We start from the raw sequence: 272,693 nt of genomic DNA, 5'->3' as shown, positions 1-272,693 counted from the left end.
TGATTTCCCTCTCGCTTAGGTCTCTTTGTTGAGTTAAAAGGACTGTCTGTTCCCTCTTTGCACAGGGCAGGTTTTGTTGTCTATCTGGGGTTAACGTTTGATGTACCAGCTCAGTTTTTTTATATTTTTGTTTTGTTTTCCTGAAACTATAAAAATAAATAAAACACAACAAAACAAGGTGTTGAGGTAGTGTAAGGGCGTGATATTTTACCGAGTAGAGGCTAATACAGTAAGGGAAATTAAACATGCATGTGATGGACATAAAGCTATCCTGAATCTAAGAGAAGTCCAATAACTAATTATGGTCTGATTCTTTACATCAGGAGACATGAGCAGGCTAGATGGGCCGATGGGTTCTTGTCTGATGTCACATTCTATGTTTCTTTCATCTTAGCCCCCAAACAGACTGCCTGAGTCATCTTTTTTGGTACTACCTATTTGAGTCTACAGACCAAAGAGTGTTGTGCATCCCTTTGAGCACAATAATGCGTACCCACCAACTTCTCAGGTGTGGCATGAGCCGTGAAGGAGTGGGACCCGGTCTCATCTGATTTCTCACCTCCCTGGTCTGGTTAGGGGAATCACAGGGTCTGTGCAAATGGGCCATGCTCTCCACTTTCCACCAATGCACAGTGCCCCAAAATTGAGACTGTCCAGTGAAAACCGGACTGTTGGTAGCTATGACAATGAGGAAATATAAAATGTTGTTGCACATATTTAGCACACTGAGCAAAAATTAAAGTTTTCTTATAGCCATTAGAAAAACCCCACTATCCTTAAAAACTGCCTCAAATCAGAGACTGAAAAGGGTATCGGCAGTAACAATTTGACGTGTTTTTTTGAATGGTTTTTGCTGGGTTTGCACTGAATTCTTGCTTTGTTTTGATGATTTATTGGTCATTATTATTCTAGCAGCCTTTTGTGCTTTTGTAGGTTGTGCGTTCCCCTAGTTTGTTTGTTTTTTGGGTATATTTGTAGGTTCTGACCAAACCTTAGGTTTGAGCCGCCCCTCGTCCCACATGGAGGTCTCATTAATGGTCTCCAGAGAAGGCTTTAAAGTGCTTGAGAGTCACTTGGGTTACAATGCACTGCCGTCCCAGTGACTCGGCTCCTTGGAAAGCAATATGACCCGAGCAAATAGAAAGCACCAGGGCTGCGAATAACAAAGGGCTCCTTTTTTAATATGACATAATAATAAAAGCTACATTTTAAAGGTACAAGAACCCATACACAATATTTCTCAAACTAGGTTTTAAAACCTATAAAAGTTTTACCAGTAAATGTAAATTCAAATGTATGATTGAGTAAAATTAATTTCTTGTTTTTATTTCCTTTTATTTGCCAACACCCAGTTTGGCACATTTGCCCCAGATATACCACTCTGCCCCTAGAAATGCCACCTCCACCGGCTGCCAGAGAGGAGGATCCAGGTCCCCCCTGGATCTTAGTCTTGTAGCCTGACCTCTATTATAAGACGAGGGGTATTTTTTTTTGTAAATAACATTTGCTGTGGGAAAAAAAACCTCATCTTATGTTTGAACAAATCAATTCAAGTAACAATTTTTCGATAATGAAAATTGTTGACAACTATTTTCATGATCGATTATTATCGATTTTATCGATAAGTTGTTGAAGCCCTAGAAAGGACTTGCCAAATTTGCTGTACTTCGACGTAGTGGCTGGATAACCAAAATATACGGCCATATAATGTGACAAACTCCACATTATCTATGCCTCAGATGTCTTGCTTTGTTTTATTGAAATGCTTGATAGGTATCTAGAGTTCTGTGGTTAAACCCCCCTGATAATCAATTATTAAAGGTTTTTAAGGTTATTAAAATTGGAATGATTGTTAAAAAGATGATGATTCCTCTTTAATAACTGATGACCCTTTGTTATTTGCACACCCTCTGCCTTAATAACCATTCCTACTTGGCTTCAAGAGCTGCTTTGCTTATTTATATAACTAAGAAACTTCGTTGTATAGCATATTTCATATATGCAAATATATCTAGAAAACATTTCATTTACGTCTAATACACATCTAAAGCTCAGTGAAATATACTCAGCCACAGCAAAATCCTTAGATCCTAGAGTACAGGGACACCAAAGTAAGAAAAAGAAGAGTTTCGATCCCTAAAATGACATTTTTATATATAAACACTTGTCATTTAAAAACCCTAAATGATCTAGTTACTAATAATGAAATAAAATATTACTGTGATGGGAAAAGTCTTTGAGAACGGTGCACCTTATTGTGTACGGTATCGCATCGTTACGTTAATCCAGGGCTTGACAAATTTGTTGTGAATCTAGGCGCCAGGTAAAAAAGTTAGGAGCCAGGATTTTTTTAAACTAACAGTTGGTCAGGAGTGATCTGATCATCATCAGCCCACTTACTAAAATCACAGCGTTTGACCTGGAAGCACCCTGGACTTTCAGGTCAGTGCTGTTTTTTTTTTGTTTTTTTTTGTTTTTTTTTAACTCTTTCGATGCTGATGTTCCATTGGAGCACAGCATTGACTGATATTTAGTCCCCACAAGCTTGTGGGGACAAATGTTAACCCCTGCAATGCCACGAATGTGTCATACACAATTGTGGCATTGAAGGGGTTAACGCTGCACTGTCGCTCTCATGGAGCGATCAGGCAGCAGGGGGGTGTTGGGGCTGGTCTCCACACTCATGGGGAGACCAAAGAACCCTCTCCCCTGTCCCTGAAGCTGCCTCTGGCAGCTGGGAAGCAATTGCTGGTCTATAGACCAGCCATTGCAGGGGGAGTCTCTTTGATGACGACTGTAGGCTTCCATGCCTATAGGAATCATCAAAGGGCTTGTGGGGGCTCGTTTTTGCTGTTGCTGGTCTGCCTGGGCTTCCAGGCAGACCACAAGCAGCAGAGTCCCGTACAAAATGGGAATTAACCCCTAAATGAAGGGCGGCATTGAAGGGGTTAACGCTGCACTGTCGCTCTCATGGAGCGATCAGGCAGCTGGGGGGTGTTGGGTCAGGTCCCCACACTTGTGTGGGGGCCCAATCAACACACAACCCCCTTCCCTGAAGCTGCCTGTGGCAGCTGAAAACACGATTGCTGGTTTTCCAGCAACCGTGTTTTCAGCCTACAGGATCACTCCGTGGGAGTGATCTCAGGCTCGGGGGCGGGCTCTGTGTGGCTGTGCTCGCTGTGGTGCCCCCGTGTGGTGACTCAGCCTCTTACATCCACAATTTTTTCTGGATGTAAGAGGCTGACAAAACCTAGGCGCCAGGACAAAATTCTCTGTCGCCATGGCGACCTGGCGCCTGGGATTTGTCGAGCCCTGCGTTAATCCCGGGCTACATAAAGCAGAATTATTATTTTTTTGTCCTTTTGGGACATACTTGTCTAGATATTTCAGAGTATATCAACTGTACCATGGTATATGATGTCACAAAGGAAGAAACTGTATTGTGAGGTCTAACCCTCTTTTTTCTTAATTTATTGTCATTTTATGTTGGTAAGAAGATCTAGAGTCTCTTTGCCAGGACGCATTCCATCCTTCAATTCATCCAGTCTGGTGTTACAAAGGAAAAGCCAAGGAGACTTTGGCTACTGGATGAAGAGGAAATGTCATCTGTCATCTTTAGAACAGATGGAATCGGCTGGCATTTCGTTAGGTGGCGATTTGATGTTAATGTTGGCTGGTAAGGCGGAGCTGAACGCCGACTCTCTATATCATCCCACTTGATGGTCTGAAAGAACGGATGTTCTCTGATTTCTCCTATGACCCCAAGGCGTTGCTGAGGATCCTTCTGTAGGAGATGCCTCAAGATATCCACAGTTTCTTCGGTGAGCTCTTTGGTGTACTTAGGTTTGTCGAACAGAATGGAAAAGACACTTATCTTCCCATCTCTGCCAACACGGAATGGGAAAACACCATTAAGCATCTGGAAAAGCATCACCCCGAAGGACCACCAGTCCACAGCAACACCGTATGCTTTCTTCAGATGTACTTCTGGGGCCATGTACGGAAATGTGCCGCAACATTCTGCTGTCTGTGCGTCTCCAAAAATTCCTTCTGCAGCAAGACCAAAATCGCAGATCTTTACATGGCCCTCTGCATCAAGCAAGACATTGTCGGGCTTTAGGTCACGGTGTATGATTCCCTGAGAGTGGAGGAACTGGATGCCACACACTGTTTCAGCTGCATAAAATGCAGCTGAGGTCTCAGTGAGACAACCCACCCTGTTCAGATATGACCGTAGGCTCCTTCCAGCCAAATACTCCATGAGAAGTAAAGCGCAGGTCTCTGTTTGGAAGGCCGCGTATCCATGGCACAGGAATGGGCTGTTTCGAGCCACCTCCAGGATCCTCCTCTCTTTCAGTATGAGTGTTGGCTGCATAGCTTTCTTGCGGATGATCTTAACCGCTATCTGGGAATCCCTGCCAGGAACAGAAGCCAACATGACCTTTCCAAAGGTGCCTTCTCCCAGCACTGAATGAAAAGTAAAGGAGAGCACTGACATTGGGAGAATGCTCCTAAATCGTTTAGCAGGAATGCCACTTTCCTCCTGACTCCTGCGTCTTTTAGTGGCAACCATTCTCCCCCGCTGCACGTGCTGCTCCAGGTGTTCATTTGCCTGTTTTTCCTCCTGCTGCCCCAGATCCTGGCTGTTATCCTCTCTCTCATTAGCAGCGGTCTCGTTCTTGCTTTTGAGTACTAAGACTCCACTGGCCGAACGCTGGTTGCTTTCACCTCTTGTTCTCTGTCTTACAAGATTTGTGAAAGCTACTCTGAATCTTTTACAGAATGTTCTCAGTCTTTTGGGGCAGCATCTCTTCACGCACCACCTCAGTCCACAAAGGAGGCAGCAATCCTCCACAGCGATTGGTTCGCTTTTCTTGTCCATATTTGGTTTGGTAGTTGGTAGCAACACTTCAAGTTCACTATGTGATAGTACCTTGCAAGTGCCGGGTGCCCAACTGCACTAAAGAGAAAGAGGCGTGGCGCTCAGCTTTATAGGGGTGATGATGTCACAATGCACTCGTAATGTCACAATGCACTGACCAGGTTATAGAACAATGAAGGTGCTGCTGTGCTGTTTTTGTAGATATCCAACAGCGATGATAAATAACCAATAATGCAGTTTTATGTGTAAGTTTAAATGATTATTTCATTTATGTAACATGAAAGCTGATGTTTAATTTTTGAGAGTAGACTGTCATGGTACGCACTTGTATACGGCAACAAATCCTACATAAAAGTAGGGCTGCAACTAACGATTATTTTAGTTGGCCGATTATTTTTTCGATTAATCGATTAAGCGGATAAAAAAATGCAATTTTTTTTCAATTTAAAATAATGTAATAAAAAACTTACAATTTACACTTTCATCTCTTTATCGCAATGGCCTCTCTCTATTCACCTTCTTATTTTACTGACATAATAATAAAAGCTACAAGAACCCAAACACAGTGTTTCTCAAACTAGGTTTTAATACAAAGTTATTAGTAAATATTAATTCATATGTTAACTATTTTTCATATTTAATAAAAACTATGAGAAAAAAGCCTTGTTTAAATTTTTTTTTATTTACCAAACTGCCCTCGGTTATGCACATCTGACCCCCAGCTTGCCACTCTGCCCCCATATATGCCTTATACCTCTTATGTGCCAGTGATATGCAACTGAGCCCCCTGATATACCTTTTACCCCCAGATATGTTTTATGCCCCCCTGATATGCCTAATATCGATATGCCTTATACCCCCTATATGCCCTGAAATTCATAATACCCCCCCATACACCACTATAACTCACCCATACACCACTCTGGCTCCTCCCCCTCCCATACACCACTCTGGCTCCTCCCCCCTCCCATACACCACTCTGCCTCCTCCCCCTCCCATATACCACTTTGCCTCCTCCCCCTCCCATATACCACTTTGCCTCCTCCCCCCTCCCATACACCATCTGCCTCCTCCCCCTCCCATACATCACTTTGGTCCTCCCCCTCTCATACATCACTTTGCCTCCTCCCCCTCCCATATACCACTTTGCCTCCTCCCCCTCCCATATACCACTTTGCCTCCTCCCCCCTCCCATACACCATCTGCCTCCTCCCCCTCCCATACATCACTTTGGTCCTCCCCCTCTCATACATCACTTTGCCTCCTCCCCCTCCCATACTCCACTCTGCCTCCTGTCATCAACGGAGGTTCACAAGACACCAGGGAGCCGGGTAGAGAGGCAGAGTGCCGTATGGGAGGGGGAGGAGCCAGAGTGGTGTATGGGAGGGTGGCTCCCATACACCCCTCTGACTCCTCCCCCCTCCCATACACCGCTCTGCCTCTCTACCCGGCACCGTTACTGACAGGAACTTTCACTGCAACTTCATAGAAGCCTCAACGTAAGTGAAGGTGAATAACGGAGGCTGTCTGTGCGATGCAGACCCCCACCGGCTGACAGAGAGGATGATTCTCTGTCAGCCGGTGGGGGTCTGCACGATGCGCACAGCCAGCCTCCGTTACTGCCCTTCACTTACGCTGAGGCTGCAGTGAAAGTTCCTGTCAGTAACGGAGCCGGGTAGAGAGGCAGAGTGATGTATGGGAGGGGGGAGGAGTCAGAGGGGTGTATGGGAGGGGGAGAGAGACGGAAGTGAGAGACCGGCCGACAGTGAGGGGAATCCAGGTCCCCTGCAGCGTTGCGGGGGATCTGGATTCTAGTGTTATAATCCAATCTCTGTTTGAGGTCGGATTATAATTTTTATAATCGATAAAAATCGATTCGATTAATCGATAATGAAAATCGTTGACAACGATTTTCATTATCGATTATTATTGATTTTATCGATTAGTTATTTCAGCCCTACATAAAAGAAAACAATAAATTCAACAGCTTTAGAATTTTGTGTAGATTCTCAGGGAGTGTTCTGTATCCAAATAAGTTACGTTTCCTCTTTTGGGTGATGTCATTTTCAAAATAAAATACCCTATATATAGTAGGCAACTGGCCCCTTGACACCCCAGCTATAAAATGCATGGATTTACCAAGCAGCTTGTGGTCCCCAAACCTCCCATTTAAAAGTACAGGTACTCCATGATGAGCAATCTACTTCTCTAGGAGCTCAAACACAGTTTATATCCGCTATTTATTGAAATAATTGTAAGTTATTAATTCAAAGTACTTCAAAAGTAGAAAACTGACAATATGGAAAAGATCAGATCAGATCAAACTCTAAATCTAATGGGAAATCTGATAATGGAATATCACAATTTCTTTATTAAACCCTTAAAAACCAGGCTATTTTAACAGTTTTGCGGTGCTCCTGTTTAGCTGTTATTTTTTTCCTCCCTCATTTAGTTTACTCACACAAGTTACTTCTTGTTGTTTTACAGGACAAGATGGGCTTTCTTCAGATATCATTTGGATCATATCATGTAAGTTCTCATAAAAAGTAATAAAATATGATGATAAATTGAAAAGAGCACCTTTTTCTCACTTTCATTTGAAAAATCATTTACTCCTCTACAAAAGCTAATGAAAAACAAAAAATGCTAAAAACATTCTATTTGTCCTGAGTTTCAAAATACCCACTTTTTATGGTTTTTTTGTTGTTGCTTTTTTGCAAGTTATAGGGCAATAAGTACAAATAATAAGTTCAAATCCGGTCATTCTGCTCCCATGTACTATTTTGGACATGTTGGAGACCGCCCGATCCAATTTACCTATATATATATATGTATACAGTATCTCACACAAGCGAGTACACCCCTCACATTTTTGTAAATATTGTATTATATATTTTCATGTGACAACACTGAACAAGTGACATTCTGCTACAATGTAAACGAGTGAGTAACAGTGTAAAGTTCCTGTCCCCTCAAAATAACTCAACACGCAGCCGTTAATGTATAAACCTTGGCAACGAAAGTGAGTACACCCCTAAGTGGAAATGTCCCAATTAGGTCCAATTAGCCATTTTACCTCCCCGGTGACATGTGACTCTTTGGTGTTACAAGGTCTCAGGTGTGAATGGGGAGCAGATGTGTTAAATTTGATGTTGTCGCTCTCACACTCTCATACTGGTCACTGGAAGTTCAACATGGCACCTCATGGCAAGGAAGTCCCTGAGGATGTGAAAAAAAATTGTTGCTCCACATAAAGATGGCCTAGGCTATAAGAAGTTTGCCAAGACCCTGAAACTGAGCTGCAGAACGGTGGGCAAGACCATGCAACGGTTTCACAGGACAGGTTCCACTCCGAACATGCCTCGCCATGGTCAACCAAAGAAGTTGAGTGCACGTGCTCAGCGTCATATCCAGAGGTTGTCTTTGGGAAATAGACGTATGAGTGCTGCCAGCATTGCCGCAGAGGTAGAACGGTTGGGAGATCAGCCTGTCAGTGCTCAGACCATACGCCGCATCAAATTGGTCTGCATGTCTGTCGTCCCACAAGACTTTTCTAAGGATGATGCACAAGAAAGCTTGCAAACAGTTTGCTGAAGACAAGAAGACTAAGGATATGGATTACTGGAACCATGTCCTGTGGTCTGATGAGACCAAGATAAACTTATTTGGCTCAGAGGATGACAAGCGTGTGTGAAGGCAACCAGGTGAGGAGTACAAAGACAAGTGTGTGTTGCCTACAGTCAAGCATGGTGGTGGGAGTGTCATGGTCTGGGCCTGCAGGAGTGCTGCCGGCACCGGGGAGCTACAGTTCATTGCGGGAACCATGAATGCCAACATGTACTGTGACACACTGAAGCAGAGCATGATCCCCTCCGTACGGAGACTGGGCCGCAGGGCAGTATTCCAACATGATAACGACCCCAAACACACCTCCAAGGTGACCAATGTCTTGCTAAAGAATGTCTCCAGACCGAAACCCTAGGTTGCTGTGTGTATGTTACAGTTTGTGTATGTGTGTGCGTATATGTGTAGGTATGTTGCTGTGTGTATTTGTATAAGTGTGTTACTGTTTGTGCGAGTATGTGTGTGTAAGTATGTTACTGTGTTTGTGTATGAGTATGTGTAAATACGCTACTTTATGTATTATTATGTGTGTGCAAATATGTTGCTGGATCCCCCCTTCTCAGCCAACAAAGATAGAGGTGTGTTTGTTACAATGTATATAAGTGTGTGTGTTTATATGTTAGCATGCGTAAGTATGTTTATATATTTGGAATAGCGTGTTTCTGCGTGTGTAAGTATTTCACTGTGTTTGTAAATGTGTTTGTGTAACTATGTCACTGTTTGTTACACCGCTGAGTGACCTCATGATGATGTAAGTCCGGCAGACAGGTGTATGTGCAGTTATACACTACATCTTTAGTTGGCCGATTATTTTTTCGATTAATCGGATAAAAAAATGAATGTAAATTTTTAATTTATTTAAAATAATTTAATAAACAAACAGGATGTTAAAAACAAACAGCAGAATACATTTTTTTTTATAAAATGCATTTCTTGTTTTTATTTTCCAACCTGCCCCCCCCCCCCCCAGTTATGCACATTTGAGCCCAGGCTTGCCACACTGCCTCCCACATATGCCTTATACCTCCTCATATGCCACTGTGCCCCCTGACATGCCATACTGCCTCCCAGACATGCCACACTGCCCTCCACACATATGTCTTATATCCGCTATATGCCTTATACCCCCTGATATGCCACACACACCCAGATATGCCTTATACCCCAGTATGCCTTATACCCCCCAGATATGCCATAGTGCCCTCATGGATTCACAGACCCGTTCACATCACACTGACACAATACTTTTATAAATAAATACAGGATTAATCTTCACTGCCCCCCAGGATTTAGATTCCCCTTAGTTTGCTCCCCTTTACCTCTAACTGCACCTTAAGTTAACTAATTTAACCCTTTAATTAAATTAACCCTCAGTCCTCAGCATTAAATTAACCCTAAAGACCCCATCAACCACAACTGCCCCTAAATTAACCCTAAACACCCCATCGACCACAACTGCCCCTAAATTAACCCTTAAAACCCCATCGACCACAACTGCCCCTAAATTAACCCTAAACACCCCATTAACCACAACTCCCCCTAAACACCCCATCAACCACAGCTGCCACTAAATGAACCCTAAACACCCCATTAACCATAGCTGCCCCTAAATTAGCCATAAACACCCCATTAACCATAGCTGCCCCTAAATTAGCCATAAACACCCCATTAACCATAGCTGCCTCTAAATTAACCCTAAACACCCCATTAACCATAACTGCCCCTTAATTAACGCCCACCTCACCTAACTTCCAGCAGCCCAAATATTAATTTTATACTCACAATTAGATGAGTGTCACAGCCATGTGGATGCTATAAGGAAAGGGGCGGGGCCAATCTGCCCCTTACTGCAGGGAGGGACTAGAAGAAGGAAATGGGCGGGACAATCATCAGTGACTGACTGCAGAGAAGAACTGCAAGTAGTAACTGTGACAGAACCCTCCATCACTGGGGTCCCTGGAGAGGCCTGAGAGCCAGCCTCCTCCCTATCGACTATGGGCCCAGGCCTTGTAGAGACTTCTGTGTGTGGATACAGGGGTTCAGTCTGCTGATGTACCCCATGTTTTAGCACTCAGAGTCTCAGAACTGTAACGTCAGCTGGACATCCTGTGGTAGGAAGAAGGCTGATTATCTGTACATTGTTAATGGTATAGGTGTGAAGTGTTTCCCCTGTTATTGTGTGAGTTAGCCCTTGTCTTAAGACCCCCTGTAGGTATGACTTGGTGTCACTGCTGCATACCTAATTATCAATTACACAACAGGTAGCTGTTAATCCTGTGAGCTCCTGTTATCCCTGTGTCCTGGCCATTGTCTGTCTTAAGCCAATTATATGTCTATCGTCATTCCACGTCTACGTCCCCAATTAATGTAATTATTTACGTCTCATGTCATTCTGTCCTTCCCCGGGATATTGTGTTGCAGGATTTGATCTAATTACTTCCTTCCTGCCATGGTAATTAGATCATGTGATATTTGTCTTGCCCCTTTTCTTACTTGTGTATATATAGCTCTGTCTTTGGTTTTAATAAATGAGTCCTGCTTTCACCTCAACATGAGTGTTGCCTGATGTTTGGGGTGGGCTGTAGCCACACTGTGTAGCTAAGCTTCGGATAGCCACAGTGCCAATGCGGCTTCGGTGCAGCGACGTCCCTCCTTCTATCTACAACGCTGGTCCTGCCCGGTGCTGAAGGGGTTACTTGTTGGTGTCCCGTCAGGAGGAAGCAACGTTTGGCGGGAGTACCCAGTCGGGGTACAGGTCGGTCCCGTCACATTGGTGGCAGCGGTGGGATGCTTCCTTAAAGAAATTTGTTATGGTCTGATTTCCGGGGCCGGAAGTTTCCTCTTTCACACCGGAGCGGGGACATCCAAAGCACCAGGATTGGTCACCCTTCGGGCAGAGAAGGAGCAACGCCAGGATCCTCAGCTATGGAACTGGAGTTCAGACGGCGTATGCAGGAGGCACGGGCCCAACCCGATGGACCTGTATCCGCTGAGGACGAGCTGCGGTGGAGGGATCATATCCGTCGGCAACTCTGGTGGGAGACTCTGCGATGGGAACAGGAATACTTGGGTAAGTGCCTCCCAACCAGCGAGGACATTTACTGGTTCCAGCTGGAGGCACGAATGCCGTTGCTGGGAAAGCAGCCCAGGGAGGAATGGGTGTCCGAGTTAGACGGGCTGGTCCAAACCGAGATGATGTGGGATGACGGATACAGGGCGTTACGATGGTATGCAGCCGAGGCGGGTTGGTGCCTGGAAGGTACAGAGCCCACGGAGGGCTATGACTTTGGCGGCCTAGGATTGTTATGGGATAGTCTTCAGGAGGACCTGGATTTCGGCAGTACAGTGGAGTGGCGGATTATGGACATCCGAGATTTCAGGGAATTGGACCTCCCAGGTGCACTGAGAGGTGATTTTGACTTTTTAACTACACAGGAGTGGGAACTGGAAAAAGCATATAAAAAACTGTTTGACCGTGTTCACCAGTATGCCCCAGTGTCCATGGATTTTGTCGATTATTCATCCGAGGATGTTAACCCAGGATGGGGGGATGAGGCTGCGGTCTTCCCACCGGGGTCCTCCGAATGCTGGGTAGTTCGCTCAGATCCACAACCCCCAGCTGAAGCGCCGACAACAGGGTGGGGAGCCCCTGGCCTCTGCCCCGTATCTGGAACAACAACAGGAATCCAGGGAGATGCGGTAGCTAGCCCACATCCCCAGCGGCAGCAGGAGCACGAGGGAGTGGAGGGTGCTGTCCCTCCTCCCCAGCGGCTGTTGGATAACCCGGGAGACAGCGCAGTCGGGTCATCTCCCCAGCGGCAGATGGAGAACCAGGGAGGGGATGCAGGCGGCATCACTCCCCAGCGGGTGGGCGAGTGTCCAGGAGATGGTGGAGCCGGCCAGTCTCCCCAGTGGCAGCTCACAACTCTGGGAGCGGAGGAACCTGTTCTCCCTCCCCAGCGGCAGATCCCAGTTGAGGGAGCTGAGAGTGTCGTCCCTCCTCCCCAGCGGCTGACAGATGAACTGGAAGACGGCGCAGCCGGCTCATCTCCCCAGCGGCAGATCCCAATCGATGGAGCCGAGGGTGTCGTCCCTCCTCCCCAGCGGCTGACGGATGACCCGGGAGACGGCACAGCCGGCCCATGTTCCCAGCAGCAGAAGGAGCATCAAGGAGGGGGTGCAGGTGGCATCACTCCCCAGCGGTCAAGTGAGTGCACAGGAGATGGCGCAGACGGCCAGTCTCCCCAGCAGCAGCTCACAGATTCGGAAGTGGAGGAACCTGTCCTCCCTTCCCAGCCACAGATCCCAGTTCAGGGAGCCGAGGGTGTCTTCCCTCCTCCCCAGTGGCGGGCAGATGACCTGGGAGATGGCGCTGCCAACCCATCACCACAGCGACAACAGGAGCCCCAGGGAGAAGATGCAGGCATCATCACTCCCCAGCGACTGGGAAGATTCCAGAGAGAAGGTGCTGTAGGCACTTCTCTCCAGCGGCAGTTGTATTTTTCTGGAGAGTCAGAGGTGGGGCGGGGGAATACTGCTCTTGGAGGGGCAGATTATTTGGGGCACCAGTTTCGGGAGGGCATTGATGGGCCAAGTGAATTAACTGACTACGGAGTCAACCCGTTTGGGGTTTCCTCCTGTGTCAGTCCTATTTGGAAGGGGGAGAAGTGTGACAGAACCCTCCATCACTGGGGTCCCTGGAGAGGCCTGAGAGCCAGCCTCCTCCCTATCGACTATGGGCCCAGGCCTTGTAGAGACTTCTGTGTGTGGATACAGGGGTTCAGTCTGCTGATGTACCCCATGTTTTAGCACTCAGAGTCTCAGAACTGTAACGTCAGCTGGACATCCTGTGGTAGGAAGAAGGCTGATTATCTGTACATTGTTAATGGTATAGGTGTGAAGTGTTTCCCCTGTTATTGTGTGAGTTAGCCCTTGTCTTAAGACCCCCTGTAGGTATGACTTGGTGTCACTGCTGCATACCTAATTATCAATTACACAACAGGTAGCTGTTAATCCTGTGAGCTCCTGTTATCCCTGTGTCCTGGCCATTGTCTGTCTTAAGCCAATTATATGTCTATCGTCATTCCACGTCTACGTCCCCAATTAATGTAATTATTTACGTCTCATGTCATTCTGTCCTTCCCCGGGATATTGTGTTGCAGGATTTGATCTAATTACTTCCTTCCTGCCATGGTAATTAGATCATGTGATATTTGTCTTGCCCCTTTTCTTACTTGTGTATATATAGCTCTGTCTTTGGTTTTAATAAATGAGTCCTGCTTTCACCTCAACATGAGTGTTGCCTGATGTTTGGGGTGGGCTGTAGCCACACTGTGTAGCTAAGCTTCGGATAGCCACAGTGCCAATGCGGCTTCGGTGCAGCGACGTCCCTCCTTCTATCTACAACGCTGGTCCTGCCCGGTGCTGAAGGGGTTACTTGTTGGTGTCCCGTCAGGAGGAAGCAACGTTTGGCGGGAGTACCCAGTCGGGGTACAGGTCGGTCCCGTCACAGTAACTGCTGCTGTGAGTCACACTGAATGAAACGGAATATAAAACGAGGGGTATTTCAGGGAGCATTTGCTCTGAAATAACCCTCATTTTATAATCAATAAACACCGATTCAACTAATCGATAGTGACATTTGTTGGCAAAGATTTATTATTATCGATTAGTTGTTGCAGCCCTAATGCCCATGCAGCGTACAGCCGGACATATCTAGACGCTGCATCACCCGACCAGCCCCAGGCGCATTTCCTCATCATGGTGGATGAGCAGTCTGGACCCGGCTGGGCTGGTTATCATTTGGGGAAGACTAGCCCCAGGCAGCCTTTAGTGGGTGTGGAGTGGGCAAGGAGCAGACGAGAAATGGGTGCGATCAAACAACATTCCACCGTCTGGATAATGACAAAACTGGTTTGGATACCATGGCAAGCAGGAGAGAGACCAGGGTAAATCTGAAGTTTTCCTAGGTATGGGGACGGTATAATCAGTGACAGTATGTATGCTGCTATCAGGTCCAGGATGTCCACAAGCAGGAGAAGTGGGCACCTCTTTTCCCCAAGAATCTGAAAAACTTTTCACCAGCAGATGTTTTCATGCCCATGTAAACCGTGTCAACAGACCATAGCAAAAAGGGTTAAGGAAATATTTTTTAAACTGAGCAGCTCCTAACAGCAACACAGCTATTCTCCCATAAGATTATGGTTATGTTATTCATACCCTATTGATGCATCATTAGACTATTTCCAAACAAATTTAAAAGGGGCAGTTTTTTTAACGCATATCTGAGTGGCCCCTTTACACTTTCATGATGTTCAGTATAATCTGTATATGCCTTTTCACCCCCATTTCCCCGTGCAAGTTACTGTGCAGGCAGTGGGTTATGCTGAATATATCTCCTGCCATATGATATTTAGGAAGTCACAAATTACTGTAATAGCTTCTTTCTTCGGAAAAGCTCCCTAGGACATTAATCTGTCCTTTGAAGCAGCGGTGTAATGGAGACCCTTGCAGCCAACCCTGTTCAAACCTCTGCTTGCCTAGGGCCATGTATTCCACTAAACTGGTATGTTAAAAGTGTGTACCTATGTAAATATTGTACTGTATGTGTATGTCTGTATGTTGGGTTGTGTGTGTGTTAGTATGTTAGTACGTTATTGTGTGCATCTGTCTATATAATATGTTAATGTGTGTGCATGTAAGTATGTTACTATGTGTGTGGGTGCATTAGTGTAAGTGTGTTATTGTGTGTGAGTATGTTACAGTGTGTAACATTGCATTGTATGTATCTTTTCTTATCACACCAGTAAGCCAAATAGATTCAATCATACCCAGGACAACATTTGTAGCACTTGGGAGGCATATACCACACAAAGCTCGTACCATCTAATAGCTTTCTTCAGAAAGTCCTTGTCCTTAGAATGTTTGCTGAGTATGAAGGGACCACAGGGTACCACAGCCTTAAAGTATCTCTATTGTGTATAAGTATCCTTATTGTGTATCTCTATTTGTAACTCTTTTGTATTACACTTTATATTTTCTGTAGGCAAATGTTGTGGAACAAAAAAGAAAACACGAAATGCAAACTAAATAAACCAAAATGTAAAAATTCAAAAATAAACACAACACAAAGCTTCCAATGGTTTTGAGAAATAATTTACTGAAAGAACAAATACTTTCCTCTATATAACCTTCTATAAATAGATCCTAGAGTGACATTGAAAGTTTCCGTAAATCCCCTCCCCTGACCACACCTTTAGCCACGCCCACAAAAACAAGTGTCCATCTGGCTCTTTCAATCTTTGCTGTGTAAGCATAAGGAAGGGTTTAGAGGAATTGCTGCTCCTTTTTGGATCTGCTGGGTCCTGCTGATTACGTTTTATTTTTTCCCTTTCACGTGATGGCTCTACTCCACTCCAAAGCACAGAGTGTGGTTCCATAACCTCTCCAATGCTGGCAGAGCCATTCCCAGGTGATGTAATGGTTATTGGGATTCATAGGAATGTGTCTTGTTGTCCATCCAGATAATGTTCCTACTCTGGAAATGAGGAGCCTGTAAGGGAATGCGATTACCATTTACAAATGGATTCAAAGTCTATATGTGGTGTAAACACTTGAAGGCACTCAGAGGGTCATTGTGTTTGGGATCTGTAATAGTAGGGTTTATGTGATTGCCAGCAACATGACTCCTTATGTTTATACCTGCCCCCCAAGGCAGTCCTCACTCTATAAGATTGGAAGCGCTGTTATTCATGCTGTTTCTTAGGTTTTCTAGAGCTTAACCCCCTACGTTACAGGTGTGCAAATTGGGAGCGTTTTGTTGGGGGTGTGGTCAGAGATATTTAGGATGGGGATTGGGGCAGAAGTGAGCGTGGTTAAAAGCGGGGTCACCTGCCTTGTCCTGATTACTACCTTGGGTGCTCAGAATTGGGAGGATGCTACATGGGAGCTGTAATGTAGGTCTCTGCAGCGACAGATCAGATGATCTCCGTAGCTGGCCCTTGATCTCCACTGCCAACAAAAATCATGAGAGTGGGACAGCTACAAAGGATAGCGCCAAACAATACCTACTTGGAAGGTAGATATCCTCGGTCTTGTTGGATGGAAGAGCTAGGCAAAAATGCTGCAGATTCAAGGACATTCAGGCTCTGGATTTCCCCAATGCTATATTTTAGAAGAGAGATTGGGCAATAGCGAAATACGCTCACAAGGCTCGGTTTTCGTTTTGTGGCAACACTTTTGTGTAGCCTTGAAGCTTCCGAAAACTCTTGCTTGCAGGCCTTCAAAAGCCCCTGATACGTTCCATACATTGAATGTTCAGGTTCTGAAAGACATAAAGAGTTTGTTTGAGGCAGCTCTTGATATGTCATAGTTGCACCAATTGTTTGCAGCGTTTTTCCAGCCTCAACTGAAACTGCTGCTGAAATTCTTAGAAAACCAAGAAATCACCAAGAGTTTCATGTAACGGAATGAAATATTGCGCTGCTGGACGGGGATTTGTGACACTTCTGTTCCTGATCAATGTAATCAGTTTACATAGAGAGACAGTTACTGACTGCACAGACATGGGCGGATTACTTATAGATTTTTATTTACTGAAATATCATTGCCCAAAGCTGAATCAAATCCTCGTACCTTTTCCTTGTTGCAGCATTTTGAATTTTTTTAGAAATAATTCTAATGAACACTTTAGTGAATGGCCATAGATTGCTTAGCCCACCACTACGTCAAAGTACCTCAATTTGGTGGGTCCTAACCTAGTGTTATTGCTTACCATGGAGCTATTTTAACTTAACACGTACATTTTACATACTGCTCACCAACGCACATAACAGCAATACGTAGCTTCCCTTCGCTGACAATCGGTGAATTAATCAAGGTGGTTCCATTAAAATATCTGATTAAAAAATTCACCTCTGGGGTCTACATAAAGCCTTACGGTATTTCACATCAGAGGGTGATGAGCATCATGTAAGATATACACGTGTCACGTTAAAAAAGATGGAAAAAATATACACCTAACATCTAACATGTCAAATTTGAGGATTTAGTCACAATGTATGGCCATCTATTAATTATTCTGTGAATGAAACATATTATCTTAATATTATCTTTTTTTTAATATAATATTATACATATCTATAATATATCTATAAACATTTTTTTATATATATATATATTTTTTTAAATGTATTAGTTAAATCCATCACTATGCCAAAGCACCCACTCCCCAACACAGGTGCCTCAATATTGGTGCCTGAGGGGAGGTAAAAGTTGCAGGACAGCTTAGGGAGATGGGGCAGAAATGCCCGCATTTTTTAAATTTCCTCATAAAACAAGCAGCATTTCACTTAGAACCGCGGCTCGATTACATTCCCAGCACCTGCTTCCAAACGTCTTCTACCCCACTGGGTTCCGCACTTACCCAGTTGTCAGCCGCCGATACGTTATTTATGGAAGCTGTACAGTCTTAGCCGCCCTGCAGAGTTTTTCACATAGACCAACTCTGCCAGGCAAGGAACTGGGAGGCTTCGCTTTTTAGGAGAACAGAAAAGATGTCATGGTAAGCAATACAGCTAGGTTAGGGCTGTCCGAATTGGGTACTTTGGCATAGTGAGGGTGAAAAGGTATTAAAATATGTATTATATGTGTACTTAAATAAACCTCATGGTACTTACCTCTTAATACATATTTAGCTAATCCCCTACTATCCCCTACTATCATCAATATGTCTTTAAATTATCTTAATTTGTGTAGAAATTTAAATAAACCTCAGGGTACTTACCTCTTAATACATATTTATCTAATTCCCTACTATCATCAATATGTCTTTAACTTATCTTAACTTGTGTAGATACTTAAATAAACCTAAGGCTACTTACCTCTTAATACATATTTATCTAATGCCCTACTATCCCCTACTATAAGCAAGTCCTTAATCAATAACATTTAAATAAACTTCCTAAAAGTTCTATGCCCCTTCTTCTATGTACTATGTGATGTCCCACGTTGTTCTATAACTTCAACTCAGGATGCGGGACATCCTAACCTAAAAAAAAAGACAAAACTGAACTATTAACCATTAAGTAAATGTAACAAACTCATTTCAAACCATTTAAAAACAACAACATTTCAACATAGGAGTATCGTGTGGAGAGAGGAGGAGAGAGAGAGCGGCTGTAGATTCTCTGCGTAGCATTCTGGGCGTTGCGGGCTGGAGATCGGCGGACAGGGTGGGTGGTGGCGGCAGGTTGGTGATCTGGCTGAGTGTTGTCACATCTCAAAGGGCTGCAGCTTGAGCTGATTAGATGGCCCACTTTTTGCTGGTAAAAGAAAATCCATTGAAGAGTTGTTGCTCAGTAGAGCCAAGAGGTGTCTTCATGGCCTCTGATGACGATATGGCTCTTCCTTCTACCACTTGCTGCGTTGGACTGTCCAGTGATGACTGTGAAAAAAATAAAACTTGATGTTAGTTTTATACAGGAAATAATGAAGTGTGCAGAGCATCCAGATCATTATTAGGTTCCTAAACATGTAAGCAGAGCGAGAAACACCAGGTTACAGACATACGTCCTTTCACTGCTCTGCCTCGTTACATTTCTGTCCTGTCTGTCCTGGTTTCACAGCCAGTCCCTGAGGCAATTTAATGACACCGCAACAACTAATAAAACCCAAATTGTCCTCCTAGGCCTTAGTGTGTATCCCCCTAGACATTATGTGAATTGGACGAATATGCTATCGTTCTAACACACTCCCTATTATCTGTTGTATGTTTCTGTTTGGTTTCTTACTGTGAGCGACACAGGGGCATCTAATGTCCCAGCCTCCAGCTCTTCCCAGTCAATAGACTGGAAAAAGAGATGAGATCTGATGTGTCCGGTGGCCCCCAACCGCCTGGATGGGTTCTTACACAGCAGCTGTAAAGAGAATGAAGGAGAGTGAATAACAGAGTCACTGCATGTATATGTGCAACATCAGAACACAAGGAATGCTATTATATGGGAACATACATTTAAACAGTTCCAAAAATAAAATAATTAGGGCTGAAACAACTAATCGATAATGAAAATCGTTGTCAACGATTTTCATTATCGATTAATCGAATCGATTTTTATCGATTATAAAAAGAGGTTTTTTTCAGAGCAAATGCTCTGAAAAACTACTCTCCTTATATAATCCGATCTCAAACAGAGATCGGATTAGAACACTAGAATCCAGATCCCCCGCAACACTGCAGGGGACCTGGAATCCCCCTCACTGTCGGCCGGTCTCTCACTTCCGTCTCTCTCCCCCTCCCATACACCCCTTTGACTCCTCCCTCCTCCCATACACCGCTCTGTCTCTCTCCCGACTCCGTTACTGACAGGCACTTTCACTGTAGCTTCATAGAAGCCTCAGCGTAAGTGAAGGGCAGTAACGGAGGCTGTCTGTGCGATGCAGACCCCCACCGGCTGACACAGAGAGGATTATCCTCTGCAGGAGACCTCGATTCTGTTTTATGTCCCCCTGATATGCCTAATATTGATATGCCTTATACCCCCTATATGCCCTGAAATTCATAATACCCCCCATACACCACTATAACTCACCCATACACCACTCTGGCTCCTCCCCCTCACATACACCACTCTGGCCCCTCCCCCTCCCATACACCACTCTGGCTCCTCCCCCTCCCATACACCACTCTGGCTCCTCCCCCTCCCATACGCCACTCTCCCTCTCTACCCGGCTCCCTGGTGAACCTCCGTTGCTGTAGGAGGCAGAGTGGAGTATGGGGAGGGGGGAGGAGGCAGAGTGGATTATGGGAGGGGGGAGGAGGCAGAGTGGAGTATGGGAGGGGGGAGGAGGCAGAGTGGTGTATGGGGGGGGAGGAGCCAGAGTGGTGTATGGGAGGGGGAGGAGCCAGAGTTGTGTATGTGAGGGGGAGGAGCCAGAGTGGTGTATGGGTGAGTTATAGTGGTGTATGGGGGGTATTATGAATTTCAGGGCATATAGGGGGTATAAGGCATATCAATATTAGGCATATCAGGGGGACATAAAACATATCTGGGGGTAAAAGGTATATCAGGGGGCTCAGTGGCATATAGGGGGTATAAGGCATATCGATATTAGGCATATCAGGGGGGCATAAAACATATCTGGGGGTAAAAGGTATATCGGGGGCTCAGTTGCATATCACTGGCATATAAGGAGTATAAGGCATATCAGGGGCACAGTGGCATATCAGGGGGCACAGTGGAATCTGGCATATAAGAGGTATAAGGCATATGTGGGGGCAGAGTGGCAAGCTGGGGGTCAGATGTGCATAACCGGGGGCAGTTTGGTAAATAAAAAAAAATGTAAACGGCTTTTTTCTCATAGTTTTTATTAAAAATGAAAAATAGTTAACATATGAATTAATATTTACTAATAACTTTGTATTAAAACCGAGTTTGAGAAACACAGTGTTTGGGTTCTTGTAGCTTTTATTATTATGTCAGTAAAATAAGGTGAATAGAGAGAGGACATTGCGATAAAGAGATGAAAGTGTACATTATAGATTGCATTTTTTTTTTATCCGATTAATCGAAAAAATTAACTAATCGGCCAACTAATCGATTATTAAAATAATCGTTAGTTGCAGCCCTAAAAATAATCATATTCAAAGCAGTGAAAAAGTGAAACAAATTATTAAGTGAAACAAATATACCAATAATTGAATTACTACAATTTGTCTTTTCTTGCATTAGTCTTTCCCCTCCATCCTCCATTAAGCTTAATGTAGCTGCTATATGGTGATGCTACCGATGAGCAGATGTCAGGGTCAGGGCCCAAATATACAAGAGAATACTTGCCAAAGGGTCCATTTTCAAATGTAAAGGAAATAAGAACAGGGTACTTTGTAATAAGATAAAATGTTTGAGCTTTTTAAGGCTGCTATGCGGCAGTAACTCTTACTAAACATTCTTAACTGTGTAATTCTGTGTAGTTTTGTAAAATCATTCTATGTAACGCATTATATGACATCATTCAACAGAGTCTGATTATACCCACCTTTATCAGTACATCTTTGGTGGCTGGACTCAGATACTCGGGATAGAATGGTGTATCCTGCAGCGTTGATGTGACCACGAGCGCCCGCGTGTCTCCGCAGTAGAAGGGTTCTTCTCCGGTGGACATTTCGTACAAGATGACTCCGAATGACCACCAGTCCACTGCGGCGTTATACTTTTCTCCTTGGTAGATCTGCCAAATACCAGAAAGTCACCAAAATAATCACCAAAACAAAATACTAATTATGAATATCTAAGGGTTTTCAAATAATTTAAAAAAGAGGTTCAATATAAAGTCTCTAGAAAATGTGAATTGTTTTAACAATGTTGATAAATATATCACCATAATCCAAGCTATCCACTTACTAGGCTTCACCCGTATAACTATAGGATACTGGAGGACATTAATTACAAATGTAGTTACTGTAACAAGGCCTGTGACATCCCTGAAAGTTGGTGACATTATTAGATTTCATCCATTATCTGTTTCTCACCTCCGGTGCGATAAAGCCAACTGTTCCGGCATGTCCTCTCGCTGTCCTTTGTCCGATGATGCCCTCCAGCGCCAGCCCGAAATCGGCGATCTTCAGATGGCCCTCGCTAGTCAACAGGATGTTTTCAGGCTTGAGGTCTCTGCAAAGAGTGAAAGTTTGAGTTTAGTTTATTTTAATCAGAAACCCATAACTAAACATCGGTTCAATAAGATGTGTCCTACCCGGGCTGTGGAGCTGCATATCTCACTCTTGCTTCAGTTTCCCTTTCCTGGATTTCCTTTTGCTCTGTTCTGATCTTCCATTCCTTGCTTCTGCTTCAGCTCTGTTTCCTTTATAAGGTGCGCCCCTCCCGTGTGTTCTGTTTATCTCAGTCTACAGTCTAAAGGTATGTCTCAGTGCTATGTGTTTGGATTTCATGTTTGGTTTGTTTCGTACCTTTGTCAGCAGGGATTAGCGTTAGGACCCACCGCCATTGGAGTACTTTGGCGTAGTGGTGGGCTAAGCATACTATGGCCAGAAGATGTGACGGAATCTCCAATAGTTATCAAACAGTCCTAGGCTAGTTTCTGTATTTATGTGTGTCAGTCTGTCCTGTATCCCCGGCAGCGGGGTGTCCTGTCCTGTATCCCCGGCAGCGGGGTGCCCTGTCTTGTTCTCTGTTGTGCCCTGTGTTATGTATAACTTGTCTGGTTATGTTTATTCCTTGTCTTGTTCATTGTTGTGCTCAGTAACATGTATATCTTGTCTGGTTATGTTTCGTGCCTGGTCTCCCTGTCTCTTGCTTGTTATGTGTCTGCTATATTTCCCTGCTTAGCTTCCATTCTCCCAGCCTGCAGCATCCCGCACATGAGTCTTGTGAGATGTCTCATGCCTGTTCCTGGGGTACTCAACACCCAGGTGAGTGCGGTCACCCCGCAACCAGGCCCTGTCCAACTCCACTACTGCACTGTGACTCCTGCACACAATCTTTGGGCGCGCTGGGTCAATGCAGTCATCAGCATGGACCCAGTCCGTGACAGATGGCCCATTGGAAGGGATATATTTGAAGCCAGGAAGACCGTATACTGGAGATCCTAAGTTTCGCTGCTGGCAGCTGACTGTCTCAGTTATCTTACATCGGTTGTTTAAGTGTATCCTTTCTACCTCCTAAATACGATGCCTCAACAAATAAAACTGCATAGATTTGTGCCATATGTTTAGCTCTTTAACGACCAATGACGGGCCGGGCACATCACAGAAAAAACATAACGTTAAGGATCACATGCGTGGCACGTTATAGGGTTAAGCGAGCGTGGAAAGTGAGCAGTGATCCCTCTGTATCGGCCCAAATAGGGCATGGGTGCTGGAAATTAAGTTTTAATAGGCTACTTGTTTGTACTAATTGCCCTATAACTTGCAATTAATAAATAAATAAAAACACTGATTATTTCGAAGCGCAGAACAAATATTAGAATCTATTTAACAAGTTTTGTTACTAAATCAAAATATAGTTTGTGTGGGTAAACTAAATGAGAAGGAAGAAAATGACAGCTAAACACAAACACCACAGAAACATTTAGTTAAAAAATGTAAAAAACAGCCCAATCTTCAAGGAGTTTGATCATAAATACATGTTATTGCTAGATAGAAGAGCAAAAGCAATTTTCTAATGTGGAAAGAAGGTATGCTTACCGATGTATAATTCCTCTCTCGTGGAGGTATTGCATCCCGCACACCATCTCCGCAGCAAAGAATCTGACAATTATCAGAACATTTATCAGACACAAGTATTGAAAAAATGCAGCGTTAAAGAGTTAACATTTTAATTTATAATGGCTCAGTAGTACAGTAACATCTTCATTAGTCTACTTTTCATGTGCTAATTCTATGGCAATCCTCTGCTGTAAAAATCATGTTTTCTTACGTTGTGGTGCAGAGATCTAGCCTTCCGTTCTTCTCCAGATAGGAAAACAAGTCTCCTCCGCTCACGTACTCCATAACAAAATACAGATGGTCCTGCGTAACAAGTCAGTTATAGTTAGATAGCCGTCTAAAATGCCTTCTTTTCCAACAACCTCATTATCGAATATTGATTGATTGATGTATTTTTTTTGTCTATAACATTGTCAATGTTTCCAAACAAAACTAAGAAAAAAATATAAGTAAAAGCATTTAGTGTTACAAAAATCTATCACAAATTGTGGTATTGTGTTTTCTTATTAACCCTAGTATATATTATTATATATTCCAGTAATATATTATTCTAGTGAGTTAAATACCATATGAAAGGTAACATAAATAAAAAACGAAAGATGTATCAGATGAATGTAGAAAAGAGACCAGAGCGAGTGGAGGCCAAGGAAAGCATTAGGCGCTGAGATCAAGCAGATCATATTGTAACGGAAGACAGGGAGACGGAGGAGAGACAGTCCTGTTGGTACCTTGGTCTGGAAGGTGCCATAGGCCTGTGTTAGGAAGGCGCTTCCGGTGGCAACCTCAAGGACCCTCCGTTCAACAAAAATGCCCTCAAGGCGTTGCAGCATGGCTCTCTTTCTCACAACTTTTACTGCCAGCTGTTTGTTGGTCTTCAGGTCTGATGCCAGAAAGACCTGGAAGAGACAAAGTATGCATATAAAGGAGTCTGTAGGTTACTAGGTCAATCCTTTATAATTGCAAACAACCTTTGGAGAGAATGTGAATTTTGCATTTTGATGATAATGCTGGTGGACCAAAGAGCATTCCATCGTAATGATGTTACATACTGCGAAGGTGCAGAGGTAAATTAGGCAGTCATTGTTGGTGCCGAATGATATGGCAGAGATATTTATGGAAAAAATGGCACAAACTTGTGCCAAAAATGTGCAAGGACAATGAGATACTGAGGTTTCTGAGCTAATTTAGTGCTGAAAACAATGCAATTTCAGGTCATGCGAGATCATGTGATGTCATCACGTGATCAAGCACTGTTGGAATGACTGGTCGTTTGCGTGACCTGTTAGCGGGTATGTTGTGAATACCTGCCAGCTCCGGAGACACTGCAGCGGTGGAGCGGCAAGGGATTCCCTCCGGGGATGACCCTGGGGACAGAGAGGAGAGGACTCTGTTTGAGGGTAAGTCCTCACAGTCCTGATGCTCCTCTGCTTTTTAGAGTGCTTGGATGTGGTCACCCCGTCAACCCATAGGGCATTTCTGTAGACAGAGTGCTCTGTGATATGCCTTTTAATCCCCTGGATGCCACTCTGCCTCCAGATATGCATTTTAACCCCCTTTATGCCATTGCCTCCAGAAATGCCTTTTAACCTTCTGTACGCCACTCTGCCTCCTGAAATGCCTTATACCTCCCTACATGTCACTCTGTCCCATAATATGCCTTTTAACCCCTTAAATGCTAGAGTGGCATATAGGGGTATAAGGCATTTCTGGGGCAGAGTGGCAAGCCTGGGTGCAGATGTGCATAACTGGGGAGCAGGTTGGAAAATAAAAACCCCAAAAATATATTTCTCAATCATAGCTGTTATTAAAAAAATAGCTTACATAGGTACACGAATTAACATTTACTAGTAAAACCTTTTTCCTATAGGGTCGTTTTCAGGCTTTTTCTTTTTTCCTAAATGAATATACTGATTTTGGGGAGTCGACTTATAATCAGGGTCGTCTTATAATCGAGCACGTATGGTAGTTTACATTTGAATTACCGTATTTGCTCGATTTTAATTCGACCCCCCCCAAATCTGAATATTAATTTATGAAAAAAAGAAAACACCTGACTATAAGATGACCCTATAGGAAAAAAGTTTTACCAGTAAATGTTAATTCATGTAAACTAGGGCTGCAACTAACGATTATTTTCATAATTGATTAGTTGGCCGATTATTTTTTTCGATTAATCGGATAAAAAAAATGAATGTAAATTTTTCATTTATTTAAAATAATTTAATAAACAAATGATGCTAAATACAAACAGCAGAATAAAAAAAACTTTGATAAAATGTATTTCTTGTCTTTTTTTCCCAACCAGCCTTCCCAATTTATACACATTTGAGCCCAGGCTTGCCACGCTGCCTCCCACAAATACCACTCCACGCTGCCTCCCACATATACCACTCCACGCTGCCTCCCACATATACCACTCCACGCTGCCCCCCACATATACCACTCCACGCTGCCCCCCACATATACCACTCCACGCTGCCTCCCACATCTGCCACTCCACGCTGCCTCCCACATATACCACTCCACGCCGCCTCCCACATATACCACGCCACGCCGCCTCCCACATATACCACGCCACGCCGCCTCCCACATATACCACGCCACGCTGCCTCCCACATATGCCACGCTGCCTCCCACATATACCACGCCACGCTGCCTCCCACATATACCACGCCACGCTGCCTCCCACATCTGCCACTCCACGCTGCCTCCCACATCTGCCACTCCACTCTACCCCCCACATGCCACTGTGCCTGATACGCCTTGTACCCCTGATACACCACTCCATCCTCCCCAGACATGCCACCCTGCCTTCCAGACATGCCACCCTGCCCTCCCCAGATATGCCACTCCACTCTACCCCCAGATATGCCACTGTGGCCCCAGATATGCCTTATACACCCTCATACACCACTCCGTCCTCCCCAGACATGCCACGCTGCCCTCCCCACATATGCCTTATACACTGTATATGCCTTATACCCACAGATATGTCACTTCACTGCCCCCAGGATTTAGATTCCCCTTAGTTTTGCCACCTCTAACTGCACCTTAAGTTAACTTTATTAAATTAATTAAATTAACCCTCAGTTCTCATCATTAAGTTAACCCTAAACACCCCATTAACCATAACTACCCTTAAATTAACGCTAAATACCCCATCAAAACAAGTACCCTAAATTAACCCTAAACTCCACATTAATCACAGCTTCCCCTAAATTAACCCTAAACACACCATTAACCACAACTGCCTCAAATTAACCCCATTAACCACAGCTGCTCCTAAATTAACCCCAAACACCCCATTAACCATAGCTGCCCCTAAATTAACCCTGAACACCCTAATAACCATAACTGCCCCTAAATTAACCTTAAACACCCCATTAACCATAACTGCCCCTAAATTAATCCTAAACACCCCATTAACCATAACTGCCCCTAAATTAACCCCCACCTCCCCTAACTTTCAGTATCCCAAATAATAATTTTATACTTACTGTTAGATGAGTGTCACAGCCATGTGGTTCTGGAGAAGGAAGGGGCGGGGCCAGTTGTTCAACCGGCCCCCCAGTTATGCACATCTGCCCCCAGGCTTGCCACTCTGCCCCAGAAATGCCTTATACCCCATATATGCCACTATGCCCCATGATACGCCTTTTAACCCTCTAAATGCCACTGTGCCCCATGATATGCCTTTTGACCCCCTATGTGCCACTCTGCCTCCAGAAATGCTTTATACCCATATATGCCACTCTGGCATTTAGGGGGTTAAAAGGCATATTATGGGGCAGAGTGGCATATAGGGAGGTATAAGGCACTTCAGGAGGCAGAGTGGCGTATAGAGGGTTAAAAGGCATTTCTGGAGGCAGAGTGGCATTAAGGGGGTTAAAAGGCATTTTACAGAGCACTCTGCCTCCATAAATGCCTTATGCCCCCCCCCATTTAACACTCCCTCCCCCTCCCTCCTCCAAACTTACCGGTGCTTCTGAGTCCCCGGTGCTTAGTCCGGGCAGCGTGTAGATTTCTACGCAATTCGTGTAGACAACTTCGCGTAGAGCTCTACACGCTGCCCGTACTAAGCACCGGGGACTCAGAAGCACCGGTAAGTTGAGGGGGGAGGGCATAACACAGGAGGATCCAGGTCGATCTGGATCTTAGTCTCATAGTCAGACCTATTTGAGGTCTGATTATAAGACGACCCCGATTATAAGACGAGGGGTGTTTTTCAGAGCATTTGCTCTGGAAAAAACCTTGTCTTATAATCGAGCAAATACGGTAATATTTACTAGTAAAACTTTTTAGGTATTAAAACCTAGTTAGGGAAATATTGTGTTTGGGTTTTTGTACCTTTTAATATAGCTTTTATTATTATCATAGTAAAATAAAAAGGCGATTAGAGAAATGCCTTGTGATAAAGAGATGAAAGTATTGTGTGCAGAGTACAGTGAAACATGTTTATGTTGTTTTTAACACCTAGTTTGTTCATTAAATAATTTAAAATAAACGAATACATTTTTTATCCAATTTGTAAAAAAACCAAAAAACGGCCAACTAATCGATTTGTTCTTTAAAGGGAGAAGAATAAACGCGTCGTCCATACTTAATGAGCAAACTGTGTCCCTCTTGAATAGGACATCCCCCTTCATTTATTGGGCCCCTTTTACCAAATATAATGGGATTTTACAAGAATATTCCTCCTGCTTTCTTCACATAACGATTCTATATGGATCATTTTGGATTTTTTATTAGCACAGAGCAACCTGCAAAACACTTCCTGAAATCCAATTCTCAATTCTAATTAATAGACTAGGATCACGACTACCAAGCTAATGAACCCTATTCTTATGGAAGATGCAAGCAGCCAAGGAATGCTATATTTATAGCCTTAAGTTCTGTCCCTTATATTAATGCCCTTTCCAATCTTCTCTGCCTCGCCAATGCCTGTAAGTGAATGGATGTACAATTTACAAGATTAGTATTAAGTATTCCTACCTGGGAGTTTTGGGCGGATCACTGCGTTTTAGATATTTTAACAAAGCTCTATTTTGTATTGGTAGAAAAATCCTCTACCGAACCGGACCAGACTATTAGTTCACAGTATGAGAGTCCGGGTATTTTACGGTCCAAAGACAAGCTAATGTTAAACAATTCATATTTAATAGAACTGTGTCATATGTAATAATGATGCTGCAGCATATCTGCCAAGTATCAACATTGTTGGAGGGCATCTACCAAAGTGATGAACATGAAGCAATGGGGTCCTATTCATATGTTTTAGGGTCCGTATTGAAATCTTCCTCAAGGAACTACATCACGATTGACTACTTGCATCTTCCATAAGAATAGGGTTCATTAGTTTGGTGGTCGTGATCCTAGTCTAGTCCAATTAGAATTGGATTTCATGAAGTGTTTTGCAGGTTGCTCTGTGCTAATAAAAAATCCAAAATGATCCATATAGAATCGTTATGTGAAGTTAGCCGATTTATTTTTTTTTTGATTTTTTTTTTACTAATTGGATAAAAAAATGCTAAGTATTTGTTTAAAATTATTTAATGAACAAACTAAGTGTTAAAAACAACACAATCTCTATCACAATGACATTTCTCTAATCGCCTTTTTATTTTACTATGACATAATAGTAAAAGCTATCTTAAAAGGTACAAGAACCCAAACACGATATTTCCCTAACTAGGTTTTAATACCTAAAACGTTTTACTAGTAAATATTAATTCAAATGTAAACTACCGTATTTCCTCGATTATAAGATGCCCCCCAACATCTGTATGTTAATTTAGGAAAAAAAGAAAAAGCCTGAATATAAGATGACCCTATAGGAAATAAGTTTTACTAGTAAATGTTAATTCATGTAACTATGTAAACAATTATTATTTCTTTAATAACAGCTATGATTGAGAAAAATATTTTTTTGGTTTTTATTTTCCAACCTGCCCCCCAGTTATGCACCTCTGTACCCAGGCTTGCCACTCTGCCCCAGAAATGCCTTATACCCCCTATATGCCACTGTGCCCCATGATATGCCTTTTGACCCCCCTATGTGCCACTCTGCCTCCAGAAATGCCTAATACCCCTATATGCCACACTAGCATTTAAGGGGTTACAAGGCATATTATGGGGCAGAGTGGCATATAGGGAATTGTTAAAAATGACATTCAATCTACATTATTTGAAAAGCCAAGCAGGTCCAAACAAGGTTTATGTGAGAATATATTACCGGGCTGCCATACTACCAAGGTTAACATATAGTTATGTAACCGAGCGTGTTGTATCAGTAAATGTGATATGTGCCATTAGGCATTGAATGTTGATGTCAACATGCTATTTATCCCAATTAAATGAACGTGTTAATATACAGCAAGAAACAACCAGTGTCACTGAGATCATGAAGTAACGTTACGAAATGCCAATGACTTCTTTCATTGTGACCCGATCTGCCCATGGAATCTATTCAGACATATTGTGTTAACGCAATTTATTGCAGGAGTAAAACTCCCCAGGGTTGGCCTTTACAATCCAAAATGCAAGTGATTTCAAATATTTTACCTGACCCGACCTCACCGTCAAACTCGCTGTTTTGTGAATAAACCCCAAAGCAGCAGAGTTGCCCAATATTAATAAAAGCCCAGGGTAACGACGACTGCCAAGTGCCCCCGCTCACTTAATCATATTTAACATCCTTTTAAATGCATTAGATGGCCATCAAGCTAGACCCATTGCTTTATATAGGAGAATATGAGAATAAAGCCTCTGGGAAAATAGTTTACTAATAATTTTTAATATTAGCCATACAATACAGTACAATAATTACCAAACTTTCCCTTTTTTCTTGTCCCAAATAACTGCACTCGGTTAAGGTATAATAAACATGCAGCAACTGCCTGATTCCATTAGAGACATAGCTATAAGTAACCTAATTATCCTGTCTCATTAAATTAATTTCAAATTACACGTAAGAAGCAAGAAACATATATAGATAGATAGAGATACATACAGTACATAAATACGCATCCATCTACACGGCTATAAACGACTGATATTTTATTAGCAAAATTCACAACAAACAAGTTATTCGCGCAGAAGACAGCATATTGCTTAAAAATGTAAAGAAACATATATTCCCATAAATTACAGCCATGTGACCAAGAAACAGACAGTTTAAAAGTAAGTAACCTCAAATAAAGGTGATGTTAATACATATTAACTTATAAAACAATCCTATAATAAGAGTAGTACAAATATTAACAGTAACCAATGGCTCTAATTTCCAATCTGCAAAGACCTTCACAATGTAAGTACAAGGAGTACAGAAATGTATCATGTAACAAGATGACTATGACAGAACCATCATCTGTATGAACTAAATAAAGCAGTTTGTCTGAGAATCTACATGTAAAAGAAATAAATAGTCCTTCTGCACCTTTCCGAAGCCGCCTTCGCCAAGCACTCTCTGGAAAGAAAGCCTCTTCAACAAAATAGCTCCTCCTGAGGCTTGGTGGTGCTTCTTCTTCTTCTGTCTTCTCCTTTTCTTTTTCTTTCTTTCACTTGCTGATGGATCCACTGCAGGTGTCCCCATGGTGTTGTCAAGGGGCTGTTCTGGAAGATGTACAGCCCCTAGGTGGTTCTTCTTGGCAGGTGGTCCATCCTCTTGTCCCTGGTGTTGGTCCATCACACCTGCAGGTTCTCCATCAACTTCTCTCTTCCGTTTTTCCATGGCCGTAGTCTTTTAAAGCCCAAAGAAAATGACCTCAAAGGAATACACTTCTTAGTGCGCTGAGAGGTGAAAGAAAATGACCGTTTGAATTCCGCATGCTGGCCTATGATTGGCTGAGCAGCCTGGCACATGCCACTGAGTGTTTAAGGCAATGCCAGTTAGGCATGGCAAATAGGTATTTGTGTTATTATGTAGCTTTTCTTTACAATTGAACATATGTAGAGATCACATTGACAGAATTAATAAGTTGCCAGTTTGAAGTTGCTGTAACATTTATAGATGAGCCTGTATGTATCGAGTTGCAATCTCTTGTACTAGATGTATATATTATGACAGAATTAAACACTGATATACATAAAATCATTTCTGATCATGAAACTTATGATTTCAGATGCATGATATTCTTCACAGGACAGTAGGAGTCTCGTCTTGATCATTTTGTGCTGCGGTAAAGGCTCACACTGGGGCTGTTGTGCATTAGCATGCAAGTCCACAGCCACACAACCAGCAGCCGTTTTCGAAGGTAGCGGCATTGGGCAAAGGTAGCTTCTTCTGTGACATTTTCCTTGCGATCCACTTTGTTTTTTTGGGTAACCCCTTTCCAAGAGCCGAAACCTTAGGATCCAGGGCTTTGTTAATCATCAATGGAAAGATCCTTTTAAGGTAGATGACATTTGGGCGCCAGCCTGATGGGACTCATGTCATGATGGAAGAGGAATCATTTTATTTTGATTCATTTATTAAAATAAATTGCATCAAACTAAATGTAACAGCACCATTTATACAATTGGCCCTGTATTTATTAGAACCACCGGCATGATCGCAATGGTTTTGATTATTTGTGTAATTATTTAACTGTATCAGGCCCAGGTTGCACTAGCTTGTGCTGTAATACAAGCAATATGTAGCCTTTATGGTAGCCATTAAGACTAAGGGGCTCTTGCAATTTTTATCTTTGCCGTAATATTTATGATACAGCCCTTTTGCAGTTTTCATCAGCTCAATGCGCATGCAGAAGTCTTTTCAGATTTCATAGTATTTGTAGGGAACTACAAAAGCTTATCAATGTCCGCAAACAGCCTTTCTGTGTCACCGTTGTTCACAAGCAACTTTTTTAGTGCCCCAAACAGCTTGTCTGGGCCATCCTGTAGACTTTGTAAAGTTATTTTATAAATGTTCACTCTCCCACCAGTGATTTCCCTCTCGCTTAGGTCTCTTTGTTGAGTTAAAAGGACTGTCTGTTCCCTCTTTGCACAGGGCAGGTTTTGTTGTCTATCTGGGGTTAACGTTTGATGTACCAGCTCAGTTTTTTTATATTTTTGTTTTGTTTTCCTGAAACTATAAAAATAAATAAAACACAACAAAACAAGGTGTTGAGGTAGTGTAAGGGCGTGATATTTTACTGAGTAGAGGCTAATACAGTAAGGGAAATTAAACATGCATGTGATGGACATAAAGCTATCCTGAATCTAAGAGAAGTCCAATAACTAATTATGGTCTGATTCTTTACATCAGGAGACATGAGCAGGCTAGATGGGCCGATGGGTTCTTGTCTGATGTCACATTCTATGTTTCTTTCATCTTAGCCCCCAAACAGACTGCCTGAGTCATCTTTTTTGGTACTACCTATTTGAGTCTACAGACCAAAGAGTGTTGTGCATCCCTTTGAGCACAATAATGCGTACCCACCAACTTCTCAGGTGTGGCATGAGCCGTGAAGGAGTGGGACCCGGTCTCATCTGATTTCTCACCTCCCTGGTCTGGTTAGGGGAATCACAGGGTCTGTGCAAATGGGCCATGCTCTCCACTTTCCACCAATGCACAGTGCCCCAAAATTGAGACTGTCCAGTGAAAACCGGACTGTTGGTAGCTATGACAATGAGGAAATATAAAATGTTGTTGCACATATTTAGCACACTGAGCAAAAATTAAAGTTTTCTTATAGCCATTAGAAAAACCCCACTATCCTTAAAAACTGCCTCAAATCAGAGACTGAAAAGGGTATCGGCAGTAACAATTTGACGTGTTTTTTTGAATGGTTTTTGCTGGGTTTGCACTGAATTCTTGCTTTGTTTTGATGATTTATTGGTCATTATTATTCTAGCAGCCTTTTGTGCTTTTGTAGGTTGTGCGTTCCCCTAGTTTGTTTGTTTTTTGGGTATATTTGTAGGTTCTGACCAAACCTTAGGTTTGAGCCGCCCCTCGTCCCACATGGAGGTCTCATTAATGGTCTCCAGAGAAGGCTTTAAATTGCTTGAGAGTCACTTGGGTTACAATGCACTGCCGTCCCAGTGACTCGGCTCCTTGGAAAGCAATATGACCCGAGCAAATAGAAAGCACCAGGGCTGCGAATAACAAAGGGCTCCTTTTTTAATATGACATAATAATAAAAGCTACATTTTAAAGGTACAAGAACCCATACACAATATTTCTCAAACTAGGTTTTAAAACCTATAAAAGTTTTACCAGTAAATGTAAATCCAAAGGTATGATTGAGTAAAATTAATTTCTTGTTTTTATTTCCTTTTATTTGCCAACACCCAGTTTGGCACATTTGCCCCAGATATACCACTCTGCCCCTAGAAATGCCACCTCCACCGGCTGCCAGAGAGGAGGATCCAGGTCCCCCCTGGATCTTAGTCTTGTAGCCTGACCTCTATTATAAGACGAGGGGTATTTTTTTTTGTAAATAACATTTGCTGTGGGAAAAAAACCCTCATCTTATGTTTGAACAAATCAATTCAAGTAACAATTTTTCGATAATGAAAATTGTTGACAACTATTTTCATGATCGATTATTATCGATTTTATCGATAAGTTGTTGAAGCCCTAGAAAGGACTTGCCAAATTTGCTGTACTTCGACGTAGTGGCTGGATAACCAAAATATACGGCCATATAATGTGACAAACTCCACATTATCTATGCCTCAGATGTCTTGCTTTGTTTTATTGAAATGCTTGATAGGTATCTAGAGTTCTGTGGTTAAACCCCCCTGATAATCAATTATTAAAGGTTTTTAAGGTTATTAAAATTGGAATGATTGTTAAAAAGATGATGATTCCTCTTTAATAACTGATGACCCTTTGTTATTTGCACACCCTCTGCCTTAATAACCATTCCTACTTGGCTTCAAGAGCTGCTTTGCTTATTTATATAACTAAGAAACTTCGTTGTATAGCATATTTCATATATGCAAATATATCTAGAAAACATTTCATTTACGTCTAATACACATCTAAAGCTCAGTGAAATATACTCAGCCACAGCAAAATCCTTAGATCCTAGAGTACAGGGACACCAAAGTAAGAAAAAGAAGAGTTTCGATCCCTAAAATGACATTTTTATATATAAACACTTGTCATTTAAAAACCCTAAATGATCTAGTTACTAATAATGAAATAAAATATTACTGTGATGGGAAAAGTCTTTGAGAACGGTGCACCTTATTGTGTACGGTATCGCATCGTTACGTTAATCCAGGGCTTGACAAATTTGTTGTGAATCTAGGCGCCAGGTAAAAAAGTTAGGAGCCAGGATTTTTTTAAACTAACAGTTGGTCAGGAGTGATCTGATCATCATCAGCCCACTTACTAAAATCACAGCGTTTGACCTGGAAGCACCCTGGACTTTCAGGTCAGTGCTGTTTTTTTTTTGTTTTTTTTTGTTTTTTTTTAACTCTTTCGATGCTGATGTTCCATTGGAGCACAGCATTGACTGATATTTAGTCCCCACAAGCTTGTGGGGACAAATGTTAACCCCTGCAATGCCACGAATGTGTCATACACAATTGTGGCATTGAAGGGGTTAACGCTGCACTGTCGCTCTCATGGAGCGATCAGGCAGCAGGGGGGTGTTGGGGCTGGTCTCCACACTCATGGGGAGACCAAAGAACCCTCTCCCCTGTCCCTGAAGCTGCCTCTGGCAGCTGGGAAGCAATTGCTGGTCTATAGACCAGCCATTGCAGGGGGAGTCTCTTTGATGACGACTGTAGGCTTCCATGCCTATAGGAATCATCAAAGGGCTTGTGGGGGCTCGTTTTTGCTGTTGCTGGTCTGCCTGGGCTTCCAGGCAGACCACAAGCAGCAGAGTCCCGTACAAAATGGGAATTAACCCCTAAATGAAGGGCGGCATTGAAGGGGTTAACGCTGCACTGTCGCTCTCATGGAGCGATCAGGCAGCTGGGGGGTGTTGGGTCAGGTCCCCACACTTGTGTGGGGGCCCAATCAACACACAACCCCCTTCCCTGAAGCTGCCTGTGGCAGCTGAAAACACGATTGCTGGTTTTCCAGCAACCGTGTTTTCAGCCTACAGGATCACTCCGTGGGAGTGATCTCAGGCTCGGGGGCGGGCTCTGTGTGGCTGTGCTCGCTGTGGTGCCCCCGTGTGGTGACTCAGCCTCTTACATCCACAATTTTTTCTGGATGTAAGAGGCTGACAAAACCTAGGCGCCAGGACAAAATTCTCTGTCGCCATGGCGACCTGGCGCCTGGGATTTGTCGAGCCCTGCGTTAATCCCGGGCTACATAAAGCAGAATTATTATTTTTTTGTCCTTTTGGGACATACTTGTCTAGATATTTCAGAGTATATCAACTGTACCATGGTATATGATGTCACAAAGGAAGAAACTGTATTGTGAGGTCTAACCCTCTTTTTTCTTAATTTATTGTCATTTTATGTTGGTAAGAAGATCTAGAGTCTCTTTGCCAGGACGCATTCCATCCTTCAATTCATCCAGTCTGGTGTTACAAAGGAAAAGCCAAGGAGACTTTGGCTACTGGATGAAGAGGAAATGTCATCTGTCATCTTTAGAACAGATGGAATCGGCTGGCATTTCGTTAGGTGGCGATTTGATGTTAATGTCGGCTGGTAAGGCGGAGCTGAACGCCGACTCTCTATATCATCCCACTTGATGGTCTGAAAGAACGGATGTTCTCTGATTTCTCCTATGACCCCAAGGCGTTGCTGAGGATCCTTCTGTAGGAGATGCCTCAAGATATCCACAGTTTCTTCGGTGAGCTCTTTGGTGTACTTAGGTTTGTCGAACAGAATGGAAAAGACACTTATCTTCCCATCTCTGCCAACACGGAATGGGAAAACACCATTAAGCATCTGGAAAAGCATCACCCCGAAGGACCACCAGTCCACAGCAACACCGTATGCTTTCTTCAGATGTACTTCTGGGGCCATGTACGGAAATGTGCCGCAACATTCTGCTGTCTGTGCGTCTCCAAAAATTCCTTCTGCAGCAAGACCAAAATCGCAGATCTTTACATGGCCCTCTGCATCAAGCAAGACATTGTCGGGCTTTAGGTCACGGTGTATGATTCCCTGAGAGTGGAGGAACTGGATGCCACACACTGTTTCAGCTGCATAAAATGCAGCTGAGGTCTCAGTGAGACAACCCACCCTGTTCAGATATGACCGTAGGCTCCTTCCAGCCAAATACTCCATGAGAAGTAAAGCGCAGGTCTCTGTTTGGAAGGCCGCGTATCCATGGCACAGGAATGGGCTGTTTCGAGCCACCTCCAGGATCCTCCTCTCTTTCAGTATGAGTGTTGGCTGCATAGCTTTCTTGCGGATGATCTTAACCGCTATCTGGGAATCCCTGCCAGGAACAGAAGCCAACATGACCTTTCCAAAGGTGCCTTCTCCCAGCACTGAATGAAAAGTAAAGGAGAGCACTGACATTGGGAGAATGCTCCTAAATCGTTTAGCAGGAATGCCACTTTCCTCCTGACTCCTGCGTCTTTTAGTGGCAACCATTCTCCCCCGCTGCACGTGCTGCTCCAGGTGTTCATTTGCCTGTTTTTCCTCCTGCTGCCCCAGATCCTGGCTGTTATCCTCTCTCTCATTAGCAGCGGTCTCGTTCTTGCTTTTGAGTACTAAGACTCCACTGGCCGAACGCTGGTTGCTTTCACCTCTTGTTCTCTGTCTTACAAGATTTGTGAAAGCTACTCTGAATCTTTTACAGAATGTTCTCAGTCTTTTGGGGCAGCATCTCTTCACGCACCACCTCAGTCCACAAAGGAGGCAGCAATCCTCCACAGCGATTGGTTCGCTTTTCTTGTCCATATTTGGTTTGGTAGTTGGTAGCAACACTTCAAGTTCACTATGTGATAGTACCTTGCAAGTGCCGGGTGCCCAACTGCACTAAAGAGAAAGAGGCGTGGCGCTCAGCTTTATAGGGGTGATGATGTCACAATGCACTCGTAATGTCACAATGCACTGACCAGGTTATAGAACAATGAAGGTGCTGCTGTGCTGTTTTTGTAGATATCCAACAGCGATGATAAATAACCAATAATGCAGTTTTATGTGTAAGTTTAAATGATTATTTCATTTATGTAACATGAAAGCTGATGTTTAATTTTTGAGAGTAGACTGTCATGGTACGCACTTGTATACGGCAACAAATCCTACATAAAAGTAGGGCTGCAACTAACGATTATTTTAGTTGGCCGATTATTTTTTCGATTAATCGATTAAGCGGATAAAAAAATGCAATTTTTTTTCAATTTAAAATAATGTAATAAAAAACTTACAATTTACACTTTCATCTCTTTATCGCAATGGCCTCTCTCTATTCACCTTCTTATTTTACTGACATAATAATAAAAGCTACAAGAACCCAAACACAGTGTTTCTCAAACTAGGTTTTAATACAAAGTTATTAGTAAATATTAATTCATATGTTAACTATTTTTCATATTTAATAAAAACTATGAGAAAAAGCCTTGTTGAAATTTTTTTTTATTTACCAAACTGCCCCCGGTTATGCACATCTGACCCCCAGCTTGCCACTCTGCCCCCATATATGCCTTATACCTCTTATGTGCCAGTGATATGCAACTGAGCCCCCTGATATACCTTTTACCCCCAGATATGTTTTATGCCCCCCTGATATGCCTAATATCGATATGCCTTATACCCCCTATATGCCCTGAAATTCATAATACCCCCCCATACACCACTATAACTCACCCATACACCACTCTGGCTCCTCCCCCTCCCATACACCACTCTGGCTCCTCCCCCTCCCATACACCACTCTGGCTCCTCCCCCCTCCCATACACCACTCTGCCTCCTCCCCCTCCCATATACCACTTTGCCTCCTCCCCCCTCCCATACACCATCTGCCTCCTCCCCCTCCCATACATCACTTTGGTCCTCCCCCTCTCATACATCACTTTGCCTCCTCCCCCTCCCATACTCCACTCTGCCTCCTCCCCCCTCCCATACTCCACCCTGCCTCCTGTCATCAACGGAGGTTCACAAGACACCAGGGAGCCGGGTAGAGAGGCAGAGTGCCGTTACTCACCTTCACTTACGCTGAGACTTCTATGAAGCTGCAGTGAAAGTTCCTGTCAGTAACGGTGCCGGGTAGAGAGGCAGAGTGGTGTATGGGAGGGTGGCTCCCATACACCCCTCTGACTCCTCCCCCCTCCCATACACCGCTCTGCCTCTCTACCCGGCACCGTTACTGACAGGAACTTTCACTGCAGCTTCATAGAAGTCTCAGCGTAAGTGAAGGTGAGTAACGGAGGCTGTCTGTGCGATGCAGACCCCCACCGGCTGACAGAGAGGATGATTCTCTGTCAGCTGGTGGGGGTCTGCACGATGCGCACAGCCAGCCTCCGTTACTGCCCTTCACTTACGCTGAGGCTGCAGTGAAAGTTCCTGTCAGTAACGGAGCCGGGTAGAGAGGCAGAGTGATGTATGGGAGTGGGGAGGAGTCAGAGGGGTGTATGGGAGGGGGAGAGAGACGGAAGTGAGAGACCGGCCGACAGTGAGGGGAATCCAGGTCCCCTGCAGCGTTGCGGGGGATCTGGATTCTAGTGTTATAATCCGATCTCTGTTTGAGATCGGATTATAATTTTTATAATCGATAAAAATCGATTCGATTAATCGATAATGAAAATCGTTGACAACGATTTTCATTATCTATTATTATCGATTTTATCGATTAGTTGTTTCAGCCCTACATAAAAGAAAACAATAAATTCAACAGCTTTAGAATTTTGTGTAGATTCTCAGGGAGTGTTCTGTATCCAAATAAGTTACGTTTCCTCTTTTGGGTGATGTCATTTTCAAAATAAAATACCCTATATATAGTAGGCAACTGGCCCCTTGACACCCCAGCTATAAAATGCATGGATTTACCAAGCAGCTTGTGGTCCCCAAACCTCCCATTTAAAAGTACAGGTACTCCATGATGAGCAATCTACTTCTCTAGGAGCTCAAACACAGTTTATATCCGCTATTTATTGAAATAATTGTAAGTTATTAATTCAAAGTACTTCAAAAGTAGAAAACTGACAATATGGAAAAGATCAGATCAGATCAAACTCTAAATCTAATGGGAAATCTGATAATGGAATATCACAATTTCTTTATTAAACCCTTAAAAACCAGGCTATTTTAACAGTTTTGCGGTGCTCCTGTTTAGCTGTTATTTTTTTCCTCCCTCATTTAGTTTACTCACACAAGTTATTTCTTGTTGTTTTACAGGACAAGATGGGCTTTCTTCAGATATCATTTGGATCATATCATGTAAGTTCTCATAAAAAGTAATAAAATATGATGATAAATTGAAAAGAGCACCTTTTTCTCACTTTCATTTGAAAAATCATTTACTCCTCTACAAAAGCTAATGAAAAACAAAAAATGCTAAAAACATTCTATTTGTCCTGAGTTTCAAAATACCCACTTTTTATGGTTTTTTTGTTGTTGCTTTTTTGCAAGTTATAGGGCAATAAGTACAAATAATAAGTTCAAATCCGGTCGTTCTGCTCCCATGTACTATTTTGGACATGTTGGAGACCGCCCGATCCAATTTACCTATATATATATATATATGTATACAGTATCTCACACAAGCGAGTACACCCCTCACATTTTTGTAAATATTGTATTATATATTTTCATGTGACAACACTGAACAAGTGACATTCTGCTACAATGTAAACGAGTGAGTAACAGTGTAAAGTTCCTGTCCCCTCAAAATAACTCAACACGCAGCCGTTAATGTATAAACCTTGGCAACGAAAGTGAGTACACCCCTAAGTGGAAATGTCCCAATTAGGTCCAATTAGCCATTTTACCTCCCCGGTGACATGTGACTCTTTGGTGTTACAAGGTCTCAGGTGTGAATGGGGAGCAGATGTGTTAAATTTGATGTTGTCGCTCTCACACTCTCATACTGGTCACTGGAAGTTCAACATGGCACCTCATGGCAAGGAAGTCCCTGAGGATGTGAAAAAAAATTGTTGCTCCACATAAAGGTGGCCTAGGCTATAAGAAGTTTGCCAAGACCCTGAAACTGAGCTGCAGAACGGTGGGCAAGACCATGCAACGGTTTCACAGGACAGGTTCCACTCCGAACATGCCTCGCCATGGTCAACCAAAGAAGTTGAGTGCACGTGCTCAGCGTCATATCCAGAGGTTGTCTTTGGGAAATAGACGTATGAGTGCTGCCAGCATTGCCGCAGAGGTAGAACGGTTGGGAGATCAGCCTGTCAGTGCTCAGACCATACGCCGCATCAAATTGGTCTGCATGTCTGTCGTCCCACAAGACTTTTCTAAGGATGATGCACAAGAAAGCTTGCAAACAGTTTGCTGAAGACAAGAAGACTAAGGACATGGATTACTGGAACCATGTCCTGTGGTCTGATGAGACCAAGATAAACTTATTTGGCTCAGATGATGACAAGCGTGTGTGAAGGCAACCAGGTGAGGAGTACAAAGACAAGTGTGTGTTGCCTACAGTCAAGCATGGTGGTGGGAGTGTCATGGTCTGGGCCTGCAGGAGTGCTGCCGGCACCGGGGAGCTACAGTTCATTGCGGGAACCATGAATGCCAACATGTACTGTGACACACTGAAGCAGAGCATGATCCCCTCCGTACGGAGACTGGGCCGCAGGGCAGTATTCCAACATGATAACGACCCCAAACACACCTCCAAGGTGACCAATGTCTTGCTAAAGAATGTCTCCAGACCGAAACCCTAGGTTGCTGTGTGTATGTTACAGTTTGTGTATGTGTGTGCGTATATGTGTAGGTATGTTGCTGTGTGTATTTGTATAAGTGTGTTACTGTTTGTGCGAGTATGTGTGTGTAAGTATGTTACTGTGTTTGTGTATGAGTATGTGTAAATACGCTACTTTATGTATTATTATGTGTGTGCAAATATGTTGCTGGATCCCCCCTTCTCAGCCAACAAAGATAGAGGTGTGTTTGTTACAATGTATATAAGTGTGTGTGTTTATATGTTAGCATGCGTAAGTATGTTTATATATTTGGAATAGCGTGTTTCTGCGTGTGTAAGTATTTCACTGTGTTTGTAAATGTGTTTGTGTAACTATGTCACTGTTTGTTACACCGCTGAGTGACCTCATGATGATGTAAGTCCGGCAGACAGGTGTATGTGCAGTTATACACTACATCTTTAGTTGGCCGATTATTTTTTCGATTAATCGGATAAAAAAATGAATGTAAATTTTTAATTTATTTAAAATAATTTAATAAACAAACAGGATGTTAAAAACAAACAGCAGAATACATTTTTTTTTATAAAATGCATTTCTTGTTTTTATTTTCCAACCTGCCCCCCCCCCCCCCAGTTATGCACATTTGAGCCCAGGCTTGCCACACTGCCTCCCACATATGCCTTATACCTCCTCATATGCCACTGTGCCCCCTGACATGCCATACTGCCTCCCAGACATGCCACACTGCCCTCCACACATATGTCTTATATCCGCTATATGCCTTATACCCCCTGATATGCCACACACACCCAGATATGCCTTATACCCCAGTATGCCTTATACCCCCCAGATATGCCATAGTGCCCTCATGGATTCACAGACCCGTTCACATCACACTGACACAATACTTTTATAAATAAATACAGGATTAATCTTCACTGCCCCCCAGGATTTAGATTCCCCTTAGTTTGCTCCCCTTTACCTCTAACTGCACCTTAAGTTAACTAATTTAACCCTTTAATTAAATTAACCCTCAGTCCTCAGCATTAAATTAACCCTAAAGACCCCATCAACCACAACTGCCCCTAAATTAACCCTAAACACCCCATCGACCACAACTGCCCCTAAATTAACCCTTAAAACCCCATCGACCACAACTGCCCCTAAATTAACCCTAAACACCCCATTAACCACAACTCCCCCTAAACACCCCATCAACCACAGCTGCCACTAAATGAACCCTAAACACCCCATTAACCATAGCTGCCCCTAAATTAGCCATAAACACCCCATTAACCATAGCTGCCCCTAAATTAGCCATAAACACCCCATTAACCATAGCTGCCTCTAAATTAACCCTAAACACCCCATTAACCATAACTGCCCCTTAATTAACGCCCACCTCACCTAACTTCCAGCAGCCCAAATATTAATTTTATACTCACAATTAGATGAGTGTCACAGCCATGTGGATGCTATAAGGAAAGGGGCGGGGCCAATCTGCCCCTTACTGCAGGGAGGGACTAGAAGAAGGAAATGGGCGGGACAATCATCAGTGACTGACTGCAGAGAAGAACTGCAAGTAGTAACTGCTGCTGTGAGTCACACTGAATGAAACGGAATATAAAACGAGGGGTATTTCAGGGAGCATTTGCTCTGAAATAACCCTCATTTTATAATCAATAAACACCGATTCAACTAATCGATAGTGAAATTTGTTGGCAAAGATTTATTATTATCGATTAGTTGTTGCAGCCCTAATGCCCATGCAGCGTACAGCCGGACATATCTAGACGCTGCATCACCCGACCAGCCCCAGGCGCATTTCCTCATCATGGTGGATGAGCAGTCTGGACCCGGCTGGGCTGGTTATCATTTGGGGAAGACTAGCCCCAGGCAGCCTTTAGTGGGTGTGGAGTGGGCAAGGAGCAGACGAGAAATGGGTGCGATCAAACAACATTCCACCGTCTGGATAATGACAAAACTGGTTTGGATACCATGGCAAGCAGGAGAGAGACCAGGGTAAATCTGAAGTTTTCCTAGGTATGGGGACGGTATAATCAGTGACAGTATGTATGCTGCTATCAGGTCCAGGATGTCCACAAGCAGGAGAAGTGGGCACCTCTTTTCCCCAAGAATCTGAAAAACTTTTCACCAGCAGATGTTTTCATGCCCATGTAAACCGTGTCAACAGACCATAGCAAAAAGGGTTAAGGAAATATTTTTTAAACTGAGCAGCTCCTAACAGCAACACAGCTATTCTCCCATAAGATTATGGTTATGTTATTCATACCCTATTGATGCATCATTAGACTATTTCCAAACAAATTTAAAAGGGGCAGTTTTTTTAACGCATATCTGAGTGGCCCCTTTACACTTTCATGATGTTCAGTATAATCTGTATATGCCTTTTCACCCCCATTTCCCCGTGCAAGTTACTGTGCAGGCAGTGGGTTATGCTGAATATATCTCCTGCCATATGATATTTAGGAAGTCACAAATTACTGTAATAGCTTCTTTCTTCGGAAAAGCTCCCTAGGACATTAATCTGTCCTTTGAAGCAGCGGTGTAATGGAGACCCTTGCAGCCAACCCTGTTCAAACCTCTGCTTGCCTAGGGCCATGTATTCCACTAAACTGGTATGTTAAAAGTGTGTACCTATGTAAATATTGTACTGTATGTGTATGTCTGTATGTTGGGTTGTGTGTGTGTTAGTATGTTAGTACGTTATTGTGTGCATCTGTCTATATAATATGTTAATGTGTGTGCATGTAAGTATGTTACTATGTGTGTGGGTGCATTAGTGTAAGTGTGTTATTGTGTGTGAGTATGTTACAGTGTGTAACATTGCATTGTATGTATCTTTTCTTATCACACCAGTAAGCCAAATAGATTCAATCATACCCAGGACAACATTTGTAGCACTTGGGAGGCATATACCACACAAAGCTCGTACCATCTAATAGCTTTCTTCAGAAAGTCCTTGTCCTTAGAATGTTTGCTGAGTATGAAGGGACCACAGGGTACCACAGCCTTAAAGTATCTCTATTGTGTATAAGTATCCTTATTGTGTATCTCTATTTGTAACTCTTTTGTATTACACTTTATATTTTCTGTAGGCAAATGTTGTGGAACAAAAAAGAAAACACGAAATGCAAACTAAATAAACCAAAATGTAAAAATTCAAAAATAAACACAACACAAAGCTTCCAATGGTTTTGAGAAATAATTTACTGAAAGAACAAATACTTTCCTCTATATAACCTTCTATAAATAGATCCTAGAGTGACATTGAAAGTTTCCGTAAATCCCCTCCCCTGACCACACCTTTAGCCACGCCCACAAAAACAAGTGTCCATCTGGCTCTTTCAATCTTTGCTGTGTAAGCATAAGGAAGGGTTTAGAGGAATTGCTGCTCCTTTTTGGATCTGCTGGGTCCTGCTGATTACGTTTTATTTTTTCCCTTTCACGTGATGGCTCTACTCCACTCCAAAGCACAGAGTGTGGTTCCATAACCTCTCCAATGCTGGCAGAGCCATTCCCAGGTGATGTAATGGTTATTGGGATTCATAGGAATGTGTCTTGTTGTCCATCCAGATAATGTTCCTACTCTGGAAATGAGGAGCCTGTAAGGGAATGCGATTACCATTTACAAATGGATTCAAAGTCTATATGTGGTGTAAACACTTGAAGGCACTCAGAGGGTCATTGTGTTTGGGATCTGTAATAGTAGGGTTTATGTGATTGCCAGCAACATGACTCCTTATGTTTATACCTGCCCCCCAAGGCAGTCCTCACTCTATAAGATTGGAAGCGCTGTTATTCATGCTGTTTCTTAGGTTTTCTAGAGCTTAACCCCCTACGTTACAGGTGTGCAAATTGGGAGCGTTTTGTTGGGGGTGTGGTCAGAGATATTTAGGATGGGGATTGGGGCAGAAGTGAGCGTGGTTAAAAGCGGGGTCACCTGCCTTGTCCTGATTACTACCTTGGGTGCTCAGAATTGGGAGGATGCTACATGGGAGCTGTAATGTAGGTCTCTGCAGCGACAGATCAGATGATCTCCGTAGCTGGCCCTTGATCTCCACTGCCAACAAAAATCATGAGAGTGGGACAGCTACAAAGGATAGCGCCAAACAATACCTACTTGGAAGGTAGATATCCTCGGTCTTGTTGGATGGAAGAGCTAGGCAAAAATGCTGCAGATTCAAGGACATTCAGGCTCTGGATTTCCCCAATGCTATATTTTAGAAGAGAGATTGGGCAATAGCGAAATACGCTCACAAGGCTCGGTTTTCGTTTTGTGGCAACACTTTTGTGTAGCCTTGAAGCTTCCGAAAACTCTTGCTTGCAGGCCTTCAAAAGCCCCTGATACGTTCCATACATTGAATGTTCAGGTTCTGAAAGACATAAAGAGTTTGTTTGAGGCAGCTCTTGATATGTCATAGTTGCACCAATTGTTTGCAGCGTTTTTCCAGCCTCAACTGAAACTGCTGCTGAAATTCTTAGAAAACCAAGAAATCACCAAGAGTTTCATGTAACGGAATGAAATATTGCGCTGCTGGACGGGGATTTGTGACACTTCTGTTCCTGATCAATGTAATCAGTTTACATAGAGAGACAGTTACTGACTGCACAGACATGGGCGGATTACTTATAGATTTTTATTTACTGAAATATCATTGCCCAAAGCTGAATCAAATCCTCGTACCTTTTCCTTGTTGCAGCATTTTGAATTTTTTTAGAAATAATTCTAATGAACACTTTAGTGAATGGCCATAGATTGCTTAGCCCACCACTACGTCAAAGTACCTCAATTTGGTGGGTCCTAACCTAGTGTTATTGCTTACCATGGAGCTATTTTAACTTAACACGTACATTTTACATACTGCTCACCAACGCACATAACAGCAATACGTAGCTTCCCTTCGCTGACAATCGGTGAATTAATCAAGGTGGTTCCATTAAAATATCTGATTAAAAAATTCACCTCTGGGGTCTACATAAAGCCTTACGGTATTTCACATCAGAGGGTGATGAGCATCATGTAAGATATACACGTGTCACGTTAAAAAAGATGGAAAAAATATACACCTAACATCTAACATGTCAAATTTGAGGATTTAGTCACAATGTATGGCCATCTATTAATTATTCTGTGAATGAAACATATTATCTTAATATTATCTTTTTTTTAATATAATATTATACATATCTATAATATATCTATAAACATTTTTTTATATATATATATATTTTTTTAAATGTATTAGTTAAATCCATCACTATGCCAAAGCACCCACTCCCCAACACAGGTGCCTCAATATTGGTGCCTGAGGGGAGGTAAAAGTTGCAGGACAGCTTAGGGAGATGGGGCAGAAATGCCCGCATTTTTTAAATTTCCTCATAAAACAAGCAGCATTTCACTTAGAACCGCGGCTCGATTACATTCCCAGCACCTGCTTCCAAACGTCTTCTACCCCACTGGGTTCCGCACTTACCCAGTTGTCATCCGCCGATACGTTATTTATGGAAGCTGTACAGTCTTAGCCGCCCTGCAGAGTTTTTCACATAGACCAACTCTGCCAGGCAAGGAACTGGGAGGCTTCGCTTTTTAGGAGAACAGAAAAGATGTCATGGTAAGCAATACAGCTAGGTTAGGGCTGTCCGAATTGGGTACTTTGGCATAGTGAGGGTGAAAAGGTATTAAAATATGTATTATATGTGTACTTAAATAAACCTCATGGTACTTACCTCTTAATACATATTTAGCTAATCCCCTACTATCCCCTACTATCATCAATATGTCTTTAAATTATCTTAATTTGTGTAGAAATTTAAATAAACCTCAGGGTACTTACCTCTTAATACATATTTATCTAATTCCCTACTATCATCAATATGTCTTTAACTTATCTTAACTTGTGTAGATACTTAAATAAACCTAAGGCTACTTACCTCTTAATACATATTTATCTAATGCCCTACTATCCCCTACTATAAGCAAGTCCTTAATCAATAACATTTAAATAAAATTCCTAAAAGTTCTATGCCCCTTCTTCTATGTACTATGTGATGTCCCACGTTGTTCTATAACTTCAACTCAGGATGCGGGACATCCTAACCTAAAAAAAAAGACAAAACTGAACTATTAACCATTAAGTAAATGTAACAAACTCATTTCAAACCATTTAAAAACAACAACATTTCAACATAGGAGTATCGTGTGGAGAGAGGAGGAGAGAGAGAGCGGCTGTAGATTCTCTGCGTAGCATTCTGGGCGTTGCGGGCTGGAGATCGGCGGACAGGGTGGGTGGTGGCGGCAGGTTGGTGATCTGGCTGAGTGTTGTCACATCTCAAAGGGCTGCAGCTTGAGCTGATTAGATGGCCCACTTTTTGCTGGTAAAAGAAAATCCATTGAAGAGTTGTTGCTCAGTAGAGCCAAGAGGTGTCTTCATGGCCTCTGATGACGATATGGCTCTTCCTTCTACCACTTGCTGCGTTGGACTGTCCAGTGATGACTGTGAAAAAAATAAAACTTGATGTTAGTTTTATACAGGAAATAATGAAGTGTGCAGAGCATCCAGATCATTATTAGGTTCCTAAACATGTAAGCAGAGCGAGAAACACCAGGTTACAGACATACGTCCTTTCACTGCTCTGCCTCGTTACATTTCTGTCCTGTCTGTCCTGGTTTCACAGCCAGTCCCTGAGGCAATTTAATGACACCGCAACAACTAATAAAACCCAAATTGTCCTCCTAGGCCTTAGTGTGTATCCCCCTAGACATTATGTGAATTAGACGAATATGCTATCGTTCTAACACACTCCCTATTATCTGTTGTATGTTTCTGTTTGGTTTCTTACTGTGAGCGACACAGGGGCATCTAATGTCCCAGCCTCCAGCTCTTCCCAGTCAATAGACTGGAAAAAGAGATGAGATCTGATGTGTCCGGTGGCCCCCAACCGCCTGGATGGGTTCTTACACAGCAGCTGTAAAGAGAATGAAGGAGAGTGAATAACAGAGTCACTGCATGTATATGTGCAACATCAGAACACAAGGAATGCTATTATATGGGAACATACATTTAAACAGTTCCAAAAATAAAATAATTAGGGCTGAAACAACTAATCGATAATGAAAATCGTTGTCAACGATTTTCATTATCGATTAATCGAATCGATTTTTATCGATTATAAAAAGAGGTTTTTTTCAGAGCAAATGCTCTGAAAAACTACTCTCCTTATATAATCCGATCTCAAACAGAGATCGGATTAGAACACTAGAATCCAGATCCCCCGCAACACTGCAGGGGACCTGGAATCCCCCTCACTGTCGGCCGGTCTCTCACTTCCGTCTCTCTCCCCCTCCCATACACCCCTTTGACTCCTCCCTCCTCCCATACACCGCTCTGTCTCTCTCCCGACTCCGTTACTGACAGGCACTTTCACTGTAGCTTCATAGAAGCCTCAGCGTAAGTGAAGGGCAGTAACGGAGGCTGTCTGTGCGATGCAGACCCCCACCGGCTGACACAGAGAGGATTATCCTCTGCAGGAGACCTCGATTCTGTTTTATGTCCCCCTGATGTGCCTAATATTGATATGCCTTATACCCCCTATATGCCCTGAAATTCATAATACCCCCCATACACCACTATAACTCACCCATACACCACTCTGGCTCCTCCCCCTCACATACACCACTCTGGCCCCTCCCCCTCCCATACACCACTCTGGCTCCTCCCCCTCCCATACACCACTCTGGCTCCTCCCCCTCCCATACACCACTCTCCCTCTCTACCCGGCTCCCTGGTGAACCTCCGTTGCTGTAGGAGGCAGAGTGGAGTATGGGGAGGGGGGAGGAGGCAGAGTGGATTATGGGAGGGGGGAGGAGGCAGAGTGGAGTATGGGAGGGGGGAGGAGGCAGAGTGGTGTATGGGGGGGGAGGAGCCAGAGTGGTGTATGGGAGGGGGAGGAGCCAGAGTTGTGTATGTGAGGGGGAGGAGCCAGAGTGGTGTATGGGTGAGTTATAGTGGTGTATGGGGGGTATTATGAATTTCAGGGCATATAGGGGGTATAAGGCATATCAATATTAGGCATATCAGGGGGACATAAAACATATCTGGGGGTAAAAGGTATATCAGGGGGCTCAGTGGCATATAGGGGGTATAAGGCATATCGATATTAGGCATATCAGGGGGGCATAAAACATATCTGGGGGTAAAAGGTATATCGGGGGCTCAGTTGCATATCACTGGCATATAAGGAGTATAAGGCATATCAGGGGCACAGTGGCATATCAGGGGGCACAGTGGAATCTGGCATATAAGAGGTATAAGGCATATGTGGGGGCAGAGTGGCAAGCTGGGGGTCAGATGTGCATAACCGGGGGCAGTTTGGTAAATAAAAAAAAATGTAAACGGCTTTTTTCTCATAGTTTTTATTAAAAATGAAAAATAGTTAACATATGAATTAATATTTACTAATAACTTTGTATTAAAACCGAGTTTGAGAAACACAGTGTTTGGGTTCTTGTAGCTTTTATTATTATGTCAGTAAAATAAGGTGAATAGAGAGAGGACATTGCGATAAAGAGATGAAAGTGTACATTATAGATTGCATTTTTTTTTTATCCGATTAATCGAAAAAATTAACTAATCGGCCAACTAATCGATTATTAAAATAATCGTTAGTTGCAGCCCTAAAAATAATCATATTCAAAGCAGTGAAAAAGTGAAACAAATTATTAAGTGAAACAAATATACCAATAATTGAATTACTACAATTTGTCTTTTCTTGCATTAGTCTTTCCCCTCCATCCTCCATTAAGCTTAATGTAGCTGCTATATGGTGATGCTACCGATGAGCAGATGTCAGGGTCAGGGCCCAAATATACAAGAGAATACTTGCCAAAGGGTCCATTTTCAAATGTAAAGGAAATAAGAACAGGGTACTTTGTAATAAGATAAAATGTTTGAGCTTTTTAAGGCTGCTATGCGGCAGTAACTCTTACTAAACATTCTTAACTGTGTAATTCTGTGTAGTTTTGTAAAATCATTCTATGTAACGCATTATATGACATCATTCAACAGAGTCTGATTATACCCACCTTTATCAGTACATCTTTGGTGGCTGGACTCAGATACTCGGGATAGAATGGTGTATCCTGCAGCGTTGATGTGACCACGAGCGCCCGCGTGTCTCCGCAGTAGAAGGGTTCTTCTCCGGTGGACATTTCGTACAAGATGACTCCGAATGACCACCAGTCCACTGCGGCGTTATACTTTTCTCCTTGGTAGATCTGCCAAATACCAGAAAGTCACCAAAATAATCACCAAAACAAAATACTAATTATGAATATCTAAGGGTTTTCAAATAATTTAAAAAAGAGGTTCAATATAAAGTCTCTAGAAAATGTGAATTGTTTTAACAATGTTGATAAATATATCACCATAATCCAAGCTATCCACTTACTAGGCTTCACCCGTATAACTATAGGATACTGGAGGACATTAATTACAAATGTAGTTACTGTAACAAGGCCTGTGACATCCCTGAAAGTTGGTGACATTATTAGATTTCATCCATTATCTGTTTCTCACCTCCGGTGCGATAAAGCCAACTGTTCCGGCATGTCCTCTCGCTGTCCTTTGTCCGATGATGCCCTCCAGCGCCAGCCCGAAATCGGCGATCTTCAGATGGCCCTCGCTAGTCAACAGGATGTTTTCAGGCTTGAGGTCTCTGCAAAGAGTGAAAGTTTGAGTTTAGTTTATTTTAGTCAGAAACCCATAACTAAACATCGGTTCAATAAGATGTGTCCTACCCGGGCTGTGGAGCTGCATATCTCACTCTTGCTTCAGTTTCCCTTTCCTGGATTTCCTTTTGCTCTGTTCTGATCTTCCATTCCTTGCTTCTGCTTCAGCTCTGTTTCCTTTATAAGGTGCGCCCCTCCCGTGTGTTCTGTTTATCTCAGTCTACAGTCTAAAGGTATGTCTCAGTGCTATGTGTTTGGATTTCATGTTTGGTTTGTTTCGTACCTTTGTCAGCAGGGATTAGCGTTAGGACCCACCGCCATTGGAGTACTTTGGCGTAGTGGTGGGCTAAGCATACTATGGCCAGAAGATGTGACGGAATCTCCAATAGTTATCAAACAGTCCTAGGCTAGTTTCTGTATTTATGTGTGTCAGTCTGTCCTGTATCCCCGGCAGCGGGGTGTCCTGTCCTGTATCCCCGGCAGCGGGGTGCCCTGTCTTGTTCTCTGTTGTGCCCTGTGTTATGTATAACTTGTCTGGTTATGTTTATTCCTTGTCTTGTTCATTGTTGTGCTCAGTAACATGTATATCTTGTCTGGTTATGTTTCGTGCCTGGTCTCCCTGTCTCTTGCTTGTTATGTGTCTGCTATATTTCCCTGCTTAGCTTCCATTCTCCCAGCCTGCAGCATCCCGCACATGAGTCTTGTGAGATGTCTCATGCCTGTTCCTGGGGTACTCAACACCCAGGTGAGTGCGGTCACCCCGCAACCAGGCCCTGTCCAACTCCACTACTGCACTGTGACTCCTGCACACAATCTTTGGGCGCGCTGGGTCAATGCAGTCATCAGCATGGACCCAGTCCGTGACAGATGGCCCATTGGAAGGGATATATTTGAAGCCAGGAAGACCGTATACTGGAGATCCTAAGTTTCGCTGCTGGCAGCTGACTGTCTCAGTTATCTTACATCGGTTGTTTAAGTGTATCCTTTCTACCTCCTAAATACGATGCCTCAACAAATAAAACTGCATAGATTTGTGCCATATGTTTAGCTCTTTAACGACCAATGACGGGCCGGGCACATCACAGAAAAAACATAACGTTAAGGATCACATGCGTGGCACGTTATAGGGTTAAGCGAGCGTGGAAAGTGAGCAGTGATCCCTTTGTATCGGCCCAAATAGGGCATGGGTGCTGGAAATTAAGTTTTAATAGGCTACTTGTTTGTACTAATTGCCCTATAACTTGCAATTAATAAATAAATAAAAACACTGATTATTTCGAAGCGCAGAACAAATATTAGAATCTATTTAACAAGTTTTGTTACTAAATCAAAATATAGTTTGTGTGGGTAAACTAAATGAGAAGGAAGAAAATGACAGCTAAACACAAACACCACAGAAACATTTAGTTAAAAAATGTAAAAAACAGCCCAATCTTCAAGGAGTTTGATCATAAATACATGTTATTGCTAGATAGAAGAGCAAAAGCAATTTTCTAATGTGGAAAGAAGGTATGCTTACCGATGTATAATTCCTCTCTCGTGGAGGTATTGCATCCCGCACACCATCTCCGCAGCAAAGAATCTGACAATTATCAGAACATTTATCAGACACAAGTATTGAAAAAATGCAGCGTTAAAGAGTTAACATTTTAATTTATAATGGCTCAGTAGTACAGTAACATCTTCATTAGTCTACTTTTCATGTGCTAATTCTATGGCAATCCTCTGCTGTAAAAATCATGTTTTCTTACGTTGTGGTGCAGAGATCTAGCCTTCCGTTCTTCTCCAGATAGGAAAACAAGTCTCCTCCGCTCACGTACTCCATAACAAAATACAGATGGTCCTGCGTAACAAGTCAGTTATAGTTAGATAGCCGTCTAAAATGCCTTCTTTTCCAACAACCTCATTATCGAATATTGATTGATTGATGTATTTTTTTTGTCTATAACATTGTCAATGTTTCCAAACAAAACTAAGAAAAAAATATAAGTAAAAGCATTTAGTGTTACAAAAATCTATCACAAATTGTGGTATTGTGTTTTCTTATTAACCCTAGTATATATTATTATATATTCCAGTAATATATTATTCTAGTGAGTTAAATACCATATGAAAGGTAACATAAATAAAAAACGAAAGATGTATCAGATGAATGTAGAAAAGAGACCAGAGCGAGTGGAGGCCAAGGAAAGCATTAGGCGCTGAGATCAAGCAGATCATATTGTAACGGAAGACAGGGAGACGGAGGAGAGACAGTCCTGTTGGTACCTTGGTCTGGAAGGTGCCATAGGCCTGTGTTAGGAAGGCGCTTCCGGTGGCAACCTCAAGGACCCTCCGTTCAACAAAAATGCCCTCAAGGCGTTGCAGCATGGCTCTCTTTCTCACAACTTTTACTGCCAGCTGTTTGTTGGTCTTCAGGTCTGATGCCAGAAAGACCTGGAAGAGACAAAGTATGCATATAAAGGAGTCTGTAGGTTACTAGGTCAATCCTTTATAATTGCAAACAACCTTTGGAGAGAATGTGAATTTTGCATTTTGATGATAATGCTGGTGGACCAAAGAGCATTCCATCGTAATGATGTTACATACTGCGAAGGTGCAGAGGTAAATTAGGCAGTCATTGTTGGTGCCGAATGATATGGCAGAGATATTTATGGAAAAAATGGCACAAACTTGTGCCAAAAATGTGCAAGGACAATGAGATACTGAGGTTTCTGAGCTAATTTAGTGCTGAAAACAATGCAATTTCAGGTCATGCGAGATCATGTGATGTCATCACGTGATCAAGCACTGTTGGAATGACTGGTCGTTTGCGTGACCTGTTAGCGGGTATGTTGTGAATACCTGCCAGCTCCGGAGACACTGCAGCGGTGGAGCGGCAAGGGATTCCCTCCGGGGATGACCCTGGGGACAGAGAGGAGAGGACTCTGTTTGAGGGTAAGTCCTCACAGTCCTGATGCTCCTCTGCTTTTTAGAGTGCTTGGATGTGGTCACCCCGTCAACCCATAGGGCATTTCTGTAGACAGAGTGCTCTGTGATATGCCTTTTAATCCCCTGGATGCCACTCTGCCTCCAGATATGCATTTTAACCCCCTTTATGCCATTGCCTCCAGAAATGCCTTTTAACCTTCTGTACGCCACTCTGCCTCCTGAAATGCCTTATACCTCCCTACATGTCACTCTGTCCCATAATATGCCTTTTAACCCCTTAAATGCTAGAGTGGCATATAGGGGTATAAGGCATTTCTGGGGCAGAGTGGCAAGCCTGGGTGCAGATGTGCATAACTGGGGAGCAGGTTGGAAAATAAAAACCCCAAAAATATATTTCTCAATCATAGCTGTTATTAAAAAAATAGCTTACATAGGTACACGAATTAACATTTACTAGTAAAACCTTTTTCCTATAGGGTCGTTTTCAGGCTTTTTCTTTTTTCCTAAATGAATATACTGATTTTGGGGAGTCGACTTATAATCAGGGTCGTCTTATAATCGAGCACGTATGGTAGTTTACATTTGAATTACCGTATTTGCTCGATTTTAAGACGACCCCCCCCCAAATCTGAATATTAATTTATGAAAAAAAGAAAACACCTGACTATAAGATGACCCTATAGGAAAAAAGTTTTACCAGTAAATGTTAATTCATGTAAACTAGGGCTGCAACTAACGATTATTTTCATAATTGATTAGTTGGCCGATTATTTTTTTCGATTAATCGGATAAAAAAAATGAATGTAAATTTTTCATTTATTTAAAATAATTTAATAAACAAATGATGCTAAATACAAACAGCAGAATAAAAAAAACTTTGATAAAATGTATTTCTTGTCTTTTTTTCCCAACCAGCCTTCCCAATTTATACACATTTGAGCCCAGGCTTGCCACGCTGCCTCCCACAAATACCACTCCACGCTGCCTCCCACATATACCACTCCACGCTGCCTCCCACATATACCACTCCACGCTGCCCCCCACATATACCACTCCACGCTGCCCCCCACATATACCACTCCACGCTGCCTCCCACATCTGCCACTCCACGCTGCCTCCCACATATACCACTCCACGCCGCCTCCCACATATACCACGCCACGCCGCCTCCCACATATACCACGCCACGCTGCCTCCCACATATGCCACGCTGCCTCCCACATATACCACGCCACGCTGCCTCCCACATATACCACGCCACGCTGCCTCCCACATATACCACGCCACGCTGCCTCCCACATATACCACGCCACGCTGCCTCCCACATCTGCCACTCCACGCTGCCTCCCACATATACCGCTCCACAGTGCCTCCCACATCTGCCACTCCACTCTACCCCCCACATGCCACTGTGCCTGATACGCCTTGTACCCCTGATACACCACTCCATCCTCCCCAGACATGCCACCCTGCCTTCCAGACATGCCACCCTGCCCTCCCCAGATATGCCACTCCACTCTACCCCCAGATATGCCACTGTGGCCCCAGATATGCCTTATACACCCTCATACACCACTCCGTCCTCCCCAGACATGCCACGCTGCCCTCCCCACATATGCCTTATACACTGTATATGCCTTATACCCACAGATATGTCACTTCACTGCCCCCAGGATTTAGATTCCCCTTAGTTTTGCCACCTCTAACTGCACCTTAAGTTAACTTTATTAAATTAATTAAATTAACCCTCAGTTCTCATCATTAAGTTAACCCTAAACACCCCATTAACCATAACTACCCTTAAATTAACGCTAAATACCCCATCAAAACAAGTACCCTAAATTAACCCTAAACTCCACATTAATCACAGCTTCCCCTAAATTAACCCTAAACACACCATTAACCACAACTGCCTCAAATTAACCCCATTAACCACAGCTGCTCCTAAATTAACCCCAAACACCCCATTAACCATAGCTGCCCCTAAATTAACCCTGAACACCCTAATAACCATAACTGCCCCTAAATTAACCTTAAACACCCCATTAACCATAACTGCCCCTAAATTAATCCTAAACACCCCATTAACCATAACTGCCCCTAAATTAACCCCCACCTCCCCTAACTTTCAGTATCCCAAATAATAATTTTATACTTACTGTTAGATGAGTGTCACAGCCATGTGGTTCTGGAGAAGGAAGGGGCGGGGCCAGTTGTTCAACCGGCCCCCCAGTTATGCACATCTGCCCCCAGGCTTGCCACTCTGCCCCAGAAATGCCTTATACCCCATATATGCCACTATGCCCCATGATACGCCTTTTAACCCTCTAAATGCCACTGTGCCCCATGATATGCCTTTTGACCCCCTATGTGCCACTCTGCCTCCAGAAATGCTTTATACCCATATATGCCACTCTGGCATTTAGGGGGTTAAAAGGCATATTATGGGGCAGAGTGGCATATAGGGAGGTATAAGGCACTTCAGGAGGCAGAGTGGCGTATAGAGGGTTAAAAGGCATTTCTGGAGGCAGAGTGGCATTAAGGGGGTTAAAAGGCATTTTACAGAGCACTCTGCCTCCATAAATGCCTTATGCCCCCCCCCATTTAACACTCCCTCCCCCTCCCTCCTCCAAACTTACCGGTGCTTCTGAGTCCCCGGTGCTTAGTCCGGGCAGCGTGTAGATTTCTACGCAATTCGTGTAGACAACTTCGCGTAGAGCTCTACACGCTGCCCGTACTAAGCACCGGGGACTCAGAAGCACCGGTAAGTTGAGGGGGGAGGGCATAACACAGGAGGATCCAGGTCGATCTGGATCTTAGTCTCATAGTCAGACCTATTTGAGGTCTGATTATAAGACGACCCCGATTATAAGACGAGGGGTGTTTTTCAGAGCATTTGCTCTGGAAAAAACCTTGTCTTATAATCGAGCAAATACGGTAATATTTACTAGTAAAACTTTTTAGGTATTAAAACCTAGTTAGGGAAATATTGTGTTTGGGTTTTTGTACCTTTTAATATAGCTTTTATTATTATCATAGTAAAATAAAAAGGCGATTAGAGAAATGCCTTGTGATAAAGAGATGAAAGTATTGTGTGCAGAGTACAGTGAAACATGTTTATGTTGTTTTTAACACCTAGTTTGTTCATTAAATAATTTAAAATAAACGAATACATTTTTTATCCAATTTGTAAAAAAACCAAAAAACGGCCAACTAATCGATTTGTTCTTTAAAGGGAGAAGAATAAACGCGTCGTCCATACTTAATGAGCAAACTGTGTCCCTCTTGAATAGGACATCCCCCTTCATTTATTGGGCCCCTTTTACCAAATATAATGGGATTTTACAAGAATATTCCTCCTGCTTTCTTCACATAACGATTCTATATGGATCATTTTGGATTTTTTATTAGCACAGAGCAACCTGCAAAACACTTCCTGAAATCCAATTCTCAATTCTAATTAATAGACTAGGATCACGACTACCAAGCTAATGAACCCTATTCTTATGGAAGATGCAAGCAGCCAAGGAATGCTATATTTATAGCCTTAAGTTCTGTCCCTTATATTAATGCCCTTTCCAATCTTCTCTGCCTCGCCAATGCCTGTAAGTGAATGGATGTACAATTTACAAGATTAGTATTAAGTATTCCTACCTGGGAGTTTTGGGCGGATCACTGCGTTTTAGATATTTTAACAAAGCTCTATTTTGTATTGGTAGAAAAATCCTCTACCGAACCGGACCAGACTATTAGTTCACAGTATGAGAGTCCGGGTATTTTACGGTCCAAAGACAAGCTAATGTTAAACAATTCATATTTAATAGAACTGTGTCATATGTAATAATGATGCTGCAGCATATCTGCCAAGTATCAACATTGTTGGAGGGCATCTACCAAAGTGATGAACATGAAGCAATGGGGTCCTATTCATATGTTTTAGGGTCCGTATTGAAATCTTCCTCAAGGAACTACATCACGATTGACTACTTGCATCTTCCATAAGAATAGGGTTCATTAGTTTGGTGGTCGTGATCCTAGTCTAGTCCAATTAGAAGTGTTTTGCAGGTTGCTCTGTGCTAATAAAAAATCCAAAATTATCCATATAGAATCGTTATGTGAAGTTAGCCGATTTATTTTTTTTTTGATTTTTTTTTTACTAATTGGATAAAAAAATGCTAAGTATTTGTTTAAAATTATTTAATGAACAAACTAAGTGTTAAAAACAACACAATCTCTATCACAATGACATTTCTCTAATCGCCTTTTTATTTTACTATGACATAATAGTAAAAGCTATCTTAAAAGGTACAAGAACCCAAACACGATATTTCCCTAACTAGGTTTTAATACCTAAAACGTTTTACTAGTAAATATTAATTCAAATGTAAACTACCGTATTTCCTCGATTATAAGATGCCCCCCAACATCTGTATGTTAATTTAGGAAAAAAAGAAAAAGCCTGAATATAAGATGACCCTATAGGAAATAAGTTTTACTAGTAAATGTTAATTCATGTAACTATGTAAACAATTATTATTTCTTTAATAACAGCTATGATTGAGAAAAATATTTTTTTGGTTTTTATTTTCCAACCTGCCCCCCAGTTATGCACCTCTGTACCCAGGCTTGCCACTCTGCCCCAGAAATGCCTTATACCCCCTATATGCCACTGTGCTCCATGATATGCCTTTTGACCCCCCTATGTGCCACTCTGCCTCCAGAAATGCCTAATACCCCTATATGCCACACTAGCATTTAAGGGGTTACAAGGCATATTATGGGGCAGAGTGGCATATAGGGAATTGTTAAAAATGACATTCAATCTACATTATTTGAAAAGCCAAGCAGGTCCAAACAAGGTTTATGTGAGAATATATTACCGGGCTGCCATACTACCAAGGTTAACATATAGTTATGTAACCGAGCGTGTTGTATCAGTAAATGTGATATGTGCCATTAGGCATTGAATGTTGATGTCAACATGCTATTTATCCCAATTAAATGAACGTGTTAATATACAGCAAGAAACAACCAGTGTCACTGAGATCATGAAGTAACGTTACGAAATGCCAATGACTTCTTTCATTGTGACCCGATCTGCCCATGGAATCTATTCAGACATATTGTGTTAACGCAATTTATTGCAGGAGTAAAACTCCCCAGGGTTGGCCTTTACAATCCAAAATGCAAGTGATTTCAAATATTTTACCTGACCCGACCTCACCGTCAAACTCGCTGTTTTGTGAATAAACCCCAAAGCAGCAGAGTTGCCCAATATTAATAAAAGCCCAGGGTAACGACGACTGCCAAGTGCCCCCGCTCACTTAATCATATTTAACATCCTTTTAAATGCATTAGATGGCCATCAAGCTAGACCCATTGCTTTATATAGGAGAATATGAGAATAAAGCCTCTGGGAAAATAGTTTACTAATAATTTTTAATATTAGCCATACAATACAGTACAATAATTACCAAACTTTCCCTTTTTTCTTGTCCCAAATAACTGCACTCGGTTAAGGTATAATAAACATGCAGCAACTGCCTGATTCCATTAGAGACATAGCTATAAGTAACCTAATTATCCTGTCTCATTAAATTAATTTCAAATTACACGTAAGAAGCAAGAAACATATATAGATAGATAGAGATACATACAGTACATAAATACGCATCCATCTACACGGCTATAAACGACTGATATTTTATTAGCAAAATTCACAACAAACAAGTTATTCGCGCAGAAGACAGCATATTGCTTAAAAATGTAAAGAAACATATATTCCCATAAATTACAGCCATGTGACCAAGAAACAGACAGTTTAAAAGTAAGTAACCTCAAATAAAGGTGATGTTAATACATATTAACTTATAAAACAATCCTATAATAAGAGTAGTACAAATATTAACAGTAACCAATGGCTCTAATTTCCAATCTGCAAAGACCTTCACAATGTAAGTACAAGGAGTACAGAAATGTATCATGTAACAAGATGACTATGACAGAACCATCATCTGTATGAACTAAATAAAGCAGTTTGTCTGAGAATCTACATGTAAAAGAAATAAATAGTCCTTCTGCACCTTTCCGAAGCCGCCTTCGCCAAGCACTCTCTGGAAAGAAAGCCTCTTCAACAAAATAGCTCCTCCTGAGGCTTGGTGGTGCTTCTTCTTCTTCTGTCTTCTCCTTTTCTTTTTCTTTCTTTCACTTGCTGATGGATCCACTGCAGGTGTCCCCATGGTGTTGTCAAGGGGCTGTTCTGGAAGATGTACAGCCCCTAGGTGGTTCTTCTTGGCAGGTGGTCCATCCTCTTGTCCCTGGTGTTGGTCCATCACACCTGCAGGTTCTCCATCAACTTCTCTCTTCCGTTTTTCCATGGCCGTAGTCTTTTAAAGCCCAAAGAAAATGACCTCAAAGGAATACACTTCTTAGTGCGCTGAGAGGTGAAAGAAAATGACCGTTTGAATTCCGCATGCTGGCCTATGATTGGCTGAGCAGCCTGGCACATGCCACTGAGTGTTTAAGGCAATGCCAGTTAGGCATGGCAAATAGGTATTTGTGTTATTATGTAGCTTTTCTTTACAATTGAACATATGTAGAGATCACATTGACAGAATTAATAAGTTGCCAGTTTGAAGTTGCTGTAACATTTATAGATGAGCCTGTATGTATCGAGTTGCAATCTCTTGTACTAGATGTATATATTATGACAGAATTAAACACTGATATACATAAAATCATTTCTGATCATGAAACTTATGATTTCAGATGCATGATATTCTTCACAGGACAGTAGGAGTCTCGTCTTGATCATTTTGTGCTGCGGTAAAGGCTCACACTGGGGCTGTTGTGCATTAGCATGCAAGTCCACAGCCACACAACCAGCAGCCGTTTTCGAAGGTAGCGGCATTGGGCAAAGGTAGCTTCTTCTGTGACATTTTCCTTGCGATCCACTTTGTTGTTTTGGGTAACCCCTTTCCAAGAGCCGAAACCTTAGGATCCAGGGCTTTGTTAATCATCAATGGAAAGATCCTTTTAAGGTAGATGACATTTGGGCGCCAGCCTGATGGGACTCATGTCATGATGGAAGAGGAATCATTTTATTTTGATTCATTTATTAAAATAAATTGCATCAAACTAAATGTAACAGCACCATTTATACAATTGGCCCTGTATTTATTAGAACCACCGGCATGACCGCAATGGTTTTGATTATTTGTGTAATTATTTAACTGTATCAGGCCCAGGTTGCACTAGCTTGTGCTGTAATACAAGCAATATGTAGCCTTTATGGTAGCCATTAAGACTAAGGGGCTCTTGCAATTTTTATCTTTGCCGTAATATTTATGATACAGCCCTTTTGCAGTTTTCATCAGCTCAATGCGCATGCAGAAGTCTTTTCAGATTTCATAGTATTTGTAGGGAACTACAAAAGCTTATCAATGTCCGCAAACAGCCTTTCTGTGTCACCGTTGTTCACAAGCAACTTTTTTAGTGCCCCAAACAGCTTGTCTGGGCCATCCTGTAGACTTTGTAAAGTTATTTTATAAATGTTCACTCTCCCACCAGTGATTTCCCTCTCGCTTAGGTCTCTTTGTTGAGTTAAAAGGACTGTCTGTTCCCCCTTTGCACAGGGCAGGTTTTGTTGTCTATCTGGGGTTAACGTTTGATGTACCAGCTCAGTTTTTTTATATTTTTGTTTTGTTTTCCTGAAACTATAAAAATAAATAAAACACAACAAAACAAGGTGTTGAGGTAGTGTAAGGGCGTGATATTTTACTGAGTAGAGGCTAATACAGTAAGGGAAATTAAACATGCATGTGATGGACATAAAGCTATCCTGAATCTAAGAGAAGTCCAATAACTAATTATGGTCTGATTCTTTACATCAGGAGACATGAGCAGGCTAGATGGGCCGATGGGTTCTTGTCTGATGTCACATTCTATGTTTCTTTCATCTTAGCCCCCAAACAGACTGCCTGAGTCATCTTTTTTGGTACTACCTATTTGAGTCTACAGACCAAAGAGTGTTGTGCATCCCTTTGAGCACAATAATGCGTACCCACCAACTTCTCAGGTGTGGCATGAGCCGTGAAGGAGTGGGACCCGGTCTCATCTGATTTCTCACCTCCCTGGTCTGGTTAGGGGAATCACAGGGTCTGTGCAAATGGGCCATGCTCTCCACTTTCCACCAATGCACAGTGCCCCAAAATTGAGACTGTCCAGTGAAAACCGGACTGTTGGTAGCTATGACAATGAGGAAATATAAAATGTTGTTGCACATATTTAGCACACTGAGCAAAAATTAAAGTTTTCTTATAGCCATTAGAAAAACCCCACTATCCTTAAAAACTGCCTCAAATCAGAGACTGAAAAGGGTATCGGCAGTAACAATTTGACGTGTTTTTTTGAATGGTTTTTGCTGGGTTTGCACTGAATTCTTGCTTTGTTTTGATGATTTATTGGTCATTATTATTCTAGCAGCCTTTTGTGCTTTTGTAGGTTGTGCGTTCCCCTAGTTTGTTTGTTTTTTGGGTATATTTGTAGGTTCTGACCAAACCTTAGGTTTGAGCCGCCCCTCGTCCCACATGGAGGTCTCATTAATGGTCTCCAGAGAAGGCTTTAAATTGCTTGAGAGTCACTTGGGTTACAATGCACTGCCGTCCCAGTGACTCGGCTCCTTGGAAAGCAATATGACCCGAGCAAATAGAAAGCACCAGGGCTGCGAATAACAAAGGGCTCCTTTTTTAATATGACATAATAATAAAAGCTACATTTTAAAGGTACAAGAACCCATACACAATATTTCTCAAACTAGGTTTTAAAACCTATAAAAGTTTTACCAGTAAATGTAAATTCAAAGGTATGATTGAGTAAAATTAATTTCTTGTTTTTATTTCCTTTTATTTGCCAACACCCAGTTTGGCACATTTGCCCCAGATATACCACTCTGCCCCTAGAAATGCCACCTCCACCGGCTGCCAGAGAGGAGGATCCAGGTCCCCCCTGGATCTTAGTCTTGTAGCCTGACCTCTATTATAAGACGAGGGGTATTTTTTTTTGTAAATAACATTTGCTGTGGGAAAAAAAACCTCATCTTATGTTTGAACAAATCAATTCAAGTAACAATTTTTCGATAATGAAAATTGTTGACAACTATTTTCATGATCGATTATTATCGATTTTATCGATAAGTTGTTGAAGCCCTAGAAAGGACTTGCCAAATTTGCTGTACTTCGACGTAGTGGCTGGATAACCAAAATATACGGCCATATAATGTGACAAACTCCACATTATCTATGCCTCAGATGTCTTGCTTTGTTTTATTGAAATGCTTGATAGGTATCTAGAGTTCTGTGGTTAAACCCCCCTGATAATCAATTATTAAAGGTTTTTAAGGTTATTAAAATTGGAATGATTGTTAAAAAGATGATGATTCCTCTTTAATAACTGATGACCCTTTGTTATTTGCACACCCTCTGCCTTAATAACCATTCCTACTTGGCTTCAAGAGCTGCTTTGCTTATTTATATAACTAAGAAACTTCGTTGTATAGCATATTTCATATATGCAAATATATCTAGAAAACATTTCATTTACGTCTAATACACATCTAAAGCTCAGTGAAATATACTCAGCCACAGCAAAATCCTTAGATCCTAGAGTACTGGGACACCAAAGTAAGAAAAAGAAGAGTTTCGATCCCTAAAATGACATTTTTATATATAAACACTTGTCATTTAAAAACCCTAAATGATCTAGTTACTAATAATGAAATAAAATATTACTGTGATGGGAAAAGTCTTTGAGAACGGTGCACCTTATTGTGTACGGTATCGCATCGTTACGTTAATCCAGGGCTTGACAAATTTGTTGTGAATCTAGGCGCCAGGTAAAAAAGTTAGGAGCCAGGATTTTTTTAAACTAACAGTTGGTCAGGAGTGATCTGATCATCATCAGCCCACTTACTAAAATCACAGCGTTTGACCTGGAAGCACCCTGGACTTTCAGGTCAGTGCTGTTTTTTTTTTTTTTGTTTTTTTTTTAACTCTTTCGATGCTGATGTTCCATTGGAGCACAGCATTGACTGATATTTAGTCCCCACAAGCTTGTGGGGACAAATGTTAACCCCTGCAATGCCACGAATGTGTCATACACAATTGTGGCATTGAAGGGGTTAACGCTGCACTGTCGCTCTCATGGAGCGATCAGGCAGCAGGGGGGTGTTGGGGCTGGTCTCCACACTCATGGGGAGACCAAAGAACCCTCTCCCCTGTCCCTGAAGCTGCCTCTGGCAGCTGGGAAGCAATTGCTGGTCTATAGACCAGCCATTGCAGGGGGAGTCTCTTTGATGACGACTGTAGGCTTCCATGCCTATAGGAATCATCAAAGGGCTTGTGGGGGCTCGTTTTTGCTGTTGCTGGTCTGCCTGGGCTTCCAGGCAGACCACAAGCAGCAGAGTCCCGTACAAAATGGGAATTAACCCCTAAATGAAGGGCGGCATTGAAGGGGTTAACGCTGCACTGTCGCTCTCATGGAGCGATCAGGCAGCTGGGGGGTGTTGGGTCAGGTCCCCACACTTGTGTGGGGGCCCAATCAACACACAACCCCCTTCCCTGAAGCTGCCTGTGGCAGCTGAAAACACGATTGCTGGTTTTCCAGCAACCGTGTTTTCAGCCTACAGGATCACTCCGTGGGAGTGATCTCAGGCTCGGGGGCGGGCTCTGTGTGGCTGTGCTCGCTGTGGTGCCCCCGTGTGGTGACTCAGCCTCTTACATCCACAATTTTTTCTGGATGTAAGAGGCTGACAAAACCTAGGCGCCAGGACAAAATTCTCTGTCGCCATGGCGACCTGGCGCCTGGGATTTGTCGAGCCCTGCGTTAATCCCGGGCTACATAAAGCAGAATTATTATTTTTTTGTCCTTTTGGGACATACTTGTCTAGATATTTCAGAGTATATCAACTGTACCATGGTATATGATGTCACAAAGGAAGAAACTGTATTGTGAGGTCTAACCCTCTTTTTTCTTAATTTATTGTCATTTTATGTTGGTAAGAAGATCTAGAGTCTCTTTGCCAGGACGCATTCCATCCTTCAATTCATCCAGTCTGGTGTTACAAAGGAAAAGCCAAGGAGACTTTGGCTACTGGATGAAGAGGAAATGTCATCTGTCATCTTTAGAACAGATGGAATCGGCTGGCATTTCGTTAGGTGGCGATTTGATGTTAATGTCGGCTGGTAAGGCGGAGCTGAACGCCGACTCTCTATATCATCCCACTTGATGGTCTGAAAGAACGGATGTTCTCTGATTTCTCCTATGACCCCAAGGCGTTGCTGAGGATCCTTCTGTAGGAGATGCCTCAAGATATCCACAGTTTCTTCGGTGAGCTCTTTGGTGTACTTAGGTTTGTCGAACAGAATGGAAAAGACACTTATCTTCCCATCTCTGCCAACACGGAATGGGAAAACACCATTAAGCATCTGGAAAAGCATCACCCCGAAGGACCACCAGTCCACAGCAACACCGTATGCTTTCTTCAGATGTACTTCTGGGGCCATGTACGGAAATGTGCCGCAACATTCTGCTGTCTGTGCGTCTCCAAAAATTCCTTCTGCAGCAAGACCAAAATCGCAGATCTTTACATGGCCCTCTGCATCAAGCAAGACATTGTCGGGCTTTAGGTCACGGTGTATGATTCCCTGAGAGTGGAGGAACTGGATGCCACACACTGTTTCAGCTGCATAAAATGCAGCTGAGGTCTCAGTGAGACAACCCACCCTGTTCAGATATGACCGTAGGCTCCTTCCAGCCAAATACTCCATGAGAAGTAAAGCGCAGGTCTCTGTTTGGAAGGCCGCGTATCCATGGCACAGGAATGGGCTGTTTCGAGCCACCTCCAGGATCCTCCTCTCTTTCAGTATGAGTGTTGGCTGCATAGCTTTCTTGCGGATGATCTTAACCGCTATCTGGGAATCCCTGCCAGGAACAGAAGCCAACATGACCTTTCCAAAGGTGCCTTCTCCCAGCACTGAATGAAAAGTAAAGGAGAGCACTGACATTGGGAGAATGCTCCTAAATCGTTTAGCAGGAATGCCACTTTCCTCCTGACTCCTGCGTCTTTTAGTGGCAACCATTCTCCCCCGCTGCACGTGCTGCTCCAGGTGTTCATTTGCCTGTTTTTCCTCCTGCTGCCCCAGATCCTGGCTGTTATCCTCTCTCTCATTAGCAGCGGTCTCGTTCTTGCTTTTGAGTACTAAGACTCCACTGGCCGAACGCTGGTTGCTTTCACCTCTTGTTCTCTGTCTTACAAGATTTGTGAAAGCTACTCTGAATCTTTTACAGAATGTTCTCAGTCTTTTGGGGCAGCATCTCTTCACGCACCACCTCAGTCCACAAAGGAGGCAGCAATCCTCCACAGCGATTGGTTCGCTTTTCTTGTCCATATTTGGTTTGGTAGTTGGTAGCAACACTTCAAGTTCACTATGTGATAGTACCTTGCAAGTGCCGGGTGCCCAACTGCACTAAAGAGAAAGAGGCGTGGCGCTCAGCTTTATAGGGGTGATGATGTCACAATGCACTCGTAATGTCACAATGCACTGACCAGGTTATAGAACAATGAAGGTGCTGCTGTGCTGTTTTTGTAGATATCCAACAGCGATGATAAATAACCAATAATGCAGTTTTATGTGTAAGTTTAAATGATTATTTCATTTATGTAACGTGAAAGCTGATGTTTAATTTTTGAGAGTAGACTGTCATGGTACGCACTTGTATACGGCAACAAATCCTACATAAAAGTAGGGCTGCAACTAACGATTATTTTAGTTGGCCGATTATTTTTTCGATTAATCGATTAAGCGGATAAAAAAATGCAATTTTTTTTCAATTTAAAATAATGTAATAAAAAACTTACAATTTACAATTTTCATCTCTTTATCGCAATGGCCTCTCTCTATTCACCTTCTTATTTTACTGACATAATAATAAAAGCTACAAGAACCCAAACACAGTGTTTCTCAAACTAGGTTTTAATACAAAGTTATTAGTAAATATTAATTCATATGTTAACTATTTTTCATATTTAATAAAAACTATGAGAAAAAGCCTTGTTGAAATTTTTTTTTATTTACCAAACTGCCCCCGGTTATGCACATCTGACCCCCAGCTTGCCACTCTGCCCCCATATATGCCTTATACCTCTTATGTGCCAGTGATATGCAACTGAGCCCCCTGATATACCTTTTACCCCCAGATATGTTTTATGCCCCCCTGATATGCCTAATATCGATATGCCTTATACCCCCTATATGCCCTGAAATTCATAATACCCCCCATACACCACTATAACTCACCCATACACCACTCTGGCTCCTCCCCCTCCCATACACCACTCTGGCTCCTCCCCCTCCCATACACCACTCTGGCTCCTCCCCCCTCCCATACACCACTCTGCCTCCTCCCCCTCCCATATACCACTTTGCCTCCTCCCCCCTCCCATACACCATCTGCCTCCTCCCCCTCCCATACATCACTTTGGTCCTCCCCCTCTCATACATCACTTTGCCTCCTCCCCCTCCCATACTCCACTCTGCCTCCTCCCCCCTCCCATACTCCACTCTGCCTCCTGTCATCAACGGAGGTTCACAAGACACCAGGGAGCCGGGTAGAGAGGCAGAGTGCCGTTACTCACCTTCACTTACGCTGAGACTTCTATGAAGCTGCAGTGAAAGTTCCTGTCAGTAACGGTGCCGGGTAGAGAGGCAGAGTGGTGTATGGGAGGGTGGCTCCCATACACCCCTCTGACTCCTCCCCCCTCCCATACACCGCTCTGCCTCTCTACCCGGCACCGTTACTGACAGGAACTTTCACTGCAGCTTCATAGAAGTCTCAGCGTAAGTGAAGGTGAGTAACGGAGGCTGTCTGTGCGATGCAGACCCCCACCGGCTGACAGAGAGGATGATTCTCTGTCAGCTGGTGGGGGTCTGCACGATGCGCACAGCCAGCCTCCGTTACTGCCCTTCACTTACGCTGAGGCTGCAGTGAAAGTTCCTGTCAGTAACGGAGCCGGGTAGAGAGGCAGAGTGATGTATGGGAGTGGGGAGGAGTCAGAGGGGTGTATGGGAGGGGGAGAGAGACGGAAGTGAGAGACCGGCCGACAGTGAGGGGAATCCAGGTCCCCTGCAGCGTTGCGGGGGATCTGGATTCTAGTGTTATAATCCGATCTCTGTTTGAGATCGGATTATAATTTTTATAATCGATAAAAATCGATTCGATTAATCGATAATGAAAATCGTTGACAACGATTTTCATTATCTATTATTATCGATTTTATCGATTAGTTGTTTCAGCCCTACATAAAAGAAAACAATAAATTCAACAGCTTTAGAATTTTGTGTAGATTCTCAGGGAGTGTTCTGTATCCAAATAAGTTACGTTTCCTCTTTTGGGTGATGTCATTTTCAAAATAAAATACCCTATATATAGTAGGCAACTGGCCCCTTGACACCCCAGCTATAAAATGCATGGATTTACCAAGCAGCTTGTGGTCCCCAAACCTCCCATTTAAAAGTACAGGTACTCCATGATGAGCAATCTACTTCTCTAGGAGCTCAAACACAGTTTATATCCGCTATTTATTGAAATAATTGTAAGTTATTAATTCAAAGTACTTCAAAAGTAGAAAACTGACAATATGGAAAAGATCAGATCAGATCAAACTCTAAATCTAATGGGAAATCTGATAATGGAATATCACAATTTCTTTATTAAACCCTTAAAAACCAGGCTATTTTAACAGTTTTGCGGTGCTCCTGTTTAGCTGTTATTTTTTTCCTCCCTCATTTAGTTTACTCACACAAGTTATTTCTTGTTGTTTTACAGGACAAGATGGGCTTTCTTCAGATATCATTTGGATCATATCATGTAAGTTCTCATAAAAAGTAATAAAATATGATGATAAATTGAAAAGAGCACCTTTTTCTCACTTTCATTTGAAAAATCATTTACTCCTCTACAAAAGCTAATGAAAAACAAAAAATGCTAAAAACATTCTATTTGTCCTGAGTTTCAAAATACCCACTTTTTATGGTTTTTTTGTTGTTGCTTTTTTGCAAGTTATAGGGCAATAAGTACAAATAATAAGTTCAAATCCGGTCATTCTGCTCCCATGTACTATTTTGGACATGTTGGAGACCGCCCGATCCAATTTACCTATATATATATATATGTATACAGTATCTCACACAAGCGAGTACACCCCTCACATTTTTGTAAATATTGTATTATATATTTTCATGTGACAACACTGAACAAGTGACATTCTGCTACAATGTAAACGAGTGAGTAACAGTGTAAAGTTCCTGTCCCCTCAAAATAACTCAACACGCAGCCGTTAATGTATAAACCTTGGCAACGAAAGTGAGTACACCCCTAAGTGGAAATGTCCCAATTAGGTCCAATTAGCCATTTTACCTCCCCGGTGACATGTGACTCTTTGGTGTTACAAGGTCTCAGGTGTGAATGGGGAGCAGATGTGTTAAATTTGATGTTGTCGCTCTCACACTCTCATACTGGTCACTGGAAGTTCAACATGGCACCTCATGGCAAGGAAGTCCCTGAGGATGTGAAAAAAAATTGTTGCTCCACATAAAGGTGGCCTAGGCTATAAGAAGTTTGCCAAGACCCTGAAACTGAGCTGCAGAACGGTGGGCAAGACCATGCAACGGTTTCACAGGACAGGTTCCACTCCGAACATGCCTCGCCATGGCCAACCAAAGAAGTTGAGTGCACGTGCTCAGCGTCATATCCAGAGGTTGTCTTTGGGAAATAGACGTATGAGTTCTGCCAGCATTGCCGCAGAGGTAGAACGGTTGGGAGATCAGCCTGTCAGTGCTCAGACCATACGCCGCATCAAATTGGTCTGCATGTCTGTCGTCCCACAAGACTTTTCTAAGGATGATGCACAAGAAAGCTTGCAAACAGTTTGCTGAAGACAAGAAGACTAAGGACATGGATTACTGGAACCATGTCCTGTGGTCTGATGAGACCAAGATAAACTTATTTGGCTCAGATGATGACAAGCGTGTGTGAAGGCAACCAGGTGAGGAGTACAAAGACAAGTGTGTGTTGCCTACAGTCAAGCATGGTGGTGGGAGTGTCATGGTCTGGGCCTGCAGGAGTGCTGCCGGCACCGGGGAGCTACAGTTCATTGCGGGAACCATGAATGCCAACATGTACTGTGACACACTGAAGCAGAGCATGATCCCCTCCGTACGGAGACTGGGCCGCAGGGCAGTATTCCAACATGATAACGACCCCAAACACACCTCCAAGGTGACCAATGTCTTGCTAAAGAATGTCTCCAGACCGAAACCCTAGGTTGCTGTGTGTATGTTACAGTTTGTGTATGTGTGTGCGTATATGTGTAGGTATGTTGCTGTGTGTATTTGTATAAGTGTGTTACTGTTTGTGCGAGTATGTGTGTGTAAGTATGTTACTGTGTTTGTGTATGAGTATGTGTAAATACGCTACTTTATGTATTATTATGTGTGTGCAAATATGTTGCTGGATCCCCCCTTCTCAGCCAACAAAGATAGAGGTGTGTTTGTTACAATGTATATAAGTGTGTGTGTTTATATGTTAGCATGCGTAAGTATGTTTATATATTTGGAATAGCGTGTTTCTGCGTGTGTAAGTATTTTACTGTGTTTGTAAATGTGTTTGTGTAACTATGTCACTGTTTGTTACACCGCTGAGTGACCTCATGATGATGTAAGTCCGGCAGACAGGTGTATGTGCAGTTATACACTACATCTTTAGTTGGCCGATTATTTTTTCGATTAATCGGATAAAAAAATGAATGTAAATTTTTAATTTATTTAAAATAATTTAATAAACAAACAGGATGTTAAAAACAAACAGCAGAATACATTTTTTTTTATAAAATGCATTTCTTGTTTTTATTTTCCAACCTGCCCCCCCCCCCCAGTTATGCACATTTGAGCCCAGGCTTGCCACACTGCCTCCCACATATGCCTTATACCTCCTCATATGCCACTGTGCCCCCTGACATGCCATACTGCCTCCCAGACATGCCACACTGCCTCCCAGACATGCCACACTGCCCTCCACACATATGTCTTATATCCGCTATATGCCTTATACCCCCTGATATGCCACACACACCCAGATATGCCTTATACCCCAGTATGCCTTATACCCCCCAGATATGCCATAGTGCCCTCATGGATTCACAGACCCGTTCACATCACACTGACACAATACTTTTATAAATAAATACAGGATTAATCTTCACTGCCCCCCAGGATTTAGATTCCCCTTAGTTTGCTCCCCTTTACCTCTAACTGCACCTTAAGTTAACTAATTTAACCCTTTAATTAAATTAACCCTCAGTCCTCAGCATTAAATTAACCCTAAAGACCCCATCAACCACAACTGCCCCTAAATTAACCCTAAACACCCCATCGACCACAACTGCCCCTAAATTAACCCTTAAAACCCCATCGACCACAACTGCCCCTAAATTAACCCTAAACACCCCATTAACCACAACTCCCCCTAAACACCCCATCAACCACAGCTGCCACTAAATGAACCCTAAACACCCCATTAACCATAGCTGCCCCTAAATTAGCCATAAACACCCCATTAACCATAGCTGCCCCTAAATTAGCCATAAACACCCCATTAACCATAGCTGCCTCTAAATTAACCCTAAACACCCCATTAACCATAACTGCCCCTTAATTAACGCCCACCTCACCTAACTTCCAGCAGCCCAAATATTAATGTTATACTCACAATTAGATGAGTGTCACAGCCATGTGGATGCTATAAGGAAAGGGGCGGGGCCAATCTGCCCCTTACTGCAGGGAGGGACTAGAAGAAGGAAATGGGCGGGACAATCATCAGTGACTGACTGCAGAGAAGAACTGCAAGTAGTAACTGCTGCTGTGAGTCACACTGAATGAAACGGAATATAAAACGAGGGGTATTTCAGGGAGCATTTGCTCTGAAATAACCCTCATTTTATAATCAATAAACACCGATTCAACTAATCGATAGTGAAATTTGTTGGCAAAGATTTATTATTATCGATTAGTTGTTGCAGCCCTAATGCCCATGCAGCGTACAGCCGGACATATCTAGACGCTGCATCACCCGACCAGCCCCAGGCGCATTTCCTCATCATGGTGGATGAGCAGTCTGGACCCGGCTGGGCTGGTTATCATTTGGGGAAGACTAGCCCCAGGCAGCCTTTAGTGGGTGTGGAGTGGGCAAGGAGCAGACGAGAAATGGGTGCGATCAAACAACATTCCACCGTCTGGATAATGACAAAACTGGTTTGGATACCATGGCAAGCAGGAGAGAGACCAGGGTAAATCTGAAGTTTTCCTAGGTATGGGGACGGTATAATCAGTGACAGTATGTATGCTGCTATCAGGTCCAGGATGTCCACAAGCAGGAGAAGTGGGCACCTCTTTTCCCCAAGAATCTGAAAAACTTTTCACCAGCAGATGTTTTCATGCCCATGTAAACCGTGTCAACAGACCATAGCAAAAAGGGTTAAGGAAATATTTTTTAAACTGAGCAGCTCCTAACAGCAACACAGCTATTCTCCCATAAGATTATGGTTATGTTATTCATACCCTATTGATGCATCATTAGACTATTTCCAAACAAATTTAAAAGGGGCAGTTTTTTTAACGCATATCTGAGTGGCCCCTTTACACTTTCATGATGTTCAGTATAATCTGTATATGCCTTTTCACCCCCATTTCCCCGTGCAAGTTACTGTGCAGGCAGTGGGTTATGCTGAATATATCTCCTGCCATATGATATTTAGGAAGTCACAAATTACTGTAATAGCTTCTTTCTTCGGAAAAGCTCCCTAGGACATTAATCTGTCCTTTGAAGCAGCGGTGTAATGGAGACCCTTGCAGCCAACCCTGTTCAAACCTCTGCTTGCCTAGGGCCATGTATTCCACTAAACTGGTATGTTAAAAGTGTGTACCTATGTAAATATTGTACTGTATGTGTATGTCTGTATGTTGGGTTGTGTGTGTGTTAGTATGTTAGTACGTTATTGTGTGCATCTGTCTATATAATATGTTAATGTGTGTGCATGTAAGTATGTTACTATGTGTGTGGGTGCATTAGTGTAAGTGTGTTATTGTGTGTGAGTATGTTACAGTGTGTAACATTGCATTGTATGTATCTTTTCTTATCACACCAGTAAGCCAAATAGATTCAATCATACCCAGGACAACATTTGTAGCACTTGGGAGGCATATACCACACAAAGCTCGTACCATCCAATAGCTTTCTTCAGAAAGTCCTTGTCCTTAGAATGTTTGCTGAGTATGGAGGGACCACAGGGTACCACAGCCTTAAAGTATCTCTATTGTGTATAAGTATCCTTATTGTGTATCTCTATTTGTAACTCTTTTGTATTACACTTTATATTTTCTGTAGGCAAATGTTGTGGAACAAAAAAGAAAACACGAAATGCAAACTAAATAAACCAAAATGTAAAAATTCAAAAATAAACACAACACAAAGCTTCCAATGGTTTTGAGAAATAATTTACTGAAAGAACAAATACTTTCCTCTATATAACCTTCTATAAATAGATCCTAGAGTGACATTGAAAGTTTCCGTAAATCCCCTCCCCTGACCACACCTTTAGCCACGCCCACAAAAACAAGTGTCCATCTGGCTCTTTCAATCTTTGCTGTGTAAGCATAAGGAAGGGTTTAGAGGAATTGCTGCTCCTTTTTGGATCTGCTGGGTCCTGCTGATTACGTTTTATTTTTTCCCTTTCACGTGATGGCTCTACTCCACTCCAAAGCACAGAGTGTGGTTCCATAACCTCTCCAATGCTGGCAGAGCCATTCCCAGGTGATGTAATGGTTATTGGGATTCATAGGAATGTGTCTTGTTGTCCATCCAGATAATGTTCCTACTCTGGAAATGAGGAGCCTGTAAGGGAATGCGATTACCATTTACAAATGGATTCAAAGTCTATATGTGGTGTAAACACTTGAAGGCACTCAGAGGGTCATTGTGTTTGGGATCTGTAATAGTAGGGTTTATGTGATTGCCAGCAACATGACTCCTTACGTTTATACCTGCCCCCCAAGGCAGTCCTCACTCTATAAGATTGGAAGCGCTGTTATTCATGCTGTTTCTTAGGTTTTCTAGAGCTTAACCCCCTACGTTACAGGTGTGCAAATTGGGAGCGTTTTGTTGGGGGTGTGGTCAGAGATATTTAGGATGGGGATTGGGGCAGAAGTGAGCGTGGTTAAAAGCGGGGTCACCTGCCTTGTCCTGATTACTACCTTGGGTGCTCAGAATTGGGAGGATGCTACATGGGAGCTGTAATGTAGGTCTCTGCAGCGACAGATCAGATGATCTCCGTAGCTGGCCCTTGATCTCCACTGCCAACAAATATCATGAGAGTGGGACAGCTACAAAGGATAGCGCCAAACAATACCTACTTGGAAGGTAGATATCCTCGGTCTTGTTGGATGGAAGAGCTAGGCAAAAATGCTGCAGATTCAAGGACATTCAGGCTCTGGATTTCCCCAATGCTATATTTTAGAAGAGAGATTGGGCAATAGCGAAATACGCTCACAAGGCTCGGTTTTCGTTTTGTGGCAACACTTTTGTGTAGCCTTGAAGCTTCCGAAAACTCTTGCTTGCAGGCCTTCAAAAGCCCCTGATACGTTCCATACATTGAATGTTCAGGTTCTGAAAGACATAAAGAGTTTGTTTGAGGCAGCTCTTGATATGTCATAGTTGCACCAATTGTTTGCAGCGTTTTTCCAGCCTCAACTGAAACTGCTGCTGAAATTCTTAGAAAACCAAGAAATCACCAAGAGTTTCATGTAACGGAATGAAATATTGCGCTGCTGGACGGGGATTTGTGACACTTCTGTTCCTGATCAATGTAATCAGTTTACATAGAGAGACAGTTACTGACTGCACAGACATGGGCGGATTACTTATAGATTTTTATTTACTGAAATATCATTGCCCAAAGCTGAATCAAATCCTCGTACCTTTTCCTTGTTGCAGCATTTTGAATTTTTTTAGAAATAATTCTAATGAACACTTTAGTGAATGGCCATAGATTGCTTAGCCCACCACTACGTCAAAGTACCTCAATTTGGTGGGTCCTAACCTAGTGTTATTGCTTACCATGGAGCTATTTTAACTTAACACGTACATTTTACATACTGCTCACCAACGCACATAACAGCAATACGTAGCTTCCCTTCGCTGACAATCGGTGAATTAATCAAGGTGGTTCCATTAAAATATCTGATTAAAAAATTCACCTCTGGGGTCTACATAAAGCCTTACGGTATTTCACATCAGAGGGTGATGAGCATCATGTAAGATATACACGTGTCACGTTAACATGTCAAATTTGAGGATTTAGTCACAATGTATGGCCATCTATTAATTATTCTGTGAATGAAACATATTATCTTAATATTATCTTTTTTTTAATATAATATTATACATATCTATAATATATCTATAAACATTTTTTTATATATATATATATTTTTTTAAATGTATTAGTTAAATCCATCACTATGCCAAAGCACCCACTCCCCAACACAGGTGCCTCAATATTGGTGCCTGAGGGGAGGTAAAAGTTGCAGGACAGCTTAGGGAGATGGGGCAGAAATGCCCGCATTTTTTACATTTCCTCATAAAACAAGCAGCATTTCACTTAGAACCGCGGCTCGATTACATTCCCAGCACCTGCTTCCAAACGTCTTCTACCCCACTGGGTTCCGCACTTACCCAGTTGTCATCCGCCGATACGTTATTTATGGAAGCTGTACAGTCTTAGCCGCCCTGCAGAGTTTTTCACATAGACAAACTCTGCCAGGCAAGGAACTGGGAGGCTTCGCTTTTTAGGAGAACAGAAAAGATGTCATGGTAAGCAATACAGCTAGGTTAGGGCTGTCCGAATTGGGTACTTTGGCATAGTGAGGGTGAAAAGGTATTAAAATATGTATTATATGTGTACTTAAATAAACCTCATGGTACTTACCTCTTAATACATATTTAGCTAATCCCCTACTATCATCAATATGTCTTTAAATTATCTTAATTTGTGTAGAAATTTAAATAAACCTCAGGGTACTTACCTCTTAATACATATTTATCTAATCCCCTACTATCATCAATATGTCTTTAACTTATCTTAACTTGTGTAGATACTTAAATAAACCTAAGGCTACTTACCTCTTAATACATATTTATCTAATGCCCTACTATCCCCTACTATAAGCAAGTCCTTAATCAATAACATTTAAATAAACTTCCTAAAAGTTCTATGCCCCTTCTTCTATGTACTATGTGATGTCCCACGTTGTTCTATAACTTCAACTCAGGATGCGGGACATCCTAACCTAAAAAAAGACAAAACTGAACTATTAACCATTAAGTAAATGTAACAAACGCATTTCAAACCATTTAAAAACAACAACATTTCAACATAGGAGTATCGTGTGGAGAGAGGAGGAGAGAGAGAGCGGCTGTAGATTCTCTGCGTAGCATTCTGGGAGTTGCGGGCTGGAGATCGGCGGACAGGGTGGGTGGTGGCGGCAGGTTGGTGATCTGGCTGAGTGTTGTCACATCTCAAAGGGCTGCAGCTTGAGCTGATTAGATGGCCCACTTTTTGCTGGTAAAAGAAAATCCATTGAAGAGTTGTTGCTCAGTAGAGCCAAGAGGTGTCTTCATGGCCTCTGATGACGATATGGCTCTTCCTTCTACCACTTGCTGCGTTGGACTGTCCAGTGATGACTGTGAAAAAAATAAAACTTGATGTTAGTTTTATACAGGAAACATGTAAGCAGAGCGAGAAACACCAGGTTACAGACATACGTCCTTTCACTGCTCTGCCTCGTTACATTTCTGTCCTGTCTGTCCTGGTTTCACAGCCAGTCCCTGAGGCAATTTAATGACACCGCAACAACTAATAAAACCCAAATTGTCCTCCTAGGCCTTAGTGTGTATCCCCCTAGACATTATGTGAATTGGACGAATATGCTATCGTTCTAACACACTCCCTATTATCTGTTGTATGTTTCTGTTTGGTTTCTTACTGTGAGCGACACAGGGGCATCTAATGTCCCAGCCTCCAGCTCTTCCCAGTCAATAGACTGGAAAAAGAGATGAGATCTGATGTGTCCGGTGGCCCCCAACCGCCTGGATGGGTTCTTACACAGCAGCTGTAAAGAGAATGAAGGAGAGTGAATAACAGAGTCACTGCATGTATATGTGCAACATCAGAACACAAGGAATGCTATTATATGGGAACATACATTTAAACAGTTCCAAAAATAAAATAATTAGGGCTGAAACAACTAATCGATAAAATCGATAATAATCGATAATGAAAATCGTTGTCAACGATTTTCATTATCGATTAATCGAATCGATTTTTATCGATTATAAAAAGAGGTTTTTTTCAGAGCAAATGCTCTGAAAAACTACTCTCCTTATATAATCCGATCTCAAACAGAGATCGGATTAGAACACTAGAATCCAGATCCCCCGCAACACTGCAGGGGACCTGGAATCCCCCTCACTGTCGGCCGGTCTCTCACTTCCGTCTCTCTCCCCCTCCCATACACCCCTTTGACTCCTCCCTCCTCCCATACACCGCTCTGTCTCTCTCCCGACTCCGTTACTGACAGGCACTTTCACTGTAGCTTCATAGAAGCCTCAGCGTAAGTGAAGGGCAGTAACGGAGGCTGTCTGTGCGATGCAGACCCCCACCGGCTGACACAGAGAGGATTATCCTCTGCAGGAGACCTCGATTCTGTTTTATGTCCCCCTGATATGCCTAATATTGATATGCCTTATACCCCCTATATGCCCTGAAATTCATAATACCCCCCATACACCACTATAACTCACCCATACACCACTCTGGCTCCTCCCCCTCACATACACCACTCTGGCCCCTCCCCCTCCTATACACCACTCTGGCTCCTCCCCCTCCCATACACCACTCTGGCTCCTCCCCCTCCCATACGCCACTCTCCCTCTCTACCCGGCTCCCTGGTGAACCTCCGTTGCTGTAGGAGGCAGAGTGGAGTATGGGGAGGGGGGAGGAGGCAGAGTGGATTATGGGAGGGGGGAGGAGGCAGAGTGGAGTATGGGAGGGGGGAGGAGGCAGAGTGGTGTATGGGGGGGGAGGAGCCAGAGTGGTGTATGGGAGGGGGAGGAGCCAGAGTTGTGTATGTGAGGGGGAGGAGCCAGAGTGGTGTATGGGTGAGTTATAGTGGTGTATGGGGGGTATTATGAATTTCAGGGCATATAGGGGGTATAAGGCATATCAATATTAGGCATATCAGGGGGACATAAAACATATCTGGGGGTAAAAGGTATATCAGGGGGCTCAGTGGCATATAGGGGGTATAAGGCATATCGATATTAGGCATATCAGGGGGGCATAAAACATATCTGGGGGTAAAAGGTATATCGGGGGCTCAGTTGCATATCACTGGCATATAAGGAGTATAAGGCATATCAGGGGCACAGTGGCATATCAGGGGGCACAGTGGAATCTGGCATATAAGAGGTATAAGGCATATGTGGGGGCAGAGTGGCAAGCTGGGGGTCAGATGTGCATAACCGGGGGCAGTTTGGTAAATAAAAAAAAATGTAAACGGCTTTTTTCTCATAGTTTTTATTAAAAATGAAAAATAGTTAACATATGAATTAATATTTACTAATAACTTTGTATTAAAACCGAGTTTGAGAAACACAGTGTTTGGGTTCTTGTAGCTTTTATTATTATGTCAGTAAAATAAGGTGAATAGAGAGAGGACATTGCGATAAAGAGATGAAAGTGTACATTATAGATTGCATTTTTTCTTATCCGATTAATCGAAAAAATTAACTAATCGGCCAACTAATCGATTATTAAAATAATCGTTAGTTGCAGCCCTAAAAATAATCATATTCAAAGCAGTGAAAAAGTGAAACAAATTATTAAGTGAAACAAATATACCAATAATTGAATTACTACAATTTGTCTTTTCTTGCATTAGTCTTTCCCCTCCATCCTCCATTAAGCTTAATGTAGCTGCTATATGGTGATGCTACCGATGAGCAGATGTCAGGGTTAGGGCCCAAATATACAAGAGAATACTTGCCAAAGGGTCCATTTTCAAATGTAAAGGAAATAAGAACAGGGTACTTTGTAATAAGATAAAATGTTTGAGCTTTTTAAGGCTGCTATGCGGCAGTAACTCTTACTAAACATTCTTAACTGTGTAATTCTGTGTAGTTTTGTAAAATCATTCTATGTAACGCATTATATGACATCATTCTACAGAGTCTGATTATACCCACCTTTATCAGTACATCTTTGGTGGCTGGACTCAGATACTCGGGATAGAATGGTGTATCCTGCAGCGTTGATGTGACCACGAGCGCCCGCGTGTCTCCGCAGTAGAAGGGTTCTTCTCCGGTGGACATTTCGTACAAGATGACTCCGAATGACCACCAGTCCACTGCGGCGTTATACTTTTCTCCTTGGTAGATCTGCCAAATACCAGAAAGTCACCAAAATAATCACCAAAACAAAATACTAATTATGAATATCTAAGGGTTTTCAAATAATTTAAAAAAGAGGTTCAATATAAAGTCTCTAGAAAATGTGAATTGTTTTAACAATGTTGATAAATATATCACCATAATCCAAGCTATCCACTTACTAGGCTTCACCCGTATAACTATAGGATACTGGAGGACATTAATTACAAATGTAGTTACTGTAACAAGGCCTGTGACATCCCTGAAAGTTGGTGACATTATTAGATTTCATCCATTATCTGTTTCTCACCTCCGGTGCGATAAAGCCAACTGTTCCGGCATGTCCTCTCGCTGTCCTTTGTCCGATGATGCCCTCCAGCGCCAGCCTGAAATCGGCGATCTTCAGATGACCCTCGCTAGTCAACAGGATGTTTTCAGGCTTGAGGTCTCTGCAAAGAGTGAAAGTTTGAGTTTAGTTTATTTTAGTCAGAAACCCATAACTAAACATCGGTTCAATAAGATGGCCCATTGGAAGGGATATATTTGAAGCCAAGAAGATAGTATACTGGAGATCCTAAGTTTTTGCTGCTGGCCGCTAACTGGCTGGGCACATCACTGAAAGAAACCTAGCGTTATGGAGCAATAACATGTCTGACACGTTATAGGGTTAAGCGAGTGTGGAAAGTGATCAGTGATCCCTTTGTTCGCTTAAATGGTGTGGCTGCAATCCCTTGATTTCAAGGTATTCAACAACACCAAAAAGTGTTGCAGGGACCCCGTGCAGTCGCTCTCAGGAGCATCACGTTTACCATATAAAATGAAACGGCGAAGAGGTGATCAATGATAGTCTTGAATACTGGTAGTGCAGTCAACCATCAGTGAAGCCCAGCTTACTTATCACTAAGCGATCAGTAAAATAAAAAATATATTTTCTTTCTAAAAAATACTTTAAAAAATGAAAATCCAATCAAATTTAAAAATAAAAAGAAGCATCCAGCTGCAAAAAAATGGGAAAAGTGTCCCAAAAACAGAAGCATAAATAATAATAAAACATTTATTTTTATGAGCAAATCCTTAAGATGGCACTGTGTTGTCACAAAACTCCTAAAAGGGAAAGTGTTAAAATACCAGCATTTAAAATACCCCGGGGTGTCTAGTTTTGAAAAAATTTATAGTTTGATGGGGAAAATTGAAATGACCAGCTTCAAAGGTGTCTTTAATAGAGGCTGGAAGACCAAGTTTAAAAAAAAAAAAACTGAATTGCACATGTCCCAAATGTAGCCTTAGCCCCCAAACCACCAGACAGACCTATGTATGGGTGGTATCATTGTACCCACTAGAGGCTGCCCGAATACATATTGGGGTGTTTTTTGGTAGAAACATATACCAGGCCACTATACCAGTGCATGGAAAGTATTAAATACCAGCAGATTTCTAAAATATATGGTTTGATGGGGGAACATTGTATCGGCCCAAATAGGGCATGGGGACAGGAAATGAAATTTTAATACTTGTACTTATTTACTAATTGCCCTATAAATTGCAATAAATAAATAAAAAATGATTATCTCTGAGCTCAGAACAAATATTTGAATCTATTTAGCAAGTTGTTCTACTAAATCATATAATTTGTGTGGGTAAACTAAACGGGAGGGAAGAAAATCACAACTAACCAAACACCACAGAATGTTATGCTTACCGATGTATAATTCCTCTCTTGTGGAGGTATTGCATCCCGCACACCATCTCCGCAGCAAAGAATCTGACAATTATCAGAACATTTATCAGACACAAGTATTGAAAAAATGCAGCGTTAAAGAGTTAACATTTTAATTTATAATGGCTCAGTAGTACAGTAACATCTTCATTAGTCTACTTTTCATGTGCTAATTCTATGGCAATCCTCTGCTGTAAAAATCATGTTTTCTTACGTTGTGGTGCAGAGATCTAGCCTTCCGTTCTTCTCCAGATAGGAAAACAAGTCTCCTCCGCTCACGTACTCCATAACAAAATACAGATGGTCCTGCGTAACAAGTCAGTTATAGTTAGATAGCCGTCTAAAATGCCTTCTTTTCCAACAACCTCATTATCCAAAATTGATTGATTGATGTATTTTTTGTCTATAACATTGTCAATGTTTCCAAACAAAACTAAGAAAAAATATAGTAAAGCATTTAGTGTTATATATAGTGTTATTATATATTCCAGTAATATATTATTCCAGTGTGTTACACTGAGTTAAATGCCATATGAAAGGTAACGCAAAGAAACAATGTAGATGTATCAGATGAATGTAGAAGAGACCAGAGCGAGTGGAGGCCAAGGAAAGCATTAGAGCTGAGATCAAGCAGATCATATTGTAACGGAAGACAGGGAGACAGAGGAGAGACAGTCCTGTTGGTACCTTGGTCTGGAAGGTGCCATAGGCCTGTGTTAGGAAGGCGCTTCCGGTGGCAACCTCAAGGACCCTCCGTTCAACAAAAATGCCCTCAAGGCATTGCAGCATGGCTCTCTTTCTCACAACTTTTACTGCCAGCTGTTTGTTGGTCTTCAGGTCTGATGCCAAAAAGACCTGGAATAGACAAAGTATGCATATAAAGGAGTCTGTAGGTCACTAGGTCAATCCTTTATAATTGCAAAGCAACCTTTGGAGAGAATGTGAATTTTGTATTTTGATGATAATGCTGGTGGACCAAAGAACATTCCATCGTAATGATGTTACATACTGCGAAGGTGCAGAGGTAGGTTAGGCAGTCATTGTTGGTGCTGAATGATATGGCAGAGATATTTAGTAACCAAATGGCACAAACTTGGGGTTTTGTTCCCATTTGTACAGCAGTATTTCAGGATGACAAGAGAGATATGTTCTTCAAAGGCAGAAGAACAAACAATTCATTAAAACTTATGAGCAATCTGTGTCACTCTTGAATAGGAGACTGCAGCAACGTGGAAATCCAAGGCCAATATCTTTCAACAAGCCCCCCCCAAAAAATGGCAGCAGGGTCACGACAAGCTGATTTAAAAATATCATCTCTCACCAAAATCAAGCAGGAACAATGCAGGAATGTTAGCAAGGGTAATGAGATACTGAAGGTTCTGAGCTAATTTAGGCTGCGTAGTCTTAAAACTAGGCAATTTCAGGTCATGCAAGATCATGTGATGTCATCACGTGAGCACGCAGTGTTAGAATGGCTGGTCGTTTGCGTGACGTGTTGTCATGAACTGGGTCCATACAGACGACTGTAAAGACCCAGAGCGCCCAGAGATTGTGTTCAGGAGTTACGGTACAGTAGGGGAGTTGGACAGGGCTTTGTGCAGGGCGACAGCACTCTCCCGGGTGGCATCTAGGGTAGTGCAGCCACATACCAGCGCCCTGACATAGCAGCAGATGATGACAGCACCTGGAGATATCCTGCATGCACCCTGGAGCAGGCATGAGACATAGCACTGGAATCATGTGCAAGATGCTGCAGTATGGAAGCTAAGCAGAGTACAGGAGAAACATAGCAAGCAAGGGTGACAGAGCAAGGAGCATAACCAGACAAGATATACATAATACAGGGCACAACGGGACAAGACAAGGAATACTCAAGATCCAACATGAACAGGACAGGACACCCCTCTACCGGGGATTACAATACAGGACACCCCTCTACCGGGGATTCAAGACAGGACACCCCTCTACCGGGGATTCAAGACAGGACACCCCTCTTCCAGGGATTATAAAACAGGATACCCCTCTACTGGGTATTACAAAACAGGACACCCCTCTACCGGGGATTCAAGACAGGACACCCCTCTTCCAGGGATTATAAAACAGGATACCCCTCTACTGGGTATTACAAGACAGGACACCCCTCTTCCAGGGATTATAAAACAGGATACCCCTCTACTGGGTATTACAAGACAGGACACCCCTCTACCGGGGATTACAAGACAGGACACCCCTCTACCGGGGACTCAAGACAGGACACCCCTCTACCGGGGAGACAGGACAACAAAGCACAGAGCTGACAAGACTGACCAGGCAACACATGACAAGAATACACAGAAACCACAGGACCAAACAGGACTAGCCTAGGACTACAAGATAACAATTGGAGATTCCGTCACATCATATTGCCATAGTATGCTTAGCCCACCACTGAGACAAGGCAGGGAAAAACAGAGATACGCAGCCTGGATGGACCCTGACACGTGTTAGCGGGTATGTTGGGAATACCCGCTAGCTCCAGAGACACTGCAGGGGGAGCGGCAAGGGATTCCCTCCAGGCATGACCCTGGGGGCAGAGAGGAGAGGACTCTGTTTGAGGGTAAGTCCTCACAGTCCTAAAGCTCCTCTGCTTTTTAGAGTGCCTAGATGTGGTCACCCCGTCAACCCTCCGAGGCTGGGCTTTGTGATTTGTCATACTTAGGGCTGCAACAACTAATCGATAATAATCAATAATGAAAATCGGCAATGAAAATGCATTTTTCTAAATCATAGTTTTTATTAAATACGAAAAATTTGTTTACATTTAAATTAATATTTACTAGTAAAACTTTTTAGGTATTAAAACCTAGTTAGGGAAATAGGGAAAGTGTTTGGGTTCTTGTACCTTTTAATATAGCTTTTATTATTATGTCATAGTAAAATAAAAAGGCGATTAGAGAAATGCAATTGTGATAAAGAGATGAAAGTATCGTGTGCAGAGTACAGTGACACGTTAATGTAAATTTTAAGGTTTTTTTTTATTCTGCTGTTTGTTTTCAACACCTAGTTCATTAATTTTAAATAAACGAATACTTAGCATTTTTTTATCCAATTAATCGGAAAAAAAATAATCGGCAAACTAATCAATCTATTGTTTAAAGGGAGAAGAATAAACGTGTCATCCCAATTTATGAGCAATCTGTGTCCCTCTTGAATAGGACATCCCCCTTCATTTATTGGGCCCCTAATACCAAATATAATGGGATTTTACAAGAATATTCCTCCTGCATTCTTCACATAACGATTCTATATGGATAATTTTGGATTTTTTATTAGCACAGAGCAACCTGCAAAACACTTCCTGAAATCCAATTCTCAATTCTAATTACCGTATTTGCTCGATTATAAGACAAGGTTTTTTTCAGAGCAAATGCTCTGAAAAATACCCCTTGTCTTATAATCGGGGTCGTCTTATAATCAGACATCAAATAGGTCTGACTATGAGACGACTAAGATCCAGATCCCCAGCAGCTGCAGGGGACCTGGATCCTCCTGTCTCCCCGCCCCACTTACCGGTACTTCTGAGTCCCCGGTGTGTAGCCGGGGCAGCGTGTAGATGTCTACGCGATTCGCGTAGACAACTTACGCTGCAGCCGGAAGGAGGTGTGGCTAGTAGCGGGGGTTGTCTGCGTCCATCGCGCGGATCTTCCCCGGCTGTCAGAGATCAGAGTTCCCTGCACTGGTGCGGCACTTTGATGACTATAACAGAACCATCATCTTTATAAAATAAATAAAGCAGTTTGCGAATCTACATGTAAAATAAATAAGTAGTCCTTCTGCACCTTTCCGAAGCCGTCTTCGCCAAGCACTCTCTGGAAGGAAAGCCTCTTCAACGAAATAGGGCCTCCTGAGGCTTGGTGGTGCTTCTTCTTCTGTCTTCTCCTTTTCTTTTTCTTTCTTTCACTTGCTGATGGATCCACTGCAGGTGTCCCCATGGTGTTGTCAAGGAGCTGTTCTGGAAGATGTACAACCCCAAAGTTGATCTTCTTGCCAGGTGGTCCATCCTGTCCCTGGTGTCGGTCCATCACACCTGCAGGTTCTCCATCAACTTCTCTCTGTCTCTTCCCTTTTTCCGTGGCCGTCGTCTTTTAAAGTCCAAAGAAAATTGCAGCAAATAAATACACTTCTTAGTGCGCTGAGAGGTGAAAGAAAATGGCCAGAAACCTTGGGCATCCGTTTGAATTCCGCATGCTGGTCACTGATTGGCTGAGCAGCCTGGCACATGCCACTGAGTGTTTAAGGCAATGCCAGTTAGGCATGGCAAATAGGTATTTGTGTTATTATGTAGCTTTTCTTTACAATTGAACATATGTAGAGATCACATTGACAGAATTAATAAGTTGCCAGTTTGAAGTTGCTGTAACATTTATAGATGAGCCTGTATGTATCGAGTTGCAATCTCTTGTACTAGATGTATATATTATGACAGAATTAAACACTGATATACATAAAATCATTTCTGATCATGAAACTTATGATTTCAGATGCATGATATTCTTCACAGGACAGTAGGAGTCTCGTCTTGATCATTTTGTGCTGCGGTAAAGGCTCACACTGGGGCTGTTGTGCATTAGCATGCAAGTCCACAGCCACACAACCAGCAGCCGTTTTCGAAGGTAGCGGCATTGGGCAAAGGTAGCTTCTTCTGTGACATTTTCCTTGCGATCCACTTTGTTGTTTTGGGTAACCCCTTTCCAAGAGCCGAAACCTTAGGATCCAGGGCTTTTTTAATCATCAATGGAAAGATCCTTTTAAGGTAGATGACATTTGGGCGCCAACCTGATGGCACTCAGAAGATGCCTGAATGGGGCTCATGTCATGATGGAAGAGGAATAATTTTATTTTGATTCATTTATTAAAATAAATTACATTAAACTAAATGTAACAGCACCATTTATGCGCTGTGGGGGCATAGTTGGGATCTCTGCCCCTCCAATTGGCACTGTATTTATTAGAACCACTGGCATTATCTAAATAGTTTTGATTATTTGTGTAATTATTTAACTGTATCAGGCAATCGTGACAATGGACCTCACTTTGTCAATCAACTAATCCCCAGATTTGCACAAGTATTTGGTACACAATTAAAGAATCATCCTCAGTCAGCAGGGTTAGTGAAAAGAAACAATGGAACAATAAAGAATAAATTGAAAAAGACCATGGCAGAAACTGGGAAGAATTGGTTTTCTTGCCTACCTATGGTAAAATTGAATATGCGTATTACACCTAATAAACAAGGGCTCACCCCATTTGAGGTAATGTACAGGAGATCATATAATTTGCCACAGATAAAGATAAGAGGCAAATGATGAAAGGGAATTGAATACCAGATCAATACAAACTGTTAATTCCAGAAACACAAGAGCCAATTCCTGAGAAATTGAGCATTGGAGATTGGGTACTGGTAAGGATAATCAAACGGAAGAATTGGTCATCACCAAGGTGGGAAGGACCTACCAAGGTCTACTCACCACCCCCACGGCGTGTAAAATAGCTGAAAGGAGTTGTTGGATACATCAGGCACACTGTAAGAAGGTAACACCACTTGCTGGTAGTCACTCATTAAGTCTGGGTACAAAGGGGGGTCCAGACAATAGGTTGGACTCGTCTCAAGCCAGTGAAGAAATCCATTCCCCAAACCCTGAGTTGACGGCCAGGTAGGATGAAGGGGTGGTGCCTGCTTATAGTTTATTGGGTAGTGACTGATGCCTTTATAATAATTCCTTATTCTATTGCTTATGCTAAGTGGGATGGGAACAAGAAGGTGACTAGATGGGAAGATACCAGAGCAAAAAATCTGACTTTTTCATAAACAGGAGATAGTTCCATTGTCATTGATCTGTGTAAGTTGATTCATTGCGAAAATATAGGGCTTAACAAAGAATTGTTTAGTATGTGCAGAAGCCCGTCTGCAGTTGCTACAGTACCATTTCCATTAACAAAAGAGATGATCCAATAGGATTTGATTGTATGATAAAATTGTTTAATAACACTTATACCCCGACTGGAAATAGAACTTGTCATACATTAGACCTGTTGTTTCCTAGTGTAAAAAGGCTCAATTACCTCCAGCAGTGCAAATATATGAGGGAAATTACACCTGTATGGAACTTCAGGGTAATGAAAGCTAATTTAATTATAAGGAATTATCTGATTCACTATGTGTGGAGAGTTTTTCCACAGGACTGCGGCAGCCAACCCAGACTGCGGCAGCCAACCCAGATGTGCGGAGACCGAAATATAAGACCTTTCATCGATCCAGAAGGAAAAGGAAAGTGTGCTATAATACAACTCATTGTACCTATGAACCTATTAACTTCACAGAAGGAGCCAAAGTCAAGGAAAAGGCGACCAATACAACCACAAGGATCGTTTGATAATCGAATATATATTTATGAAATTGGAGTACCACGAGGAATCCCAAATGAGTTCAAAGCCCGAAACCAAATTGCAGCAGGTTTCAAATCTGTCCTTTTCCGGTGGAGTACAATAGCGAAAAATGTGGACTGGACAAACTACATCTATTATAATCAACAGCGGTTTGTGAATTATACTCGAGATGCTACTAAAGGAACACATGAGCAACTGGATAATTAAAATGGCTTTGGACATGCTATTGGCCGAGAAAGGGGGCGTGTGCAAGATGTTCGGGAACCAATGTTATACCTTCATACCAAATAACACCGCCCCTGATGGGAGCATCACCAAAGCCCTGGAAGGACTAACATTCTTATCAAATGAACTTGCCGAGAATGCAGGAATACATAATGTGTTCATCTCTTGGTTAGAAGGATGGTTTGGGCGATGGTCGGGAATGATAACGTCCGGAATGATTACTATCACTATGGGAGCTGCAGTATTAATATTCGGAGGATGCTGTTGTATTCCATGTTGCCTAGGACTTGAATAAGACAATTGATAAAGCTATAAATCAGACTATGTACTCCCTGATAGACAAAGAAGAATATGATCAATTACTAAGAGTATCTGAGACTCTACATATTAATGAAGTTATTGACATGAAAGATGAATCATCAGTGTTAATGACTGATACTGAAGATGAAGAGTCTAATGATATTTGAATAATATTTTGATAACCAGGAGGGAAATGTTAGAAAAATGCTTGTGTTACACTTCAACTATGACCATTTAAACAGTGTACCTAACCTAGCAAAACATAATATGTTCATATACAGTCATTAGAAGAAGCTTGATGTATTTTTATATCTTTTGTATCTATTGTTCCACGTCTATGTTGTACAGAATACGGGGGCTGCTAATAGTTTATTCCCCTCTGTTAACTTGCATGTACGCTAACAATTTATAGAACAATAATTTAACAAATTCTAGAAAAATGTTTATGGTCTTAAGTGGCAAAATTGGCTGTATGTGATGACATTAGGCATTGTATTGCATAACCTATTTTTCAGGTCACTGTAGTTGATTTGACTTGATAACAGCACAAAAATAAAGAACTATAGAACTGCTTCACAAATGTTAATAAAAACATGCACGTACATCACACCATGTACTTCGTGTTAAATGAAAAAGGTTAAACCTGTACATTGTGCTTTCCACACTGCTACAAATACATAGACACCCCCCCAAAGCAAAATTTGAATTTATTTTTATTTTACAAGATTAGGGTAAGGTCATGCAATGTTCCCTGTTTGATAATTCGATTTAACTGATGATATTTGCACACAATGTTAGTCCGACCTGCCTCTCGACCAGCATTAAAAATGCAAAGGTACGATTCCATACGCTCATTTGATCCAGCTAAAATCTATAAAAATTACCAGGATATTCCTAATTCAAAACTTTAAGGGACAAAGGTTTCTTTGTTACAAAACCCTGCTTCCTTGTGACTGTATTAATATTTAGTAGCAATCACTGGCATCTTCATATACCCCCTTCACCATCACAATACATTAATCCAAAAGATCAGTGCATTAATGGGGGGGGTCACTATTTCTACAAGCGCAGGGAGATCTAATTTAATTTGCCCACGGCACAAAAATATCTTAAATATTTGATGGCACGTCATTAAAAATATTACTTTATAACTGCAATATCAAAGGGACGCTTCAGCTACCATGAGCACATTAATGCATGGGATTTTCTGCCAAACAACAAGTTTACCCCTTTCCTCACCCCAGCTATATTATTATTATCTTTTATTTATATAGCGCCAACAATTTACGCAGCGCTTAATTCAAGGGGTCTGACAAGACGAGAATTGACAGACTAAGACAAACCGATACATTAGGTGGAGAGACTCGGCTCGCAAGCTTACAATCTTGAGGCCTTGGAGGAGGAACGTACGGCGGAACGCGGTCAGCTCCAGCACCGGCTCAGACAGCTCTGTGCATGCGTGGATAAGTGCTCACATTGGTCTCAGTGGGAGGTCATTCTTGGTGCTGGTTGGGTGCTTCAAGCAACCAATCAACAGCAAAAAACATTGAATCGTAGAGAAGGAGGGACACTGCAGTTTCTGAAGAATAGATATTAACGTACACACTTTTCTTACACCCATGCATTCTTGTACACAGTGGGGGTGTCAGGGACAGTAATCTATAGTAATAATAATAATGTCACTGCAGACCTTGATTGCTGACCAAACATGATGCAAGGACAGTAACGAGAAGAAAAGGAAAAAAATCTTACCTATGCAATTAGGGAATATTAACTTAAATTTAAAATTACTTTTCAGAAACATTTATATATTTTTAAAAACTGTAATAGCAATAGGAAAAAATATGAATTTCTACAAACCTTGGGGAGTTAATAAACTGATATAAACACATTTTGCTTTATTTCACAGGATATAAGCCAGACATAAAAGCAGTGTGAATACCAAAGTTTTCCTTCAAGTAGATTTGATGCAAAGTTTTGCCAATCCTAAGCAGTACTTCTCGATTTTCTGCAGCCCTGAGATGTTATTTGGCGTCTCCTGACCGATGGGAATGAGAAAAATAAACCCAAGATACTGAGGTAGTGCTGCTTTCATTGCTGATGAAAATGGTTTAAAGTATTTAAAAAAAAAAGTCATAATATTCCTAATAATGCAAAGACTAGCAAGTGATTTGCAACAGCAGTCATTGAACTACGTATCACCATCCACCACCAGGGCTGGCTCATGATGGGAGTTGAAATTTAGGCTGCATAAATTTAAAAGCATTTAAATGTAGTTTATTTACATTTAAATGATTGGTTTTTTTCCATTTTGGAAATTATATATTTCTTCAATATATTCTTTATTGACGAAAACACCCCAAGAATAAGTTCCAAGAACAAAAGGGATCATGGGAAAGTTTTATTGGTGACTATCAATTGCAAGTGTACATCATATGGTCCTCTGAAATCAAAGCACTTAATGACTTGAATGTGATGTTGTGGTCTGGTTAAAAGACAGACAGCTAAACAAAATAAGAAGAGGAGGAGGATAATCATTTTGTTTTTCCATTCTTTAGGACATTTCAGCCTTTAGTCTGAATTATAGCAAGTAAACCAACACACAGGATAACCCATAACTGATATATTCACAATTTGCACCCATAGTATTTGTAGTTCAATAACAACTGGAAAGGCATAGTTGCCGAACTTTGCAATAACGACATTGGTACAACTGAACGCATGCTTCAGTAAAGCACCATAAAAAAATAATTACTGTACTGTAAGAATTAAATACAAAATATTGTTTGCTTTTCTTATGGTCCTATGGAGTATAAAGTAACCAGTGGCTTCCAATAGCAATATCAGGTTGTCACTTCTTTTAGTGTGTTCACATTTTGTTATAGATGGAATTAGTGTATAGCGTCAGCTTACGTAGAAATGTTTTTAAAAAAATCCACATAAAATACATTGTATCGGTTCCTAGTACAGCTAGTCCTGTATAAAAACACATGCCAATGTTCTTCCAGTCCTTCATGATCATTATTCATAAAATTATGGGGGGGCAGGATTGCCCTTCACTTTCAGTTTACAATGTTAGCTATATTAATGGAATATAACAGATTTAATAAAAAAGTGGCAGCCTTGTTGCAGTCTTAACATGATTTAATGCACATATATGTATATATAAATATTTTAATGCTATTATAGCTTCAGAGAAAAAGAAAATAATTAGTTCTCTTCTCATTCCCATATTGAATGGTTACAGCTCTTGGAAATCCAACAACGTAAACGCCACTACACACAGTAAGGAACTACCCTGATGATCACAGGATCAGGAACGTGACCCAGGCTCTCTGTAAGAGCTGCTTTATCTTAAACCCTTGTGTGCCTTGCAGCATTACTATAGGCGTGAATGGCACCAAAGGGTTCAGGGATGTGGGGGGGGGGGGGGGAAATCACACAAATCTTCACCTCTAAGGGTTAAAACAACCCCCAGATTAACTATCCATGGAACGGGGGCAAGAAACTGCACCAGTCCACTGAATTTTAGACACACAGCATTTTTTCTCATCACAGACTAGTGCATTAGTGGAAGTTTCCAGCCAAGAATGACTTCATATAAAAAGTAAAATTAAATTATATATTAAAAAAAAAAATGTTGCAAGACATGTTAAGAGTCAAAGGTCGGCACCAATTTCTTAAACCAGAGGTCCTGCAATGCATTGCTTTGCAAATTTTAATAATATAAGAGGGTTTTAGTTAAATAAATTCTCCTGCCCCTTTTTCAAGCACCCCGTTAATTTATAATTAGCATCAGGCAAACCTGAAATATCAAGATGAAAATGCTTTCTGGCACTTTAAGGGGAAATCCTTACTTAAAAAAATAATAACTGTTAGAAATAACCAAATGGTAAGAAAGTGCCTGAATCAAGTTGCCAGCATTTAGAGCCCTTTTAAAGACAAGGCAGAAAAAGGTGTTATTACGAAACCAAAAGTTGGGTTCTCCATTAAATTTCCAGAAAAGGTCCAGAGTTTCCATTTAATGAAGATCACTGGGATGGGTTTACGCACAGCTAAGTCTGTTCATCTATACTCCAATCATCTGTTCCTGAAAAAGTAATACATTTGGTTTCTTCTTCCTTTTTCCTTTGCTCCATGACCCATTCCACAAAGGTGTCGAAGAGACTAGGCCAGGCCTCATCTTCACTGTAGTTACTGAGATCTGGTCCAATCACCTGAGTAAAGTTTAGGAACATGTTCCACGTGTCGCGGGAGATTCCCTTGATTCCTGAGGGGTTCTCGATTAGGAAGTCTAACCACTGGTCCAAAATGAAGGGTTTGTTTTGAGTGAACACAAGCCTCCACAGGGCGATGGCAATTTCCCTGTGAAGCGACCGCTGCCCTTCTTCAGAGTCCAGGCCGAACTGAAAGGTGAAGCGATACAGATCCTTAAACTTATCTTCCTGCTTGGCGTCATTTAAAAGGCTGGGGAACCGGTTACAAATGCCCTCGATGCTGTCTGCATTTATACCCTTGCAGCCTTCAAAGAATTCCTTTCTGTTACCGAAAGAAAAACAATAGTAAATTATATTGATCAAAATATATTTAACACTGCGTACAACAATCTTGTTAAAATACACTTTTTGGCAGAGCATTGTATCCGATAAAGAAATAATGAATAAATGGGGGCCAGGGACGCAAACTAGGAATGTTTTACTGTTCCTCTTATTACACATTACTGTTCAATTATTTTTGGGTGGATACCCTCCGCTCTCAAGCAGCAAGGTAAGCAGTGAACCCCACTTTTAAACACAGGGAGGCAAAGGTGACATTCGATGTACGTATATTGCGTGTTCACACACCGAACAAAAAAAACGTATGATGTGTATATTTAAGTTGTGACCTACAATGCATCCGTGCCATAAGTCTGATAATTTACAAAACTACTACTACTGTTTGCAAACCAAGCGAACGTGAAATGGCAGAAGGATTATTGGGGAGTAATACGTTTTGAGAGCAGTAAGATATGCCACGTAGTGTCCGATGATCTGTTCATCACAAACAGCTGTTTCATGCCATGCCTTAAAGGGGGAGTTATATAGTATTTCTCCAGGTATCTTACGGCAGGCAAGATATAAAAAACTATGCCAGGCTTTTTACGTCTGATGTACTGCATCCTTGACAACACAATAGAGAAGCTTAAGCTTCATTACCATAAAATCACATTTCTATGGCATTTCCGGTCATGCACCAGAAACAGAACAATTCCACCGAATGCAAAAATCTAAAGCAGGGCCTACCTACTAAGCTAAACTATCAAAGGCATTACTAACTACATCGGTACAAGGTTATAACTAGATATTTGTTTAAAAACATTACATTTTTCCCTTTGAAACATTACAGAAATAGGTTAACATTTTCTGGAACCACGGTCAATCCATTCAAATCTCCTGGAAGCCCGGTTCTATTCCTTGGCTTTATGTAATTATAGTGATGAAATATACATTATCCAAAATATTTCAGCTACATTTAGTTTCCTGAATGTCAAGAGGTAAAACTGACCTAGTGAATTTGCACATTGTGGCAGCCTGGAATTTCCAAGCCAACACTAACACTCTAAATTCTGTAGGATCCACACACAGATCGTTGCAAAACCGCTCCATGCCTTCTTCTAATATAGCATCCTCCCGTTCATCCTTGTATCTCCTAAATAATTCCTCGATTCGCTGTGCCGATGACATCTCTACCCCTATGCCAGTGTCTTTTTTCTTTGTGTCACCAGTAGGTTGTTGTAGACCCGCTTCTACTGCGGCGTCTGATTTCTTTGTTCCATTAGCCAGAATGTCCCCAGATGCCTTCCCGCAGATGGCCGCGTGCTCTTCCTTATGACCTGAGCTTCTCTTGTGTGGCTTGCCAGACTCCCTCTCGCCATTTTTACTGCCCAGTGTGGATGAAGGATTCTTACACTTGGTGACACACTGGCCCATGTTGAGCGTGCCCAGTTTTAGAGTATTCCCCTTTGTACCCGACACCGTCTCAGCCGATGTTCGATACACGTCAACATACCATCCAGAGAGGTTGACTAACCTAAAGGAGAAAATAAAAATAAGAATCTTTAAGTAAAATCTTTAACTACAATCAACAAAATTATAGAAATGTTGCATGTAGACTAACAGATTTTTCAGGTGCCTAAAAGAAACCAGTGATAGTTATGTCCACACGAGGGCACACTGTTGCCATAAATACATTTTCTTATACCTTCAGCAACCAGGTCTCAGAGTAATTTCAATAAACTGTTGACAAGGTAGGCACAGCTTCATATACTGGGGCCCTCTACGGCTCATATTGGCCAGAGACAGTGGAGGCAACAAACACCGGCTGAAACGATGTACACAGTTCAGCGGAGAAGAAAAAACACCTCCATGGAATAAGACAGGGGCGTCCAACCTGCGGCCCTCCAGCTGCTGCAGGACTACATCTCCCATCCTGCTCAGCCAGCCCCTTAGCTGAAAGCATTATGGGAGATGTAGTCCTGAAGCAGCTGGAGGGCCACAGGTTGGAAGAGATCTACTGCTGAATGAATAGAATGAAGAATGCATATTAAAATATGCTGGAGGTGGCTGCTGGCGAGCAGTGGCAACCAAGAGACGTATCTGCCGAAAACACCTCCTGTGAGGAAATTGGCAAATGCACAGGGGGGGTTCTGGTGAACCCTTCCAAACATTAGCAGGGGTGAGAAAAAGATCATTTAACCCCTTCGCGACCTTTGCCGGTTCAGGACCGTCATGACAAGAAGGTCACTAAATGACCTTTGACGGTCCTGAACCGTCAAAAAATTAAATAAGCTTAGAAAGTGATCAACGATCACTTTCTTCGCTTAAACGGCGTTACTGTAATGCCTCGATGTCGAGGCATTCAGTAACGCCGAGATCGGCATCGGGGGCCATGTCTGGCCCCTCCACGGGGCGTCAACAGCCGCCATACATTGTATGGCGGCGGACGCCCGTTTTAAAAGCGTTTAGGAGGCGATCAACGATCGCCTCCTAAACTTAAATGGTGTCGCTGGAATGCCTCGATCAGGAGGCATCCAGCGACACCAAACACTTACCTTTGGATGGGCTGTGACCGCTCCGGAGAGCGGTCACAGCCGCAGCTGCCGGTGATCTTCGCCATCAGAAAGATGGCGGCGGCCCGGGAAAAAAAACAATAAAGAAGAAAGTTCGCTAGACGGTCTCCTGACCCTCTAGAGAACTCTGGCTCCACTTGCAGGTTGAATACAGGTACTGCATTCAACCAAGCAAGTCAATGGAACCCAGCTTTCTAATCACTATGTGATTAGCAAAATATTAAAAAAAAAATAAAATAAAAAAAAATGGAAAAAAAAAATGTGCTAACATTTAAAAATAATTATGCAGTGATGTCACTTGATAAACCATCCAGTACAAGCAAAATGTGTAAAAAAAAATATAAAAAAAGTATTAAAAAAATAAAGTTTATTATTTTGAGCAAGTGCTAAAATGTCTCAAAAATCTCAACAAAGAGTTAAAATAAAAACACTTCAAATACTCAAGGGGTGTCTAATATATATAAAAAATGGCTGATGGGGTAAATTGGAGTGGCCGAGCTCAAAGATAGCGCATAGGTACAGACTGACCAAAATGGAGAAAAAAAGCGCACTTCCCAAATGTGGCATTTTAAATCTCAAACAACCCGACAAACCCATGCATGTATGGGTATCGCTGTACTCAGGAGATGTTCCTGAACACATATTGGGGGGTTGTTTGACAGTGGCATATACCAGGACCTGTATATCTATAACTAAAGTACAATTTGTGTGAAAAAAAAATTACTATTACAAAGTTTGACAAAGTGTAGTTCTATAATTGGTGCATGGAAAGGGTTAAAATAACCACATTTGGAATACCCTGGGGTGTCTAGTTTTCACAAATATATGGTTTGAATGGGTTAAATTTAGTTAACCGGCTTCAAAGATATTCAAAAGAGGAGATGGAGGCAGACTGACCAGATTTGTTAAAAAAGATTTGGAAATCATAAAACGCTGCTTGTACTTATTGCCCTATAACTTACAAAAAACAGCAAAAAAACATAAAAACATTGGGTATTTCTAAACTCAGGACAAGTAGTAGAATCTATTTAGCTAGTTTTTTTACTTGCTTTTTTTAGGTGAGTAAAAGACTTTTCAAATAAAAGTCATAAAGTGTTTTTTTTTCAATTTTTCACCATGTTTTTTTTATTTTTTTTATAGTAAATAAGATGATATGATCGAAATAATGGTATCTGAAGAAAGCCCATCTTGTCCTGAAAAAAACAATATATAACTTATGTGGGTACACTAAATGGGTGTGGAGAAAATTACAGCTGAACACAAGCACCACAAAAGTGTCAAAACAGCCTCGGTCCCACAGGGTACAAAACGAAAAATTAGCCCGGTCCTTAAGGGGTTAAAGGGAATGTCTCTTAAAGCACCTTATGATGTTATTCAATAATAGACGGGTCACTGACATGCATTTTGTGTATAGAAAGTTAAATCCCAAACAGTTGCCTAATTAACTCAATGGAAACAAAACAAGGACACAGACATAACTACCAATTGCTGTATTAAGATTTAGGATCAAATAAAGGCAAGTGGTACCGCGCCAGCAGCTTCAGTTCTCATTAGCCCCATTCATACAGGGATGCCTATTGAAGGGGCATTAATGGCCATTCAGTTGCCCCAGGCATCAGTATTTGTCTTGATTCACCTAAATGCACGGTGCGGCACTCAAACATACATCACATGTTTTATCGGCAGCTTCACACTTTCCAGATGCATTCTCTGCGCATAGTTTAGGATTGAACGCCATCGGTTATTATCATTTATTGTTTATATAGGGCCACCATATTCCACAGCACTGTACAATCAGTTCCCTGCTAAGCAGGCCTAGAAGCCAATGAGCTCTGAAGAGTTTCTACGCGTGAGACCGAATACAACTCCTCGCTCTGTCCCTTTAACAGAAGCTTAAATAGCAGTCATTTAAACAAACACGTCATTAAGAAGAAGCGCCTACATACCAATCAGCTGCGATACAAAATATCAAGGTGGCTTTTAATGAGCCCCAAGTGACATTGCCTGCCCGGAGCATAGAGGAGAGACAAGCTGCTCACACCAGGTGTCTGAATAATACAATTCTATCTGACAGCGTTAGTAACCACAGCCTCCACAACTCCCACACGCATCGCGCCCACAGCCAGCTGTTCACCACTCCATCTCCCACAATGCTCTGCCAGAGGCTGCTAGAACTGTAGTCCTGAAGGACCTGGAGGGGTACGATTAGGCTGTGCCTGTCACATTACATTCACTGCATCACAAACCCTTAAAGGAGAAGTCCCACTGAAATACTGTTTCCAGCTGAGGCCTCCAAGAAACCTCTATCTGCAAACATGGAGGTAGCCCTTTAGGCAGTCGTGTGACTCCTGGCCTTTTGGCCAACATCATCTTTCCCTTCATTGACTTTAGTTTTATCAGTGTCAGGCTGGGTGATTCGAACTGAGGCGTTCTACTGCTTACCGCAGGCAGTTTGATAAGGAGAGGGATTAACAGGAAAGTTGTATTTCAGCTCCTTGCTTTCACTATAAATAGTGAAGAGGGGCAGCTGAAACCACAACTCTCCTGAGCTTTAGTGAATAAACCCCAGGGTGCCCTGTATTTGCTCAAACCTGATATTAGTAACAGAAAACTTTTTGGGGAGTTCCTTGTTAAGGCGAACAAACATCTCTTTTACTGACTTTCTGAAGCCAAACCAAGTCGTTTTTATTAATGGTCTTAATTTACCATAAAAGCCTCATCAAACCTTTACATCAGCAGAGACGGTGCGGCAGGCACAAGGAGCGCTTGTAACCTTCTACGTACCAAACTCCACCATCAATTCATAAGAATGTAAAGCGGCAGCCTCAGCGTACTCCCCAGGAGATGGCTTCTGTCAACGTTGATGGATGTCATCGTAAGAACAAGCGCAGACTGTTCGGCATAAACGCTGAATAGAAGCGCGTGGTTTACAATGACAGATGAGCTCAGTTACAAATAGAAATTCTACTTTCACTGCGACTCTTTGTGGCTTCAAACAATCCCAGGGGAGGACTAATGACCAAGAAACGCTTGTGAAAACAGGAAAGCCAAACGACGTGCACACCGCGCGGCGTAGAAGGTGCGGTAACAGCCGGCTGGGGCATGGTTTTTATGTTCCCGGGGCCCTTTCTAAAGAACATTTTAGGTATTTGTATAATAAAATGGCTCTATGTACCCCAGCTGCAGAAATCTCTGTTTTTACACTTTCGGGAGAAAAGCAGGAGAGTCGGAAGTATTATCACATACATTCTACTCACCAAAGCCTCACGACTCTTGCCCTTTTTCTTAGGACTTTATAAGTTGCTTTTGCCACGATCCAGATGCTGCAAGAAGCCAACATTGCCGCAAGGGCCTTAACTTTACCTTAGAATCCTGATAGAGATAACTATACCCTCTCTAGTTGGTTGAGAAAGCTTCCAGCGCCAGGACACGCTCACATCCACACGGGTCTACACATGATCGGCTGTGGAGTCGGCAGGCAGAGAACATGCTGTATACGCCATGTATAGAAAGATGCTCCCAGCCACCCATCTGAATTAAATAAGGAAGGTGGTGCCATAGAGGGTCCCTTTTACAATGAAATAAACATACATCTCAAACGTCTCTGCTACAAACATTAACTAAAGAACAGAGGAAAAGCACTTTCGCACCTCTATGATCCATTTACCTTTCAAAAGCTGTCACATTTATCATTAAAGATCCATCAGTAGCAGGAATGGGGCCCTAACTCTAGATTTACAGAAGTGTTTTATAAATTCCGTCAATAAGGATTTGTAATGAGTATATCACACGCTAGCAGCCGCCGCCACCCTACCAAACAGCCAGGTGTAAGAAATGCCGAAACCACAGCAGCCGTCCCGAAAATACACTCCGGGATCATGGAATATATCAGGTTTTTACGCACACTCATTACATGCCAAGCCAAGAACCTGGACTTCCATCTCCAAAGCCACGCCGCACTCCTGCGTCTCACAATCCTACGTATATTCACAGCTCGTGATCGATTACAGGCGCTCGTGAGATTTTAGCGCATTCGAGTTGCAGACGTGAAACAAGTAATTACCCGGGATGACACGTCCAGCGCCCAAATCTATAAGGACTGTGTAAAAGATTCAGCCGGCCTTGGTGGCCCTTCAACAAACTATGTCATGATTGAGCAAGGGAGGTATGAGCCGGGCCGTGGAGACGAAGTGTCACATCTACTAGTAAAACAGTAGGCTTTGGTAACCATAGCAACCAGCATAAACAGAGGTGCAATTAAGCTGAAAGCGAACGTAACAAAAAGCGACAGCATTCCCCCAAAGGAGCGCATGCTGTGATTAGCGAGCGGCGGGAGGAGCGGGCGTAACAATCCACGCTGTGCACCGACGCAAACAATCCAGAGCAGCGGCCCGCGTTGGTGAATGCAAGCAGGACAAAAGAGCTAATCGTTTAATCGCCTTTATTGAAACATCTAAAATGCGCAGCGAGCCCGTCAGCAAGTCTGCGTTATCATATTAAGTCCAACAACGAAACCTTTTACGGTACGGAGCTCGCTCGGCAGCTGCATTCCGACAAAATCATATTAAATCGTTCGTGGAAAAGCGATCTTACGCACACGAGACGCTTCACGTGCACTCTCACAGCGCGGCCCCTCCAGCCTCCAAAAAGACTGAACTGAAACTCTGATCGGTTTCCTATACATCCGCAAAAACCTACATTTCAAAGAAATTCGATATATTTTCCTTAAACAGCCTTAAAATTCATAAAAAAAAAATGAAAGCCGTAACTATTCAGATATTTATAGACAGATTACAGTTTATACGCGGGGTTTAAATGCAAGGACGAGAGGTCAGTCTAACCCGAGAGAATCAGGGCTGATGTAATTAACTCTTACTTCGCTGACGGGGGCAGTTATTACTATGGTGAGAAAAATACCGGAGAGATAAAACGTAAGAGTTACAGGCTGGCAGTTATACTTAAAGAAGTCCCGGCGCATGCAGCCCAAGACTCGCAGAAATATGTTTTGATCTAGGAAGTGTCCCGATAATGTATATAATGTATCAGGGAGAAGGGGCGGGGGTACTAAGTAGTATGCGTGTTCTGTACACGCAGTCGTTTCCTTCTCTCTCGTGCAGCATACACCCGTTCTATTGCAGGTATATCACGGACATTAACACGCAGGGTGCCACGATCCAAAACGAAAGGGTCGGTGGAATAGATGTGGTGTAAGGAAAGTTAGTACACTGAAGGAATGTAAACATGCGCGGGATCTACATACGGCTCCTGAATGTGAGACGAGACCAGCAACTGATCAGCGCCTTTTTATCAGGGAAAAGCGCAGACCAGACGGCCGACCTGCCGCTAAACACCGAGAACGGAAGAGCTTCCGACTTCACGCCCCTAAAGATTCATTCATCAGGAAGGAGGTAACCGCCGGGCGACGCGTCCCGACACGCAATCCGACCTCATTCACACACAAGTTCTACATGCGCAGCCAGTACCAGCAAACATACGGTGCAATATACACACAACACGAAGACACACAACACGAAGACACATGGCCCAATATACACACCACGAATACACACACAACACGAAGACACACGGCCCAGTATACACACACCACGAAGACACACGGCCCAATATACACACAACACGAATACACACGGCCCAATATACACACAACACGAATACACACGGCCCAATACACACACAACACGAAGACACACGGCCCAATATACACACACCACGAATACACACAACACGAATACACACGGCCCAATACACACACAACACGAATACACACGGCCCAATACACACACAACATGAAGACACACGGCCCAATATACACACAACACGAATACACACGGCCCAATATACACACAACACGAAGACACACGGCCCAATATACACACAACACGAAGACACACGGCCCAATATACACACAACACGAAGACACACGGCCCAATATACACACAACACGAATACACACGGCCCAATATACACACAACACGAATACACACAACACGAATACACACGGCCCAATATACACACAACACGAATACACACGGCCCAATATACACACAACACGAATACACACGGCCCAATATACACACAACACGAATACACACGGCCCAATATACACACAACACGAAGACACACGGCCCAATATACACACAACACGAAGACACACGGCCCAATATACACACAACACGAAGACACACGGCCCAATATACACACAACACGAATACACACACAACACGAAGACACACGGCCCAATATACACACAACACGAAGACACACGGCCCAGTATACACACAACACGAAGACACACGGCCCAGTATACACACAACACGAAGACACATCGCCCAATATACAGGAAGACACATCGCCCAATATACACGCACACACAACGCGAAGACACACGGCGCAATATACACTCACACAACACGAAGACACACGGCGCAATATACACGCACACAAGGCGAAGACACACGGCGCAATATACACGCACACAAGGCGAAGACACACGGCGCAATATACACGCACACAAGGCGAAGACACACGGCGCAATATACACGCACACAACGCGAAGACACACGGCACAATATACACGCACACACAACACAGACACACGGCGCAATATACAAGCACATAACATGAAGACAGATGGCGCAATATACACGCGCACAACACGAAGACAGACAGCCCAATATACACACAACACGAAGACAGGCGGCCCAATATACACGCGCACAACATACGACACAATCTGCGTGTATACCCCACATGCGACACATCTAGCCTGCGTGTATACCCCACGTGCCACACATCTAGCCTGCGTGTATACCCCACGTGCCACACATCTAGCCTGCGTGTATACCCCACGTGCCACACATCTAGCCTGCGTGTATACCCCACGTGCCACACATCTAGACTGCGTGTATACCCCACATGCCACACATCTAATCTGCGTGTATACCCCACACACGACATCAATAATGGCACAATATACACGCACACACAACACAAAGACAGATGGGGCAATATACACACAACATGAAGACAGACGGCCCAATACACACACGCACAACATACGACACAATCTGCGTGTATACCCCACATTTAATCTGCGTGTATACCTCACATGCCACACATCTAATCTGCCTGTATACCCTACACGCGACACATCAATCTGCGTGTATACCCTACATGTGACATGAATCTGGGTGTATACCCTACATGTGACATGAATCTGGGTGTATACCCTACATGTGACATATGAATCTGCGTGTATACCCCCCAAGCGACACATTAATCTATACATATACCTTCACGGACCTGCATGATCTAGAACTTCTGGCCATCTTTACACACTGTTATAAGCATATTTATAAACAAAATATTCTGATATTCTATTGTCCTCCACAGAGCCCCAGATATTACCCCCCCCAATTTATCAATGGGAGTAAGAACCAATAACATGGAAACAAAGGGGTATTTACAATGCACTGACCGGGGCAGCCCACCCAATGAAAGACAAAGATTGCCGGCAGCCAACATGCGAAGACCCCCACGCTCTACATAGGGGCCTGGGCCATGCCTGATGAGGGCCCACCAGACAATCACACACCGAGGGGTCCGTGAAGGGAGCCCCCGCACCCGCACTCACCATATCTGCAGTGAATAAAGCCCCAGCATCACTTCCTACTCTGCCACATTCTGTCAGAGACGGAGGGGCCAGGGCTCCCAGTCAGCTGTGCGCCTGCGACGTCCGCACCTCTCCGCCGCCCGATGTGACGTCACCTGCGCGACAAGCGCGCTCCCGATGACGCCAGGACCTTCCCGAGCAAACGTTCCGAATTATAAACACAAGAGACATAATACAAATAACCGGCATGTCCCACTTAACAAAGTATATTGATGGAGCTATTGAATTCGAGTTAATCCCTTCAGGAAAATGGTGCTTATATTGTAGAACCGCTAACTGGACAGCCATACTTTCTTCTCCGTTCAGAGATGGCATCTTCTGCTTTATAGCAGCTCCTTTATGTCATTAGGTTGTTTCTTGCTAAGCTTTGTCCTCAGTTTACTGACGTTACATACAACGTTTAAAAAAATGGCGCCCGCTGTTGGCGATAGGGAGCAAAAATAAGAATTATTCCTCTTGCGTGTGGAACTCTCTGAGACCAGCGGACTTCTGTTCCCATGGTTGACGCCTGGCATCGATGTGACGTCACCCTCCGTAGGTCGTGCGTACCGCGCAAGGGGCGGATACTCTTGCCTCACGTGGTACAATCAGCTGGAGAAGTGAGTACTGGGAAGGAGGGTAGGCGCGGGGGGTAAGGACAACGCTTTGGTCCGGGGAATGATGGTGTTTACCGGGGAAGTCCTGCTTGTCCCGGAACGTTTCCTCCATTGGCTAATGACACGTTTTATTGGGGCCGACATAGAAAAATATGTAAACTTACATAAGCTTTAAGCACCTCAGAGGTCTCTTCTTCACTTGTTTAAAACCTGTTGTTCCTTATGTTGGCAGCATGCGGACAGAGTAACGTTTGGTTTGATATAAGGAAGGCGTCTTAAGCTTATTCCTTTTTTTTTAAAAAAATAACATAACCTTTTTCTGTATTTTCTCTGAATCCTAAGCCGGCCCACGTCTGACATAATAACTCCCATCACACACAACGCCTCGCTGGCCGTCGCTGTGTAAATGCGGGTCTGTAAAGCATAGCCGTTTCACATGCAGGTGGGCGTGGCTGTGTGCAGTCAGGCTGCTGTGATGTAATAGGTAGGGGAGGAATGACAGGGCTCTGTTTCTAGGCAGCTGTAGTATTTAAATTAACTTTTAAGCTCAGTTTTTAAGAACCAGGGATCGTTACAGAGAAAACCGAAATGACGGCTTCCTTTTACTTCTCTGTAATCCTATCAGGGGGTATTTCAGGAGCCCCTGTGTGGATCCGCTCCTTCAACCAGATGCTCTGACCTACAAAAGAGGAGTAGACTTTCTTAGCGTTGCCATAAAGAATCTGCTCCGTGTCGTGATTGTAAAATATTAAGACTGTCAAAAATGGCAGCGCCCATTTATCTGCTGATCTGGAACAAAGTGACATAAAACCAGGTTCTTGCCAGTGCGAGTTCTGTGTCGTTTGTGCGTCTTACAGCGCATGTGCGTTTTATTGTTTCAGATGACGGCAGCAACACGGAAAGAAGTTCTAAACCTTTATCGCAACATTTTCAAGATAGCTAAAAAATGGCAGTCGGCTTCTGGGCTAAAGGAAGATACTACGAAGGAAAAACGATACATTATTGGTGAAGCCAGAACGCTGTTCAATAAAAATAAAAATGTGCGTATATTGGTTGTACGGAGAAGGAGTTTAAAGCGGTTATTTTTGGGGTCTGCTCAGATTTTTTTCTCTTTTCTTTACTTGAGCATTAAGCAGTTGTGCCCATTTTCTTAATGTGCGTAGACACGTCACAGAGCAGCGCTGAGGTAGATGCCACGGGTGCAGCGCACCCAGGTGCTGGGTAACAGGCGTGCTGCGGGGCGCAAGCTGCAATAAAGGCGGCTCTGTGAGAGCTAAAAGGGAGTGGAAGGGAAAGCTGGTCATCTGCAGTGATGGGAGAGGGAGTGTGTGCTGTATGGCTGAAGAGTCTGTATGTGTTAGTGTATGGTGTTAGCATGTGTCTGGTGTTAGCATGTGTATGCGTGTGTTACTGTATGTGTGTATGGTGTTAGTCTGAGTGAGTGTGTTAGTATTTGGTGTCAGCGATGTTTGTGGCTGTTGGCTTATGGAGAGTGTCAGAGTTTAGGGTTAGTGGTGGCAATGAGTTAGTGTGCATGTATGTGTAACTGGTGTTAAAGTGATTGCGTGTGTTTTTGTAATAATTGGTACTGAGAAATACTGCACAGCAGGGATCAGTACTGAAACCCGGCCTGGATTTTGTCATTGATTCTTTAAAAAATATTAGCAGGTCTTCTTAGATTCTGTATAGACTACTGCAGTAGTTCTGTTTTTTTTTTTTTTGAGAACATAACTATAATAGCAATCCATTTTTGACACTTATATGCATATTAATATAATGTTATGTCAATATTTGTAATTATGCACATCAAACTATACAAATATTATTAATATACCATTTCTGTTCATGCAAAACACAATTTTCCCTTGTGATAATTCCCCACATTGTGATAATCAGCTGTATAATACAAATGCTTTATCTAGAACAGCTGAGACCGAAACCTAAGCGGATGAAAATCTATTTTGTTGTAAATCACTCGAATAACAGAGTGCGCTGAACAAATATAGTGAATTTAATATGTGTGACATTTACACAGTGTCTTGCGTGGGTGAACAAACCATAGTTATTAGCCGAGCAGCTTAAATAGAAATTATTGCCTAAAACCAATCACGTGAGATCAGGCAGGATTTGTTGTCTTGAGGAACCTGTTCCAGATGTGAATAAAGTTCCTTATGCTATAGTCCATAAAATACGATTTTCATGGTGTGATTTCATTCGCTTGTTTAAAGGGCATAAGCCGAGTTGAGATGCTTCAGTTTCTTACTGGGCCATAGGGTGGCGCCAAACACTCGCTATTTGTCAACCGTGTTTCCCAGATTGATGTCCTGTTGATCTCCACCTTAGCCGTCACGGTTATTTGTTAAACAGGACAGGACACAACCTGAGTGTACAGACAGCGGTGTTATATTGAGGTTATATGTTCTATTGTAACACAAGTAATGTGCAGGTGTTCGTCTAGCCCCCTGATTCCGGGGAGATAATCCTCCGCCGAAAAAAATTATTGAGCCTTTACAGTTTGTCCAGTTAACGGTTCTGTAGATTTTAATGCTTTCTAGAGCATGGCATTCATGGGTTAATTCTTGATCTGGCACTCATATCTCCCTGCACACCCGCACACATAAGACAAGACCAAGGACCAATTTAGGTCTGAGCCTCTTCATCAGGAAACATGGGCAGACCAGACGGGCCGAATGGGTCTTATCTGCCTTCAAATTCTATGTTTTAGAGTGAACCTGGTGCAACTAGATCTGCATAAAATACTTGCACCATCCCCAACTAGTTACACCATTTTTAAAACCATTTTGGATTTTTTGGATATCCTTATATTTATAACATCTTGGTTGCGATTTCAAGCTTTTGATTCTTGTATATTAAACATGTTTATTACATTTTCTGTAGCCCTTTCTATCCTGGTCTAAACCACCAAAACATTTGATCCTAGGCAGAGGCCGGGTCCCGAGGGTTTACTCCTGTTGCACAGAAGGCTGCTTTTGGGAGATGAAGTCCATATCGGAGACTAACATCTATTTTGCTTTTTGGATACACAATGCTCTACAACATGCACGATTTATTCCAGAAACCCATTATTAAATAGAATCTTTTCACTGCACCCTAGCAATATGTATTCATAAAACATTAAAAAAAGTATTTTAGCACTAGAAATTGAATGAGAATGCAAAAAGTTTTAGCTCTACATTTTCCAGCAACTTCAGCATCTTAATGTCTTCTGATCCCCTTGCTAGTAGTGTTTTTGTGGTTCTTTTCATTTCCTTTAATCACTCTCCGTTCCGTTGGCAGGTAACCAATGTAGAAACTATTAATCAGTGCATTGAGGAATGCAGAGCCCGAGTGGAAATTGGATTACATTACAGAATTCCGTACCCCAGACCTGTAAGTGCCATGAATACAAATAATACATTTATAGTTTCTTCTGAAGACCGGCATTTCATTAAATTAAACCATTTTATAGCCAACAGTGTTCAGGATCATTCCTAGCCATAAGAGTTTAAGAGCAGTGTCCTCTTCTCCTTCTGTGCCAATATGTCTCAATGTGCGTTTATCTTCTTGTCGGTTTAATGTCATTAAATATCTTCACTGCCCCCTGTTGTGATACAGCACTACTGAATCTGCTGGTGCTATATCGATAAATGTAATATAACAAGAAAAGGAAAGAAAATAGTTTTTAATGCCCCTCCTCACTCCCTTCAATCCCCTTTTCTCCACTTCTTTAAGCTTCTTAGAGTGTAGTTTCATTGATGCTCCTTGCTTTCTGAAGCCGATGAGTTGCATTGGAGCATACGTCAGCCAATCAGCTGAGAGAGTGAGCACCAATGAGCCGTCCTTTCTCACTGCGGTTCTGACCTCTCCTATTTTCGAACACGATTTCTTTAATAGCCTCTTTTACCCTTTGCTATTGAATGTATCTGTTGCAAAGTTGGAAGTGAACTTGTAGCAATTATTTTTTTCTTTTATTGTGTTTTCAGACCCACCTTCCTCCTTTGGGACTTGCAATACCGCACAGTAAGGTTCTGCGAACCCAAGAAAAATTAAGGAAACAAGCCAAACCAGTCTACTTAAAATCATACGATGAAGTGTCCTAGTGTGATCATATGATGAAGTGTCATACATTGCTGCCTGGTGACTACATGTTGTGTTTCATTGTCTTGGCCGGCTAGCTTCTGGGTGCTGGGATGTTCCTATTGGGGATAAGTCTAGCTTAATTTGTCAAGCATTCGTTGAAAATTTAAGCTAACAACATAATATTTAACACAAGCCATTTTCTTTTATATGTTTCCACCATGGGCTGTGTTTATGGGGTGGAAAAATGTTGCACATCTAAGAAAAGAATTGGTGGCTTAGGCATTCCCACAGAGCTTTGGAGTGCATCGTACGACTTGCTTCTCCAATCGATGTCACAGGCCTACAGCACAGTGGGGATCTGTTAAGATGGCCCCCGGTACTTGAAGGCAAACAGCCCGCTGCTTGTGTACAGCATGCAGTCACGTGCTAGAGGTAGGTTGGATGGACGGGATAAATGCCCCGTGTGCTGGAAATCCGCTATAACTGGAGCCATGGAGTTAGTGTTTTGGATGATATGTACACTTGTTTATATGTTAGCTAAGCCCCAAACCTCTCACACAAACTGCATGTCGGAGAATGACTTGGGTAAAGACTGCGGTGATAAGATGACACGTTTGTGATGCGACTCTATGTATTAATCTCTGGATGATTGTGTACGGCATCAATGTTATAAATAAAAAGTTATTTTGGGGAATAAACCATCGCCGTCTGAATTCTTTTCACAACCTACAGACTTCAGTCACGTCTCCCGAGTAACACTTTCAAAAAACCTACTGGATGCACTTTAATAAACTGATGAATTCTTAGAATAAAAGACCAGAATCTGTCAGCTAAATAGCTTTTCAGCATTATTTCTATCAGCCTTTCCTTATGTAAACCAAATCTGTTGTCATTGTAGGCCAAAAAATAGGGTTCCCCACAATGAAAAGCAACAACAGGAATGCATTTAAAAAAAAAAAATCTAATTCAGATTCAGTTCTGATTAGAGGCCAAACATTATGCTAGTGATTCCTTAGACTGGGAAAAAGTTTCTCGGACATTTTAAAAAAAGAGATAAGAATGAAAGTAGAGTTCTGTGCATTCACGTCATAATTCCCCTTCACAGTAACTCTTAAAACAGGGGTGTCCAACCTGCAGCCCTCCGGTTGCTGCAGGACTACATCTCCCGTAATGAGATGTAGTCCTGCAGCAGCTGGAGGGCCACAGGTTTGACGCCCCTGTCTTAAAAAATATGCAGTTTGATTCTTGTGCTAATACCTTATCAACTGACGGTAAAACATGAAAGACAAACACGTTGTGACGCCGCACACACACGCCATTCTGAACAACAATAAATAAGCAGACGTTTAGGAATTCAGCAGATTTTTATCAAAAGAATAAAAACTCAAAATGTCGTCGAGAATTTGGGGAATTGGGAATAAGATGAACTAAAATTGCTTTAACAGGAAATCAAATTTCCTGAAACGTTGATATCAGGGTCTTTTATTGTTCCCGATCTAATAAAGAGAGTTGAGCATTGCCGCTGCGGTTCATGTAGACACAGCGGCACTTTAGTTTGTTAATAAATGGTCTGCCTTGGGCTAGCTGCCAACCGTGCATTAAAAAGGAGAAATGGGAAGTCACGGCACGTCAGTTTAATGAAGAGTGTTTACACAGTACTGTTTAGATCCAACAGGCGGTTCACTGCGGCATCCGTACTAAAAACATAACATGCTTCGTGAGAGACAACAAAGGCTAGGAAAACGTATTAATTTAGCCATCGTGATTCTTCATTGGTCTTATGAAGTTATGTTAATACTAAAGTAGGTTCCTCATCTCCCGCCAAAAGTATTTAGCCATCAGTAGAGTATTTAGTGAAGGTGACAGCCTGGACCTGACCAAAGACCGCCGGTCCCTCGTAAAGCACCTCTGTATTAACCGCATTTGTGGAGTGGCGAGGTGGAGATGTTATTTCCTTTTTTGCTGCCCTTAAGTATTCAGACGTTTAACTTTTGCTTCATACAAAATACTACTCATTTTTTTTGAGTTTCCGGAACATATTATTTATTAACAAATTGTGCATGGAAGGGAGAGAAATGAAGGCACACAGTGGATTGTTCTTACTTGCGTTGTTCCTAAAAATATTACATATATTAATATTACATTTGTATTTTAAAGGAACAGTTTATTAGTTAAATGCCGCCGTATGGTAAAGCTGTGGAATCAAAGTGTTAAATGCGGACTAATCGTCGAGCTGGCACAATGCTGCGACTCCTCGGTTTATCCAGTGTTTTTGTGGCTCGTCTGAAGGAAGCTCTATGGACAGGACGTAGTTAGTCGAGTGCCCGGTTGTTGACAACGTGCCGCGTCTTGCGCTGGTTTTATAAACAGGACATAGGTATGAGTTCTCATGCACAAATTTTGAGCTTTCACCCGGTTTCAGCCAAATTATAGGCAATGCATCGTAGAGTATTTTGGGAAGAGATTCCCCAATCTGCATTGTCTTTCTGTCCCACCGAGCGCCTTCCAAGAAGAGACCTTTAATATAAGCACCATCTTCTGGAGCCTCATCAATTTTGTTTTCATGCGTCGTCACCTGCAATCAACAGTTATGTCAGGTTTGGAGCCGGAGGCTAATTGCAGTTGAAAATCAATGTTACATCAATTAAAGATTTGTTTTGGATACAGTTCATTAAATGCTCTGAAGATATCAACTGTAGTATGTTAAGTAACAGAAAAGGCGAATTAGTAGAGATGTGATGATAAAAACAGTGTAATAACTCCTTGCCACGCATGCATATCAGGCGTGTTTTTGGATTAGAAGTCAGATAACATGCATGTAATTGAGGTATGAGTGTTAAACTGTCGTTGATTTCAGTGGGGTCGCTGCACGTGTGAGGACATTAGACCAAAGCATAAAAGTTCCATGGAACACTTTTGAAGTCACTGGAAAATACACTTCAATACGCGTTAAAGTAGGACTGGAGTGTTTGTTAACTAGCCAGCTATCTCAACCACCAGATGATGGATGATAATTTAATTGTTTTCATCCATAATGCTTGTATGTAGACTGGAACTTTAAGAGCTGTAGCCAGAGACCACCCATGTGTTAAGGTACATTATCCACGAGCAAATCACACACAAGGTGAGAAGAACCAACGATGGATTTGGTGACCACTGAAAAGAGTCATACTCCTTACCTCAAACTGGAAGCCGATGCAATCAATGGGAATGGTGTACTTTCTGGCATAATTCTGTGACACACCAGTTAAGAATGACTGCGTAAAATAAAACCCGGAAATCCAAAATACTTTGGGCGGCCCATTGTTTATCCAGTCCTGCAAGGGTGAAAAAATATATAATTTTATTCGCTTATTTTATAAAATACATTTTGTCATCACCAGCGCTTTTGAAAACAAGGTCATGGGCTTTTATAGTTTAAAAGTTTTATAGTTTTAAAGCTTTGACATTTCACATTTTAAAATACTTCTTCCCTGGTCTAGCATTGTGTGAACAAAGAAGGGGAATACAAAATGAATACGGCATATTGCAAGACTATAAGCCAATGGTGGAGAAGTATAGTAACTTTTATTGTTCTGAAACTCCCATAATCCACTGAGAATCATAAACACATTTATCGAGCCTCTAGATATTTAACTATTCTTGTTATAAGATTCAAATCACATGGAACGCTCCGCATCATGTATCAGGTTCTCAGCACGCACTTACTGTAGGTCTATGCACACAAGCAACTGCAGTTCCATCTCTATAGAGGCTGGGAATGAGTGCAGATGAGAATGGCCCTGAAGTCCTGGGGTTTTGCCCTCAAGATAACCCACCCCAGAATAATAAATGCAGCTGGTGGGAGTTAGTGGTTTTTGGAGTTAGTGTTGGTAGGTAGCCCCAAACCATTTAGGGTGCAGTTGCTTCTAATTACACCGCTGATGAGGTCCAAGCGTATTTATTGTGGGTGTCCAAGTGGCTTCTTTAACCAAGGAATGGTTGAATAGTTCAGGGCTCCATAAAATCACTTGCCATTTGGTTACCCTAATTTACTGCATGGTACTCGGCCTCTCAGTGAACACGTTACTTACATGTGCTTTCACATATGTGTTCCAAACATATTTCCTAATGGGATAGCTCTGAGTTTTATCTAACTAAGTACACGGCTTCCAGGAAGCAGTCATGCCATTTTACATATTTTTCTTTATAGCCCCATGGCCCCACAAGGAGGCAGTGCGTGCGTATGATTTTAAACCAGACCTGATGCTGTATAACAGGGAGAATAAGATCTCAGAATACACCGGGACGTGGGATCATTCTACTTTCAATACAGAGGCTCTTGGACCCTTTGTGTACTTTGCCTGTATCATTTTTCACAACACACAGTGACACCGATACTGGATTTGAATCCATATTCACTTTTAATAAATTATGGCATTTGTCATACTTTACACATTTCAGATGTCCAAACGGGACACCTTCATTGGGTGATGTGGCCATATGCAGGTAGGGGCAGGACTTTAGGTGGAGCTAAGGGCCAAAAGCTGTGATATGACATCATACCCCAGCACACAGCTTCACAGTTGCGAGGAGGCTATGTGGGAAAGTGATGGATGCTGGTGCTGCAACAGCAAGGATCTCGATCAATACCAAGGCTCTCTGGATGGGTCGGGAGAAATCAGAAGCTCTCCCTTCTGCTCCATGCTCCCTACTGCCATTAAAAGACAGACAGTGGGGCTGATTCATGGGATAGTGGCAAAAATTATGACAGTCCCACAGAAAACAGGTACACTTGGAAGGTATGATGCTTCTTTCTCTGGGGCCCTTACTAGCACTAGTACATAATAAGATACATCCCGGGTCTGGATACACCTTGCCTAGATCACTAGCGGGTGTAATCAGTTTTCCAGCCAAAAAGTGTGACTGACAATTAACCTGGAAGCATAAGGTACCAACCGCTGTAAATAACTCACAATACACTCCACACGGGAACGTACCTCAAAGAACTGCAGTCGGGTGAGCAGGTCCGACACATAGCTACCCAGAGGTTTCAGGGATGGGTATGACTTAGATGCCCACATTGCAGGCACCTTCCCTACCAGCATGCTGTTAAAGACATCTTCAAGCTCAGAGGACATCAATACTTGGCCCTTGATCGCCTTCCCTAAGTTTATCAGGCTGCTCCGCACAACTTCTGTAAGCCTGCAGCCAAGAAACAGAAGGGTGGTTGGCAGCGTACATGAGAAAGACACAGAAGCGAGCCTAGCTGTTATCTGTGATAAAGCCACAATATGAAAACTCCATAATAAAACCAGCTTTCAATATATAGTGCTGGAGAAATCACTAGTAAATGCATACATAGGAAGGCTGATGAACTGGTTTAGGACGTGCATGCCCATATTGCCCATAGTGCATCCCCTACCGTCACTGAATGAGTGCGTCCTATGGGGCCAACTCACTGGCGTCCTCTACCATATAACACTTCAAATGACCAAAGTGGGACATGGTTGTATAAAAGAGTGTGGTTACAGGTGTGGCCCGGGACGATGCTCTACAGAGACTTTTTTATTTAACTTTGTCACCTACTGGTAGGTTATGGAAATAAGTAAGGTATTAAGAAAAAAAAACGTATTTTTTTTAGTACATTTTGGTTGTTTCTATACACATTGTGATACAGTCATATCTGGCAAACATGCTGAGCTCCTAGAAAAGAGGGACATCATGGGAGGAAAGAAGGATGCACGGAAAAGTAGAATGACAGCCGCATGGTGTTCATTCATAAAACTAGCTGCTTTATACAACATACAGGAAGGGTTACTAGAAATCTAGACTTCGTAGAATAAGCTTTACTTTTTACGCAGAACAAATGATAGAATTCTCATAAATGAATCAAACATTTCACTGAAATGCGGAGTACACATGCCCCCGCGATCTATCCCCTTGTTAATGCAATATTAGATATAAATTATACCGGTTCCGGAGAAGCTTTCTATTAGTCATACCTGTTAAACCGAATTAATTCCTGCCTGAGCACGGTATTCATCGATTCTTCATAGACCACTGGATATTTCTCCATTACCGCCTCCAAGTGAAAATCATTTGGTAGTTTGTTCAGGATATCTCTGGCCAAATCCTCCACAATTTCCTACGTTAGCACAGATTAGAATAATCATGAATAATCTCCAGGCTATTTCTTAAGAATGCAGTTTGCGTTTTACATTTAAAAGTAATCGGCCAAGCAATAAGTGACAATTCTCGTCATTTTCTTTCCAGCTGCAGCTAATCTCCGAATGGCTGCTACGTTCCTGGAAGTTTATTCGAGTGAAGCCGTCAGGAAAAACGGATAAGCTTTTACTTTGTACAGCAGAAAATTGGATCGAAGCAGCGGTGAAGCCAATATGCTAGAAAATGTATAGATGGAACATTTCTTAGTTCATGGGCTTTTTCCTATCTGTATGCCACAGGGACACAGACTCCACTACTACGGCCACCAAGCAATCCTCACATCAGGTAACGGAGCTGAGTGCTTTATGGCTGCTGTCACATTCACGCATAAACTATAAATATTCCAGCACTCTGTGCTGCTGGGCGCATGCGCAGAGATAGGGGCATCAAACTTCTGCTCCATATATAACTGTATCTATACGTTTCTCCCTATAGACCTAATAACTTCCCAGGGTTTGACCTGGAGTCTCCCGGGGAAGTCATGCTTCTCTGGGTCTCCAGGTCACCTCTTCGCAGGGGAGAGGCATTTGGCCATTTTCACACCACCAGTAGCTCCAGCTTCCCCGTACAAAGCCGCCTCTCCGGGAGATGCAGAGCTCCGGGCAGCCTACCCCGGGACGTTCCCGTGTATGCCTATAGAGTGCCCACCAACCCCAGCCACCAGAACACAGCATACGACATAACAATGGGGTGTTTTCTTCACCTGGGATGATTTGCCGCTTCCAGAACTTTGTCGCGGTAAAGTTAGAAGAACTCCGCCGAATAGCTGGTTGGTCTCCTGGTTATCTTTGGTGATGTCAGCGTTCTCGTGGAGTCCGAACACATTCGGGACGGTGATAAGTGGCAAGTTTCTTATATAATCCACAAAAGACTACGATAAAGAAATTTGATTATTCAAAGATCAAGATTTCAACCCACAATATAAACACTTGAATGTGTGTATATATATATATATATATATATATATATATAAAATATATTTTACATTATATATATATATATATATATATATATATGTTATTATTATCCCTTGAGTAGTCTATAGTCTCTTTTTATCGCTGTCTCCAATATCCCTGCACTCCTATGGCGATTCCTTACAGTATATATTACTATAATGATGTCACGTATAAAAATAATGTTATTACTGTAGCAATCAATCTATTTGCTCTCCATGGTGATGAGACCATTTACAGACTGCATATGCTACAGGTTTAGTAACAAATATTTTCATCTGAGATTCCTTAATATAATTTTTTTATCAGTAAATATGTGACTCAATCGCGTTTCATTATTAATATTATTATGTAAATAAGTGAAATGCCAGTATGGCAATAATAACCGAATTACTGATACTTCTCGATTTCATGGAATTGCAGAATATGAAATTGTTATACATCCTCACAAGGTAATCTCTCTAAATCTCACCAGATTGCAGGGTGAGTTTGAGACAGCTTTGTACTTTAATTTCTAATTTTATATATATTCATACTGCTTCCATCTATTATTTTTTGCAAGCTCCTTATACATAAATCGAGGCTTTATCCCTTGGCGTTTGGCATTTTACTTTGAATCTTTGCTAAATTCACAATCATTATTATTACTAAGTAATTAGCTTTTGTGCTCATCATTAAAACAAAACTCATTCCCTGGAGTGTCTCTAATTCTCCTCTTCCCCACCTAAACGCCATATTATTCCACGTTGATCTAACAATTGGCCAACCTGCGGCTCTCGATTTTCTCAGCACTTCGCTTTGTTTCTTCCTTACAGTTTTACTTCCAACCCCAGCGCTTCTTCTACATATTCACAAGGCCTTGATCCGCCACAACGCATTCCGCGACACGGACTCATATTTCACAAACAGAACTTCACTAGTGTTTTATCACAAGTATTAACTCCTAATGTGTTCCCACCGACCTTTCTTTTGTAGACAAACCAACGTTGCCCTGCGGGAATTGACAAGCTGAGAAGGGCATCCAATCACAATGACGCAAGGGCAGTATGATTGGACCTAACCTTTAAACCCCACCCACAGTACCCTGTTCCCATGGTGACATGCCATATATATATATATATTTATATATACAATATATATATATATATACATACATACAGGGCTTGCTGCACTGTAAATGCATTGTTGTGCACCCATGTCCGCACGGGGTAATAATTCTACTCAAAGTCATGCGATACTTTCCTTACCTGATAGGTGCCATAGGGAGGAATAAAGTAGTCGTCTCCGGAGGCGAGTCTGTACTTCTCTTGCTGAATATCTTCGTTATAGAATATTGAAAGAAGGGACAATAGCAGCCGCCTGTCTTTGTCATCTGTCACTCTCCCGCCATAGTTACATTCACCTATATGCCACAGAACGCAAAGTTACAGGCATGAGCTTACACACCTCAGGGGTATCTATCCGAATGTGACTTACCCCCAGGAGGAAAAAATAAATAACAAATGCAACAAATGGTTAAACATTTTTATAATACATTTTGCACAAGCTCTCGAATATTCACTTAAAAGAAGCAACTCTCCTTAATGGATAAGCTTAAGACGGCTAAACGGAGGGAAGGAGCCGGCCGCTTTACAGCATATGGGCAAAGATTTGTCGGTCGTTCCTCAGTTTTACAGAATGCCTGCGGGATCCAAACTGTCAACAATCTGCATTTCTTAACCTTGAAGGAAAACCAACAGCTACATTATGTATATTTCCTATATCCGAGAGAGTTAAAAAGCTATTATTAATAGCCAGCATAGCATCACCTATAATCATCAGAAATGCTCCTTAAAATCAATTTGTTTCTCCAAGCGATTTATCGATGGCATTTTTATTAAACTTTTTGTCAATTCTCTCTGTCATGTGTACTTCTGGAAAAATCGTATTACTTAGAAAATAAATACATGGGAAAGAAAAGCATATTTTCTTTACTGACTCATTTTAAAATTTTTTTTAAGATCAAACAGGTAATACACGTCCGCCAATACATAAATCTCTCTGCTTTTTGAAAAATGTTATAATGAAAGGTTATTGTTACAGAAATCCTAGATTCCTATGAGCATGAATCAGATTGTCAGGATGATGGAACAAAACAAACGCGTTTCAGATGGAATATTTTATCCATTAGTGTATTATTTTGAAAAAATGAGTGGGGTTCCCCATTGTGATGACTTATTTCTTATGATAACAACATAAATGTATTGAAAAGTGCCATTCATTTTGGAAAAGAAATGTCAGATTTGCGGAAATGCTATTGCATTTAATGAAATATTGGGCTGCACAGAAAAGCTCGATTCTTTATAAATCTATATCTATAAATAAAATGAATGCACAATGTATACTGTTGGGTGTTTCAGTAAAATGCCAAATATTTTTCCACTTTGTTGGTTTTTATCAGAGTAAAGAAATACAATAATAAATATTTTCAGGAAATAGTTACTTGACTCACATATTGAGCCCAATGTGTGCTTGGCGCTTTAAAAAGTGACATGTTGGGCTCTGTAAATCAGTCCCAGGTACCCAGAGACACGAGTGAAATGGAAATGGAATGGTTAATGAATTTAGGAACCCCAAAACTGCAGCAGGTAGGCATTTTAGTAAATAGCAAATACATGAAAAAGTTTACATTATATACATTGTGACAAAGCTAAATGAATAGCAATGAATAATATGAGATTTTTACCATAATCCTTTAACTATTATTATTTGAAGCAGTAAACTTCTGAAAACCCATTTTCCGTTTTGACTTCTATACTCCACTTCCCAGAAATGATTATGAAACTACAGCTAATAAGCAATTATGTCAATGTGCAAATTACTAACCTATTGACCAATAGGAAATTAGCTTCTGTCCTCTAATTATTCTTTGACGTGTATGTTGCCCAGATAACTATTCGGAGGCTGTATTTAACTACAGCGGATGCTTTGAAGGCGTAATAAAAGAGATTTGCTATATAAAACATTATCTATATATATATTTATATATATTATACACTCATCTACACCAGACAAACCAAAAGGCTTGTTTTCCCCTGAGAAATCTCATGGTGCTGCCACAACCACAAGGGATTCTGGGTAGGTGCATGCAAATAAGATTAACCATTATCACCTCTATATCCACTTTATACATGGATCCCTTGAAAGTAATTGCCTGCTGTAAGGACAGCCTTTAGACAAAACTTGGATAAGAGGTGCAGTAGCCAGATCACCGCTCACGGACAGGTTTTTTTTTGGTTTTTTTTTCCTGTTGAGGACCACCCGGCTCCCACCAGAAGGCCAGGGCCCTGCAGTCCCTCTTGAACTGCTAGGGAGGACCACCCAGATTCTGCCAGAAGGCCAGGGCCCAGTGGGTGGGGGTGGGGGGCTAAAACTGCTTGACTGATCAGCATGACATTACGATACTAGTTTAATAGTTGAGGCTTGGTGTAGACAAGAAATACCATTACATAAGTTATGTTGGGTAAAGGTGAAGGAAACCCTTCCACTAAAATTAAGGGGGTAGTAGAAGTATTATTAAACACTCATCTGCAGACACCAGACAAGCCAGGTGGTTTGTTGTTCCCTCAGAAATCTCATGGTGCTGCCACAACCACAAGGGATTCTGGGTAGGCGCATGCAAATAAGGTGAACAATGATCACCCTTTGCCTCTATATCCACTTTATACTTTAGACTTTTGTCTAAAGGCTGTCTTGTACAGCGGGCAATTACTTTCAAGGGATCCATGTATAAAGTGGATATACCAACCATAAATATGTAAGGATATATATTATACTGTATATTATATATGGCCAGATTGTGACTACACAGCCCCTTGCACTTTAAGGTCAGGGGCTGGATATACATGTTACGTGTTTAGGATTGCGTGTATAAGCACATGTTTGGAAGTATAACACCTGATCAGCCACAGGTTTACCAGGGATTTGTCCAATGTGTCAGATTGCCTGTATTCAATTTATTTTTTAAGGCTTGGGTCTTTAGGCACATGGAATATAAATCAATTATGATTGTACTGTTACATTATTATATATATATTGAGAAGTTAACCTAATAGGCTGTTTTTACCTGTTAAGTATGTTAGAGCTTCAAACGGTACCGTTTCATACTCATTCAAAAACATCTGGATCTGCCGCATACTGATTCTTAAGTCAGACTCGTTGAATTCATATGGAATATTCCACCCTGTAGACACACGTGTGAACAGATTAGTAACAGTGGATAAATCAGTTATTCAACTCCCACGTGAATATTAAAAAGATACGATCCATTCTCGTCAAAAGCCACATATAGTCTGCCCATTATTTCTGCTGTAAAGACTCAAACCTTCAAATCAGTTTTAGTATGCAATAAAAAGCAGTTTTATAGGGAAATAAGCCCTCTAATTTTACATCTCCACTGACATCTGATAAGAACATCTTACAAATGTGAACCTGGGAAAATCTGTATACTCATCAGCCCACCAAATACCTGGAATAGCATGGAATAACATTACGAGCCACAGACTTGGCCCCACTAACACTCTTTTTTTTTTTTTACAATGTAACCCTCATCGGCTACTAAGTTTATATTTTTAAGTGTTTTAAGGTTGAATAATGTAAATAAAAATACTGGGCCAGCTTAAAAAGCATCCGCAACATTGTTGGTGTCTTTCTGCTTCAGATAATAATAATAATTATTATTATTATTATTATTCCATGACCATTTGGTTTTCAGATAATGTAAATCTTACCTAATGGGCCGAAATTTCTTCGTTCTTGAACAAGTGCATGAAAAAAGCAAAGCCCAAACAGCAGCTTCTGCCACATCTCCGGTTTCTGGCAGCTGTTGAAGAAATGGGGGTCCGATATTGGGTCATTTAGATAGGAGCGGAGCAGGTTCGCTCTCAGGCCTTTTGGGGGCTCGTTGGTCATTTTTACTCCATTCTGCAGAATACTGACAGGGAACTGGTCTGAAGGGTAGCTCGTTAGCCATAATCTGAAAATAGAGCAACAGTTAAACTTTATATAGTTTGTATGTTTTCTAATGTAAACTAAATACAACTCAAGGTCTTGTCAGATATATTTATTCTTATGTTATTGCGAAAATAATGTTGTGTAACGTTATTTAGAGCAGAATCTCAGGACCAAAAAGGTTTTTATAGACTGAAAATATTTGAACATCTTCATTTGGTTAACTTTTTTCCCCAATGCTATGCACCAATCTGTTTATCATATTATTTATTTGGTTGGCACGTGCCTAATTGCATTTCTTAATATAAAGGAAAAATTGAAAGACAAAGCCACAAATCATTAACAATCTATTAGAGAGGAGACAGGATTGAGTTGGCATGGAAGACCACAGAAGATTAGCCCATATCTTGGACCGCTATCACGTACCTGAATCTCTCGTTGGTATTCTCGGGGACCATGACTTCCTCGCAGATTTTCTCTAGAGATGGCATCCAGCTGCTTGCTAGGTGACAGTTTTGTAAAACGACCCAGGTTCCATCTTTAATTGCCTGATGGATCATCTTTGCAGCTATGGGCCCTTGCCCCTGTCCCAGTGAAATGGTCTGAATATTATCTCCCCCCATGCCGAGGTCATCAGCAAACTTCAGCAATCCTGCAGGTTAGTAAATTACACATTTATGTAAAACACACAGAGACGCAAAAATGTATGAAATGTAAATGCTCATAACACGACGCTGGACTACTGTATCATGTAGAAGCCAAGAGCCATCACATGCTCTTTAATGCATATTACACTAAAGAAGTGCCTTTACATTTATATTGGATCCCTTTTGCAAATGCATCGGGGGATTCAGCTCCAGTTCAGACCCCGGTGCACATACGCAGATAGTGCCCCCACTATTAACTGATTAACTGCTTTAAATCACATTACATAAATTTTTACAGCGCCAGCAGATTCTGTAGCGCTGTAAAATAAATTAAAATCACAAAGAATAAAAAACTGCTTTAAGCAAGAATCCTTGGGCCAAGGAAGAGCAGGGCAGCAGCAGCTGCAAAGCTGCAGCTTCTATTTCAGATAAGTGTTCTTTTAAAAAGGCATTTTAAAGAACTCACAATTGTACTTTTGTGTCAATTTTGGTATCAAAACAATTAGATTTTTAACATAATACTACGTCCTTGACAACTGCATGAACGTGTTCTGTCTCTGCTGTCTTAGTGTGTGTATAGAGATTAACACATGAAGTCCTTGTGATAATGCCTTGTTGGAAGCAAAAGAATGATTACGTTTTAATCACCAAGGTGAACATTAACATTTGCCGTATTCTTAACATTAACAATATACAGAACGAGGAGCACACTGTAAAGAGCATAAAGGCATTCACATTCAGATCTCCGGGTTCCTGCTAGAATAATAATGATCAATAAATACACAAAACATAGCAAGAGATCAGATGTAATTTTGCCATTGGATAGCAATCAGCTTTAATAAGAGGAGGAACGTCTCCTTTATGGTGCTGAACGAAAAAAACAAAAAAAAGCAGATTTCCATATAACAATGCCAGGCATTATTTCCCCTTTTAAGAACGTGCTAAAAGCCTCAAAACATAATTTACACTTTATTCTTTTGTGGATATAGATGGATTCTTACCTGCCATTGGGTCAGCACCAGGGGACAGCACAAAAATGAGTGGCGCACAACAATTGGAATCATTGTAACTTCCTGCGAGGTCAAAAGTTGGTGGTTCAATAAACATTTTGCCCATATTTTCTGAAATGAACTCTTGAATCGCTGGGACCATTTTGTCAGGTCTGAGACATCTGAGTACAACCATTCTGTTTAGACCTGTTAAAGACTGCCATTCGTCTGGAAATGGCTCATCTTGCGGCTTCAAGGAGTCGTAAATCTTCTTCCATTTTGAAACATTGTTTTTCACATGGTCCATGAAGCCTTGAAGTGGTTTGAGGTTAGAAGCACGCACAATTTCAGCCCAAGATTTATCTGACAGCCAGAGAGCGGCAGGGTTTGGATACGGATTGTCCAGAGCTACTCCTCCAGTCAGAAGGAAACGCCAAAGCTCATCATTTATTTGGTCTTTTCCTTTCATAATGCCAATTGTCAAGAGAAGTGAAAAAAGAAGTTTATCTTTTTCAAACAACGATCGACAGACGTTGTTGTAAATACTTATTGTAAAATGTTCAATTATATGTGCGATTCTCTCCTGAAGGTCCTCGCTCTTTTTACTATGGGCAAGTGAATGAACGTATAGGTTAATGAACCACGTCAATGAATACTGATACATCGGCTCAATGTTGGCTAGGTCGGAAATGCAGAAGAAGGCAATTGATGAATGAACCGCCACTGGCCTGTATCCCATTCTGGTGGCATCAATTTCCTTTTCGGTGGCTGATGCAATTTGTTGCTTTTCAGATATTTCTTCAGAGAGCAGCTTTGATGATGACAAAACTTTGATGGCAGTTTCGTCTTCTAATATGTTTCCTTGGGAGGAGGACAGAACTTCTAGGATTTTGTCTTCAATTTCCTTTAGCTGCTTCTTGTTGGTTGCACTTTCTATTATAAGCTGGTTCTTTTTTTCCTCTAGTTCCGGCTTTTCTTTTGCCGCTACAATGCCAAGGAGCTGGTCTTGAAGACCCAGTGGTGTTATCATAAAATTTAGGAGGCAAACTTTCACAGCCACTTCTGGTAGATAGTGTGGATTTCTTAAACGGGTGGTCATATAAAGTCTGAAGTCTTTTGAGTATTCCACAATGTTTTCACCAAGTCTAATATATTCCACTCCTTGCTGTTTAAATGTCTGTTTTAGTAGAAGAGGCTCCAAAACAGCATCAATTTCCTCTCCAATGTTTTCAAGTAAAACTGGGTTTCCGAACTGAATGGCATTTTCTAATGTGCGGGTGTAGGATGAATCAGACAGTTTAATAACAAAGAGCTTGTTGGCTTTCTCCATATTTTTTACCCACTTGTTGGCTTGTCCTTGAGGGTCAATCATCAAGGGCCACCTTCTGGAATTAGAGACAATTATACCATTGTCTATAGAGAACGAATCCACGGGCAGGCCAGCGATCTGCCAAGCCCGTATTTTAACTGGATCGCCCAGTGTAGTACTTAACGTGAAGTCATCTGAGCAGGGGATTTTTCTTTCCTTACATAATATGTGCCACTGGCTTTGGCATTTCTGGCGATACTCCACAGTAAAGGCTCCCAGATAGGCTACTGTTCCTGAGGACAGAAGCACATCCCCAGTAAGATTGGTGTATTTTATTCCTAACAATCGTGCAGCCTCAGTCCATCTATCTTTTTCTCCTCCAAGGCCACTGATCAGTTTTTCAGCACGTACCAATTTCTGAGAGCAGATTTCAATGTTGTTTTCCAACTCTTCTTTTCTGCTGTTCATGGCACTGAATTCGTCATTCAAAGCTTGCAGACGGTCCTCAACAGCCTTAAGCTCTGCCCGTTTGGTGTTAAGCTGCTGCATTTGTATAAAAAGCTTTGCTTCGGCTTCTTTAAGACGCTCTCGTTTTGGAGCAACCACTTTGGCCACACGATCATACACCTCCAAGGCCCTTACCCACTTGCAGAGTCCTTCACAGGCTGAAGACACGAGCCTTATCATCGACGGCTGGAATTCAGGATTATCTATAAACTTTTCTCTGATTTTTTTCATGATTGCAGGGGGGATGTTATCCTTGTCAAATGACTTTAGACTCTCAAGGAACTTCAGATCACTTAGAAGTTTTCGGGATGGTCCCCAGTAGTCTTCCACCATTTTACCTGATGTGAAGGAAAGAAAACATTAAATACAAATTAATGTATAGAGTGATATCCTCTATCTATTTCTGTGTAAGAGCCAGAAGACTACCTAAGAACAATGTGTGACCATGCCACTAGAATGCAAATGACTAAACAAATATGAATTAGCTTTTTTGAATAAACGGGTCATTGTTTCAGAAATATTAAGAAAAGGAAAGAAGGAAAAGAAAGGTAGGCAGGAAAGTATGGGCAGGGAAAATGACAGAAAAACTAAGAGAGGAAACAAGGAAGACAGAATAGGAGGAAAGGGAGCTAAATAATAAGACGATAGAAAAGAAAACGGAAAATAAAGTAGGTTTTGGTTGCAGGAACCTTGTGGCGTTTAAAGGCATATCTGGAAACCAGAAAACATCACTTTGGAGTTGAATGAACTACGGTAACAAGTAAAAGTAATTATTTATAATGGGAAGCTTTTATGTCATATACCCGGTCACCCACTGCATGCTTTTGGAGCTTCTTACCTGATCCGCTGGGGTCAGGCTTCCTCTCAGGCTTTATGCCTTTCATCACGCAAATACTTTCCATCACAAGTTTTACCAAAGGTGGGGGATTCTGCATCGATTTCACGAGTGTTATGTCTGTAGGACTGAGCGTGTCAAGAGCAGATATCGCTGCTTCTAAAGCCGGCATGGCCTCGGCGAGATCACCTTCACATTCATCCTGGAAAACGGACACAGTTAGAATCGAGTTACACATTGCACTGATACAATGATTCCATCTTACTAAGAATGGAAAACAAAAACTGGAAGAGTCGTATTTTAGCTGTAAGCAGTCAGGAGCTGGTGACATATTCCTGAATACCTGAAAAAAAATCCCATACATTGAAATATAAGATTCAGATAAAGACACTCATAAAGGTAGTAAAAAGGTAGCATCAAATCAAACGTTCTCTAGTCTTAACAAGCATTTAGCAAGCAAAACATTCTTTTTTTCTTTTGGGAAATATATAGGCTCAAGAAGATGAAAAATGTGCCAGAAAAAGTAAATGGACATCTGTTTAGTCTTAAACACCAACAATGGAGGTCTTTTTGTTACATGATGTAGCACTGTATTTGAGGGGCGGTGATGTCTATATTTTATTTCTCGGTGTCTGCTGATGTCCTTATTTTGGTGAAAGAAGCAGCATTTGATCTACGAATTCCCCCGATTCCCTTTATTAGTAGATTGTGATTCTGTCCATTTCCCGGCAGGAATGCAGTAATATAGAAACGTGAAGCCGTGCAGATCCAGCAAGGAGCCCTTCTCCTAACCAGTCTGGCCCTGGGGGGACTTTTATATTCACCATTAAAATAATAATATTAAATATATTTTGACATGACTGTTCCCTATCTAATTAATACTGATAATGAAAACGTCCTTTACTACTATTTCATGTGTTACATTTTACAACTTGCAACTTAACCGAAATGATGGTAACATGAGAGGACAAATTGACAAGAACACCTGACATGAACTTTATTTCAGATAAACTTTAGCTGATAAATCCTGTCTGTTAAATAATCATTACAGAAAATGTAGCCATTTTTATCTGACGGTGATGCTCTTTTAGAAGAAAAAACAGAAGACCAAGAATCTGTCATAGTTTGATGTAAAAAATATATATATGTCATGCTGTTCATTCAGTCCAATGAGGTTGGATAAGGATTGACACCGAACATTATTAATGTATGTGATAGAAGCAGAAAGACACATCAGCAGCATAAAGGCAATGCTGAAAACTAAACGAATATTGGACTTAACTAGCAGTTCTACGGACATGAGTGATCTAACACATGATAATAATAAAAACATTAATACTGATGCAATGAAGTAATGGGCTTAAAGGGACATTCCGCTCTCTATATTAGACTTTCGAGTCTGTTTTAATAGACATCAGAGAACTTTAATGCATCTAAAGATATATCCGGTATGCATTTATTCTTAACAGCAGTTGCAATGGGACTTCTCTTTCATTACCCTCTTTTTAACACAAGTAAGCAACACAATCCCCTTTTATCAAACGTAGTTCAACTGACATGCACGACTTGAGCTTCCGTGTGCTTGTATGCATGCGCAGTAACCCAAAGCTGATAGGCCTGCTGGTTGATTGTTTTTAAATATATATAAAGCTAAGAATAGACTGGCTGTTGCCTATAAAACCTTGGCCATATTTATAAGGAGGAATTCTAGGGCAAAGTTCTAAAGGTGTCAAAACTGTTATGGAAAGCAATTGACTGTTGCAGCTTTAAATTTAGCACTTTGATCAGAAGAGAATCTCCAAAGAACAGCTGCGATAGAATATCTAATATTTTACATTTAAATAATGCAGACCATAACACAGCCTAGTATAAGCTTATTATTTTAGCATGTTTGGACTTAGTCTGCATTCTGGAAATCATGCACCGGACTCAACACCTTCCTAGGTAAGCATTAAAAATGCATGGCTGCCTTTATTATCTTAGGATAGAATAGAGGGTACGGGGTGGCTGGGGGTCGCAGATGTTTTTACGTTACATTATTGTTTAAAAGACTCCTTACATTCACTAGTCTTGGTTCTGAGGAATATTGCACCCCAAATAAATGACCGTGTTTTTATGTTCACATCATTTTTCTGACAATTCTTTCTACTTTGGAATATTGCAACTTCTTTCACAATGTAGAACCAGACCTCACAGTAAAGGTTCCACTTGCTACACTAACATGGCACATATTGTTTGGCTAAGTATAGAACCATTTATTTGAGAAGAAGAGAAAATTGACATTGTCTTCTGGAGTTGGCTACTCTCAGCGCCGGAGCAGCTTTGTGTAGGGGGTCTGAATAGCAACACATCCAATATAGCGAAACCCAGACAGCTTTTGGTTGGAGGGAACTGGGTGGGGAGAAGGGGACGGGGAGAAGGCAGAACATCTCATCTACTCAGAGGCAGAAGAAGCTCACCTGGAGACCTTGGAAAGTGGGGCTTTAGCCAGAGACTCCAGTGGGAGTGCCCAGGTATGTATATATATATTCCTGAATTTTGGATCGATCAGTAAGGAAAGCAGAAAACCGATTTAGGCTAAGATATTTTTTTTTCATTATTGCTGGTCACATTTGTCATGTGAAACAAAAGCAGGCACTAATAGGCTGTTGCCATAGAAGCTTCTGAATGCTTCTGCAATATTTATACGTGATTATGCTTTCAGAACACACAATAAAAAGACTGAATTGCTAAGTTTTATTTGCTTAACATGTTACAGAGAAACTGATGTTTTGGCTAAATGGAAAAGCATCTTTAAGCCATCATGGATCCTTTATTATCGGCCTATAGAGATACTGTTAAGTGCAGTGAAAACAGCTGTGTAGAGCCGGCAGGCTTATTTTGACCTGCGCCGCTGCGTAGGACACACCACTTTGAAGCAGTAAGGGTGACGAGAAAGAGAACTGTGACGGTGTTCTAAAGCAGCGTTACCTTGATGGCTTGAGAAGCTGCAGCGGCTTCATTAGCCACCTTTTCATCTGCTGATACAAGTTCCCTTTTAGCGTCGACATCCACAGTCTCTTTCTCGATCTTGAGCATCATTTTCTCTGTTTCTGCTGATGTTTTAATCAATTCGGGCTGAAGTGCCGTAAGGTCTTTTTGCATAACCGACACCTAATGTAAATTAGACGAGAAAGAGCAATGATTAGCGGCAGCATTGTGTGTGAAGAGTTCATAGTGAAGTCTACAACGGGAATCATTAAATTTCATTAGGTATAAGAGCGAAACACAACAAAGTGAATCCACATACTCAGATTTCACACCTTAATTATTAAAACAAAAGATGTTCTACAGTACGGAGATTACTCATAGAATCTGGGGCAAGTGTTATATACATGTCATGTTCACAGTAAAGAAAAGACAATGACAGAACTCAGGGGTAATGCTTTGTGAGAATCACTTTTCACAATTCACTTAATGAAATAATCATGAAATTCAGGGATATGGCATTATCAGAATCCTGTTGATCATACCAGTGAACTCTTGGGGTTTGCCCAGAACGTCTGAGTGTAAACTTTTTGTTCTCTGGATGAGGGAGGTCAGCACCCGCCACTACCTGCCCTCTTTGTGTTGTAATCTTTGACAGTGATGAGCTCACATGCAGATAATGGACATGGAGTCTACGGAGACAGTGCAGCTTCCCTGAGGTCTCCAGGTCAGTGTCCTCTTTCACAGCGGCAGAGGAGCAATGCTTAGCCATGTCCACTTTTCATCAAGTTCTTCTCCCACTCACAGCCCATGTAGTGTTAACTGGGGATAGTGCTGTCTTTTTCTGTGGCTATCCCTAGCCCTCCTATGGCTAGACCTGTCCAGTACCCCCATGAAGCCATACTCTCAGAAGAGGGATCTCTGTGTAGACTATGGTCTGAAGTTCCCGGGTATGGATATATTGATAACATTTGTTATACCTCCTATGATGGATTGAGGAGTAATATTACTGCTTACCTGTGAAAAGTGCCAGAAACCGATGACCGACCTACTGCGTGAATGAACTAAGACTAGCTGCTATGTATATTAGTGGCCATGTGCAGTTGGATCCTTCAATGCACGTTGACTATTTGCACGATGCTGAATTACCAGTCCCTCCCCTTGTAAGGCCATGTGCCCAGAATCCTTCATCAGCCATGTAATTTCCATAATGGTGTGCAGAAAGGCCCGTACTGGCCATTTGGCAAAATGGCTAATGCCCTATGGGCCGGTGCCAGATGGAGCCGCTATTTTCCCTTTACTGCTTTTTGTACCCTTACGTACATATATAAAGAAGGGAAGCTACATCAGCTAAAATAAGGTTGAAAAAAGACAATTTAATGGAATAAAAACTATTTTGATACATATTGGCAGAAGACCACATGTACTTTTGTTTGTACTGCTCCTTTAATTGATTATGTTATTCTGACAGCCCAAATCTTTATACTCGGCATGATAAAATCTATATTTTTACTAATGTTATTTATTTGTTGACTAGGGAACAGGCCTGCTGAGTTTCAAATAAATAATTCATATGAAATAGATGAATGGTGCTGAAATCAGCATGAGTAAAGTTTTGTGGAGGCAATCTTCATGCTTATATGAAGTTATATTCCAGAAAAAAGTAACGTAAGTTGAAAGAGTGTAAGCACAGTCTTCCTACATAGTAACAAACAATACAAAGGTATGTTCCTGGAGATCTGAAGCGGTACCCAGAACACCACAGTCCATAGTCTTCTATGGTATATTTCCTTAACATTAAAAGAGTCCATGGTGACATCTGAGCTTCAGATACATGACTGTTGCCCCAAACATCTGCATCATGGTTGGGCGTCTGCAGCTGGTGCAATTCGAGCAAAGGTAGGTGGGATCTAACAACCAGAGCCAAGTAGGACCCCTGGGGAGTTTACAATCCACACCACCATTAACACAAGCGTTCTAATCCTGTTGTACACAACTATACCTAAAACAATTGCATATATTGACACATGTATGCATGTGAGTGGGGGAAATTTGAGTCAGTATAATACACGAGTCTCCTATTATTTTCTCTGTGTCTCATCATCATACTAATAGTCTTTAGAAACTTACTTGTGATGATGCAAACTCAAGTTTCTCCAAACCAACAAGGTAACGATTTCTCATGGTGTCCACCTCATGTCGTTTGCTGTTTAGCAGTGTCTTGAAAGTCAGGATCAATTCCAAGTAGGAGGTTGGGGTGACATAATTATGTCTTCTTAAAGTGTTGTAATAGCTGTCTGACAGATCTTTCACACTTTCTTGGAAATACTTGCACATGGAGACCACTCTACAAAATGACAAGTGAATTTAGCATTACAACACCAATAACCCTCACATAGTATGATAGTACCAAAATATGTTTGGGGAAAGCACAGAGTTACTTTTTTGGCATATGTATATAAGTACTTATATACATATGCCAAAAAAGTATCTTCAATACATACAGTAATTGCATAAAGATAGACCATAAAGCAAATAAAAGTGTGTATCCCTTTCATGCATTAGCCCCCCCGTAACAGAGAAACACTCCGATCCAAAAGGTAAATTGAATACATTAAACCTTACCCAACCGAGACTAACTGGGTCAAACAATATCAACTCTCTGATTTTACATTCCCAGTTTTCTATGAAACAAAATTACCATAATAGATTTTGCTAATGAAGTAGAAATGTATTCCCAGTGTTTAAAATTATTACTCTGTTGCTGACATGCCTCCTTGTAATTATCGTCTACTGATCGCTTTCGTTGGCAATTAAGTACTTTGCTGACTCAAGCTTCATATCCATGTTAGTAGCTGACACCAATCTCCATTGTAAGATTACAAAAATTAACGTGGTATGAAAAACGTACTCTTTCCTAATTTCATCATCCAGAGGTACATCTTCCAGAAACTTATTTGCCACCATTTCCAGGGCATCTGTTGGCCAGGTTTGAAACCAGTCGATGGTGCAGCAGTTTATTAGTGAAGGGAACATGCGTAGTCGATTGCGAAATGCGTCTCCAATGGGACTCATTGCTAGAAGAAAACAGAAATGCTATTATGCACATACATAATACCCATTAGGCATATCTACGAGTCAACATTTCATGTATTCTTACCCAGTACTATGTGTAAATTGGCTCTCACTCTTTCAATGAAGAAATTGTACATGGCCATTGGAGTGGCTTCAATTTTTCTGCCTTCTGTCCTTGCTATGGATTGCATTTTATCAACGATGTCTGCCTTCTCATCGGCTGGAAATATATTAGGGACATCCCCTGTGTTTAAAAGCATGTTTATATCCTCTACAAATATCTCATCCTTGATTTGGTTATCACAAAAAAGGAAAACTGTGTTTTTGCCAGCAACTCCAGCTTGCAACATCATTTTCTTGACATCATCACGCCACTCTGTAACAGTATAGTTCTTTGTAATCTCAATTTGAAAGAGCTCGAAGGAGTTCATAAACGTGGCCAGTTTAGTAGCACTCTGCCGGCCACTTCCACCGATTCCAACCAACAGCAGGTGACCATTGTCTTGTTTCAACACTCGACAGATCCTCGAGATATGTTCAATGGCAAATTTAAACATTACCAAAGACATTGGAGCTTTGCTGATATTATTAAATTCATCCAGATAGTATTCCATGACTGAGGTTAGTTGTTTTAAGTCAGTGATTTCATCATATACTTTAATCTCACTATCAGGCTTGAAATAATCTCCAAAGAAAAGGCTTCGAATATTATCATCAACCACTTTTCCAGTAGGTGCCAAATGGCTAAGAACCTGATAAAGACAAGAAATAACATTTGTAACTTCTACCTAAAGCTCCTATTTAGGAGCTGGCAAGGTAAATATGACACTTTTCATGATCATAAATATACTGTTAATTCTGGTAGTACAACACAGTCATAAATAATAAGAGATTATGGTTTGTCCAGGATATAAATGCACAATTACTCTAATTTTGTTATCTGATATTATAGCAAACATATTCTAGTTTATCACATGGGACCTTCTCCCTTTGTTTCACTTTGTGCTAACGTCTAAGATGTAGCTATGATTGAGCATAACACCCAACAACTGGGTCCACGATTTCCCCAATTCTAACCCAAGAATGGGTTTCATAACACCCATAACACATCTCTGACTGGACCAGTTACAGAAAAAAACATACTCCAGCAAAATAAGTAAATAGAGTAGAGTACCACCTGATCTCAAGGCAATGGTGTAACTACAGAAGCCATTGCTGGATTCATTTTTGGCAAATAGTTGCCCTTGGGGTTGTAAAGATGTGAGGCAAAAGTGGTTTAAAAGAGGAACTTGTTTCCCTCTGTGAGGATCAAGGCCAATAGAAATATTTTAGATAGGTTGAACATGGTGGTCTTATCTGTGTGGTTGCAACAAATGAAGTTGCGATTGGACCATAACACCAATGGGGGTACAATGGCCCTTTATCCCACGCCTCCCTTGCTGTTAGTGAGCGGCATGATGGTGCAAGAGAGCCGTGTCTCTTTCCCCACGCTTGCTCATTCAATAGTGAAAACCTGAAATGTGAAATGTTTATGATGTGTAGGTTTTTTTAATAAAGCTGGTACTCAATACCAATTTAGGACATTATTACAGGAACGATATTCAGCATCATGAACAAAAAGTAAAAGGCAATTCATCAATACAGAATGCACCCAACTTTAGGTGGGCCATTGCCAAAAGAAGACACATTTTTTTAAATGGACATGTATGCTTGATAAATACTCCCTGAGCAAGCGATGAACATGATTTGTGAACATCATTACCAAGATGCCATGCTATTAATCTTATGGAAAGAAGCTCCAGACTATAGAAGAGCGTTGATCTAGTATACTTTGCAGTAAGCTAAATTTACCTATAGCTCTCCATAGTTAAAAAACAATAACCCCCAAATATCAAGCTGATGGATGGGTTTTTGCAGTTACTGTTAGAATTATTAAAGTTTTCAGTGCAGACATATACAGAGCACGGAGGAACCAGTTCCAAAAAGAACACACCAACAAAGAAAATGGAAATTACGTGGATAGAATCTCGGGATATTCTCTCTATTCGGACTATATATTTATTACCAAGTTCATTGGTGGATGTTTTTTTTATTTTTATAAATAACCCCCAGAAATCTAGTACTCACGGAATAATAAGTCAGGACTAGACAAATTCAAGGACTTAGGTAGCCATGGCTCCTAACCCTGTACACCCTTCATCTAGGTAATTAGTGAAGGTTGTATCTCCACCCAATAAATAGAGAAACTGTGACCAACGGAAGGTGAGTTAATCTTCATGGTCCAAGTCTGTCATTATCTCACCCTGGAAGAAGCCACACATATGATTGGACATGCTTCAGGTTAAAGGCTCTCGTTTAGCCATTGGTAATGAGACTGACATGGTCATTCAGATAGGAGATATACGGTAATTGAACAGTGACTGGAGAATTGTGCAGAGGTTGGATAATATAATGGTAGCCTTTGTAATTAGATCGCTGTGATGCATGCACAAGACAATAACAAACTATGCAAAGACAATAACGTCTCTATTCTACGCCTGTCCTTGAGGTCTTGTTAAAATAAGGGGAAATAACTTAGTTAATTAGTTAATTAAGAGCCTAACAAGTAATATTTATCACTACCCTTGCATTATATGAAATCACATTTAGAGACATCTCATCATATAGTTTCTGCTCTTCAAAATATCTGTGTTGTTAACATATTATATTAATCTATCAGGGAACGACCTATTTATTTATACACATGCAAACATGTACATACTTTGTCAACATTCTGCTTGAAACAATTGGATGTTGTCTCTTTCACCATGTTGAAAAATAATTGCCGATCCCCGGGGTCCGTCAAGCGGTCATAAAAAACACGGTACACTTCATGGATCCAAAGTCTAATAAGTTTGTCACTGTCCTGAAATCAATAAAAAATAGATATAATTTAGAACGCTCAGCGATATGACATTTTTCGATAGATTCTACTTCTTGTTTGTGTCTCGACTTGTAAATTGTGACCTAAAGTATGAATTCTGATCAATTAAAGTTGGGGGTTCTATGCTATTAGAATTACTAAATTATTCTAGTTTGTGACTCAATGCACATGTAATATTTTCTATAACTGTCTACCTGCTGAGTTATTGAGTAATTTATTTTCGACAAATGGAACAGAAAACAAAGAAGTAGGATTTACCCATAAAGAGCATTTCTGAGGAAATGTCCTTAACGCTCACCACTTGACAGGAGCATTATGACGAGTCCCATAAAGGACGAAACAGCTTTCTTTGAGTGGTGATCTGGCTATTGCACCTCTTCCTGAGTTTTGTCTAAAGGCTGTCCTGTACAGCGGGCAATTACTTTCAAGGGATCCATGTATAAAGTGGATATAGAGGCAAAAGGTGATAATTGTTAACCTTATTTGCATGCACCTACCCAGAATCCCTTGTGGTTGTGAAAGCACCATGAGATTTCTGGGGAACAACAAGCCTTCTGACTTGTCTGGTGTCTGTAGATGAGTGTTTAATAATACTTCTACTACTATATATGCGAATGTAACCATATTTACCTGCAAGTGGGTGTGGGGACAGAGTAGTACTCCTCGCACGACACGGGAAAAGTCACGCAGGTTGAAGACATAGTGGGATTTGGATGGTGTTGGAAGAAATTTTTCAACAGCGGATTTGTAAATTGCCATGGTAGCCTGAATCATGAGTTTGCCCGTCCTGCAATCAAACAAATTCAATTTCATTTAAGCATTGTTTTGTAGTGCGTAGACTAAGATCAGTTATAAAATATTATAAAACATGGGTCTCAAACCATTTAATTATAGTCAACCTGTAATGACTTTTTTGGGGAATGTTAGGGAGATAACATATTTTAAACATTTTACCCATGTTTGACATTTCTTTTTTATTATAAATTACACTGGAACCAATCCATACACCATACATGGGAGCTTATAAAGGTTGGTTCCCTAGAGCTCTCACATTCTTTATAGCTTTTGGTTCCTGGTGGCTACAGGCAAAACTCAAGAGTTTGTACACTACTCCCTTCTTTAGATATTGAGTAAGCCATGCTCTAGAGAGTAGCTCCCATCAGTACCTGATTGTTCGTGCCGTCATAAAGAGTCAATAACGTTCAGTATAAACATGCCTCATGTTGTGTTGTGGGAAGTACAGACTAACAAATGCATAGCATAGGAATTAAGTATAAAAAGTCGCTTGGTTTAAATTTGCCTTATAAGGAAAGCCACAAATGGAGTATTCTATTCTACATATAGCTGTTTTTAAAACATTTTATACATATTCCCCATTGCTCCTTTAATGTTCTGAATGCAGTGATTCCTAAAACTGAATTCTAAAAGTAGGAATGACTAGTCATATAAATACACATGTGTCTTTGTATTTGTCTTAAAAGCACAGCATATAATCAGCCTTTCATGATTTAGAGTTTAGTGTATTGTATTCTTTATGTCATAGGTCTTAATTAAGAATCAGTAAAGTGCAGCATTTTTAAGTTACAATTTGTGATGAATAACCAAAAAGTATTGGAATTGAACCAATGATTGGTACCCACAGAGTCACTGGCACCCAAATCTCTTCTTTTTTGACACATGGGAACATTGCATTACCTTAAGAATGATATATCAAATCCTTTGCTGAAGTGCCAGTCAGCTATAGAGCCAAATATTTTAGTTAAGGTTTCATCGTCAAAAGCATTTATGGAAACAATGTTTAAGTGGCGTGTGAAGCGGCCTGTGGAAGAGATAGGAGAAGGAAAGTTAAGAAAATACAAGTAATGGCTCGATACTTCCCTTTGTTAAATATTATGAGAAGGAACAAGAACTATAAAGGCTTTCCAAACGTTTGGGTTCTTTGAGTTATTACCACCCATAAGCAAGGCCGAGACAGCCTATGGTCTATTTATCAATATCACAAAATGAGCTGCTGAAAAGGTTGCCAGGAAGAAGTGATTTAACATATTTGTGCTACATAAAAATGGTTAAGAGCAGAGGCAGACTGCCCACCTGCCCTATGGAAACACCATAAGAATACTCAATGGGAAAAGAAGGATATTTTGTAAGACGAGCTTGAGGTCTCAGGTTTTGGTCTCTTTGAGATCTCTGTAGTATGTCCACACATGGTTACCTCTGAAAAATACTCTATTTCTTTCTTTAGTAAGTTTATAAAGTCTTTGCTCTCTGCTTGGGGCAGAAACACATCATGCTTTTTTTTTTAAATACATACATGTACATACCACCTTTTGGTGGAGGTTCTGTGTAGCCACTGTGTCCAAATAAACCAAGTAATCTTCTTACCTGTAATATCATTCCTCCCACCACCAGGGGGTCCCATTGCTGACACTAGCAGTACATCCACTATGTCTAGTCGTGATGTGTCCTTTCTGTCATACCAGTGCCCATGGTCTATCCACTGCCGCAGTAGTTCAATGGGGGGTTGGGCTCCATATACCTCTTTTGCTGGCATGTTAAGATCATCTGAAGACAAAATCAAAGGCCAGAGCTACATTAGTAATCTCAGCTTCTTGGAAAACCGGCTGTAATTGTTCATAAGAAATAATTTTACCAAACCATAACCGGGTGACACCATAGAGCCCTGCAAAACATGTTTTTTGTGACAGGACTTTTTAAAGTAAAGTAATGAAACATTCCCAATGTTATATCCTTAAAATCAAGTTATTCACATGATTTAGCTAGGAATTGTAATGTTCCTCCCATTCTAAAAGGATTTGGATTAATGCTTACTGCTGGGCAATAGGAGATTCTAGTTTCTAGATTATAGCAGAGAAAAAAACATTCATCATACTCCCTGGCTACATGACACAATCATGAAACCATCAGGTGAATAACACAAAGGCAATTTATTTCTTATATATTTCCATTAAAACAGAACTGTCACTTTCTCGAATCCTAGGTTTTATAGTTCAGCACACTAACTTAATATTTTTTTACAGATTTAAATAAGAAATATATATGTATTAGAAACCTGCATTATATGTTTACCATGAAAGTAGCCACCATAACGCCCTGCTCTTGGGATCTGGCTGATGTTTTCATCCCATGGAACCTTTTCTCCCCTTTTAAGCTAATGTTCCCCTTTGGAAGAAGCTGATTGGTTCTAATTTTTGAAACGCATCATCTTCTCCAAATTGTAAACCAAACAAATGCAAAATCATGAAAATGTACATTTCAACCAATGAAACAGTCCAGCGTGAAACATTTTTGAAAGTGGCGATAAGACCACTTTTCCAATATTACACCTGAATCGCTAGTTATACATGGATCTTTCTAACATAGAATAATGCTACTTATACAATAATAAATGAAAATACATTTGGAAAAAAGACACAGCATCTCTTACCCACAAATACCACAGCCTTCTTTCCCATGGGAGGTCCATAGAGACCCTTTCTTCTCCGATCTAACTTAGAAAAGATAATATCTTGGGTCTGGTTGGCTGTTGTTCTTGCTGAGAAGTTGATGCAGTTTGCAACGTACTTTTGTTTCGGGAGTTTTATTAAGAAGCTGTTGGTTATCGCAGATTTACCGGTTCCAGTTGGCCCAACGAACAATGTAGGAATTGAATGATCTAAGTATGTTTTCAGAAAAAATGTCTGCCTTGCCGTTTCCATTGTCGGGATAATGAGATCTGATACCTAAAGGTAAATTAATATATATTAACTTGTTGCAAGTACACACTGCAAAGCTCTATGGGGAAAAAAAAGCTTACTCAAGCGATTCACTATAGATAATCATCTCTTACTTTGGCTGATGGAGAGATTGTCATTTCTTCTGCAGTTATGTAATCTGTCCACGTATTCCACTGTCCACTAGCTTGTTTGTGGAAATAAAAGTCGTACACACTTCCTAGATGATAGAGAAGGGCATTAGTATTTTATTTTTAAATGGAAATGTGTTTTTCCATAAACAGGTAACCCTTCAGGCGTGATGTATTTAACTACATGAGAAATAATGGGTCCTAAAAGGTTTCAAGACTAAAAATAGCCTATATTTTCTGTGACCGGTCCCTTAGCCGGCCTTTTTTTCTAGACATCTTAAATAGACCCCTATATTTGTGCTAGACAAAAGATCACATGGAAAACTGGAAATTGTATGTTCAGCCCTAGACAGACCAGCTCTATGATTAAGCTAGTTTACTGTTTAGTTCAGGAGAAAATATTCCCAGATGGAAAGTTTCCTGTAGCTACATATATACCTCTTTCAGGAAACAAGTTGTTTTTTGTTAGTTTTACACTCTTGGGTCGAGGGTGGCGATCATCCATTCCCATTAAAAGGTTGCGGTAGAAAGCATCAAATTTTTTTCTGCTGTCCGCATTTATGGTTCCGCCGATTGTCCACAACAAGGCAAACAAGAAGAGGCCCTGCAGCCACAGTGTGATCTGCTGGCTGGACATGGGATCTTTATCATCTTCACCAGAACTCCTTATTTCATCTAAATTAAAGAAAAATATGTAATGATATTTATCACCAGGCACACTTTTGGTGGATGAGTTCTAAGTTTAGACGCAGTGATCAAGGGCGCCAAATTGACTGGTTATGTACCTGTCCACATAGTCAAACGCTTATAATAATCACTCAATGTAAAAAAGTGTGTTAATCTTAACAGGATATATGGCATAAAACGTGTGGTACCCTCAGCTTCTAAAAGCGGAACTTTCAATGTATATTTCCAACTTAACTTGGTAATCCAGTAGGTGCATCTCACCTGCTGTCTCCCCTACTCAACAGGTCTTTAGCAGTTTCACGGAAGTGGACCTCCCAAAGCCAATGGTAAAATGGATTCCCTTCGTAAATCTACCAATTTCAAGCCCATCAAAATAGTTTGTACCTAATTTATGTAATAATTAAAGTGTCTAAATGTGTATGGTAAATACGGAGAAGACAAAAGGCACGCATCTTGATTTGCCAGCCGAGTAGCTTTAATGACAATGTATGTATAACTTATATTCAAGTATATTTAGAGTTTTTCAAGAATACCGAAATCATTAAAATATATCTTACTGATCCAAGCGTAGCAGCATTATAAATAAATCATATTAAGTATTGAGAAAAATACAGTCTAGAAGATGAGGCTTATAGAAAAAGTGGAGCAATGATACTTACCAAGCAGACAAGAGTAGAGCCTCATCATGCTATATGTCAAGTGGATTGGAGATGTTTTTACCAAAAATTTGCATTCAAGGCGAATAAAATCTAAACAAGGCTGAACGAGCCAGTTAAACATGTCATTAATCTGAAAGTAGAATAAAAAGTTATGAAATGTTATCATCTAAAAGCTTGATACATGAACTGGAGAAGCAAAACAGACAATAATACCAAGTGAAAGCAGTCTGTGGTATGCGTCATTACGTGGTAATAGACAAAGCTGGAGTTCTTTAAACTGATCAGTCAGGCAAGATTCACTTTGCTTTCTGTAAAACTTAGTGAAATGGTGAAATCAGGGGAAAACTATAAAAAAGCATGATGCAGACATTAAATTGGGCTATAAAATAAAATTTTAAAAAGACGGAAACCAGCTTTTCCTCTAAATTTTCAAAATGAGAATGGATGCTTTTTTGTTGTTGATTAAGGTAAGAACATGATTCTAGACCGATAACAGGATTAAATCTCCAATCTCTTAATACATAACAGCTTTCAGTTTTATGCATCTGATTGCAGAAGATGAATAACCTTCTGCATAATAGTTCTTGAAAAGTGTGAGTCACTGTTGGAGTAACTAAACAATTTTTTCCAATTTTATTGTTTTTACTAGCTGCTCCACTGTGCTGCATTTGGGGGCAGTGAGGATGATGGGCCAGTAAGGGAGATCCTATGAACCCTTCTGACTGTGGGAGCTGTAAAATCAATGGACGTCTTCCGCATAAACCTCCATTGCAGGTCCCATGTGGCCACCTCGCAATGCTCAGCAGAGGTGGGCAGGTGGTCACAGCTCTAACTGTTCCTACTTCCATTACTAGTCCTACCTCTACCCCCATCCCCAAGACAGGTGTTCCAATTTGGACACCTGATAGGTTGGGAGGCATGCTTAGTTATCGTCAATAAATAAATTTGGGTTTTGTTTTTTTTTGCATTGAAGCATAGTTGGTCTTCCCACTGTTGAAGAAAATTGGATTAGGTGCTCTAACTGTAAGGCTACAATGGAAATCAAATCCACAATCATCTTCTTCATTAATAAATAGTATTCATGGTCACAGGTTGGCCACAAACACAGGATCCTTATACAAGTTGTGGGAGTTTCTGGAAAACGTTAGGCAGACATTGGGGAATTGTGAAGACACCAGTTTAATGAATGCCACTACTCCTAAGGAACAGATAATGCAGATGGTTTTTTTACCACAATAACACACTAAGGTAATGCAAAGAGCAATGATTTGTTGTTTAAAGTTAAAAGTCAGGAAATGCAGCTATGTCAACATGATAGGTTATTTGGGTACAAATAATAACATTCTGGCAGAAAAGGTAAGGGTAAACCAAAAGTCTGCACATAAGGTTTAATAAAGTGCATATATAATCAAGGAATGCACTAGATTATTTGGGTAGAGGGTTGTCAGGCTTGATATGCAAGATGGCTTTCTAGTACTGCCAAATATATATATATTCATGTTCTATGTCTGCCATCTAGGGAAAAGCGTTCACCTTCTGGCCTGGAGGACAAGTACAAACTTGCCCCCCTCCCCAACATAAGCACTGGTACACATATGTACATACACTTACATACTCATGCTAACACACATACTTAAACATATACTTACTCATACTCGTTAAGACACACTATATTTACACACTCATACTAACACGCACTCCCTCTCACACCACTTACATACATACAAAATCATGTTCACACATACACATTCATGCTAACACACACATACACATTCATGCTAATATATAAGCATGTACATATACACATCCACACAAAAACTTACACAACCATGAAAACACACAAACACTTATGCATACACATCCAAGCTAGCACACAAACACTTACACATACACATCTATGCTAGCACACTAACACATCAATGCCAACACACAAACACTTACACATACACATTCATGCTCACATGCACTCATGGTAACACACATACACATCTATGCATATATTTTATTTTCTAATATACATACATACATTCACACATACCCCCTGCCTTATCTACTCACTTGCTCCTTGCCTCTCGCACCCCCCCCCCACTGTATATGTAATTTTACAGCCCTTACCCGTCATTCTAACTTTCTATTAAACCACAGATCTGATTCAGGGTAGACGTGAGGTTTCACATAACCACTGCAAATCATTTAATTAAAGCAAAAATATGTTTATAAATATTGCTGTCTGAAACACCCTGAAATGCTGCTTTTTTAATAAATAAATAATACATTTTTATGGTTTTAGTATGCCATTTGTGGGCACCATTGAAATTTTGCTATTTTTATTCTTTTGACTCATGGACTGACTGATGCTACATTTAAGTGTCATATAGGTTAAACCCTATGAAGAGAAGTGCGCATTTCCTTCTGGCCCTTTCAGCAAAACTGTTGAACTTCTGTGTGATCCTGCACTGAATTTCTATTTCCCAGAAAACGACTTTATTCCAATTATAGATGCATTTCGTTCTGTTTTTTTTTTATTATATCATTTTATCTATTTAAATCAGCAGATTCATAGCACTATTACAATAAGAGAATACAAAAAATACACAAAAACCTCAAAATTGACAATATAGAAATTAACAATAACTTGAACAGATGTAAGTCTATAAGGAGACGAGGACCCTGCTCCTATGTGGGGGAATGAGACAGAACGATATTATCACTGTTCCTTACTGCATTATATATATATATATATATATATATATACATACTGCATTATATATATATGTTCATATTAAAGTAGGACAACAAAATATGCAGCCTTCTATATATCCGTAATGCAGGGCAGCCATAATTCATTGTAGAGATCAGCAAGTGACTAATTCTCTTTATGCACCGATTTCTATTTGTTTTGTGTGTATTTAAGACTCCCTACTCCTTATTCTGCCATTCCATCTGTAGGGACCTCTGAGGTCCTGAGAATTTATGTTACATTACATCTTTTTCTATGTTGGCCCAATAAATGATATCCACATCCACTTCAACTAAAGACCCCAATATCTCTTGGGCTTATAGAGCTAAATAGCTTCCAGCAGTTAGAAATGTAGCACCTACATCCAAACCTGATATTATTAGTTAATGGAACTTCGGATATCTACTCTCCTAATTAGTAAATTGCACTCTACGGTGGGAATGAATTATCACTGACACCGCTTGGTCAGCTCAAGCTTGAATTAATCATAAGCAGTTCACGTACTTACCAGTTCCCTGTGGTCATCTGTGAGGTTTGCAGGCAGCGTGTTCATGTAGGAATCTTTCAAAGGCTTCCATCCAAGCTGGTGGGGTTCCATATAGATCATGCCACACCTGGGTGAATAAAAACAAAGCACAACGATGAAACACCAGATGACACAAGTTGCAGCTGGCAGACTGTTAATATATTATATATTATTATCTAACATCACACTATGAAGAGAAGGCCACTTACCTACTCACAGTCGCCGGAGAAGCTTGCTCCAGGTCAGCAGGCTCAAAGATTAAAATCATTTTTGAATTCATCTGTATGATTTCGCCACTCATGAGGCAAAGCTAAACCATGACAAAAATGTTCAACAGTAAAGTGTCAATTGCATCAGGTGTACCAGTCGTGCTACTTTAGATTTTTTCATAATTTGAATTCCACCAGGGATTAAAATGCTTATAGATTTTATATGATACATTACTATGAAGATTCAGTGATCTAATTGATTCAAATGCCAACATCAATCATATTCAGATTACTGATGTCATCGAAAGTGTAAGGAAGTAGATATGGTTTCTTAACCAATATGCCATTGTATTGATATTTAAATTCCATCACGTTAAATACAGTAATTTATTGTTAGAGCGAGCATGACATCTCAACCTATTCTTATCTATATTATGCAATATTGTCTATATTATGTAAACATTTTTCTTTGTTAACTTTTCTGTAATATACCATTATTTAGTTAGGTTTAATTTTAACCTTCTCTAGAGTTACATGTGCATAACATTCTTTCTGATTTATGTAGAGGAGATGTTTTTTGGAAACAGGAGGGGTGCTTATGGTATCATTTCAACATTACTACGGCACCAAGGTAATTAGGTCAAAATATATTAATGCCATTAATCTTGAAAACTATATATATATATATATACATATATATATATATATATATATATATATATATAATGTAATGTTTAATGACCAACAAAGGAATATTGCGCAAAAATTTGCCCAGAAATACCAACCCACAAATCACTGAGAGAAAATGTATGTTTTAACTCATTGTTTTCCTTTTCACTCTTTTAGATTTATCTCTGTATTGACTCTAGCTGCATGTCTTGATATTCACAGTATAATGAACATGTTCTAAAGTTACCTTTTTATTGTCGTCAAGGACAGTGTTCATGTTTTCAATCCAAACAGCATCCACGGGACCATCAAATATAATCCATTTTCTGTCATCTGTAGTCGAAGATGCCTGGTCTCTGAATGTAGTAGCCAACACTCCATCTGTCCACTCATGGCTTACTGGGTCAAAACACCCGTATAACTGGCCCATGGTAACGGCTTTTGGGTTAATGATTTTAAGATCCACTGCATATTCATCCATTGATTTAGCTGAACAAAGAAAGTGTAACATACGTCTATAAATATACAAATATTTAAACCCATATAGTATGTCTAAACATTTAGGTACACGTACATTTTCTAATGGTCAAAGAGGGACACTTTATTCCCGGGGCCTTGGTTATAGGGCTCTGCCCATGCCTGTGCCTTGAGCCTTAGGGACCTTCTAGAACAGTAGAGTTCATTACTTCCTCCGTACTTATGGCATCCTTTTAAAACAACTGGCCCTTTTACCTGCATACAAATCAGAAAGCGCTCCTGCTAGCACTTTATAAGTACATGTTTTTCCACCCATGGGGTCTCCAACGATCATGAATCCATGACGCACCAGCATCATTTCATAGATCTACAGTAAAAATAAAATCAAATGAAAGTAAAGAGGTTTAGCTACATTATTTCTCTAAGGTTGTATAGGAGTGATTTTTGTTTAGGAAGTGTTGTATCATTAATTTAATTTCCCATGAAAACAATTCCTCGATCTCCCAGTGAGAGCATAGATTTAGTTCTTCCTTAGGCCTAAAAAGAGTTTGTTTAGCCACAGCAAATACTCACTTATTTAACTCTTAAATTTTGTGAGATAGCACGATGGTTATATACATACGGTAATTCCAATGTCTCCTGCGGGGAGATCAGCGTGTGAATTACTCCCATAATCAACTTTCCTATTCGTGGACTGTCTACAGAATACTATCAAAGGCAATTATTATTTTTATTTTTTTTAATATTCTTACAAAAACTTCTAAATGCAACTGAATTCAATAAATGAAATACAGTTATATATTCCACCGATAGCGTGAAAGAACTATCAAGGCAGAACCTATAAGATCTTCAGAGTTTGCCCACTAAATTCCTTCAGTAGCAAAGGGAGAAATTAAGAATGTTATCATCTCAATAACAAAATGTCAATCTATAACATCACCTGTATTATTTTTCCAATAAACCAAGGAACAGGCTGCAACTTCAGTTTTGCAATGTTTTCTTTAACAGCATTGACAAACAGGTCATAATCTGGCTTGGGAAGGACCACTCCAGGAAAAAGATCAGAAATGATGCCCTGTAGAAGAAAATCAAAATTGTGAACACTAAATAGTGGCAGCTTATTAACCCAGTTAATTCCTCTACACTGTGGCAAAAGAGTGCCAAACTCCTGACCTCAAGGACCAGAACCAGGAAGGATTTTCTCAATATCCCATCATGAGTGCTGGCAGCTCAATCACCTGAAGACTGACATCCTTGCTGTAGTATATCACGTTTACCCTATGGGTCACGTGTGTCCTGCTGGCCCAGACTATGCTCTTAAAGATGTGGACATCAGCGGTTTATTTCGGTTAACATTATCCTATTCTGCAAACCAAAAGATGGCGATCCATAAATGGCATTGGAAAGCAGACCCACGTCCTTTGACTGTTTAGTATTACGGCATATATCCATTTGGTTGAAGTGGAATTTAATGTTATAAATATGTAAATAAAATCCGTTCAACAATTTCTTGATGTGAGATCTCTCAGATCACTGACTCTTATTTTCCAGGTCGTTAGCACCAGTAAACCAAATTATAGACAGATGCATGAGTTATGGATTTGTTTTATTTGTCAAGAATACTTAATGAAACATTACCACCATGTCACAGACTTACAGTGTTGTGATTGAAAAATGGAAATGCAGTGGGAAAATGTGAAGTTTAAGCCAATGCTCCAGCATAGGGCATTCCATTCATTTTTTAATGGACCTATATTGAAAGACCTAACCAGAATTAAGATAAGTTTGTTTAAAAATCATGACATAAATGCATATTTTGCCTACATATTCACCATCTGTATGTGTTCTATCTCTATTATCTTAGCCCAATCTACTAGACATACAGTATACTTTGGCTTGTGGCAAACATTACAATGGCTCATAGTTAATCCCCATCTGGAAAGTCTAATGAAAGTCTATGGAGGAACTGACTTCATTAGCATTGCCATAAAGAATTAGCTCAGTGTGGTGTTTGATCAAGAAAAGCCACCCAAAGTCATTACATGACTGCTAACAATGTCAGCTGATAAAGGATGCTTACAGACCAAAAAAGGATAAAACCAGGCTTTTATGAATGCTAACCTACATTACTGTCAATGTATTGCCAAGGCCAGGACTGAACAATAGCATTTGTTGGTTGGCCTGTTTAGATCTACCAGTAAAATAGGCAGTATAAATCAATACTTCTAATGACGTGAAGCTATTAGATGAAGATATTTTTCATGTAAAATTACATTATATATTCAAAAAAATTTAAAACAAATGAAAACACGTAATGTTAGTTATTATGGTGTTTATATGGGATTGCTATTTTTATGCAGAAGTTGATTTTCGCCTTTTTACTTTGAACAGGAAAATGTATGTAGGTTATGCTAATGACTGTTCAACTGATTTTGTGATTCCTTTTAAAACTTTTCAGTCTCTCCAAAGTCTTTAAGAGCACTGATTAGCGTCTGTTTCGTTCATCTCTGTCGTACTTCTTTGAAAACAGAACACTTAAAAGTTTATTGGAAGCTTCTCTGATTAAGCCCAATTAACCATCCATTAAGCACCTCCTGACACAAGGAGACCCAGAAGCATGGTAATGAGAGCCTAGCAAGCAATTTACTAATGTTCTGGCATGTACCAGGTAAAGTGTTCCAAGGCGTTTGTGCTGACCCAGTCACTTTACTATAAATGAAAGTTAGAAGCCTTACGGCTTAGAAATTAGAATAATATTACCTTTGCTTTCTGAGCCAATTTAAGAGTTTGTTGCATAGAAACACAGTTGAGATGTTGTTAATGTTAAGTGTTGTTTGCAGTAATTACAATTTTTTTATGTACTGATATGTTAAAAGGGGTGAAAAATAATTATATATCCTCAAAAGAAAATAGTATTGTTATTGCATCATTTAGGTTTCATCCAAAAACATAATATGTGTATATATATATATATATATATATATATATATATATATATATATATATATATATATATATATATAAGGCGAGTCACACAATATCCACTTCTGAGCTGTTATTTATGTAAATGTGAGGTTCGCTGTTTTCCCTTACAGCCGGTAATTATTTTGTCCTCACAGAAGTGCCGATCTTAACTTATGTAATGACAGGTGGCGAGCTAAACATTGCTTTACCTAATTTGTAGCAAAAATTGTGCTTTAAACAGGAGCACATATTATTTCATCAGATAGTTCGGCTTCAGTAATAACTACGAGCATCAGATTAAATATTCTTTCTATAAAATGTACGTGATTCTCGATAAAATAGATCAGGCACCTGCCTATATAACCATACTTAAGGAAGATAAGTTTACGGTCAGCCCCTCCTAGTTCCATCTTTGAATTGGTCTATTTGGGCGATTCTCTGCATAATTTCTGAAATAATTTGCCCTTATCCTGCCTAATTTCTCCTATAAAGCCTTTCATTATTGTTCAGAGAAAAATTAGTAATTCAGTCATTACATAGATGCTTGTACACAACAAAAATAGTGAGCTTCTGGAAAAAAAAGGGGTGGGAAATCGGGACAAAGGTCTCAAAGTATATAGAAAAAAGCGACATTTGTGAGGTTTAAGTGGGCTTTGCAATTCTTATTAAATTAATCAAACCACAGCCTGTAAAATAATGTTGGATACCCTCCATTTGATGTATCATCAGGCACAAGAGGATCTAAATGATAACCAGGACATGTGTGCATAGTATAGCTAAACACTGGCAATGAGTTACTCCAATCTAATGCTTTAAATACAAATGATATTAAGTCATAGATTCACTTCCTATATAATTTGATTTCATGTATCATATACAGTTTATATATATATATATATTTTTTTTTTTATTTTTTTTTTGTAGGCTGCCAGAATCTAGCCAGTTACCCCTTGCTCACTTACCAGAACCCAATATTCTTTTAATTAATGTTACCTGAAAAAGAGGAACATCTTGTGCTAGGAATTTTGCCAGGTTCACGTCCAGCAGAGCGCGTAACAATAAGACGCTCTCATTTTCCTCTGGATATTTCAGTTTGAGGTTTCCTGCGGCAGTGAGAACGGATTTTACTGCCCGCATTCCATAGTCGTAGTGATGCTGGGATGATAGCTGCTCGGAGCACAGTCTGTAAGTGGCAACGATTTTCTGGGCCAAGCTGAAAAAGGAAATAATGACATATATTTCACATTTAAACATTTATTAAAATAACTGGAATTAATTTGTGAGTTGAGACGGCAGACACTAAGATGTTACATAATTCACCAGTCAAATTTGCCAATTAGTGCCCCAATTAGGCTTGGTAGACAGAAAGAAAATATAACATAATCGTATTAAAAACTGTAAAATCCGTAGTGCCTTCTGCTGAGGGAACTATTGCAATACATAAATGTAAAAAAAAAGCAGAAACGTATTTAAGCACATGTGCCAAAAGTGATTAAGTACTACTAAAGCGTGCTATGGCTTTAAGCACCTTTACTTTTTTACCAAAAAAGAAAAACTGAATGGTATTGATGTTTGCATTTCTGATAATCTATCACATGGTCCATCTATTATCACTTTCATTAACCTCATTTACATCTCAGTATTTCATCATGACACGTTTGGTACTGATGTGGTTTTCTATTGTGATCACTTTATTACATTAATACATGCATTGACATATGTTATTACATTCTTTGATGAGTTCTGCCCATTAATTGTTTCATGATTTTTCCAAGGATTTTAGCTATTCCAAATATGCATATGTTTTATCGTGCGAGAGGAAATAGAAAATGTGACAGCTAATGACAAATCCTTGCCCTAGTAAGACTGCTGCAGCTGTTCTGATGAACACCATGGCTTCCAATTCCTGTTCACTTACTACAAAAAAAAGCTCCCTGTACTCTGTTGCATCATTTAAGGGACATCCCAGCCATCACATGAACTTTAAAGCATATGATGCCCATTCTCTACTCATGAAACCTGGGATCTCTCCAGAGATGTGGTTTTTTTTAGTGGGGTTTCAGACACAGTACACATGGTTTCTGTTAATGGACTGGAACCATATTCACATATTTGGGAACTCAGTTTCTTTTTCCTCCATGCCCATTCCCCAACCATTTCCCTTTCACCCCCACATCATGGAAGGCTGTTTGGGCATAGCCTTGCTCCAACAATCAACTAGGCCCACCCCTTCATGAAGCCGCTCCCCCAGAAAAGGGAGAGCTCCGAGTACCCTACCAAGAAGAATGACCGTACGCTTAGCATTTGAATGCAGAGACAATTGTACAAAATGAACTGGCTACCGGCAGAATTAAACAGACAGACAGCTAAATTAATATCGACCAGCTACTTGCTCTAAATTACATGAACTCATAACCTATTGGTTTCTCCAACTTACTAGATACACGAGTATATAAAGATCTAGAATTAAGTATGTTTTAGAGAGTTTGGGGTAATTTGAAGGGCTCCATCGGCAATGTAAATGTCAGCACCAGAGATATCTAACAGGTAATTATCTGTCTACAAACTAATAACTCTCAATGTCCAATGTCTGGGAGAGAGTGTAGTGTATGTAACTATTTCAGCACAATCAGAAAAAAAGACAATTAAAAAAAAATAGATGAAAACAGAAAAAAGTATATCCCTGGGCATTAAAATTTGACTTTTTTTCCATTACATTGTCATAGCAGCTTTTGGAATTCAACGCGCTGCCTGATGTTGGGCTGTGAGATTAGATTTCCCTCCACTGACCAACATGAAGTAGCTGGTGCCGGACTGGTGATGACAGCACCTGATCTGCGGTACGCTGCAGCCCGTGATCTGCGGTACGCTGCAGCCCCTGATCTGCGGTACGCTGCAGCCCGTGATCTGCGGTACGCTGCAGCCCCTGATCTGCGGTACGCTGCAGCCCGTGATCTACCTACGGTGCAGCCCCTGATCTGCGGTACGCTGCAGCCCCTGATCTGCCGTACGCTGCAGCCCCTGATCTCCCTACAGTGCAGCCCCTGATCTGCCGTACGCTGCAGCCCCTGATCTGCCGTACGCTGCAGCCCCTGATCTGCCGTACGCTGCAGCCCCTGATCTGCCGTACGCTGCAGCCCCTGATCTGCCGTACGCTGCAGCACCTGATCTGCCGTACGCTGCAGCACCTGATCTGCCGTAGGCTGCAGCACCTGATCTGCCGTAGGCTGCAGCACCTGATCTGCCGTACGCTGCAGCACCTGATCTGCCGTAGGCTGCAGCACCTGATCTGCTGTACGCTGCAGCACCTGATCTGTGTCTGGAGCAGCAAATCTGATGAGCATGCAGCATTGTCGTCCAGTTGCCTACCGGACATTTACCTGGTGTGCCAGATGGCCAGTCCAGTGTGTGGAGAGGTCTGTGGTGGTTACTGCAAAGCCCTCTATTGCATGGTGATGTCTTAGTACACCCCTGTCACCTGTTGAGGAGGCCCAAGCCAAGGTATATCTGGCATGGTCCCCTAAGATAAGCCCTTGTCCTATGGGAAAAGATATCCCGAATGGGCCCTGTCATGTGATGGGGTCCCTTTTTCTATCATTTACACTATGTATAATTTTCCAATTCTTTCACCCTAAAGAACCATTCTTTATTTGAAAAACGACCGGCCCCTATTTGATTCTGTGTTGAGTCAAGTGGCGTGAAGGTAATTGAGAAACAAATGTGAATAGACATGAGAAGTGGCGTCAACACGTCCACTCCACCATATCGAAAAAGCCTGGACTGTCCATCTCCAAGAGATAATATGCAAACCATATGCAAACAAACTCTCCTAAAGGGACCCACACTAGGCAAACCGATGAAAAGTACATGAAAGTTTCAAACATAATCAGTCTCTACTAAACTATTATATTATATATATATTTTGAATTTATTGATAAGGGATTTATTTCCCTTCTATATAAGACTGTAACATTTGCATCTGGTCTATTTTATTTTTTTCATCTAAACCTAGAGAATAATTTGACCAAAATGAAAAAAATAGCTTTTGAAGCAGAAATAACACGCCATATCCTGTAAACAGTGAGGTAGGATGGCTAATAACATAAGATGATATATTTTATTCTTTTACCATTACTAAATTGGTTAATTTAGTGCACTGACTTACAAAATATAATACTGCAGAAAATGGGATGCACTTTAAAAAAGGGAATATTAAAATACCTATTATACTTCTTTAAAGGGCAAGCAATTCCTTCATCTACCAAAATTGAGCCCTAAATATAATTAGGGACATTCTACAGACACAGCCATATGCGGTATGTCAACATTTATGCACATAACACCTTTCTAAAAGAAATGCTAATGCAAATGTATACAAGTTAAAGTATTTGGTGTAGTCATTTAAAATAACTTTTCAATAAAAGTTTAAAAAGTTGAGAAGACTGATTAACACAGAACACTTATGCTACAAAAGAGCCCTGTTGCTGCATCAAGATTTCTTTTAAAACGCATTAAAACCATGGGGAAATATGTTAATTCTCTCTGGATAAAGGATTGCGTTAATGGATGAATTAACACGAGCGATTACTTCCTCTATGGAAGAAAAGACCCACTGATTACGCTAGGCAATATGTATGCTTACTATCAGAGAGTATATAGGATATTTCTACATTAAAGTTTAAGTCACAGCTGTTAGCATAACAAATTTAATTTATTATAACCATCTAGAGCTTGGGCATCCAGTTATCCCAACAATGAATTAGCAAATCACTGTGACGATATGAAATTGTAATTTGCACCTTCTGGAATCCAGGAATCCCATTGAGTAAAGAGAAATTTCTCCAATCAACGCATAGTCTGGGACCATCATAGCCACTGTCCTGAATAATGCCTGGAAAATAAAAATGGAGGGATCAAGTAATGTTTAGGAAATAGGTGAGCATAGGAATGCAATTTAATGTAAAGTGCATAAGAAAGTGAGCATTGGTAGCATATAGTAAGCCGGATAGGTAGTAGGAAAGCCTGTAAGTTGTAGTTAAGGAGATAAAGGGATGTAGTAATGGTGGCAGAGGTGATAACAATGACAGCCGATATAACACCAACTGGTAATGCAGGCAGCCTTTGACAACATCAGCACTCAGCACTTGCCTTCAGATTGTCGGGAAGTTCTGCACGCCCAGCATACCCAGGATTCATCGTAATGAAGACAGAACAGGTGGGATTTAGGTTGAGCTCCGTGCCCTCAAAGATGAACGTTTTCAGGTTGCGGATGATTGCCTGCTGTATGCTCAGTATCTGCTGAGCCACCACTGACAACACTTCAACCTGGATGGAACATTTACAACCGTATAATAACCTGCTATATGTGCCAACTCGGAATTTTTGGTAATTTAGCATGCTGAACAACAGTATCTCTAGGCAGACTCTATATACATTGGAAAGAGCAATCAAATGCTCAAAAATAGATTGAGTTTGAATAGGAAAATTGATATTGCCATACTGGTCCACATTGAGATGGATTCTTTAGGTGAAGTTGATATCTTTTATTGTTATTATTACTTGGAAAAAGATGTAGAGTTAAATAAGCTTTATATAGCTCCTTATTTTTTTCAGCTCTGGTCTGATAAAAGGTATCACCATTGGCTAAAGACTCTAACTGCATTTGCCTTTACAAATCATCTAAGTTTCCTAACCTGCAAATTAGACAGTCCCCATTGAAAACCAAATCAGCTTATTCCTTGCTTCCTCCAACCGTGCTGGGAATTTGTAACTTGACTTGTCGCAATTGGGTAAGTGTGAGCAGGAGCAAAGCTAGCTTAAACATCTCCCAATGTATTTTGGTCTTCAAGACCATCTTACATGTGTTTCTTGGTGTTGTAGGTTAGCATGCCTGTGGCTTGAGAATGCGAGTCTGTAGACTGTCGGCTAGCTTGCCCACCCATAGAAGTCATACTGTGCAGCAGTTTGGGATGAGGTGAATATGAAATTTACTGAGTGATTTTGTATTGTACATGTCTTTTTCATGGCGTTCTGGTTTTGCCTAATTTTAACATCCGTCTGCAGCCTTTGTGGTTGTGGTTTGTGATGGTGCTACAAGGTTTCAATAATCTTGCATTGCACCCCGTAAACAAAAACTGCAAAGGCTATTCAGCCAATACAAGCATCTTGTGTCGTGTATAATTGAAAGAACTGATCAAGAACAGTGTACGTAGAACAGTGAATAGTGTATCCCATAAGGCTTTTAAACTGTTATTCATCAAATAAAAGCTATTATCTATCTCCTAATGAACGTACAAATCAGGAACATGAAGATTACCTCAATTCTGTTGAATTCATCAAAACAAGCCCAGGCTCCAGACTGAGCAAGGCCTTTGAAGAACTTTCCCATGGCCTTATAATCAAGTCCATCAGAGCAATTAAAGACAACACACTGCACAAGAGAAGGACAAGGTAACACATTTTAATACATTAATCATTGTAAGCGCTAAGAAACAAGGAACACATTGTACCATTACGAACACCGTCGCTATTACTTTAGAACGTACAAGTCCCCCACGGACTTTTTTCTATTTTCTTTGTCTAATTTTTTTCATTTAATGTTTTTTATTATAGGCTACACTCATATGACACCAGGTGGTTAAATCAGTTTGCTGTTTGTTAAAACATTACAAAGATCTCATGCTGAGGAACCTTGTCTTCAGGGTTTTCTTATTTTATAGAAATAATAAAATGACAGATCTGGTTAGTTTACGGTTAAATTTGCTTTCAAACTCAGTTGATGTCTAGGCGGAACAGCACCTTTAAAGGTAAAGGAAGCAATAATATTAAGTTTAAAGAATGTCAGATCTGAGATGAGACCCTAATTTATTCCACAACTGATCAACGTCTATCATTTGTCATTGTTATTATTATATTTTTTGTCTCTGATTTAATCAGATTTACATTTTCCAGCTCAAACGTCCACTAAAGACACAGCCAGGGCATTTAATGCCAATTTTCTTTAATTTTCCATGATCTCTATGTGAATACTGTACTTGAATCCTGCGATCAGTCCAAGAAGAATTTTAGGTACTAGGAGACAATATTTTAATTATATTATTTTTATTATTATTATTATTAGTCCATTTTGTAATATCCTTCCTTGACTCTACTGCATTGAGTAGAGGTATTTTTTTCTTATTGAGGTTAATCTGGAAAGTAACAGATTCACTTAAAATACTAGCACCCCTCCCCTTAGATATTTATAACACTTTTGCCCATAAATTGTAATTCTGTGTTAAAGTACAAAACCTGGCATACTCACTGGGAAAACCAATAGAATGTTCCTCCAGATCGCCCCACAATTAGAACTTTTGGGTCCCAAGTGATCACAATGATATTAGTAGTGAGAGAAAGACAGCAGTTGGTACATATAGGTTTACCTGTTTGGCCAATGCTTTTGCAAGGTCTTTAGTTGTTTCTGTTTTTCCTGTTCCCGCGGGGCCCTCAGGAGCGCCGCCGAGATTGAGCTTTAATGCTCCCATCAAGGTTCTGCACATGAGACAAGAACCAGTTACAAGACTAGAGGTTCTAGTATTAAAGCACTCATGTTAGCATTATCTGCAGTGTATCATTTGTGTTATCCTAGTTGAAGGATTTTGTATAAAGAAAGGAATATCAGGATACTAAGTTTCCACTTTAATTACATCATAGGCAAGCACTTGGGTGTATCATACCTGTAGCACCTATCAGTTAGCGGTGTTATAACCAGACGTGGAGAGTTCCCCAAATATTCATATCCATACTTGACCTCTGTGGTGATCATCCTGACCATGACATCTTGTTTTTCCCAGTAATATCTCAGCTGAGAGATCCACTGGAAGTCACTCAAATTTGAGACTTTGTCCTTTGCTAATTTTGCAACAACATCACGCGCTGTGGAAGAACGGAATATGAGTTCATTCTATTCCATTTGTATAATAGTCATCGCCATATGCTTCCTTACAATTCAAAGGAACAAATCATCACTAACGGCATATGAATTCAATGATAAATATTTCACAAATCTGCATGGAATCTTGCCATTTGGAATTCAGTTAAAATGAACTCTGTATACAGAACATATATTTATAAATTCACGGTAAATAAAAAAGCTTGACGTTTCAATCCCAGCTAGAGACTTTCATGTCTTGATAAAAGAGTCTTTGTTTACCATGTATTCATTTTTCACAGCATGCTTTCTTTTCTTTTTTATTGTATTTGCTGAATAAAACATATTGTACGTGGGTACTATAAACTTTTTTGGAATTGGTATGGAAGGTTGCTGGATATATATATATATATATATATATATATATATATATACATATATATATACATATATATATATATACTGGCTCCTAGTACCTTAAATAAAAAAAAAAAAGTAATTTTTTTCATGTAATATAAAATCCCTTTATATAATAATAATAATAATAATAATAATAATAATATTATTAAAATATTGTCTCCTAGTACCTTAAATTAACAAATACTAATTTTAAATTTAATAATAATATAAAACTATATAATAATTTAAAACCTACTATTAATGAATGCCAAATAAAGTTATTCATGATATACAACTAAACACAAATTCTTCTTTACACCTTTAAGATAACCATCAAAAGCCCAAAACATTAACGGTAAGCAGTGATATACACACAAAACACAAGTCAATATCCAATGCGCGTAAACTGTAGTTTTTGGAAAGCTAACATGAATATTTTAATGCTGTGTGTTTATAATTTAAGGTGTGAGCTTCTAGATTTTTGCCTCTGTAACTAATTAACTTGCTTCTATAGCAATTTAAATTGTGATTCCTGCTTAGGTTAACAAAATAATGTCTGCTCCCCTGACTAATAGGAATGACTAGAGAAAGGTCACTGATTTATGTGACACGGATTAACACAAAAATTAAATGCAACTTCTTCTAACAAGGATTTTATTGCATTCAATTTTTAAACAGGATAATATGTCCTGGCTTGTAACTAATTTATTTTCATGCAATATAAATGGGACACGTAATCTGTTTGAGTAGAAAATGTAGAAACATAACAAGCTTGCTTTGTAGTCAAACTCCCATAAGATTACCTTTATATAGCTCCTGATTAATGGTATAGATTCTAGGGTAGAGCGGAGGCACAGTACAAGCTCATAAACGCCTACTTTCAGGACAGCCCTACCACACAGGTGACCTAGGCAGCTGCCTAAGACACTGAGCTGGTTGCCACCACCGGGAGAGGGCACCAAGAACCCTAGGACCAGCCCTGGCTCTACTAGGAACGTTAAACCTGGCTAAAGGATACAATGCACCAGGAGGTTTTAATATGTTTTTCATGTATGATTTTCTACTGGTATATTGTTAGTGTGAGCAGGTAACATGTTAGTGATCCTCCACTGATTAATAATATTTCGCCCAACTCTAATCATGACATTTTTCATTGTGCTGCTAATGGCTCTGATACTAATGGTTTTCCAGATGCTTTGCTTCACTGTTTTTTCACAATTAAATGTGATCTTATAACCCCCAGGCCCCTTTCTTCTTATTTTATTACTTAAGCCCCATTAAGAGTGTCACAAAAATGTGCTATTTATATTATCCTTCCAAATCAAAGAATAACATTGTGCTGTTTGATGATAATATTCATTGTAATTAACAATATATCTGTAACACTAGAATATGACATGCTTAATGCTTCCTACACTATCCTGTTAGTCGAAGCGGGTAGACGATCTGCAACTGTGGATGAGTGGGTTACTTGAATATTAGAACACTGGAACACATAATAGTTTACATAACATGGCATCTATATTGTGTTTCATTAATATGACTTCTGTCATCTCAACATGGATAGATTATATTGTTAGTTTAAAGAATGTAAATTGACCAGTACATCATGTGAGCCACATGCCTTTCAGATGTGTAGTTCAATATCCATATGTAACATGTTATTCCATTCTGGGGAAAAAGTTTAATGGAAAAAACACACTTGTGTTTATATATATAAATCTCAATTATGTATAACTGTAAACAAGGAGCCTTAAATAAATCACCTGTTTGTCTATATTATTGGCATTATTTAGCTCAACATATAACTCACTTTTCCTGCACATTAAAACACACCCTGCTCATGTTATCATGTCAATGATATATATGTAGTCGGGCTTTATTTTATTTAAACATAGACATAAAGAATGCAATTTTGAGATTAGACATTTCAACATGGAAGGTGCTCTATAATGGGGAAACTGATGATAAAAAGTGATGTTTGCAGGTGAGAATCATTTTATTTAATAGATTTAATTATCTTTCTGTCATGCTAGACATAGACATATTGTTTTTTAAATGTATATGCTATTTCTATTAAAATGTCACAAAGCTTCTGGAAATCTAATGTCTGTATTTCTACAGTTCAGACACTGCAATATACCTTAAATAATACAAATATAATTTTCCGTTCTTCTTTCCTCGCAGTAGCATGGTAGCATAATTATAGGTTTACTTTGGTAAATGTCACGCATGATTTAGTAGCACTTCATGAGTAATAAATTAGGGCTTCCTTGTCAGGTAAAAGTACTGTGCATCATTACAGGGCACAGCAAAGATCAAATCCATTGTGCCTGCTTATACATTGACGCTTGGAATGAGATGCCATGAAAGCAAACAGTCTAATAATACCAGGTTGCTTATCTTTTCTGCATAACAGCGTAGGATGTGTAGATAAAAGGCACTCTTGAGTTACTTAAGTTTTAACATTATTTTTAACCTATGAAGAACCATCATTAATACTTTGGAGACCAACTCAAATGCACTCGCAAAGAGGTCTCTTCTCCTGGGCTTTCTCACATTCACAGGGACGTAAGAGGTGATGAATTATGACATGCCTGTGGCTGTGTACTGGTGAACCAAATGGGACATGAGTGATTTGACCTAGCGAAGATCCAAATCCATGGTATAAAGAAACTAATTTAAGGATAAGTAGAAATTTCTGTCTGAATTTGGCCAATGTTTTCATAGCTCACATCACAGTAACTTGCGAGGGGGATGCTAAGATAATTCGTTTGACAAACATCTGTCCTCTACTTGGTATCCTAAGTTGAAACTCAGCTCATAGGCACAATTCTTGGAGCCGTTAAAATATTTGCCTTTTTCCAGCCTACTGTAGATGGATGGAAGGTATGGCATTAGTCCAGCAGCGTGGCATGCAAGTGGACCAGGTCCCATTGGTTGTGTGTTTTTTTGAGGCGGCGCTTCCTTGGAAAGGAGATGAGAAGCAACTAATTTTATAAATGTAAAGGCCCATTTATGATCTCTAAAATGTTTAGAGGTTTTGTGTATGACTCTGGTAATACAGTTACTATCACAATTCTTAACCACAGAGTGCCTTTTTTGGATGCAGAAGCCTGGTGTAATTGCTTTTTTACCCAAACATGGGGCTTCACAGGTCCTTTTTATGACAAACTAAACATGACCTGTTGTGTAATTAGCACACATTTCCACAAGATAACAGAAAATGCCACACTAATGGTATGAATTCAGTTACACAAATCAGCAAAGACTGGGGGCTCGGACAGAGCTAAGGGCACCTACCACCAATCTAACTGACCTGTCAAAAGATAACAAGTTACAAGTCTGTTCTGTGTTTTTAATTATTTGAATCTCTACTTTATAACTCATATCCCATACATATCTCTGCAGGTTTCTAGTACTGGACGGAGAGCACTTTGGCTCAAAGTAATTCTAGTACTGTATGGAATTTAAAAAAAAAACAGCAAAACCATGAATTCCAGAAAGATGTTCTTTCTGATAGTTCTTACCGTGAACATCGATGACTGTGAGTGCTCCCAGTGTGGCTCTTGCACCACCTGACAATTTCCCTCTAACCAGTTCAACTATTTCGCCGATTTGCTTATTACTTTTATTCAAGAAAGACTGAAGGAAATAAAGAAAAATATGGTTAAGTACTGTATGTTACTTTTAGTAGATTGGAAATATTGGAAAATAAATAGGATTATTCTCCCACTAAATCAATAATTTAACAGTTTAGTATAATCTTTCAACATTGTTATTCCCTCGAGGTTCCTAAAAATTAAGAACTATACAACCATTGCAATAAACAGTGATTCCACTTTGATGGGCACTCCAGAATGAAAACTGTTAAAATTAGCACTAAACAATGCACGGTATGAACTAAGCACCGGTTTATATTGAAGAAAGCCTTTGTTAAAGTGATCTAGAAGCTTGCTGTTCTTTTCAGAACATATATAATAATTTTAGTGTTTAGATAAAGTGATTCTGATGTATGAATTTTACACTGAGAGACATTTGACTTACAGGTAACGTCCCTTGCACTATTGCTTCGGATACTTCTTGGGTCCAGTAAATAGAAGAGACACAGATGGCCACTTGGCCCGGCCACTGCAAGACCCACTGCTTACGAGGGACCTGAAAAACAAGCAGAGAAAACGCTATGTTCTTAACTTATTTTGAGACTGTAGGGTCGCCATACTATTCAGAAAACGTGCCTTACCGCCACATATCCTTGTATCCCATCGTAAATGACTTGTCTCATGCTAGACAACATGTTTTCTTCTACTTGCAAAAGCCACTTTTCAACCATGCCCTTTAGTCAAAGAAACAAAAAAATATTTAGCTTTTACCGTTAAAACAAGTAGGGATGATTTAGTGTTAACTTAAATCAATGGAGCCCTGAAAGAAAACTTCATTTTGAAAGATATAAGGAGCGCCAGTCAGCATTCATGTTTACAGACACATTAAGAGGCTGTATCTAGTTTTAAAAATGTGTAAATAGAAGCTTGTACTGACTTTTATGGCCACTTTCCTAAAAACGAAATTCAATTAAAATAACTGAATGTGCCTAAATTCTATTACAGAGAATGCCCAAGGCATGTTTTGAAGTTTTTTCATAGCCCATAGATACGTCAGAAATCTCTTCAATGTTTAAGGCTTGAGAGCTTATGTCACATTACACAAAAGTGATATGACCTCTGTTCTGCTGAGATCCCAAAGAGGTTAAGCTGCTGATCCATCTAAATTTCCATGGATCCATAGATTGTATTTTAGCTAAGAAGGTTCTATGAAGCTCCTCCTTTGAAGCCCGCTATCATGCTTGCATTCTGGCCAGGGTACATTAGTCACTAGGTCTGAGTTTCATTAAAAACTATGACTTCATCTACCATCTACATCTACAGGATGGTCTCCAAGTCTTTCATGAAGTTCCAAGCAACAGTATGTTGGCCTTCAGAATCCAGGCCATCAAAGTCACATATATCTCTTTTCTTTCCATACTCATACAATGTGATTGTTTTGGATGACATCTGGTGTCTTCATTAACACAACATACAGGTAATTTTCACCTACATCAGCATAAACTTTACATAAACATATATAATTACTTTTGCTTTGGCTGGGAAGATTTTCTGTGTTAAAGGGACAGTCTCCATTTCTGAGCTGACCATTCCGGTAATTTCCATATCTTCGGTGAACTCCAGTTTGGCTATTCCTTCAAAGCATTTTTTTAAGTGTGGCTGCACCCTCAATGGATCCTTGGTTTCTGATAAGATTTCTAGGAGTTCGTCATTTGAAAGGAAAAAAAACCTTTTCAAGGAAAAAAGTTGATCTGCGTTAATGATGATTAGTGGGACTAATATCAACACTTAGATACATTTTGAAAATTTTAAGTCATGAGAGTGAAAGCGATATTCTAAGGGATGCCTTCATCAGCTTCAAATCTTTTCTTAACACAATTACATAGAAAGTGTCAATTTGGTTTTTACTCCAGTTTATCAACCTGCCATCCATGTCAAATACTACTACCTTCTGGCTATTGGCCATTTTGACCAAGGCAAAACTGAAGCACCTCTTGTGCTAAGTGCTACATTTAGAGCAGTTTGGGGAAAGCACCCTTTACTTTAGTGATTGTTTTGATTATTTAGCACAGGTCACTCTCCCACAATTCCTTCTCCCTTATCAACAGAGTTTAATCCTGTCTGTGCCAATGTGCACACCAGCCTACTTTTCTAACATTTTCGTCAAGACTATAGGGGCTGAAGGCTATGTGTGTTTCACCGAGATATTCCAAATACATCTGAGGTACAGGGCTGAGCTGTGACTCTCATGACCATCTGCCAACACTTTTTAATCATGGGAGTTGTATTTTGTCACCAGCTGAAAAGCTACCAATCACAGAGCTATATGCCACTGTCAACACTTATTCATTTTTCCATTTGTCTTATGGTTTACAATATATATATATATATATATATATATATATATATATATATATAAGTTACCCTTCCACTAAAATTTGGGGGTATGTAAAAGCATTATTAAACACTCATCTACAGACAAGCCAGAAAGCTTTTTGTTCCCTCATGGTGCTGCCACAACCACAAGGGATTCTGGGTAGGCACATGCAAATAAGGTTAACAGTTATCACCTTTTGCCTCTATACCCACTTTGTACACGGATCCCTTGAAAGTAATTCCCCGCTGTACAAGACAGCCTTCAGACAAAACTCAGGTAAGAGGTGCAATAGCCAGATCACCACTCATGGACAGCTGTTTTGTCCTTAATGGGACTCATCAGCATGAGGTTGTGATACTGGCTTAATACTTGAGGCTTGGGGTAACCAAGAAATACCATTACATAAGTTATGGTGGGGAAAGGTGATGAAAAACCCTTCCACTAAAATTTAGGGGTATGTAGAAGCATTAATAAACACTCCAGACACAGACACCAGACAAGCCAGAAGGCTTGTTGTTCCCTCTTCCCAAGTTTTGGCAAAAGGTGATAATTGTTGACCTTATTTGCATACGCCTACCCAGAATCCCTTGTGGTTGTGGCAGCACCATGAGATTTCTGAGGGAACAACAAGCCTTCTGGCTTGTCTGGTGTCTGTAGATGAGCCTTGTGTAGGCATTCCATTTAATAGTAAATGAAAACAGTTTCTTACTTTGTTTCTTTGTTATACAATCTTAGACAGCTAATTTAAATACCCTGAAGCAGGCCTGGTATAAAAGCATTTACCTATTAACACAAGATGCATATTAACTATCCGGTGTAGCGATGGAGGTATGTGGCGGACGTGATGTGCTTGCAAAGGGCTTTAGTCATTTGCAAAGCAGTAAACATATTACGCAACAGCACAGCGAGGGTATATCTGAATGTATTTTGGCTCAAGAATAGAATTTAGTCTGCTGCATGAGAGCAATAAAGGGTTTGTGTTACATGTGGGAAATCTTTATTGCTTATATTATACTTGTGAGTCTCATATTTTTATTCAAAAGAATGGTAGGAGAAGAGAGAGATGCATCTGGGATATATTTGTGAGTCCAGTAGTTTCTGGGAGTTTAAGAAAGTTAAATCTCTCATCTTCCTCACTTCACTAAGCATTATAAACGGACAGACAAGATGTTGAAATGTTATAACCCTTCCAGGTTAGTATGAGGCAGCTTTACATATTTTAGGAATCAGACTGAATTTAAATTTGCCCTAAAGAGTGGATTGTGATATTGGATACTGAAGTCCCAGCATATATATTTCAGTAGCATTTTTTAAATCACAACATTTCCGGTAAAAAAAGTTTGTTCTCAACAGTTGCCAGGCCTTGTTTCCATGTCATAATTTTGTCCACAATTCTTTTACGAAGACCACTTCTAACCAGAGTTCTCCGCACAGTACATAGTTGTACAAGGCTCTCACTTTTTTTCTGCCAAGGCTGAGCTGATGTCACCGCTGGACATCTTCTGATTGCGAAGGGATGTGTCGTTCATCTGCTGCAGTAAGTTTCCTTGATCGACCACTGGGTCTACAGTCCTCTATATTGCCCATTTCTTTAAGCTTTTGCAAAAAAACTTGGACAGAATATTTGAAACCCCCTGACTGCCTTAAAATTTTTGTCTGGGAGAGACGTTGCTGATACCGTATAACTACCTTGTGCCTTTTTTGCTGTGCTTACCATGGTGTATGACTTTTGACATTAGATTGTCTTCCGCAACCTTTTCTTGTTTATAAATTTGGGTGTTCCGTACCCCGTTTTATTCCCCCTACACAGCAGTTTCTGTTTCAGTTAATGATTGTGTTTCAACATACATATTAAATTGGTGATCATTAGTAGACTTGGGCACCAGGGATCTCTTCACCTTCGTGCTCGTCTTCGGCAAAAAAAAAATCAACATTAATTCTGTCGAACTTGCAAACTTTTTTTCTATTTATTTTGGGGGGGTTTGTATTAAACTGTTAGACATAAGGATCATGGGAATATATTTTATTTGAATAATTAATAAATGCAAATGAGCACACTACCATATATGGCTAATTTATCTTCGGGCAGAATGCTGCCATCTATTGGTAAGATACATTGAGTAGCATTATAACTTTGGATTGTTCCATATGCTTGAAATCCAAAGTTATTATGCTACTCAATGTATCTTACCAATAGATGGCAGCATTATGCCCGAAGATATATTAGCCATATATGGTAGTGTGCTCATTTGCATTTATTCATATAAAATATATTCCCATGATCCTTTTTGTCTAACAGTTTAATACAAAAAAACCCCCCAAATAAATAGAAAATATAAAGTTTGCAAGTTTGACAGAATTAATGTCCGCAATTGGTTGATGCCAGAGGAAGTCTCTGCAGGCGACCAATAGGCTCACTCGCACTGCCTTGTAACCCCTGACGGCGAGCCTGAGGATTTCCGTTTCCATCAACTCCTGCGATGCTACGAAGATAAGGTAGGCTAGATGGGGAAGGGACGAGGGAGATTAGTAGACGAAGACGATCACGAAGTGTGTGTGTGCGCGTGTGTGTGTGTTCGCGTTCGCCTTCACCTTCGTTTTACCGCCGCTCTCTTCTCTTCTTCGTGTCTTCGGAACGAAAACAAGAAAACACACTCTTCGTGTTCGTTTTCATGTTGCCCGAAGCCCGAATCATTAGCACCTGTTTAGTATAACTATATGGCTACAAAATCCCTGACTTTGTGTCAATAATAAGTCACAGTTATCAATAATACCTTGATAAGTCTCTGTGGATCCCAGTGATCTTAGCCATACCATTGTGGCTGGCATAAAATAGCTGTGATAAAAGAATAATTTACAAAGTATAGTTTTTAGGAATTTATTCCCAAATCAATGTGTACTCTGAAATGAACCTCATTAATAGAAAGTTCTACATCCTTTCTCTATTTTAGTAATTTATTCTGATGAAAATGCATAAACACTTAAACAATTAAGTAATGATACAAGTAGGATTTAGGCAAAGGGTATATTTATTTATTTACTGCAGGTTAAGGAAGGGGGCACAGTGAACTAGCACATGAGGATTTATTTTTTAACAGAACGTACCTTGGAAAGAATAATCTTTTCTTCTCTAAGTATGAATTCAGACCTTTCTGAATTTCTTCCAAGAGGATATTGGATTCCTGAAGTCTCTCTAACATGTTGTCCTGCTTTGTTGCAACAAGCACTCTGTTATCCTTTACCTAATGAAATGAATATTTGTTGGTAGGTGCAAAATCCATTATATACTAGTAATTGCACATTCTGTCCTAAGCACAATTCTTTGCGTTTGTGAACTGATGTCCTGCTACCTTGGCCATCAGGAGATAAATGACTTAGTAATTAGTTTGGCAAATTGGCTTTCAAGGACAGCTAAACTCAAAGCCCTTTTGAGAAAGATAAAGCAGGAGAAACACAATGAATGTGCAACAATTTAACAGCCGCAAAGGGCTGGAGCACTTCTGAGGAACATTTGGACAATCAGTCAAAATAGTCTTTTTCTATGGCAGTTCATCCAAATATAGCACTTTGTCTCACAATCACCCCAGGTATGTCATGACATATTTTTATGACATTATTTTTAGCATGTATTATTAGACTTGTGCATTTTCGTTGTTCAAACAGAATACCAAATAAACGAATATGGTGGCGGATAAACGCACACGAAGATGCACAACAAGAATAATCTCTGTTTCTATGTACTAGGCTAGCTAGGCTATTAGTTAAGACAAAATCCCTAAATATCTCCCCCATATATGTCACTGCCTCTACCCTATCTTAAGTCTTTCATAGTAACGCAGGGGTTAATATGGGAATCCACATTATATAAAAAAAATATAATAAACATACCATTTAATGCTGCATGATTGATTAATGCCAAATATTTTAAAAATATGTTCCATCAGACTTAGGAGCTACATTAATTTATGACAACGAAATCAGTGTTAATACTGTATTCATGGTAGTATAGATGTGGAACCAATATTCCATGAACTGGAACTAAAAGCTACAAAACGTAATTTGCTCTAGAATGGAATATTATTTTGCTATTCTCCACATACCTGATGCCTTGTTAAAATGAAAGAAAAAAAATTATTTATTTTGGTGATATTTACAAAGCTGAATGAAATAATGCTGAAAGTAGGAGGCTGCAGCAAGGAACAGCAGGAAATTAGGAGTGCACAAGAAAATAGCTTCCCCCAGTCTTTTGTGAAAAACAGCATGATGATGATCTTATGGCAGTTTCTGCTAGATTTGACACATACATTTGTATATGAAAAAGGGGCTTTTATGTAGGAGCTAGTCACCGGCTATTCACAATAGGTGAGGAGTGTGAGAGTGGTACCAACACTGGGTTAAACTAGCCTATGAACACTCCATGAGCATATCCATAAGTATGATGTCCTATTCAGCAGGGGGTGCACGGGGTGCAAGGGAGGAAGCATTAGAAGAGTTCATTACAGCTGCTGGCAATGGCAGATGTTAAGAGACCCCTAAAATAGTACTAGGGCAGCTGCCGCTTCTTCCCAGTTTTCAAGACACTGTAGCAGACTACCCAAAAGAAAGCTCCAGCTGAAATGCTGAAACTCTCTGTGCTACCTGCAGTTATGTCTGTGATAGCATTTGGCTTTCAGACTGTACACTAGTGACTAAGATTATTTATTGCTCTAATGAGCTAAACAATCAGCATTTCAGCTCCAACATTCACTCATTGAAATTATCGCTCCTTGCAACAAATGTTATTATTCCTAAATTACTTTTAAGATTTGCCGAATTATCTTTGGTTTTATGGACTCGCTGCTGGGGAATACATCTGCTCTGAAAAATAATCAATTCCTTTATTACAATTTAAGCCGTGCATGGTTCACAGTGACAATTAATAGTAAATTACTATTAAGAAAACAAATTAATGTGTTTATATATACAATCTCTTGAAAAGAAACCAATGGTGAAGGCACTATGCCCCACCTGTCCCACGCAATCCTTGAATGTTATTAGTGTCACTCACCCGCCAGTCCGCCACCATAGCCGGCCTCCTCTGGTACATCGTCAGGGACAGCCTTCTGTGAGTTATCTGTACCACACTAAAAATGGCCATGGGCAAGCACACTCTACTGATAGCAAGTCCTATAACAAACCTTAGAGCCATCATCAGATGGTCATACCTGTGCCAATCATAGTGTATTCCATTTCTAGAAGCTTTCCTGTGTTGGATTATTCTTCTTGCGATCCCGGCTTGACCTCAACTACTCTATTCTCTGGCTTCCCGACTCTTCTAACCTCTGGTTTCCTGACTACAGATTATCCTGGTTATCCTGCCTCTGTTCCCTAGGAGTTTGTCCCCCTTCCCTGAAAGATTATCACAAGTCCCACAGCCACTCAAACCCAAAAAGCTCAACGTGAGGGTGGACTGGTTGGAGGGTGAAGAACTCTTCTGGGATGGACGGGCTCTCTTTTGGGACACAGTGTCCTACCCTGCACTATTGTTCTGGTATGCTAAGCGTGACAATTAGACCTGGTTTTCCACCTGTGAACTACCATCATGATGTGGGATAAAAACCTTAAATGATTATCACATATCGATAGAGCAATTACCATTCTAATTACTTACTGCTTCTGCCATTATGTCCTTCCAGTAACTGTCCACAATGCCAAATTTCCTCCCCTCCTCTGGCATTTGTGCGATAATATCTTCAGAACTAAATATGGGCTCTAGGTAAAGCCAGGTGGCTTGACATTTTAACCACGAGTCCAAAATGTCCTGTATCAGAACCAGTGTCTGCTCCCATTCCTACAAGAGTAGTAGAGAACACATTTTATAGCTTTAAAAAAAACATTTGTCATGCATGGACTTGTACAGGCCGTCCTTAATGTAGAATATTAGATTTTTTTACAAAACGACAAAAAAACAAGATACACACATTTCCTATGCAAACACCAAAACACAATCACCATTCCAATTTGTCTTAGTTATATAACTATACAATTATCTGCAGGTTTCTTTCAGCTAAACAGATTAACAATATATTTGTATATTGTCAAGATATAAATGAAGGAATTAAGATCTCCTGCCTAATTAAATCAATTCAGCTGCAGGTTGTAATTGATGAGACCATTACTGATGCAATTGCTACTTACCCTAGCTTCAGCTTCTATCGGCTTAATAAAAGGAGAACCACACATTGTTTGTGTTTTAATAATATGGTCATCAAGAAGCAACTGGATATCATCAATAGATGACAAGATATTCGTGTTCTGCAGAGAAATAAAAGAAACATTAAAGGTAGAGAGATACATTGGCAGTTTCTGGGGAATATGATCCATAAATGGTTTTGTTATTTAGCAATATGTTAGCGATTAAATTAATTTATCAAAGCTACCTGTGCCTTGTGTTTGCTTTTTCCATCATTGTAATTGTGTTTGAGATATTTTGTTTACATGAACGTTCTATTTTACTTCAAGGAAATAGAGAAAGTTCTTTTAATAGGAAACTTCACCTTGCATCACCCTGGGATTTTTTTTCCATTGTTTTTTTATTTGACCTGTTTTTTTTCTTTTTATTTATTTTGTTTTCCATGGGGTGAAGGTGAGGACTGGAGAATATCAGTATAAAGATGAGATAAGACCCTTTTTCTACAGGTTGTGTCCTTTGCTCATTGTCCCAGCAGACTCTCCTAGCGCCAAGGTTCAAGATTTAACCTTGTCAGCGCCCGCCAATTATAATGGCATGCTAGCCTACTGAACAGGCTAACACTTCATCATTAAATGTCTTGTTTTCTGCTGGGCTGGAACTTTGAAGGAAAAAAAATTAGAAAAAAGGAAGATGTTTCCCCTGTGTGTAAACATTATTAAATGCAGAAATTACGGGTTACCTTCTATGTTCTTTAAACCCTAAGGCATTGTGTGATATAAAAATAATTTATGTCCACTCCCTCTCCTTTTTTGTTGGTTTGTACTTTCAGTCCAGCTAATAAAAATTCCCAATCAAAGAACATGGATCAAGAGTATTATCCATTAGCGGCTACTGTAATGACCGTTCCACATTAGCCGTATTATTAAGCCAACACAGAATCGCAATGTAAAACAATAATCAACGTCTGAAAGCTACAGTTCAATAGCTCTTGGTTGCAGATTAGCAGATAATCGCCCATTAGTTATAAATTCAAAAATGTGCAACAATCAATAAATATTTTCGTGTTGACATGTAGAAGTATAGATGGTTAAAATAAATCAGCTGTATCCATTAACACATCGTAAAACCATAATGAAAACATTTTTTCTTTGCTGCAATTTAAAAAAAATAACTAAAAAAAAAGATACAGAAAAGAGACTAAAAAGAAGTGGTTGCACCACAATAAAAAAAGATTCAGTACAGATACTACAGCCAAAACACAATTCTCCAATACTAACTTTTAAGTTGCCAAAAATTGAAGGTTTTCTTTTCTAGCAAATCCTTTACTAGAATGAACACTAAAACTAAATGCAGCAGCATTATTATTATTAAATGCAGCTGAATCCCCAAGCCTTTCTACCATGCATTATTTTCACCACTTAACACATACATTTCATGTGGCTCAAAAGCAGGTGCCGGTTATTGCCATAGAAACTGAAAAAAAAAAAAACTCCCAAAAAGTTTATGTTGTTTTTTTTATGTAAAAAATACTAAGACATGCCTGCCAAAGCTCATTTGCTTAATATACTAGAGAGATAAATTGATGTTTCCGCATCTTTTTAAAACCATCAATATTAATATAACCATTATCATGTAGATGATCACCGGCACATCTCCTTGACCCTTTCACTAATCAAAATAGAGCTAAACCCTGTCTCATTGACTTTCAGAGAACTGTCAAAAGAAGGACTTGGCACGGCTCTGCTTATCTCCAAGGTCTTTCCGACAAGACTACTATTTGAGAAATTACTGTTTCTCTGTGAACTGAAGGAAAAATAAAAGCCATAATATTTTCACTGATCAATAGATTTTATTTGTAGGGAGTTAGTTTGTTGAATGGCATTTCGGTGTATAAAGATTAAATTAAGGTTAAAGAAGGAATAAGAAATCAGCTATGAATTATGACTGCGTCACGACTTGCTGTGTATCATGGCTTGGCTATCTTTGTGAAGAAGGAGCTGGTCTTTTTAAAGAAATAGTCTGTTATTTGTCTTGCTAAGTGACTGTTGATAACATTAACCGTTCCATGCTAAATGAGGCTCTTATTGTGTTATTACACACAGAGCCATTATTTTGAATCTACTAACGAATTTTCTGTAAGACCTTTCAAGCTAATTGCATTTTGAATGCATTGAGCCTTCCTGCGCGATTATTTTTTGCTCCAAACATGTTGTAAATGATAAAGAAGTAACATTTTATAAGCTTCTGTTACAAACACTGGTATGGTGGTATCATTTGTTACATTTTCTCAGTAGTGCTTCGCAAGGCTCCACATTAGTGGAAAAAAGTTAATTTCTGCTGGATACATACGGAATCTCGGTATTTGACGAAGGTGAAAATCATGTTGGACCATTCAGCTTTCATCTTCTCTAAGGCCTTCTCCAGAGAATACTCTTTACTTGCTGAGGCACCAATTTGCTCCAGTCTACAATAAACACATTGTTTCAGGTTATTTTAGAATTTGCTAAATAACAAATCGCATGAATAGTGTTGTTCTTTAACATTGTTATAATATGTTTTTTCCCTTCAACGTACTAATCTAACAAAGGATCACCTTATGAAAACTTTAAAATATAATACAATGGAATTTATTGTCAAATGAGGTTGCATGGTCTCATTTTGGCCCGACCAGTTGTTAACAGAAAGGACATTTAATATGGACGCTGCCCTAAGCCTGACCTGGGGCGCCAACACCCATCGCTGCCTTTTGCTGCTAGAGGTATATTCACTAAAGGTAGAGTTGACGGGAGAGTTTGCGGCAGATGTGTGGTTATAACTCCCTTAACATTACACCGGGCAAGTCAGGCTCAGCAGAAGCTTGCTGGGGTTGGACCTTCATAATTAATAATGAAGTGAAGGAGCTGAAACATAACTCTCTCTTGTAAACTCTCCATTTAGTGAATACAACTCTTTGTGTAGGGAAGAGAGACGTAGTTGAAGGGAACTGTACTAAGGAGGTCAAGAGCCTCTGAAGTGTAAAGGAGTCATTTAGAAGATCCAACCATCCCACTGGGCAGAGGCGTATCGATCAACAAACAAGGAATGATTTGCCTCTATTAAGGCCCTCTTGGGCTGGAATCCACTGCTGTGTCTGTCAGAAACCTTACTAAAAGTTTAGATTGCATTGGCATGGGAAACAAATTCAAGTGCACATGCTTACAACCCAATCAAAGATGTATTTTACAAACACTCCTTGATTCAAAATAACTTGTTGCATTTCATACTGTGAATAGTTCTGATAACATATTGCTCAGCACAAACCTGTGATATGAAAATGCGTGCTATAAGAAAAAAGAAATTGTTTGAGAAAATTGAATGTGTTTACAGATGTTTGGTTAGTCATATCTCCATGGTTTTTCTGATTACAGGTAGGAACTGATGTATTTGTTCCTAAGAAAATCTACATATCTAATGTTAGCAACAGATTTATTTGGAAATATGAGAAAACAAACAAGGTTTAGCAGAGCAATTTTATTTGATTTGGTGCCTGGAATGTTTTAATGGATATATCATCATCTCAATATAATAGAACTCGGTGAACTAAACGTACGAGGTGCTGGAGTTCTATGGCATCCATAGTCCCTGAAAGATTAAGCTACTAAATTTGTGTACCATACAAAACAGCAAGTTTACAGCATTTTTTACACCTGCTTAAAACGTTTGCACAGTACTGTATAATACAAAAGAATACGATACTAAATACTTAAAGAATGCACGTAGGAGAAAATAATAACTTACTTATCAATAAATTTTGTCAAGCCGTACTCCAACATGCTAATCAGAGAAGTGTCTGGCTGCGGAGTGATATCAAAACCAACAACTGCACTGATCTACCAAAAAAATAAAAAAGAGAAGTGTTATTACTTTAATAATAGATAGATATCATATTAGTTACACAGTAAACTAATATTAAATAGTGTAAAGAATGTATTCCTTAAATAATTCTCTGAAACATGATTTTTTTAATATAATAAGCTAGGTAAAAAAATGCTCACTAAAACACTTAAAAGTAAAATAATATCAAAATAAAAGTATGTTGAAGCAGCTCCCAATCTTACTAAGTCAGTATTTGAGGCAAGGGGGGTGATGGGAAATGTAGTCCTAAACAAATGGAGGGTCAACCTTTCAATGGTGTTATTATAAAGATTGTAAAACTGAATATGTTTTACCAGTTCACCAGCAAAGGGGCTGCCAACACCCATAAAGCAATGTTTTGGGAAAGGGTTTAGGTAACACGGCTGATCCTGTACTAGGGGTAGATTCACTAGAGGCAGGTATGTTCTCCCTTTTTGACTGATAATTTGGAGTTATCGCATCACCTGTTCCCAGTGTCGGCTCTTCATTCCACGGTTGCAGATCACAGAAATGATTGGAAGGTGCACTTTAAACTTATCAATTTTGAATTTCACGTTCTCTGCTACCCTTTTTGGTCCTGGTAAATCGCCAAGGCTCTTGGACAGTTTGTACATTGTCCTCCACATGTTCCCGGTTTCCTCTGTGATGTCTTCTGCATTTAAATCCTGGAACGCACCTGTTTTAGTGACAGGAGCAGTAAGAGGGCGCCTGAGAAAATTGCTGTTTTTCAAAACTGCATGTTTTTTTATGCCTTATTCCAGGTATTGTCTATTCTTTAAAAAGCATGTACAATTTTACAAGACTGTTTTATATAAATGCCAACGTAGCAAATTCTTCAAATCTGAATATAAAGTGCTCATTTACAAAGATCATGGCAAACTTTGGAAAGCTGACCTTGCAAGTGTTTTTTTTTTTTCCATACAGCTTTCAATAATGCTTTTACATTATTTCCTGTGCTTTTCAGAAAAAAGTTACTGATTGCTAAATACAAATTTACTTATTAACACACCAGAACATTATACATTTTTAGCACTAAATACCCTAAACCTATCTGATGTCGCTATTAAGCTTTCCACAAGATTAGAAATTTCCAGTTTGCAGCAAATTTTAACATTGATATGTATCAGGGAAACCATAATTAAATCCAGCAATAACATCTATAATTTACATTAATGTTATTTTTATTTAATGTTCCATTTTTATTTATTCAGGTTTATAAAAGCACAATGCTTTCACGCAGATTTGTGGGTGCTGCAAGAGCACATTTTCGTATAACTGTAAGCATAGAGACATTTATTAACATGGTTGGCTCTGATCTATATGGTACATATATCACAATATTTCAAATGGCCAAAGAGGACCACTTTATTTTGGAGGCTTCAGTTAGAGGCATGATCAGGGGGTCTGGATTTTTATGGGACTCTCTGACCGATTGGGAACTGTTTATGTAGTTTAGTTGGGTGTTTAGAAGAATAATGTACTTTAGTATTATATATATATATATATATATATATACGTGCATGTTATCATGACTTTTAGGGCTGTATAATACAGTGGTACACTCATATGCACAAACATTCTAGATCCTAGAATAGAGGGGCATTAAAGATGGAGACAGGGTTTTGGGGTTTCCATGGAGGTCTGCCCCTTCTAGAGAGGTTGAGGTGCCATGAGGGATCCTGGTTCCTTATCATGAAAACCATGAATTTTTGCAACAAATCTTGTAAAGTAAGCGCCGTTGTTTATTTCTGTTGTAGATCTGATCCTTTGTTCAGCCGGTGTATGAAACCTTCATATTTACCATTAAGCTACCCAAAAGAGTGCAACGGCAGATTCTAATATTAGCATCATTTGGTTCTTCTTTTCATTATGTGAAAAGCTATTAAACATGTACTGTGTAGTGAAGTAATTAATCTTTGCCAAGGAAGCTCACTGCGTGACTTGATGTAATGCCGTACGACTGTCTGGACAAGGGTAGCTGCACAAATAATTTTTCCTTGGCAAGTGTGAATATTTACACATATTTATAATTTGCGCCATAAAAACATGTTGTCAAGGAATTATTATGTAAATTCCTCATTAATTGTTTATTTGCCCAGTATTTACTGTATTAAGTAAGTAAAAGTTTGGAAAATTAATATACGGCAGCTAAATAATGGAAAGCAGACGCCTGTTTCTGTTTTGGGTAATCCTTTTCTGCCCTTGAATTTTCTTTTGTTGCGTATCAGTGGGTGTACAGCGATGTCACGAGAAATGACCTGTCAGCATATTTTGAACGTTCCATAGACAGGACGTTGTTGCAGATGACTCTGCATGTAAATGTTCTGAGCCATTACATAAACCTGTACAATTAAAAAAAATTTACTCACCCGGGACAGATAGCTCGCCTACAGAGCATCCAGCCTTGGAAGCATCTCAAACGTTAGTTCTTTTATTTCACTACAGAGGCCTCATATCAGTCTAACTCTGCCACAAGGGCAGCCCAGACATAAAATGCAAGGCAAATGTCCTCTGCATGAGAGCCAACAAGCCCAGACATACACTTTGGCCTCCATAAGTCTTATCAGCACATTCTGGTTAGTATCTCTCTAGGCACAAGAGAGATCCCCAAAGCACAAAACCATACCATACAAAAAAAAAGTTTCAAACGTAACTCACCAAGGAAGGAGTCGCTTAATTTCCTGTACTATGGTGCATGTCAAGCCTTTTTTTGTATGAGGATGCACCTTAGGACCGGCTATTAAGTGTCTCTCTGTGTCTCTGAGTATTTGGTATGTCACCCTTTGGGGATCTCTTGGGGCCCACCACAAGCAGAAAGGCTAGTCCAGATATGGACCTCCATGCTCTCCTGCACATAAAGGGATACCGCCTGCATTCCACCTGTTTCCTTGTACCGAAGAACTGGATTGCCCTTGGGGTTTAGTTTTTCCTCTTTATTGGCACAAGAGAGCTAAAATTTAAGACGGTTTGTTGATGAGTGAATCTTAAACCTTTTTTGTATGGTATTACTAAAACCTGTCTGATTTCGAATACCTCCCCCAGCAGATGGTCTTCATGACATCTTCTGTTTGAGGTGGACACGGCTCATCTAGCCCGTACACATATTTTTGGTTCTTATTTTAAATCTGCCATTTCAGAGACCAAATTTTGTCTAGTAGAATGAGAAGTTTTAAGGTTGGGGTTAAGGTTGGGGTCATTATAGGCAGACCAAATGGTTCTTATCTGCCATTAACTAACAATTTTACATAAGATAATGGCCATATTAAAGCTTCATCTATTAAATAATGCAGACATCCTATGTAGCACACATACTTTTGTTAACTCTAGAATTCAGTGACGTTAGATGCATCTCAATGTTGATTAGATCGGTGATCAAGTATATTCACAGAACTATTAGAGTGCTATGTGTGAAAGCGGGCTGGGCATTGAAAACCAATATTCAGTACTTACTGTTCATCCATTCCTCGGATTTACAATGGAAATCGTAAGCAGTTATCCAGAGTTGCTCAAAGGGAAGCTTATTTATCATTGTATCTTGCAACAAAGGGAATTGACTTTTCTCCCATTCGAGCAGCTCCTCTTCCTTATTGATGGCCTGTACAAAACCATAATGCATTTATTATAAAGACAAATAGGATACTTCCCTCCAGCTAATATTCCCTTTTCATCGTAGGCGTATTATATAAAAATCATATTATACATGCAAAATGAATACCATTTCTCTGCACAGTAATTCACTCTTCAAAACACGAATAATATCAGTTTTAAAGTGAAGCTGACACTGTTGTGAAATGCTGTGACAGCCATGTTTAATATATATTTATTTTCAGCTTTGTAATGAAAAGAAAACTAGATATACATAATATATTTAGTAAAAATCAGTGTCAAACACATATAAACATGATTTCCACACAAAAGCACCCAACTAGTTAGAGTAAAACAGGGATGTTGTAGGAACCTTGTCATGAAGCGTTTACTTAAGTGTGCCTTCTTTGTCTAAAATGTATGCTGTTGGAATTTTTGTTGTTCGTCTTTGGATTTACATTTTGTCCCCCTTGCAAATGCGCGGAGGAATTCTTGCCTCTATATCTATCTCACCAGCTCCTAGCAATGCAAGGTAAATTTTGCAAGTTGAAACTTCCGACTCACATTTGCAATTCACGGGTTAATGGATCTGCTGGTTGATTGCTTTTTTTTTTACTTGCATTCACTCAACTCTCCTCCAGGAGAATGTGTATGAGTTGTATATGAATTTCAATCCCTTCGGTATCAAAGGTTTTTTAGTACCCTGCGCACCATACCTTTTTTGCAATTTTTGTGAGTTTAATTAAGATTTCCCTTTTTCCGTGTTTGATGTACCCACACAAATTGACATATTTTGTTTCAGAAAAATAGGGCTTTAATTTGGCAAAAAAATTGCGAGAGGTAGTATGTAAAAAATGAAAATGTTATAAAATCTATTTTTTTGCAACTTTGCTTGAAGGTGTCACTGATGAGCAATGACCTTTCAATGACCTGTTGGTCTTTCCTGTCCTCCAGTGACCTTCTGGTGGACACAAACAGAATGCCAGCACTCACACCGAGCGCCATTAGCGCCATTAAAGATAATTGGTCAGCAGGAAGCCATTCATGCTGGCTTCTGTTGACAGACGGGGGTTTAGGCTGTAAAAAGACAGCCTGATCTCCCATGTAGCAGCAGGGAGATGTCTCTTCCACTGCAACAAGTCAGGAAGTACTGGTACGTCCTAATGAGCATTTAGGCACAGCTTTTCAAGATATACAGGACAACAACCTGACACGGCATAGACTGAAAGTATTAATACCTAAAATTATATTACATATTGTCTTGTATCCAGTAGGGCAATTTAAACATGCACTGGGGTAGGTATATGGTTATTCAGAGAAATGGTTCTTATCTGCCTTCAAATTCTACGTTTCCATGGAGCATAAAATAAGCTGCGTATCAATCTGATGTTACACTAATCAATTTAGTTCTGTTTACTAACCTCAAATTCTGCCAGGGCTGTATTTAAGTTTTTGTCCAACTCATTAAGTTTTTCAACATTGTTCTTCATCTCGTCCACGGTGGCTGTGTCACGTTTCTTAAATGCTTCAACTTCTGTGCTGTAGCCTTTAAGGACTTTGTCAAATTCCGAACGCCTGCCATTACAACAGATGATGCATTACCATATTAGTGGATACATTTTTTTATTTCAATGCACAATTGCTAGCAATAATTGATTTTCTTTATCTTTTACTCTTTGATCCTCTTTGTTAACATTATAATTAGGTTTAATTGTAAATCTACAACCATGTGCGTATGCTTATGGGAACAGGAACACGTACACAAATATGCCATGTGACCTCTTGGTTCTAGAAGAAAGTGTTTTCAAAGCTCATTGGTAATAATAAGCCAACAACGCATTAATCATTTTGCTATTCGCCATCAAAAGCTGGCTCAAGAGCAGAGACAGAGGGCAATTCTATAAGTCAGCTACCAAGTTGCTTAATGAATGGTTTAGCTGCTCTTTAGAGAAATAATGTTTTCCTTCATGCTCCAATGGCTTCTGTATGTCTCAAGCAGGCAGCCCCAACAGCACTTGGACTGTTAAATAGTTTTGACTCTTAAAAAATAAATTAAACCGAAATGTCAAATGCAATATCTCCAATAGCAATTTATTAGTCTGCCATACAGTGTATCCTCACTTGTGCCATTACTGTCAGGAAACTTGGTCCATACGAACTCCTGAACTCCATCTTTGGGCGCGCTGGGTCATTACAGTCGTCCGTATGGACCCAGTTTCCTGACAATTACAGAGGGACAAATCCCCATTGATATATTATTCTAGTCCTTCCTACAAAGGTAGTCCAGAACTGAAATGCGAATACCATTTCCAATGCACAAAGGAATCAGTCTTGGTTTGACTGTTCTTAATTTCGTTTTCCGTGCGGTATATAAAGTTTGAAATCTGTGTTTGAGGCTCTGGTAATTGTAACTTTAATTTTGGAAATACATAGTGATAATACCATCTTGTGTAACAGAATCAGGCCCATGGAAATAACAAGAATTAAATTAAGGATAATTCTTGGAGTGGCTTGGGGATGGGCCTGCTATTTAACAGATTTGGACAAAACCTCCCATCACTTTCAAGCAACCAATGCTAGGCAATATTGTGGTCTATCAATGGGAGTAGTCAAATAGGTTAATGGACCTGAGGTTGGATAAAAGACCACATCCAGGGAAAATTCATCAGAAAAGATGTCTGAGAATCTTAGATAATCTTAGATAACATAGAAATCGTAATTTCTCTGTGACCCTGGCATAACATTTTAATTAAAACATCTTTAGTATCATGTTTCCGAACCCCACAATGTCAGTACACCTACCTTTTCCTTAAGTCATCCTCAGCCTGGTCTCTTCTAGTCATAAGGCGGTTGTTGTTGACCTGAAATACTGTCTCTATTTGTTCCGGCCAATGAAAAACTGTACTGTTCAGCTTCAGATCGTCATCTGTAAACAGAAAGGGGTATTTTAGATCCTAGGATTGATCAGATTTGGAAGATTCAGTGTGTTGTCTGGGTTCTTTGCTGAACAATTTAATTTACTTGGTCCTTCTCCACCTACATATTCGGTGGTTGCTGGAGGTCTAGTCCGCAGGGTTCAGATAGTGGCTGCAGGCAGTGATATGTGTATATAAATGTGTGTACGTATACCTATACATATACAGTATGATTCAAATAGATTACATATTTGGAAGAACAGAGTCCAAATACATATTCTATAATTCTAATGTTACACTTTTCTTATCAGGAGTTATTTCATAATCGTGTAAACTATTTATGATTACACTAATAAACATGTAGTCTTTAGGACTGGAAGTTAATGTTCCAATATGGAAATACTTTTCCTTTTTTCATAATACTCTTATGTCTCATTTTTTTCCCACCGCACTACAAAGGAAATTTGCACTTCTCAAGGCACAGACAGAAAAATGACATCAGAGTAAAATATGTGAGAAGACAAGGTGGACCAGATTTATTTGGGTATATTTACATTCACCATATTTCAGGTGTCTAAGCTAGGGAGGACATAACTGGTGCCAGAAGTGGCCTGGGTCTGAGGAGTGGTCACTCGCCCACCTTACATGAAGATGAAAGTTGTGGCTTTCAGCTTCAGAGCTGCTGCCACAGCACAGACTTCCACTGACTTTACAGCTCAGGGGGGTGGTCGGGGAGATCAGAAGATCTCTACGACTGGTTCATGATTCCTACTGCCTACAAACGCAGGTCTGCTGGGATTTAAGATTCCTCTTTTTTTAAGTAGACATATACTTACAACTGAGTATGGCATAGTCCAAGAGGAACATCAATCTGCTTGCTGCTTCTGAAATCTCGTCCTTTAGTTTATAAACTGTGACGTCACTGGAGGTTCTTAGAAAATTTGTGAGGGCCACCAAATGCGCAGTGGTAGTTGGTGTTTCACTGACCTTATCAGCAATACTACTGTATTTATAACAGATACTGAAAAAAATGAAATATTGTATTACAGCAATATATTAAAAATGCAGTATTAAAAACTAGATCAACCAGAGCTAAAAAAATATAATTCAGTAGTATATATATATATTACTACTCAATCTTATTTTTCTAGCTCTGGCTGATCTAGTTTTTTTTTCTTAGAGAAAACAACTCTTGCTTGAGATCATTTAAAGACATCTTAAGATACTTCTTCTCGTGTTGCTGCTTTTTCAGGAATTTGATGACAGCGCAGAAAGACAGAAACTAGACAGAAGCTAGACTTTTGTTTAAAAATTCTAGCCAATGCAAAAGTTTGCATTTTGTATAATTTATGCAGATTTTAATTTGCATTTGTCACTAGTAGATGCTCATCAACTCAGTTGTAGAATTAAAAAAGGAATGAATCCCATGGTCTTCAAAATATACATAATTAAAATGTAATGTAATTCATGTCCCTGTCATGTTGGATTTATTAAACAGACAGGGCACTAATAAGGCTGGCAGTATAAAACAGGTACATTAACATAACAGATGAAACAGATGATAATTCATAGGAAAGCAATACAAACATCTCTTGTATAATTATGAGTGTGTCAAACTATTCAGCATAGCTAGCGATGGTTTAATAAAATGTTGTTAATTAAAATTTACTTGGCAGAGCATGAAGGGAAATTATTTCTGGTGCAAGACAGCTGTGTCAGACAAATACATTCAAATTACTAGTATTAATAGTAACACTAGTCCTCACATCACATCATCCGCCCTTTACCTTAGTTCATTTATTCATCATAAAGCAAGCTCGGATGTGGAAATTAGGCTACTTGGACAAAGTTGCAGCCCTAGACCCTTGGATGTTTATAGTGCCTACCTCGTTAAACAGAACATGGCATGGTTCTATGTTTAGGAACAAAAAGGGAATGATCTCTGTAAAATGATGCCCCTGAGGGCATCTCCGACATGTCTTCAAGAAGTCAGAATAATGCAGATGGATTCTCAGAGAAAGAGAAGTGCAAAAACGCTTCTCTTTCTCTGCAAATCTATCTGTAATACTCTAAGAGTCCTTCCGCAATATCGGGGAAAGAGTGTGCATGGAGGCTTTGTCCTTTTGTGGAAGAGCTCCAGGAGGACTTTTTAACGGAACTGATACTGGAAAGAAATGTATGAAGAAAGAAGAAAGGAAAAAGAAGAAGCAAGAGATAAAGCAGAGCTGTGAAAAAGGAGACAAGGAAGCAGAAGCAGTCGATGGAGAAGGTAGGGAGACATTGAGAGAGAGTGTGAGAATGAAAAAGTGTAAGAGAATGTGAGTGAGAGAGCAGTGAAATGCAAAATGAAAATTCTGAGCCCTTTGCTTTCTTTTCATTTGTATCGTTGGGGGCTTTTCCTCATTTTTGGATAATGTACTATGTTTTTATGTTTCTATGTAATTAATTTAAAACTGGGGTGGCAACAGTTTCCCCTTAAAGCATTAAAGTTAAATTTTCTGCACTTGGTAAGTAGTTTCCTTTGTGATAAAGTGTGTAAAACCTTTTTTTTTTTATTGGAGCGCTTGCGCATTCCCCTTTTGTATAAATAGGTTTACCTTTTGTTGAGCTCTCTGTTTTCATCCACTTCAAACTGAATCAGACGATCTTTCAGTTTTTGGGTTCTGGTGCAAAGATCCTCATTGAGTTTCAATGCATCCAAACAAAACATGGCCAAAGGCACAGTGACATGCATGGATGAAATCTCTCCCCACAGCTGCGACAGGTTATTAATTTTCTAAAGAAATCAAATGTCATTGTTAGCACATTATCCATGATACAACCATTACAGAAAACTAGTAGTGAAGGACATTCCAGTAACCTTCTTCATCTTCCCTGTGCTGCTCTTGTGTGGCCATCAAGTCTATCCATTTTTCCTGATGTAAAGAACTCAATAAGTCCTTGATTTTGACTTTCGTTCAAGATAGCTTTATTATGTCTATCCCATGCACGTTTAAACCCCCTCCGCTGTTTTAGTCTCTAACACTTCTGCTCAGAAGCTACCTAACACCCTAACATCCAACTAGAATGGGCCAAGTCAGCTGCCTGGGGTGAGTAGACTAGGAGGTCACCCCAGAAACAGCCTCTGATGTGTAGAAATTGATCTGGTATCTGACAGGATAATAACTCTATATTAGTATTCTGAAAGTATAAAAAAAAAGGAGAGCACTGGCAGGGTCATCAAAACACCTTCTTGCCTTAGGTTCTGTTTGGTACTCTGGCAACCCACTTGATTGTCAAATGAACAGAAACCTTCAATTGGTTGTCAGGGAGATAAGACTACTTTGCACTAGAATTGCTCTTTATAAATAACCCCCATTGAATTTAAATATATCATCACTGGTTTCCATGTTTCTTTCCTGGGCGTTCATGACTAATCATGCAGTCCCAACACAGATATCATATAATATTACAAAAGTACCCAGTAACACCCGGACCTTCACATCGTACATACATTCTTCCAAAGGTGTATTTGTTTTCTGATACTCTTTGGAATTCATCCAACGGCCTTAGAATTTGTAAATGTCACAACAGACATTGATTGAAACTATGCCGGACAATTAATAGGAGACAGTGTGATTGACTCCACGGACACCTTTAACCACAACAGAGGCACCATTATTTACTGCTTCCTATGATCAATGGTGGCTCCTGTGCAACATATGTTATTTTTAGCTCTAGTAAGCGGCATATAATCATTAAAAGATAGATATTTATAGTTCACAGTCAGTGTGCCTCATTATTTCAGCATGAGCATTGACAATTTTCAAATCCATTTCAAAAGACACATTAAACTGGTAGTGCTGTATTGCGCAAGGTCGTGGGATAAAAATGATTGGTTATGGCAATGTTAATATAAAGCAGTTTCTTTATAGTCCATGTTCCAGAGATACACTGCTGTCTGTTCTGTCAACAGCAATAAACCTTACTGAGATTTTTCCTATTACCTTAGTAAATGCCTGGAGTGAATGTTCTTCTGTTAGGAAAGCATTAATGTCCTGCAGAGCCTTCTGGTTTAATAGGTCACTGTACTTCTTGTAAACATTTAAGTATCTGGTGGATGAGGACACAGAGTATCATTAAAGGTGCCAAAACAATTTGCCAGTTATTACGTTATAAGGTAAATAAATTCCATCTCCTGAATAACAAAAAAGGCTATTAAGGGCAGCATGGGGGTATAGCATTAATGGCATTAGTATTGATCATAGATAAAACATAGAACTGGACAGGAAATGTTTAGCCACCTTCACGTTCCCTTTGGATTTGCGTTAAAATGGCATTTACAGTAAATGAGTGGAACTATTTGTGTTTAGGAGCAATTTCGCAAGGCAGTAGATCCTCCCTACTGTATGTCATTTGCTAATATCAACCAATAAATGCAGTAAGATAGAAACACAATAGTGTCCTTACAAATATATTACTAAAAAACAATGAAGGGACCTAATTTCATCTCTTTGATGGTAATGTTGATATAGCAACATTTATTTCCCTTTAATTTGAAGCCTTGACTACTAGGTAGAAACTGGTTTCCTTCTGACGGCACTTTCCATATTGATTTCATATTGACTTTTTTCTTAAATATCCACCTTTCTCTAACATTATAATGAAAGGCACCATGTTATGAATAACAGTGCTCGACAGAGTCAACGATTTAACATCTACTTCTTATATTAGAACACTGACGACCTTTTAACGCTTCTTTGGATTATCATTTAGAGAAGAATGTTGAATACAAAAAGAAATATCTCACTTCTTTGGACCAATGATGTTCTTGTTAAAAATCCCCATTGTTTTGTTGACATATTCCGAAACCAGTGACTCTTCTGGCTTGACAGAGCGGAGGGACCAGCAATCCAACTGAAGGTCAGGGAAAAGTTCAACTTCTACCTGCAGATATCAGTTGATTGAAACTACTTAAAGTGTTTTTAAAAATATATAATTACAATTTAAACTCATGGATTATGAGAATAATGTGGAGGAATAATTGTGCTGACCCAGGAACAAGGTGGCCACATTAGGTGTGCTTTAATTAGGTATATATATTGCTTATGTCTACTTGATAAACACCATATTTATATAGTATATAAAACAGTTATAAAAAGAGTCACACGTATGAACTCTATTTTTTTTCCAGCCTCTGAATTTCTTAAGCAAGCAGAAATGCTAATGGGATATGTCTGCATTATATTTTTTATTCATAGAGCATTTTAATTGGCAGAAAAGATGCATAATTACTTTATAAATTAAAATTACGTTTTATAAGCTGATTTATAGAGAGTTAATCCTTTGGTTTAGTTGATGGGTAACTGCATATATAATTCATACTGTTTATTAAGTCTATGGAAGATAATAAAATAGCACCACAATACAGTTACAGGATAAAGGCACCGACTCAGCTTAATGAAACATCTCTACTCATTTTCTACCAAATAATATATTTGACTTTTAAGCCTAATAAACAAGTTTGCCACATACCTTTGGAATTCCTTCAGCGCTCTGAATAACTTTGTAAAAACATTGCTTTATTAAATTCCAACATCCTTCCAGAACGGGATCGAACACAATTTTGGGTTCTTCGATTTTAAGCTTGATTATAAGAACTTGAGGAGCGAAGAATTTTCTCTCATCATATGTATCTCCAAAATCATTTCCCTCCTGGTTATTAAATGACAACAAAAATAATGAGTTTAATAACGGCCAATATTCTAAAATAAAGCTTAACTAACTGTTATTATTGGGGTTTCTAATAAAGTATATTGCCTTTTTTAAGGGTAAGCAACATTACAAAGATTAATCAACTTTTGTGAACTGTAAAAGAAGTCTGAGAATTGTGTAGAAACGTATTAAAGAGACCTTCCAGCCATCATAAGCATGTCACAGCATGTAATAGCTGAGTTGTCCCTTTAAATTGTCATGGTGTGTCACTTGCAGGTGCATGAAGGGATTCTGGGAAATTACCTCATATGAATTTGCCCCCGATTTTGGCTGGCAGCAGGTTTGTCCAAGCACATCACCTGCCACATGATATACTCACCGCCAGTAGGCTCCGTACACATGTGCAGAAATCAGTCCCATTGATTTCAATAGGAGCACAATCCTGTCACTGATTGGCTGCTTCAAAAAATGTCAGACCACAGAGGAGACATGGTATATTTATTTCATTTGAGAGGAGAATGAGCATTAAAGTACTTTAAATAATATGCATTCGTTGTTGAGGCTCCTGCCTACAATGTTGGAGTATCCCTTTATGGAATGTTCTGATATTTTAAATATTTCTCTTTAGAACAAGAAACCTTTGTGTCTTTTTTCCAAATCTTACATTTTGTTGGTTTAAAAAACTACACAAAACAGATAATGAGAAAAACATTGCAAATTGCTGTGACATTTCAGTCGGATTATGGAGGTGTAAACAAATAAGCAGAGCACAAAAACTAATTGGGACAGTTGGATAAAAATTATATTCATTCATCACAAACATATTCATTAAGTACAACAGGATTTTTTGTTTCCTTTTTGTCTTGGTACCACAATTTGAACATGTACATCACTTTGCATCATGATCTGCAATTAAATTACCTTGTGTATGTTGAAAAAAGAAAGTAAGTCCTCAAGAGAACCGATCACCATCCCACGCAGTTGCAACGACATAAGAGAGGAAACGCATTCAAAATATTCTTCCACCTGGGTCGAGTCATCATCATTCTGGGGAACTAAATGAATCCACTTATCCTTTTGAGATACGAAGAGAGATGCACAAGCTGGTATCCACCTGCATTTCACAATAAATTGTGAAAAAAATAAAAACAATAACCACAATTTCATCAATTTGATCAATATTGTATAGCATTAAATCACATTCTATGACAAATAAATTAATTGACTCTTTGTTCGTTGATGAGACTTTTAGCGTCTACTGATGTTTCTAAAGCATGACAATTAAGTGATTATGTGTGGAAAATCTTCTGAAGATTGTTCAATTGACTTAATTTCAGGAAAATTCACAATTTAGCGTCTAATCTCTGTTTTTTTCTGATTAGTTTAGGAAACAGCATTCATTGTTTAAAGAAGGTTGTTACCTAGGGGCGTAATAAAGCATTCTTGCATCTCAAGTGTCCAACACTGTGTTAATCCCTCAATAGCCAGAAAAAATTAATTGTATCATATGTCTATTCATCATGAGGATTAACAAGAGCAAATAATGGAAGGCCATGTTTTATCCACTTTAGCACACTAGTGTTTTATATAATTTAAGGCTTATCGGTCTCATTAGGTATATATATATATATATATATATATATATATATATATATATATATATATATATATATATATATACAGTTATAGGGCAGCACAGTAGTGCGTATAATGAACCTACTTGTTTTGTAGTATGGTACGAGCTTCCAGGCAATGCTTGTCGACTAGTTCTTCAAATTCAGCAGGAAGCAGAGGCAAATTACCAGAGAGCAGATCTTTTGTTCGCACAAACCTTAAATCAGCAAATCTAGAGATTGAATAGAGGCACGGTGAAATTATTTTTTCTCATAGATTGAGAGGCAGTGTGAACGGTCATAGTAGGGAAAGTCATGGGTAAGCTTTAAATATAAAAAAATATTTAAGCAAAAAAAATTCTGGTAACTTTTCAAAAGTGTTCCAGTACTCGGGAGATGACATAACATTGCCCTGTTGTTAAGAATAATTAATAACATTATTATAAAACTGAAACTAAAATAATAGGAGGAAGGTGGGTGTTTTATCTAAACACTATTATACCCCCAAAATTTTCTCTTTTGTTCAGTTGAAAGTAACAAAAGTATTAGGCAGACTCTGACGTAAGCAACGTGTTTAATACCCCGGGGCTTTGTTCATTATAGGTAAAAAAATGGCTTGCAAATTCTGATACTGCTTGGGAAACTAAAAAACAAATGTGTTCTTTCTGTCTTAACCATGCTTCAAACAAATTGTGGTAATCCATCATAATCCTCTAGTATAGTAATCATTTTATTTTAAACATAGGCTTTGGAAATTATTATTTACTAAAGAAATATTTATTTTTAAAAAAGTCTGTTACATTCTACATAAAAAAAATACAAAAATTTGTTGGAGTGCTGCAGAAAAGCCCAACGTGTTCTTACAACAAAGAAAAGATTCAGCGCATGCCCAGCAAATACTATGTTAAAGCACCTGAGGCATAGTTAATGGGGATGTCTTCATACTTCATGACTATATTTTGCTTTAGCCCACCACACAGACTGTCAGTAATTTATATGAAGATGTCTCCATTGCTATCATTGTATTTGTCGTGTTTGCATAATGTCTCTTACTCGTTAAGCCAGAGCTCCTGCAAAGAGAGCATCATCGGATTCACAGTGAAGAGGTGATCTTGATTCCATTGATGGGCATTGCCATAAGAAACATGCCATGGGACCGGAGCACGAATTACTCGACGAGGGTAAACGGGTGGGGTGTTGGCAATTAACAGTCTCTCTCGCTCATCTCGGTCCCTGAGAATATAGTCAACTAAAAACAAAAATGATTATTTGTGGAATATTTTCTGTAGATCAGGAACTATTATTCCAACATTGTATCATCATGTGGTCATGTATGTATTTAGTTTATTCAATCTCCTAATAAATAATGTGACATGCTTTCTAATAGGCATTGATTAATAATCATTACATTGATTTACAAGGTTTCATGGTTAAAATGTCTATTCATTTTATATGGTTTAACATAATTTCATTATTTCACATGGTCCTACGTGGCTTCATGATGTAACATGGCTACTTTACATTAGTTCCAGGGTTCTATATGGTTATACAAGACCCTATTTTACATTAGCGTTAGGGTTCTGCATGGCCAGATGGTTGTAGTTTACACTGATTCCAGGGTTCTAGAGCACATTCTTGATGCAATATAATGGGTTTGAAACCTTAGGATTGAGGACATAGCTGTTCCTAATAACTGTGTGCACGCAGATATACAATATACATTTTATTTATGTTAGTGTGGGATATTTTTTCCACTGTTAGGTACAAAGCATCACTTTAGAAATATCATTTGCCAGCAGGAGCCAAATGCACATCAATAAAAATAATTGGAAAATCTAGAGAAAGTGGGGAAAATTATGCAAAATGTATGATTTGCAATAAATGAGGTAGAAAATAATGTATGTTGTGCCATGTTAAAGATCACATTGGAGCATTTTTACTCCGCTCATTGTTATTTTGAATTTCGAATATCGCTTCTATTAACTATCGTTTGCAAAGAATTGAAATTGAGGTTACAAATTGCTCTTTAATTTGGTCAATCTGCTCTTGCAAAGTTGCAGTTTTAACTTGAGTGCCTGTAAATAGGTCAACGACTTTATTGACTCAAATCTTATTAACATGCTCCCATTGCAAGTCCTAGTATCGGAATTCGAGCTGATGAGATCTGAGGATTCTTTCATCTGCCATGAAATTACATATTTTATAACTTATCGGCCTATTTTGCACCTAATTCATCAATCAGAATTTGCCTTGTCAGCCCTGATAAGTCAGGAGGATACTTTAGGCGTAAAGAGACGGTGGCTGCATATTGAGCAGGAACATGGAAATAGACACACCATTTCACAATTAATCGCACAGATAATCTCGGTAACATATTTCTCCTCACATTGTATTTGGCCCCGGACTGGCCGCACGCTACGAGAGTATAAAAACATAATGGGCGGCTGAGCATTTCCCGACATTAGTCACACTTACATCATCAGAGAGCCGCTGGCCTTAAAGTGCCAGGTCGGCCCTGTGATGACCAGTCCAGCCCTGAAAAGTGCCAGGTCGGCCCTGTGATCACCAGTCCAGCCCTGAAAAGTGCCAGGTCGGCCCTGTGATCACCAGTCCGGCCCTGATAGTAATCCTTGTAAGAACACATTATTACACAATTAACTACACAAATAATCTTGGTAACGTATCACGTAATATTCCTTGTACATTTTAACATAAGGTGTAATTAGAATTATTTTGTCATTATCTAGCGGGAAAAGTGTTTTTGTATGCTATGCCCATATGTGCGGAACCCCAACTCTTTAACACATACAGCCCCTTTCCAGCCTAAAGGCAGATCTGGGAAGTTCCCGGCTATATCTGCAATATGAAATCTGTAAATTTATGGCCAACAGAATGAAATATATATGGATTTCACATTCTGAACATACTCAGTCCAGCTTTCTTGTGAGGCTTCTCTGGGACATCATTTGAGTTTTGACAGCCACAGCGAGAAGTAAGTGGACAGAAATATATGCTAGCTGCATCCGAATACAGGGATTACAGCATTATGCTAAATACCACTCCATTCTCCAATGTTACATTTTTAATATTAAGTCTTTTCACTGATTGATTGTGATGATACACATGGGGCCATTGAAATGTAAATGAAACCTTGTATGTGATCCTTATAATGTTTTCTTGCAATACGGCTTCTTTTGTGCTTTTGCTCCTATTTTGTTCCTCAGATATATTAGAAAGTTACTGGACACAGAATTTGCTTAGGAATGACTTGATTCTTTTAAAGAGACAATTATTATTTGCATTACTGAAAACCATGTCCAACATGTCCATTCCCCAAAAGTTGTGTGTGGACCCCTGCCTAATTTCTGGCCCAAGAGGGGAGAAGGGTAAACAAAAGTCGAATTGGATCCTTGTTCAAGTCACATTGTACATTGTATCCACAGGGCAAGTCATCTGGGCTTATAATTGGGCTTTGAATGCCAGGCTTGGTTCTGCTTGCCAACTTCTAATGGCATGTCTCCATAGAAAACCAAATGACGCAGAATTTACAAGTGCTGCTCCACATACCTTGCTAACCTTAATTCTTTTCTAACTAAATGCAGAATTCTAAACATCATTCCTTCGGTACTGTTGAACATCCAAAACGTTCCCATAAATAATTATCTGATCACGTACAAGTTTGCCTCGTTAATAATATTTGCTGGAAACATTTAATTATCATGTGACACAAAATAGACACTGATAGATGGTTGCCATAATTTTTCTTTGACGTTTCTATGTTGTTTTTATGTGATTAAAACTTCAGAGGAAAGAATGAAATGACAGTGTTACTTACCCGTCCTCAATTCCCACGTCACCGCAGCAGCCGCCACGCAGGAGAGGGAGACCCCCCTCCACCACACGGCCACCTCCGCAGCAGCCGACACGAGGGAGAAGGAGACCCCCCTCCACCGCACGGCCACCTCCGCAGCAGCCGACACGAGGGAGAGGGAGACCCCCCTCCACTGCACGGCCACCTCCGCAGCAGCCACCACGAGGGAGAGGGAGACCCCCCTCCACCGCAAGGCGGCTTCCGCTGCCTTCCTCTGAAGTGCCGCGCAGGAGAGGCAGACCTCCTGGTACACGGCGTCCTGCTGCTGCGCATGCGCGACCTCTAGTGGCGAACTCGCATACTGCAGGAATTTATGAAGGGAGATTACGCCATCCACAAGATGGCCGCGAGTCACAGACACCGGAAGTGATGTCATGAGGGGCTGATGGGAGATTCAGACTTCCTCCGCGGTTCCCCATTTAAACCCCTCAGACCAGTTTCACCTTGCCTTCTGATGGTTGTCTATGCCCTGTGCTAGTACCCAGATAGCGGTTTTGTTCCTGTATTCTCGTGTATGACCCCGGCTCGTCTGACTTCGTTGTTTTCCTGATACCTGACCTCGGCTACGTTTACCCTGTTTTCCTGAATCCTGACCTCGGCTACGTTATATGACTATCCTGCTCTCCGGAAACCTGACCTCGGCTTGTTTGACCTGTTCTGTCCTGGAGTCCTACCTGACCACGGTGTCTCCTAACTACTTGTACGTGACAGACAGAAGTGGAACAGCACATTTAACACAATTTCAGATCATATTTTGAATTGTAGGAAACAATATTAATATTCTTGTAAAATTCTTGTAAATTATACTTAATTTTGTTAGATAAAATCTTTGACAATAAATAAAAAAATCAGAAAATTTAACTGTTTTTTACTGGAAATTGTAACTGAATGGACATTTCTTTCTCTTTTTAATGAAAAAAACAATTATTTGCAGTTTTCTTTCTTACCAATACTTCTCCTGAGGCTTGTGTTATAATCATATTCAATCTCTTCTGTCAATTCGGAGAGCAGTTTCTCAAGTGCTGGATTACTCAAAAGTTGGTGGGGAACATTTGCGAAAATTCTTTCCATCTGTTCTGCCTCCTGAGGTGCGAGCATTTCTTTCTGAATCTCATGGTGTACGTAGTAAAAATACCTCTAAAACATTTCAGAAATATATTATTTTGTATGAAGTACAACATAAAACAGATGAAGGAATTTTAAAACAGTTCTAGTTTGTGCATAATATAATGTTTTCAGGCAGCTGCATATGAACCCTCTGTATGTGTTGTAGCTCTTTTATCTCTCTGTATCTACTAGACACATTGTATACAAAATACTGTCTGCGCTTCTCACCCTAATAAAAGTTGGCAACAAATATATAAACATAATATAAATGAGAGGTTTTGGTTATATGAATTGGCCAAAGCATAATTAAGCTCACCCGCCACGTCAAGGCACACTCTCAATAGGGTGAGATCCTACTCTCACCTCCTACATAGTGGGCACACAAAGCAGTTTATACTGCTACCAAAACCAGATTAATGTGTTGGGGGAGGTGCAATTAAACCTCCTCCCATTTAACCCCTGGACAGCAAGCTGCAACCAGACTGATGAGGAGCCAACAACCTCAATTATGTGCAAACAGGGAAAAGAAAAAATGTCGGTGCGCTAAGCTAGTCTCAGGCTCAAATAATACAAATGTATAATATAAGGCCTACCAAACAGTGTGAGCTTAATTATGCTTTGGCCAATTCATATAACCAAAACCTCTCATTTATATTATGTTTATATATTTGTTGCCAACTTTTATTAGGGTGAGAAGCGCAGACAGTATTTTGTTTTTTGTATACATTGTACAGCCAACACACTGTATTTGCAGCATGCTCACACTGTTTGGTAGGCCTTATATTATACATTTGTATTTTTTGAGCCTGAGACTAGCTTAGCGCACCGACATTTTTTCTTTTCTACTAGACACATTACCTTACAGCATTTGGAAACAATAGAATGACTAGGTCTTAATCACACAGCCAGACACTCTAACCAATGAAAGTATAATGTCTAATGAGGTACAGACTTCATAGCATTACCATAAAGAATCAGATCAATGTGGCAACTGAGCGAAAGTCAACCAAAACATCACTTCACTGACAACAACGGTGGACTCCAGCTCTGCATTACTCTATACAGCACTGTATGTTGTGCTCAAGGAGAAAAAAACATTTCTTCCCCATTAAGTAGGTTGGGTAGGCAAAAGTGACCAAACACCAGATCCCACCTGGAGATTGAGGGCAATAACCTGGAGGCTCGGGAACCTATGTTTCACTTGAAGGCTCAGGGTGAAACCCAGTGTGTGCCCAGCTATGCCAGAATTAATGAGAACAATCTTCATGTATTTAATAAATGTATTTATGAAAAAAGACAGCATATACTGATTTCTACAGGTAGAAATTATTGTTTATGTCACATAAAAGTACTAGGCAATACCTTTGATTTTGGAAAATGTACTGTTGGAACTGTTGAACAAAAAGCAAAAATAGTTTAAAAGTGCTAGACTATCCATTAGTTTTTTGTTCTCGCTAATAGAGTGTAACAAATCTTTTACTTTTCCCAGCAGAATGTCAAGAAATAGAAACCCATGCTATGGCAATAACACATTTTCCAAATTATCGCTGCCCTTGGCTTGGGTAAAAACTATCGTCTAGGAATAATATGACGCAACAAACATCCTTCAAAACTGCTTATGGGCAGAGCTCGCGAGGTGTATGTTACATTAAGCGCTGCAGGTGTTGCGGCAGCGTGAAAGTACTTTGCGATGATTAATGTTAACTATCTCTTAATATCCATAATCAGGAAGTCTGCCAACTTTACAATTACCAGGGGTTTACTGAGCCAGATTACCTACTTTTGCCTAATGACATAATCCAAGCAGAAATCGGTTAGGTTGTTAAGCCTAATGACCAAAGGCCCTCTGCAATGCTGGCCTTAAAATACCAGGGTCAATTTCAATCCCCAGTCTAGCCCTGAATGTATACAGAACTTTTATACTCATATAAGGTTCTTTTTCATGGACATCTGTACTTTTGTGATAATTCCATTACTAAACATTATATGAAAGTCAAGAAAATTCAAGAGGCCTGTCCTCCTTCCCATGTAAGCGGGACATAATTCTAGGAACTATTTGGCATCAAACCAGAGCATTTAACCCATGCCCTCATTTCAATTAGGACAGTCTTACTCATTCTCAGTCTGGCAGATGTTGTTTGTGGAGAAACATATTAACTCTTATGTTGTTTAAGAAGAGTTGAGGGCAGCACTGCAGAGCCTTTCCTAAAATGTGAAGGGACACATTAATGAAGCTTTGTCTTGTGAAGAGCTAGTTTCATCGTGCGGCTGTTCATCATGTGAACAACGACAGATTGACATCATATGAAGAGCTGATTTTTAATCATAGAAGCATAACATTAAATCCTGTAAGATGTGCGTATTACCTGAAACTATGTGTAAATTTAGTTAAAGGGGGAAAAAAGTCCTGCATTTGCTTGTAATCGCTAAAAAAATAAAAATGCCGATTTTTCATAATGTAACAGATAACTTATTAAAGCAGGCAGTATAAGATAGTATAAGACAAATTGGAACACATCTGAACCTCACCAGACCTTAAAAATCACTGACTTCCCTAATGCCCCTGGTCCGTTGGTGTATTGAGAAACGCATTCGAATGGTTCTCCATTCTTTCTTCAAAAGGTAGCTTTGACAGATAATTGATGTTATGATTTATGATGTTGCTATGGATGGCCGCTGCTAGATTTGGTCTTCCTGACCACCTCTACCCATTGATATTCTTGTTTTGTGTATCCATATGGTGCTACATAGTCATCTCTGAATCAATAACAGAATTTAAGTAAACATATTGGCTTAAGAAAGCACAGTGTGGGCTTCACTAACAGGATTAACTTCATGTAGGAATGATCTCTAAACAACAAATGCTTTCCCTGTTAATTCTGTGCATATGCAAAATAGTTTCCTTATCACCCTCTCTTAAGACCCACTTTACTCACTAAGGCTTAAGCCATGTGTGGAAAAATAAATTTTCTATCCATAAAAGACTTAATCCTTTAATGAATAGCAGCTACACCTGCTTTATTCTTAGTGACTATGCGGTACAATCCTCATCTCCTTTAGGTTTGGAATAATTCCACTGCTCTTCCCAATGCACTTTAATACTATGTGGCCAGGTTGTGGAACCAACTATTTCATGGAGTGGCTTCTCCTGCACTATATTGTAATTTCTAAAATCACACATCTTCCCTTAGGTTTAAGCAGAAATTCCCCCTTAGATATAAAAGAAATCAAAATGCCTGAGAAATTGCAGCAAAGATTTATTTTTTCAAACCTGGCCCCCTAGAGAGACATTATTGAAGCTTGCGCCGTCATGAAAGTTGGACATACAACAAACCAGTAGACTTGTCCATTCAGATTCGTACAATGGGCCTTCTCTGTTGCCGCGGATCTGGTGTAGGACTTCCACAACCAGGGCGGAGCCTCAGTGCACACCCTCTCCCACGATTGGAGGAATGGGGGAGGCTACCCATTATTGGGGAAGTACTACATCAGGCCAGAATAATGCATACAGATCTGCGGAGAAAGAGAAGCGTTTCTGCGTCTCTCTTTCTCATTAAATCCCTCTGCATTATTCTGGCATCTCGGAATACTTCTGCAAAAGACCACAACCACGTCATGCTCCACCGACTGGAGAAATGGTGGACAGCGTGTGCGCCAAGGCTCAGCCTTTTTTTTGCGAGGCCTGGATAACACAGCGAATAGTCCAGAGAAGTAGACCAAGAAAGAAGACAGAAGCAAAGAACAAGAAAGGGGAAGACAAGAGGCTGAGCTGCAGAAAAGAAGACGGGGACATGGAAGGAGTTACCCGAGAAGGTAAGGAGACATTGAAAGAACAGTGAGAGAGTGTGAGTGAGAATGTGAATGAGTGTGAGTGACAACAAATTTTGTTTCTGAACTGAAAAAGGGTAGGAATCAAAATCACTAGAAAATGAATGGACCAAAATGAAACAAAAAAATTTGTCCAAATCGTTTCTGGTCCATGTGCACAAGTCTAATTACCAGCTACTTGTCAGCAATGTTGCTGTATGATACAGAATTTATAGATTTGTTTTGTGCCACACACCTCCAGGTCTCTCTCAGTCAGATTCTCTGTCAGTTTATTTATTTCCTCTTCGTGCTGCAACATAACTTTAATTTGCTCCTCTGGGGTCATGGGTCTGCTCTCCGGGAACGCCATGGTACCTGGCTGGGACATGTGATCATCCACAGGTGTCTCTAGGGTACTGTTTCTGGTTGTCCTACAAAAATATGTTTCATTTAGTAGCCAAATAGAAGCCCGAGGTAATGGAGTTTAATCAGCATAGAAAAATTCAGAAACTTCACTAACAAAGGATAAAGCAGATGTAACAGTTTGACATAAAATGTCCTACTTTTTAATATACAACAAAACAAATTAATACAAAATAATTATCTTTTACTAAAACTACATATAGATGATGCTAGGTAAACTCAACTCAAGACATCATTGCCTAGGCAAGCTTTCCTCCCATGACCCCACACTCCAAAACCCAAATTTACCAAGGTTGAGGTCTATGTAGCTTTTTCCTTCATGGACTGCATGCGTCTGCTGCTGGCACCAGGGTGCGCAGACCATGAGGGAGGAAGCAATATTGAAGACCTCCACCTCTAGGCTGTTATGGCTGATGAGGGCCCAAGGAACAGCTGCCATGGGTCCCTCAGGTAAGCCTGTGCCCAGGGCAGCTGCTCCTTTTGTCTTACAAAAAAGAAGGTCCTGTACACCAGGTGAGGTTCTAGATAAGCCGACATGAAGGGTAAACTCGCTAGATTTTTTTAGCAAAATTTGGGCAATAATTTAAGTGTATAAATAATAAGTATAAATAACGTCAGGACAGAGTATGGATAAAGATAACCATTTGCATCTATACTTAACCTGTTGTATGCATGCTACCAATGTAATCATTCCAAATCTGTCGATTACCAATATGTTGTTTAATGATATTTGCTAGTGAATTTTGCAATGGCATTGATAGAAATATATGTTTTCCATTTAAGCCATTTAAAGTAAAATGCTGTTCTATTTTTAAAATATATTTTTATGGATCGGGGACAATGTGACAAATAGGAGCCAGGGACAGAAGTTTGAGCTACAGGCCTTTGTCCTGAAAATAGGAACATCTGTTAAACCTAATCCAGGGTTTAAAAATAAAATGCACAATTTAATATTAAATTGAATAACAAGGTCATTATCGTTGGCATCCCTTGAAAGCGCGTCCCAATTGATGACAGTACAGATGCTTGATCTCCTTATGTGTTTTGGAGGTAGAAGTGATCTACAATTCTTTTGTGTATAATGGGTCTTCTGAGTACATTTTTACAGACTTTTCCTCTCTCTGACTGACAAGTGTTATTACCTATCAGAGATATACTTGCTCCTGGGAGACAGTTTTGGCTTTTTCTGGACAGATGAAGAGTCTTTTGAAGCTGAATCCATTAGTTAAGGAAACCATCTGACATCTTGTTACTACAAAGAGATATTTGAGAGCAGGCAGAGGTTATATGTCATAACAGAAGCTACCATCACGGATGGATTTAAATGCCAGACCTCATGGGCACAAAGGAAGTAGTTCACTTAACGGTAATTACTGTTAGTGCTTAGCATGTGCTGATTGCTAAATGTCGTAGTTATTTCAAAAACCTGGCGTGTATATCACAGGACCCTGCATTCAGTGTGTACGTCTGCCATATTGTCCAGGACACATGTTATTTTCTCATGTTGTTGACCATCACACATTAAGTGCTGTCCTGTGATGTATAATTGAGTAACTGGATCCATTCTGTGAGTTGTACATCCAGCATATTGCAAAGGGCAGCATCTTATATCCGCCGATCAGCAATCTGTGAAAATTCTGTGTTGTGGCGTAATGGTTCATGTGGTCAGCAGTGACCTATTAACCTGGGGCGCTGCCCAAGGACTCACCCACGGCCATCATATTTGTTGCGGAGCTCTGGGATATGACATCATATTGCAGCATTCCATGGCTTAAAGGCACAAAGCAGTAAATGTAGGCTGTGCCAGCTCGACAGAACCACCAAGATGTAAATTGGCTGCATGGGGGGGATTAAAGATATTCCTTGTAACCAGCCCATTGAGCAGCGGTACGCCAGAGGGCTTGATTTATTGAAAGACAAAAAAATGCAAACTACATCTGGATATACGTCAGAATCAATGACGGTGCTGATTTCCTTTCAACTCTCTTTACTTATTTTCACCACAAAGTACAAATTATTTTGAGTAAAAAATATAAATATGAGCAGGGACATTTCTGAATGTTACATTTGCCGTGCTGGGTGAGTTGTGATATAAATAACAAAATGATGTGGGTTCATTTTTTTTTCTTACCTGTGTTATGAAGAAAGCTAAATTTATCATTCTCAGGGTACCACATTTTGCAAGCAATATTTTTCAAGACATAGATGGCTGTAAAAAACATTTTGGCTTGGGGCTTACTGTTTCTTCCAATTATTTCTCCAGCTGCAGATCATTCGAAACAAAGACATTGCGTATATAAAGTTAAAGTGCTTTCCTGCTAGATAATAGTATTTGACTCTAAGCCTTGACACTTTCATTGGCAGAGCAGTTTACACATTAACAGTAAAAAGACTTAAATGAGATGGCTCCTTGAATAGCTCTAGGGATGCCGGAGTTTGTGTCATGCCAAAACAGTACATATCTAGAATGTAGATTTGTTTTGTTTTACAGTTATAGAATACGGTATTTTCCATAGTCTACATTATTAGTAAATAAATGTATGTTGACAGTCTTTTCAAGTAAACTATAGATCTGTTTCAAGAGTCCCATCATTTCAAATGGTCAAAAGCATACTTTCTTGGAGCGGGACTAGAGGCATAGCTAGGGTGCAGGGTTGATCAAAGATTTTGATATAGCTTATGTTACAGCTAGAAATGTCCTTGTTTTCCAAGAAAACAGCTAAGTGACCCCAAACTTTTGAACGTTAGTGTGTACTGTATATATACTGTGCAGAACACTGTGATATGTTTACAACCAGCACTCTCTTGAAAAAATGAAAGTTTTGGGAGAAAACAGAGATGATGGCAATTATGCATAAATATTGATTATGGTACAATATGAAAATGGTTTAGGACCATAACAGTAAATGGAAATTTCCTTTCACCAGAACCATTACGTTGGTTAACCATTCGTTTGTCGGAACGTTCCATTCCATTGGTCGCTATGGTGATAAGACCCCTTTTGGAATCACTTTTTATACATAACTTCCAGTGTGGTAGGGAAAAAGCAGAAAAAGGATACATAGCCCAGCTTGATGAGATGGTTCCATGGCTGAACCTGCCCTAGGAGAAGGAATCTTCATTGGCAGTTCACCAAGCTTAAGGTTACGTGCAGAGGGCGAGTAATTGTTTGCTATGGAATTGCTAGGATTACGGCGATACCGCTGCTCTTTAAAGGGTGCCGCCAAGGTCCACGATGTGCTTTGCATTAGAGGAGGGTAGTAACTGTGCTTGAGAACCAACTGGAAAAAAGAAAAGAGATTGACATAATTCACAAATTAACACTGTAAAAAATCATTCAAAAGCAATGGGTATCTTGACCAATAAACATTCATTAAAAGACGAACACTAATATATATTTGTGTAATCTTAGGTGTAACCTTATTTGAACCAAGTGCTGAAAACCATTTGGTGCTTGAATTATTATCTGCCAGGGGAGGCTGGCAAGAAGGGTAGGAGAGTAATTGCTCAAAGTGTGTTTTACTTGTAATTCATTACAAAGCCACTGGGAGTTCTGGTATAACAAGGGGTTTAAATCTAGTCATACTAGATCCTGGTTCTTTTATGGGTTTTAATGAGGTTCTTCCTAGGAAATGTGGAAAGGCAGATAAAGTGTGCAATGAATGTACTGTTTCATTGCACACTTTATGATCAGAATAAATCCCTGGATCAACGTTCTGTCCCTATTAATCTAATATCCATAACTTGTAATATTATTGCTTTCAAGAAACACGTCCAGGCTCCTTTTGAACTCTTTTATTGAGTTTACCATTACCACTTCCTCTGGCAGAGAGTTCCATAATCTCACCGCTCTTACTGTAAAGAACCCCCGTCTGTGCTGGTGTAGAAATCTTCTTTCCTCCAGCCGTAGAGGATGTCCCCTTGTTATAGATACAGTCCTGGGTATAAATAGGTCCTGGGAGTGATCTCTGTACTGCCCCCTTATATATTTATACATAGTTATTAAGTCCCCCCTAAGCCGTCTTTTTTCCAAACTAAATAACTCTAATTCTGATAATCTTTCTGGGTACTGTAGTCCTCCCATTCCCCTTATTACTCTGGTTGCCCGTCTTTGAACCCTCTCCAGCTCCACTATATCTTTCTTGTACACTGGTGCCCAGTACTGTACACAGTATTCCATGTGTGGTCTGACTAGTGACTTGTACAGTGGTAGAATTATTTCCTTGTCGTGGGCATCTATGCCCCTTTTGATGCACCCCATGATTTTATTTGCCTCAGCAGCAGCTGCCTGACACTGGTCGCTACAGGTAAATTTACTGTTAACTAAAACTCCTAAGTCCTTTTCCATGTCAGTCGTCCCCAGTGTTTTCCCATTTAATACATATTCCCAGCCTGGATTGATTTATTGGGCCACTAAGTGAGGATTGTGCCCCCGGCTGTTAATTGCATTTAATCTTGTGTTATTAAAGTATACATTTCCAGCCAGTAAACACATATATTGCCTAAGCGTTTCCTTTTATGTCCTTGATCTCCCAGTGAAGATTGCACCAGAATCCTGCTGCCTTAAATGTCCTTCCCGTGCCCTATGTACGATAATTAATCGACTTGCACATGAGACTCTAGAGCCAGATAATTGTCATAACCATGCAGTTCACTGTAAAGTTGAGAATGAAGCAGCTATTTGAAAAGCTCATTTTCATGTTTATTATTTTCTTTTTATATTATACCTTAAAGAATGATTAATATGTTGTATATTTATGTAAAAGTTTGGATTAGGGATACTGTGGAACGTGGCCATTCTACCCGCTGGAGGATTATAATAGTATAAAGTATTTAATACTAAGCTAGAGCTTGTTATTGGCTTCCATGAGAAAGCAAAAAGGTTCAAACAGAACATCCGGCAAATATAAACATATGCAGCCAGATGCATTCCTTTCTGTAGAGTTTCCACAAATGTTGGAAATTACCTGTATATGTGTGTATATACTTAATTGCTGGTAATTCCAAGGGGTTCCCCTACTTTATCTTCCCATTATATATAAAATGATGGATGTATATGTTTGTATATGTACAGTATATGCATACATGGGTTAAAGCTTTATCATAATTTAGGACACCAAAGTCTCGATGCCATTATTTTTTTTCCTATGACTCCTAGAGAAGGAAACACTATCAATCAGTGACTAATAAGAAGACCGATCCCATTGTGTATCTTTTTTCTGAACAATGTGACATTATATTTTGAAAGATCTCTCATCTTATTTCAAAAGTAACACACGTAGCAAATATAGTCTATAAATATATTCCCCAGTGTGAAGCAAAGTGTAATCAGTAAGACTTATGACGGTACAGCACAAGCAGATGTTTTATCATTTCCCTAGCTGGTGTATTTAGGCTGAATGTATTGCCTTAACCTGTCCCATTTTTACATGCAAAGAAAAGCTGGCAGTGAGATTAGTGTAATTTACTATCAGGGTGGAAGTAAATCATAAACCCTCCCAGAGATGATTCTAAAACATATTGTCTATAATTCACAAGTGATCATCAAATTGACAAATTTGAAAGAATGTTTTAAAATCTACAAGAATGTATGTGTTTGTGAGACGGAACGTGTGTGCCAAACATAAGAAACAAGGTATGTGTGCTTAATAAAAGAAAATAATTTAAACATAGGGTTGTTTAAATAAAAAGTAACCTTATATTTTTATTCATCTGTTTTCGTGAATATCACAGAAAAGGAGAAGTGTTTTGGAGGCCCATACAGCAGCTATAGATCGTCCTTAAAGGTTTGTGAATTATGACACTAAAAAGCAGAGGTCTCAATGTGGATTAAATAAATCACGGCATCCCATTACAAGGTTAAAGGGACACTCCAGCCATCATATGCACTTTATATTAAAGGTCCCTTTAAATCACCATATTCTGTCCCTTGTGAATTCATGGGAGGGTTCTGCAGAATCCCCCATATGCATTTGACCCTTTCCCTAATTACCTACCCACACACCATTCAGGAGATGGGTTTTACTTTGTGATATATTTACCCCCAGTCAGGTAAAATATCGTGTAGCTCGGTTAAAGTCACACGGGGTCTCACATGACCCTCTGTATGCATGTGCGGAGAGCACTCCCATTGTTTTAAAGCCAATCAGTGAAGAGAATCTTTGGAGCACAAAGAGATCTTCAGCTCTTCAGCTGCAACTTCTCCGTACGCTCATTTTTATTTTTAAAGAATACACATTAAAATACCTTAATATAAAATATTTTGGTGAGTGGGACGTTGTACTGTCCCCTTAAAACGTTTTTAGGAACGTCAGGATTTAAAAACTTCACACCAGGCCATCACTTTCAACGCTATTTTAAATTAACATTTGTTCAGAACAAAAGTATCACTAACATATAAATATATGCAAGTGTTTCTCAAATGTTTCATAATGATAGACGACTATAAATGTATTTCTGCATCATGTTCCTAAATATGTGTATATGCCGTTAAACATAGGTCTCTTCAAATCTCTTCACAAAGGGCCCTTAAAAACCTGCTGTTAAACCTGCTTTAGATCGCTATAATAATGCCCAGCTATGAACTTTGAGTGACAATGTACTTTACAATTTTCTGAATATTCATGTATTTATTAAAAAAGGGACCTGTCATAGCTCATAAAATCTTAACTGAACACCATTTTTCTCATGTTACTTTACATTTTATTTAATGTTCCACTATTAAGTTACTCAGATTTACATTTTTCTCTACCAGAGACACAGAAAAGGTATTTCACGTTCCTCGGTAAACGTCGTTTTGGACTCCTACTTCCACCTCGAGCATGAAGCTGTAACAGACGTCCTGGACTCTACTCTACAGTTCTTCTAGCCTCAGAGATTGGTTACATCTGGCAGCGCCTCTATATAGTTGCTTTCACAAATATCTTACATCTCGGTAGTAGCTATGAGGAGTTGGGTTTTCCGAACATAGGGGCAGGGGTTCTGACATTGGAGCGGTCACCAGAAGACCCAGGATATACAGAACCATTCAAGGTAAAAGATATTGGAACAAATTCCCTTCATTTATTGGAATGAAGGGAATAGGCAAAAGCGAAGTCAACATACAGTCCGGAGGTCAGTACCAGCAGTGAAGGTTCAGGGGCATAAGAAGTAGCAGAGCTCAAGGCAGGAGGGAATCAGCAGCAACAAAAGACAATACAGGGGTTTAAAGTCCGGCAATCACACAGCGAAGCCTCGGCAGAACAATAGTTAAGTAATGGACTGTAGTAAAGTTGAGATAAGGGCATCAGACAACTGAGCACTGACTGGACGGAGTAATGAGAGGAGGGCTGCCCGTAACTACCACTCATCTGTAGATGAGGCAAAATGATTCACATGATTAAAAAATTATTTCTTGGAAAGTTTGGGGCACTTAACAGTATTACAATTCCAAAATAATGCCCCAGCGGGGATAATGCCCCAGCGGGGATAAGTTACAACTGCAAATAAACCAATCCCATTCCCGGGATCAAAAAATACCCTTATTATAACCCCACCCTAAAATCTGACTTTTATTAGTATGTTTATTAAAAGGTATAACCAAAAAAAACAGTATTGGGGATCAGGCTTTATTAATGTTTGGTGCTGCCCTAAATCCAATTCAGGGCAGCTCCACTAACCACCTCCTCCACACAAATGTCTGTATTCTTATTAATGTTTGAGGGAAATGTTAAAATAAAAAATAAAAAAATAACAACGTATCAAAGATTGAATTTCAATTGGAATTTTTTATTCCTTGGATTCATCTCATTTGGTTAAATTTTTTTCTTTCTTCCAACAGGCTCCTATTCTTCAGCGACCAATTTGCAGAAAAAAGGCATTTTCTAGTTTCCTAATTTAGAATGCATCCCTCATTACGTACCTGATGCACACACAATGCAAAATAAGGTGTCTTTTAAAATAATAATAATAATAATAAATAATAATATACAAAATGTAATCTACAACATATGATTTATGGAAAACTAATCTACAACAAAAATATGCAAAGAAGGTTCAAAGTAATTTAATGAATAACATAATTCCTGCTTGGAAGGGATAATAGTAAATGTATTATCATACAGATCTGAAACCTTTAGGGAGAAGCTGTGATATGCTTAATGCTGAGAACTTTGCGTAGGATGTTATGTCAGCGATGTATAATGGACAGTCTAAAGAAATTTACGTTATTCTTTCAACTCAAAATCTGAAGAATAAGGGAGGATGGTATACCCCTTGGGTTGAAGCGTGCTTTCACTGTACCATCTTTGGCAACTTATTGCTCAGGATGAATTCCAAAGTGTTTATTTCAGCTCCATTTTGATTTTAAAACAATAAACCACCTTATATAAATTTTGTTTTTGAACTGAAATATGTATCCAGTTTACCTTTCTTTAGTGAATAGGTGTATTCTTTGCGCCAGTAGGTCCCTGTACTTTGATGAGTAGACCACCTCCAAAGAGGTAATCTCAAGATGTTTTTTAATATATCTAGCCCACATTCACAAAAAGGCACTGAAAGACATTAAGGATCCAGTATCCAGGATAAGTATTGCCTTTAGTCCTTGTGTCCTAGTATCCTGGTTTAATTGCAATTAACAAGCAAGAAAAGGCTTTAGGACAATTAGAGGAGCCCAGCGGGATATTGCCCTCCCATGTTCTTGCACCACTGCCAGTAGACAGATCCAGATGTGAGACAGATCACATGTATAGTCAGTGGGTCTTGGTTTTAACGCTACATTAGAGAGCACTAATGCATTAAAACTGCCTGCTGGTTAAAATGTTTTATTGTACTCTTTTTCCACCCCTCCCTTCCCAGTTTAGGAGTGACATGCTTGTAACATGTTGCAGAGTTACCCTTTTAAGTAAGTTTTGGGATTCATGTTATAATTGTGATAACTGGAAAGGCTGTTAAGCTTTTATTCCCATCACTAAGAGAACAGAACTGACATCAGTCAAGCGATAATGTCTCCTAAATATTCATAATTTCAAGCAGTGACTTTTAAAGACTCATTGATTCTCTTCTAGTGACAGCCACCAGGGATGCGTTCTCTCCTGTGTATCTATTACAAAATCCTGCCTTGGCCATCAACTTCATGGATGAGGGAGGAAGCCCTGCGCTGCCAGTCTAAATATGCTTCTGGCAACTCGTACGTTTTCTGCATAGCTCATTAATATGGAGCATCCGACTCCACAAAACGATACAAGAACCACCTCAGGTATAACAATGTAACACTTTGATATATTCATTTGAATAACTAAATTATGGATGTGCAATAGATACAAGGTTACTGCTATACCAGAACAGAGCTGGCTTTCTTTTCATCTTGTAGACATTTTAGTATCCTTCTTTGTTTTCTACAAGTAGAGGCTGTGAACATGCGTCAGTTTTAAGGAAGGTGCTTCTTTCTAGTTTGTTGGTTTTTATACTTAGAAGGTGGTGGTTGTTCATGTGCTTTTAGATTACTTGGGACCTTGTTCACTTTAAAGACCACCTGTTCAGTAAAGCAGTCTATCCTGTTCGTACCCCACAACCCACATTCTGGATCAAAACCATCTGTCCCTTCCACCTTTTAGATCCCCGCACCACTGGCTTCTCCATGTGGCCTTTGATACAATCAAATCATTTTCACCCAAACTACCCCTCGCCTTCTGTCTCATTCCTTCTCAGCCTCCTCATACATTATATGCGCACACAAGCAGTGTCCTCTTCTCTTTCTCTACCAGTGTGTATTGTGTGTGTGTTAACGTTCATTTCTTATATTGTTAATTTTCTAGATAATTCAAGTTAAGTTTAAAAAAAACAAAACTCTGGGTAGTTTTTTCCAATGTCAAGTTAGGGACCCCGTGAAATCACTTCCAATTGATCCATTAATTCCATTAAGGGATTTCTAATTCCTAAGACAAGCCTGGCTTGTGTTCTGATTTTATCCAGAACATATACGAGTTTCTAACAGGGCAGCTGTTCTAATTAACTCGGCAACTAAAACACCTGTCACCTCCCAGAAGAATCAGATAATCCGAGTCTCGGCAGTTACATTCCGCTTTTAACATTGTTGCATCTGTTGAGTGAAATTAGATGTTTTCAGGTTTGGTGATTTTCGTATGACTCCCAAGTGTGACGATTAAAGACTCGCTATTTAGCAATGCGGCTGAGGGTGGTCACACACCACATCTCAGTCTGATATACCAGCACCTCATCGATCATGACTTGCAGCAGAGTGAAGCCATCTTGACGACCTGGTTGCTTTTGGGGTAAGAATTGAAGTTGAATGACATCACTACCTTTTCCTATAACCTAGCTAAAGATTTGTGTTGATCACATCAAGGCAACAGACTTGGCAGTCATGAGCCATCACTGAACTGGACTGGTTTGAAACTATGAATTTTCAAAAACCAACCTGTTTTCAAAAGAAAAGCCCCCTTTTTTTATTGCTACTATCAGATTGAACCAAGCTGCTTTTTTAATTGTGTACATCTAAGCCATAAACTTGGAAAGGCTTGGATCTCTAGCCTTAACCCCTTCCGTACCGGCGTTTGCGTACTGCGTCTTCCCTTGAATACCGCAGTATTATTTAAATACGTTAATTCCATGCTCGTGATTCGCTTCAAAGCGATCAAGTGCACTGACTTGAGGGGGAGCAGTCAATAGCAGCCGGCCCTCGCGATCCCAGCATCCATAGTGACGCTGGATCGCGCATCATCATTGACGTACCTGGTACATCCCGGTCTGTGGGTTACACCCAACCAGGAAGTACCAGGTACGTCATCGGTATGGAAGGGGTTAATGCTAAAAGTGCAGGTGTTCTCTTTTATTGCACACAAAGTGCTTCCTTGAGCGTCCGGGGACCTCCAACCTGGGTGCACTCCACAGTTTTGGAATGAGAGAAAAACCATAGTCTTGGAATGGACTGTCCAACTAGCTTATATGGGTGCGATGGTCAGGTGTCCACATACTTATGGTCATATAAGTGTATCTGTGTATATGTCTATTATCTGTCGTTTTAAATAAGTATCACTATTTAAGATATCTCAATCTATTTTAAACACCTTTTTATTAATCTTCTTCTGTTAATCCAGCTGGGAGATACAGGGCTGTTGCAGTATTTATATGTTATGTATTTTTTCACTTGCAGATATAGAGAACGATATAAATCAATAACATGTTCCAGTGGAGCCTTCTGACTTGCTTTATATAACCTTTTCAATTTCTCATAAACTATTCCAAGGGGATCATAATCAACATCTTTTTTCCTGGAATCTTGAAACCAATCTTTTTCCTGACAGTCGCCTGTCTACTACTTCACTTCAATCTTATGCTTTGACCCACTGGTATATTTTTAAACCAAGCTGGCCTGTGACAACTAGCACTATGGAAATATCCATGACTAGCCACTAAATGATGGAAAGTCAATGTATATTTATCAGCCAGTACAAAAATAATGAAATTGAAAAAAAATATCTCTGCCATTTTGGTAGGGCAGAAATAGGCCCCTTGATTCAGAAATCCGCATATTAGTCGCAGTCTCAAAAATAAGGTTTTTTGGATTTTCCCTAAATGTTTTACAAAGCTGTTTAATGTTACAAAATGTAGCTGTTTGTAACCATTATATATTGTTTTAAAAAATGGCATACAAGTTTGTTTACTATGAAAAATATGTACTACAAATCTTCCCAAACTGTGCTACCTTTAACGCTGTAACACACAATCTCATATATAAACTTTAGTTCAAAAAGACAGCCAAAGCAGTTTTGCATAATCCATTGAAGGCAGTCTCGCCGCTTAATCATTTCCTTGATGCCAAAACAAATACCCTGAATCTAAAACGAGACCAAGGACTGATTAAGGTTTGAAGGGTTTACAGCATAAAAAAATGAGCAAAACGGTCTTATCTGTCATCAAATTCTATGTTTTCGATTACTCAGCATCACTACAAAATATTTAGTAGCTAACAGAGGGGAAAACCAAATCTGAGAGATTAACTAGTATTCTAGTGCAGGTACATTTGGTTTTGAGTGGGGCACTAGGCTACTAGCTGGAAACAATGTGGTACACATAGAGAAGCCCAGCCTAAAAAACATAAATCCCCAATTAATCAACTAGTGTCCAGAAATATTATAATATATAATATTATAAAGGCAATGGTGGGGTTTATTCACTAAGAAGTCATGTATTTTTATTTAAAACAGTCTCTGCTCTTCCCATGGCCATGTGTGCCGGGGAGCAATATAATAATTAGCTGTCAAGAGTGTAGTGCCTACTTACACCTCCCCACTCCCCATTTAATTTCCGGTAGGATTAAGATATGAGAAGTAACCTATAGAACACACTGAGCGAATCCGTTGCCCAGTGGAATGGGGGTTAAAATGTAATACATACATCCCCTTTCTTTACCCTGCCCACGGGGATGAGGGGCATAAAGTGACGTGGCACATCACTTTTACCCTCCATCAATCCCTGCCATGAATGAAGTAAAATAAAAGTTAATGTAATAACAAATCTCTATCTCATCTTCAGACCAAGGAATGGCATCAGTCCAAAAATAAAATCTAAAATAGGCAGAAGCGAATGCAGAAAAATAGGGGGTCTAGAGGACCTTTAAAACAACTTGTCTGTTAAATGTAACAATTTCAATGTATAAAATATCTTGGAGGTTTGTTTTTGAAGGTATGGTGCCCATCTTGGAGCACATCTTTGCTTGTCAGTATCTAGACTGAGCAGTTTGACCATCTTTCGTTTTTACTCCCCAAATGGACACCTGTTCTTAGAACATTGTTGCTTTAATTGGTTTTAGGTCTGCTGACACAATCATTTTATGTAATTCCTGCGTTATTCAACCTGAGTACCTTTAGGTTACATTTATTGATTCAACCAAACAAAGCTGTGTCTAAGTTAGAAGTTCTCGCTAGAGGTTACACTGTAGAAGTTTAATTATTTTTATGAACACGTATTGATTGTAATCAACTGGTGCACTTCGATGTTTTCTCTAGGAATTCAGTATCTGGCTGTGTTATGTGGCACTTGCACCTGCTTTTATTGGAGGGGAAGCCAACCCATTGTTATCAGCTATATCTATGTACTCTGTTTTTTTTTTTTTATTTCTGTAGAGATACTTAAGGGCCCTGCATTACATTCTGATATCCCTCAGCAGCCAGTGACAATAAGAGGTAGATTACTAGTAAGTATTCATCAAATATTCCAGTAGATTTTCAAGTAGTTATTCCTTGTTTCTTCAGAGTGTGTTGGACCAGAGTGGGTAATGACCCTTTAAAACTCCATCATAGGGTACATGTGCCAACCTCTACATTATGAGGTAACAGCTGTTTTTGTACAGCCCAAGGGGCAAACAGACTGTTATAGCAGCTATAAGGGATGTTAATGTTATATATGTTATAATTTTATTGTATCAAATATATCTTTAATCCAGTTAAACAATGTATTGTTCGGAGGAGAACTGTCCAATTTCAGAGAAAAGAAAGAAGTGGAAGTAACAAACTAATTGTTCTGTATTGAAATTATGCAGTGCCAAACATGGGGAGCTCGATCTGCAAAAGGGATTAGTAAGTATTATGCATATATAGCAATTCCTACAAATTGTACAAATTCACTAGGCTTGGCACATGATAATACACAATTTTGGCAATTTTTTTTCCCAGAAGAACTACATAGTAAATAGTCTGGATCCATATAAATAACGCTCAAAGGAAAATTAGGTATTCCTAAAAACATAATTTTAATTTGTTGTAAACTTAGCTTCTAGGTATTGCAGCTATAGCTAAGATTCTTCTTAACCCCAAGACATCCAACACACACAAACATGCCTCGGCTAATTAGTAAGGGCCTTAGTGCTAAAACAGGCAATGTTCACTTGTATTCGATGAGATTTAACAAAAAGGCTGTTTTCAGAGACTTGGTGTGGTTTATCTAGTTTCTCCCCACGAGGCTATCTGCTGCTATTCTACACACTCGCACTCTTCACGCATCTCTAACTTTGCAGCTGATACTTCTCCCCAAAGAAATGTTTTCTGGAAAGTAGTGCCTATCCAGGATAATCTGTGACAGCAGTGTTATGAGGCCCTTCTACTGCCAAAAACGCCTGCCATACATTAATAATGAAAATACACTTGAGACCTCTACCCTAAGCACTGCCGATCTAGTGAACAATAGCTTCCACTTTCCTTTATGGGGTGAATAATTATCTAGACAGACTCAATGAATAATTTAGCGTGCCACTTTTTATACTGTTCGGAGCAGAAGCGGATTTTAATCTATTATTAAATTACTGACTCCTTAAACTGTGCTGTTTTTTTATAAGGTGCATCTGTGGTTTCCGGAGGTTACCTGTATACAGCTATTCACTCATACTGTATCAATATCAGCAGCTCCCTCCACAAAACAGCTAAGCGATTGGAGGCATTGGAAGCTGTGCACCTAACGCATTTCGCCATTCAAATACCTCCAATATTAATCGCTGTATAAACTAACAACGATATTTAACTCGCTCCCTTATTAACATTATTTTTTATATGATTTGGGTTTTATGTCTATACTGAAATGTATTACATTTTTAAGATTTTTTTTATCTTTCTTACCCTATCCTCTCCCTTACTTTAGCACTCACAACATAATATTACCATTTCTTCTTTTTACCTTTTGATAAGCGCTTGGAACACAATTGCTGGTGTTATCTAGAGCTCCTAAACTTTTTATTCTACTCTCCCACTTTCTTTTTTCCCATCTTTTTGGCGTAGATCCCCAGTAAATATTATATCTAAGCAGACAATGAACAAGAGGTTTCAGCTTTTTCTGGAAGACATCACCCACAACTTTCAGGTTACTAAAGGGTGGCAAAAATTACAAGAGCTTGAATAACCAAACTTGCAAATTGTATATAGTATTGTATTGTCCAGCAGTATAAACCGGGCAGACTGATGGGCTGAACAGTACTTAGCTGTCTTCAAATCCTATATTTCTACTGTATATTTTCATATATATATATATATAAATGAAAATAATCTCTGATTTTTTGTTTGTTTTGATTCTTTAAGTTATTGCTACTTATACCTCTATGAAACACTCCATTATACCATACATTGCAGTACTCACAGACTCCAAAATCAATAAAATTAGTCAACTAGACCTTTATTCTTTTACTTTTCTAAATGTTACCTTCGTGTTTTCATATGATTTGGCATTTCCTGGGATGATTGAAGGTAGATTTACAGTTCACAGGTGAGAGAACTAGCTTCATATAATATTGCAATAAAAACATTTTGATACAGCAAGTAATAAAAAAACACCCAAAAATTAACTAATTCATATTTTTTGGGGAGCACATAACTGTCATGCTATGTACATCTGCTAGTGACATAGAAACAAAAATGTACATGCAAACATTTATGCATATGTTTGACACAAAAGACACTGATAGATTGTTGCCATAGAAACAAAAAAAAAAAGCTTCTTAGAACTTTCGGTGGTGTGCTGGGATTAAACCTTCAGAGGAAAGAGTAAAATGTCAAATGTGTTAAGGTATATTTGCTTAACATACTTAAGGGGACAGTTTAATGTCTCTGGCACCCCATTCTCAAAGAGTATCTTAATATGCATTCTTCAAAATAAAAAATTAAAAAAACCTGACCTAGAAGTTGCAGCTCTCGACCTTCATGATTCGACATTTCGCTTATGCTGCCGCATGCTGGAGATGACTAGATGTGTATCATGTGCAGGGAGATGTGCTCAGGCAAACACATCTCCTACATGTAAAATAGGGATGAAGGTGCAAATGTATTTGGGGGATTCTGGAGAATCACTCCATGCATTTGGAAAGGTCACACAGCTATTATATGCATTATTGGATATTTTTATGTATTCTCCCCAGAGAAGGGGATGGGGTAAGGTGGATATAGCTGGACCCTATACCCTCAAGGCGATTTTTTTACCTCTCACCACCGTGCCACACACACGGAAGGGTGGGTGATTGTTGACCTTCCCTTGGTTGAGTGCAGGGATTCATTTTTAGTTTCTTAATATATTTGTTCATTTACTTCACAACATTTTATACCCTTGCCTGTAACTTGTAAAATTGAATGTCACATACACTCGCAAACCACTTATATATAAGTGAATATACAGGTTGCTTTGCGAATGTTAGCATGTCACGTGACCTCAGTCAAGCAACTTCTGAAATAGCCTAACAGAGATCAAAGTGTTACATTGAGAAAGGGGGTATGAAGAAAAATATATATTCTTGACACCTGTCATGAGCTTAAATGTTTCAATAGAACACAGTTGTCAAATCTTACACTTCTTTGTATATTAGATCTTAATAATCAAACTGCTTGCATATGCACACAATTGCTGTATGCCATAGGCTGTTTTAATAAGACTAAATGTACATTTAAATACACGTGTCAATGCCTGAATAATGATCATACTTCAAAACTGTTCCAGCAGAGAGCCACATGGATTGGAAATACAATCAGGTGTAGAGGAATAATTATAAAGCAAAGGAAACACCCTCTTTGTCAATACAATTATTCAGTTTTCTATGTGTTTAAAAATCTGTTCATTTGTTGCCAGCTTCTGATAATGGTTGCCTTGGAAACAGTTTTTGCAATATAGAAACTGTATATTATTGGTCTGCTTCATGCCATTCTAGACATACCTGATACAACTCCGATGGCTCTTTTGAAGGTGCTGTAGGTAAAGGAGGAAATACTGGAATTCCTCTTGACTGGCTCATGTTGTGCATGGAGTCCATGTTTGACTAAAAATCATACAAAAATATTAAACATGGTTAATTATTCCTATGAAGTGGAACCTTTCCCCATAAATACATTGTATATATATTACAGGATAGATTAGCATTTGACATGAATCCTAAGAATGAATGTAGTTCTTAATCTAGAAATATCATGATGAAAACAGGTCACGGTAAGAATTCGGTAAGACTATACATAGAACGGTATATTAATATTATAAAAAATGCAATTATTTCGGCGATACAAAACAATCTTTAATTACAAACTTCTCATTTAGGTCTTAGACTCTTTAGTACTGCTTCAAGCAGATGAAGGTGAGAGAACTTTCTACTTAAAAATGGAAAACATATAATACTTTAAATGAAACAAATTATATTGAGTATGATCCTGCTAGTGTATCTGGAGACATTGTCATTGTCTGGGTTCAATGTAAAACGTAAAAGCTGTTCAGTCCCCCAGATGTAACACTAAGGGCACGGCTTTCCATCCTCATTTTTTACAGAGCCATCAGTTTTTACACCCTCTTTTCTAGCCTTTTCAATCCTGCATTTCACATACTAATTGTAAAACTGCTTTAAATGGATTTGTCTAGTAGGCATCACCCCTCTAGATAAAAATTGGTTTCTTCACCAAAGGTTCTCCATCACTAGGACTTCTCACCCTTGACTAAAACTAAAAACAATGAGTTTATCCCTGATATATTCATACACACAAGGCTAGATCAAGGTACTTGGGGCCTTGGGGCAATTAGTCTTCCCCTCAATCTTGCATTCCCTCATGAGGTATTTATCGCACCCACCGCTTGCCTCTCAGATGTCCTTCATAGCCAGTCCTTCATGCTCCCTTATTGACGCTCCGCGCCTGGAAGTGATGTAATTTCCGTGCGCACAGCACAGTGAGGGAGCTAAAGGTCACTGAAATTAATCCACTTCCTGTTGCACAGTGTGAGTGAGGGAGCTACAGGTGCCTGACTGAAATTAATTCACTTCCTGTTGCACAGTGTGAGTGAGGGAGCTACAGGTGCCTGACTGAAATTAATTCACTTCCTCTTACACAGTGTGAGTGAGGGAGCTACAGGTGCCTGACTGAAATTAATTCACTTCCTGTTGCACAGTGTGAGGGAGGGAGCTACAGGTGCCTGACTGAAATTAATTCACTTCCTGTTGCACAGTGTGAGTGAGGGAGCTACAGGTGCCTGACTGAAATTAATCCACTTCCTGTTGCACAGTGTGAGTGAGGGAGCTACAGGTGCCTGACTGAAATTAATTCACTTCCTGTTGCACAGTGTGAGTGAGGGAGCTACAGGTGCCTGACTGAAATTAATTCACTTCCTGTTGCACAGTGTGAGTGAGGGAGCTACAGGTGCCTGACTGAAATTAATTCACTTCCTGTTGCACAGTGTGAGGGAGGGAGCTACAGGCCACGGTACATACTTCATCCTGTAAGTACGGCTAGGTAAAGGTCGCCCATAGCGCAGGGATCCTGGAGCAATTGTTCCACATGCTCTGTGGTTAAATAGTCCTACATATACAACCACCAGAGACCTTTCAATATCTCCAACGTAAAAACTGCGTGATGTCTTACAATCTCAATATAATCTAAACATCTTTGAGAGGCTTTATCTTGTGATATAAAAAAAAAACTCCCCACATATTTGCTACTCTTTACTCATGCCACATCCCGACCATTTACCTTTATTTTCAAATAAATGGGACTGTAATAAATAGTGGGATAAATTAATTTAATAAATGTCGCAGGATCACCCCATTTAAGGTTTCTAGGTATGATCATCTTAAAGTTCTTGGCTCGGCCTACCTAGATCCCTCAGAAAACACTTCAATGGAATCGTGACCAAACGGGAAGTTGTAACACACTTCCTGAGCTCTATCCATGTTGTTTTACTAGAGTGAAAAATGTCTAAAACAGCGCATTTCCCCTTAAAGCTATTATCACAAATATCGTAATGCAAGGAAGCAGTTTAAAATGTGGCAGCAGAGCTATTTTCATACTATTATGCTTGTTGCAAGCTATGTTGTTATATTGTTTATAGGTGTAGGAATCAAATATATTTTTAGCAGTAAAATCAAATATATGGTTTAATAAAGAATAGGTTATTTCAAAAAGATTCAAGAAGTTGAAAAATACTTTTTATAAATCTCCTTTTTTAATTCTGTAGTTTACGTACTTCAAAACAAATTGTTGTTCAATCTACCCGGCATTTCTTTCTCTGCATGATAGCCCTTCTGTAATTATGATGGATACACTGGGTTTACCGCCTCACTGTTTAATAATAAAAGCTAGGATTAAGAACCGCAGCAAATTCTCCTTTATGAATACACAATCATATCTTATGAAGTAAAGAAAATCTCTTCAGAACAGATTCATGTAAAGAATATGATTGTATTATTCTAACAAAGCATGTTTGAGCCTATAGTCATACTTCGCAGGATAGGCTATCTGGAGCTCTATGGCTTTCTGAAGTGGCCTGGCTAGCCGCATTTAGAAGTATGACTAGCTGCACATAGGGGTAGGGCTAGCGACACAGAGGCATGGCTAGACCCAGACAGGCTTTAGTGGGTTGGAGAAGGAGGGAATTGGGTGGAAATAGGCATGACCAAACACAGCAATCCTGCCTGGAGAAACAAGAAACTGTGTGGAGACACAGGGAAGCAAGGGTTTACCAAAGACTCTTGGTCAAACCCTGAGAGGTAAAGCTTTCTTCCCAAAAACACAACCCGAATGTCCTCTAACAAACTCTAGAAAGACCTTACTATTACTGGTGTATATTAATTTTCTTGAAAAGTGACAGTTTCTTGAGGCCGGCTTGAAACACATGAAATAACCTACTGTTCACAAACCTAAATGCATAACTAGGAAATCATTGGGCTTCTCGTGGATCCTCTTAATAGAGCACTCTGGGAAGCGGAGCAGATTTTGCTCATATCTATTCCCACATACTCATCACCCATTCTAGCCAACTCTGTGTCTACTTACTGCCCATTTAAAGTCTAACTGTGGTTAGCCCACCTCTATGTCTGATTAGCCATGCCTCAGATCATAGCCACACAGGACAGGGTGAACTCTGGGTAGCCAACTCTGAAAGGTTCCCAGGTATGGTGATATCACACGAGAGCCACATCCAAAATTAAAAGTTTTCTCTTCACCTACTGATTGTACCTTTTTATAATCTTTGTCTGCATGCTGTATTATTATTTTTCATCATTACTATTACACATTTTATACAATGCCAGCATTCCATAGTGCTACGATGAGGGAGAATATAAAATTAACAATATTAAATTTTAAAATATACAAATTTAACACAGAGGTACATTAAAAAAAATCTTACAGAGTGCTGTAGCACATTAATATAAATGTATAATCTAAAAATAATATATAATAAATAATACAATCTAATTTATCAATAAATAATAAAAGTGTAAGAAACATGAAGACAGAGACTTAACGATCAGCAGTAGAGTACCCTTCGTAAAAATATATTTTGTTTTAAAAAAAGACACTCACACTATAAAACCAATATTATTATAACACCAAGTGCTCCATGATCAATAATCACATCAGTCTTATAACCTGAGCAGAAAAAAAAATAGTGATTCCTTATAAAATACTATTTGTTGGTATGTTTTTAGGTAAACATTACATTTCTAAACCTATATAATGACTATAGTAGAACATCAGTTACCATGGCTACTACAGTATATCATTGTGTGATAGTTTAATACTTGCTGTTCTACGCTTATTGTGGTTTTAGTAATAATGTATTTTACGTATAAACAAGCTACCGGAATCTAATTCTAATTCTATATGTCTGTTGAACAACATTATATCATACATGGGAACCTTCTAAATGAGCCTCAGAAATATTAACCTTTTAATAGCCCATCGTGAAGAGTCTATGGAGCGACTCACCAAATGTGTTAACCAAATGGCTTAAATTAAGTTAAACTTGATACACTTAATTGAGTTACCTGTTTTCAAGCAGGGATAACAACCGTAACACACTAGTAGCAAATGTATCAGTTGGGAGGCTTGTACATGATCACAGTAGTGTAGAATAGGAAGGAGTCAGCTCCAGACGCTGGTAATCTGTCCCTTCACCCTGAGAATGGGGAAAAACCCTGACAGACTCAAGACCTGAAAGTTCCCAGGTATGCATACTGTGTGAAAATGTCAAAAATGTAAGTATTGAAGTTAATTTTCACTCCACCAGCTGTCTATGTTTGTATAGGTCTAAATAAGCAATCTGTATGCCTTCAGAACTCATGCCACTGGGAACTATGGTGTTAACTACATGTGAAATAATTTGCATAATTGTTGCTCCACATTAAGCTTTCCCCATTTTTGGTGGAAAAAATCTAAAACAATTACTCTTATTGAAAACACCCACAAAGTTAAATGTAATGATGCTAACAGCCATGTGAGTGACAGGCTCGATTACATTCAACTTGGATTAATGTATTTCTTTTTTTATATATAAATTACTCCATCATTTCATGTGCACTCTTATGGTAGTCGCTGCTGATGTTTAAGACATAAAATAACTTTTCCTCTGTTTTTCGCTTTCCTGTATCATGATGAGCTGGAGGTCTTGTGTCATCTTAACACTCTTATAATTCCTGACACTAAGCACCATTGGGATATTTATCAACTCCCATAATTAGAACTAAAGAACCATGGTGAACTCGCAGAAATTCCCAAGTGAGTAAGGGCATATCTCCCATGTTTTCCTGTTTAGGTTGAACGGTGTCTCTTTGGAACTCAAATTTCTATGTGGTTTATTCACTAAATGAAGATTTTCAATTTATGGGAATGGTTAGTAGGACGCTTCAAACACTTGAATATCCAAATTATTTCATTAGAGAATACACTAATAGACGAGTACAGCCAATAAAACCACAGTTCCATTCTTCCATACGCAGACTAGTTATGGTTTCCCTGTAATTGTTTCTGTCAACGAAATACATAAAAGCAAGGTCTACAGCGAGACTTCCAGGTTGCCATAATCAGGGCCGGCCCAAGACTTAATGCTGCCTGGGGCGAAGTTTAAAATGCCACCCCCCCCAAGCCGACGCCGGGGGGGGGCGGCATTTTAAAATTCGCCAATGCCATTATCTACCCTCCCCCTTTGTACTTACCGTTAAACAGTCCAGCGGCGAGTCTCCCTGCTCTGCCACGGTGCCGGCTTGTAATGCTGAGCGCCGGAAATTGACGTCACTTCCGGAGCTCAGCATTACAAGCCGGCACCGAGACCGAGCTAGAGGGCTCACAGAGGAGAGAGAGGGGCGCCGAACAGGTAAGCGAAAACCACTCGGCGCCCCTCTCTCTCCTCCGCTTTTTTTGAAGCGGAGGAGAGAGAGGGGCGCCGAGTGGTTTTCGCTTACCTGTTTGGCGCCCCTCTCTCACCTCCGCTTCAAAAAAACCAAACCGTGCGGGGCGGCAAAGTGCCGCCCCTTCAAAGGTGCCGCCTGGTGCAATTGCCCCACTCGGCTCCATTGTAGGGCCGGCCCTGGCCATAATGTTGGAAGATGCCCAAAACTAATTTCCTTGATGTGACTCTCCATGCACCCTCGTCAAAATATCCAGATCGTAATCATGCTCTGTTTGATGACATGTTAGACTGTTAAATGGACTATTATGCTAATGACATAGACTGGTCAAAGATGTGTTAAATCACGGAAGCTCTGCATAATCTGTGGTTCATCTTGGACGTTGTGTAAAATATGGAAATGAAAGGGTTGGCCATGCAGGTAAAAGCTCCATATCGTAGGAATCTTTAACATTATGTACACGAGCCTAAGGTAATCATGCTGTTATTTGGGAATTATGGCTTCTTAATCCCTTTTGCACATGTAAAGGATTAAATTGTTGATGGTTTTTCTATTTCATTACTAAAGTTTAATTTCAGTAGGCTCCAGGGACATTCCGGTACGATTAATGTTCTAAAATCTATTGTGTCTCAGAACATAAAAAGTGCTCTATCCAAAGAGAAGAATTAAGAAAGATAATATTTTCAGTACGTCTGCAGGGGATTTGTGAACTATAAAAAAAACAGCACAGTATGAGGGGCAGAAAAACAAGCCTTTTTTATTTCTAAAACACCCTGCTTTATATTAGGTCATATTGCTTTGTTGTATGGATTGTAAATTAAGTAATTTATATGTTAATGAAGTCTATGGGAAGCAGGTATGGGACCCACTTCTGTTTTTGTTTTTTTGGGGGGGTTTGGTACTTAACTCAGCCAATAAATATATTTTATTCTCACTAAATCCTTTCATTATTTACTTGAAATAAAACATGAAAATCTAATTTGATCCAAACATCGATATGGAAATCTCTTAGTAAATTATGGTATATGTTTATCTGTTGGTAATGATATTGCGTAGTGGAAATTTAAAAAAAAATCAACATCAGTGAGCTTCTCTTATAGAAGGGGTATGCTGGCTCTAATTAAAGGCACACTTAAATCCTTAAATTTATTGTTTATGCATATTAGAGTGCATTTTATATTTTTAATAGAAAAAAAGTCAGATATGTTCCTGAGTTATGGAAGACTTTCTTCTCTCCTTCCCAACTTCTTGTGACGAAGGAAGCATACTTAAGTATGCAGCCCATGTATGCAACATAGCGTAAATGGGGTTCAATCGGAATACTTCAATGGGAATTCAAATTTTGAAGTAGCTGCTGCTCACCTTTCATGAATAAGAGTTGATATTATAAATAATACAAATTTTTATTCTGTGTTTTTTCATGTATTGATGTAATTAAGACATCTGTTATTTACTTACAATTTCCTTATTTTTCCCAAAGAACATACATCTGCCACCAAAATTTCTGACATTTATTAACAAGATCATACTGGACGTATAAATGAGATTAGAGATAAACATTATATATTTTTTCATTTTCAGTTTAAATAAATATATTTTTTATTATTTTTAAAATTTAGAACAAAAAAACTATTAAAATAGAAAACATGCATCTGTTTGAACATTTGCTCTCCAGTAAAGGCTGTATCATAACTAAAGTTGTGCTGTGTTTTCTTTATATATGACTATTTTAGTTCCGCTGTCCACAAGTGTCAGAGGTTATAAATATAAGTGGTGGTATTTTTTTGTATGATATTTGAAATAATATATGGGAAAGGAGCAGCCAATGAGGAAGGAAAGACCAAATGGGGTCTAGGAAATGTTATATTCTATGTACAAAATTATTACAGTCCAAATAAAATTTTTAACCATCATAAAAAACTTCAGAATCTTGGTAAAATGGTAATTCAATATACCAAATTTTAATATTCTCTGTGTCGTCAAGACCCCCCAATTTTTTTCATTAAAGGTCCAACACTAGATCCACAGTTATAGAATTAGGGTTTCAATATTTTTTTTTCTCTTATTTTGTCCATAAGTAGTAAAAAAGTGATTCTGGTATAATATCTGAAAAATATGTGTTATCGCCATAGCAACCATGGAACCTCTCTGCTGATTTACAATTAGATAATTCCATCTTAAACCAGAATCATTTTTTTTATAAACTATAAACTTTTCTTATCTTTGTTGACCAGCTTAACTCAAGGTACCCTAAATAATTGTCTTTCCATGTTAGTTTTTTCTGTTAATAAAATGAATATGAGCAATTCAAAATAATTATTAGGATTTGTGACTGTGTTCAGACTCACATCTAATCTATTCTAAAGTAATGGTCCAGTGAGCACATATATTGCTGTATAAATATAATAGTGCAGAACTGTCATTATTTGGATATTTGCCAAAAACCTTTATTAACGTGTTGACTTTCTCAACAGGCAAACACAGCTGCTATGAATTGGACTTCTAAGCAAGGTATGTACCTGGGGTGTCTCAAAGGTACAAAGGTTCTTAAAGAGATTTTAAAGGTCATTGCTAGAAAAAGGAAGGATAAATTGTTAAATCTCTAGAATTATTTTTTAGGATATCACTGTTCTATGCAGGTGAGAAGGAGGATGTGCTATTTAATGTAACTGCTACCTTCAAAATGCAGCTTCTGGCCAGAGGGCAGGTAAAGCCATGTGGCCCCATCTGTTGACACCTCCAATTAACTCATATAGGCACTAGCAAACATATTTACACACACTTTCACATTTACACAAACATACACACTCACACATTCACGCTTACCCTTTATCAGTAACACTTACATCCTCATGCTAACACACACACATTTACATATTCCCTCTCACACAGTTACATTTTAACACACACTTTCACATACACATTCATGCTTATACACATTCATGCTAACACACACACATATACATACACATTCATTCATGCATACATGCATACATACATACTTTCTTGCCCTCTCACTAATTCACTTGCCTTCATTTGTGTTTTAAGCATTAATCTAATATATATATATATATATATATATATATATATATATATATATATATATAACTAATTATGTCCCAATTGCACACTTTTTTCACATTATTCTCTACACTGTGTTCACCCATTATGCACAAAGTAATCCCTACTTTTTCTTATAACATTATTTTAAGTTAAAAAAACAAACACAGTTATTTAAACAAATTCTGTCCATAACATCAAATATCCAACATTTCTCCCAAAACATCCGACACTTTTACTAAATTAAGTTAAATTAGTTTGATAAAATTGAATGTTAAAAAAAACCACAGATTGGATTACCTTTTGGAGCCTTGGGGTCAGCGAAGATTTCATCGTGACTTTTTAACCTTTCCCTGGCAAACGATTAAAAAAAATTCAAACAACTAAAACCAAAATGAAATTCTGCCCTTTGAATCAGAAGTCCCACATTCTCGTGAAATCTGCGTGTTTTTCCGCGGATCCTGTCTGGGCTGGTAGTAGAGAAACAGTCTTGTTGAATTATTGATTTGCAAAGTCTTAAGGAAAACTTCGGTAACTAAGTAACATGCTCCGTGTGTTTTGTTTGTCTACAATCCGCTGTGTCAGTCGCAGTCTGGATGGGGTTTAATCCTCCCAGTTGCTCCCAAATATAAAATGGAAAGCAGTGGGGGTCTGTGCATTTACCCCAAGACCCCCTAAATAAGTGAGTGTATGGCTAGATGATATACGTCCGTTTTGGAGGCTTAAAAAACGTGTCGGTGTCCCTGAGGTCGCTCGGTTACCATGGCAACGCGTCCATGTTTCTACAACTGAATATGTCCGGTTGCAAATTCCCCTTCGAAACTTTTCTTCACATGAATGGTTAAATACACACACGCACACCACCCTGGTCAGGGGTAAGAGATGGGAGGGGGAGAAGTGACGTGGCCCTTCTTCACCCTGAGACAGGGAAGATGTAGCACAGGCAGCAGCTGCTGCAGCACCTCTTGGAGGCTGCAGCTAGTAATGTGCGCGTTACTTAGAAAGTTGCATTATCTAAGATGTTCTACAGCAGCTGCGTTCTTTCCACAGTATTTGGGATCTACATACAGTATACATTTGTGAGGATGGAGGTAGATTCGAGTTACTAAGAATATATGAACTTTAGAGGGCCCACAATGTTGCCAGATTAGTTTTTTTAGTTACTACAACTCATATCATGCTCAGCCAGGCAGCTGTTTTAGCCTCTGGCAGAGGGAGGGCTTAGCCCGCATTTTACACTAGTGTAAGGTGGTAATTTTTCATTGAAACACTGGGGTACATCTTCTGAAAACCCTTCAATTACCAGGAATTGCCCCATGGCTCACTGAGGGCTCAAGTACAAGGGGTATGTTTTAAGTACAGAACAGAATTTGGTCGCGGTTTATCACCGTAACAACCAATGGAATTTTTTAAGCATCAGGAACACACCAGCGGTTGCTATGGTGATAAGACCATTTTGCACCAGAATCACTTTGTAATACAGAAGCCCCTATTGTCCGGTAAACTGGGACTGCTTCAGGTCCTTTGAGTCGCTGCCTGTATTTGTGTTAGTGTAGTTATACCAGACTGCAAACTTTCTACTAACCCTGTGCCACATACCGGCCAGCTTTCTGAGACCCTTTAAATGTTAACCCTTTAATGGCCCATCATACAACCCCTGTGTAGCAATCAAATGTGTTATCATGAAAAACCTGATTTGCCATTATTTAATGGAGTCACCTGCATTCAAGCAGGGGCACCAGCAATGACATGCTGGTAGCAAAAGCAATAATTAGTAGTGTCAGATATTATCAGATCAATGTAGAGTATGAATGGGTCAGCTCCATGCTGTGTGACCCTGAGATTAGAAGGTTATCTGCCATCAAATTCTGTGTTTCAATGTTTTTAACTAAGTAATTACCATTCCAGGGGTTTATTTAGCACACAGGACTGTGATATGGAGCATTTAGGAAATCACCCACCTGCTTTAAAACAGGTGCATGTACCCCTAGAAAAAAAAATCCTGCAGTGAGCAACAACTATACAGCAAATGCTTAATGATGCATGGCTTCTAATCAGTATTTACATTTGCAGTATTAAGTAAATTGAGTTGTGTAATTTAAACTGCTGATATATTTTATGAGTTGCTAAATATAGTAATTAGTCCTTAGCTTAATTAATACATCCAGGCAGTTAATACCTTTCCAAATCCACTGTAGCCGGGAAGATTTAGTTTATGTTTTTTTTACACAACATGGATAAACTGATCTCTCCTAGTAATTGATGGATATTTTTTTTATTAAACATCGTTGATGTGACAAGCGTCTATTAAGAGTCTTTTACTGAGGCAGTCACTCAATGTGTTAATATAACAGCACGATGGCAAGCAATAAAGAATATGTGTGGGGTACCGTTGTCTAACAAGCTTTATCTGAATACAATCTTATTATAGTTGCCTATTTAAAGAGCCCCTGTGATTGAAAACTGACACCGTGCACATGGAAGTATTGGAGTATCTTAATCTTTAGGTGACAAAAAAAACTAATTTAGCTTCAAAACTAAAGTGACATGCTGTATTTCTTAGTAGACTTGGGCGCCGGCCAACTCTTCGTGTTCGTCTTCATCTTCGTGAGGGGAAAAAAATCTTCGTATTCCACGAATTTTCGCCCGTTCCTGTGTTCGGGCAAATATTTGTGTACATTCTTCGTGTTCGTTTTTTTTACTTTTTTAACTTTTTTTTTTTTTTTTTAGAAGGGGTTAATACAGGGTTAAAGTGGTAATGGTACGCAGCAGTTTTGCCGCCAGGATTTTAAAGGTCCATACGAGCAGCTCTATTGGTCGCCGGCAGGGGCCTCCTCTGCCATCAACCAAGGAATGGCAGCTGCTCCTCATTGGTTGATATCAGAGGAGCCCCCTGCAGGCGACCAATAGAGTTGCTCGTACGGACCTTTAACTCTATTGGTCGCCTGCAGGGGCCTCCTTTGGCATCAACCAATAAAGGGCATCCCCGGCACCTGCTGGGGTAGCTGGGTCTCTCATTATCTACATGCAATGTCATTTGTACAGAGCAGATCCAGTCACAAGAAAACATCAGAAAATGTGTTTTTCTATCAACGTTGATAATAGTAAGATGTATTTTTGGTTTGAGTTTTAATGGTTTTCCACACCCGTAACCCACTTGTTAACATTACCGCGCACAGGACCGTTGTTCACAAGCATATCTCACTTCGATAAAGTGATCAAAGCACAATATTTGAAATATAATTTCCACCCAGCAATACATTCAATTAACTTAATAAAGGATTTGGTAACGTTATGCTTGTTATTGTTATAATAAAATGGCTTAGCATATTGCCTGCTTCGTCACTTTGAAATGAAAATCCAATTATGGATATCAGAGTTCTATAACTTTGAAAAGAATTGCTAAAAAAAAAGATAAAATAAAACATAGCTCTAGACATGTAGTTTTTTGCTTGTCTCAATCTATATGAATAGGTGGCTACAGACATCTTTTCTTCGGATGGAATCGATCTACCATTTGAAGAAGAGACTTCTGAGGTGTCGAAATAGTTTGAGGGTGGGGGAAATGTTGGGGCTGATTTACCTGCTCTAGAACAGTTTCAAATAGTACCAAGTATTGAGTACTATTTAGCAGCAATGTGTATTCCCATTTGCTCTGCATTTAATGAGAATGGAGCCTTTCTCAATCCATCAGGTGGTTTGGATCTTTTCTAACTTGAATTTTGATTGTTGTGCATGCAGTCTTTTTTTTCGTGAAAAGGCTCCCTCTTTCCACATTTTACTTTACTGAGCGGGTGGTAGATAAGTGAAACTGCCACCCAGCAAAAGCGGTAGAGGCTAATACAGCGAGGCAATTTAAACATGCATGTATAGGCATAAAATATCTGAGACGAAACCAAGGACTGAGTCCCTACAATAAAATGGGCAGTCTAGATGGGCTGAACGGATCTTATCTGCCGGCAAATGTTTCTATCCCCACCATCTATGGGAAGTGAAGTAGGGTGCAGTCTCTCTGCTGCATCCGTGGCTGGCGGTGCCAACTAAACCTCAGATAACATGGACTGAAATAGGCAGGAAAAGTGTGATCTGAGGGGTCTGCTACAAAAACAAGATGGTTCCCATGAGTCCCATTGTTGTCAGCTTACTGATTTTGCTAATAAAAGAAGTATTTGCATATAAATGGAAGAATAAAAGTGAAACATCTGCTCGATGTAATTATCTCTACTGCATTTGTTTCATTTCCCATTAAACCAACGGACATTGATGAATATGGCAGTTCTGTGCTTACAGTAACCGTCTGGGGAGTCTATTATTACAGAACAGATAATAGATATGAGCAGGAAACGTGTTGGTGACATCACATTCATATATTTTACAAAAATCGTTTAAAGGGACGCTCGGGCCATCATGCACTTCAATGCCTATAATAGCTGAGAGACCCATTACATTTTTGTGGTGTTCTGTAGAATCCGCCATATGCATTTGCCCCTTTGCCCTCCTCGAAGCTATCCATGCATTAAGACAGATCCATGCGTGTGATATCCTTAGTGAGCTCCGGAGCTGGCTTGTCGAAAGCACTTTCCTGCTAATGATTGGCTTCCCCAACCAGCCAATCAGGGGAAAGGATCATCACACCACAGAGAAGGATGAGGGCAGCTGCAGTACTCCTTAAAACCTTCATGACGTTCCATGTCTTCATTAAAAGGGCTGGATCTCTGTGAACGATGGTTCCACGATGTTGGAAGTCTTGTCCAACGATCACGTGATTGAGAAGTGGATGCCTAGCGTTCTTAAGTAAACACGATGCTTCATTCATCAGTTGTGATTGCTGCTGATCGACCAGAGACCAATCAGGAACCTCAGAAAAGTTCAAATAAGAAGTGAAAAAAAAAAGGTGTAGGTGATCACACATTTTGGCACAGCCAGCCACCTGCGAATAAAATCAATAAAGCACACATAAGAAAAAACACCCTACACCCACATTTTTGGAACTTTTGGTGAAAAAAATCAATGAAAATTAATATTATTCCTTTACCTGGCATTGGTGAACAGCTGGTTGCATGGTAAGCATCCAAATGCCACTAGTGAAATACTCTGGGTTGTCTTCTCCCAAAAATATATACTTTTGTGGGGGGGGTATTTTGATTATTCATACTAAATGTTGGACTATTTATAATTTTTCACGTTTAAGACCCCCTTAGATCCACAACAGGACACAGATGGAGAGGGGCTCTCAGCGTAGCTTTCAGTCTGTTCCCACATGTCTAGTGTGTTCTATGGGGAATCTGACCCACAGGTGCCTGACGCATTCTTCTGGCGGTGAAGAAGACGGCAACCCTGGGAAGTGGCGCAGGAGTGGCGTTGAAGCGCACCCCACTCCCGCTAAAACAGCTTTTTCCGGATTCTCCTTTTTCCTGCGCCCACACGAATTACATTTTGCTTTTTTAAGGACAGTATGGTATCTTTTGATACCATTTTTAGATGTATAGATCATCACCAGGTATTACTATACATCTAAAAATGCTAAACAAAATAAATATATAATGTGTGTGAGTGCATGAACAATTAAAAAGAATCACCTAAGAGGAAACATAATGTTAGAATGTAAAAAATGACCCTCAGTAAAGAAGGGGTTAAAGTACTGAGTTATATATATATATATATATATATATATATATACCGTATTGGCTCGGATATAGGCCGCCCCCGTATATAGGCCGCACCCTAAAAGTTTGGTGCTTTTTTAAAGAAAAAGTTTTTTTCTTTAAAAAAGCACCAAAAAAACATGCTGCCACTCTGTCTCCCCCCCCCCCCCCGAGATATGCTGCCACTCTGCCCCCCCCGACTTACCAGAGCAGACTCCCAGGTGTCTTGCGGGGCACATCTACGCAATACACGTATACAACTTCCGGTGCCGGCACTCAGCGGATGTGCCGGCACCGGAAGTTGTATACACGTATTGCGTAGATGTCCCCTGCCGGCCCCGCAAGACACCCGGGAGTCTGCTCTGGTAAGTCTTGGGGGCAGAGGTAAAACGCATCGTGCGGACGGTCACCGGCTGCGGCCATGCGGGTAAACAACCTCCGCAGCCGGTGACCGTCCGCACGATGCGCTTAGACAACCTCCCGTGCCGGCACCCCCCCGTGGAAAGTGCTGGCAGGGGACGCTGTCTGAGCGTATCGGGGAGTAGGATGCAGGTCCCCTGCACCGCTGCGGGAGATCTGTATCCTAACCCCGCTGCCTGCCCGGCGCCCGGGACTGCATGTCCCGGCCTCGGGCGCTGGACCCCGAATATTGCCAAATATTACTTTGCCGTGTTACCTAGTACCAGGCTACAACAGAATTGGTTTGGAGTGCAATAGCATATTGTTGGTTTTATATATATATATATATATTTAGATAGATATGTATATATATTTCATATATTGTGAATGGGCAAATTTCTATAAATGCTTTTTCCTAAGTAAAGGAGGATTTTTGAACATATTTCTTCAGAATGTTGAGGTTGTAGAACACTGTATTGTACATGTGTATATATATATATATAGATAGATATATAGACATACAAATATATACTGTATATAAATAGATATAAACAGTGACGCCCATAGGCTGGGGCTGCCTTGTCTGCCTGCCTCCCTACCTGCCTGCTGTGCCAGTCGCTGAAGCAGGGCAGACTCCTTGCGCATGCGCTGTGAGGCGCAGACTTCCTTGTTTGTGATGACCTCTATAGGGCGGGGATTATGGAGGAAATGCTGCCCTCTTTGCCGTCTTAATGATTATGGGAAGGCTCTAGCAGACACCAGAGAGGTAAGAGACGGACAGGAGCAGCTGCCTGCGATTAACCTCTTCCTGTCTGTGGTAAACTGTCACAGGCTGAGCCTGCATGGTGTTGGATGGCCTGATGGTTGAGTGTAGTGAGAGTCACATTATATAAACATAGAAGGTGTGACATGTAAGGAAAGGCCCTGTGTGTGCTGGGAATACACATCATGTAGTATTAAGTGGACAGAAGGTCACAACTCTCCATGCTGTTACTAAACCAAAAGTCTGGGCAAGACTGCAGGCCATGTTTGATGAAATGGTTAATTATTGTAATGGGATAGTTTAATAAGGGGTTAAAGTATACAAATCAAATCTAGCCTGATTTACATGTTTGTGATTGGTTGGTTTGCTTAGTGGCGTTTAGAAGACCAGGATTCAGCGGTGGTCCTTTTGTAATAAAGGTAACCTAAGTTTCAGTTTCCTGGGAGGGTGTTAGGTGGAGCAGCCTTCCAGCAGAAGTGGTAGAGGCTAATACAGTGAGAGAATTGAAACGCGCATGGGATAGGCATAAAGCTATCCTGAATCTAAGAGAAGGCCGAGGATTGATTAGGATCTGAGTCTTTACATCAGGAAAAAATGAGCAGACTAGACGGGCCAAATGGCTCTGATCTGACCGTGAATTCTGTTTCTGATGACCTTCTTTGCCATGGACTCCTAGCCCTGTAAAGGGTATAATGCAGTAATTTGTCGCGTGACCCGCAGCGGTGTTTGCCTTGGCAGTCATGATTTTGGAGCAGCTGTCGGTACAGTGCCACGGCCATGACATTGTGCCCAGCACTTCTCATGGTCCCTTGTGGGGTTCTCCATGCTGCTCTGCTCCCCCAGAAGTAAGTTCTATACCAGGGGGTGGGCACCTAGAACTCCATACCTTAACTTTGTTGCCCATTATGTATGTTTTTTACATGTATAACGAATATATTAATCGTCTGCTTCAAGGAGCTCATCAGTAGTGCAAAACATCACCAACTGTCAAAGTATTGTCATATGCATTCATTGTTCAGGGGTCACCCTGGGGCACTTGAGTGTCTCCTTTTTAAGTAAAGGAGCAGAGTTAGGGTATACCGAAGCATTGCACCGGATACTGAGTGTCCCTTTAACCCCTTCATCACCCTATAGATGTACAGGTCTGTCCACAAACGGTGTGTCAAGGTTACCCTTAGGTACGTACCGGTAATGCGTTTTCACAGCCTGGACTCCCCTATGTTAGCAGAAGCCGGGGCTGTGGAGCCCTGCTTGCTGATCAGTGTGATCAGTCCAGCTGAGTACAAAAAAATTTATAAAAAAAGTGTAATTTTTTTAATAAAATGAAAAATAAAATAATAAACAATGCTCTAAACTCAGTGATGTCATTGTGACATCACCGGCATACATAAGACCAATTATGCACTGATAACAGTGCAAACAAAAAATACAATACAAAACAGCCCTGACATCCCATTGCCCTAGCACTACATGTAAAAATGATAAACACCCCCCCCCCATTCATCCATTCATTACCTCCTAACGCTATAAGCCAGAAGTATTAAAAATACAACCAAACCTAAATAGGGTGATTTCTTTTTTTTTTTTATCAGTGGCACCTACTGTGTAGAATTGTTTTTTTTAATTTTAGTAGAATTTTTTCATACTAGCACTCGCAATTATTATTTTTGCATGCTTTAATGGTTTGAAGTGAAAAGAAAACGTAACGAAAACCTTGGTATGGAAACGGTTAATCCTATCAATGTAGAGAGCTGAATAATAGGCTGTACTCATGAATACACAACTAATGAATGCAAGGACTACGCTTAATTAACGAAGAACCCCCCCCCCCCCCGTGTCCAAAGAAGATGAAGGGAGTCGAATATAGTGTAGTGAAAGATTGTGTTTCTTTGTATCTTTCTGTATTAAAGTGCCTCTTGCTAACTGTAGCATTTTATTTTTTATAAGTTAGATTGTCTTTTTTGGGCAGGTTTTTTTTATTTTTTTTGTATTTTTTTTTTTTAATTTCTTTACTGAGCAGTGAATCCCGCTGAGGGTATATCGTTATAAAACAGCCTGCAAACAAAACGATGCCTTCTGCCTATGTTTCGTTTCTTGGTAGTTTGGGGATTTGCGCTGTTGAGACAACTTGCTGAATATAATTTGTGGCAGAATACTGATGGTTTGAGAATGTCTGGGATATAATGCATAAGAATTTCCTTTGATTATATTTACCACCTCGATTGTATCGCTGTGTCCTGGTAACGCAGCTAACTTCATGATAAAGGATTGTGTAGGAAGAAACCAGAGCCTTCATGTTCTACTCTGATATAACTGGAATGCCACTTGCAGTCTGGTTGACAGTAAGGAGTTCTAGGCATTGCAGTGAATAAAGACTGTCACGTCTAAAAATGTCACATCCTAGGCAAATACTTAGTGTAGCGTTTAGTAAATGTGATCTAATGAAGCATTTGCCGATTTTAAACATACGCACCATTATCACCCACGCTCCTCATGTTGACCTGTCTCTTCCTAAAGAGGTCACAGTGGTCCTCATCGAAGCTGTCAGCTGCAGCCCTTTGTTCCTTTACCTAAAGAATGCTTGAAGCTATTTTTTATGTCGAGTTGATTGCCAATTTACCTTCTTTTCTTAGCCGAGTAGAACACTTTCACTTTCAGATGTGTGCCGTAGGCCGATGATTGAATATCTTCTTGTGGACTATATGTGCCGACTGTCTGCAGCTTCACTTGTTTTTTTTATGTAAAGGGGAGCAAACTCTCCTCTTCTGTGTACTTTTCATTGATTTGGGGGGTTCGCTGAGACAAGGGATTTTCACCCAGGCATTCTATAGGGCTTAACCTCGGATCAGCTCATGGTCTGCTTTGGAATACGCTTGGAAAAGGAGAACAAATGTCAAGAGTAAAAAGTCATCGTCTGAAATGGCTGGCGTAGATGTAATGGAAGAAAGTATTTCTTTGATGAGGTTTGGTGGATGGTGGAATCCCCTCCGAGCAGGCTAGTAACGTGACGGAATTTAAGTATGCATGGGTCAAGAATAACAAAAGGACTAAGTCTACAGTTCCTACAGCAGGTAGAAAACGTGGGCTATGAATCGCTCTTATCTGCCGTCAAAATCCCAAGGTGATGGAGGTCTACGCTGTAACGGACCTCCATTGATTTTACAGCTTCCTGGGTCAGTGAAGGGAGATCAGAGGATTTCCCCATCCAGCCCATGATCCCCACTGCCCACAACAGCAGGACTGCCCCACAAAAAACAGGATTCTTGGAAGAGTATGGAAGAGGAATGCAGATTGACACACCTCTATCTCCAGCAGAGAATCCTGGCCGATTCACTAAACGGAAGGATGTTGCTCCCTCTTCTTCTTGTCCTCACCCAGGTCTATTACCTGCACCGCCTAGTGGTAAATCCAGGCATACTAAACTCCGAATATTTGGGTGGCCGAAAGTCACAAGAACATGTCTAAAATTAAATATATAAACTACATGCATTTTTTTTTTTAAAGGCTTGCTACGTAACGTTAATAGCTACCAGTATAGATGGGATCGACTGCTGTGATCGAATAGAAGACTCTTAGTGGGTACTTTTGCCACTAGTATGTTATAGTTGAGACCCCTGCTTGAATGTAGGTGACTCAATTACGTGTATCTTAGAATAATTACAAGCCAAGGTTTCTATAACGACCATAATTAGAGCTACTTGCCTTTGGCAAGTCACTCCATGGCTATTAAAGGGTTAATATTTCTAGAGTCTTTGGGTCAGCTCATTTAGAAAGTTCCCAAAATCCAGAAAATCCATTCCTTTAATTATACCCCAAGAAACAAGTGTCCTCCTTTCCTCCCTGGATGTCCCTCTTTCCTCCCCCAATGCCCCCCTTTCCTCCCCAGATGCCCCTCTTTTCTAGACGCTCAGAATGTTTGCGGGGATCACGGGCTTCTACGGCCATTAAAAGTGACAAAACTGAGTATAGAAACAGTTGAAAACATTTTATTTGCATGATTTTATAAACACAATAACCGTGCTCTACTTTCTATACCCTCGCAACACCTCGGCCACCCCTGAAAGAGGGGACCCCGTTGGGAGGTGTTCTGTAATGCCCCTTCTCTTTTGTGTGTCCGCACGGTGAAAATGATTTACGCGTCGGCGTACTTTTTATTAACGCAAAGAACATTCTCTTATTACCAGGCATTACTGTTATACGGCAGGAGGGAAGGTTAAGACACGTGATTTATTGACGGTAACCTAATAGAAGTTTTTACGAGTAAGATATATCCCTCCATGCTACTTAACGCAGTAAAATGAATTTAACCCCTTCAGTCCAGGTCCTGGAGCTAAATTGCCTTTTTTACCATATGTCCGCTTCATTAAGATTCCCCTCTTCGGGGTTTGAGGCGCCCACACAAATTACACATCCTTTTTTTTTTTTTTTCTTGAACATATGGGAGTTTTATCTGAAAACATAGAAACATGCAAAAAAAAAATAATAATAAAGTGCATGTTGTAAAAGAAAACATATGGTGAAAAATAAGAGCCATTTGGTCCATTTTGTCTACCTGGTCTTATTATAGGATGATATTATTTGTTGGGGTTACTTAGATCCGTTGTATTTTGCAGTGCCGTATGATGGGAATTACGGACCATTGACAGCCTAAATCAGGGGCGTCCCGAAAATCAGAGTAAAAAAAATACTTTGCTCTAAAACAAGGCTGTCCAGCCTGCGGCCCTCCAGCTGCTGCAGGACTACGTCTCCCATAATGCTCTTTCAGCTATGGGGCTGGCAGAGGGGTGTGGGATATGTAGGCCTGCAGCAGCTGGAGGGCCGCATGTTGGACACCCGTGGCCTAAACGATCAGCTTGCGGGGTTTAATAGCTCTATCCCTTTAATAAAGGTTGTATTTACGTTACACTGGCTGCTGAGTGGCGCCCTCTGTTGGTGGGTAAAAATCAACACCGTTTCCTCTAGTTGAGGTTCTAGGCTGGTTCATCTATTTGAGAAATTTTTAGTGTAGATCTTTTTCTGTTTTTTCTACAATGAAAGAAACTATTGGAGAAGATAACTGGAAATTAACAAAAATCATGAATTATGTAGGAAGAAAAAAAGAACACATTTCCTAATTAACGATCATTTCCTTTATGAGTATGTTTTAACGTAAGGGTTTCTTTGTAAAAACATCTGTTTAGTTTTGCTGTAATATATTTTTTTTCTCTTCTTTTTCTATTCAGGAGCTCATGTATCGACAAGAGCAAATAAGAATGTCAAACCCGGAAAGCTTCTACCGAGAGAAAATGCAGGAATTACAGAAACGGATGAATTCTGTAATGCTGGCCATCAATAACAACTCCAAGGTTAGCCTCTAAGCCCATGTTCTCTACAATGGCGCTGTCTAAAAATATTGTTTAGCCAGCTGTCTCTGAGATGCATGGAAATGGTACGGGGCTTGCGGTCTTCATTAATTTATGAAAAAAAGAAAAAGCATGAATATAAGACGACCCTATAGGAAAAGTTTTACCAGTAAATGTTAATTCATGTAAACTATGTTATGCACATCTGCCCCCAGGCTTGCCACTCTGCCCCAGAAATTCCTTATACCCCATATATGCCACTGTGCCCCATGATATGCCTTTTAACCCTCTAAATGCCACTGTGCCCCATGATACACCTTTTAACCCTCTATATGCCACTGTGCCCCAAGATATGCCTTTTGACCCCCTATGTGCCACTCTGCCTCCAGAAATGCCTTATACCCCTATATGCCACTCTGGCATTTAGGGGGTTAAAAGGCATATTATGGGGTAGAGTGGCATATAGGGAGGTATAGGGCATTTCAGGAGGCAGAGTGGCATTAATGGGGGTTAAAAGGCATTTCACAGAGCACTCTGCCTCCAGAAATGCCTTATGCCCCCCCGTTTAACACTCCCTCCCTCCTCCAAACTTACCGGAGCTTCTTAGTCCAGGCAGCAAATCGCATAGAGCTCTACACGCTGCCCGGACTAAGCACGGGGGACTCAGAAGCACCGGTAAGTTGGGGGGGGGCATAACACAGGAGGATCCAGGTCCCCTGCATCGCTGCGGGGGATCTGGATCTTAGTCTCATAGTCAGACCTATTTAAGGTCTGATTATAAGACGGCCCTGATTATAAGACGAGGGTTATTTTTCAGAGCATTTGCTCTGGAAAAAAACTCGTCTTATAATCGAGCAAATACTGGAATTAATGGGAGGGTAATTAGACATGCACACACATACAAACTGTCTAACACTATACATGTATAAAAATATACACTCTAACACTATGGACACATACACACTGACTCTGGCACTACAATACAGTAGACACAATAACTCCAGCACTGTACATATACACACTGACTCTATAGTATACACACACACACTCACATACACTACTCCCCCGCCACCCTCTGCCTATCTTCTGCCATCATAAATGCAGCACACTATGCTTTCCTGCGGGTGCAGCCATCGGGGTGCGTTATGTGACCCAGCTGGGTGTCTAATGGTACCAACTAGACTGGATTCACGATGGCAGCCCTGCAAACCCTGGGCACCAGAAAGTGGTTTCTAGTTTCCATTGCGACCTGCCTCCCAGGGTTTGTCGAGCCCTGACATAAAGTAATACGATATTGAAATCCAGTAGTCCACGTTGGCTATCATCATCATCAACTTTCCCAGCGGCTTCTCACTTCATCAATGGTACTCCAGCCAAGTGCTCGCTCTCATGTCATGTTTGCACATTAAAAAGCACCTGGAGATTTATGAAGATGTTCTGAAGATTGGATAAGGAGACTAAAGGTCTGCATCTTAAAGCTGCCTTACCCATTGTTGCAATAATCATTATGTTGGTCATCGGCACAGGCGAAGGGTTTGGATCTGCTTCTTATAGCTTCTAGTACACAATTTTGCTAATTAATTTTTCTTGAGAAGCCCCTTGGAAGGAATATTTGCAATCTTGCAGCTATTAAGTTTGCTCACAGCTATTGGCATAACATAGATTTTTTTTTTTCCCTCTTCGTCTTCTATGAAACACTATTTATAAAATTAGTTAACTTCGTGTTAAATTAGAAGACTGAAATACTAGGAAACACATCTTTTCAATCCAAACCATGAATATTCTTTGACAAGGTCATCTCTTTCTTCATTATAAAGAAAAATGTCTTTTGTTTTATGATGAGTTGGAAAATTCAGTGCATACGACCTAATGTTTTGTACGGCTGCTTTGTCATTCTATCGATATGTTAGGAGTTTAGGAGGAATGTACAAAAGAAATGTCCCCCTGGTATCCTAAAATACACCAAAATAAAAAAGAGAACTCAGTTCTAGTTTTAGCTTGGGCAGGTTGCTATCTTAGACTTTCACTGCAGGTCTCCTGCGTCCTTTATACACGGGGCCTGGCCTGGCCTGTTAAGTATTATAACCACCATACCTGGAAACTTCCCAGAGCAGGCATCCGTATGTTTTGTAGGTTGTGCGTTCCCCTAGTTTGTATGTTTTTTGTGTATATTTGTAGGTTCTGACCAAAACTTAGGGTTGAGCCGCCCCTCGTCCCACATGAAGATCTCATTAATGGTGTCCAGAGAAGGCTTTAAATTGCTTGAGAGTCTCATTGGGGTTACAATGCACTGCCGTCCCAGTGACTCGGCTCCTTGGAAAGCAATATAGCAATATATAAATATAGAAATACATCCAAGAATCAATTGGCATTATATGGTCCAAATCTCTATGTGAATATTATGAAATGGTGTATGAAGTCATCTTATGCGTAGCGGTGATGTGTACTAATAGGGGTCATTCCGTTGCCCACAGGTGGCTGCCTTCATGAACTCCCCCATCGGACAGTACCTGGATGAACGTCCCTTTATGTCCCTTGCACTGTTGATATTTATTGCCTTGTCAGCTGTTCCTGTTGGTTTATTTCTGACTGTCATTGCTGGGACAGCAGTCGTTACCTGCCTCGGGGTCATAATAATAGAAGGTAATGCTGAATATTATTCTGACAGTATAAAACTTGATGTGCAATGTTTCTATGGCATCTATAGACAGCAGTAACCAATCCTTCACATGTTGGAAAAAGCTAAGTGTATTGTGATTCAACAATTCCCAAATATGTAGCATATTGAATATTACCCAATGGCGTCTGTGCCAAAAGATGGTAGAGTTGGCATATTCTCACTACTTGAAGACCTCTGCCTCTCCTTCCACCACCCCTGCTTGCAAAGGCCGGTAGAAGCAAAGTGGGGAGGTGATTTACAAAACTAAATCTGGGGTAATAATCCACGCACAAAGATTCCGAAAAGAAGAAGTGAAGCTTGCTGCTCCCTAATACGTAATACATCACATCTTACATTGTTTATTCTTATTATTACTGTGGTTTATTAAATCTGCATTACAATAATTTAAATAACTGGTTGTTGGCGTGGAATAACTGAGCATCATGTTTCCTAAAACTTCCGACTATATTCGGCAATAGCTTAGATACAGTCTTTGGCCGATCTCCATAGGGTTGTAGATGGTGGTTTATGGTGTCTGTTTAGGCGGTCATCATCTGTCCTCCTAGTGAGCATGATATATCTCATACAGACCAAATGTCCCTTAGCAAGGTCCATTCACTCCAACTACACCCATATTTACTTTAATATTGTATCTTTTTAATGTTAATATGTTTTTAATATGCTACGTTCTCGGTTGATTCCATACAGAGATAAATCATCCGTCTTTGCTCCCTGTTGAAATGTCTGCAGAGAGTTCTATGCGTTGAATAAGAATTATTTACATCTTCTACGCACATCTCCAAAGTCCCCAAAGGACTCTCATATCATTAACAAAACCTCATTTGAAGTTGTTTTCCCTTATTGAACAATCTATTATTTCCTATTTTTTGCATTTTCAGGCTTAAAAACTATTTAATTAGTTTTGATTTGTTTTATGTTTTTGCTTATCTACACGAATAATGGTACAATAAGTTTTAAGACAATGAATCTGTATATTCCTCCCCTTTCTCTTCATGACATTGTCTACAAATTGCACCCAAGTTAATCTCTATGAGCTATCTTAATTTTGAATCGTCATATGTATCCTTCTTGATGGAACTTTAATGAGTCTCAATACCCGCTTGCCTCCCTAGTTCCTTAATCCATGCAAATATGTCAACAGAAAATATTCTAGTATTATGGTATCGTCAAAGTACTTTGCTGTCAGCTCACAATTATGAGTGGTAATGTCAATTCATAAATAAATCAATTAAGGAGAAGTGGACCCAGGACAGAAGCTTGGAGTTCTCATTTCGTTCTTACTTGTACCCGCTCGAGTATTAACGACTCGATTAAAAATGTATGGACATTATAGTTGAATGTGATCATCCCGAAATAGTCTGATAAAGTTCACTGGCAGTTAACTTCTAACAAACTGTCCTCCTTTTATTCGAGATCCATAATGAATGTTAAAATGTTGGAACATAGGTTTAGTGTCTTATTAAAATGTTCCTCCTCTTAGTGGTTTACTACTGGATTACTGTACTTAAAGAACGTTTGCATTAATTAGCCATGGGTTCATAAACTCTGGCTTTAGCTCATTGCTGCCAGAATGCAACTGGACAAATTAAAATGTAAATGAATGAGAGCATCTGCACTTGGATGGACCATAGACTAACTCTGTAATTGTGTTGTATACCTCCAGGGTCCGGTTCTGAGAGTACTTCTTCTCAATGTATTTATTAACGACGGTGAGGATAATATCTCAGGTTCTACAAATGTCATTACAACATTCCAAGTAAGAAATCCAGACGAGTGTGCTTCTCTGTAGAGTCATTTACTGAGAAAAGAGGACCTGGATGGCAATTGATAGAGGAAATCAGTTTGTTGAATAGAATATTATGCATTAAGAGACTGAAAAACATACTTCGTTGGAATACATCATGGGGATTATATTCACGGACAATGATGCGGGATTGCGTGTCGGCAGTATAATGGCTGGCAGGGGTCTTCAGTATTTCATTTAATGAGAGCTACTTCTGGATTAAAGGAATTTTTGGAGAATTGCCATTATAGAGAAATGTGTTGGGATAAAGGATTTATTTTAGAGATTTAAAGTAAAATATAAAAAGTAATTCTGGTGTTTTAAAATGGTCTTATCACCCTAGCAACCATTATAATGTCCTAATCTATATAACCACTCTTTGTTACTAAGAATGTTTCAGACATACCTGGTCTTGGGTCAGGGATTAGATCCTTCTATATGGTCAAGACCCTGCACACCCCCCAAGGTAGCAAAGTGTGTATAACTGTAGCACCCGGGGGCTAGGTGGAAGACACAAGGCAAGACCAGTGACAGATTGACCAGTAGAAGGATTTAAGACATAAACAACACTATCCAACGGTTAAATAGCCATTGGCTGCTTTAAGGAAAGGACAGTGTGTGCGAACGGCTGAAAAAATGGATCAGGGACGGAGTGAGGTTGTGTGTGTGTTAGCGAGAGTGTGTATGTGTAAATCTGAGCGTGTTAGCATGAATGTGTAAGTGTGTGTTAGCGGTGTTTTAGTTTAGTGTGTTCGTGTGAGTATGTGTGCCAGTGCGTATTTTAGTTCCCGAGGTGAGTGCCAATGGGGCCACTTACTATTCAGTATTTAAAAGAGTGATTTGAAACAAATATGGGGCATTCTGTCTGTTGGCCCAATACTCTGTGTGTATTTTATTTATTTATGTTTTAAATATTCTTTAGCGACAGATGCCCAGTGAAATAATTAGTAGCAGGCAGCACGATTATGTATCCAGTAATAACACTGATTACATACAGTCCATATGCCACACAGAGGCTTTCAAATGGCTTTTCCAGTTCTCAGCAAAACCATATTTAATTACCGAAAAAAATAATTTCCTTTTAAACTGCAGTACAGTAATTACATATTTGCTTCCTCACTTATTGCTAAGACCCCACCATACAGTTTATGCATCCGCACGGCCCTTTAAATAGACACTCTGGCCATCATATCCACTTTAATCCCTATGATAGCTGAAAGTCCAGTGTTGTATTTCTTGCAAATGCATGGGTGGATTCTGCAAAATCCAACCGTATGAATTTGCCCATTTTCCCACTTTCCTGCTGTTTTTTTCCCTAACAATTTTTAAAGTATTAATACTCCATAATGTACTTTTAAAATGCGTTCTTTTTAGGTTGTCAGGGACATTATACTGTCCTTTTAGAGAAATCCATCATACGTTTACCTGTTAACACGTATGTGCAGGGCCATCCTTTAGCTGTATGCATGCTCTAGAAACCTAGACGTGTCTGTTTTTGCCAACTGATGGCCTGATTCCCCCGTCTTTTTGGGGATATTCTGAGAGATCATTGGTACCGACACATCCGCCATGACTCACAGCAAAGGAGTTAGTGTAAAAGGTGTAACTGGCTGTTCGTGGGCCATAAGGTACTTTTTAACGGCATATATTTTTCCTTGTGATGAGCCTGATCTTATCCTAAAACGCAAGGCTGCCCATCTACATACCCACTCTCTGGGCTTTGTGATTACTTCCTTCATCTGACTGTATTGTCCTGCAGAAAGTACAAGATAAGAATCTACATTTTTGGATAAGTAGCAGAAATTGCAGATACATTTTTTTTCTTGTGTTTTTTTTTCTTTCTGTGAAGTAATCATCTCTCACAAAACACTGCACGATTCTAATATTCTTTTTTTTTTCAAATAAAAAAAAAAATAAAAAAAAATTATGCCAGAGTTTGAAACGGTATTAATTAGAATCTTATTTCTTATTTAACAATATGTCTAGATTCTTCAGAAATGTTAACTACAGTTTTAGAACTTCCTGAACATATTATATGCAACTAGTTTGTCAGTGCTTTTTATTCATATGACAGGCACAGTATTATTATTTCTTCTTTCTCTTCTCTCTCTCTCTTTTTTTTCTCTCCCTTTTCTCTCCTTTCTTTTCTCTTTTTTTCTCTTTTTTTTCTCTCTTCCTCTTCTTCAAATTTCTTTCCCTCCCACATCACACACTATCTGACATCCCCAAACTGAACCATCCTAATCACCCACGTCCCACTTTTTACCCCTTTTGCTACTCTCTCAGAGCCAGCCTTATTGTTTTCTTTTGTTTTCTCCCTTTGATGCCTGGGGTTACTTTGGTGTTTTTGGTTGTCCAATGTAAAGAATGATGAACGGGTGCTAGGAGCACAGTGGAAACCAGGTCCCCAATCTTTCTTCTGGGGCTGCACTTCCCAAAGTGGGGGAGTGCCAAAAATGTGTCAAAAGAATTTATATATAAAAAAACACACGTGCTAGCTAGTCCTAGTTGGTTACATATTTTATTATTATGCGTGCCAGAGAAGGCAGTGCCATTTTATTGAAAGGCAGCTTATTATGCTATTTTTAAAATGCTTTATGTACACCCATGAAGCAGAAATATCTTCTATCTCTTATAGCAGAAATATCCCAAGGTAAGCTCCGAGCTAGTTCTCCAATGCATTATAATCACCAACATGGAATTGGCTAAAACCAAGTATAAACAAGAAGGAAAAACAGTTAAAAAATTATTTGATGTAAACAAAAGTATGTTACTCAGAGTCTGGTTTTATAACTAGACCAAGATTAATGGGATTCATTTAGATTCAGTACACTGTGTTGACGAAATTATCTTGGGAGACTGGAGCGAGTAACTGAGCTCCGCGGAAAAACAACGTGATTGGGTTTAGTTAACTCGTTGGTTTGTAATATTAAATCCCAATTGTACAGGAAGCATACATTCTTTTTTCTTCCTAAAATATTAAGTCACAAAACTCACCTTGCATTTGTTTTTGATAATGCTTACAAAAGTCAATTTTTTTTAATCTTTTTTTAGGAGAACTCCATTGTCATTTCAAAAATAAAAGCTTTTCGGTTTGATTTTTTTTTAGATATTATTAAATAGATTTCAGATCTCCTTTGTTTAGGAAGTCCTTATCATAATTCTGCAGTTTGTCCTCCTGCCTTTTCTTTTATCAAAAGCATCCTTTATGCCGTTTTTGTGTTTTTTGAAAGGCACAGATAATTGGTAAAGGTTTCTAGTTCTCTATTTATGACTTAATGGCTCTGATTTTTTATTAACAGGTATTATCATCTCGGTGGGTGGTATCGCTTTACTGTGTGTGCTCTGTGGCCTTGTGATCCTGTCTTTTGGAGTTTCTGGTATCTTAAGCGTTTGCTACATAGCCGTCTCAGCCATTTTGAACTACATGCATACATCCAGGTAAGCATTTAAAAAAAAAAACTTCAAAATAAATTCATATAGTGTTAATATACAAAGTTAATACATTGGGAAGGGTTAAAAGTGAAATAAATCATATTACTGTAGCAACACATGGAATTATGCATATATGAACATTCCGTCGGATGCTATGGTAAATAGAAGACAAGAATCTTTTTTTTTTATATATATAACCCTCAATGAATTTATTATTTTAAAAATTTTAATGGTATTATTACCTGGCTCATCCCATGACTAAATTAATTTGATGTGGCATTTTGGGCTTAGCTACTCCTCGAGGGTATTTTTTCTTGATTTTAGAATATTTCAGGATTTTTTGTAACCATGGCCATTATGGAGACTAGGTAAGGCCATACCAGGTGTAGTAAACTATTGGAAACTTTTCAACCTTATAATGAATTCAGAATGGGGAGTAACGCATTTCCATGCTATGTTGTTATATTATACGACCATCATGATCTTTATAAATCTGCATCTTCCTTTCTTTCTTTTCTGGATTAGCTCGGTGTAGAAATGATGGGAAAATAAGTGAGGCATGAACAGATATAATCAGCATTCCTTGCTACAAAAAACCAGTGTGTCTTCCTTATAAAACTGAATTTATTAGTTTATAGGTAAAGGGTGCATGTGCAATCGTCGGAGCCTATTCCGTAAGATTAACATGGTCTTAGATCTGTCTTGGTAATATTAGGAATGCCAAAACGCATATTAAAAAGAACAGAGATTTGATTTGTAAGACTGATTTCCCCAGTGCATGTAAAAATGTCAATCGTGAGATGGAAAAAAAGTTTAATTTATATATATATATATATATATAATATATAAATATATGGGTTTCCGTACGGTATATGCAGTGATATGAATCAGAAAAAACTCAATTGAAAACATTTGATGGTTAAAATATGAAAATGTTTTTTTCATCTTATTATTTTAGATGTGTATGGGTCAGTTTTACAAGATCACAATGTAGTCTGTAAATTAATTGTCACTCAATCTGATTCAAATATGTTTTTATCTGACAATTTTTCAGAAGAATGTCTTGATAATGCAATGCACACTATTAAAAAGGACAGTTCGGTGTCCCTGATGCCCACATTATAAAAGAATGAGTATTAAAGTATATTGAGAGTCCTTCCAAAACTAGAACAAAATAAATACAATTACAGCACTTAGCCTGGCACAGAAGCTGCCACCCTGATGCTGCAGTTGCCCTACTCTTATGTTATCTAGCTTTTTGTGCCACTGTTTGAAGCAGCCAATCAGAGACAGGAAAGCGCTTACATTGAACTCTATGGGAGTGATTTACATTGCTGGAGCTGACTGGAGGCAAGCATTTAGCTGGAGGGTGCTGGGAAAGGGGCAAATGCAGAATTTAACCCCCCCCTCCCCATGCATTTGCAAAAGTTTAAGCTATTATATGCATTAAAATGCATCTGATGGCAGGAGTGTCCTGCTTTTTGTGAGTAGCTTCCTTATAACTAGTGTACATACTTGGATATTTGCCATGAAATTATAATATTGCTACAAATCCAATGTGTCTTTTTGTTGGGTAATATGACGCTGTAACTATTTCACCACGGCTACATTTCTTAATCTTCTTCTGCATATAACAATGAATCTATTCATTTAAAAATTCTAATAAACATTAAAAATAAATAAAATGTTCCCTAGATATAATAACGTGGTTCGTCATTTGTAAATGGAGCTCTGCAGCACTAAGCCATCCTCATAATTCAGTGTGTATTCAGCTCCGACACCCTATTGACCTACATTCTTTTAGAGTGATTTATTCATGACAAGTTCGTCTGCCAGCAAATAGATTGGATTATTGTTCTTTATAAATGTTGATACACCGTATCCCCATAAGACATTGGAGTGGGTGAATCTGTAAAAGGATTTTTTTCTTGACTTGTTTGAATTATTTTTCCTATTATTCATGCCTAATCCGTTATTTGCCTCTAATCCCCCTTCTGTACACACTGACTGTTTTCGCTACGCCCACATATGCCCCCAGGTGGGACGGTGCATCTTCATTGTCTCCTTGATGACGTAAGGAAATTGACAGGTAATGCGATAGTAGCGAGTCAAAAGCGGACGCAGCAGGATCCTCTCCAGCGCAGGAGGCAGCCTGTGATTGTGCATAGTCTGTCTGCGAAAAATGGCTTTCCCAAATAAAAATGAGCTAAATCCGCAAAGTCCTATTGACTTTTTCTCTACGGGTGGTTCTATCTCACAATTAAAGAATACTCTACACCAAATAATCTTTATAATTTTTGGTGTCATAATCTCCAAACCTCACTGTTTCTTTCTTTATTGTGTGCATCAGATTAAAAATACATTTTCTAATATATAGTGGGGTGGTTTTTTTTTTTTGGTTTTTTTTTGAGTCGTTACATAATCTAATGTTTTCAAGCAGCTGCATGTCGGCCAATACATAAAAATCGGGGCTCTAGGTTAGTGGTATTCCATAAAGCTCCAGATGTCTACTTTGGCTTTATTGATATAATTTTAATCTAAATTATTACAATAATTGTATTTATAATCTATGTATTAAAAAAGTTTTCCTTTTTTTCTGACTAAATTGTTTAGGATGCCGGTGCAAGCAAATGCCACAACCTGCTCGGAACCCGCGAATGTGTCTTCATCAGCGCAATCGGACTAAGCAACGTGGATCGTTTACATGCTATCAGAAGGGCCTTATGGATAGTTTGGGTTTCACTGCCTAATGAATGACTGTTACACAAATATAAAGTCTCATTGTACGTGTTTATTCTATTTATGCTATTTAATACACTCATTCTTCTGTTACATCTTCACCGTTAACTTCCGTAGTATTTGGGTTTATTCACAATTCTGGTTTTCTGTATGAAATTATATTTTTCGAAAGCATTAAAAAAAACACTGATGTGCTTCATAAAAAAAAAAAATGCCAAAGTATGTCTCTTATACCACATTATGAAAATATAAATTCAAAACATATTGGAGCATCTCACTTTTTTACTGTACCTATTTGTTTCCCTTATTACGATTTGTATTTTTTATTTTATTTTGTTCCTGTGTATTTCTAAAGAAAATCCAGATATCATTTCAAGACATGCATCTATATATATGAAAATGACTTTCCGTGGTCACCTCCAGAGGAAATATATTTTGCAATAAAATTCTGTGTATTTGAGTGATTCAGATGGTTGACCCCCCCCCCCAAGGATGCAAGGTGAAATAAATGGAACTCATCAGCTCCATTCTTCTGTATTTGAGTGTATGCAAGTTGAGCATTGGTTTTTGAGAGTGCGATCCAAGTGTCCCGTTAAGTAATCCAATCAGCCAAACTGTATACTAATAATAATTAGGAAAATATCTTCACGCTACCATCTCCCCAATGGGATACTTAGCCTATAATTCAAACCATTTATTATATTACAATCGATGGGTCACCAATCCATGGTGAAAGCGCCTATTAATGCTAGCGGTGCAACTGTATTGGTCAAAGTGATTTGAAATAAGCACAGTGACCCTAGGGCATTTCTCCACCCCAAACCCCCATGGATTTACAGGTAAAATCCAGCTGGAGTATATGTTTACTCCTCACCACGTGTGCATATGGTGGAAATTATTTACTATAGCACTTTAATTTAGTCTGTGTTATTAAAAGATGCTCATGTTCAATGATATAAGCTTTGGAAAGCCAATCTCACGGCAATTACTACTACTACTCCCTAAAGAGATGTTATTAGACGCGTCTACAGAGACGGCGCATCCAGTTTCATTAAACAGAAACTATCGAGATAATGTATGTAAAATTAAAAAAGAAAAAGCCATTATGGAGAAGTGGATTTGCTGCTTCTACGTAAGGCAAACACGTTATTGTGTTTGCAATTTTATTCTCTCTATCCCAAAGTCATTTATAAAATCCAATAATTCAATAAAATTTAATAATTCTAACTAGGATTAGACATTTTGGGGGTAATTTACTATAAAATGCATAGAAACAGAGCATCAGACTCAGTTTGTTTCGCCTGAAGCTATACTCTCCAGCCTCAAACAGTTTCCACTAGTTGAAAAACATTGTTCCGCTTGGGATAAAACTTTGATCTTCTTTGATCTGTCACAAAAAAGCATATTATAGCTTTGACATGAAGGAGAACTGTCACAGATAACCCCCATTCTCACTTTTAACACCTATATATAACATTGTGCATCTCCTTTTTCTTTCAATGACTCTTGCCGTTTTGTGCTGTGCTTTATGTCATCGTTCTTCCTCGTCGAGTTTAAATAGCCCCGCAAGCCTCTTTAGCACTTACAGGGTTAAATCCATCTTGTTGTGACAACATTTCCAAATTCACCAAAATTGTACTCGGCCAGATTCTTAAAGATGAAAGGTGACGTGAGGACTCGGTAAAAACAAAATTGGAGAGTTTGTCATGCTGTAGAAATAAAGTAACAGTCTGATGTTAAGACTCACAAGGTCAAAACAATTTAAGACCTGCTTTGAGCTCTGCAAATTCCCCTCAGCGCAAGCTGTGTTGATATAAGAAACTGTACTTGACCGATACAGAGAATTATCCACCTGCTAATCATCAATCTTCATTGTGCAGTCTTGCTGTAGAAATTTACAAATGTTTACAGAGTGGGTGATAGATAAATAGAGCAGCCCCCCCCCCGGCAAAAGTGATAGTTGGGGAATTGAAACATGCATGGGATGGCCATCAAGCTGTCCTCAATCCTGAAGACCGAGGTCTGAGTCGTTACGCCAGGAAAAATAGGCAGACTAGATTGGTTGAGCGGTCCTTTCACGACGATTGGAATGAGACATATAACAGACAGTTTTCCCTTCCCTAAAAACCCAAGCAGAACAAAAAGTCTGGAGAGCAGTAGGAAGGTGAATCTTCTCAGGAGTTGGTGAAGGTCAATCATCGATTCTATGGTCACTAGAAGGAATCTAGGTTACTCTGGGTTGGAGGACCCTTTCCACCTCACGCCTTTCATCTTCTCAAATAAAATTGGTCAAATAATTCCTGCTTTTGGAAGAGGATGAAGTGGTTGTCCTTTTGGGGTATGTCCTCCAGTGTTGGCCATACTGATAATAGCACCAGAATGATTTTTCAACAGATTTCTATGGATGGAAAGACTCCATATTAACTTTTGTGTAGTATCAGCTTGCTAATGTTTTCACGTATAAAGTTATTGCACCAACATAGAAAAGAATGTTGTAACATAATATATCATTATTTTAATAAGCCAAATGATCAAGAGGAAGTAAGTATTTGAAATGTAACCAGACAATGTAACACATTTTTGGCAAGAAGCAAGCAAATGTGATGGAGACACTTATATACAGAAAAGTGCAAAAGCATGTTTCCAAGGACGACAGACAGTGACTCTAAAACTAGAAGGTAGGGGTCTCAGATATAGGCATGTTTTACTTTACTAAAAGGGGGGTAGAAAAATGGGACAGCTTCCCAGCTGAGGTGGTAGGGATTGATACAGAGAGAGAATGGAATCACGCATGGGATAGGCATATGGCCGCCCTGAAAATAAGACAAGACCAGGGACCGAATATTACAGCAGGGAAATGGCAGGCTAGATGGTTTTGATGGTTCTTATTCTGTCTTTTTATTTGTAGCAAATTACAATACTGGTTTTGATTTTAAACAATACCCTTTTATGTCTTAAAAATCTTTCCTGATAAGTGAAATAATTAGTCAGCTAGAACGTGAAACTTTTCCTCAAAAAAGAATAAGCTGTTTTGTGCCAACCAATGTATTATCAAACAATGTACTAATTGGCCCCGTATAAGAAATTGTTCACTTGTTTTCATGCAACGTTGCCTTTAGATATGCAGTCGAACAGATGTCGGGCATTAAACAAAAGAGCCTCCGAATAAATTAAAAATCTGACTAAACTGTCGTCTGTGGTCCCAGTGAAAACCATGTTAATTAGTAATGAACAATTTTCCACTTTTCTTTCCCCTTTTTTGTCACCTAATGCCATTTCCGTGATGAAGTTCTACAAGTTTTGAACAAATGATTGGCACATTTTAGGCTTCCAGCTGTTGCGAGGATTCGTTTGTTCGTATTGTGTACCTGGCTGTGTGCTTTCCGTGTGCAGTCGTTGAATCCGTGGAGGAGTTCTTATTCTTAAAGCTCTGTCGTCCTCAGAGTGTCTTCAGATAACTATCCATGCGTCGACACAACAGACCTCCGTTTAAATGAGGATGTGAATACACATGCGAGCGCCCTGTCCTTATCCATACACAGGTGTGCATACAATGGACTCTCAAATACCTCCATTACACAGCCTTACAAGATAAAAGCCACAGTGAGCGTTCACATGAGATCCCACATCCCCCAGACCTCCGACAACTCAGTGCCAGTCATCAGGCCATGTTTACTCGCATACAGTGAGTCAGCCTGGCTCTAAGTGAGTGCATTCGATGTACTTTGTACAACAGGGCCACCGATATCACCTTGAGAAGCCTCACTGAACCCTTGCACACAGGCTGGGCTGCGCAGGCATGGAGTTTGCATTAGACGGACTTTAATTTCTGAGTAGGATTGTCTTGGATGTTAGGTCTCTGGTCACTCTAGACTCAACTATTAGGGAAGAGTATTTTGTCACTCAAACAATCAGGCTCGGACTGACTATCTGGCACACTGGGCAAATGCCCCCTCATACCCATCTGTAAGTATAAAAACGCAGTGTGTGGCCGTGCCTACAATATCAGGCGGCCGCTGGTCTTAAAGTCCCAGGACCACTTTGTGATCAGCTGTGAGATGTATTAGGTAACATAAACTCCAAAGAACCTTTAAACTGTGTAGCTACAGAGACGCTGCTTTGCCCATCTATCCTGATTTCCCGCTAAGCTCTACCTGGACAATGGGATCCAGGACCACAATCCTCTATGCGCATGTGCAATATGCCTACTGCGGTTTGATTGGCACTCTACCTCCCACGCTCCGCACCCCGGCACCGAGGGTAGAAGTTGGGAGGTATGCTTCCCCAATCAGCAGTTTAGCTGTTTCTCTGGTGGTGGGTACATTGATGTGGTTGCACCTGAAGAGGAAGGCCAGTGTAAGCGGGTCAGGAGGTCCTGGGTTGCTTGCGAGGAAAATGCCAGTGGCCGTGATGGCGGAAAACCCAGTATCCTTCAACACGTTGTTGGAGCAGTGTGATGAGAAGGAACCTGAGAGGCATTGCTTGCCTCAGAGGGGTTCGCTAATTCTTCATTATGCGTAAAGGAGCTGGCAGGACAGCGGTTCTCTGCTGTAAGTTTCCTCCATGGGGGGCAGATACACGTTTTGTTTTTCTAGACGAGAGCTATCTCGGTGGTTACGCTGCTGATTTCATGCACTGAAGGCCCTGTGATCCTATTTTATGGAGAGATCCACATAACTCAAAGTCCCTTACCTCCTTCTCGCTAAACCTTCTACGCCTGTCAGAAATTTATGAAGGATTTACGAATACATGAATGGGGAGGAATAACCAAGCAGATTTAGAGGGCAAGAAGCTGTTTCTTTGCTATTAGGAAATTATGGATGTCTAATACACGTATATAGCATCAAATAAGCGATATACACAATTACACGGGTGCTGAATTATTAAAAGTAGCTTTTATCAAAATAATAGATACACTTTCATGAAAATGAAGGTTAAGTATTATAGATGTTAGAGCACAAGTATGCGACGTTACAAGTGAAAACCACAGCGGGCCGGAGAAAAGGCAGTTTCGTTTTTGATTGCACAAAATAATTCATTCTGCTGCACACTGGTAAGAGTGGTGCAGTCTCCATAGCAACCTATAGAATGATCACTCTTTCAACATTTTGCACCAAAATCACTCTTTATATATAATTCCGTTGTGACAAAATGTAGCATCTGGACAACTTATCACATCGGAATGATTTCAAAAATCGTCTCCCCAATCATTTTCCATAAGAGATTAATCGCTACTATAAAGACTTTTAATAACCTCAGCATATGTATGGAACAACCCAATATTATCCATATGTCTCTAGAACAAGAACATTTTACAGAAAAATAGGGTTTTGGATATTAAACAACTTGTTATGTCTTCAGCATTGCATTTTCACACGTACGTTTCTTTCGGTCTACCCATGAAAACTCCGAGATGATATTTCTACAGATAATTCATTTAGATTTCTGCGCGTCTAATATTCTTTCAGAGAACACAGATTTCTCAAGATTCTGGAATTATTGTAGTATTAAAACTGAGTGCTTTATTTATAGGGGAATGGGTTATAAAAGTTCTCTGAAATAAAAACACAGAATTGCATAAAACATCAGAAATGATATTTCTCTAAGGTCAGTTTGATTTATTATATAAAAGCTGGATATATTTATTAACCGTTTGTGGGCTGGACAAGTGCCCTCTTCTACCATAAGACTGCAAGCCGGTGTATATTTCTTTGTATTCTGGAGAGCGTGAATACATCATAATGTGAATATAATATCTCTTCCTTACAGAACTAAAGTACAAATATATTAATGACATGTGGCCTATGCTACAAAGAATTCTTGCAATCTATGTTTTGATGGGAAAAAAAAAGTATTAATATTAAATGTTAAGATGGCTATGGAGAATTGCAACCGTGTTCTGTGTCTGCTACAAAGGGGGATATGATAAAAGGAGTCCTTTCATGGAGATCATTCCCAAAAAAACAATAAAGTAGAGAACATTGTAGCAGGCGTGAATTCAACCAGACAACATTGTAGAATAAAGATCAAATTGAGTTTATGGTGCTAAAATATTCATCAAATAACCTTGAAAAGAGATAATGAACATTAATTAACATTTCTTAATGAATGTATTCTAGTGCAGTTGCACTTTATTGGTTGATGACACACGATCCCCCAATGGTCTCCCCGGGCCAAGTTCCGCTTCAGGAGTTAAAGGTCAGTACGAGCGACTCTATTGGTCGCTAGTATGGACCTTTAACTCCTGTGTTTCACCGTCAGGAGTTAAAGGTCCGTATGAGCGACTCTACTGGTCGCCGGCAGGGAGCTCCTACCAGGGGCTGGGAAATAGGCGGGCGAGTGTGTGGAATTTGGGCAGGGAGAGGGTGGAATTTAGGCAGGGAGCGGGTGGAATCTGGGCAGGGAGCAGGTGGAATATGGGCAGGGAGTGGGTGGAAATAAACGCCACTAATTGAAAACACTAACTTGAGCCCCATCACAAAACCTGCTCTGACAATATTCAGATAAGATGTTTTCTCTAACTCCATTCTATTGACAATCTTCCCATTACGTATCTCTAAAAATGAGAGACCTCAGTGGTAGCTCCTCGTATTTCCTACTTGCCTGTGTAAAAATTCCCGCATGGCAGCCTCCATCTATGATTAATCAAAGAGACTCCCTCTTTAATACACAGACAGAGCCACGGGTATAGAATCCCATGGAATAATTAAAATAGATTTTCCACTGAATGATATATGTTACCCAGCGACGTCAACCATGCGCTAACCAGACTGCTGCGCTGCAGCTGCAGAACAACCGGCGACTGGGGATTTGTGATTAGAAAATGCTTACGCTGTCCAAGGTACTGAACAAGAAAAATGTTCTTCATACCATCACCCTACTGGAAGAGGGTTGATAATTATAATATATACATGCGCTTTAAGGGGAATTTATCATCATTTTATCAAATTAAATTGCATTTAATTAACACAGCTTGGTTCAAGTTAAATCTTTTGTCTCATACATATCCCAGCATTAAAAAAATGGTTTTTATTTTTAAAATAAAGTAACTAGTTTTATAATTCTTACTGCCGGAACACGTCTTAATCTTTAATCACTTTCTGCAGAACGCAATCAAGATCGGTAAACTGTGTGTCAGATGTAATTAGCTTTCCAGAATTTTCTTATTAGTATTGCAGAAAGGTAATGGGACGAGTACTAGAGAGAAGTAGAGTATACGTTAATGGATGAGACGTGATGTCAGAACTAGGTTGTGATAATTTATAATTCCCTAGTAATGATGTCAGAGCTGTTCTATAGTAATTTATAATCCATGAGATGATGTCACCGTGGAACTTTCACTGTAGAGTTGCTGATTGGCCCGTGCTATCACTGATTTAGGCAGACAGGGTTAAAAGTTCACTGCCCCTGACACCCCCACTAGACTCTATGGGCACTTTAACCCCTTTGTGACCAAGACTGTTTTAACATTTCTGGTGTGTTTGTGTTTAGCTGTAATTTTCTTCTTCTCATTTACTATACCCAAACAAATTATATATATATATATATATATATATATATATATAATTTTATTTTTTCTTCTTTGCCAATGAAATGCCAAGAAACATAATTAGATTTTCCTGATTGGATGTTGCCGTTGTAACAACACCCCCTGAGTGAAGGAAGCTTCTGCCAGAGAACCGCAGCACCATATTGAAAGTCAGTATGTCTCCATGTTGAAGCATTGCAGCAACACTGTTTGAGCGAAGAAAGGAATTGTTGATCGCTTTCTAAACTCTGTTAAGCCGTAACATACCAGGCAAGTCAATTGGCACAAGCTATATGATTTTCAGTGACATGTTTGGCACATCAATTGTTGTCAAATGGTTAATATGCAGCTGCTGCTGCCCTCCTTCAGAGTGTGGCAGAAAAACGCTGGTTGCCATTGAAAGCAGCTTTTGCCACATGCAGGGAGAATACATCACTGGGATCCTTTAACACTTTAACTAGCAGATTGTTCCATGATCTGTACAAAGCACACGCATGCACACACTCTGGTTAACCTTGACATGCTAAAAATCCCTTAAAAAGGTCTTATATTTCGGGTTTGCAGCATTTGTATGCATTACTATTTCTAATTTTTTTTTAGACATAACATCATTTCCGCTGCTGATTTGTAGCTGAGACACACCTTATAAAAGGCTGGAGGTGTGTATGGCCGTCATAAGGGGGCAGGGCTAGCTGCACATTAAGGCGGGGCATACACCAGTTAGACAATGGTGTGGGTGTATCCTGGGCGTGGAAAGTTTTTGTACCAGAATATTTTTTTTTTTTAAACAATGTATATTTTTTAATTTGAATTATAAAAATAATGAAATATGTTGTGTTTAAATAGAAAATGTTACTAGTTTCATTTTAACTGAAATGTGCTGATTAAATGTAGGGTTTTAACTGCAATATAAAAGCTATAGCTTAATATGCTGCAGTAAACATTTCCATCTGAAGAAAAGATCTCTGATTTACAGCTTTTTCTGTGTTAGCTCAATAAAAGGTCTCAAATTACAGATAATTAATTAAGTTTACATATTTAGACATTTTTGAAGATATTTTTAACCAATATTCTTACAATGGGTTTTATCTATACTTAAAGTGAACAAACAGAATAATTGCTCAAAAAATAAAGAATTTGTACTGGATAGAACAAGATATCCTCTCTAGAGGGAAAGATTGAAAAAACAACTAATTGGCTGTCTGTGGAATTTATGTAACCGAACCACTTCAAAATATCAAAAGAAGCCGTGTACTAGCCGGTAATTAAAAGACTGGGCGCTGTACAGTGGGGAGGCAAGTAAAATGTGTATTATAACTAAAATCTTAGATGAGTAAGGAATATAGGAAGAAACATCCACACCAAAAATGTGATAACATGAAATGTCATCGATCTTTCACCAGTTTACGCAGTTTCTACTTGTCCCCAGAGTTGTCCCCTGAAAAAAAATATTTTTCAAAAGCAACTTTTTGTTTAAACCCCTTAGCGACCAATGACGTACCAAAGACGTCATTAAAAGATGTCCCTACAGGACCAGTGACGTACCTGGTATGTTGACTGTTCCATGACCGGAACAGTCAGTCCACAGCAGACATGATCACTGCTACAGTCAGAAGACAAATATAAGAACTGCCTTTGTCTCTGTTCTCTCCTTTTCCTTTTCCTTTACATGAGCTGGGGAGAGACAGAGAATATTAAGAAGCAGTGATTCCCTGGATCCCAATACAAACTAAAAATCTAACATCAATATTTGTACAATTCCTGACACATGCACAATGGGATCTTGTAAATCACATTTTGAAGTGTGGTCAGGGCATACTATAATGTTATTTGACTTCAGACATGATTATTGTTTACATTCATTCATTGTAATCGCTGTTTTGTAATTATCAAATAGATCAGTATATTTGGTGTGTTTGGATTGATATGTTTATTCTGGTAGCATTTGACGTCAAATGTTGTTTACATCTAAACATCTAACCCTCTAGTTTTCGACTATGGCCTCTTCTCCTAACATTTCTCCTTCTTTGAAATAAACTCCCCTCCTGTACTTTGTTAGAGCCAAAAGCCGCCAACCTTTTTTTTAAATATATAAAAAGCTGTTTTAAAACCGTATAACAAAAGGTTTAAAAAAAAAGCAAAATTGTATTTTATTTTCATGTATCTCTTCTGTTTTGCTCCCCATTCTTTCTTATTGGCTTAAAGTTTTTATCTGCAATTACATTTTATGTTTCCTATGAAAGCAATAGAAATGTTCTCATCTGGAAAGTGCCCCTGTAATTTTTATTTGCACCCTATAAGAGATTTTATGGCTGAATTATTTGATATATTTTGTGATGCTCATTTAAATGCAGGGTAATGTCATAAAGTTGACTTTTATAACAAACTCGTGCAATATCCTGCTTATGGTTTTGTTTTCAATATTTCATCGAATGGAATCACAAATGCTTTGTATTGTTAGTGTCTGCGGGCGTTCATTTTAGATGAATATATATTATTTAATATTTTAGTAACTATTATTGTTAATATTTTCGCACCATATTTCAATATATTTTTATTTGTTTAAGTCATGTTTCTCATATTAAGTTGCACATGTCGCATTAGTAATATATATTGCCCAACAATATACAATGCCCAACTTTTTTCGCCTACCTTCAAGATTGCCAGCTGGCAGCAACTGCCCACCCTTTCTTCAGTGGTTACTGGTTGGTAGGGTGGGTTTTGAGTATTCATTTCAGGTGTTGGTTAAAAATGTGTTGCTTCTGTATTATTTTAATAACCTCCTTTGGTTACACGGGTTCTGTGGGGCCACTGAGCTGGCGTGGTTGCGTCTAATGGTCTGGGAGTTTAGCATTAAATTCTGGGGTGGGTTGGGGCTTCATGCAGGTTTTACTCGGAACCCGGAAGAAGTTTTTGTAATGTATTATGTGTAGCATATTATCATATTTAATGTTATGTTACTTTTTGTTGCTTGTCAATACACGCCGTGGCCCCTTTGTTCCAAGGCCTGCCGCGCGTGGTGTCTTTATCTCAGGGTTGGGATGAGAAGATGACACTCAACGATATGTCTAACTAGCTACAAAGCTAATATAAAGCCCTGCCCAATGGCCACAACTCTAGCCACACCCCCAAAACAAAGGCACTCCTCATTGGTCATTTGAAGTGTCAGGAGGTGGTGGATACTCCAGTAAATAGAGATATTCCACATTTATTAAGCCTCTGGACCTCACCAGATTACTAATTTTCCACCTTTTCCTACCCAATGTCTCTCCCAGTCCCATGTCCAAAGCATCCACATTTCCAAACATCACTGCCATTAGAGCGGGGTGGAAAATGTTCCCCACGTCATTTGCGCTACTGGCATGGTGACATTTATGTCACGTGTCTGCATGGCATGTCACAATACAAGTGACATTTCGGGAAACAATGTTATATCAGCAGGCAGAAAAATCATCAAGCATGCTGTCATTGTAACTTACGTCTACTACAAACTGGGAAGGAGCACAACTCTGGCATTTTTAGATACACAAGTTCCTTTAACTCTTAGTACACTAGCTGGCTATGTACCTTGTATGCAGTGACACTTTGGGGGTCCCCAACCTCTGTAGTGTAGCGGAGGCTGCTGATTAGCTCCTGGGCGAACCGGCAACCATCTTACCATCTAATTTCCCCCCGCAACCCCTCTGAAATAAACAGAAAGACCCATCAGCAGCTTCTCTTTCTATTGAAAAGATAATAGAAAGCCTCCCAAAACCCGTTCTCCCCAACTGAATAAAAATAGAAATTGAAATCAACACAGAACATAAATGCTAATTCATGAATACATTTCTTTTTATGTATTAAAGCAAAAAAATGGAGTTATGAGCTTTTGTTCTGTTTGTATATTTCGCATGATTACATTATTCAACCCATTCCTGTGCCTACCCAATACTACATTGTGTACCAGGTACATCATGTGCTACATATGTAATCTCCGTGTATAACTACATCTATACGATACATTTACTAGAGCGAGTGGGGGCTTTTAAGAAAATTATTCACCTTAAATTACTTTTACTATTTGGTTTATAATTTATGGAGAAATTACATTTTTTGGAGGTTTTTCTTTTCCTTATTTTTACTTATAGATCACTAAATATATCTTTGAATAGTTTAACTTTTCCTGAAAAAAACCCGATGTTTCCCGTAATTGTGTATAAGATTGTCGCCTAAATCTCTGTAAATTGGACAGGGAAAAAGGTTTCTTTGACCCGTGGAACTCAAATAGTTAAAGCTGCAGCCAAGTGGTCAGCTTGAGGTGAAACCAAGTGGCGGTGGCTTATTGAGCATAACAAGAACTGTAGCCTTGAGCAATATGATCCCAGTGGATGCATCAGATTTGGATGGAATCTGAGAAGATGTCCTAGAAGCAGAAGAGCTTCATCAGCAGATCCATGTGTCCCAACCTTCATTCCAACCAAACACACAGAATTTGATTAAACCAATAAATATCCTTAGGAAGTGAATGCAATCTTACAACCAGACACTGTCTACAATAAACCAGCCATCATAGTGACCATCATCCCTGTAGATATCCTCCTGTGATTCCTAATCTTTCAGCAGTAGCAATGCCTGCCATTTCTAATAGCTCTGGTTCCAGAAGAAAGCAGGCACGGGGCTAATTTAACCATTTTTTTCCCTGTGGAAGTCCACAGTACCTTTCATTGACAGCTGCCAAAATTAATAGGTGCAGAGATGCTGCCCATCTTAATTAAAATGGGTGATTAATCTGAAAGATCACTCTGCACCAGTTTCATGCTATGGGAAGAACTGATACTTTTTTTTCATCTTCTGAGCACTGCAGTGTTTTCCAGCAAACATTTGGATTGTACTGAATGGCACCCTGACTGGTACTCCTATATAAACAGGGGCATGCTTATAAAGACAGTTGGCAGCTATTAAGAGAATGGTGTCACTTTAGCCAGGGGGCGGTGCAAGGAATATTATTTTATATTCTGAGATTGCAGCTTCTGCCTGGGAAAGAAGCTTTGTGGAGGGGGAGAGAAGAGACACCAGGATTTCCTCTGCTCTCCCGGTACATTCAAGGTGATGAATCAGGCAGTGACATTTGGTGATTCAAAGATAAGGCATCTAATAAAGCCAGTCCAGGGGCTCTCCCAGAAAGCATGGATTTACAGGCACAACCTGGAGAAGATATTCTTCTCCAAGACAACACTTCACGGATATTCCACAACTTTTCTTCTTTTGGTGAGTTGAAATGATGCTATATGGCTAAAATCCTGATTAACCTCTTGTTTGCTGGTTTGTACCATTCACAAGTGGCTTTGGAAAACCGATTGGATTGATAATAGACAGCAGAATACAGACACAATATAGATACATAATACACACAGCAAATAGACACATTTAATGTGTCAACACACAGTCATACATATATACATACCCACGTGTATTCATGTGAATGGACACACACAGACATGCATATATAATATATTCAATTACCCATCAAAGACAGTTTGGGGAGTTGCATATGTATTGCATAACTGCATTCTGGGTTTTACATACTATATATGTCTATATTTGTATGGATATATCTAATAGAGAGCTTTCTGTATGTATAGTCTGATGGAATAGGGCATACACACCTGCAGACATATGCTTCCAATACTTACATTTATTTGTACATCTTACACTGGGCTTTTGTGATCACTCTTTTATTTTTTTTTAATTAACTCAATGAGATTACAAAATGAAATATATATATATATATATATAGACTGGTTTCTTTCCTGCTATGTGGATGGCAAGCTAGTATGCAGCTGTGATAATTTGCCTAAAGAGTAAACTTTCTTAGTATTTGTAAGAAAGTGCTTTCTATTAGTTACTTGATGAAAGGATTTGCAATTAACTGTAGAATTTTTAAGAGTAATGGCTCATATAAACCAGGCACTTGAAGCCTCTAGTGGTTGCATTGATCTTGGAGAAACACATATCCCTTGGCTTTTCATAACCTTTTTTAACAGACTGTCATATAATATAACCCTATGGCATACACAGATCTTTAAACATCAGAGATTCTCAATCTGAAACACATGTCAAAGTGACTAGAATTAACAATCTTTTGATAATGGAACCAAGTGCTGAAGATTGAAGCATCTGGTTACCAAGTCAACTAAACAAGTTTTTTTTAGGGAATTCTATGTATTGCGTTACCATTGAATCAGATGAAGAAAGCGCCTTGTATAGTGTTGCTTGCAGAGTTGCAGAGTTTTATGTGAAACAGTCTTCAAAGATGCTAGACCTGGCCGGTTTCTGGCACACTAGCTACGCCAGGGGAAATATACGTTTCTTAGTTCTTTACAGATATGACTAGACAAGTTAAAATCATCCAATATGAGTCCCGCTAAGGTACGAGAATATACAGTTAGATCCCAGGACTACTGTGCATAGTAGACACAAGTAAATAAAAATGGATTGTACACCAGGCAAGACCAGGCACTGATTATGTATAATATTGAAATGTTAACCTAAAAAAACAGCAATAATGCATGGTGCCTATGCAGCAAATGGAATAAATACCAAAATAAACAACTGGGAGAAGGAATTGGAAAAGGGATAAAACAGAGGAGAGGACATCAAAAGAGGGGCAGGGAATATTTTTGGTTTTTAATCTTAACCAAATCACTAGGAGATTATGTTTTGAGCAATCAGAAATACCCCAAAAACAGGTTAGCATGACCGCCCCCCTAGGTGACTGCTTAGAGAACTATTGATTAATAGGGTCCTCCTCAGTGTGCAGAAATGGTAGTTTTGTATCCTAAGGTTATCCCTTTGTTACACATTTGCTTAAACAAATTATACGTATTTCCTTCTGTGGTTTGTTTGCGATTAAAGCCATTATGTAAGCAATACTCCTATACATTTTTGAATAGGGTCCTAAAAACCTTTAGCCCTCTTAGATAATTCTCCCTCAGTTCACATTTATGGGTTTTGTGAAATCACCATTACGGTACGGCAAAGATCAGCTACACTATGAACAGAAGATCAGATGTATACACAGCAGGCTGTACAGAAGGCTCTTTGCTTTGAGTTTCCAAAGAAGTATCTTATCAGGTGTAACGCCCGATTTCCAGCTTATATTTATTATTATTATTTTGTCTTGAGGTAGGTAGATACATTTGAGCCCAAGCCACCTTAGTACCTTAGTAACGTTTAACCTGCATATTTGGAATTAAAAGTAAGGAACGAGACACTTCTGGTGCCACACGTTCTTCAGATGAGAGCAGCTCAGGTAGCTGTTGTGTGCCGTCACCTTTGCAAACCTCTCCATGATTACCCTTGGTGGTTTATGATCATTTTTATCTTTGCACTTAAACCAAAGAGATAGCTGCGGTGCAGTAGTAGATAAAATGGTAATGGAGGACACAAGAAATGTGCATCATCTCATGCTTCTCTCTTGAGTGATTAATTATTGGAAATTAAGCATTCCAGAGGAGTTCTGGATTTACAACCAGACATTTAGAGGTGCCGTATATGGGACATTAAGTGCATTTTATATCAACATTATCCTTAAAAATGTATTTAATTTGAGCTTAGTGTAAAACGTCTTGTCGTCTAGTGGAATATGAATATTTGATTACATATCTTCTTCCTTTTACAGATCCTAGCAGAAATGTCACCTACGCTAATGTCATAATGCCAACAGTTTTTGGAATCATCTGCCTGCTGGGTATAATTGGCAACAGCGTTGTCATATATACTGTTTTCAAGAAGTCGAAATTCCGTTGCACCAGCAGTGTTCCCGATATCTTCATCATCAACCTCTCTGTGGTAGATCTGCTCTTTCTTCTTGGGATGCCTTTCTTAATCCATCAGCTTCTTGGCAATGGGGTTTGGCACTTTGGAGAGACCATGTGTACCCTCATCACAGCTCTGGATACCAATAGCCAATTTACAAGCACCTATATACTCACCGCTATGTCTATAGACCGCTACCTTGCTACAGTCTATCCATTTACATCAGCAAAGTACAGAAAGCCACCTATAGCTATTATGGTGATCTGCATTCTCTGGGTACTGTCCCTTTTAAGTATTACACCAGTGTGGATGTATGCTAGACTAATCTCTCTGCCTGGAGGAGTGCTGGGGTGCGGAATAACTCTTCCTAATCCGGAAAGTGATATCTATTGGTATACTTTGTATCAGTTTTTTTTGGCATTTGCCATTCCATTTGCTGTGATCTCATTGGCATATAGAAGGATTCTGCTGAAAATGGCGACATCTGAAGCTCTAACAGCTCAGAGGAGTTCAAGAATAAGAACAAAGAAAGTGACCAGGACAGCTATAGCTATCTGCTTGGTATTCTTTTTTTGTTGGGCTCCATTTTATGTCCTCCAGATAATTCAGCTGGTCATGAATCAGCCTACGTTAGCCTTTCATTATGCTTACTGCGTAGCAATCAGCATGGGTTATGCGAACAGCTGTATAAACCCCTTCATCTACATCATCCTGTGCGAGACCTTCAGGCGTAGATTCATTGTCTCCGTACGACCTGTAGAAGACCATCCACAGGGTAGGATCAGGATGAAATTCCGCACGGATCCCCCTTCCGGAAGTGGGCAGCCTCTACTTCAGCTTGTTCCTGTCTCCACCGGCAGCTAACCACTCAACATTGTTAAGAATGTAAATGTAACATTTTAGAAAAGCATTATACTATAAAAGCATGTGTTTTGGGATGACGCCAGGTCTTCAGCTGCTTTTCTCTAGTACGCCCCATCAAGCCATGTTGATGTGCTGTTCCTTACATCATGGATAAGTCTTATGGACCACAAAACTGCAACCAGAATGTATTAAGATTTTACATTGTTTTAATTCAAAGCTTAAACCATTCTGACTCATAATGAATGACGAATGTTTATAGAAAGTGTCTCAGATGCTTGCTTTTATGTGGCAACAGGTAATGTTCCTCTGGCCAAATGAGGTAAATGCACTTTACTAAGCACTTGTGCACAGCCCTCCGTGACTTTTTATTCTCTGCATGTTGGAAATCGAAATTAACCTCCACAAGAACCCAGTCCGGTTTTGGCAACTGTTTTCATCCTGCGATCCATCAGCTCTGTGGTTTCTAAAGCTCCATCAGAAGCAAGACAAATTACTATTGATTTTGTTGCAGCTGGTCAAAAAATATTTAGAAGTGATTATATTTTTCGGTCACGGCATGATGATGGTTTATCGGCTTTCGAAAGCCAGAAGCGACGAGAGTTTGTAATAAGCCTACAACAAAGCCTGAAAAAAGTCCGGCAGTTTATCAAGAGAACAATTAGACAAGAGAACAGATGAAGTTGTATTTCTGGTGTGTTGTAATAACCGTCAATTGGTGGCCAAAAGGCTATCATCTTATTTGATATGAAGACAGGAGAAGAAAGTTGTTAATTTCAGACAAAATTGATAAAAAGATTTTCAATCACAGAAGAGTAACTGTATACTATGTTAAATACAAACTGAAGAAAAGTATGGTCCACTGCATAGAGTATATTTTTCAAACACAGGAGATATTGTGGGCAACCTTCTATTTTAACAGGGCTCTATTCTTTATCAAAAGTCGATTCCGTAATGGAATTTTTATTATTTAACACTGATTTTGAAGTTGTTGATTTGCCAACTCTGGTGCCCCACCTGCCTCTACCGAGCACGTTTCTTGCACATTTCCCTTAATTTCCTACAATGCCTTGGTGGAGATTGCAATGGAATTCAGCTATCAGCCCAAGGTGGATGTTGTATTGTTCTTCTTGAACTCAGTGCCAGTTGGGTTAGCAGGCTGCACATGCAGCTCCTCTATAAAAGTGAAGAACAAATCATTCTATACAGGTCTAGTTGAAGACAATCTGAAATGTCCCTTTAAGGTTTTTATGTATTGGAGGTTTTCAGTTGACATTGGCGCATTCCATCCGCAATATCTATAAAAGAGATTTGGCTGCGACGTATTGCTTCAATGAGGGACGCAGCGGGAAGTGAGAAGATGTGGCTTATGGTCTTTCTCCCAGTCCTGACCGCATGCTAAATATTTATTCCTATTATTCACGCCTTTTTACTTATGCTGTGCCCACTTTTTACACCCCCATCTACAAAGCCATCACAGCTTTTATTAAGTCAATTTGTGCTTTTTTGGATATTGACCAATGAGGCCACCTTACAGACGCTAAGAACGTTGGCATCCATTGCAAGACCCAGCATGAATAATCATGAAGAAGCTGAGAAAAAAAAGCTAACATACTTTTCACCATGGTATACATATAAGGTGGATTTTTAATATATTGTTTATTTATTTATTTTTAACATGATAACTGGCTTCATTTAATGTAAAGAAACGTAAATCGCAGAAACTTAAAAAATTGGATGGATTATAGGACAAGGGTGGGACCCCAATAATCTTTCCCACATTGATTGTGCAAATTCAGTTCGATTAAATATCAATTTAAAAATAATGAAACAATATAAAAAAATCAACACCAAAATAAAATACACAAACATTATAGACAGCCATATCGTAATTGGGGATCTCTGATCAGAAATATCCACAGCAGAGGATGAGATTGGAAGAGTGTAGTAACATACATTGGTCCGCGTGACACCGTGTAAACACGTCAGCAATATGAAGCTACAAACCAATTCACAGAAATCTAGATTGTAATAGCAAGCGCGGTGTGATGAGGATGTTTACGGGCTTTTTTCACAGCTGTACTAAGCAATTACCAATTCAAATCGCATTTTGTTATCATTTGTTTTACAGGATATGGTGCTTTTTAAAGGGCTTATACAAGTTTGTAACATACTCAATGTAAACATACAAAGAAGAAATCTTTCAGTGGTTTTGTTCAACCAAACAGCATTTTACAGGGTTAATGCAGAATCCTAATAGCGCTGCACGTTTACAGATTTTAGGTTAGGTAGACTAGGCGCAGACCTTGAGCGCCATTTAGACGCACTGTTAGGGACCAAGGAAGAGGGGCTTAATGGTGGCCTGCCGACCCTTCGGTTTCTACCTAACGCCACCTTCTGTCCATTGTCCACTAATGCCCTGCCTGTTTTAGCGTATTGCCCCTCCAGTGAGGACCGTTTTTTTTCCAAGTTTCTTTGATTGAAAAAGATTGGGGCACCAGAGACCTTGGTTTCTCGTAGAAGATGCGTGAAGCCCTCTATACGTTGTTTTTCGATGAACGCACGAACTGTGAAGAAAATAGTCTCCATGATCACTGTGACATTACCGGTTTGCTCCAACCTCCAAGTAGTGAATGTTATATTGTTGTGATACAGAGAGAGGATTTTCCTAGGGTGAAGCCAAACTTTCAATGCTTTAATTCCTTTTTCAAATGGAATCCTATGTGTTGTGTCCAGGACCACACTGGATATGAGAGGCTACATGCTACTTATGTGCTGGATGTGTATGGAGTAATGTTGGCCAGTGGCCCACCGGACATTTGCCCATTGCATCAGATGGCTAGTCCAGGCCTGGTTGTGTCTCCATGACTGTAGTTCACTTTTTTCTGTTTCTTTATCTGTTCTTCCTCCCCGTTTCCACATGTTTAATCCAGTTACTTTGTCATCTAGTGGTGGAATGCATATAGAGTTTTCTGCATTTCTCTGTATTAAAAAAAATACATTTCTCGTACTAAAGATAATTACTGTACTGTACTATGGCACTTATATGTATATCAACGGGATCAGTGACCTCACGGCACTGCATAATTTAACTAAAATTCTACATTCTACTGTTCAACATGAGTTAAATTTATTGCTACTTTAAATGTTATTAAATGTTTTTTGACAGCAATTCTATATTTTCTTATCATCTCAAGGACAAGTTAAATAATATGAATGTGTATGTGTGTGTATATATATATATTTTTTTTCATCTATACAGTACCAAAAATGCATGCAACGCTACTTATAGTCCATATACAACTAGAACTGACAGACTTAAGAGGGCTCGGCTTGTGTTCATCATGATGTCCAAACTTGTATCAAAACACAACAGTGAGTGCAAATGCACTGTATACATTATAATATAATATATTTAATTCTAATATAAGCTCTGTGCTATCCAGCCTTTACAATTTTTCTTTAAATTCAGAGTCTTTGACTTCCATACCATAGAAATGTCTCATAGGGATAGAGAGGGATACATCATATGATAGTGGTCTAATGAAGCCCTTCTGCAGTGGTTAGGAAGTGTCTCCTATATATTTGTATATATTTTTCCCAATATACATTTGTCACGTCCATAACTTCTATAGTTGTGTTTATTAAATAAAAGATGCGTGTCATTTCTGTGTCTTTCCGTTATGAGCCCCAGAGCAGTCTGGCCCCATACTTAATGGCTTTCAAAGAGCTCAAATAGAAAACTCACAAGCAGTGTTCCCTCTAAGCTGTGCGCTTGTGCGCGCGCACATAGCTTTCAGAGGGAGCGCACACGAACAAAAATTGTGCGCACAACCAGCAGCGTACCAAAGGGGGGGGGGGGGCGGTCCGCTACCGGTTGTGTGCACAGCACCTCTCCAGAGACGGACAGTAATGTCCGCCGCTAGTGAAGCAAGCTCGGTTGGGGAGATCAAGGATCTCAAATCAATCAAGGGAGCGGGAGGTCTGTTAATACAGACCTCCGATCCTGCTCCCTTGCGATGCGCGCGGCAACTGATGCCGTGCGTCGGGATTTGATGTCAGATCCCGGCGCACAGCACTGAAGCCACGCCCACCATGGCCGGCCTTAGGGGTGTGCGACATGGTAGCAGGGGCGCCTACCCGGGACTTAAAACATTGGGGTTTTTTTTGTTTGTTTGTTTTTTTTTAAACTTTATTTAACATCATTCATGTTAAATAAAGTTTAAAAAAAAACAATAAAAAAACGATGCTTTAATCTAAGTCCCGGGCAGTGACACCGAGCGGTTGTTCGTGAAGTTTTCAGCAGCCGCTCGCCGCCCCTTACTCTCCGTGACTCCGTCGCGGTGCCGGCATCTCATGTTGAGCGCCGGACTATTCCGGCGCTCAACATGAAATGCCGGCACCGCGGCAGAGCGAGAAGACGGATGCCTCCCACTCTCACCGCAGGACTCAGGCAACAAGGTAAGTGGGGGGGGTGTAGTTTGAAGGGGCAGAGGGGGGGTGTAGTTTGAAGGGGCAGAGGGGGGGTAGTTTGAAGGGGCAGAGGGGGGGTGTAGTTTGAAGGGGCAGAGGGGGGGGTGTAGTTTGAAGGGGCATGGAGGGTGTAGTTTGAAGGGGCATGGGGGGTGTAGTTTGAAGGGGCAGAGAGGGGGGTTAGTTTGAAGGGGCAGAGGGGGGGTAGTGATGGGGGGCGCCAGAGGAGTAGTCCGCACAGGGCGCCACAACGCCTAAGGCCGGCTCTGACGCCCACCGTCTTTACTGCACCAGAAGGAGAGGACATAGAAGAGGAAGAAGGAAGAGGAGGTGACAGAGACAGAGAAAAGGTAGGAAAACATTCTGTGAGAGTGAATTAGTAAGTGTGTGAGAGTGATGGGTGTTAAGCTGTAGTGTGTGTGTGTGATAGCATGGATGTGTAAGTGTGTGATAGGAGTGAGATTGCTGGTAGCAATTATATATTTTTTTGTTCAATTTTGGTGTGTTATTAAAAGTAAGTAACACAACAAAATTGGACAGAAAAATTCGATAACAATATTAATATATATATATTAATATATATATATATGATTGCTAACAGCAATCCCACTCTATCATGCCCAAGCAACCAGTGTGATTGCTGTTAATTATATATATATATATATATATATATATATATATTGTTGTTGATTTTTTTGTCTAATTTTGGTTTTACTTTTAACAAAAGTGTTTTTTTTGTTTTTAAATGTGTGGGGGGTCATTTTCGGTTTCAGTCAAGTGAATGCAAAATTTTCAGGTCCAGAATTTTCATTTCGGTGCATCCCTATATAGATATAGTGTGTGTGTGTGTGTGTATATATATATATATATATATATGTATATATATATATATATATAGATACTAGGCCAGACACTAAAGTGGTAGGCCTACACCACATCAATGTTTGGCTTAGTATATAGTGATTGGGGTTATGCTGCATTATTGTCAATGTCTGGCTTGTACCTCGGTCAATGTGTGCCTCTCTATATAGTGATAGGTGTTATGCTGTACCACCGTCAGTGTGTGCCTCAGTATATAGTGATAGATGTTCTGCTGTACCACTGTCAGTGTTTGCCTCAGTATATAATGATAGCAGTTATGCTGTACCACCGTCAATGTTTGCCTCAGTATATAATGATAGCAGTTATGCTGTACCACCGTCAATTACTGCCTCAGTATATAGTGATAGGTGTTATGTTGTACCACCGTCAATGTCTGCCTTAGTAAATAATGATAACAGTTATGCTGTACCCCGATAGAAGCTATGCAGTTTTAAAGTGTGTGTGTGGGTCCCACGTACAGGATCCGCCCCAGGTGCCAAATACTCTAGGTACGCCCCTGCGCACAACAGTTTTTCCCAATTTTTTTTAATCCTTTATGCAGCCTGGAGCCTCCGCTCGTGATTCGCTCATAATTTACTTATGCAGTGAGAATTTCACCTTTAAAAAACATTACAGTAATTAATACTGTTGTGTAACTAATACTACATTATCACACTATAATGTAGTATTATTAACCATGAGCGAGCTGTACCAAAAATATAGAATAACAATTTAAATGTAACGTTTGCAGAAGCATATTGTGTTTACAAAATTTTGGCTCTGGGAAAATTTTTGCACAAGATACATTTTCTGCGCACACCACCTAAGAAAAATTAGAGGGAACATTGCTCACAAGTGGCGTCTCCATGTCATTATCTGCACTACGCAGAGTTAGCGAAGTAAAGACCAGCCAACTTGTTGCATAATGGACAGTATTCTCTTTTTCTCTTTAAAGGAGATGTTCCACTTAAAAAATATGTTGCCTTCTAGCTGAACTCTCACATTTAAAATTTCAGTTCATACGGCAACAACCAACCAAAGTCTCATGAAAAGTAAGTGTTCCTGGGAAAATTTATGAGTGAGGCATGGGTTTGGGGCATTCGACAGAAGTATGAACGATGCTTCTAATAATGCATTCCCCATTCCTAGCAAATGGACTACATTCAGCTGTGTAGATGGGACAGCAGCTTAAAACTCTGTACTATAAATGCTCAGAAAGATCGAACAATTAAAATAAACAACAGTGTTTTCGCTTTTTTATTTTTTTGTAGGAGGTATGTGATTACTAACACAGCATGAGCTAATATCTTTCATCAAGTTATAATTGATTGTAGGTAGCAACCTTGCGCCGTCCTAAGGTAGTTAATTGGAGTTTAGGAAGAAGAACTGTCAACATCTAAGGGGAAACTATAATTAAATCCATGACTGAAAGCCATCTATCACTTTATTTTTATTTTTATTTAATGTTCGTATTTGTATTTTCCGTTTCTTTCATCCGCCAAAGAGAAAGACAAAGAGTTCAATTAAAATTTTGGTTCCCATGATCTCCGAGAGACGATTGCCTTGGAATGTTTTTGGTTGCTCGGTGGAGTTGTTTTTCATTTCTTTTAATGTAATCTGTGCTCATGCCTTATGATGTCATAGCAGCTCTACCTGATCAGTGGTTACGCAGTAGTTCTCTGATCATTTCCCTTTCGGTCCATGTAGACTATGGAGGACTGGCCTGACATCTATAGCGTGCTGTACCGGATGCTGCACTCGATGGAATGGACAATGGACGGCGATAGAAGACGAGCGCAGCCCTAACATAAAAACACAGCTGAACACGACCGCAGCTATCATGTTTAGCCCAATAAAAAATAACTTAATAAAATAAGAAAAAGGATTAATTGCATTACTTAGTTGTATTGTGTAAGAAGTGGTATTAAGTACTATATGGAATGTTACAGTTCCCCTATAAGGCGTATACGTATACTGCCATATTTAGCTGGGTTTCAGGAAAGTTGATTTAATTGCATTCTCTAATGTTTAAATGTATTGCTCACAATATTTGGGTTATGCATGAAAAAAGATCAAAGAAACACAGAATATGAAATGCGAAAGGAAATTGTGCAGAACCCAACACTGGATTTGACAGTCTGCTTTGACAGGTAATATTTCCAGTCAGAAAACAGATGCATTATAATAGCTAACGGAGGAAAGCAGTTCTATTTAAAAGAAGTAGGGCATGAAATAATATTACACTCCCCTGCCTAATTCTTGCAAACTCATACAGTCCATTATCTATACAGCCAGCTTAATAGTGAGAAAATGCATACGGGGGTCTATTTAATATCCTCAGTGACTTTAATGCATTCTAAAGCCGGGATGTATTTTTTGTCTCTAATAATGATTCAGTATTGTAATCGCTCATAGATTTTATGCAGACCCTGGGAATGCCACCAAGGCAGGGTATCCAGAGCAATCCCTCTTCTGGGGAGTGGCATCACAAAGGGGAGGGGCTAGATGGTTGTGTTGTCTTAAGTAGGAGTGGAAGTGGGCGGGGAGTGGGTGGGATTTAACTCCTCTCTCCCTGCCTGAAGAAAGCGAAAAAGGACCAGGAGACCCAGAGAAGTAGGGCTTCATCTGAAAACTCCGGGTCAAACTTGGAGAAAGATATCCGTACGCCTATGAAGATATTCTATTAAAAATCAACCGTTTCCAGCTACAATAGTGATTTTCAACATTAACACATTTGCACCATATTTCTGATCCATTTCATATTATTTTAATGGACAAAACTTTAGTTTCTTTCAAAAACAAGGACATTTCTAAGTGACCCCAAATGTTTGAATGCTAGTGTATATAGATCTCTTTATTTATAAGCATGCCTCAAGCCTCCCTACACATGGGGTACCAGTAAGCAAACATAAGCCAAAGAAGACATTGACAGGAACACTGGCACCCTTATTTTAAAAAATTACCAACGTGTCAATGGAGAGGCCAAAGGAAGGTGATAAATGTACAGTTTTCCTAGAGTGAATGACCCAAATTCTATATTTCACAATCCAATATGTCGCTTGGGTTTGTTGGCTAAGGTCTCATGACACTTATGTACTCATCAGAATGAGCTTCCATGCTTCAGACAGTATAACGAAGGCTGTTACTGTCACCAGCTAACCTCCTCTCCCATACATCTGTCCGTGTTTCTTAATCATGTATCTGGTACAGAATGGAATACACAATTTTAGATTAGCTGTTCTCAATCTTGCGTCCCTAAACCCCTAAAAATCTAAGTAGTTAAACAATTCCTGCTTGATATGCAGCTGCTAACCCCTCTGCTGCCATTTCTTACACACATTAATAAATAAGGATTTTGTTTAGAGCTGCATAATATCATTTAACTTGCTCTCAATACATCCAATGTATTAAAATGTATATCTTATCTGCTTGATTATAAGACGACCCCTCAAAAATTTGAAATTTGTTTAGCAAGAGGAGCATTACGGTGTTTGGGTATCTATTTTAAGTTTTTTTTTTAAATTATAATTTTTGTTATTTTGTCATTTTTTGAACATTTTCTTGGAATTGGAATCTTACATTTTTTACATTCTATTACCTTTTTATTTATTCTTTAAATATTGTATTTTTGTAATTTAAAATGTATTCAGCTTTTCAAAGGGGGGAAATACAGAAAGGAAAAGAACAGTATAAGGGATATCACTATACACAAGGGAAATCACAACCACATCTCGATCTTATCTAGAGAATAAAAAAGTTGTAGTACCTGTGATCAGCCTGTAATCTAGCCGGACCATCTTGCAACCTTTTTCGATACTGAGGCATTGCAGCAACACTGTTGATTGCTTCCTAGGCTTATTTAACCCCATGACGTGCCAGGCACATCAATGGTCCTTAACTGCTTGTTTTACTGTGACGTGCCGGGCACCTCGATGGTCATAAAGGGGTTAAAGTACTTTGTGAACACTTTCATATGCATTCTTGTCAACTTCCAAAAAATAAAAAATCACTTATTTTTTCTTGTAGAAGCTGAAGATCTAGAGATATATCACCCAAATAGATCGGGAAAATCCAAAGCGCATATGGGGAGATTCAACAGACCCCCCCCCCCTATGTATTTGCATGGGGAACGCCACAAAAATATAAAGGTACCGCTCAGCTAATATATGCATTAAAGTTGCATTTCTAACCAGGAATGGAGGCTTGTTCCCTATTGCATACTGACAGCGTTTTATGGCGGCTTCACTAATCATTACAAAGAAAAAAGATTTTCTATACGGCTACTCTGAAATGATGCTGATGGAGCGTGACTGCACACCGGAGAGCGTCGCCTTTATTTTATATGATGCTTTTATCTCGCAGTGAAACAAATTTCAGGAATATGCCACGTAATTGCTCTGATTTCTCTCCTCGTTCAGCCACAGAGTTGAATATGTTTTATGTCTTTTTGTGTTCAGGTTCTGCGGTGAATTTCCATGTTGTGCTATAAACTTTGATGTGAGCTTCCATGAGTTATGCAGCCTTTTCTATACCATGCTTTTAATCTTTTATTGTACAGCAGGGAAGACATGTGCTGTATGTTTAAAAAGAAAGGCCCCATGCGGTATAGCGTTACTCATTGATCTTGAAAAACATTTTAGGCTAAAGTGTAAGTCATAATTTTCTCTTTGCGAAACTGTTCAGCCCGTTATTTAACAATAGTCCAACGGCGTGCCTCCTTTTCTCAATAAAAGTTTAAGAAAAGGGCAACTTGATGCACATCCAGTGTTTGCGGAATAAAAAGTCCCAATATCCTCACCAACAGGGAATTAAAGGGCATGTAGTTTAAAGGGACAGTAACACCAGTATTTCTTTTTTTTCTCTGATTTTGGATGCTTTTCTTCCACTGCAACTAGCAGTGTTTTGCATATGCTGTGTGTGAGGCAGCAGCCTCATTGGCCAGGGCCGGATTTGGGCTGCCGATGTCTAGATGGTTGGGTATATCTAGCCGGTGGCCACACAGCTGGAGCAATAGATCGGGTGCGTATGGAGCGATGCTGGGCAGTGGGCCACCAGGCATTTACCCCGTATGCAAAGTGGCCAGTCCAGGCCTGCTGGCTACAGATGATTTGTAGGTGCCTTAGGTATTTGATTTGCTGTTTTATATATTTACACATTTATTGGTATATCTGTATTACTATTACTTTACAGAAAGAGCCGCCTCTGCTGCAGAGCCACATAAAGGTAGCCACGTGGGAGCTGCAGTGGAGGTCCGGGCTGCATCAGCACAGACCTCCATCGGTTTGGACCAGAAACATTCCAATCCTTTACTGTTAGGGAAAAAATAATAATTCAAACTGTATAATAAGCAATGAAACAATGGCATTTTTACAGAAACCAAGAATAATTCCCTCTACTTTTAACTGTGAATAGATTGCAGTTTGCTATATTCAGAACATTTAAAGGTAGTGGATGTGCTGCCTCCAGCATTGTATGTTGCGGCATCCAAAATGTCCTGACAGCTCGCTTTGTGTCAGACCTTATTTTCACCCGCTTCCTCCGTTAGTTTTTGCTTACGCAGGAATGGCCAAACATGCAGTGCATTACGCCGACAAACTGACACTAATCCCCAAGGAGATAAACTCCGAACAATTCCTACTTGTCGAAATACGCAGCAATTAGTTTGATGGTTTAGGTTTGAACAGTATTTTCTGTGACTTCAGAACACAGACCACATAAGGGACCAGTCCCAGATTAGCAAAAGGCTGAGAATGAAAGAAGCAGAAACTTATTATACTACCGTAAGGCAGGCAAGCAGGCAGGCAGAAAATCACCGCTCGCTGGAAAGCCCCGATTCAGTAGCTGCTGCCAATTCCCACCGCCAAGATACAAAGCTATGGAAATCAGAACCAAGAGATAAAATACTTCTGTGAAAAACACATTACTCATTATCTGGATGTTCCTCGAGTAAACCGATAGACACAGATTGGACTAGTTACAATCTACCTATAGCACTACATTAATTTGGAGTTAGGTGGTGTGGATGGGAAGGATAAGTTATTTTGGTATTAGTATATATTATATATTATTATAAGTCTCTGTTTATGGTAGAATATATAAATCACAGAACATCTGATGTTTGCTTTGTATGAGTGTATCAACGTGTTCTACAGCCATGAACATTATTTATGGTAGATTTTGCACTTTTTATGCATTGGGCGTATGTGAAATTTCCTTTTTAAGAGGTCGCCCCCTCTCTCAGATGTCAGTTCAAGAAGGTCCAGCCCTACCACGGGCCTTTTCTTAGAGACCCCTTTTGAACGACAGTGTATATAGTATTTTTGTCCAAATCGTGTTATATTATATCAATAAATTAAGACTGTTTCTTTTACGATGTCTTAAGCCTCACTCAATAGTTAATGGTTTTCCTGTGAAATGATTAAAATGTAATAAGGCATTTGGCATAGATTATGGTTACACATTGTTTCCTAATGTTCTGTTCTGTCTCCTGAAATATGCACACGGATCTATAATTTATATACCATATCCAAAACGCCTGATAAGCAAATTACTACAGTTACCATAGTTCTTCATTACATAAAAAGAACAAATAAAAAAGTTTCAAATCAAAACAAAGTTTTCCCCTCCACAAGGGAAACGACTACTCCAGACATACAGTTGGTATCCCTCTAGGCACAAGTAAGCAAGGAGGACCACATCTCGACCCACCATTACACTTGTGATGAGCCCCAAGAGATCACCTTGGGTTAAAATTTTAAGGTTATTTTAAGATCTTAGTTAAGCGCCAAACATTCAGAGTTCCTAGAAAAGGGGGACGTTGGTGAAGGAAAGAGACACAGGGGTAGTTGGGTCGGAACAGGGACTTTCTTTCATAAAGATGGACACTTAGGAGGTATAAACACTTGTCTGGCTAGTGAACTCAAATACAAATTCAGGAATTCCTAATTTAACAAAGCATCTTTAATGTGATTTAATCCTTCGCCTACCCCCTTCCACTGATTAATCCATGCTAGAGAAATGTATGTCTTGAATTCTTATTATCCCATTACGTGCCGATAAAACACCCCAGGAAGAAATATTTCTAATTAATGTTCTCATCTTCTAAATATTTCATGGAAATTATGTTTACAAAATGTACGCTATTATTCTATCAAAAAACTGACATAAAAAAAACGAACTGCCCGAACTGGCCAGATAATAATTGGCACCTATAGGGTGTCCTGTAGAGATAACTCCGTCGCATGCACTGAATGTATATAAATCACTTACTCTATGCAGATCTTTCTAAATTACGCAGAGAAGTACTTGGGCTTTAATCTCCATAGATCCATTGAGTTGGTACAGTAACAGTTGTAGCCAGATTGCCATTGTACAGCGCTACAGAATATGATGGCGATATATAAAACAATAAATAATAACGGATAATAATGAGATATGTGTCGTGCTGGCATTTGAAAGGTTAAATGTGCATAATGTTATGATATTCATTGAACATCCTCTGTTTGTTATGAAATGTCTGTCGCACAGAGTTTTAATTAAAATGCAAGGTTGTTAGAAGTTTAACGACCTGTGACGTTATTACTGAGTATTTGTCCTGTTATAGTAATAGTGTTATGGACATCACGGCAGAGGAGTTAGTAGTCGGGCAAATAGACATCAATAAGAGTAAAACAACCTTGATACTGCCCAGAATGTTGCGATTCTGCAAATTATAGGAATCACGAGAAATGCTTCTTTTTTTCCCACTTGTGAATACTGATTATTGTACCCGGCACTCCCGATGTCATATGGGGCCACCAAACATTTTATTTCACTGATTGATCTCAGACCAGTTGTAAACCAATAAGAGGATTTCACTACTTCCTTGTTTTTCTATCTGTTTTCAAGCAGGTGTTTCCTCCATAAGTTACCTGACCTTGCACCATTATGGACTTCAAAGGATCAAAGTCAACTGTAAAGTGCACATTTCCTCACTTTCTTCTTTTCAACAGCTTCTGTCCTTCATTAAATTCCCCCTGTTTTTGTTCCCTTAGATAATTATATACAGAATATTAGGCCTATATTTTTGATTTATATAAACTAGTAATAAATAATCTGTTATTTTACTAAAATATCCAGAATCCTCCTGAAAGGTAAAGTGTGATACCTGGTGGAGAAATCACCATGAACATTGCACTGGTTGCTATGGGAACTACATGACATAACCATAAATCCCAAATGCCCCATTTTCTGAAATGTTGCTGTAGGCATACCCTTTGGCAACAGAAATGCCTTTTTCGATATAAATGCCACTATAGGATTGCGGAAATATTACCAACAAATGTAGCCCGATGTCATGCGAGATTGTTTTTTTTTCTCAACGGTTTTACATGTCCAAGAATATTATCGCACTTCTGCATTAGTGTTGTAGCCAAACATGCTAGGGTCCTCGGATAGCGTTGTGCGTTGCTGGACAGAAGCCTTTTATTCTTATATGGATTTCTGAATTTAGGCGCGACCGTAGAATTAGGCTAGCAGTACACATAACATGAACACAGAAGCGCACGGTGAATTTGACGGCAGATAAGAATCTTTCGGCCCATCTAGTCTGCCCGTATTATTATATAGAAGGTATGTTTATTACACAGTGACAGCTGTAAACGAAGATCTATTACAGGTTAACACGGTGTGAACACACATCCAAATAAATGCCTATTAAAACCACGAAGGTCAGTGGAGATGCTGATGAATCACCTGCCAGTTTATCGCCGATAATCCGTGGAGTAAATAAAAACGATTCAGGCAGCTTCATCTGGGTTTTTTTTGTATATGAAACTTGATGATTGCCGCGTTGTTTCCAGAGAAGATGGAGTCCTTCGGAATTTGTGAATTATGTCTTTCTTTTACTCCAATCTCAGGGTCACACAATCTGAAGCCGATTTAATCTGCTGTATTTTCTGGGCATCCCAATTGGCGTACATGGGAACGTCCCAGAGCAGGCTGCGGTGAGCGCTCCCTCTTTTGGGGGAGTGGCTTTGTTAGGGGTGGGGCTAGTCTCATACAGCTTTTAATAGGTCGGATTGCACTCTTCGCTTCTCGGCAAACTGGGTCTGGTCATGGGTCAGCTGGAATTTGTTTACTTGAAAATATGTGACAATTCAACATATCTGTAACTTCCAACAAGCAGTGGTTTAAAAACTGACCATTATAACACTCAACGGGTCACTACAATACAAAAACACAAATAATCCCACAGATTCTTATATTTTAATAGTTATAGCCAACTGTGCTGGTTGGTTGTTCCGTAGAACCACAATCCTTTCACATAAAGACACTCCATTCTGTCTGTCTATCAAAACCTATGTTTTTTTGAAGAAGCTAATTGATTGTTTGCATTTTAATGACCCATTGTGTTTTTATTCCAGTCCTTTATGTATTTAAAGTTTCCTGTTACATTCAATATCCCATTTGCATTGTACTTTCGAGTGACTAAATGATATAATTTCTGAAAAATATAAGCCTGTAAGAGATACAATGGCTTTTCTTGTTAAAATAAACCAAAAACAATTGATGCTGAAAAGCAAAATGAAAATTACTAGGTAGACAATAATATGCTATAAAAAAAATAGATACGTGGAGCAGAATGTATAAATAAAGCGGTCAGATTTTAATTACTATAAATCCCCTAGTATTATTATTCTACTTGGTATTGTATAAAAAAAAGTGATTTTGGTGGCAAAACTAAACAGTTATACCTTTGCAAAGAATTTTTTGTTGGAAAGTCCTATAAGAA

General features: G+C 40.0%; 9 protein-coding genes across 10 annotated transcripts; 2 read left to right on the top strand and 7 right to left on the bottom strand.

The window, feature by feature from the left end:
* Positions 1 to 3,532: 3,532 nt before the first annotated feature.
* LOC149283481 (protein kinase C delta type-like) lies at positions 3,533 to 4,882 on the bottom strand. The gene has a single exon (XM_089497438.1). The coding sequence runs from the start codon at positions 4,880 to 4,882 to the stop codon at positions 3,533 to 3,535; it is 1,350 nt and encodes a 449-aa protein (XP_089353564.1).
* A 13,645-nt stretch (positions 4,883 to 18,527) lies between these two features.
* On the bottom strand, positions 18,528 to 31,452 carry LOC149283480 (protein kinase C theta type-like). The gene is made up of 9 exons (XM_089497437.1): positions 31,284 to 31,452; positions 24,963 to 25,087; positions 24,452 to 24,619; positions 23,935 to 24,026; positions 23,703 to 23,765; positions 22,032 to 22,170; positions 21,539 to 21,730; positions 19,297 to 19,422; positions 18,528 to 18,554 (listed from the first exon to the last, which is right to left on the bottom strand). The coding sequence occupies exons 1-9, from the start codon at positions 31,450 to 31,452 to the stop codon at positions 18,528 to 18,530; spliced, it is 1,101 nt and encodes a 366-aa protein (XP_089353563.1).
* Positions 31,453 to 36,176: 4,724 nt separating this feature from the next.
* On the bottom strand, positions 36,177 to 37,526 carry LOC149283479 (protein kinase C delta type-like). The gene has a single exon (XM_089497436.1). It carries the CDS (start codon positions 37,524 to 37,526, stop codon positions 36,177 to 36,179), a length of 1,350 nt encoding a protein of 449 aa, XP_089353562.1.
* Positions 37,527 to 47,536: 10,010 nt separating this feature from the next.
* On the bottom strand, positions 47,537 to 60,500 carry LOC149283478 (protein kinase C theta type-like). The gene is made up of 9 exons (XM_089497435.1): positions 60,332 to 60,500; positions 53,972 to 54,096; positions 53,461 to 53,628; positions 52,944 to 53,035; positions 52,712 to 52,774; positions 51,041 to 51,179; positions 50,548 to 50,739; positions 48,306 to 48,431; positions 47,537 to 47,563 (listed from the first exon to the last, which is right to left on the bottom strand). Exons 1-9 carry the CDS (start codon positions 60,498 to 60,500, stop codon positions 47,537 to 47,539), a joined length of 1,101 nt encoding a protein of 366 aa, XP_089353561.1.
* Positions 60,501 to 65,219: 4,719 nt separating this feature from the next.
* LOC149283477 (protein kinase C delta type-like) lies at positions 65,220 to 66,569 on the bottom strand. The gene has a single exon (XM_089497434.1). It carries the CDS (start codon positions 66,567 to 66,569, stop codon positions 65,220 to 65,222), a length of 1,350 nt encoding a protein of 449 aa, XP_089353560.1.
* A 25,873-nt stretch (positions 66,570 to 92,442) lies between these two features.
* Positions 92,443 to 94,356, bottom strand: LOC149283476 (DCN1-like protein 3). The gene is made up of 2 exons (XM_089497521.1): positions 93,932 to 94,356; positions 92,443 to 92,926 (listed from the first exon to the last, which is right to left on the bottom strand). Exons 1-2 carry the CDS (start codon positions 94,354 to 94,356, stop codon positions 92,443 to 92,445), a joined length of 909 nt encoding a protein of 302 aa, XP_089353647.1.
* Positions 94,357 to 104,665: 10,309 nt separating this feature from the next.
* On the top strand, positions 104,666 to 107,884 carry LOC149283475 (LYR motif-containing protein 1-like). 2 transcript variants are annotated; one of them, XM_089497517.1, is made up of 3 exons: positions 104,666 to 104,824; positions 107,082 to 107,174; positions 107,768 to 107,884. In XM_089497517.1, the coding sequence occupies exons 1-3, from the start codon at positions 104,666 to 104,668 to the stop codon at positions 107,882 to 107,884; spliced, it is 369 nt and encodes a 122-aa protein (XP_089353643.1). The 2 variants fall into 2 exon arrangements, with proteins under 2 accessions (XP_089353643.1, XP_089353641.1); XM_089497515.1 differs by having other exon boundaries at positions 104,666 to 104,839.
* Positions 107,885 to 110,085: 2,201 nt separating this feature from the next.
* Positions 110,086 to 218,948, bottom strand: LOC149283474 (dynein axonemal heavy chain 3-like). The gene is made up of 61 exons (XM_089497433.1): positions 218,916 to 218,948; positions 210,111 to 210,212; positions 196,524 to 196,707; positions 194,569 to 194,638; positions 193,260 to 193,434; positions 189,037 to 189,226; positions 185,272 to 185,467; positions 184,326 to 184,451; positions 183,527 to 183,719; positions 182,426 to 182,605; positions 181,701 to 181,837; positions 180,898 to 181,003; positions 179,509 to 179,687; positions 177,748 to 177,932; positions 176,799 to 176,922; positions 175,418 to 175,571; positions 173,862 to 174,006; positions 170,876 to 171,087; positions 170,295 to 170,386; positions 168,867 to 168,981; positions 166,523 to 166,639; positions 165,996 to 166,175; positions 163,451 to 163,587; positions 159,496 to 159,697; positions 158,610 to 158,702; positions 158,414 to 158,524; positions 157,897 to 158,011; positions 153,774 to 153,972; positions 153,480 to 153,588; positions 152,375 to 152,488; positions 151,207 to 151,383; positions 150,858 to 150,949; positions 147,052 to 147,271; positions 144,035 to 144,169; positions 143,350 to 143,461; positions 142,865 to 143,106; positions 141,949 to 142,049; positions 141,722 to 141,827; positions 138,474 to 138,603; positions 137,566 to 137,802; positions 137,113 to 137,216; positions 136,711 to 137,005; positions 135,648 to 135,827; positions 134,961 to 135,084; positions 133,896 to 134,052; positions 133,104 to 133,247; positions 130,428 to 131,094; positions 130,179 to 130,344; positions 129,398 to 129,614; positions 127,271 to 127,453; positions 124,304 to 124,502; positions 121,662 to 123,803; positions 120,440 to 120,665; positions 119,794 to 120,038; positions 119,130 to 119,246; positions 116,272 to 116,426; positions 114,775 to 114,942; positions 113,849 to 113,991; positions 112,844 to 113,048; positions 111,044 to 111,181; positions 110,086 to 110,439 (listed from the first exon to the last, which is right to left on the bottom strand). Exons 1-61 carry the CDS (start codon positions 218,946 to 218,948, stop codon positions 110,086 to 110,088), a joined length of 12,156 nt encoding a protein of 4,051 aa, XP_089353559.1.
* Positions 218,949 to 256,600: 37,652 nt separating this feature from the next.
* On the top strand, positions 256,601 to 257,590 carry LOC149283473 (melanin-concentrating hormone receptor 1-like). Its single transcript, XM_089497432.1, has one exon. It carries the CDS (start codon positions 256,625 to 256,627, stop codon positions 257,588 to 257,590), a length of 966 nt encoding a protein of 321 aa, XP_089353558.1. The 5' UTR covers positions 256,601 to 256,624.
* The last annotated feature ends 15,103 nt before the right edge of the window (positions 257,591 to 272,693 follow it).

Source organism: Sceloporus occidentalis, unplaced genomic scaffold (genome assembly GCF_023333645.1).
Source record: "Sceloporus occidentalis isolate IW3139 unplaced genomic scaffold, rSceOcc1.0.p SCAF_103, whole genome shotgun sequence".
Lineage (NCBI taxonomy): Eukaryota > Metazoa > Chordata > Lepidosauria > Squamata > Phrynosomatidae > Sceloporus > Sceloporus occidentalis.
The sequence above is the reverse complement of the archived record's forward strand: the minus strand, read 5'-3'. Positions and strand labels throughout refer to the sequence as shown.

Excerpts from the sequence above, each read along its gene's own strand:
- LOC149283481 (XM_089497438.1), bottom strand. The coding sequence starts at position 4,882 with ATGGACAAGAAAAGCGAACCAATCGCTGTGGAGGATTGCTGCCTCCTT.
- LOC149283480 (XM_089497437.1), bottom strand. The coding sequence starts at position 31,452 with ATGGAAAAACGGAAGAGAGAAGTTGATGGAGAACCTGCAGGTGTGATG. Across the intron at positions 25,088-31,283 it reads TGCAGTGGATCCATCAGCAA|GGTCATCCCCGGAGGGAATC; the intron begins GTGAAAGAAAGA and ends CTCTGTCCCCAG. Across the intron at positions 24,620-24,962 it reads TTCCAACAGTGCTTGATCAC|GTCTTTCTGGCATCAGACCT; the intron begins GTGATGACATCA and ends TGTCTCTTCCAG.
- LOC149283479 (XM_089497436.1), bottom strand. The coding sequence starts at position 37,526 with ATGGACAAGAAAAGCGAACCAATCGCTGTGGAGGATTGCTGCCTCCTT.
- LOC149283478 (XM_089497435.1), bottom strand. The coding sequence starts at position 60,500 with ATGGAAAAACGGAAGAGAGAAGTTGATGGAGAACCTGCAGGTGTGATG. Across the intron at positions 53,036-53,460 it reads ATGGCACCTTCCAGACCAAG|GACCATCTGTATTTTGTTAT; the intron begins GTACCAACAGGA and ends CTTGTTACGCAG. Across the intron at positions 47,564-48,305 it reads ATGCCCCTGTGTCGCTCACA|GTTAGGATGTCCCGCATCCT; the intron begins GTAAGAAACCAA and ends CTTTTTTTTTAG.
- LOC149283477 (XM_089497434.1), bottom strand. The coding sequence starts at position 66,569 with ATGGACAAGAAAAGCGAACCAATCGCTGTGGAGGATTGCTGCCTCCTT.
- LOC149283476 (XM_089497521.1), bottom strand. The coding sequence starts at position 94,356 with ATGGGCCAGTGTGTCACCAAGTGTAAGAATCCTTCATCCACACTGGGC. Across the intron at positions 92,927-93,931 it reads ACAATGTGCAAATTCACTAG|AAAGGAATTCTTTGAAGGCT; the intron begins GTCAGTTTTACC and ends TTTCGGTAACAG.
- LOC149283475 (XM_089497515.1), top strand. The coding sequence starts at position 104,666 with ATGACGGCAGCAACACGGAAAGAAGTTCTAAACCTTTATCGCAACATT. Across the intron at positions 104,840-107,081 it reads AAAATGTGCGTATATTGGTT|GTAACCAATGTAGAAACTAT; the intron begins GTACGGAGAAGG and ends TTCCGTTGGCAG. Across the intron at positions 107,175-107,767 it reads GAATTCCGTACCCCAGACCT|ACCCACCTTCCTCCTTTGGG; the intron begins GTAAGTGCCATG and ends TTGTGTTTTCAG.
- LOC149283474 (XM_089497433.1), bottom strand. The coding sequence starts at position 218,948 with ATGAAATCTTCGCTGACCCCAAGGCTCCAAAAG. Across the intron at positions 143,462-144,034 it reads TTATTGGAAAAATAATACAG|ATCTATGAAATGATGCTGGT; the intron begins GTGATGTTATAG and ends TTTTTACTGTAG. Across the intron at positions 120,666-121,661 it reads TGGTGCTGACCCAATGGCAG|GATTGCTGAAGTTTGCTGAT; the intron begins GTAAGAATCCAT and ends ACTAACCTGCAG.
- LOC149283473 (XM_089497432.1), top strand. The coding sequence starts at position 256,625 with ATGCCAACAGTTTTTGGAATCATCTGCCTGCTGGGTATAATTGGCAAC.